General features: G+C 41.3%; 12 protein-coding genes and 1 non-coding gene across 28 annotated transcripts; 2 read left to right on the top strand and 11 right to left on the bottom strand.

The window, feature by feature from the left end:
- Positions 1-87701: 87701 nt before the first annotated feature.
- Positions 87702-117593, bottom strand: bcl11bb (BCL11 transcription factor B b). Of its 7 annotated transcripts, none has more exons than XM_026318228.1 (4): positions 116687-117593; positions 108722-109105; positions 90921-92857; positions 87702-90595 (listed from the first exon to the last, which is right to left on the bottom strand). In XM_026318228.1, the coding sequence occupies exons 1-4, from the start codon at positions 116748-116750 to the stop codon at positions 90554-90556; spliced, it is 2427 nt and encodes an 808-aa protein (XP_026174013.1). In that variant the 5' UTR covers positions 116751-117593; the 3' UTR covers positions 87702-90553. The 7 variants fall into 7 exon arrangements, with proteins under 7 accessions (XP_026174013.1, XP_026174008.1, XP_026174009.1 ...); XM_026318223.1 differs by having other exon boundaries at positions 87702-92857; positions 116687-116985; positions 117083-117593; XM_026318224.1 differs by having other exon boundaries at positions 87702-92857; positions 116687-116985; positions 117114-117593.
- Positions 117594-121059: 3466 nt separating this feature from the next.
- Positions 121060-126316, top strand: ccnk (cyclin K). Of its 2 annotated transcripts, none has more exons than XM_026319365.1 (11): positions 121060-121198; positions 121871-122106; positions 122485-122566; positions 122662-122793; positions 123168-123273; positions 123372-123429; positions 123613-123782; positions 123864-124075; positions 124249-124279; positions 124447-124518; positions 124809-126316. In XM_026319365.1, exons 1-11 carry the CDS (start codon positions 121190-121192, stop codon positions 125342-125344), a joined length of 1644 nt encoding a protein of 547 aa, XP_026175150.1. In that variant the 5' UTR covers positions 121060-121189; the 3' UTR covers positions 125345-126316. The 2 variants fall into 2 exon arrangements, with proteins under 2 accessions (XP_026175150.1, XP_026175149.1); XM_026319364.1 differs by having other exon boundaries at positions 121868-122106.
- A 608-nt stretch (positions 126317-126924) lies between these two features.
- On the bottom strand, positions 126925-166605 carry ccdc85cb (coiled-coil domain containing 85C, b). Of its 4 annotated transcripts, XM_026318810.2 has the most exons (7): positions 165198-166605; positions 139040-139119; positions 137863-137904; positions 133762-133866; positions 130965-131057; positions 130250-130348; positions 126925-129180 (listed from the first exon to the last, which is right to left on the bottom strand). In XM_026318810.2, exons 1-7 carry the CDS (start codon positions 165907-165909, stop codon positions 129091-129093), a joined length of 1221 nt encoding a protein of 406 aa, XP_026174595.1. In that variant the 5' UTR covers positions 165910-166605; the 3' UTR covers positions 126925-129090. The 4 variants fall into 4 exon arrangements, with proteins under 4 accessions (XP_026174595.1, XP_026174596.1, XP_026174597.1 ...); XM_026318811.2 differs by lacking the exon at positions 137863-137904; XM_026318812.2 differs by lacking the exon at positions 137863-137904 and having other exon boundaries at positions 133762-133863.
- An 841-nt stretch (positions 166606-167446) lies between these two features.
- Positions 167447-172574, bottom strand: LOC113137108 (cholesterol 24-hydroxylase-like). Its single transcript, XM_026318523.2, has 15 exons — positions 172297-172574; positions 172084-172161; positions 171676-171757; positions 171388-171461; positions 170779-170865; positions 170439-170577; positions 170171-170281; positions 169928-170090; positions 169569-169634; positions 169185-169257; positions 169018-169102; positions 168682-168792; positions 168053-168141; positions 167858-167924; positions 167447-167759 (listed from the first exon to the last, which is right to left on the bottom strand). Exons 1-15 carry the CDS (start codon positions 172443-172445, stop codon positions 167616-167618), a joined length of 1518 nt encoding a protein of 505 aa, XP_026174308.1. The 5' UTR covers positions 172446-172574; the 3' UTR covers positions 167447-167615.
- Positions 172575-172973: 399 nt separating this feature from the next.
- Positions 172974-191234, bottom strand: LOC113137113 (cholesterol 24-hydroxylase-like). The gene is made up of 15 exons (XM_026318532.1): positions 190448-191234; positions 190235-190312; positions 185023-185104; positions 184842-184912; positions 184492-184578; positions 184143-184281; positions 183903-184013; positions 183505-183667; positions 183223-183288; positions 174567-174639; positions 174400-174484; positions 174052-174162; positions 173823-173911; positions 173628-173694; positions 172974-173529 (listed from the first exon to the last, which is right to left on the bottom strand). The coding sequence occupies exons 1-15, from the start codon at positions 190594-190596 to the stop codon at positions 173386-173388; spliced, it is 1515 nt and encodes a 504-aa protein (XP_026174317.1). The 5' UTR covers positions 190597-191234; the 3' UTR covers positions 172974-173385.
- A 685-nt stretch (positions 191235-191919) lies between these two features.
- Positions 191920-205094, bottom strand: LOC113137109 (cholesterol 24-hydroxylase-like). Of its 4 annotated transcripts, XM_026318524.2 has the most exons (15): positions 204691-205069; positions 204478-204555; positions 202700-202781; positions 202519-202589; positions 202122-202208; positions 201771-201909; positions 201531-201641; positions 201133-201295; positions 200851-200916; positions 199369-199441; positions 199202-199286; positions 198877-198987; positions 198624-198712; positions 198429-198495; positions 197647-198330 (listed from the first exon to the last, which is right to left on the bottom strand). In XM_026318524.2, the coding sequence occupies exons 1-15, from the start codon at positions 204837-204839 to the stop codon at positions 198187-198189; spliced, it is 1515 nt and encodes a 504-aa protein (XP_026174309.1). In that variant the 5' UTR covers positions 204840-205069; the 3' UTR covers positions 197647-198186. The 4 variants fall into 4 exon arrangements, with proteins under 4 accessions (XP_026174310.1, XP_026174312.1, XP_026174311.1 ...); XM_026318525.2 differs by lacking the exons at positions 197647-198330; positions 198429-198495; positions 198624-198712; positions 198877-198987 and adding exons at positions 191920-192140; positions 193553-193663 and having other exon boundaries at positions 204691-205094; XM_026318527.2 differs by lacking the exons at positions 197647-198330; positions 198429-198495; positions 198624-198712; positions 198877-198987 and adding exons at positions 193447-193467; positions 193553-193663 and having other exon boundaries at positions 204691-205089.
- A 1127-nt stretch (positions 205095-206221) lies between these two features.
- On the bottom strand, positions 206222-213039 carry LOC113137110 (cholesterol 24-hydroxylase-like). Its single transcript, XM_026318528.2, has 15 exons — positions 212579-213039; positions 212366-212443; positions 211890-211971; positions 211661-211731; positions 211303-211389; positions 210134-210272; positions 209894-210004; positions 209645-209807; positions 209383-209448; positions 209239-209311; positions 209072-209156; positions 208726-208836; positions 207243-207331; positions 207048-207114; positions 206222-206949 (listed from the first exon to the last, which is right to left on the bottom strand). The coding sequence occupies exons 1-15, from the start codon at positions 212725-212727 to the stop codon at positions 206806-206808; spliced, it is 1515 nt and encodes a 504-aa protein (XP_026174313.1). The 5' UTR covers positions 212728-213039; the 3' UTR covers positions 206222-206805.
- A 1067-nt stretch (positions 213040-214106) lies between these two features.
- LOC113137111 (cholesterol 24-hydroxylase-like) lies at positions 214107-219402 on the bottom strand. Its single transcript, XM_026318530.2, has 15 exons — positions 219122-219402; positions 218909-218986; positions 218437-218518; positions 218217-218287; positions 217792-217878; positions 217442-217580; positions 217174-217284; positions 216928-217090; positions 216617-216682; positions 216303-216375; positions 216136-216220; positions 215813-215923; positions 215566-215654; positions 215371-215437; positions 214107-215272 (listed from the first exon to the last, which is right to left on the bottom strand). Exons 1-15 carry the CDS (start codon positions 219268-219270, stop codon positions 215129-215131), a joined length of 1515 nt encoding a protein of 504 aa, XP_026174315.1. The 5' UTR covers positions 219271-219402; the 3' UTR covers positions 214107-215128.
- A 274-nt stretch (positions 219403-219676) lies between these two features.
- Positions 219677-226375, bottom strand: LOC113137112 (cholesterol 24-hydroxylase-like). The gene is made up of 15 exons (XM_026318531.1): positions 226202-226375; positions 225989-226066; positions 225313-225394; positions 225063-225133; positions 224637-224723; positions 224288-224426; positions 224052-224162; positions 223810-223972; positions 223497-223562; positions 222294-222366; positions 222127-222211; positions 221803-221913; positions 221534-221622; positions 221339-221405; positions 219677-221240 (listed from the first exon to the last, which is right to left on the bottom strand). The coding sequence occupies exons 1-15, from the start codon at positions 226348-226350 to the stop codon at positions 221097-221099; spliced, it is 1515 nt and encodes a 504-aa protein (XP_026174316.1). The 5' UTR covers positions 226351-226375; the 3' UTR covers positions 219677-221096.
- Positions 226376-226444: 69 nt separating this feature from the next.
- trnat-ugu (transfer RNA threonine (anticodon UGU)) lies at positions 226445-226517 on the top strand. The gene has a single exon. It is a non-coding gene; the product is annotated as a tRNA-Thr (tRNA).
- A 6588-nt stretch (positions 226518-233105) lies between these two features.
- Positions 233106-244466, bottom strand: ism2b (isthmin 2b). The gene is made up of 6 exons (XM_026318205.1): positions 243874-244466; positions 240088-240339; positions 238556-238889; positions 236588-236725; positions 235911-235979; positions 233106-235561 (listed from the first exon to the last, which is right to left on the bottom strand). Exons 1-6 carry the CDS (start codon positions 243982-243984, stop codon positions 235044-235046), a joined length of 1422 nt encoding a protein of 473 aa, XP_026173990.1. The 5' UTR covers positions 243985-244466; the 3' UTR covers positions 233106-235043.
- Positions 244467-245635: 1169 nt separating this feature from the next.
- sptlc2b (serine palmitoyltransferase, long chain base subunit 2b) lies at positions 245636-261250 on the bottom strand. 3 transcript variants are annotated; one of them, XM_026318202.1, is made up of 13 exons: positions 261001-261137; positions 259674-259732; positions 257788-257982; positions 257167-257321; positions 256519-256667; positions 255906-256030; positions 254598-254691; positions 253855-253960; positions 252976-253195; positions 252184-252310; positions 249204-249339; positions 248768-248897; positions 245636-247316 (listed from the first exon to the last, which is right to left on the bottom strand). In XM_026318202.1, the coding sequence occupies exons 3-13, from the start codon at positions 257887-257889 to the stop codon at positions 247200-247202; spliced, it is 1461 nt and encodes a 486-aa protein (XP_026173987.1). In that variant the 5' UTR covers positions 257890-257982; positions 259674-259732; positions 261001-261137; the 3' UTR covers positions 245636-247199. The 3 variants fall into 3 exon arrangements, with proteins under 3 accessions (XP_026173987.1, XP_026173989.1, XP_026173986.1); XM_026318204.1 differs by lacking the exon at positions 261001-261137 and adding an exon at positions 259977-260649; XM_026318201.1 differs by lacking the exon at positions 259674-259732 and having other exon boundaries at positions 261001-261250.
- Positions 261251-268816: 7566 nt separating this feature from the next.
- Positions 268817-277239, bottom strand: snw1 (SNW domain containing 1). The gene is made up of 14 exons (XM_026319262.1): positions 277184-277239; positions 276576-276729; positions 276220-276381; positions 275528-275623; positions 275214-275320; positions 274861-274965; positions 274239-274308; positions 274030-274095; positions 273666-273782; positions 273424-273565; positions 272575-272677; positions 271846-271963; positions 270600-270766; positions 268817-269664 (listed from the first exon to the last, which is right to left on the bottom strand). Exons 1-14 carry the CDS (start codon positions 277195-277197, stop codon positions 269472-269474), a joined length of 1614 nt encoding a protein of 537 aa, XP_026175047.1. The 5' UTR covers positions 277198-277239; the 3' UTR covers positions 268817-269471.
- Between the last annotated feature and the right edge of the window lie 7154 nt (positions 277240-284393).

The raw sequence follows: 284393 nt of genomic DNA, 5'->3' as shown, positions 1-284393 counted from the left end.
GCATACATTTGCACATTAATGTGGCGTGTTGTGTGCAGAGAGGGAGCATTTTCCTGTGTGATGCCTCACACAGTGGTGCGGCCCAGTCGGGAGGCAGGGCCAGCTGAGACACAAAGATTGGTTTTGTTCTCCTTTCGCTGTGGAGTGCTTTAACACATTCAGCGTTATTGCCTCTTGTCAGTGGTGTTGTGATGGTAAACAAACACCTTTGTGGTGCTTGTGCGTGTTTGCACGTTTCTTTGTGTTTGTGCTGTCTTGTATAAGTCTCTGTGCAATATGAAAAAAAGCAGACATACAAAAAAAATCAAGCTTTTTTTGTCACCAATCTGTCTCACTTATTAATTGTTACATTGCACATACCTGTACAGACACCTCTTCATAGTCAATCAAGACTTCACATGCTCAATGTTCTTGAAATACACATAGAAAAGCCCACCAAACACATACTGGATTCACCTCTAACATCCATATATTTTATTTACCACAAACTACATTTCCCCAATCTCCTTGACTCTTTTGCTCCTCTCTCTCGTTATGCCGCTCGGTCCACATCTTTCATGTTCTCCACGTTTTTCCAGCTAGTTGTTGTGCTGCCGGTGAGATATGGCCACCAGTGTTTGTGGCCAGCTCTGTGTTGTGCTATGACTGTCTCCCTGAGATTTGCATAAATAAGCTCCCAGTCCCAGCATGCCCACGCTGTTGCCCAGGTGCAAGGACATTTGCATATAGAGCTGTGATAGGGCTCCCCTGGGTCCCCTCGGCAACTGCTGAGCGGGTAGGGGGCCGGCAGCACCACAAATGAGTTCTGAATTGGAACCTCACCGCTGCCCTGCATTTTATGTTTGTGGAGGTATGGTGCAAGGCAGAGAATGACCAGAGAGAAGAAAGGAAGAGATAAAAAAGGAGTGAGAAAAGATAGACACCGGGTAGATGGGTAGCATATGGCAGAAGGCACAAACAAGCAGCACAGACCGCTGGCTAGATATGAATAACCCATATGTTTGACCATAAGTTGGTTTGTCGCTTATTATTGACTCCGGGGCGGATCAATCAATTGTTTATCTACATCGTATGATGAATCCCATAATGGCTTTCAACAGCTCTACTGATATATTGCCACATATTGTGTTGGACATCAACCAAAGCAATATCAACCACAATATTTTTTGACTTTCTCTGATGGCCCCATCATGCTTTTCCATTACCATGGAGTCTCAGTGGTCTTTTGAATCAGCAGAATATGGTTTGGGAGGCAGGGAGCTGAGCCCAGTCCTGATTAGTCACATGCTGCTCCTCTGACAATACTCTCTCCATCTGAGCACCATCAAACCGTCTCTCATTCAAGAGACAAGTTCTGATGGGACGCCAGCCAGAGGAGCCTTGTGGGATCTGCAAGGAGGTTCTGCAGGAGCACCAATGCAAGGAATAAACCACAAACTCAAATATTATACAAAAAACAATGTATTGAACAGTGTGCACTGTATTGAACAGCGTGCACTTCTAAATGTAATACAATTCAATAAGCAGAGTGGGGCGCTACTATGTCACCATGACTCTTCTTAATATGCAATAGTTATTGGTAATTCAGTGTGGTCAGGATACAATTAATATGGCAATAAATTGCTATTATGTCTATTTTGTCATCTTCTGTCAGTGAACTATCTCAGGAAGGCTTTTTCTTAGGTTAGATGTTGTATCCATGCAGCAATTTAAAGCAGCCACTCAGTATAATAAATAAGTATAATCAAACTAAGAATGCCTCGGCAGGACCAGGGTACAAGCAAAGACAACCTCTAACAGATTAAGTTCATACTCTAGAAGCCTGTTATTGCAGCTGGTCATCTTTCTCAAGAAAAATCAATGCATTGTGTGATGTCTACCATTGTGAAGACATTTCAACCTCAATTAGCACAGGATGCCTGTCTAAACAAGCGAGTGAAAACTCAAGGCCAAACAGTGAGGTGTTGCTGTTGTCAAAAACGCTCGGATGTCAGTGAAAATTCGCATAAAATTTTTATTCATTCCAGGTCATAAATGTTTTACATTTAAAACTTTGCTGCAACGTGATGAAGATGACTCCTCTAATCTAATGGTACCTGGGGTCTCACACACAGAAAAAAACTAGGTTGCAGAGAAAAGGTGAAAAATGAATCACACCCACAAACACACATATATGTATATGTATATGATATATATATATATATGTATGTATATAAACAGGGAAAAACTGAGAATTTGACTGACTTTAAAGTCATCAAATAAGGAAATCCAAACTACACAGATTTTGACTGAATAATTCAAGTTATTATCAAAATTGAGTACTGCATTTGTGTGTAATATGGCTGCAAGATCCTCTGCTTTCATCTCTGTAATGAATTATCCAGCTTTGCTTAGGGAATGATTATATCACTTTATTAGAGTTTGCTGAAGCTTTCAACTTGTACCTCATTGGGTTTTTGCAATTTATTTCACAGCAGCAGCACATTTACACAGCAAATTAAGTAAAACCAATGGCGATAATGTAGACATTTGTTTAATGTCATGGCTGACCATGCATGGCCGGTATGTCAGTCAGGTCAGTGGGATACACACACAGCTGCTAGATAATGGTACGTAATTCATATTTTGATGCTGATGTTATATACTGTTAGATTTCTGCCCATTTTTTTAAAGCCTAAAAAATTTGAACTTTAAATATTATACAACTGAATAATCAACCACCACAGTTAAACAAAAGCACCCCAATTGATTATTTATTATGGATTTAACACTAAAAAAGTCTAAATGAACTGCTGCATTAAGAGTCTGTTTGTGTGGTGTGACATCTGATTGGCAGTCACTGGCAGCAAAAGCATATAAGCCAAAAACCCCATAACTGTCATCAGGTTTTGACTCAGATTATCCAGACTAGTGCTCTGAAGTTTGTGACGTCACCTTTTTCCAAACCACTTTTTCCACCAGTTTAGAACAATTTAGAAAGCAATGGCAAAAACACACATACAGTCATTTGCCATGTGAAATAATAAACACTGTTCTAACTTTAGCAGACAATGAAATGCCTGTTTAAGATGTGAAACTATGTTTTCAGGATCTTTAAGTGTACTCTAACGAGTTTCATTTACATTTAACATTGTGGGAATACTAACAATTACGCTAAATACATTCACTGTCTTAAAGTGTGAATTTGTGTTAGTTCACGCGATTCCCCTGTTTGTTGTGTCTCTGTGTGTGCAAGTTGAATGCATGAGATAAAAATAGCATGGGAACCTGCTCAATACAACATCAATCTACGGCACTCCTTAAAGTCAAAATATCTGCAGCATATTTAAAAATTTTTTTACTGAAAGTTAAAAGCACAAACAAATAAATTATTATCACTGCATGAAAGCCAATCATGCTCATTTAGTCGCTGTTTACATTTGATAGTCTCTCTTTCAGGGTTTTCTTTGAAACATTTAACTGTTTGTGATCAGTCCATTTTCCGTGCCTAATTGATACAGTATGTTTTGTCCTGTTGTGCCACGATGCCAAACAGGCTGAACGTTGCTGCTCTAAAGGACACCAAAAGCTCTGCTATTGAAGTCTCCCTGTGGCTGGCATGACCTCCACTCCAAGTCTATTCAGGGCCTTTTGTTTGGTTCTTTGTTTGGCTCCATTCTCTAATGGCAATCAAAAGGGACATGGTGGTCGTTCTCAGTCCTCAGCACTAATGACATTGGCACCGAGGCAGACAGACAGTGTTCATCCAATCCGCTGGCCTCCCAACACGGTCTCATTGCTGTACACCAAGCTTCTGCAGAGTCTCTTCGGAGAGCTCCCATTTAGCCATTCTCTGTGATTTCCCTCTCAGGAAAGAACCAAATCATTTTCTCATAGACGCGCTCATTAGCTGACAGCACTGTTCCCTGCCAGTTTCAACATTTGAATATTCCCGTGTGTACCTCAGCAAACATCGGAGGTCTCATCGTTTCCAACCAAAGCCAGAGCTGACATGCCAGCAATGTACTCCAAGGAGAAAGATCTAGATGCCAAAGCAATAAGCTGAGGTAGAAAAAATAACGGCTCAAATGTTATGATACTGAGTGACATAATGAGAACATGTCAGAATGTAATTAGACTTTTGTTAGAAAGAGCAGCATAATAGGTTAAACATTGGATAGTAAGATACCATGGTCATAGAGACCCAAACCTGAAAATATTATGTTTAACAAAATTTAGACAAAATCCTTTAGTATAATCATGCACAGATACACATAAAAAAAACATCAGTTTGAGTGAGTTTAGTGCCTCAGACTGATTTTTATTTCCCTAATATGTTCTGCAGTAAATCTGCATTGTCTGTGGCTATTGAAATACAGAGAAAGAGAGATCAATATAATAGGTTTGGCACATGGCCAAAATCATCCCTGACAATGTGCGAGGCAGGCATTTGAAATCATCGGTGCATATCCGCATGTTTGGGGGATAAAAATAATTCCTCGCCTCTTTGCCAGGGAGCGAGAGGCACAATGCCCAGGTCTGAAGGGAAGGGTGCCACATGGGTCTGCAAATTGGCTCAGGCGATCAGACACGGGCATCTCATTTTGTAGAGGAGAAGAAGAAGGAGGGGTGGGGTGTGGGGAGGAGAAGGAGGAGGATAGGGAGATGAAGATGGGAGGTGTGTGTGTGTATGTGGTGGTGGTATGGGCGTGGAGTGGGGGTGGTGGTGGTGGGGGACTATTGGGGGGGGGGGGTTAACAATTCCAATGATTTCCCAAACCTGGCACAGTCCAGGATGTGGATGGCTGCACTGGAGAGGAATTGCAACGGGTTTATTTGGCTCTCTGTTTGTTTCTTTATTGGGAGGAGTGAGAGAAAAAACAGAAAAAGGGTGCCTGTTTCTCGTCAATACAGTCAGATGTAGGAAGATGCTCAGAACAGATTATTTAATTATTTCATTCAGATGAACAGCAAATCGTTGCTGTACATTTGCAAACATTTGCTGCTGGAGTGGCCAGTCCTTGGTATAAGCCCTACCTATGAATACATAAAGCTCAATGCTGAGAAACTAATTTTCTCTGCAGAGGCTGACTGATAACATTAACCTCTGGTGTGATGTCAATTTCAATGTCAACCATTTTAACTTGTGGCAATTATGATACAGTTATGAGGAGAATGCCAGAACACCCAATCCTATTACACTGCCTATATACCTAAACAGCTTTACACATATGTAAAGACACACATGCAACAATGAAGGTATAAAGGTATCTTATGCCCGGGTTTTTTTTTAAGACACATCTGCTTTCATGTGCACGCACTGACACATGCTTGGCTAACCGGATATACTTGCACACATGCTTGCAGTGTGCACATGCACACGAACAACCGCACGCTTCCCATGCAGGTACCTTTGGCACCCTACAGACTAGGCTGCTGCCGAAGAAGTCTCAGCGGGAGTGCTAGATTAAAAATGACAATCACTCAGGGTGCACGGCAAACACCACAGGAAACGCAGGTGCCTTTGTTAAGAGACACCCAGTGCTCTAAAGGGCCTAATTATCTGCTGTTATTTTGGCAGTTATCAGGCAGAGAATAACTCCCCTGCTCAGACTCAGACTCACACAGCGAAAAATTACTCACTCTCTCACAGTGAGGTATTATATTGCACCATTGACAAGGTATGCATATTATATGCCGTGTTGGAATTTCACTAGAATTTTTACAATTGAGCGTTGTGGTTTCCTGTTTTGTATGGAAAGGAAATTATTAACATCGCCCCGATCATTAAAAAACCCAAAATGTAATGACTCTGAATTGCATACAACATATTTTCCAAAACAACTACCAGGTGTAAGAAATGAAAATTGGGCAAAACTTTGAATGAAAACACAAAACAATGCTGACTTCACAGCAATTTGCTTGTGGATCATAAAAATGAAATGAAGAAACAGAGGAAGATATTAAAAAACTGTTTCCCCCTGCTCTCAAGGGCTAGGTGGCACTGTTGGGCATGCTTTCAGACACATGCATACATATCCTCCCCTCAGCTCATGAACAGATAATTGGACAGTTTTATGGAGGATATGAACTCTGAAGGGGAACTTAAGCCATCTAATCATTGGCATTCAGCGTATGCTATTCATATGCATAAATACAAATAAAACACATTCTCTGCCTGCACAAAGAGAGCCTTACTGAAAAGGAAGTCTTACTACAAAACATCCATATGCCTCTGGAATTGAACTAAAGATTATAGTAAAAGACTTCAGGTAGAAGAACCTCTAGATATATTTTTCTCCTCCACAGCATGTCTCGGCTGGAGATTAATCAATACAGTATATGATTCACAAAGACACAGATTCTCCATTTATTTTTTGCACTCGAACAATAGAACTGGAACAATGCTTCATATGTATGTGTATGCATCCGTGTGTGTGTGTGTGTGTGTTTGTGTGTGTGTAAGTTTATGCATGTGTATTTTCAAGCAGCAGAACAGAATGAGTATTGGAGCAAGTTTTGCAAAGCATTTTCATCTAAAGCGTTATGATCTGATTAAATGAAAATGCTTTGGGATCTCATATGTATTTCAATATGGTTTTGCATCTTTCAAGTACTTGTACTGAGCAGTGCTTGAGTCCAGAACAAGGTGCATCAGTTGCAGCTTTGCATAAATGAGTTCAGTGTTTCAGTGTTCAGTGTATTTATTAGAGAAATTCAGTTTTTGTAGCCGGTGTTAATATTTATGTCATCACTTTAACTCCTTTCACCTTTAAGCAGATGCTTCCTGTCCGTTTCCCCTCGTGCCCTACCCACTAATGTAACCAGCTGCATATAATATGCAGATAATGGTGCATCAGCGTGTCTTCCCCGTCTTGGCCTCGCTGCGTTACAGTGGATCACACGACACGGCCTTACCCTGCAGGAATACAAGCTCCTTGTAATTGAAATGAATAAGAGAGGGAGGAACATGCCTACTGAGAGCCCAAACTTCTCGTTCTCTCGTCAGTATATTCAGTGGGGATCCAGCCTGTAGCTGGCACCGCCAGTCTCAGCAGCTCTGTCATGGGGGCTGAGGCTTGTCTACGTGGCTGATCGGAAGTGGCACGGTCGAGGAGATGAGCTCTCAGCATGGGGTGCAGGAATGGGGACAGTCCCCTACGGTCTCCTGCTCCCTCTCCCCCTCTTTTCTCTTTCTCTCTCTTGTGCAAATGCATATCCATCTCTTATGATCTTTTGGTCTTCTTCTTTTCCCTCACTGTAATATCCATCTTCGTGTTTGCCTCCCACTCTCTCACTCCTTCTGTTTCCCTCCATCTTTCTTTCTCTCACTTTCTCCTTCCCCACGGCCCGTCCTTCCTTCATCTTAAACCAGCTTCCTCCTTGAATTTTTTTGTCTGTGTCTTTTTCTTTTTGAGAGGTGAGTTTCAGATTTATGTGCAAAGAAAAAGTAGTCCTGTAGTGGGTATTGCAGCACCTGTTAAACTTACCACACTTTGTAGAAAGTAATTCACATCTTTTATTCCTTGTGCTTGTTTTGGACACATATGCACACACTTCTTTTTCTGCCTCCAACTTCTTTTCCTGTGCTTGCAGAAGTTTTATCATTTTGCTGCAACATTTTTTTTTTCTGTTTCACCCTGGATGTGCTCTTAATTCATTTGCTTGAGGTTTCTGCAAAGCGAAATAGATGCACATATAGTATAGTTCATGCACCCATGGCACACACTTGCTCCCCGCCTCTTCCCCACACCCGCCTCTTGCCTCTTTACACTTCACCCATCTGTGGGGGCAATTACGTGCCCCCCCTCTCATCCCAGTACAGCCACACACACTCAGCAAAACCACATTCATCCCTCAGTGCACCTGCATCCCTCATGTTTCTAACAGTCCCACAATGCCCTCCGTCTACCGGCCTACAACGCCCCGGGTTCCTGTGAGAGCCGATCATTGTCATCTTTCTCTTTTCTTTTTCTATCTGCTCCCCACTTTGGTGGCATACACATTATTTATTTTATGACTGAGGACTCAATTTAAATCCCCTTTCTCCATCAGTCACATGCCACGCAATGGCTTTCTCCTTATCTACTGGAGTGTCCTTTTTACAACACATCAGGGCACCATAACACACCAATAAATTCTACTGTTTCCGTATTCTTACCTACTCAAACCTGTGGTTTAAATTCACCCGGACAGGGAAAGAGGCCATGAAAAAAATTATTACAGTTTGCTCCTCCGTATGTCTGTGTGATAGTTGTAAACAAGTAGGTCCTCCCTAACTTTCTTTTTTTTTTTTCACATTTTGTAAGTTTTGTAAGGATTCCTGCAGGAGAGAATAAACAAGCTGATCATTTTTTCTTATTATTCAGGAGCTCACTTGGTAACTTTCCTTGTGCAGAGGACAAACGTGTGCATGAGTCGGGGTGACATTGCTGACCATGTCCAGCGGCCCAATTACCTCTCTCCAAATATGGCGTACAAAAGCGTGGCCGGTGTATCTGTACACATGGTGTCTGTTACTCCCCAATTATTCCTGCATAAGCAGATTGTGTGGAACATCAAACTGGGGATGTGATGGCTCGTGTGCGGGCTGCCTCCAGCAGAGTGCTCTTTCTTTCCTATCATTTGATCTCGCATTGTAATCCCAGGTGCTTTGAATAATTTATAGGATACAGCTTCTCGTTAAACAATAATTTATATGTGTCTATGAGAATTGATTCCACAGGAATGCACATCTAAATAATGAGAGAAACTGCTGCATTTCATCTATAAGGAGAAGCAGAGAGATAAAGAGAGATAATAATAGCAAAACAAAGGCATTTCAACAACAACAACAGAAACACTAGCAGCAATAACAGCAACTTAAGTAAGGGATTTTATTCACTATTGCTAGAAATTAAATAAGTTACTCACTTCACCTAATGAGTCAGTCTTATAATTATTATGAATTCCAGGCAGATGGATATAAAACGTATGATGTGAAAAACCCAAACATCTCATGTGAATTTGGACAATTGGTGTCCACATTTGGCTTTGATGTTCACTGTGTCATTTTGGCTTTCTTTCGCTTTCATGCCAATATGCTATATTTTCCTATTCACATCCACTTATCAATTCGCAGGAGAGAACCATACTCATGCATGATAAATTTATTGTTAATGCAAAAGGCTTGTACCGCCCAGTGCCGATGCCCTAAGAGAAATGATGCTACTGATTCCTTCTGAGGCGGAACAATCAAAATGTTCATCAGAGGAGAAGATGTGAAAGGGTGGGGATGGATGTGTGTGTGTGTGTGTGTGTGTGTGTGTGTGTGTGTGTGTGTCTGGATAAATGTAGACCCAGGTCAAATAATTTTACATCATGTGTTTTAAGTTTGTAAAACAAAATTGAAAATGTTTGCACATATTTTTGTAAGTTTTCAGTTGCCCAACACTGTAAAATTAGACTTGAAAACACACATACACACACGGTGATTAGGTGGACTATCAAATGTTTACCTTACAACCCTGTTCTCCCATTCTTAGGATCTGATACAGATAACGGAAATGTCTAAAAAAAAAAAAAAAAAAAAAAAAAAAAAAACACTTCCTTTGCATTTTACATTATGGTTTAAACAGCAGTGTGGCGTGCATAACAATGAATAGGAAAATGCGGTGTTGGTTAAGGTGAAACACTGTGAAGAAAGTTTTATTGGGACCTCTGTAAAGGAGGAAGTTTGCTTGCTTTTTACAGGAAGTGCCGGGGACCAATTATCCAGAAGTGTGACGCTGTCAGAAGTCTCCAGGTTTTGTCAAGTCTTCTGACACCCTGCCAGTGTTGTTCTCTGGGAAATGCAACTGTTGAGATTTTTTTTTTTACTCAAATGGGCTGGGAAAAAAAAGACTGCATTTGTGAGTAGCCTAAGGGCCTGGATTTAACTTCTCCTGGTCGATATATTTTTAATTATCATTTTTTCTTCTCAGGATATGTGATAAGCGTACCATGTTTGTTTGGAAACCTACCTCTTTATTCACAAATTTTACAGTGTCTTCAATTGAAATAAATGACATTAAAACATGTAAACGTCCCTCATTAGCGACACGATTCAAGACGTCGTCGCTATCACATTGGAAATCAGAAAAATAAGATGATAAAACGTAGATTAGCATTTTAGAACTGCCTGCATCTAGTGCATCATTCTGCTTCAAAGAAGAAAAAGATAAATGATGATGCCATTAAAAGTGAACTAATTAAGGAATGCTTCTTTTAAAAACTCATTAACTGCACCCTCATTTACATAATGATGCATATTAATTAAGTTTTAATGAATCTGAGCTTCCATCAAGTCTCCTCTCCTTGGCAGTGGAGCCATCTCTACAAATGAATAAACACTTCTCTTAAGTATATTTCTCCCTGCAAATGGGAAATGGGTTTTAAACAATAGCAACAAACAAACAAAAGCCTTCAATCTCTGCTCAATAGAAATGCACATAATTCAAGGTCAAACTTCAACAGAAAAATCTACATGAACGCCTATTGGTTTAAACAAATATATATTTGAAAATTTAAAAAACAAGATCTATTAACTGTAACTCTTTCCTGTGTAATATAATTGTTGAAAGGAACATTACAGTTATTTCTTCAGTTTTTTTTTTTTTTTTTTTTGAGAAAATCATTAATTCCACTCTGTGTCTTTATACAGAGAAAGAGTATAGTGACAGGCTATGGGTTGCTTCTAATGAGATGCATTTTAAATTAGAGTGCACCTCTCACATTGCCAGCTGGTGCCTGCTCAGGTGCTTCTGTGTTGTGAATGACGGAATGCACGCACACACACACACACACACACACACACACACACACACAACATCATCATCCTCTGTCCTTACCATAACTTAAACCCTCCAACAAAGAGAGATTTCCTCCTGCGGGTGGCTGGCTGTTGGTCTGAGTGACTGGTGTTAATCCAGGCTTTTACCACATTTTAATTATGTCATTCCTCTCAGTCAAATAAAAATCATTACAGTACTGTAAGCCAAGTTTGTCTTACCAAAAATAAGATGAGTCTAAGTTTTCTTTAGAGCAGAAGGGAACTGAAAAAGTAGGATTTTATGATGAGTTAAGTTCTGGGTTTGTTTGGACCATTTCTGGCTTTGAAAAGGTCTCTGCAAGTCAATCACTGCAGCTCGTCACCGTGCTGCAAGACAGAAGTTCTCAGAAATAAAAAAACAACTATAGCCAAGTGGAAAAGAAAGTTGTCATACTGTAACTTTCAGTTTTTCTTTGTGAATTTTTTTCTGTATTTGAAAATGAGTGAATTCTACTAGAAGTTTGGCAGGAATAATAACCACTGTAAATGACAGAAGTGTGATGTCTATCCTCCAGATGAGCACAGCCTCACTGCTTTGTTTGTTTGCATGCCCTTGCATCTCCCCAGCTGCTATGTGGCAGCCAGGTAAGCAGGAAGGAGGGCTGGCAGGCGGGCGAACACAGGCATGCTTCGAGGTAGATGAGCTTGGAGGGGTTAAAGGTCATGACGATCAGATGATTGGAACTACAGAGGAAAAGTGTGTAGCCATGTAGGGAAAATGGGGGAAGCAGATGCCCGTTAATTAGGGGAAATGTGACGGACAAGATTTGATCAGCGAGGGGTACGGCTGCCTCCTGCAGCATGGCAGCTGTTGCGAGGGGGGATGCTGGTGGGGCTGGTGTGTGTGTGTGTGTGTGTGTGTGTGTGTGTGTGTGTATGTGTTCCTGTCCCCACAGGGCACCGCCACACTTCACAGACATGCCAGGAACCGTCCGCAGGCCAATGCAGCGCTCTACAGAGAGGGACTATTTACAGCACAATACAGTTCAACTCATTAAACTCTCAAATGAAGTTGTATTTGTCAGTGTTGACTCAAAATGGGAAACTTGATTTGTTTCTGTGAAATTTCTACATCCATAGTTTTGATTTTTAAAGTCTGTTGAGGAAATGTTTTCAGTGTACTGCACTTAGCTAACAGGCACAAAAATGCACCTAGGATCCAGTTCAACCAAGTCAAGTGGCAAAGCATGTCTCCTTGTGTTTAAACTTTTTGAGCATTTTATGACTTATATTTTGTTGTCAGACCTTCCCTCAGCCAATTTTAAGATGTTTTCTTATATCCCCAAATTATGTGTGGCATTGTGTGAGCCTACAAATCAAACATTTGTCAGGATTAGAGTGAAGAGTGTATTGCAGTCTACCGTGCAGGTGTATGGGAAGTTGGTGTTTGTCATAGTCATACATAGAAAAAATAACTAAAGATAATTTACATACCCATATCTTTCTTTCAAATCTGTACCTTGCAGTTCTGAGTCAAACTTTGATAACCAGTGACCGAGACATTTGCCCGCAGCCCTCCACTGATGGCCTCTTTGTCATTCTATTCCTGAAACATGAATATCCCACGCTATCTGTCACTTTTGTCCTTTAAGTTGTGAAAACAGTGGAGTTTCAGTGAGCTGAGTAACTTCTCCTCCAATGACTCTCTGTCTGTCTTTCTGTCTTTCCGTGTTTCTGCCTCCTTGTCAGCACACGCGTCTCTTACTTGCCTGTTTTGTCTAAGAGTGTCTCTGTCTACAGTTGTGTCAGGTGTTCATGCTATTTGCCCCTATCATAATTCTCTTGTCTTGCACGTGTAATTAACATGCTGTGAGACAGAGTGACATGACGTTTGACAATGCCGACAGACATTACCAATACACGCATTCTCAACTCGATTGTGATTCTTGAAAATGTTCGCTATAGTTGCAACACAGAAATGTATATAAATAGTTCACTTAAGCAGACGTGCAGTTAGTTCAAGTCTGACTAAGACAACTTTTAATAGAAAACGTTCATGCAGATGATACAATGATAATTTTGAGTAAAAGTGTGGAGATTTTCAAGTGAGCTCCAGCTGTTCAAATTCAGATTTAACATGCTTGCTCATATTAACAAAAATCCACCTTATGCACCTTATCCACGTGAGACACTATAAGCATGGATGTCATATATAATATATTCACACCTTTGCAAAACATAAATTCACACAAAATATAACACAAAAAAGCAATACAGTTTTGAAAGTATGCAAAAGACTAAAAAGGGAGTTACTGCCATCTAATTTGATATATTAATCTAATATAATGATTATTAGTACCTTTATCCTTGCATGCAGTATGTGAGAAAAAGTACCGCTATGTTTGTACAAGTTAAAAAAAAAAAATCCTCATTTGCTTCAATACCACGACTCTTTCTGATACACTTTAGATGTTTTATGTTAAATTTATCATTTCCTTGTTACGAGCAGCAGAATATGGCATGCATAAAAACATATTGCTGCCAAGAACACCTCCCTCCCCCTTCCACCCAACACCCACATCACAACCACCACCTATTAAAACTTATCTTTCTTTAATCAATTGTTAAATGTCATAGACAATCATCATTTAACACAGTCTTCCTGTGTGATTCTTTTTAATCTGGCTGTAAATAGGGCAGCCCTGTCTATCACTTCTGTTTCTGCCGTACACCAGAGACTTAAGGTGTTTCAACAATAGCTCACAAAAAAAAAAAAAAAACAAAGAAGCACTTTTTTTTCCTCCCTCCTCATCTCAAATCCCCGTAGAGAACACCAAAGGTATGAAAAGTGAAGAAAGGAGGAAATAAATCCAGGCAATGATGAATAATTTGAATGTAGAAATGAAGCTGTTTCAGGAGTGAGTGAGATACCGCACAAGGAGCAGCCATGGGGAGCATACAATTAGGTCACCCAAAATAAAACGCTATCCTCCAGAAAGTCTTTCTTGGAGTTGTCAAATTCAATATATTTCACTGCCAACAGAATTCTTGATTTGGCTGTGAGGGCGAAAGAAAGAGAGTGAAGGCCTATTTGAGGGAAACAGCTCAGGACCACGTACATTTCATAATTTATGCAAAAATAGGGACTTTTGATTTAAAGTCAGACAATCCCCCTAGGAGGGATAACATCCAGAGCCATATTGTCTAGCATATGTTGAGAAGCATGACGTGTATCTGCAATAATACCATGGTATGCTCTGAGTTTATGAAAGCATACAGAGACATTGTTTGCTTTCAGTGGCTGTATATTAGATTTAATGACACTCAAAAAGAGCCCTAGTCATGGAGCAAACATGTGGCCGTGGCTGCACCTCATGTACCGGAGCGTGGTAACAAAACTTTCAGGCGGTGGAAAGTTTACAAAGCATCAATGCGCTGACAAAAGTCAACAAACAGCCCCAGCCAGCCACCATCTCTATATCTCTCTCTCCCCCTCTCTCTCTTTCCCCACGACACCCAACAGGAAGGCGAGGCTCCTACGGAGAGCACGATACGGCGCGTCTCCAGGTGACAGATATGTCACACCACCTAAAACCCCGTGGCACAATTATACCTCAGTCGCTCTGAAGGGAGAAGGGGGTGAGGGATGGGGGGAGGGACGGTGGGTACAGAGCGAGAGTGAGTGAGTGAGTGACAGAAGTGGAGGGTGTGTGGCGGGGTTGGTGGTGCTGGTGGATGCTTTACTCCTGGCTTATTCAAAGAGACAGCCCAAGGGATGCCTCTCGCTCTTCTAACAAAGCACTTCTTTTTTTTTTTTTTTTTTTTTTTTTTTGTCTTTTTTTTTCCTTGAGTATTGCTGGGTGCGCTCCAGTCAAATCCTCTGGGCCCCAGTCTTCCCCCTCAGCCATTTGAGGATGCCTCAGAAACTTTTTCTCGCAGACATTGGGCCTGTTTCAGTGCTCATGTTTCAAATGAATAATCCAATGCTGCTGTGGCCATGCGGACGGTTACTTGGGGAGTGAGGATAGATGGTGGTTTAATGTCAGAGTTGCAACTGAGGGAGTGTCACTTAATTCAATGTAATGAACTGCACAGCGGTGACAAGTCTGTTTCACTTCCTTTAAAGTAAATTCACGACATTTTTTTTTTGTTTGTTTCTTGATTAGCTTTTCTCAAACTTTGCAAAAAGCTAATTTTCTCTTAATGCAAATAAAAATCTTACATTTTTATTCACACACTTTGTATGAGCTTCTTCTGACATGTGATGACTTGGGAGTGCCTAATACGGGCCCACGGCGTTAACAATGCATGAGTGAGGGAAAGAGAGACGGGACGTGCTTGCACTCCAACTAGGTCAAACTGTCTAAGGAACAAAACAGAACAGACCTCAAGTTTGCGGAAATCATTACAGGAAAACAAACTTGTCACTCGCTTGACACCCTTGACTGTTTTGCTTTCCGAAGCAGAGAATGATAATAATAATAAAAAAAAATCTCCATTGCAAATTAGCCTCTATAGTTGTGAAGTTTTCCCCCGTTTGAAATGCATATCAAAAAGCCAGCCAAAGCCACAACTTACCTTGTCGTTGACATCGGGGGACAGGAGAAGAAAAAGCGCTTTTCTCTTCGAGAGCTGGTTTCGATTGTATACACAAGCCCCACAAAGGAAGATAAACCAGAGGCACACATTCATAAAATATACATTTGCTTCTTTGTCTTTCGTTAAGATCTTCAACAAATAGTGCTGATGCAAGAAGGACAAAAAGAGAGAAGGTTACAGGGTGTTTGAAAAATGGAATTGCAGCAGCACAACTTAACCCTTATCTCACTGTACTTTCTCTATGCATTAATGTTAATCATGAAGAAGAGATTCATTTATACTTAAACCAGTTCTAGGGGCATTCTCAGCTCTATTTTTCGCATTTCCTCTTAGGTTAGAAAGCAGATGACTTTAGCGTGTACCCCTGCTAACTCACCCACAATACTATTTCACCATGACTTTCTGCCACAGTGGCAGTCGTCTGCATGCAACACTTAGTCAGTGTTTTGTAATACATGTTGATTGTGCAGTATCACCTATATCCTAGTTGTTTATTAACACCTGTCACCTGAATTTCTTCGTCACTTTGCACATAGAGTCACTATGCAGCCAACCATGTAGGGCATTCGCTCCGCACCTTGTCAGTGCATGCCCGTATCCATGACCATGTTACAAATTTGTGTGTGTATATGAGTTTGTATGTGTGTGTGTGTGTATGTATGTGTGTGTGTGTGTGTGTGTGATTGCTGGTACTGGAGAGAGTGGCGGGAATGACAGCGCCCCTCCCCAAGGTCACGTCCAAGGAGAGTCGAGCCAATTACTATGCAGATCAGAGCTGATGGCGTTTAAGGGGATTGCTCCGATGCAATCACATTACCTGGCCAGAGAGGAATCTCCAGGCTGACCCCAATCATAGAGGCTACAGCGCTGGGGTCAGTCGGGATGGAGGACTGCCGCCCATGTTTTCTTTTCACAAAACACTTTTTCCTTATCTCAAGCAGACACGTGATTATCAAGCCAAACAACCTTCCTCCTCCACCCTAGGCATCCTACAGGCATGCACTTACATATATATATATATATATATATGTATATATATATAAATGCATATGGATTGCAACACATACAGTACATAGTAGTAGTGTGAGGCCGTTCTGTGAAAAAAATAATGCTGCTGGATGGTAGACTGAGATACAACTAGCACACAAACACAACCCACCAGTGTTCACAGTTGACCACAGTTATCCACAGACATATATTCACACTCTTCTACCATCTATTTCTCCCTGCTCCTCTCTTTCTCTCCCACTCGTCTTTCAGGTGAACGCCTGTCTGTGATACACCACGGTCTTGGAGGGCAGATTGCAATTTACTCTCTCCCTGTGGGTGAGGTGTGTGTGTCCAGGTTGTAAATATGCCTCCTCTATCTCTTTTTTTTCTCTTTTTTTCCCTCTGTTGCACCCTTTCTCTCCTCCGTCAGTAGTTTCCCTGCTGCCCATATGGCCAGTAATGAGACCGAGTTTGATCAGGTCGCCTTGGTGTTCCTGGAAAGATCTCACTTGAGCCACTGGCCCGTAATGGAATCTGCATCTAATGCATATATAAATCACACCTCTTTCAGGACATTTTCATATGCATAATGTCTTTCAACCCTCCCCTCTTTCCCATTGCTCTTTCTCTCTTTCAACTCAATGAGCTTTGTATGGAGGGAAGGGGGAGAGGTGGTGCGGAGTGCAATGGTGAGATAGGAAAAGAGAGAGGTGATGAATCCCTCCTTTTTGTGCCTTTTTTTTTTTTTTTTAAGAAGGAGAGAGACCCGTCTGTAATTCTGTCCTGTCTATTGTGCTGACAAGACTGGCTGAGTGGTGAGATGATGCTAAGATTGGGGAGGATCTTCTTTAGGTGGCTGCTCGACATCTGTTCTCACTGCCTGTATCCTGTGTGAATGTGTGTGTGTGTGTAAAAGCCTGAGAGTGAAAGAAGAAGAAGACAGAAGAAGCCTAAAGATAAAGAATAAATAATAATAGTCAGAGTACAGAGAGAATTTGTTAATTCTGCACATTAGCTGGACTTCGGGTGGATTTGAGAAGGACAGGCGCTTATGGCCTCTCACTCCCTCTTTCTCTTTCTACCTCTCTCTTTCTCCCTCCTCGGAGGCTTTGTTATGTTAATGCAGACGGATGTGGCAGACTCGCAGTGATTTTTCATCTGCCGGTGACGAGAGATAAAAGGCGAGTGACGAGGTGTCGCGATCGTCCTCACTGTTCGCCTCTCAGTCACTAACAAGCTTTTGCATTGTACCTCCGCCATTTTCTACGTGCTCCATTTGCATCTGCAAGCCTCCACTTCATCCGCCCTCCTAAAAGTTTATGCCTTCTCGTTAGGGCCACGTAGGTGTGAGATTAAAATGTTCGACAGGCTTTCATTTTCATAAGCATACTCACTGTGCGAGTGTGTGCATTTGTTTGCATGTGGCTGCCAGTGTGTGTTCTTGTGTATGCGTGCGTCTACATGTGCAGGCCACGTGTGCTTCTGAGCATGCAGTAAAGCAGATATTACCACACACCATATATACTAGCGAATGTTATTTATTTATTTGAGTGCCTCCTAAGTACGTGGCACTTTTCCCCCTGTAGGTGCTGTGCATGTCTTTAGATGATACAAGCTGCCATATCAGCACAGGCTAACCCATTCTTAATCACATTTGCATTTTTATTTTGAGATATTCCTCAAACGTTTGCATTATTGAGGATTTATGATGAGCTCTTCGCCTGATCCTCCATCAACTTCACTCATAAAGAAGCTTCTCCATAACTCATAGATGAGTGGAATATGCTGTCCCCCTGAAGTAATTAGATAGCAGAATTCTGATATGGAAAGTTTGAATAAATCACTTTGTTTATGAGTGCTGAGGCCTTGAGAACAGGGGCGTCAAAAGAGAGGCCTATTCACACCATGGAGAGAGGAGAACAAATTCCCAGTGTACAGTTTTGCTATGAATGTCTTGAATCACATCTGTTTTTTAGACATTAAATACTTTAAGTAATTTTGAATTAATACACATTTGCCTATTTTTCATAGTTTAGGCCATTGTTTGTGTCTGTTATAAAAATTTAAGCACAGCCGTAGCTGCCACTATCTGGGAATGTGACAACACACAGGCAGTCAGATCAACAGATTAGTTCAGTCACTTTATTTGGAAGTAAAACCAAAAGTGAGCGCACCTAAAAGGTTTCATCGGAAAACTACAGCAAGTGCACTACGTGAAAGACGAATCAGGAAGTCTGTAAACTGCAAACCAGGAGCCTCTCAAGTGACTGTTATGAACTGCAAGGTGGTGGGTGCAGAAGGTGTTAGCGAGCTCGTTTTCTTAGTCTTGGTAGTTGGCTACTTGCACTGTAAGCAGATAATGAGGACATTAAAAAGCTGCAATGCAAGTGGTTATATATGCAGGTTTATACGCATGCAAATATGTATGAATCGGTTAGTCCCAGATCGTTGTTTAGCTTTGATTAAGCAATTCTCTATCACTGTGCACAATGCAAAGTTGTTTTTAAATAAAAACAATTATGAGGGAAAAAAAGGCCTTCCTCCAAAATAAGATATTACCCTTTATATTAGTATTCAAACAAACACAACTTCTACTTAATCAGATTTTGCTAAAATAAACTTTAGGTGCCAATCAATATCAGATTTGTTCCAGTTTCAGTCCCACTGGGTCTGTTTACAGTTATTGGTGAGGGAATTATGAGATCATAAAGAAGAAACAACTTATTTCCACTATAGTAAAATAACAACAAAAATCATTTTCGACAACTTTGTGTAATCACCGCAACATTTATTAACAACCTCATACAGTAGGATTGTACTACTAGCAGTCTTGGTAAGTACAGTGTTATTATTACAGGCAGAACTGGTCTTTATACTGTGAAAGTAAAACTGTTGTCATAAACTAAGTCATCTATAAACATAAGTTAGAACTTGATTTGCTCACATAGCCTACTTGGATTTCATATTCTTATTCCACTTTGCTTGTCATAACAAACAGCCTTAACACAGTGAGAAAGTCTCAAACAGCCTAATGACAACAGGTTTGAATTGACCTCAGAGGAGAAGCTTTGTTGCAAACTTGGTTTCATGTTTGTGGGAATAAGCCAAGTATTTACTGCTTGAACAAGTGGTTTTTGTGCATATTTTGGAAGGAGAAACCTCGAACAGGTGAATAGTACTGTCTCATTCTCTGCCTCTCTTTTCTGCAAAAAGAATCCAATGCAAATGTTCTCTCCAATGCAAAATGAGTGTTTTTGGCAAATCTATGGGAAATGAATCAAGCCGAGTTTTATTAAAAAGGATTTGAATATTCAAATGAACGCTTGACTGATCTTTTGTTTAAGCCCTCTTCCTGTCACCAGTTATTAGCTCAAGAGGGTGAAAAGTTTCCCATATTTTGGTGAATTTCACATTGGATTTACACTGGAGGGGATTTTATTAAACCATTATTTACATTGACTCATTTCCATTTTGGTCCCCTACAGAAAGTTCAAACTTGACATTTTTGAACAAACTTCTCTGTTTTTTCTTATTAGCTTTTATTATAGATTTGCAATGATGCTTCAGTAAAAATAGGATTTCAGTCACTGTTTACCAAGATGTAATTGGCTATCTGGAGTAGAGAGGTGTTTGGTGTGGGGCTGAACTTTGGGATGAAACAGAAATTATGCCTCAGTGCCTCCACCTAACTGTAGGTAGTTATTCTACAAATAGAAATCTCTGCCTCGTGATAATTACTGCCACACACTCTCCGAGTGATGCGATATGAATGTGTGAAGCCATTGTACGTGAGGATCAAAATAATGACATGTCGACCCATGAGAGGAAAGGATTAAAAATGAGATGGATTGTTTTTTTTGCATGAAAAGCAGTTCAGTGATGTTGAACAAGTGGAATTCGGTGCAGTGATTCAAAAAAGGACAACTTGCCCTCTGTGTGAGGCGCGTTAAACAAACCAAGTAATAGTGGCAGACTTCCCATTAATTAAGCTTGAAGGATTCAGTTTCAATCCTCCATTTGTTGATGGGGAATTGCATACTTCACAGCCTCTGCCCCTTTGATGGTAGTTTTGGGACCAACAAATTGATTGATGGATAGCTATTTGCATGTATCTTAAAATGCATCTTTTTTCTCCCCATTTTTATTAAAAATAATGGAATGGAAGTAAATGTGTGTGGGTGGGGCTGGTTGTGTGCAGGGGGGTTGGCTTGTTAAGCAGAATTCATTTTCCACCAGATCATAATGCAATCATAGTGGGCCTGCTTTATTGTGCCAGTCAGCACATGCACACACTAACACACACACACACACACACACACACACGCACACACACACACACACACACACACACACACACACACACACACACACACACACACACACACACATACAAAAACATCTTACTCTGTTTAGAATTTGATTTTATTATTCCATCTCACTGTGTCCTATTCAAGCATGCACAACAGCCAGACATTCCTATTTATTTATTCTGAGACTTTAATAATCAGCCATATCAAGCATGTGCAGTGCTGTGAGTTCCTTCATGTCGTGTGTGAATCACATTGATTTGAAGCAAAGTATCACTTTGTTGCCAGCACAAAACCAGTGGGCGACTGTAAGTTGTCCTGACTGAAACCCTCTTATAACCTCACCTTAAGGATATTACTTTAATTACCATGTTCAAAGTAATTTCATTATTGATGAGGCAAAATGTATTGGCAGAGGCGGTGTCCAAAGATCTACATTAAGTGCAATATTTAAATTATTCTCCTCTTTCAGTATAAGCCCTGACCTTCAGGTTCCATGAAAGCTCAGCCTTATAACCAAGGCATTTAGTTTGCCTAAGGCGCATGAGATATAAGCATATGTATATTGATATATTGAGGTAGTTCGTCCCTCTGCAGTGCAATGAAGCAGGATATATATTTATATCTAGGTGTCCAGTGGATGCAGTGCCTGTGTCCGCTGATGAGAATGGGTATCTAGCTCCACAGCATGTGGGTGAATTTACTCGAGGTAGTGTATGCAGGGGTTTCAATCTCCCTGCAAACCATTTGAATATAGGCCACTGATTTATTACCTTATTTGGTCTGTCTTCTGTATGCAAATGCATTAGTGGGGGGTGGCTGGCAGTAGGGTTGAGGGTGGCGGCAGCGGTGGTTCTGGTGGTGGCGGTGGGGGGGCACACTTTGGTTGTATGCATAATGAGATTCCCAGGGTCATCCCTCCGGTGTGTCAGGGACCCGTAGTGAAGCAAGCCTCCAGGGGATGTAAGAAGGTGGGTGGGAGGGGGTGAGCTAAGGGGGAGGTTGCAGGGGAATGGGCCCTGCTAGGCAAAGTCCCCAGGTACCCTCCTACCCCACCACCTACACCACCACCACCCTTCACCCCTCCCTCGTAAACTCCTGGCAGTTTCTCAGCCTGCCAGCCCAGTCTGCCCCCGCCATGCAACCTAGCTCACGCTAAGTGTCTGCTGTGGCTCTTGGCTCAGTGGAAGTGCATTAGCCCTCATGACAATGTATCCCCCCACCCTGCCAATTATGGATCTGATCTGTGTGTTTAATAATTGCCCTCTTCAGACGCATTCAATTGTGTCCAAATGGGAGTGGAATTGATTTTTTGTAGGATATTAGCCGATTACTTTGAGTGCCCCCCTAATTTGAATCGATTTGAATAATGGTTATTCATGTGATCTTTGCCTTTGCAACTGTGCTGCGCTTAGACACACCCTCAAGGTGCAGCACTGCCACTGTGATAAGTAGCTGTATATGCAAGTGCTGGCATGCACACACTGTTTGATATTACGTGTTCTTTCATAACTTGAGAAATGTAAAATGATTAATACATTAGAGGCTAAGGGATTCAAAGGAGACTGCAAGGGCAGGGATTACTACAAACTTTTAAGACTCACCCTTTCAGCTGGCGCTCAAACTCACAGTCACGTTATCGTCAGTGACGTCCGAGTTGAAAGGTCTTTTTTTTATTGTTTGAATGGAACTCTGTCATGATGGTTGTCTTTGGTGTTGCTGTTCAAACTCTAAATAACTGTATGGTTTTCATTAACTCTCTTACATGTGTGGTTTTCAAATAGATAAACCCACTTCATTACAATGAAAATTTATGACAATATGTCCTCCCCCCTCCAAGACTCACTTCAGTTGAGCATATATGCAAAGTGCAGACCTGGGTGCTCTCATCCGTGGCTGAGTGAACACTGCCCTGGCCATCATATGTGTCTCAAAGAGAACTGGGGGACACAGACAGTGATTTACCCCCCCAATAGATAGACAATAGGCCTGTCTGACACTTAAAATATTAAAGAGTGGAATATGCACCGCTACGTTGATCTTCACTATCAATATTTAACATCCTCTTATGCATGTATGCTGAGTTGTCCAATTTCATTAAGGCCATTTGTCATCCTGGAGGGCATTGGTCTTGGTCCTCGAAAAGCCCAGGGACAAACCAAGGGGGGCTTGTGTCACCAGCACCCAAGTGGGGGAAGTCATCTACCTTCCTTACAATATATACAATGAGCACAAGTAACAAACAAACAAGTAAAATCTATTGTTTTATTTACTCACAGACAGTTGTGAATTGTATTAAAAGTGTTGTGACTGGTTGAAAGATTATCAGCCATGTTGAATGTGGATTTCATGTGCTGTTCAAAATGAAAAATATTTATTTTCACTGCGGATTTTGACCATTTGAAAATGTCTGTGTGACTTCCCTCAGTAAAAGTTCATAGGCATGTGCTTCTTAGATCTGTCAACGCTTTGAACAAATCAGCATTTGGTTTTCATTTACTCAGAATTACGCTTTGAATGTCATTGTGTGGGTACATGTTCCTTTTTTGTCATTATAGAGAAAATGTATGAGTTCTTTAGAGAAAGGAACGAGGAAGTATATAACCACAAATTGTGCTTTCGTCAGTTTGTGTCTGTTCTGTGGGCGTTGCTCTGAGCACACTGACTAAGACAATGTGGTATACATGGAGCTCTATTTGCTCCCCGTACATTTGGCTCGTGTTTATCACATTTCCTCTAACAATACATCTCGATTCCTAAAGGCACAGAATCTCAAATGTGACATTTTAACAACCCTTATTCCTTTCACACTGCACCATTTCCTTTTTGCACTTTAGTGTCATTTTCATTCCAAACCTGAATTACCAATTTGTCTTTGTGGCACGGGCAATTTACATGCATCCGTTTCAGTTTTTTTTATATGCAAAATGCACTAAAGTGTAGCATTTTTCCCATCACAAGGATATTTTCCCGGGTCTAATTTCATGGTTTTGATGGTGAGTGAGTCTGTCTCGGAGGAACTGTACCTCTTGTTCTCATAGCTCCTGGGTGACGTCTTGATGACAAGTGTCTTTAATATGCATGGAGAATGGCAGGTCCCACATTTTGTCCCCACAATTTTACATGTTGAGGGGAAATTGCCCAGCATTGCGGCTGTGGTTACTGTAGGAGACGAATGTCAGTTACCATTCAAAAAGAGACCCTGGCTTTTTATGATTATTGCCTCTGTGTACCACCATTAAAAACGGAGTGAAGGGAATTGTCCGTGCAGCATTTTTGGCTCTCTGTGTGGTGGCTAGGTTCCAGTATGAAGGGTTGCACAGACATTTTCCTCTGATGAAGGAGGTACAGTGATCCCATGCCAAAGCCCAGAGGCCTGTGTCCCACCATGCTGCTGCCATGCTTAAATTGAATCTGAGGGCTGGTTTGCTTTCAGGAACACAAAACCATGTTTATCAGGTTTGTAGAGACAACAAAGGCTTCAGGCTCTTTTGAATTTATAGATTTTCTGCACAGTATCTACACCATATGAGAGAAATGTCTACAGATACTTTTTGCATGTAGTGAGTTGAGAGTAGGAGCAGTGTAGGTGCAGGTGTCTCAGCTCAGTGCAAAAATGGTACACTGCAATCTAAAACCACTGAGGGCTTTAAGCCAGTGCAAATCCTTTACCGATTTGGTACTACAGTCTTAGTGCTGTATGACAGTAAATTAATGCATGAAACGTATGTATAGCATAAAGTTTGTGCTAAATCTGATACGAGATGAAGGAACTTACACATTATTCAGGTTAAAAACGTTTGATCTATGATGCATGTTCCGCTTTGTGTTATTGAAGCTATTTAGATTCAGCAATTTGAGATGGATTTTCCAGTTCTGGCTTGGGAGCCAAAGTATCTTCTCTTTCTTGTGAAATCAATATCAGTATCTATTACCACTACTATTATTAAACTCTCATCTACACTGTTTTATAAGATCAGCTACTATTGAAAGCATTAATATGCTTTCTGTTGTTGCTGCTTTTACAGCTTGGTATGAGTACTATGACAACTGTTACCACAGTTATTACCACAACCACTTTGGGGAGTCATTGGTTTTTTGGGACCTCAAAATCATTTTATGCAAGTGATCCTTTCATCATTTTCAAATCATCAGTTGTAATTATTCTTTGAATTGATACCTGTCAAGGTTGATTAAACACACATAGCACACATATAGGCCACACACTTACAGTATCTCTTCTATAAGATCTGTGCAAATTGACAGGGTAAAGTGGCTAACACAGAGCCATAGGAAAACTATTTCAAATGGAGTGCAGCAAAATAACAAAGAAACTGAGACACAGACTGGAGTAAATGTGGATATATAAAGATGATGCTATATATTAACACAACATAATGAGTGAATTTAAATAAAGCTGGTTAAATGCAATAAACTTTGCTGCTTCTCTCACTTGGAGAAACAAGCTATGTTGCTATGGAATGTGGTTAACTATAGAAATGTTTATTTTAGAAGTCATTTAGTTCTATATTTATTACCTATCTTACTTTTTTCTTTAAAGAAATTGATCAGTCTTGACAAAGTGAGCATGTTCTTGCATGCATTCTTACTTTTTCCTTCTCAGGATTTGTTTAGAAACAAAGACTTGTGTCATGAAACAAGACTGAATAAAACACATCACTCCAACAATATATAGAACATGGCAGGTGATACCCAATTATTGAAAGTTGGAATAAAGAGTAAAAAAACGTCCATTCTCTGATCTTTTACTCAGGATTACTAAAAAAAAAATTCACTTGTTTTACTACACTTGTTTTGTGTTATTTTGTTTAGTGTCTCAATCTACTGAACGTACGAAACAACTGAGATGTTATTTGTAGTTTTTTCTTCATGTATTTGTCACCTCTTAACTCTACACCATGTCTCTTTCTCACCTGAATGACACTCTGCAGCCCATCCAAACACACTCACACACACACACTATACACACATGTACACATGCGCAAATGAGCACACTCACACATAGTACACTTCGTACACAGTCGCACACACATTCATGTGCACCACCAACCTCTTTTCTGTTTCTCACACACAAACAAACGCACACCTCTGGTGGCCATATCCGCCACACTTCTTAGTGGCGCTAATCAATCTTACAATACATTCATCATCAGCACCTCACCGCAGGCTCCATCCTGCTGAGTGAAATCTCATTTAAACCTCTTTGGATGTTTCACTACGGAAATACGCAATTACATCGCGGACATGGAGGGACCAGGCCTGGCAGGGAGCAGCCACTGACAATTAGACACCAAACAGACCAGGTGTGAACTGTGCTACTGCACACCGCAGAAGAAAAAGCCTCTCTATATAAACTCAGTTAATTAATTCACAACTCTGTTTATCTATCTGTGGATATAGATTTTTATTACTCATTCGCAGTGGTGCACAGTGTGTTCAGATCTTTGACTTAAGTAAAAGTAGCAAATCTAAATCATTAAGGTATATATGTAATGTCACAAGAAAGTATTACTGATACAGTTGCATTACATAATGCAACACACAAGCAGTGTTTTGAACAGCTCATCATATTCACATAATTTCTGTACTGTTTTGTATTCTATATTAAACGTGCAAAGTAACAACTAATGGCTGTCAGATAAAGGGCGTGGAGTAAATGTGAAATAGACTCTGAAGTCCAGTGGAGTAGGTGCATAAAGTAGCATACAGTGGAAATACTAAAATTAAGTATGACTAGCTCCTAATGTTTCAAGCCCTTACCAATATCCTTTCAGAGTATCAAAGGCCTGAGCCACCTCTTTGAGCCCCACATCACCTATATGAGTGTGCCATCTGCCTCTTTCCCAGCATCTCTCCATATACTCCCTGTCTGCCCCTGAGACCAAGCCCATGGAATTATACATCAGTGAGTCCCTGGTAGTTAGTATCATCTCTCCTACATCATCACTAGCTGGGGCCATTTTCTCTGTGGAAAAAAAGGATAAGACTCTGACCCTGTGTCATCATCAGTCCGAAGCAGATACCCTGTTCAACTTGTCCCCACTACATTTGAACCATTTCAGGAAGTCATCATATTACCACACTTAACCTGAGAAAAGCCTGGTTTGACTCAGGGAGGAGGATGAGTTGAAGATAACATTCAGCACATCCAGTGTCATTATGTGTCTCTGGTAGTGCCTGTGTCTTTTTCTGCAAGCTCTCTCAGGTTGAGAAGAGCTACAACACTGAGAACTGGAGCTTTAGTACAAACAAGCTGGCTCTTGAGGAGCGAAGACACTCACTGGACATCAACAGTGTTTCATTTTGCACTTTTGCACAAATTTTGAAAAGTATTTGAATTAAATTCAAAACTAAGCAACATATCAAATAAATATTACAAAGACACAAGAGTATTCTTTGCTAAATTAGCAAACTACTGGTTTGGGATCTTTATATCATGGAATACTTGATTTAAAGAAGAAAAAAAAAAACATAAACCATGACCCCAAATACAGACAGCACCAGAGAGGCAGGATGGTGGAAACACAGGGAATTATTGTGAACTAGCGAATAAAAAGAGACAATAAATGCAATGTACAGCACAAACCACTTAGAAAGTAGTAAATAACAGGGTGACTAGGCGAAACAGGAACAGGGTGACCAAGGAAGGCAAGACTATACAGAAACAGTTACACATGTGACAGCTGAAAACAAACAGGGCAGAACTACTAAGGAGAACAAAACAAAAAAAAAAAAAAAAAAAAATATATATATATATATATATATATATATATATATCATGTTCCTGAGTTTTTGTTCTCCTTAGTAGTTCTGCCCTGCTTGTTTTCAGCTGTCATATATATATCATATATATATATATATGTATATGACAAATGTTTGATTAATTATGACTTTAGAGGGGTCAAAGGTTCAGTACAACTTCTCACTCAATCCATTCTGTAAACTGAGAGAGCTTTGCAATGATTGTGATAAAGCTGAATTGTGACTGTAATGTGGCAGCAGATGACAATGTCCTTTTGGCAGTGTACTTCTGACAGGCTTGTGTGTATGTGTATGTGTATGCGTGTGACTGGCACACACGTTATGTATGATTGTGAATAAGCATTCAAAGCAGACATCTTTACAGTAGAGGTGTGTGTGTGTGTGTGTGAGTGTGTGTGTGTGTGAGTGAGTGTGCATGTATGTGTGCAGGGTTCACAGGCCCAGGCTTTGACATTCACGCTACACCACCTACGCACTGGGGTCCCATCTCGGGGTCATTTACATATCTTTGAAAGACAGATTGAAAAGAGAGGGAATGGAGGAGTGGAGAGAGCAGGGGGGCAGAGAGAAAAGAAGAAAAATAAGAGATAGATGGAGCAAAAGAGAGTGATAGAGTGAAAAAGAGAGAAAAAGACAGAAAGACCAAGCCTGAAGATTACATTCCCCCCATCCAGAAAATGAGGGGAAAAGGCAGGGTGTGTAGGGGCCTACTGGGAGGATCCTTATTCATATTTGTGTGTGAATTGTTTATCACGGTGACAGAAGCGTGCCAGGGCTGAGATAAAGGCAGCGCTCCATCACGGGGCTGTGACAGCGGGAGGACACGCCGCGCACTCACCGCAGCAGCCCCAGAAATATTATTAATAGATGCTGACTTGATTTGCCACGATTGCAGCGTCTTGGCACCGCTTGATTGTGGCCTGTGAAGTTCCATCCAAAGGGGAAGCTATTTTTCATGAAGTGACAGAAGTCTTCGCGATTTCTATCCCCCCCGCCCCCACCCCTCCACACCTCCTTCCTTCCTTCCCCCCTCCCTCCCTCCAGCCTTCTTCCCTTCAGTTGAGCAGTTGCATCTCTTTCCAAGGAGCTCATATGCAAGGCTGCTTATTATGAGAGTGGTGTCAGATTTAGAGAGAAAAAGCCAAGCACAGGGTGGAAGAAATAGCCGCTCCATTGATGGGATGGCCTTTGAGATGGCCTGTAGATGATATTCAGTGTGTGTGTGTGTGTGTGTGTGTGTGTGAGAGAGACAGAGAGAGAGGCAGTGTGTGTGAGTGCATGTGAGCATGCCAGCCTGCATAAACTTTAGTAGTTTCAAGCTGTATCACATCTGTAATATTTTTATTGGAACATTTGTTATCACATGTGCACATACATAAGTTCACACATAGCTGGTAAATCCAGGATTTCTATATACACACACATCAACAGCAGTGATGATGCACACATTAGAAGCCACCTTCCTCACAACACAGCTTGGATGAAGGCAGTGCAATTTCCAGCACAGAGTAGGAAGCTCCAGATCTTTTCCATATTGACAACATGTGATATTTCTCCTTGAACGCGTCCACATTCATTTAACACAATATCTAGCTCTCATTGTAGTAGGCTTGCTTTCACTTTTCCTCTCCATTTAAACCACATACTGGGTGTATACTTGTGCAGCCATGAGAGGGCATTGCAGTCCCAGATGTGTGAAGAAAGTGTGAATAAACTTGGTTTTTGCTGTCAAAGTTCAGCTTATATATACACTGTCTTTGACAAATGGGTTTGAGACTCTGATTTGAATTTCAATCCTGGGCCACCAACAAGTTTCACAGGTCTCCTCCCCCCCTAAGTGCCAAACAGCATGGAAGAGATCAGTGAGGATATTTGACAATGAAATAGAGACAGAAACCTTTGTATTGAACAATGTCATCTCAAACCGCAGACAAGCCTCGCTGAGGGGAGTTGAAAGCTGGTGAGTACAGTGAGATCACGATATCTGCAGACCGCCGTCATAACGGCAGGGCCGCTTCACCCTTTCTGACCTTGTTTGCTTACAGACTTATCAAAACGACCATGAGATCAGAACGTGGCGGAGTTTCTCAGGTCTGTGTCACCACACACACACACACACACACACACACACACACACACACACACACACCTGCACCTTGCAACCGCAGGCTATGTCCTCATTGGCGTGGAGACGGGAAGGAGCTGCGGTCACACACACACAAACATACATTACAGCGGAGTGCTGTGCTGGTGGGGCCCTAACCTCATACAGGATGTGCGCTTGTCTCCGTACAGCCCTTATCTCCGTCTGCTGCACTGCTACTGCAGCCCAGAGGCCACAGTGTGGGTGTGACACCTGCCAGGGAGAGACAGAGGGAGGGAGACGGGTGGGGGAAGAAAACGGGGGAGCAGGGGAGTTGACGGAACAAACTGAGAGATGAAGAGGGTGAGATAACTTCTCACCTTTTACTTTTAAGAAGCTACATTCGTGATTTGACTATCAAGTCTCTTTCAGTCTTAGTCTTTCTCCTACTTAGTGAACATCATTCAGATGAAACTGAATTTGTTTTGGGTGACACACTGAACACCCTGCAATCCAACCATTGCTCTGGTTACCACCCATGTTGCCCTGACCATGATTTATCCCAGCTGCAGCTTCATGCACATAAAAACATTTTCCCTCCATATACCCCACACATGGATTGCTTTGAAACCTGCTGGAGATCTATTCAGTCTCCTGACAAATAGTCAATGTTCAGTATCGGCTGACAAATTAATTCCAATAATATTCAAATACAGAGGCAGCAGCGGCAGCAGCAGGTCATCTTTATTCAGCATTATGCTTTCTGCACCGAACATTGTTTATTCAATCTGCACCCGCGCTGGCCGCCGTCTACTTTGGAGTGTTCTGTTTTTCGAGCAATCTATTTCTGATATTGCTCTATTTTCCTGAGACAGAGTGATATTTTTACACTGGCCTCGTAATATTACACCACCCTTAATGGAATCACGGTGCTGCCACCCCTACCCCCCACAATTTGAATAAATGCATTCAATTAAATCAAAACCTGGAATACTGTAGCTTTTAATTGAAAGGGAATTATCCTCTATATGATTTCAGAAACGATCTCTGGGGAGGTAGTGGTTCTTTTCAACAACTCACCAATTAGACACTTGTCTCTTAAATGGAAACTACCTCCAATGGAAATGCCCCGCATTAGTGCTTAATGATTTGGGTACTTACCAATTACGGTAGCAATGAATTTCTTTTCTCGTTAAAACAAGACATCATTTTATGGATTCATAAAAGCTGCAGTTCTGTATACTGCTGAAGCAACAGAGAAACACAGAGGGAAAAAGCAGTTTAAGCGTATAGTCTGTCTACATTATTTATTTAATACCATGTTACTATTCTGTAGAAGAGAGTATATATTAGAAGGGAGAATTAACATTGAGTTTTACTTACTACATTCTTATTTGATTTATTAAATGCCCATAGGTAAAATAGATTTGTAATAAATTGATTTGCTGAAGTTACCATTAAAAAGCTCTAATGCGATTCGGTGATTTCATTTATTCTCTGGGGATCACAAATCTGTTAGTCAATAATTTTGATTCCACACTTTGTCTTATGTTTTAAAATGAAGTCCTTACAGTGCAACTGTAACGTTGACAAAAGAGGGCAGCAGGCTGCTACTGAATGACCAGCTGGGCCTATGGCTGAGAAAAGACTTGGCCTGAGAGAATCTGGGCCTGGTTTTGCTCAATGAAGAAGGCCTGCCTGTCTGCTCGGCTGTCTCCTTGGCTGCCTGTCTGTGTGAGTGACTGCAAGATTGGTTTATTTTAGTTCATCATCTCCCTCATCAATCTTTTACATGGGACTGGGTCAGCAAAGATGACAAAAGTGAATCACTTATGTGGTCTAAAGTTTCTGGCAGCGACTCGGTGTGAGTAAACACAAAAGGCTTGCTTTCTTCTTCACCCCCACCCTCCACCTCCCCTGTCACTTGCTCCCACTTTCTCCCCCTCCACCCCCTTCACGCCACCCATTCTCCATCACACACCCGCCGCTCACCCCTTTCCAGAGATATATGAAGGCAATGTGTGGATCTGGTTGGCTTTGTGAACTAGGTGCCAGACCACATCTGAGAAGCTGTGCTGAGGGAGCAGATTGCATGGTGACGTCTTTCTCCTCTCTCCCCATTCTTTCTCTTCTTTTCACGCTCTTCTTCACTCTCCAGTCTCTGCTCCTGAGATGGTGGCGGTGACCGTTGACTGACACATATCTCCTCCCTGCCATGCAGCTCACTCTATCTCCATGCAGCCACTACAAAAGAAGTTTTACTGCACCAAATGTCCACTCCAGATTCTTTCATGTATCCTCCTGACTGGCTACTGTACTGCAGCCTGTGTGGGTGGGGCAGATTATGTGGAGCAGGGTGATGATGGCTCACCGACAGCTCTAATCAGGAATGAGATGCAGAAAAGATGAAAAAAAAAAGCTTAAATGGATTGATGAGCATGGAAAAAGAGGAGCCTCTACTTGGCCCTTTTAAATTCAAACACATGTCAGATTTTGTAAAGTCTTGGTAAAGTGGGGAGAAAAAACACAGAGGGAATTACATGCTGGGACACACTGGTTAGCGAGTGTTATTAGTCAAGCCTGAGCCTGAGACATCTCACAGGGCTGTGCGAAATTACTGAAAATGGAAACCATGTTGAGAATCTCTTCGGTACAATATCTAATAGAACAAATTTCTCGTTTTCTCACAACTTTGCCATGACTTTAATAGAATGATACAGGTAGGATGAACTTTTCTTAACTCCCAAACTCCCAAAGTCCTTAGGTCCCAAACAGTTAACATGTAAATTTGATAGAGGAAATTATATTTTATATGTGAAAAAAAAACACATGCACTTCTGTCTTTGGGGCATTTACACTCCTGGTTCAGCATGGTTTCTTATAGGTACAGATCTAATAATTTCCAGATAATCTGCATTTTCCATCTAGATTTAGCTACTAGATGGCAGGTATCTAGCAGTTAAATCTCCTTTTATGAGATTAATGTTTTTGTGCATGTCCCCTGAATAAATCTAATAGAACTAAAAATGACATATGAACTTTTTAACTACTTTTACCAGTCCAGCTCCATTATGTCTAATCCAGTTTCAGATGAGCTTTCCATATGTGACATTATAGAAGAGACAACAGTGAAAGGTTATGAACAAACACCAAACAAAACTTGAGGGGGAACAACTGGAAAGGAAAAGTCAGACTTGGCCAAACTGTGAAGACACAACTCTCCAGGAACATGTGACTCACCAAACAAACTGTTTAGCCACAGACGTGATCTCCTCCTTTCCAATACGGCCTACGATGCCTTTTCACTCACTAACTCGTGCACATATAGCACACAGAGAACACGGGCGAGGGGTCGGTTGGCGCACATGAGAGAAACGCTTTGAAAAATAAGCCCTCATTTGGGCAGAGTGGATTCAGATGGCTTGGCTACAGCTCAAAGGCGAGGAGCTCTCTGGGTCAGCTTATTATTTCAATGGATGCAAGGCGCTGATGTTCTCAAGTGTGGTGCACTTCAATCAAGCTACCCAACAGCTCAGCACATGGGTCAAGGCTATGGTCTCATCTGTCAGGGTCTGAAGATGGCCAAGGCTCGTCCTGTAGCGGTTTGGACCAGACCCTGAGTCCCAGTGTCAGTCTTCTGTACAGAGAAGGCTGAGAAGAACTGGGCTCCTGCTAAACAAAAAAAAAAAAAAATGTAGTAAATTGAATTTGCCTGTAGCAAGGGAATCCCAGACCTGACCAGGAAAAAAAAAAAGAAGAAGAAAGAAAAATTACTCAAAGATGCCAAGTTTTGCAGGAGTGAGGAAGAGAAAAGACAGATGTTTAATTTCCTTCACTGTGCTAGTGGTGGGGCTGAGAGGTGTGGATTTGTGTTTGGGGGGAGACTTCTCATGTTTGCATTCTGTCAAAGTGTTTGTGTTTGTGCTGAAAAATATTTTTGACTCTTATTTTTTCTCAAAAGAGGAGAGCATAATTAACATAAGCAGACTCTCCAAACAAAAACAAACAATTAAACTCTTGAGTCACAAAAAAGTATGGAAGTAATCTTTGTTGTTTCGTCTTTATCTTACTTTCTGGCCAGTCTCAAGTGATTCCTTGTTCATGTGTTTACTTGTATAAACATTGTTTGCTCAGCTGAGAGCTGATTATTACCATAAAGAATTGCTTTTCCACTTCTAATGTTGTGCTAGTGGCTTTCATAAACACTAGCTGTAATTAAATCACACTACAATTGACCACACAGAAAAGGAGACACCTCACATACACACAGAAATATGTATGTGCAGCCACACACAGAAAATGAGACCAAAAAAAAAAAACAACAAAAAAACAAACACCTAAAACTAATAAACACTTAACACAACAGAGTGAAACACAATCACAGCTGAATGAGAGCCATCATGTGCGCTTGACCGAGCCTGTGCCTCTCTGACTGGTCAAAGGCAGCGTTGCGAGAAGGTTAACCGGACTATATTTGTTGTTATTCCACCATGGGCATCTGTTCCATTGCTTACATTTGCAGTTATCGACTGCGCCAATATTAGTCATGGCCCTGGAGTTGTGTAATTCAGACTTACCAAAGCGTACCATCCACCACCATGGTCTGTTTCCTCTTCTAGCCATGCCCTGATAGGGTAATGTGGGGTGTAATGATGGCCAATTAGAAGGGATCACGAAGCAGGACTTGCAAACAGAGCCCAACAGGCCAGACCCGGAGGAGCTACACACTGCTGTACTGTAGCTGCCGGCAACTTAGCCATCACTTTGTTTTTCCTAGCGCTGATCTCCTATCATTATTAGTTCTCCACTTCAGAATCAGTAAGGATTTCATCTGAGGCTAACTGATCCGATATCAGTGTCCTTGAGAAGCACCATGGGTCGTACAGTACAGTAGTCCTTGACTGTGCTGGGCAGTGTCAAATAGTTGGACCACCCAGTCTCTAACTGCACTATAAGGCCATTGTGCAGCCATGCAGTCAGCACCCTGATTCATAACAGAGCTGATGGTCTATGTCTGAATGAGTGCAGTATTTGGAGAATGGAGATAACCTCCAGTGCTTTGTATCAGTAATTGGCCCTGATGAATTGAACAGCCTTAGAGATTTGCTTGGTGCAAATTGAATAACGGTTGTGTTCCTGCTGTAGATGTGTTTGATAATGATACCGCACAACGACCTGAGCACACGCAGGACATCTGTGTGTTGGTGCACGTGTACGTTTGTGTGTCTTTGTATTTACACGTCTGATATTTTACTTTATAAAGATATTCCAGCCCCTGTGTTTGTAAATTCTTTTCCTCGAGTATTTGTTTAATAACTATCACCTGCGTTATCGGACCTGCTCCACCTTGGGATCACTGTTCCACACGGACCGTAATCACTGTCGCACAACACATTTCGGTATAAAAGTTGGCGCTATGGCGGAGAGTGAAACTGTCCGTAAAAGACAGAAAATGTCCAAAGTTTGGGATCATTTCAAACAAAAAAAGATGACAACACGGTGCAATGAGTGTATTGAGCCAATATGGATGACTAGGTATAGCCTTGGTCTAATGTTAAGTTATTAAATACGTTTAAAAATGCAAAGGTCCGTTTTATCCGATTACTCGGTTAATCGCTGAAATATTCGTTAGAAACTCGACTCCAAAAATAATCGATAGCTGCAGCCCTAGTTTGAAATGACTGTAGTTTTACTTCCTTACTCTTTGGCTCTGCTCATTTAAAACAAATAAGCCAATATTTTCACCTAATTATTTTTTTAGTTTCCTGTGACCTTGTTAGCAGTTATTATGCAGAACAGGGCTTGCACTTTGGATGGTGGTAAAATATGTAAACGACCCTTAAGCATTGTTATTATAATAAATAAAGAGGTAGTTCAATACAGTACAATACTTAATCTTGCCAAAAATCTGAGGCAAAGAAAAAACAGTTGTTTTACCACATTGGTTGAATAACTAATGAGGTAAATATATTGTGCCTTGGTTTGGTTGTTTGTGGTCAGCCATACATCAGAAGGTCTTAACATGACCTCTTATCAACAGTCTGTCGTAAGGCTTGGAAAACAGGAGTCCAACTATAGAGAACACAGAGAGGGCTGGGGTTAGGGTTATGGTTTTTCATAGTATTTAGACTACATGTGGACCCCAAACAGAAGCAATGCATCTTTGTTCTAGTAGACACAAAAAAACCCCAAAAAAACATGCCAGTTCGAGCAATCATCATAAAGCTAGGAAAAGTCATGAAGCATTAAGGTGATAAAACACTGTCATGTATGTGTTTTTTTTGAGCTGTTCAAGACAAGTCAGGGAGAACACTGCAGGGAAAAACTGTCTCAAAAACTCCAGTCTTCTTTCTTCTAATGATATCCTGATGACACTTGAGTCTGTGTATGTAAGCATGACCAAGTCTCTCCCTAAACTGTAAACCACACATACCAAGATGTTAATTTGTGATGTTTATGACAGAAATGATCTGGAGCTGTTACAATGGCAATGAATATGTGACTGGCAAAAATTTATTATTTTTTTAATCATTCGTGTAAATATGTTTTAAATCTGCACTGTGTTAACAGTTCTCCAGCAAAAATACCCACAACACAAGAAAATCACCCTGAGAACTGTCTACCCAGTGTCGACACTCCATCTACGCAGAACTGCACTGCAAGTGGTGTCATAAGTGCCTCTTGCCTTATTTGCAGCTATGGGATTAACTCATTCATGTGCACAATTCATATTGTGAAGTGATCACAGCCAATGAAAAACATATGAATTTTGTTTCAGGGTTGATTTTCACTTTTAATACTTGAAGTCTGAATCACATTTGTTGTTACAGAAGATGGGAGAGATATAGAAATGCTTCAGATGTTTTACAGCCAGTTTTACCAGCAGTAAAATTGCCTCACTTCATATACAGTAGTACCATTCAGTTTCTGCTGGGTAACATGTGGGCATCTTGATACAGTATGGAAAACATATAAAGCCAGACCACGTGGGCAAAGAGGGGTGTTACTCATTACACAAGATAACATTTGGATAAGATGTGAACCTCTAAATGAATGAATGAGTCATGCTGGAAACAAGGACTCTGTACAAGAAGCCTGCAGAACAAGTTATATTGCAACTATGAGACATTTTGAGTTTTAAAGCCTGAGTTATTACTTGCAACATGGTTCAGCCTGAGAGTTGATGGTTGTAGATCGTAATAGATAAACCAGCACTCTAAAACGGCAGCCACATCCTGAATTTCTACAATGTTACCTCAGGACATAACTGTTAGTAACACTAGTGAAAGTAATATTTTGTGCACTAGTGAAGTTAACATTGGTTGAACACAGTCCTAAACATTATGGTCCAGTCTCTGCGCAACTGGATTAACATGCTGGGGGGTGGAGGGACAAAATGAACCACTCTCCCCTTTTTCAATTCAGTTAGTTCAATGCTGGAGTATTACTTTGTATATTCCATTTGGAGTGAACACATTCATTTAGGGATAAGCACCATACAAGCTGAGATAATAATTAATAATAAAATGAACTGCATATGGACAGTTTGCACAGTTGGTAATCAAGCTGTGCATCCCAAATATAAGTTAAGAACTAAGTGACATATTTATCAAACAACCATTACCTAAAAATCTACTGTAAATGTAACTGTGCCATGTCTGTAAAGCTCTGGATTTATTCATTTATTGAAGTGGAGAGTGAGGGGTGGTAGTAAGTGTGATTCTCTGCAGTATTTTTGTCTGTAAAAGTGCAAGGACTAACAAGCTAACAAGCCTGTTATAAGCCAGGCCAGACTAACTGCTGGTCACTCAGAGTGACTTGTGAATGATTGGTTACAATTTATTCTGGAAACACCTAAACCCTTAACTAGAATTTAAAAAATACATAAATAAACATTTGTTTCATTGGCAATGTAGAACACATTTGACACAGTAGTTTCAAAGTAAAAGACACAGACTTCTCAGTGTAATGCAATGCACAGTGCTGCAGCCTTTGCAGCTCCCCTCCTGTTAACACTCGGCATGCAGTGCAACTGATGAATCCAGCATTCTCTTCTTCATAGCTTTTTTTTTTTTTTTTTTTTGTATCAGGACTTCATCAATAAATGCACATGGACACATAAATTACTCTCAGCTATGCACATGGAAACCAACACACACACAGCTGATACACATGCACACATTTTTTGCCTTTGAGATGCTTCCATTGGGTCACAAAGCAAAACAGGCGATTGACACCCTCTGGTTTTAACTTCTGTGACCCTTCCAGCAGCCTGTGAAGTAGGCAGAGAACAGCAGAGCGAGGCCTTTAGAAATATCTGCGGTCAGCTGCATGGGGAGGAGGGAACGAAGGAAAGAAACTTGCTTTTAATAAACAAGATAATGGGTGCCATACGCCCCTTCTCACACCACCACTGACTGCAGTCGCTCTCTAACTCTCTCGGTTCTTGTCTATTCTCAATACGCCTCACCCACTCTATCTAACATTTTCTTTAAAAATTACATACATTGTTTAAGCATGGGGTGAAAGACTTAGGAGAGTGTGAGAGAAAGAAAGCAAGGTTGGAAGGGGGGTGGTGGGGCAATCTTCAAACCAACAATTAACTGGCGTCAGGATGTTTATGGGCAGAGTTTGTTTAAGTGACTGGTCTTCAGTCAGTTCAGCTGTGGCCTCAAACACTCATTCTTTTTAATACTGAAATTATGCTGAGATTTTAAAAACAGTGTTCACAATTCATTTTCAGCCCTCAGAGGTCTTCGACATATGAAGAAAATCTTTTCACGCTGAAATCAAAGGACAGTTTTTACTTTCTTGTTGAATTGCTTACGTTTCTCAGCATTATTTCAGTTAAGCAACATTTCTTTCAATGTGAGAAGTCAACAGGTCCTTGAAAACACAGTTTTCCTCAGAACACATTCAGTTACATGTGTTCAAGACAAGGAACAAATGCTTGACAGTTCTGTCTATTCTAACTGCCTCAATCTGGTTTAACAATGAGACTTTACTGGAAAAAGACCAAGCGAGTACAGACGCATAGGCAGGAAAAGTAGTGAGACGGTGCGCGTGCGTGTGTCCGCCTGCTTGTTTGTGCCTATGGATGTATGATTATGTAAAGATATGATAAATATGATGTGGATTGAGTGAGGCAGAACAAATCCTTCTATAGTTTTGCTCTGATACTAATTAGTAAAAGATTTCACAATGCTCATAGTGAGGGGTGTGGGAAACCAATGCAAGCGTGTCGTTTATTTCACTTTTTTTTTTTACACTGCTGGAAACTAATCTGCACATGCTTGAATGTCATGGAATATTTCACAGCAAAAGTAGCTGATTTATGTCACCTAATGTCTCTTTTCTTAAATTATTTCTGTTTGCCTTTCCTGGTAAGACTACAGTCCTAACCTTGTGGCTTTAGTTGTGAAACTCACAAACTGCCTTATGTCTGTTTTGAAACACCAGCTACAACACGGCTGTTTAGTGCCTCGCGAAAACCTGTTTTTATGTGAACTGCCGGGGAATCAGATGAATCATACTAGAGCTGCAGTCCTGAGGAAATTAAAAGAACTACAAAGCCAGTGAGTAAGCTTGTATTTCTACTCAAGAAAGTAGCATAGCAAGTTGCAAAATAAGGAGCGTGGCTGCACTTTCTTCTTGCTCACTGTCTCTTATCCAAACTCCACCCATCCAGGCAACACAAACCCTAATAATGCCCAGACTTTTCAAGTCATGAGACATTCGTCTACCTTTTTTAAGGTTACGTAATATCAATTCAGAAGGCTTTATTCTGTGAGTAAAATTCTTAGAGTATCAGTGTTTTGGATCCTTTCAATGTCAGAGCCCATTATTCTGTATGAACACGTAATTTACATCCTAAGCAACAAAGTGGTTTTCACCACAGAGTCATAGCTGTAAAACCACTGCTAACTGGTTGATGTGGATCCCAGCATCTTGTGAAATGCAACGTCCCACAAGACCCCATCGTGGCCATCGCCCTGCTGTGCTGGGACTCCTTTTTTTTTTATTACCATGTCCTTTCTTTTCCTTCCCCCCCCCCCCCCCTCATTTTCATTGTCTTTCTCTCCCATTTCTGCTGTTGTCTGCTGGTGCTGTTAAGCCCTCTGAGACCACTGCTGTGGTGTTGCGCCAAGTATTTTTGGCTCGACACTGCTTACATGCAAAATGCAAATTATAGTGAAATCCGTTGCTCCACGATCTAATTTGCTGCTAAAACCACATTTTATAGTGATATCTTTTCTGTCACCGTCGTTTGTTTCAGACAGATTTTCACTGACAGATTAGTTATAGTGCCTTTCTGGAGAGAGAGCATCTGCTTTATTCAATTATATCACTTGACTCAAAATTGACATTTGGTAATATACAGAGCTGATTTTAAAATGTACTCACCCTACCATATCTGCATTGCAGGCTTTTATGTGACTTTTCTGTTCAGTTATGTATAAGCATTGGATGAGCACATGTCTCTCCAGGTATATCTCCTTCCATTTCAACACAAATGTACAGTATTGCTTTTAGCCAACATGGGAGCAGGGGATTTCCCCCTATTTATGTGGTATTAGTGCAGCCCCTTGGCCAGACACTTGGCCGGCTCTCTCTCATCTGGCACGGCATAAAGCAGGACTTGCCAGGACATGCTGGAGAGCCAGGCTGTAGCTGCTCCACTCGCAGGAATGTGTCAGTCATCCTTGCCAGTCCATTGCTGCTGATAATTCAAAATGACAATGTAATGAAAGCGGTGAGGTAGACAACAGTGTGGAACTGTGATGTGCTACTCTCTCGCACTCTATCAGATGAGGGGGCTGGTGGGGGACAAGAGGGCTGGATGTTGCCAAGTAAACCATACATAAAAGAAGGTTTATGAATGGGGATAAGTGTGAGCAGCCATGCCAGATTGTTTGTGGATCTCAGTGCTTTTGGACTTTCAGCATATTTACCCTTGCTTTAGTCAGACTCCAGGCAGAAAAGAAAAGCTGGTTCTTTATGTCCTTTATTACTGCAAAATGTTTCATCTCCATTTTTCCAAGATGGCCGCCCAGAAAAAGGCATTGTGTACAAGTATCAGAAACAACAAGGCTAAAACAAGGGAATTTAATTCCTCTGAGGATGCAGAAAAGTTTAAGCTTTTCTGATTAATAGATTTTCCTTACATGAAATATTAATCAAGATGGATTGTTTAACACAGGGTTGGGTGCAGTGGGGGATTTGCATACTCAAGCCTCTTTCAGCTCACCCATTATTTCTTTTCTGAAATTCCACCTTGTGGCTTCTGTCAACCAGAGAATACCTTTGATGAAGGTGTCCTAGTCTGTCTCATTCTGGCTCCATTGCCAGACAGATGTTGGCATTTGAGTCGGAAACCTTAAGGGACCGGCATGTTACTCTGGGGTGCAGGGGAGAGCAAATTATATTGACAAACATGCATGAGATTCATCCTCTGTCAGACAACCTTTTCAGCAGAGGAAACTTTGAGTGAATCAGAGAGGACATGAATATTCCTCACTCCAATGACACTTTCCCATTTGACTGACAGATGATTTGTAAAATATAAAACCTTCATTTTCAATTTTCTCCTAACACAAGGTTAGAGAAACATCACCTAAGCGTTATCTAGTCACTTTTCCAGGTGAGGAAAGAACAATTATAACCCTTTACCCCAGCATCCTATTTCAGCATCCCACTGAGGGTGTAGAGTCTAATCTGTGTATAAGTGTGCTGATACTCCTCGCTTTCCTTGATGCCTCCCAGGGGATGTCCTGGCTTGGCCGTCAGCTCAGGATTAATTAGAACCTCACGTGTCCCTGCAGACATATTAGGGAGCTCAGTGCTGGTCAAACACCAACCGCATTAGCAACCCGTTACCACAACAGAGGCTAATGCTTTACACTTAAACACATCACCAGGTACGGTAATTAATAGCTACCTCTCTGCTTGAGCACCACTGGCTGTTATTTATCACATGTGACCTAAAGGCATTGTACTTCTGTTAGCATAAGAGAATAACTAGCATTATTTTGTTTAGTTCAATGATGCTGAGGAAGATAGTGGAGTTTTATATTATTACATGTGCATCCTCTCGAAATGCTTATAAAAAATTTTCCTTTTTTAATGCCTGACAAAATAGCATTTGAATACATTTTTACTTTGAAATGCATGTACTAAAGGTTGAAAGTTAGAGTATATAAAAGAATGCAGTAGCATACAAAAGAATATGTTCTACAAAAACTTTTTAGTTTAACATGATAATGACTCAACTTTCCCACTGAGCTTAAACTGAAATATTCAAATTGTTTTTGTTTGGCCAAGATGCCATAAATCCAATAATATTTAAATTAAAATGATAAAAACAGCAAATCCTCATGTAATGAGCTGAAGCAAGAAAAAAAAATTGTTTGACCAGTGGATTGAACAATTTATTACTGAACTAATTTCTGTGAAAAAAAAGAAAAGTGAATACACCAAAGAATTTATGATTGAGGCATGTTATAGTGAGATGATTTTTGTCATATTCATATTTGTGATAGAGTGCGATTGTATTAAAAAAAACATTTTACGAAATAATAATGAATAATCAATGATTAGCTCCTTTGAAGAATACTAAAATAGAAGAGGTCTTTTTGAAGACAAAAGCAAAAACTTCACAATTGCAGATTTGCAATTTTGCTATGTAGTATAATAAACCAACTGAGATTACTGTATATTTATTTATAGAGTTTCTCTGTTTTGCTATGCACACTAATTTCCTCTGCATCTCTACTCTTGCTATTAGCAATATTACCCATGTCCCTTGGATAGAGTTTCCCTTTTTCTCTAGTCTTAAGACCCAAACTGTCTCCAGGCTCAACCAGACCACACATCTTTTGAATAAACATGGGCTGCAGAGGATCAGTGGGGCCGGGATTGCCTGGGGTTTGGCAAAATGTCACCGCAGAGAGCAGCTGAGGTAGACGCAAGTTTGATCTGCTTGATCACTCAGTCATACTGCGTTCACTGAAGGTTAGGACTGACATAGATTTAGGTAAAAGAACTGAACGCACTCACACATACGGACACATAAACACAGTCTCAGCATCACAATGGATCATAGCATATCCCTGCTGTCCAATGAGGAGGCAAGGGAAGGACATATAGCTCCCATATATTCCAGGTTAGAGGACCTGACCAGCACCTTTGAAGAAGTCCATGAGACCACCTAAAGATATAAAGAATCCCTGCAATATTAATGTCCAAAATGTCATATAGAAGCTATGGTATCATTTAAAAAGCGACAGGCCAGGTTAGGGTTGTCGTGTGATATCTAGAGCTGGTGAGAGACTTTCCTTGTATAATGAATGAACTCCTAGTTTCTGCCTTCAGTCCCCCTGGACTTGGTTTTGTCGCTGAGTGAGCATGGCCTGGACTGTCAAGAGACTTTCCGTCTAGACGTACAGGGAAAACATGCCGCACTCCATGGGGTCCAGTTCAAACAACAAGGCCATCGTCTTGTAACTTAATCAACTAAATGTGTTGTCAAGGCTGTAGTGATTATTTTCCTGATTATTCCCTGCAGAGGAATACATGTTTATCCACCTCAAATAAAATACCAATTTGCCTTTCATTTTCTGATCATCTCCCCAATAAATGAAGCTGCACTCAAATTCAATACATGGGCAATGTGTACAGTCATGAGCACGAGTGTCAACATTGCTACATCTCTTTTGAGAGTGTGTAAGCTTCTTATATCAAAAGGGTTTGCTTGTCCCCCAGTCACAAATCATTAAGTATTTTGCTCTACTTTTTTAGCTCAGTGGGTTGTATGAAAATGAGCGACAAGCCTCCATCCCTCCTGTGTATGGATTATGAGCCTGTGTTTGTGAGGGTCTGACTCTAATGGGCTAGTAATTACAGTTTGTTTATGAGTTTATCGATGCATACCACCACCATGCCTGCATGGGTTATGGGCAATGGCAGATAAGGATCGCACATTTATTTTCATTCCCCCTCTCTAAACAGTGAGTTAGTTCACATTGTGAACTCCCACTGTGATCATATTACAAGGCCCAGTACTTTTGATCTATGCCAGTATGGGCCCATGGCATGAATCTTACTTGACTTGACTTGGGATACACAAACTATAACAGCACTTTGATTTGGAGCCTAAAGCTGTAAGAAAAAGAAAAACCCAAAAAACATATACACAGAAATAACTCATTATAGAAAGCTGATTTGTCCAATTCACGCCTTCATCTTGTCTCCAAAGCAATACTATTGTTCATTTAACAAGGTCAGGACCTACACACACTGCAAATCACTAACATCCACCGTAGTCTCCCCTCCTTTGTTTACATCTCTCTGTGTTTTGGGCCAAGTCTCAGAGCAGGTCCGGATGGTGGGTCACGATCCCTCATTGTCTTGGGGCTTGGAAGATATTTTCCACAGTGTGTTGTCAGCAAGGCAATAACAGCAGGCAGTCTCAGATCCTTCGCTCTTTCCAAGGCTCCTGACGACCTGCACGGCATATGCTCTGGGAACTCTTGACGCAGACCCGCTCTCCTCCATTTGTGTTTGTGTGGTCAAATTTAATCATGATGGCATCTGTTGGTGTTTAATATGAGTAATTGTCCTGCACATTATGCATGTATGTGTGTGCGTACAGAAAGATGATGTTAGTATACACTGAGGGGAAGCATTTAGTGAAATGTCATTTTTTAGTATAAGCCCCCATACTGAATAAGTCTCACATTTACTACTGATGCATTATTTTGCCCCATGTGCTGTCACCACCTTTAATAGTACCCTGGACTGTTCCTTTTTACTGCAACTATGTGAAATGTCTTTTTGTTATGAGTGCATTCCCTCTGTGATGGCGTGTTGGTCTGTGTCAAATCATGTGCCAGAGTAATAACTGTCGTGTATGAATGTACCTGCAACTGGCTGCCTGTGGAAATGAATTTCCTCCTCGACAACAAATAGAGCTCTAATCTAATCTAGCCTGCATCTTTCCAGAGTGTCTGAAGATATATGGACATACAGTATATGTGTGTGGTCGTATGTGTATTTCTGAAAGTGTGAAAGCAAAGCTAGAACACAAGTGGATGCATGAATTTCAGTGTGTGTGTCTGTGTACAGTATGTGTGTTTGCATTAAGGTTTGCCTAAGAGCCCATTGTTGACTTCAAAAGGATTCCTCTGAGGTTTTAATTATGCTACTGCTTAACTTGGCACCAGAGAAAGAGAGTGATCCTGGCTGAAGCCTATAAATCTCTCAGCGCAGACACATCCACACCCTCCAAAGCCCTCGACTCCCCTGGACCTCCCAGACACATTAAGGAGAAGTGCTCAGGTTGGCCCCAGCCACAGTCACCTCGTTCACAAACACAAACACATTCACACATGGACACAGGCAATGCACTGAGCACATATGGGAAGCCAGCCTGCCTGAGCTGACACAATCGGACTTGCCCACACGGAAATTCATGTGCAAAAACATGCATTTTCAAAAAGTGGGCAAGCACATTTGTACACATGTATAGGTCTTCAGGTACACATACTGTAAGGTTTAGTTCACAAGCTGCCGCCCACATTGTAATTCTTTTGAGGAAATAGATTTGCAATATGGGAAATATGAGTGTTTTACAGGAGAAGATCGACAACAAGGTTTCAGGAATTCTCTTCCCCTGGCCAAGAAAAGTAGTCCCCCACATATCCCCCTGTAAAATACAATGATACAGCTACAATAGTCAATTAAAGTAGACGTGACGTTGTAATTAATAAACACAGGTGATATTAGAACCAGAGGAAATTTTTCTTAGTTCTTATAACCATTGGAGGAAGTTTCCCTTCTTTGTGTGTCCACACCACAGGAACAGTGTTTTTGGGGACTTTTTTAGCTCTTACTCTTTAGTAGGTATTGTTCAGTAGGAACTCATAGAAATTATGAGCAACGTACATTAATGTGGTTTTGTCAAACCCTAACTTAAACCAAAGCAGCACATGCAACCACCATTTTTAAAAGTTAATTTTAATAGTGTTGCTATGCCAACTATCAGCCAGTTTATGTTACTCCCCACTGGCGGTGTGAATATGAAAAGAAAAAGACCCATGATTTGTTGTTCTCAGGTCCATTTCTCAATGGGGTAGTTCTCCAGACTGATTCCACAAAGTGTTTGCTTCAAAGGTGCCTATGATTACTTCCACTGCCCCACACTCCAGTCAGCTGTAGGCCAGTCAACTTCAGCTAGCAAGTAGAAACAAAATTTTATCAAAGTGCACCTGGACTTGTTAGCCATGTGCACCACTCTACTCAGTTACTCATAGAAGTATTGTTGCATTACAACAAAAGACAAAGCTCAACCATCTATTTGTATGACAATGTGAGGAGAAATTGTTTATTCATGTCAGCTTTTTTCATCTTCACTATGAAATGACTTTCTTGATGTCTTCCAGAGTGGCTGACATATAGTTAATGTAGTGTATCCCCCCCTCCTGTGCATTACCCATATGCCTCTAAATCTGAAGTGGAATACCCAGAATTATCTCAAAGGCAAATGATGGTTGTTGGTAGCAGACAATCTTCAAATGACAGCATCTTTTATCTGTGTACCCTTTTCCAGGGTAAAACAGAAGGAGTGAGGGACTTGAAAAGTGATACCTCTGCGTACCTGCTTGAAAGAGTTTTTCCTCTCAGCAAGGGATTAAGAGCAGAATGTTTTTTTTTTCTTTCTTTCTTTTTTTGTTATTCTTCGCCATTGCACTCCACCCTACTCATTAAAGACCATGCATATTCTCCCAAGAGAGTCCTCCAACATTACAACTCTTCTCCACAGGTAAAGCTCTCTGGGGTCCCTCACTTTTTCTCATCCCTTTCCCACTTCTCCCCTTTCCTCTTCTCTGCTCTACCTCCATATCTTCTGCTTGTCTGTCTCCCAATCCGTCGCCCCTCTTTTCATGTACTTCCCACTCCTTCTCCCCTTAGATCCTCTCTACCTCATTCCCTCCACCTTTACCTCACTACCTTTTACTTTGGCAGTGCACAATGCAATCCTTCCCTTTTCCACTCCTTCCCACCCGTCTTCTCTCTCACCTTCCATCTGCATATGCAACTGCTTATTTTGAAGTCTTATCCCACAACAGATATTCAATATTAATGAGGACCCTCATGAATTTTTGAGCTCTAATTAGATGCCTCCCGGTTCGTTAACTGAGAGGCTATGGGTGCTCGGTAGTGGTGATGGAGAACAAGGGGGGTGTGAGCTGTGAGACATAGGGACAGTCCCACTCTCATCTTCTTCCTTTGCACTACTACTTCTTTTGTGCCTTCCCCCAGTAGTGCCCATAATGTCCCACAGCGGGGATGGCAATGGGCACTATTGGGCCGAAGGGGGTAACCAAAGGCCATTGATCATCACAGCTCATTATAAGACAGCTGGCCATTAGTTTGCAGGCCTTGTGAATTGTATCATCTCTGGAAGCAGCCTCCTGCTGGGACATTATTTAGCTTTTCTATTTCATCGTCGCTTCAAATGAGGCAATGGTCTTTTCAGGCACAGACAGACATGGAAGGTGACAACTTTGCCCTTTTGTGACATCAGACAAGCCTTTTCATGAGGGTGGATGACCAGTGGATACTCACACGTACAGACACATGCACAGTCACACACAATCCCATCCTTCTATTACTCTGCATGTCTTTCATTCCTTCATTCTACTGACCAAATGCAGATTAGGATTAGGCCTTTAAACAGACAATCATATCTGTATTTTCCCTTTTCCTTTAAGGTTATTCAGCACATTGGTTAGCTGTCATCCCTGTTATCGTCCACAATGTCACAGACATGTGCCTTGCCTTTGCAACACCTCTCAACACCACCCAAATCCCTTTATTCCGATATCATGCTCTCACTATTTCTTGAGAAGCGCCCCCTCTGTCCTTTGGTTTCTGATTCCCAAAGGTGTGTCAGGATCAGCAGATACCACAGGCTTCCTCGCCCTGCCAACCCTCCTGATCCAATGCACACTCCACTCCCCCCACCCCATCTCTGCCTACTTGTGCATATGCAGAGGAAGGAAGCATCTCCACTGTGGCAGCAGCAAAACACCACACTACAAAAGAGATGCGCACCTCTGACAGTAACCATCAAGAAGGGCGTTGACAGAATAAGGGCGGGAGATGATGATCTGAGAGGCAGAGATGTGCAGAAGGAGGCAAGAAGGGAAGAGAAAGGGCTTTCTTTTTTCTCTGTCTCCTTTTTTCATACCTTTTTTTTCATTTTCCCAGGATTCATCAAGCCCCACCTGACACATGTCTGACTGGGGTGGCGTTAATCTCCCCAGAGGGTGGGGTCCCCTTTTCTCCATTGCATGCCACTCCTTCACAGAGCTTTTTCCCTTTCCTGTGAATTTACATTTCAAAACAGGAGACAAGCCTATCAAAGACGGTCACTAACGATGAGGCCTTTCATCAGTGGCTGGCATGTATGCCGAGAAGGTATACGGTAAGATTTCATTGATCATAAGCAGGTAGGTATGCTGTTTGGTATTGGCTTGTGTGCTGCTGGGCTCCTGTCATTGTTTTGTCTCTAGGGGCAAGATGTCGCTGGCGGGTGATGTGCCAGTGGGAAGTTTCTTTGAGGAAACTTTACATACCAGTGAATTAATCACATGGATTCCAAGACCTATGGTAATGATGAATCCTGGAAAAATTTCTGTGTGTTCTTGATAGCTCATACTCTTGGACATTATCGATAATTCAGTTACTAACTGAAGAGTCGGTTTTAGTTTGGTTTAGGTCATCTCCAAGTGTACTAATTCAAGACACCAGAAAAGAATAAAAGTTTTGACTTGTGATGGCTTATTGGCCCTTCAAAAGCACACACAACACACATGGAACTCCTCAGTCCTTCAACTAGACTATGATTTGTGGTAATACCTTTGGACAAATGCAGGAAAGCAGCCAAAAGCATCATGGATTCCTAAAGGCCTGAGACAAACTGATATGTAATTGACCACAGTGGTCAAACTTAAAAGTTTTTTGTTTTTGGAAGAGAAGAAATATAATTTATATTCTGACTGTGCATATTGTTGCCAAGTGAAGATGGGCAGGTTGGAGAACTTTTGTTTAGTTTGTGGTAAGCATTGGGTTTAAACAAAATTATGACTTTTGGGCAACTCAAATGGCTGAATGCTGCAATGAATACTGAGTCAGACCCTTAATCTCTGGATCGTCCCCCAGGGGTTGGAGATTATATTAGCAGAGCCATTCATCTCCAATAATTTAGTAATGTGGATAGTAGATTAGCTCTATTCCCTCTCGTCTGCCAACACCTGAGGCATAGCTCATATTCAATACCTTCTTGTTCTTCTACTGTACATTCAAAGTGCTGTAGGTGGCTTGGCCTCCCCACTACCCTCATTTGATTCCAAATTACCAACCTCTCTGGGGGGACAATTCACCAGCAGCTGACCAGAACACTCCCCCCTTCACAGGCACACACAAGTCTGTCGACACATTCTCCCAGTACTATCAAGGATCACACATTAAGGTGTAAAAAGAGCCGGATTATGCACATTAATGCCTAATCACATGTCATTTTATTATACTCACTTGGTATGTAACCCATGCCCTTTTTCCTGTAATTATAGCCACTGAGTGGCAGGAGGAAGGCATGCTGTAATTGTTTTTGAAAGAGAAATGGTAGCGGCATAGATAGATTTCAGATGACATATTTGCACTGAGGAATTTGAGCTTTTTCTCCCCCTTTCACTCTTTTTCCAAAAAAGACCCTGTCGTTTTCAGAGCTTGCTGCTCCCGGGGTAGTATGCTTTTTATTATTTTTCCAATTAGAGTCAATTGACCTGACAGAATGGAGGGCAATTAGTGATATTTCCCCCTCCTCACAGGCCTGCGGGGTAATTTGCTGGAGGTTCTCGGCAGTGCTTTATGTGGATATGCTCCCCGCCCCACAAATCCTTTCTGGAGCATAATGGCTTATGATTTTTCAGCATATATCTCCTCTTACTTTATTCTTTCTCCCAGTAAAGTACAATTATGGACTGCTGAAGGGTGTCATCTTTTCAACTGCCTATAATCTCTCTCCCCTTCTCAGTTTATCATATAAAATGAGGGGCTATACTATCAATGCATTGCTTTTAGTATTTATGCACAGAAATGAGATCTTTACTATGTTTAGAGATGGTTGAAACAGCAGTGGCAGTAGCAGTGTTGGATTCATAAAATATCCACTATTATTGTGGCATTATTGTGAGCAGATCATTTCTCTTAGTGTATGCAGAATTAACTTGTGCATTGAAAGCCAGACTTATGGCCTAAATCCTGACTTGATGATGAGAGGGGGAAACTTGATGAATGTAATTTGTGCCTGAAACCCTGGGTTATTGTCCCCTTCTACACCTGCAATGCCAGAACGCTCTGTTCCTGCATGCAGGAAAGCACAATGGCCCAGTCCACGTTGGCTCCCATCTGAATACCTGTCAAAGTGTGACACACAAAGAGAAAAATAATCTTCTGAACTAAGCTTGTCTGGAATATCCACTGCTGAGTCTATAAGCGCCGAGAAAATCTCCTCAAACTGATGCACTGAAATAAATACGCTTAATTTACCTATGCAGGAGGCACACTGGAAACGGTAAAGGCCGGTAAATAAAAGGTCCATCGATGCAGTTGTTTGGAGAATGAAATACAAGACAGTGTGGGCTAGTGGAGCATGCTACGCATATAGCCAAATGCAAATTTACTCAGAGAGAGGGGAGGATGCAACAAAAACACATTTGATACATTGGGTAGAATTTATTCCATGCATGTGAATGTGCCGCCCCAACCCGAGCACATCATTTGCTCGACATTCAGTACATCTGTTGTGTTAAGTGACTGTAATTTAGGTGACATTGGCACAAAGCCTCTTAATGTAGCCCCGATGGACCCCCTGTAAGAGGGGCACGCGGGACCAAACAGAGGCATCTCGCAGCTGGAGCTGCGTCAAGGATCATTTCCCTCTTCACATGATTAATTACAGTTTGATCACTTGAATCTAAATCTGATTAATTTTGGTCACATGTCAGGGAGGCATCAGTGGTCTATAATGTACACTGTCTTAATCTCTACCATGCTCTCCTTGAGAATTATTATATGAGCTTCCAACATGTGAAACTAATGTGTATGTGTGAAGCGTTGAAATGATTACTTTATGTCACCTGTGTGAATCTTTGGAATTATTGTGTGTAAATTGCAGGAACTGGCATTATGAATGCAGTATGTGCTCTCTTTAAAGAGCCACCCATTCAACGAGGTGATTTAGGCTATACGTTTATTGTCTCCATACATTAAATATGCTCTGAGAATGTATAGGAGGAGGCAGGTTGTAAACTGTGTGCATAACATTAACCGTGTCCTTGAAATCGTTGGCTATATGGCTGTTTTCTTTTACCTTGACCCTCATGAAAAACACCTAAGGTGAAAAAAAGGCCCCAAAACTTAGACAGACTTGGGCTACAATCCTGTCCTAAGGAAGTAACTTTTGAAATAATTTCATAAGCAACTTATGACCAGATAGTCTCTAACACTGCTAGATTGTAACGAATTGAATTTTTAAAAGGTTAGTTGATTTTGATTACTTTAAGGTTAGAGTGAGGTTAATGGTAGGTTCAGGGTTAGGAAAGTAGTGGTTATGGTTAAGGGGTTAGGGTAAAGCTCCAGGAAATGAATGTAAGTCAATTTAATGGCCCCAGAAGGAATAAAAACAACTCTTTGTGTACTTTCGTGGTTATCACTCATCAGTCAGCTACAAGATTAGCATTTCCACCAAACAAGTAATTACGTCAGGAATTGAATGTCCAGTAGTTTACATTGTTTTGCCACAAGAATATCTAGATGGTGTATTTATATTTTCCCCATGGGCCTGTTTCTACTGGCAGATGACAGCTTACTCAATGCGGTGTAATTTTTCAATTCTGAGATGACAAAAGACAGCATGTCCTGAATATCTTGTCAGTGTCAAACATTGTTTAGTATAATCAGAATCACCTTGACTGTGCTTTGTGGGCAAATAGAGGAGGAACTGTAATTGTAGATATGCTGTGTGTTTTAACAGAAGAATATGAAAGGGGGGCACAACAACTTGCAAGGGAAGCTTTGTGAAGTGTGTGAGCTCTGGAACTGTGATCCTCAAGGGCGAATCAGTGGAAAACAAAAGCGCACAACAGTCGTGGCCTACATTCGTGTTGGAGTTCTGTCAACGGCAACAGAGCTTATTTTCATACACCATTAATTGCTTGAATAGATTGCCTGTTGAATTCTTAATGTGCTATAAATTCCATGTTTGTTTTCCCCAGGTTGACAGAACACAGGCATACTGTGTCAGGCCTTGCCCTGTAATCAGTACTGGCCTTGGAAGAACATCAGAACTTCATGTTCTCGTGGTCTATTGTGCACAGGTCTGTCTCTCTACTCGTGTCTGTCACAATGTGAATCCTTCCTTTACATCTGCACTGTACATTAACGGCCTTGTGGCATGTATGGTAGAGGCATTTCTTTGTGCTCATCTCTTCTATTCACAAAGTGAAAGCTGGACAGGGTCAGTGCGCAGTGTGCAGCGTTGCTAAATAGATTATCCTGCAGCACGGTGAGAAGTTGGACAGGGACATCTCTGGTTTTTGTCTCCTCAAAGTGCAGAATCAGTCATCACTTCGGGGCTTTTACCTGTAGGAGTCAAACCCTGCTTCCAATCCATTTTAATGCATAACCAGCAGGGCTTTCCTTTCCAGCTTAATTCGTACGCAGGGACTTTGCATGTTTTAAGCTCTATGCAAATATTATTGGATTTTCCAAGGATTTGGGCGGATTTCCTGCCATGGATTTTCCTTTACAAATGTCTTTAGAAAATAAAGTGAACCTATTTTATTTAAATTCGGTTTAAGAAGGCAAACAAATATTTAGATGCTAAAAAATATTGAAGAGGGATCTTATGAAGAAGGGACTGAACTTTATTTCAAATTTTTTTGCCCATACTAGCATTTACTTTTCCACTAATCTTTTTTTTTTATGGGAAATGAACTTTCTTTTCCTTCAAATTCAAAACCCTAAACAACTGTATTGTCATCACCAGTGTGCCTCTGTGGTGCTAGAATTGTCTGAATGCAAAAAAACCTGGTTATTGGCTTGCATATCTGTGTAATGATCCTAAGAATTGTCTTTTAGTGGCCTTGACAGATTGTACATGGACCTGGCCTTGACATGCAACAATGACAACATTACATCTTTAAGTACAGAGTCCAGAATAATGGGCTGCTTTTGCGGTCATGTCATATGAGAGGCTGCTGTGTTCAGGAGCAGCAGCAAGGAACAGGATGGGGGTTTGTTTGGACATGACCGTGGCAGGTATTGCATCCCCTCCAGCCATGGAAGATAACACTGGTAAGGGAGGAAGCACACAAAAGCAAGTAGAGTCTGCTCCTGAGAATATATCAGAATGCTGCCCCAAGGAGAGAAAAGTCTAATTCCACTAAAACATGTTTACCGTGTGCACAATATTCATAATCGCAGCACTCACCCTCTTTGCCACCAAGAAATGTCCTGACAAAGGCCTTAATCAGACACTGCTATGAGTGGAATTTGAGGTGCACATGTTTTTGATTAGTGCTCACTTGTGTACTGTTCCTGCGCTGCCATCTTTAACGGTGCCAGAACTTTTGACAGTAATGTTTTCGCAAACATACTGCTGCAATCCCTGTATTTAAAACATTATGCATGTGTTCCCTCGGCATACAGGGCACAGTTTTAATGACTATCTCTCACACCCCGCTCAACTCCTTCTGTCTCTGCCCTTCATTTCTCTCATAGTTTAGTCTGTTGGTGGCTTTTCGGGCTGGAAGGGGGGGGGGGGGGGCACAGCCACAAGCTGAAGGCTTGATTACAGTCCTGGCAGGAGAACAGAAAGCTGAGGGGCAGGAGGGATGAAGGGATGGAAGGGGATGAGGAAGGGGAGGGAGAGGGACCTCAGGCCCTGACTAAAAGCAGCTGTGGAGTGGGCGGGGGTGATGGCCCAGTGTGCTCTTAAGGGGCTCGGGAAGACTGACCTCAGCAGAACTATACATGGACGTACTAAGACATCCATGTTAGCTAACTTGACAGACAACTCTAGTCCTAATTACTTCAGTACTGCCTGTGTTTCTTATTCAGATTCTCTTTTAAAATATAATTCCAATTTATTACAACTTGGGTCTTTTTTGTAGCTTTGGCTATAGTTTCTATTATAACTTGCACTCAGCAAAGTAATTGCTGAGATCAGGGAACATGACGACGCTGCAATGCTAAATGAAGTCTGATGTGGAGAGAAATACAACTGGCTAGACAATCAGACGAGTTGTAAACAAAGCTGATGCAGATTAAACCGTTTTATTTGGAGGTAAAACCAAGAGTGAGCGCAACCCTTTCATTCTCTCTTCCAAGTCATATCATTTCCTAAACTTTTATTTACCAAGGGTTCATACTGACCAAAGATTCAATTCGACATCTGATAAACTGTAGTTAATGATGATACATATTTTTTACAGCAAAGATCTGATGGGATAACACTTACCTTTATATTTTTGGAGAAATTGCAGTATTTTGACAAGAGAGATTTTACATTCAAAACCGAGTAAGATTGGGGATTGGCATTGGAGAACATATGCTAAACCCTTCTAGTGACTTGATGCTCTCTTCATATGAAGCCTTTATCTATTCAAAATGAAGAAAAAGGAAAAAATGGTGATGAGCTGGATGCGATAGTGCTGCCAGAATAATGATATATTCAAAACAATGGCTGTGAGAGAGCTCCCTAATGGCAATGTTTGGGAGCCGAGTATTGTAAAGCACTGCAACAAGGCTAAACTTGTGCTGTGGATTTACATGAGGAAATAGCCGGCAACTCCCACTCTTTTCTGCACATAAGATGTGCAATAGTCAACATGGTGTCCTAGTATAGTTTTCTCACACTCCCACAAACCTTCTGTCAAATTCAACAATATCATGGGTGAGAGAAGCACCCAAGGGTATCTAAACTTGTGAAGTCACTGGATCTGAACATGATGCACAACAAAATTATACATTCACAAATGCTAAGACTAATGTTATAGGATCTTTGTACTGCACTTTACTGTCATTTTGGCGCAGCAGCAGAAACAGGGCTCTTTCTTGCCCTTTCGAGTGACGAGGACAGTCAGCTTTATTAAAGGGATATCGCATCCAAACACGGAGGTCCGTTCTCCTCCTGATGTTGATTGACAGCTGGACTCCTGCGGAAAATCAAAGCAATCTGGGATGCATTTGGATTAAAGTGAGAGGGGTCACCCTCAGAGGCTAAGGTTAGGCACACTGTGTGGATTGCCCACTGAAGTAACACGCCTTTACGCATGGATCAAACGTCTTTGTTTCGGTGCAGGGCTTTAATGTGAAGATAACATGTTGTTGTTTGGAAATGTTGAAATACAATCTTAAGTATCGCTCTTGAATGTGAATCATCTCATTACCAGGCAATCTCACACTGAGATAATGTGAAGCATAATGTGTTTTATATCATCATGGTATGAAACAGGGCCAGCAGTACACTGTGTAAAATCCCCTTCAGTGGCATTATTTTGGTCGTCAGTAGCATAAATTTGGATGTGAGAAACATCAAAGCCCCCATATAAATGCCTTTCTCTTCATGTTGTCATCCTATCTTTGAATCACTCCCCCTCCCCCCTAGGGCCATGATTATTTACATTTTCAAATCTGCATTTTTCATATAGATCTGTCTGCCTCTGATTTTAATATCAGTGATGTTTCCCACGACACCTTTTGTTTTATTATGTATTATGAATTTCTTCCCCTCTCACTCCTCCCTCTCTCTCCTTCTCTCTCTCTCGCCTCCATCTTTTTCTAATCCCTATCCCCCACACTAGGCTTATGAGTCCCAGTGTTTTATCATGGGGAGAGAGATTTATCATTTCAATCTCATTTCAATAAATAAAATAATCTCTCTTCTCCTGTACGTGACAGCAGCTAATAGTATTTTGTTATCGTAGAGTGAAACTTTGCAGACTTAGTGCACTTGCTGAAATGCTGTGCATTGGCATTCTGCAGCAGCATACAGTGGCATTGCATGGATAGTGAGGAATACTTATCGCTTTGTAAACTGTGCACAAGTACATTTAACAAAATGTAACTCCAGCCCACTTCATTAAGGTGAATCGTGGTCTCAGAACATTGTATTTTTTGATTGAGAGGATGTAGTAATGCCATGCTTCTCTTATAACATGCATTTACTGGATGTTAGAAGTGACACAGAGGTTAAATGCGACATCGTGTTTGATTAGTAATTTAAATGAATAATGCATTTATTGGGTTTGGTTTGTATCTATTTGAGTATCAGTATGGAAACCCTCGTGTACCAATTCTGTCCTCTTAAAAGCTACTGGGCTGCACTCATGTATGCTTTTATCTTTTAGCCAGGATATGTTCTTAAAGCACGGTCTGTCAGATCCGCCTGCACTGTGGTGTGTAGAAGAACAAGAGCAGCCATCAAGACGACAGTTTTATTTTAATTGCTATCTCCCTTTCCTCCCGGTCCTTCATTTTCCCTTACCCCTGGAGCAAATCAACAGAAAAAATGTAAAAGGACTGACAGGAAAACAATTGCGTTTCAAATTGAACTCCCTGCAGAGTGTGTTCACTTCCTTAACCTGACATCCCTCCCTTCCCCACACATGGCAGAGGAGAAGGCGAGGCGAGCAGCAGCCACACTAAAGCCGGAGAGAGGGGGGAGACCGTCCTTTTGAATATGTGTTTTCTGTTTATCATTAGCTGACTGGGTGCTTCATCATTCGGCGAAAATCCCTATCTGCTGAACATAAGGCCGAGAGACAGCGGGGAATCAATCTTTTGTGCTTGGGCAGATAAACACAGGACGCAATCAGGGGGAGACGGAGCGACGGAGCAGGCCGCGGGACTCACGCCGCCGGTGATGGATGGCGGAAGTGAAAGTGTCAGGATGGCATTATGCAAATGGGGGAGGCATCCGAGCATCGCCCCGGTGATTATGGGAGATGGGAGAGCAGCCTGTGGTCCCCCTGGCACCAAGGCAGCCATTTTGGGGGCTCGTTGTCTCCTACTGGAGAAGAGGAAGAGGGAGGAGGAAGGGGATAGATAGAGTCATGGTGGACGGGGTAGAGAAAGAAGGTGGAGATGAAGGAGGAGGAAAAGGGAGGGAAGAACGTGTCATGGTATCATTCCTTCACATGCGCCACCGCCTCACCCCCACCCCTTACCCAAAAAAAGGGGAGGAATAAGTCTATAAGCAGAGTGAGAGGCATCTGTGTCATTTACTGAAACAAATGACCAGCCTTTTCTTTCTGTGAGGTTTAAATGAGGAGGGTGAGCCTGCTGAATGATGGAGATAGAACACTGATGGAACAATCATGAATGATGAACTTGAACTGGACAGAAATAAAAGCTGGTTAGGGTGATTGCGACAGCCACTGTGTTTTTCGACAAGTCGAAATGACTTCATGCCGAGCGGCTCTCAGTGGCCAACGTGACCCCTGGGTACAATGGTATCCATCCTGGCTGTGTCACTTTCACAACCATCTAGCCTCTCACGCACATGCACACACACCAATCTCAATGACAAGTGAGCAGGACACACATTCCCACTATAATGACCAAGGATGCTACTTGTATTCAAATGAGGGTTGAAGTGAGAGCAAGGCAGATACTTCAGGGAGCAGCCAGGCCCAGAGGGGAGATCCAGCCGCAGTCCCTGCTGTACCATTACCGTAAGATTGGATGAAGATGGAAACATGGAAAATATGAGAGTGTGTGTGCTGATGGGGACGGTGCAAGGAGAATGCCGCCCAGATGATCTATGCATGTGAGCCTGTGAGCGGTTTGTGTACATCTGAGAGACAGATAGCGAGCTAGTGTGTGTTTGTGTGTGATGTGAAATTAGCAGCTGTAGTCAGATGCACCCATTTTTCTCCTGTTTACACAAGAGGAGAGGGAGTACGCACATGTTTGTGATATCAAGGAACGGGAGGGAGTCAGTGATGCCGAAGCACTATTTGCACAATGTAAGCCTTTTGAATGAGAGGGTACCATGATAACATCGGTATTGTTTTTCCACAATTAACAACAATCAGCCCACCTCAATCTTTACAATCTCAAATTGTCATCCCATATCCATTTTTAGCCTCTGTCCTAGTGAGACAAAGCAGGCTGAAGTGCCCGTCCTCCACCTCTAACTTTACCACTCACCACAACACGCAGACAATACCACTCCGTTCTGCCTGATTGGATCCATTTGCATTGGACACCTCCTCTGCATATTGATTGATGGGTTTAATCAGCGAATCAGGGGGAGCGCTCAGACATCAATCTCTGTCAGGCCCCTACCTTTTTCCGAGCCTGTGATTCCCTGCTAGGACTCATCAACGAAAGCAAGTTTAGACAGAAAGAGGTAGGGAGAGGGAAAAGAAAAGAAAAAATCAAAGAAGGCATGTGGGGAGCGGAAGGACGAAATGTTAGAAATAACTTCAGGTGGATTTCTTTGACTGGCCACAGCAAAAGTAGATCAGATGTAGCATAAGGAAAGGTTGTTCAACTGTAAAGACGTGGCAAATTTTAAAATAAAACAGCAGCCAGGTAGAGCAGATTTTAACAGTTTTACGTGTATAGTAAGTCATAAAATTAAGCATGATTTACCAGATACAAATGTGTAATTTTTATTAATTAAATAATTTAGACTTTTTTTTCTAATCAAATACACAGAATGTATTTAAATACTTTTGACCTTGCTGTGGGAAAAAAAAAATGAATACACAGAAACATCCCTGTCTTCTTCTCTTCACTCAAACTAAACTTTTGTTCCTTTTCACTACACCTAAACTTCGGTGCACGGAAGTAATAGGGATGACAAAACAGTCAACTAATTGGCATCAACCGACTCAAGTCTTAAGAACCTTCTCCTTCCTCTCTAAATTCACAGGTCCTACAACAAGTGTAGCTGTCAAAGTCACAGGATCAATACAAAGGGTTGGAAAACAGCCTTTTCACTCCTCTCTCTACTGTTTGTGTGCACATGTGTGTGTGTGTGTCTCCGTGCATGCACAGTTGTATATATAGAAAGTGTTAATTGAGTTGTGATTGCCATTGTGTGCCTCATCAGGGGACATACAAGACCCCCCTCCACCCTTCCCATGTCAATGTGAGAGCGTACCTGTGACACGTCGAGTTGACAGATACTTCGTTTCCTTCTCACTTGATAATTACTGTAATACAAACTCAATTAAAAGTAAGCAGCTCAAAGAGAAAGGAGAGGAGTTTGATTAAAATATGAATAAAAATACACATCTTAGAATACATATTTTTACAGATCTGTCCTTTAAGATTGTGTGAGATTTCCACAAATGTGCTCAGGTACTTAGCTCTAATTTCTATATCACTGGAGACAGTTAATAGGACTGACAGTGCCATGTTTTCAAAGACGCTTGTTACTTTAGTTTGGAGAAAGGTCTCTTGTTTTTACATAAGGAAACAGCTTCAGCAACAATTTAACTAAATTAGCCAGGTGATAAAAAGAAAAGTCAATAAAAACCCCTGCGGACATGGCTGTTAGCAGCACCGGACAGTCCTTGAGTTGGCATCACAGAGACTGTAGTGACTGTCATGAAACACATCACACATAAAAAACTGTAAAAATAAACTTTATCCTCCTTTATTTCAACATTTACTCAAGCAAAGACTACTTTTTATTACTTCCATTAAACTCAGTTACTTCCTGAACCTGCCCTACACATAAAGGGCCCATACTGTAAGTTCTGCAGAGAGAGAGAGAGAGAGAGAGAGAAAAAAAAACATTGCAACATGCTCGTTTTTGGAGGAAGAAACTTTTAATACCCACAGCTCTTAATGACGGCACTGCAATTAGAGTGGCTGCATTTTTGCTCTAGCCGCGAGTCAAAGGAAAACAAATAAAGCAGCTCGATTTAGAAACCTTATTAGACTTTGAGTCCCTGAGCAATTAAAGTATTACAGCTGAAGTGCTTCTGTGAACCCACCGATGGAAAGCATTTATAGGTGGTCCTTACTTTACTGGTGGTCTGTTATTGGCCTTTTTCTCTCTCTTTTTCTTATTTGCGCCATTCAGAACTGCAGTCATTTCACTTTATGTGTGAGCATGTTTTGAAAAGGTATTGGACAATAAAAGCTCTTGATATTAAGTTTAGAGTGTCTGTCAAGGACATGTAAACTTTTCAGGCCTCTGCTTCCTTTATGTGCATGAATGATGGCAAAATATCACACGCGACACAAACTTAAACAAATAAAACCCTCATTTAAGATTTTATTTCCACCAGAAAATCATTCAAATAAAAACAACTCATCTTTTTTAGCATTCATTCTTTAATCTTCTCTCTGCAACACTTGCCCCACACAGTGCCTAAATTGGCTTGGCTGTGATGATGCCCTTTGCAATGCAATCTCTCCAATTTGATGCCTTATCAAATTACTAACCCAGAGGAAATTAATGGTATCATCTGTGTCAGGGCATTGATGTAGTTTCACTTAGCCTGAAACACTATGGTCCTAATTGAATGATTAGATTTCTCTAGATTTTCTATCCATCTTCATACTAATTACAACTGAACAATAAAACTGAGAGCCTTACATATCAATTCAACAAATAAATCCAGGTAAAAATTAAAGAAAAAAGATGTTTCAGTCATAGACAATTAAATAATTCACAACTGTAATTGGCTATAATTGGACTATAAGTGTGCTGAAGACAAACAGAATTTCATTTTCTTAGATATATTTTATTTTTAATGAGTTGTAATATATTTTGGAAAGAGCAAGTATTTCAAGACTAAATCCTATGATGTACCACTAGGGGGAGGTGGTGATGCTTTCAGGGGCTGAGCGAGCACATAGGTTGGTGTGCCCTGTAGATACAGTACATTCAAATGCCTCATTCACACACACACACTTACCTTCCCACAAGAGAGAGAAGATGGATTGGTTTAATGACAAGGAATGAAGAGGAAAAAGTAGAAGAATGTGGTCACATGGCTACTTAGAGTACTGCTACAGCTCTATCATGACTAACTTTGGTGTGTAGTTTCATCTTTCGCCTGCTAATACCATAATCCCCCCACAGTGACCTCCTCCTCTCGGACCACTTCTGACACCTCCTGCTCGGCCACCTCTGCCCCGGGTTCCTCCCCTCTGATCATTCAGCAAGAGTCCCTCGCCATAATTGACTAATGACCCCATATCAATATTTGGCTGTGGTCACAGGCTTTCAGTACCGTTGTAATTTAAAGTGGATTAGTGTTCGCCTCAGCACGTTTCTTTTGGCAGCCAGCCAGTGGGACGAGCTTTTGATAACAGGTTCTTTCTTGCGTGAGTGTGTTTCTAGTCAGTGTGTGTGTGTGTGTGTGTGTGTGTGTGTGTGTGTTTGTGTGTGTGTGTGTGTGTGTGTGTGTGTGTGTGTGCACATGTCTGCTTTGTGTATGTTTATGTGAACTACATAAGCTGCCCATTGCCCCGCGGGACTTAGACAGGCTGCAGTTTTTCCTGATGAGGAGATGGGAAGACACACACACATATACATACACACACGTAGGCGCTGGCTGACTGACTTACTGCCTGAGCCTGTTTCTGCTAAATGCTGAAGCCTCTCTAAGCATGAAGGTGGAGACAGCACCAAGGGAAACAACAATTTCAAAAACTTTAGGAACAAAAGGCAATTAATTTGGATGTTTGCAAACAAGTTAAATGAGTTACTACTCACCAGGAAAGATGATACAGGTAAAACTAACTATTCTGGTTTAGGTCAGTGGTTCCCAAGCTTTATGACTTCGGGTCTCCATTGTTGTGAACTTGAGATGAGTACAAACCTCAGGATGTCCCTCTCAACTCGTTTCACTTGGAGGATTCTGGAAGTAGTTAAAAAACTGGTGACTATTTTACCAGGGAAAACAGCTGGAAAAATGTCATTAAAAAAAATCTAATTTTGTTTAATATAAATACAGACATATATAATTTTCTATTTTCCCCATGGGATGGCTCTGACCCAGAGTGAGTGCAAAACAAAAAGCAAAGCATTCAGCTATGTTCTTATTGTTGTTTAAATATTTAAATCATATTGAGATTTATAGATTTTGTCCCTCTTGTCTTTTTATTTCTGCCTTGCTGTGATTGGTCAGACACAACTCTGTCCAGACTCGTCAGGATCCACTGTCTTTCTTCCTGCTGCATTAAACGAACCATATAGCTGTACTATAACAATACCTGGGCAGATGGAAAGACTAACAGAAAAAAAGACTGTGTCTTACCCTGTGCCTGCACCGCTTTCTGTATGCAGAGTGTGGAGGCACAGTGTTTATCTCCTTCGCTGGTGGAATGTTTGTGTAACTGAACGCTACGCTGATCGAGTTCAAATCACGGCATGATAATTAAAACATGTTGATCCCTTCAGTCATGGGAAGGGGGCAGATTTATTAATGATACACTAACGCAGCCCGTGGACTGTGTGCGAAGCTGAGAAATGGTAATATTGCATGAAATTGTTGGTTAGATTGTCATTTACCTGCAGGCCCGTGCCAGTGTGAATGGTCTTTCATGTAAATGAATTTGTCTAGAGAATGAGAGAAATGACAGACAGAGGGAGGAGTGAGAGATGGAATTAATAGCTTCAGGTCATGGGGATAATGATTTCTTCATGGACCCAGTCAGAGTCAAATGGCCCAGGCATCTCGTTTTTTTTTTTTTTTTTAGGGAGGGATGACTATAAGGGTGCATCGAACAGGGGCATTTATTGAATATGTAGATGCGTTTGGTTTTATGACAGGGTCTACTTGCCAACAACGCTTCCAAATGACCCACTTTGTATTCACGTAATGCAAATTTCCCACCGCATCGTTAGATCTCATTGAATGAGTGGTTCTCCCATATGTTTAACAAGAGCAGAGCATATAATTTGCTCATGATATCAAAATATTATGTTCAAAAAAATGCCATCCACAAATCTAACCCAGCCTACCTGGTCAGATTCATTCAGGCTAAACAGTTTTATCCCATTTCAGCCCAAAGTCAATTTCAGGCTTAGCTCCAAACTTCCAAGTCACCCAGAACAGACTTACCCCTCTGGCAAAACTGTGAGCCTACACACATAAAAGTGCAGGTGTGTTTTTCCACCCATGCTCATTCATACCTCAATGGGGGTGGCTGCGTCAAAAGCTGCTGGTCAATCTCTTCGCACCTCTATTGTGAAGGGGGCAAGTCTGACAGAGTAAACCAGCATGGACACATGTGAACATAAAGTGCGTACCTCACACCCCCAGCACCCCATACTGAAAGGACCCAGTGGGGGTGTGAGCAGGAGGGAGAGAGGAGGGGACAAGGAAAAAGGGCCCAGGCCAGGGCCTAATGGTGGGAACAGTGCGGAGGTGAACCCGTCTTTTTGTTCAGCACGGATAAAGAAGTCTTTTGAGAGGCAGCGTGTGTTTTTGTTCCACGGAGGGCCATCGAAGCTGCAGGCCATGCTTGTCCTGGGTTGTGTTGTTGGGTGAGGTGGGGGGGAGACAGGAGTGTGGACACAGGCAGGAGACAGAGTTACTTGCTCCAGGGAGAGAAATATGCAACTGCAAGAGTGTTGGAAGGAGGACAGCATATCATCTGTCTATGAAGAAAAAAGAGGAGGGAGGGGGAGTGAGAGAGTAAGACAGGGCTATAGAAAGAGACATATGGAGAGGGGGGTAAAGGGTGAGACAGAGAGAGAAGGAAAGAGAGAGAAGGAGAACCATGAAAGTGCTTTATGGGGTACTTAGTGGCTCCTGTAGCCAGGCTTCTGTCATTTTGGGTCATACATTGAAATGTGTGCAGCTGTACACACTTAATTTATACTCCAAATTCTCCAATATTTGATTTTTGATTCATCCAAACGCAGACTTTGATTTTTGGAGTGAGACTGCCAATTAAATTGGAATGAACGACTCTACCTTCCTGTGACAATGACCTATTGTTCAGCATGACGGAGAGACAGCTTCAGGCAGCCAGCAGTGAACTCTCAGTGCTCCCTGACCTGTCTGACCCTTCTAACAGTTCAACTTCCAGAGACCAGCACTGATTGACTTGCCTTTAGGGCCCTTAGACTGCTCCTTGTCTACTCTGCTGACAGGGAACAAAAATCAGTGAATCCTACACTGAAACCCAATCTTCATATAAAATCTTAACATAAGAGCAGAATGATGCATTTTCACCTAGAGAGCTATTGTATCAGCTTACACAGTTTTTACACCTCAAGCTATAAAAAGGGGGGCAGGGGGCATATTAAACTATAAAGCACACATATTTATGTAATTATTTTACATCAGAGGGATATGATTTGGTGGTTTTATACTGAAATGCTGGATGGAAAATCTTTTTTTTTTTAGAAAAATATCTCTTTTTTTAAACATAGGATCATTACAGACAATATTTATTTATGATGGCATTTCATTTGTGTGTTGTCTAACCAGGTTATTTACTCTTTTTCATACAAAACATTTGCTGTTAAAGTAGTAAGAGATTTCTCTGCTTCCTCTGGCTAATGTGAAACATAACTACATTCACATTTAAAAGACCTACAACACAAGACCTGAGAGATGTGTATTCACATTATAAAAGAGATTCCTCCTCTATAACATTACTTTTCTGTTTATAGAAATATATTTGGAATGTTTTAAATATACTAAAGAATGCAGTTTCTTGATTAAATAAATAAAATGCTATTTTTAAGCAATGCCAACCCTGTAAAACTCATTAGATTAGCTGAAAAATACTATCACAAAGCTGTTTTTAGTTCATGAAGATTTATGAATTACAATGTTTTCACAGCAGCTATCCATCCATTATCTCCTGCTTATCCTTCCAGGAGCCAATCCCAGCTGTTTGGTAGGCAGGATACACCCTGGACAGATCACCCGTCTATCACAGGGCCGATGAATAGAGACAGATAAACACTCACATTTACACGTACAGGAAATTTAGAGTGACCAGTAAACCCTAACCCAACCCCTATGTGGCTGGACTGTGGGAGGAGTACCCAGGGAAAACCCTCATGGACAAGCGGTGAACATGCAAACTCTGCACAGAAAGGATTCAAACCTAGAACCTTTTTGTTGTGAGGCAACAATGCTAACCACCATCCCAGTATGCTTCGCATATATCCACTAATACCTGAGGGATTTTTTTTATTTTACAGTTTCTTGCCCTACACTGCCCTTTCAGTATGTGACACTGTACTACAGGAACAAGTACAAAGGCCATTAACAGGTGTTAGGTGTCACTTTTTGCTGTCAAGTCACTATTCTCCTAAATGACCCCAACGTGACTTCTTTCCAGTCATTTAGCCTTTCAGTTGATTGTCAGACATCTAATCTCCTAAAAGGTCCATTAAAGTGTGAGGGACAGTTTGTCTGTAGAGCAGATTGGAATTGATGTGCTCAGATGACATTTTAAACTAGCGAAAGGGAAGACAGATTCCTTCATGGGCTGCACAGAAATAAAATTAAGTGACAAGATGACTGTAAGGATTGCTACTCTTTTGCTCCAGGTATCCCACAATACAGTGTGTGCTACGACATAATACAAAAGCCCTTTAAGCAAAACTTCAAATATTCACAGTCCTGTATGTGCTTGCTTTAATCAACTTTAAATCTTCTTTTTTAAGTACTGAAACATACCACTAAGCTAAGTTTTTATGAAGTGAGAAAGGTTTATAAATAATTATAATACTGTATATGTACATATTTGTTCCAGGACAGCAGAGCTCTGATCACCCATAATACCCAATAATTAACATAATTTAGCAATAATTACTCTCTATTTTGATATGTAATTGAAAACTATCAGTGAAAATTAAAGTTACAGCCATAAAAGTGTCACAGTAAGCAAAAATGTTCTTTGCAGTTGAACAAAACAACATTTTACATATGTGACTTTTATGGAAGACTACTGGTTAAATAATGACCTGCCAAATATAAAGTGAGATCGCTAGAGAAAAAATTGGCAACACAAATTAGCCAACGAGGTGTTTCTACACATTTTACATGGCAGTATATCACAGCTGATATATTGTTACATGGCCAATTAGCATCTCATAATGTTCAGTCAGCCACAGAACTCAGTGTCAGAGGTCATGTTCACTCCAGTCCGAGAGAGTGAGGCAGAAGCAGAGGCAGCGCAGCAAAAAACCAAGAGGAATAGACTATTTTCAAGGCTCATTTTATTTTGATGGATCAAAGATAGCAGGAACCTGCATATTATAATAAATATCACTTAATATATGAAAATGCAGCAAATTTCACTTGATATGTATATGTGAGAAGTATCATGGTCTCGATACACTGTAGATTAAACACTGACTTCCTTAAACCATTTCTTATCTTACATTAGATTCTATCTTTACACAGGTAACTCTTCCAGGAAGAGACATTAGAATGCACACAGTCATCTGTAAAAGGCAAATGAACTCTAATAATAGCCTTTATCTGAGCACTAATTGCTATAATCCATAAATCATCCTTAGAGATTACATCACCTAAGGGCTGTCAGGTATCATAGATGCATGATAAAGCATTAGAATCAGTTAATCACCTCTGACAAAGTGTATAAAATGATTGAATGACTCCTTTTTAAAAGGAGCTTTGTTTGGATAAGCTGGGACATGTAGGGAGTGAGAAAAAAGGGCCAAGTATTTTCAGGCCTCTGCAGTGGTAGAGAGCTACTGTGTGTGTGTGAGAGAGAAAGAGCGAGATTGGGCGTGTAGTCCATTGCGCTGCTCATTTGGCATTGGTTACAGCCGATACAAAGTAGAAACATTACAATCACGCCATTGCACGACAGCCATGATTTCACACCAGCAGTGCTGCATCTCACACCTTGGACCAGGACCCTCCATTAGCCTGCCTGCATGTTTACATTCCAGGGGTCTGTTCACAAATGATTTGAATGTATTTTTGCTGGCTACTGTTATTTATCACATGCAAAATGGGCTGAGACACAGTGATGTGTGCTATCAGCAGTGACAATGATAACCAGGATAATAATTACACAAAGCCTGGCTCATCCATCACAGTCACTTATCACTTAAACAATCAGGCGTTAAAAAGAAAGAGGGGTGGAGAGTAAAGGAAGGATCCTGCACTGGGATTCTCTATTTCGTATATATGAGTCGATATATGGGAGCCAGTTTGTCCCAACAGTGTTGACAGTTACTTGAGACATTGTTTTTAATGATACAGAGACACAACAGCTTCCACATTTTTATATGTTTTTTCTGAAAAAACAGTCTCTCTAAAACAATGAAAAAAGATGTGTAACAATAATATAATATACTATAATAAATAATAAAAGAATGTTCCTTACCTTAGCTTTTAATCTGCCATGGGTGAGAAAACTTTAACTGCTGATAAAGATCCAGTGCAATCAAAACTCCAGCAATGAAATGACATTTCAAAACTGTTGTTTCCACAGTCATGAATTAATTCTGAAGTTTGAGTAAATAAAGTCTGACATTGCCTTTTTTGGTTTCAAGTAAAAAAAAAAAAATCAAAATGAGACAAAATCAGGTACCTGATGGCTCCCTCATGATCAACCATAGCAAGAAAAAACAAAGCAAACCAAAGTAAATAAGTACAAGTAAATATAATTTTAGAAGTCTACTTACATGTTGTCACCATTTCCATCAAGACATACAGAATTGCACAGGAAAAGCTAATTCAGACAGACGCTGTACTGAGTAGCCTCAACATGTCTGGGCTGCACTGACAGTGAACTTGAACGCTGAAACCCCAGGAAGAAGGAAGTTAATCTGAGAGTGAAGCACGGCTAAAATGACACAACAACAGAGCTTGACTAGTAGCAAGAGGTCAGGGGGTAATGTAAATACCCTCTGGGCTTGGCCTGCTGCACTCTTGGGTGACAGGATTGAAACCTCCTGGGACTCATAACCTTTGAACCCTGAAACTTCAACATACAGTATTGACCTTTTGGGGTAAAGAGAAATTTCACTTCAGAAGCAACATCCTCATGCCTGTAGTGAAGAGGAGATTCAAGTGGAATCTCACCTTTAACTCATTGTTCTGTACTGTAAAACTTATCATCAGTTTAACTTTAACATTATAATGTGCAGCATCTTATATGACCTGTTTGAATAAATGTGATAAAGAAAAACTCTACAAAAGGAGGAGTGAAGAGCAAACATCTGCTGCATGCAAGCACAAAATGAAAAGCACTTTACACCAGTGTTTTATTCCCTTGTTTATTGCAGCAAGATTGTGAATAAGTTTCCTTTGAACATGATGGATCATTAAAGTAATGGTGTACCATGGTTTTGTTCTTTTTCTGCTTAGATGTTTCTTCTTTTTAATACAAATTTCTATCTGTGTCTGTGTCTCTCCCGAGAGCTGCCATTGCTCTACTTACCAGGAAATACTTTCTAGATATGCAAATTTATAGTCAGGAGAGAGAGAGACGGTGAGAGAGAGAGAGAGAAAGAGAGAGAGACGGTGAGAGAGAGAGAGAGAGAGAGCAAAAGTGTGTGTGTATGCATGTGCACTGGAAAGGAGAAGGAGAAATGCGTAGTTAGGTCCTTTAGTACCAATAAAGTAGGAGCATTTAAGTAACACTAGGCTGCAGATGTTGTGTGTCTCTATGTGCATCTACTGTGTGTGTGGGTGTATATTAATCCTACATACTGTACTTCACCTATGAGAAAGCACGTCATCATGTGTTTGGCATTCCTAACTGCTTTGAACATTAAGGAACACTTTGACATTTGCATGTTCACTTTCTTGCTAAGACAGAAATTTGAGGGTTGATAGCACTGTACTTTGTGTAATGCCAACCAAGTGGTAGTGGTGGTTTCATATTTAGCCTACAGACGTGAGAGTGGTATCGATATACTCATCTAACTTTTTCAGAGCATGCAAATATATGGCATTTTTTAATAAATGCCAAATTTTTCTTCTAAAAACAACAGTAAGCAACATTCATTATACATTTCAGTGACAGAATAGTTGGTGTCACTATCAGTCATTTGAGCCAAATCTTACTGTACAGCAAACATATTATAGGCTACTATATAGGAGGGGCTCAGAGAGGCGATACTAATTTCATCAGTGCCAGTAGCTTTTATAGTTGACAGTACAGTTGTATTGTTAAATAAAATAGGACAAGTCTAAGAAAAGTGAAGTCACTACCATTCAGTGCCACGATTACAAAATACTGAACCTCCTGAAATGAATCATAAAAATTTATGACGAGATATTTATTTTATTGCACTCGATCCTTAGTGATTTGACCCAGATGACATAATATCTCTCCAAGTGTGGAATCCCCCTAGTTCAACGTCTCTGTCAACACATCAGAGACCTTCTCTCTTATGGTTGTGTGTGGTCTCCTCCTGCTTTGCTCCACCTCGCTTTTGAAGTTCAGGTTAAAGTATATCAGAGCCAAGTGACACAGACAAAAGTGCCGGTGGCTAGTCAGTGGTCCGGCAGCGGTCAGCTTCCCTATTGTTCACTCTTGGCCTGCTCTTTTAACTTTGAACTGTTTCTCTTTTGTGATACAACACTAAAGTATGTCAAACACAAGACATGCAATTCACCCACCCACTACTGCCGCTGCTGATCAGCAGGGGGGGAGCATAACATTAAAATGACAAACCACAACACCCAGTAGCATGCAGTCTAAAATGTTCTAAGGACTAGGAGAGACAATTAGCAAAACTTGTATTCTCAGTTCAGATACAATCATTGAAGCTCATGTGGTATGCAGTCTCACAATTTTCTTTTCCTTTGTGAATTCTGCCTGTAAAAAGCTGCATAATCGTAACATCCTGCAAGCACTGTAGCTACAGTATCTGCCACCATGTGCTGGGCTCCATTGCTGAACAATTAATTTCTTCACTGTTGTCAAGCTGGCCAACAATTAAAGCAGTGTTTAATTTAGCTGCATAGAATCACCATCATGAAGTACTAGTACAATATCTTTTCCTATTAAATTTGACATCTTTAGAAAATATATAGGCAGATGGACACCATATGTTTGTAACTGCCAAGAGTCCCCTGGGAGCACAAATTAAAACTTTTACTTTAAATTATAACTTCATGTTGTCAGAAATTGAATCTATTAGAATCTATGGTAAAATTTTGGTTAATTAACTAATGTGTACAGAAAGAAAAGTCTATAAATAAATCAATACATTTTTTTTCTCAACCTCTGTGGCCAGTTATTAGCACATTTCATTTAACTGCTCATTTAACTCTCAGCTCGCTCTCAGGTGCATTTCCCAAAATATCAAACTAATGACTCTTGAGCCTTGAGTCTTCCTTCCTCAGTCTGTGGCATTGACTTTATCACACAAATCTCTGGACACTGTGTTGTCTCCCAACATTTCGACAAAATCCAATCCAGATAAATAACATGATTAACGAATAAAACAACAATCACAGTCTGAGCTTTTGGGTCATGTGACCTCAGCTCTTTGGGTGGCCGAGCATCATCAGTTACAAAAAAGGTCCATGACACTCGTCAGAAAGTCAATACCATGATAAACACTGCCACTGGCACTTGAGCCCCGGTTCACCACTTTAGCAGCCAATTGTCTTGACAGTCATTACCAAGCTAGTAAATCACCACAACCAGGATGCAACAGAGCCGATGAATGAATAACTCAACAAAAAAGGTGAGCAGCAGCCAGAAGGAACATGTTCTGTATTTTTACACAAACTCATTCTAAGCGGAAAGTGAGCATATGCTGTAGAGAATGAGCCTGTAAAACATTTTTTTTTTTTTGTATTTTTTCCCCCAATGGCTCTGGCAGTGAGTGTCATTCAAGATGTGGCCTTTCCACACTCATAAAGAACACATAAAACACACATTGTGCTCTCGTAAAGCACTTACCAAGGTGAGATTTATGTGCTGGGGGTCTGGATTTTCAAATAGAGACCAATGCTGTAACTAAAATGTTTGTGCTTTACTCTGCAAATGTATTAGCATGAATGCCAATGTGATTGCTTCAACGTAGGAGATGAAGTCTGATTTGAATGAGCTGAGCAGATTTAAATCTTATTGAGTTTTATGTAAGAGCTGGGTCCCCAGTTTACTCCAACACATTTCTTTAAAAACATCACCACTCAGGAGCCCTTTTTCTACACCCACTTGTCAATTGAGACAAAGGCACGGTGCTTCTCCCATAGGTCAGGTTAAATGCCATCATGCATACAGTCATTAAAAACTCCTCTGCTCATACGAAACGAAATATTCTACATCTTCAAAGAAAACATCATTGTATCCCAGCCCTACTGCTATACCATGAATGCTGGTGATCAGCTCTGCTTTGGCTGAGAAAAGACTGAATTCCCTCTTCAACAGGAGGTGTCACTTACTTTGCTAATGTGTCTTTAATGCGGCCCGTTGCACCCCTGGATGTGGATATCAAAACGTTTAAATCGACCTGCTCACTGGAGGCAGAAATGATTCTTGTAAAATGAATTATTGATGCCACACGAGGCCCCTCTCTAACTCCGAACAATGTAACTTGCACTGGTGAATTCATCTGAGCTCTTTAAAATCAAGGTCTCACTGCTCACTTTCATGTTCTGACGAGGGCTCAGTCTCCAAGCCACAAGACATTCCTTGATTGCCGGTGATGTCCAGGTCTCTCTCAGATGCGCTGTAGTCCTGTTGGGACAGAACATGTTATTGTTGGGTTACCTGCATAGTTGCATGATTGGTGTCAAATAAACACAGTGCTGAGCTACAGTGCTAGAGGTCTTTTTACCTGTAATTATGGCATGGCTAGCTTTCCACTGTGGGATGGCTGCCAGCTTGCTTTGGCTTTTATGGGGCTTCTGGTCCTTTCTTGTGGTTGTCATGCTGCAATTAAAACTGTCTCCAATCGCTGGGTGGCAAAAGGCGCTGAGACAGACTCTTGTCTCTCTCACACACAAACACACATATGCATGTGTACTTGTATACACACACACACAAACACACTGTGGAGCCTCTGGCTGGAGGCGATGGGAAAGCGTATGATATAGGAAAAACATAGTTAATTACATTTGACAGGTATCTATTAAAGTGCATTCTTAGACCTTAGAGGCCTTCACACATCTAATGGAAATACACACTCAACTGCTGCCCATGAATAATAGGGCTTTCCAGCCAAAAGCTTTGGCTTTTTTCCCCTTATCTCGCCAACATCAAGCGTCTGTCAACGAATAGACCAATCATTACTAATCAAATCCACAAAAGTATAAACCAAGATCTTATACTGGCATTCAGATGTTTTTAATTAGTTATTCAAGGATTCTTTTCACTTTTAAGTGAACAAGCACTTGAATCCCTCCTCCACAGAAGCACCAGCTCGCCTGTTTATTGCAGACAATAGTAGTATGATTGTAATCATGACACTTTCCCTTGATTTTGCACTTAGGCAGAGGATGTATGCATTGCAGATATACTAGAATCATGGCCTGCAGGTGAAACGTCCAGATGTGTGAGTGTACGTAACCGTCCGAGAAGCTGGGACAGTGCGTGGCATCGATATTTATTCCATTTGGTCTGTGCATCTGGCTCTTTCTCTTAAAGTCTGTCTACCTTTCTGTCTGGTTTGTGGGCTCACCCTGTCTGTCTCTCCATTCTTAACTGGTCTTTCATCTAATCTCCCTCAAGACTTTGTCAGATCAGCTATCTTTGAAATCTAATTCTAATTTAGGTGCTTGATACAACATATTCCAAGCACCAAGAACTAGACAAACTCATCATTCAAATAACTCGCATGGTTTTCCTCTCTCGTGTGTGTATGTATGTGACAGAAAACAATGCACATCATTGATTATCTTATCAGCTCATCTTTATACTTGTTAATAATGGTGCTCAAGTGGTTAGGAGCCAGCAGATATCTGATGTGACCAGTCAGGGTGTGTGGAGACCAATCGTGAGGAAGGGACCACTAAAAAGTCCAAAGAAATCCTGAAAACTGTTGAGGTCAGTGTCCTTTAGACATTTGCATTTAGAAGAATGCTGCAAACATCATTTTACTGTATCTTGGACAAATTATCTGGAATGAAAAACTAATGGTGTAGTGTGAAACTAGGTGACCACCATATTTATACACCTGGTCCCTTGTGAACCCAAAGGGAAATATTTGGTGTAACATGTAGCACTACTGGACAGATTTGTGCATGCTTTTGGCTGTCGGCATTTACCATGAAACCTGAGAAACATGAGTAATGACTGTTTACTGACTACCTCACTCTTTTTTTTCATATGATGTTGTTAATCAGATCTGCAGTTTTGCTTGACATTGATCACTAACCGATTTGTTGATTTATTGATTTGTGCATATGTTGTTGTGGTGTTAAACTAGATAGAGTAGATTAGTATTTTCTGTTTCACAAAACACTTCTCCCACTTCTCACCCTCCTCCCACACCCCTATGTTACTCCCAGGCCTGTTTCCCCTCATTAGAAGGGCTCAAGGATCACACACAAAGCCAGTGAGATTATGATGATAGTTTTGTAGCCTACCCTGCTCAGCCACCCCCCTACCACACCAATCACAACTACCCCTTCTATCTGTCCACATTCCTCTGAAATGAAAGTCACTAACAATTACCTTAGCGTTTGATGCCTCAAGTCTTTTGACATCCAGCTTGAAGAACAAGTCTGGCCTATGGCTACAGGTACATGTTTCTTTCATGGCAATTACCGTCCAAGTCAACATGGCTGACAAACTGGGAGCACTCACCTCTCATGCAAAGTTGCATTTGTTAAGAGCCAGCATTTGTTGGCATAGGCTGACCAGTGTAGTAGAATGTACTACAAAGTAGGCTGACCAACTGACAGTACAGTTTTTTATGTGTTAATATTACCACAGGTCAAGGGAGAGGCAGTGGGTGGGTATTTAAATAGAGCACACATCAAGGCGTTAGCAATTTGAGAGTGACGTGAATCTGGAAAGTGCTAATAGCCTTCCTGAACTGATTCCATCCAACCGCCTGCCAATGTCAGAATCCAGCTGAATTTGCTCTCCAAGATGTTCTTCTGAGGTGAAAGCCAGCAGTCAGTTGTAGCTTCACTGGTAGCCGTTTCCGATGCTTTGGTAGTATAGCATCAAAGTCACGGGGCACACATATATTCCGCAGGATTAGAGTAGAGTAAAAGGACAGCCCCAGCCCATTCACTGTTGGCACGGCCGCCACAGCCTCGGCACAAGTGAGTTTTTAATGCATTCCATTTAACTTTAATTACTCCAATCTCTGCGAGGGCACACAGGAAGAAAAGGCCCGGGCGTTTGTGCCGAGCAGATTACCCCACTGCCCTGCCAAGTCCGCGGCGCGCTGCATCCTAAGATAGAATTCAAATTCAAATGTGGGCTAAAGAAAGTGCAGCTGTCACCCCTCTGGCCTGCGAAGCCCCAACCGGATCAAAGATGAGCTGTCCTCCTCCCCTGCCCGTGTAAAAATGAGCTGTCCTGGCCGTGCCAGTGTCTCGTCCCCCTGGGGCACCTAATCCTCCTCTCCTGACTCCACACTGACAGTCTGAATAAAGGCATTAAACCCCGCAAAATAATTACCAATTAAAACGGATGGAGAAGTCATCAGGTAGTGACTGGGGGGAGAGCAGGCAGAGGCGGCAGAGAGGGATGGAGCTGTGGTGGGTTTCTCTCCGCTCTGCCAAGAACAACCTGTATTTTCTCCTTTATGGGTTATGGTTTTGCAGTTCTGGATGAGTGAGTGACCCTACAGAGTGGTATCAGACCAGGAACAGACTTCTGAAAGTGTCTGGAATGTCAAAGAAAGTTTATGTGAGGCATCCCAACTGAACACAAGCCAGAAATCAGTGCAGAAGTTTTATAGGCCACTGGAATCAAGAGCAGTTGTTCCATATCTGTATAGACCTGAGATATTATAAAACTACAGGGATCACTGGGCATTTGTATGTATGTTCTAGCATATGGATATGTGTTGGCATGAGAATGCATTCAGCATATTGAGTATGACGGCAACCTACATGTGGACGTGTAAACTGAACTTTAACTGTGTGTGTTTATTGGCCACAGTGCTGCACATGAGCATGTGTGTGCATGCGTATTTGTACCTGTGGAAGAGTGTTATGGGGGTGTTTGCAGACTAGCGTGCCATGAGGCCCGGGGCACTAATCCACTAGCGCCACACTGCCGAATCCAGGTAAAGTGATCCTAAAGCCTTCTTACCCCTCTCCCTCCTCTGTTCTTGCTGCTCCCCTTTGAGCCGTGTCTATTAGCAGTGGCGGAGATCAGACTAGTGAATATCCACTCAAAAGACCAGTCTGGACCAGGACCCACATTTTGACAACTTAATCTCCTCTTTGACGGCAGGCAGAAAAGGAGTGAATTGCTTTGTGACAAAGGGGTTCTGACTTGACCATATTCTTTTGAAATTCCTTCCTCTGGTATGGGACTCAACCTGTATTTCTGTTCTTTATATCATATCATAAACATGCGGTGCACCCAAAGTACTGCCACTCTTTGAGTTCTCACTTGTTTTATATATCATTACCATTATTATACAATCAATGATTTAAAGTTTACTTTCAGATATATGTTTTCTCTTGACTGGGTGAGTATTTCTATGGGAGGACACATGAGGACAAAACATGAAATTCTAGTTTGACTCAAACAACTTTTAAAAGGCACATGCTATAAATCAAACACACATTCAAATGCATGTTTATCACCATCAGTTTCACAGTGTTGATTGAACAAGGTGGCTCATTCCAGCGAATGAACCCAACTGCTCCTCTAACTCGCTGTGGTATTCTACTGATTTGACCCGAGGGACGGTTTGCATTGCTGATATGACTTGTCTTTTGGTTTCTGTACCTGTGCCAGAATCACCCTGGGCTAAGTACAATGGGTGTGTACACTGCTGTGGACGTTGCAATTTGTATGATGCATACATGTGTTTTTTTTATCTATTCTGTGGAGCCCATAATTAGATCTCATATCTCACACTCCAATCCAAAGACATATTTGCTGTATGTATAGATCATATAGACAGCAATCATGTACACCGTGTTTACCGTCAGTAGAAATCTAAAGACGATCCCATGTGGGTGTTTTCATCTCTCTTTAGTCTCTATGATTAAAAGCAGGATCAATTTAAATCCGCTCTTGTTTCATCTCAGTATTACACAACTATCATGTTGTGGTCAGATAAATTGCTTTTTTTACAAACTGAGCTTTGCTGTTGAAAGCTCAAGTCAGCCCAAAGGTATAATTTTTATTGCATTATTGTGAAAAGCAACCTCAGGCATTTAATAAAATATACATATTTTAATATATGAATAAAATACACATTTTCATTTCCATGATCCAAGCACATAGGCCATAGTTGTGGTTTCTGTGGTGTGTTTTTGGTTAAGTGGATCAGCAATTTCCCTTCTACTATGTTCACCTAAATGAAAGAACCCACATTTTATTGCAATTACTTCTTCGAGATCATGTCATAGCAGAAGTTGTTTTATAATGTAACTTTTCGTCTGTGGTAACATGTTGAATAGCAGGCCTATGTGTCACTGTCAAACTGGTGGAACAGCTTTTGTGACATTTGCAAGTTGACAAGTGGATGGACTAACAAACTACCATGTATATACCTTGTATATGCTATACTATTGTAATACAGCACAAGCAAGCAAAGTATAGCCTACTATTACAAACAATACTGCAATGATCTGTATGAACAATTTTCTTTTATATCAGGAAGGAAGCGAGATCAGAATTAGCTGTTTTTCATAACAACTCTTGTGTTGATGTCTTCTGTAGAGAAACTGTTTAAAGTATTATAAAGTGTGTCAGTACTGCGACAGCTGAGCAGGAAATAATTGTGCTTATATTTCAACCCATATTTGTGTTGGAAATTGTGTAAAATACAGTAATGTACATGATGTTAAAATGTGATTAACTGGCATTAAGTGGAAGACTGTAAGCTTTGTCCAAATCTACACCGATGCTGTATTTTTCACTTAAGCTTACAATTGACGTTTTTTTTAACTTTTATTATGCAGACATTTAAACCGTACTTCAGCGTTAGCAATGGCAGAACTCAAGTTACTTAGAAGCATGTGATTGTTTCAAACACCAGCTAAGGCTTTCCATTTCTGTCATCCATTATGTTTTTGAAAGAAAGGACTCCAAAATCAAATATGCCACTTGGGCAAACATTGCGTTCAATGTGCTTGAAAGTGTCTTTGATAGAATGATGAGAAACTTTATGACATACTAAGGTCGAAGGACAATTTGATAATTTAAAGAGGGCAAGGATTTCTCTTTTCATAAATGGAAAGAGTTCTATATAAAAGAAAGAGAAAACCTTCAGGCCTTGTCAGCCACCTTCATTAGAAACCCCACTTTAGTCTTAATGCATTTCTAGTCATTAGCCAGGGCACAGTATGTCACAATCCTCTTCAAAAGAGTATATACACATTGTTCAAATAATTGCCCTGTGAAGGACAAACAACCAGCATATAAAAAGGCATCATTATACAGGTGCAATCACTGGCGAGGACTTTCAGGCCTTCCCTCTTCCTTGCCATTGTTGTAGAAGGCCATCTGATGTCAGAGTGCCTCTCTGCAGAAGTAAAAATTAAAGACAATTTGCCAAGCAGTGGCATGAGAAAGCCAGTGCGACTTAATCACGCCTTCCTCAGAGCTGCTGCTGCTGCTGCTGCTGCTGCTGCTGCTGCTGCTGCTGCTGCTGCTGCCATGATCAACATTTGAAGACGCACTGCTGGAAGAATCACAATCTCTGGTCTTACAGCATCGTTTCAGAAATGGGCGTATTAATGGAAACCTACACATAACACTGCATTTGACAGTATTGTAGTAATTTGACACCTTTTGAAAAACACTGTCCCTGATGTTGTCAGTCAAACTGTTTTGTCACATTCGCCCAGGTTTAATTAATATGCATAGTTAATGAGCTGTTTTATGTCAGACAACAGGAAAATGGTAGCTTGCTGAAATAACTAAAATCATCGTGCATGGATCACTGCCACATTGTTTTGTGAATTATCATTATTTTCACTTGATGTCAAGGTTATAACCACCCACAGAGGTTAACTATACCAGAAAGCTGCAGTGGAACTGTTAAGGACCCTTAGAGGGCTGTACGGTAAGTTCATCTGTCTTGACTTCGCATAACAGATCACTTTTACATATATTGCCTGGTGTACTGAAGAATTTTTTGCTTTGTAGCACCCTCAGTTTTTAAAATTGAACACTGGCAAAAGGTGATACACAGATGCAGATTGGGTTTCAAAAAATGACATCCAAAATGTTACATTTGGGGTAATACAATATTCTTATTTACTTTCTTAGAGAATTTGACCGATACTGCTCTCATGTCTGTACTATAAATATGCAGCTACCACCAGCAGCTTTAAAACCTGCTAATGAAAGCAAAGGTTATCCCCTTTCTCACTGGGCACTGATATGAGAACTGACACCACTCTCACAGTTGTACAGTAAACACAGTAGGTAGTTAGAGCTAGCAGCTGGTCATCACAAAGGCTGGAAACAGAAGATTGTCTAGCTCTGGCCAAACATAACGAAATCCATTCACCAGCACCGTCCACGCTGACTAATTAGCACATCATGTATAATTAGTTCATCCTGAAGATGTCTTGTCACTGTGGGCTTGCCAGGCAATCAGCAGGTCCCATGCCCCAGGAAGTCACTGCACTCGGCCAAATAGTAGCCACACAAATAACCCTGGGTAAAACCGCAACCTATCGCCTTAACAGTTCATGTTTAGTATGGATTTAACAAGCAAGATTATCTTGATGCTGATAGCCAGGCCACTAGTTTCCAGTCTCTGTGCTAAGTTAAGCTAACTGGTTGCTGGTGATAGCTTCATCATCTTACTTTTGGCAAGAAGGCAAATATGTATAATGTCAAACTATTCCTCTAGTGAGACGCTGAAGTACAATGCACATTTATGCAGACAGCTACAGAGCTTAAAGATATTTGTTGAGGTATTTGAAAATATTCAGTGTAATAATGTCATTTCTATAGAACTGATTGCACTATAAAGATTGAATAATTAGATGCTTCCACCTATAATATGTTGCTGAACATAAAAGATGAATTCAGAGGGAGCCTGGTGGCCTTGGTCAACATGCAGATGCTAGGTTAGGCCTCTTGAAAATGGCTGTGAATGCAGAAATAAGCCAGAACAGAACAGTTGTAATATCTATAAATGTTCTGAGTTTTAAAAATTAAACTGGGTATTAAAGTGACATCCTTTTAAATAACGAAATAACTGCATGAGAGGCAGGGTGACTGTGCAGATGTAAAGTTTAATACCCACCCTCACTCTGCCAAAGCAGAAAAGCAAGGGTAGAAAAGGACACATTTTTGGCAGCCCTTCATCAAAAGCATAAAGCAGTGGCCACAAGGGGAGAAGTAAACAGATTAGAAAAGCTATTGACATTTCCCCGTAGCAAGGAAGGGGTGTCGAATGGCAGCAAGGATGATAAGGTGTACAGGCATTCAGTCTCCCCTCTCATATTTTATGTATCTGCGATCACAACTGATCGTGAGAGAAATTAATCAGTAACAATGCCGCCAGGATGTGTGGATGACACATGCCACTGCCCACCCCCACTGCCACCTTGTGCCGTCGCCCTCCTCCTCTTCCTCCTCTTCCCCCCAAACCCCTTGCCACACTCCTCCATTCTCCACCCTCCTTCATTCTCCTCACCCCATCCATTTTGATTCGGGGGCCTGTTGTTCGCCCACGTCTAGGTGAGGGATTTTTACATCCCCAGCGTGCTTGGAGGAACTCCATATGGCCGGGATCAAAGGTGTTGCTGGGTGCATGGTTCTGCTTGGTTGCCAGCCACCGCCGTTAATTAGAAAACAAGATCAGAGGCGGTATTAAAATCCAATTAAGCCCGTATGAACAGATTGCCAAGTGATGTTCACTAATGCATTACTGAGCACCATGCAAATTTTAGTGGCAGCATTTGGCTTTATGTTATGTGTTTGTGTCATTAAGACTGTGTGTGTGTCTGTGTGTTTGTCTGTGTGTGTGCGTGTGTTTGTGAGTGTATCTTCAGTGTGTCTATGCACATGTCACTTGCTGGCTATCCAAGGCTCTGTGACATTGCCTGATCTTTTTCTTGATACACAGCTCTAATCTCATATAAACAATCAACTAAAGCTCTGCAGAGCAACAACACCTATCCACACAATAAGATTTGATGATATTGCTTCTTACAATTAAAGCATAATTGAGAATGCTGAATTATTGATCCATCATAATTGAGTTCTCTTCATCTGATTTGTATGAGAAACTAATATGATCCATGGGAAATCCAGCAGATTTGATACAAGGATCTATATCCTTACTATTTTCTCTCCACTGGCCACTCAAAGACAAATTTTAAGAGGGACGGGAGCTTTCCTTTTAAATCGTTTTAAAATTTGAGATGGTTGTCAGCAGATAAAATTGAGCCATGTTAAGGAATAGGATGAGGCACATTAAAATTCGTACATAAAATTATTCTGCACAATAAGTGCCAATTTAGTCCATGAGTTTCATTCGCCACAGCAGACAGACAGGGCATCTGTACCAAAGACTGACAAGTGGATGCAGCTGGTGGCCTATGGCCCGAAGCATCCACATTATCACAGACGAGGGATGTTAATGTTGGGCTGAATGGAGCCCCTTTTGAGATACAAAATAGCATTCTGATTAGAAAGCCAGGAAATACACATCTGAAGTGCCGGAAATTGTCACAATGCAGAACTACGGCACATTTGGCACAGTCTCAAGCTGGGTATACAGGAGTGCGCTCTTAATGAAAGGATGTGCCACTATCAAACACATTTAGATTCCTCATATAGTGAGAAATCTGCAGCTTTTTTTAGGATATGTTCTTCGGGCCATGGGCTGGGTCAACATTTACTTCTTAACATGATTATGTCAAAATGAATTGCTGTAAAGTTTTAGATGCATAGACGATTTTATCGCATGTAAAGCTAAAATGCTTCTTTGCTCCTGGGAAGCCACATAATAGGCCTCTAGGCTTTTTGACTGTGCCAGCACAATACACCTTCCATTGAGTTGTAACCTAGCAAGATTTTGCTGTGATTCTTTTGACCAAATTAGATCTGCCAAACAACTAAATTAACAATGATCTAAAATTCTTCAAAAAAAAAATCTCCAATACATCTTTTACAGTATTTGCAGGTCACACTATTTGATAAAAGTAAATTATTTCTAACTCCTCAGAGAACTGAAAAACTGTATTTGGATCTTGCTTATGCATGCTGAATGACTTCATTACATAGGAACAAAAACCTTCTAAATAAAGAGATTACATCTAAATAAAAACACAAGGTATTTGGTTCTAATGTGACTTTCAGGGCCTCTTAATGTCTGCACTGCTCTGGATAGTCTAATGGCCCTAAAACTGGCTTTTATCAAAGGAGCCTTTGTAAAACTTTGCCTCAACCTGGGTCAACCTGGTTAAAACCATCAAATCCCAGTAACATCCACTCCTAGACACCACCTAGACAGTTGCACCTCCCAGTCCAGTAAGGAAACTTCCACAAGACGGAGTATTCACTGATCTGCCTCCAGTATAACTGCCTATGAACCGTCTGGCCTGTTTCCTGCAGCGTCACAGGCAGGTGAATCGTCCCATATGGAGAACAGCTACGAACCAGGCAAACTATGAAGCTGAGAGCAAGGACCAAGACACAGTGTCTCACTTAAGCAGTGGAGGAATCACTGCCAAGAGACTCAGAAAATAAGAGACTACTCTCACCACCAGGGAGGATCCTAGCAAGTGACTGAACATAATAAGTGCAGAATTCATCAGAGTACTCTCAGATATCTGTGGAGCTTTAATGTCAAACTAAAACATTTCTATAACTATTCCATACTCTCCTTGCTCTTGCTCGTACTGTAACTATCTTAGAGGCATTAGCTGAACATTTTATATTTCTTGAACAGGTCACCTGCAGGCAATTGAGATAGGTACACCAAATTAATGGAACGTTTTCTTTTATTGTCATACATCAACACAGAAGAATCTTGCCTTTATCCACACTTTGTTGTGAAATGTATTACCAAGTGAAGGGTTTATTGCCTATACAGGCAGAGATCTGGCACTTTCACAGACTATATATTTATATTTGAATTGAATAAAAGAACTTGCAGTGAGACCTAATACGCCTTTTAAAGTAAACAGGTAGACATACTGTCATACACAAGTATATCTTATGCCAACAGCATCAATGGCGTCATTCAATTAAGGATCATCAGGGCTCTGGCGTTGTGCAGTGACATGCCATGGCAAAAAATGAATGTCATTAGTGCTTCCTGTGCTTTTCTTGCTACAAGAAAATCACAGCCATGAGAAAGATTTATTGAACATGACACAGAACAGTCTTGAAATTTAAAGTGCGGCGTAGGTGTTTAGAGTAATGGTCATACGAAATCAACTACACAACTCGGTTCTTTCACTGCTCTCACACCCGCTGTGATGCATTGCTGATCTATAATGATGTCTGATTAGAATGTGGTAGCAATACTCTTCAGGTTTTCAAATTCAACTATCTCAACTTCAGCAGAGGGAAGACATATACTGCTTGTTCATCTTCTGTAATTTATACATCAATTGAAGTCGTACATTTTTCAAACACATCTGGGTAGTCGAGGGGTGGGGGCAGTTAGGAGGTGTCTGACTTTTTACTATGCTGTAAATAAAAGGACATTCATAAATAAATCCCAGCATCACGGACAGTCGTGATCTGGCCTTTAGTTTGGTTTGAGCTGTTGCATGAAGAAGGATGAATCAATGCCTAATCTATTACAGTGACATTGCCTGATGTCATTAATGGACAGTGGGCATCCTAATTCATATAACACATCACCTCAGAAAGACTCTCCATTGATCTTTAATTAGAAGCAGCTGTTAATCACCTTTATGACTCTCCTCAGTGGCACCATAATGGTTCCTGCAGTGAAGCCAGAGCAGTCTGTTCCAGCTGAAGAACAGCAGCATCAGCAGGGTGTGTTTACTGTCTGTGTTTATGTACATCACACCACATCATTAATGGATCTACTCAGGTTTTCAGGATATTTTGATTATATTATCATTGTGATTTTTATTCAATTTATACCAGAGAGAACAAGAAGAATTACAGAGTCTTCATCTGTGACTCTGCCACTGTAACAACCTAAAATCCTCTTTTTCTAATGGTCTTTTCAGGCATAGGGACAAACAATGACCCACAGGAGAGAAATGGCAATTACTTCTAGTAAGGTGGCCACTTCACACACCTGCCACAACACAGATGAACCCATCATAAAAGACCAGTGGAGAGGGACAAAAACAGGGGGAGTTCTCCCTCGGTGACCCTTCAGCTTTCATTGTCTCCCCTCTTTTTCAGCTCAACTATTAAGACATAAAGGGGTCAGTCCCCAGACAGCTCCATCATTTATCCCTCCCTCATACACTCATCTCTGACACAGACTGCGATACACTCTTACTGGTAGCCACTGAGCATGGACATCAAGGCTATAATTGTAGCCTGGTTTTTGGTTTTTAGTCAGAGAAAATGGCTCCTTCAAGATATTTCAATTACAATTTGCTTTGTATTTCAGATTTCATGTATTTCAAATGTCTGACCATTAAAAAACTAGATAACAAAAAGCTGCAGCTATATGAGGAAATAATTTGCACATAAAATTCATAGATCTTCATACATGAATGTTTTTCCTTCAAGTGTTTTATAGCTTCTGCTTAAGATAATGAAACAGAAATAAAATCTCATGGGGAGAAGATCTAAGTTTTCATTTACATCAGAGTGATTTCTTTTGATGAGATTTGGTCATTCATTGTCAAATTTACTTATTTATCTGTCTAACCTCACACATTCAATTTGAAGTGCACAAAGAACAGCGAATCCTTTATTCTCGGCAGAGATTCTCACATTTGAATACCTTTGTGGTATGAAAACCATATCATTAAGTACACCGCAGAAATAGAGGAGGCATCAGATTCCATTATCATGTACAACTGCTTAACTCTTTACTTTGTTCCAGAATATGCAGGATGTGTACAGACCAGTGTTAAAATCTACCCCCAGCTATTGCAAACGGCCCAATTGCCTTGTGATTAACGCACAATAAAAGAATGTGATGGCTTAAAGAAGCACCAGGAAAAGCTGCCCAGTGAAAGATGGGTGTATGGCGCACTCTATAATTAAGCCAGTCTGCACTTGATGAAAGTAGATCACACTGGCGGGCCACGGCTTCACAGCCAGTTTGTTTTTACGACATAATTACAGTCCAAATCAAATAAGAAGATTTAATATTGCATCGCGACGAGCATGTGTCCAATGTCAACAATGACACTGACCCCCCTGAGGCAAGGTGGGGTGGGGGGGTGGTGGGGGTGTCAGGAAGCCGACAGCACTGAAGCTTCCCCACCGCGTTCGCTATCTACCTGTGTCTGGGCCCACCTGGGAGGTCTGACACCAATGGAATTACACTGACAGTGGGACAGAGGCCAGGAGAGAGAGAGAGAGAGAGAGAGAGAGAGAGAAAAGAGTTTCTGAAATAGAGGGAAGGGTGCAGAAGAGGGAGGGAGGCCAACTCATGAGGAGAGAAAGTTTAGCTAAAAGGAATCAATGTAGTAGAAGCAGGAAAGGGGGAGGAAACAGAACAAAGCGCAGAGGGATTAAAATAGATACTAGTGAGGTTACGAAAATGAGCGAGTGAAGAAGAGACAGATAGAAAAGAGAAGGCACAGACTTAAATATGCAGACAGCGAGGGTGTGGCTGGAGATAAATAAATGCTTCGCTTGACTGTTTCCATGATGAGGTGAATGGCCAATGTTTAGGAGGGCTTGTGCTGTTACAACCCACTGAGCTGCTTTATGACAAAATCAGGATAAAGCAGTGTAAAATCAAAAATAGGTTGATGGCAAATAAGCGTTAAAGTGGATCCCATCAGGTGTCTTCACTGTCCATTTAGGTTTCCATTTTGCCATTTACAATGTGGAAGAGTTTAAAAAAATAAGGGCTATGGTTTAATTGTCAAACAATAGATTCTTTTTTTCCTATGGTTAAGGAATTGTCTGGTTATACAGGAGGCAATTATAGCAACCAAAAGTTGTCATTTCAGCTTTGAGATGAGTGCCGTTCTGATGCCTGACGACATGGTTGCGCCATGAACGACCAAAACCTCCCACCGAGAGGCTTTAGTGTTTTTCATCCCTCTGAAAAAAAGTGCATTTCCTGTCCTTTAGTTATACGCCTGACATGACCACAAAGCCTTTGTTCCTCTGGGTCAGATTCTCCCAGAAGAGAGAATCTTCCCAAGCCACAGCTGTCGAGTGACCACGCTCGACCACACCAATCTCTGTCTCCTGACCACCCTTCTGAATTGTTCTCCCTGCTCCCCCTTCATTCATCCCTCCATCTGCCCTTCCCTCTACTTCACAGCCTCTTTCCACCCTTTTTTCCCCTGTTCCCAAGAGCAGCCAGCTGGGCCAGATTTACTTTGGTCTCTGTGTCGCAGGGCGAAGCCCAGTCTGCTCGATGAGCAGGCAGTGTCATTTAACTATGGACTGGTCAGGGCCTGTAGATTAGTAACTGGATATCTATAGAGAGGCCAGTGGGGCCTGAGCCCTGTGATCCAGTGGAAAGTAGGGTCTCTGCGGTGGCCTTGTGGGTCTGTGTGGCCCAGAACGCAAACCGCAATCCCTGCTGACACCCTGTTCCCCGAGGACGTGGTTTTACTCCAAACCATGATTTCCCATCTCCCGCTCCGCGACTCTCTGTCTGTGACTACAGGGCATCTGCCCAGTGCTTTCTGCTGAAGAGGATACGGCACCTCCTCGAGGCCACGTTTCTCCCACGATGCAGGGCACACAGGAGGGGGGGGGGCTTCTCCTAAAGAAGTTTAAGAAGGGCTTTTTAGCTTTGTGTCACATGTGAACTGTGCTACATGAGATGGTGGCAGAGACATGACCAGAATGGGCCTGGGAGCACATATTTGTGTGGCCTTTGAATAGAAGGAGAGCAGACCTTTAAAAGAAATAGTCAGTCACAAAGCAAATAAGATGTATAAAATAAGATGCTTGAGGTTGTAATATGAATTTCAATTTAGCAAGACAAATATAACACTTTGTTATCCAACATTTGAGTTGAGTTGTTGTGTCAGTAGCTGTGCTATTGCAGGGATAAGAACTGTGGGAATGTGACATCTTCTCAACATGCGCATTTCTGCTGACCAGAAGACCAGAATGATCAACATGGCACCCAGATGTCAGCCTTCAGGCATAAATACACACAAGCATTTGGGAAAGTCACAAACAGATCCCTCCTACAAACACCAAATCTTCTGAACATCATTATTTTCAGAATATTTTGACGTAATAATTATATTTTTACAGTGACTCATCCATAATGTTGAGACAGTGAGACACCTCATGGGTTGTTGTGTGTGGCAAGAGTTGGCAAGCATCAGGAATTCCTCCTGATTCAACTTTCTCACACAAACCAGCCTGCTTTCCTTTCCTGACTCCACCATTTCCATTCTGCCCTTGTTGTGTCCTCACTCTTCTCATGCTTTTTCTTTGAGCAAGCTGTACATGCACTTTTTCTGTTACGCGTTCCAATGGCCTGGAGGTTCAAGCGAGGACAGGCTTGACTGTCATTGGCTCCATATCAAGAAATACCTGATGGGTCCCCATACTCATGCCAGGACTCATTTATGAAACATCAGGCTGTCAACAGCTACCTTCAGGAATAAAACCTATGACTCACATTCATAGTCGCATTGTTTTGTAAGGACAAGGAAGTTAAACTAGCAGTCATCTCTGAAGTTACACTTCTAAGGTGCTTCTTCATCCATGGATATTGAGGTGCATAGTGTGAAATACAATTTGCTAGAGCCTTATCTGTGAGATTGCCAGATTCTAAGACTAATAAACTACCATCTGTCTGTGTCCTGTCTTGCCTGAAAATATTTGGCCAAATAACTGCAAGGTAGCAAGATTCCTCAGTGACAATATAAAACGCATTTCTTAAATTTCAGCCATAAAAACAAGTCGGATTTTTTTAGACATGACACTGTAGCGATCCAACATCCACTGCAGTTCACATGACTAAAAAAACAGGGGAAGAAGCTTTAATTGTATCTTCTATTACATTAGACTCGTGTTATCTGGCAATCATTCTATGAACGTTAGTGTTTTAAAAATGTGGGTTAGTAGTTTCTCATGAAACAGCTTTAGGTTATACTGTGGGAATGTATCTCCAACGTAAGTTAAAAAAAACACTGAGGAATAAATACATTTTTGTAGTAACCTTTATATTCAGAATTCAGAAGCAAAGACATGGTCGATTGATCGTGCATCTTCTGTTTCTCAAGAAGCCATGACAACCGTAGTTTCTGATAAGCTCTTGTTTTCTATTGTTCTTCTGCTATAGGTTCCATGCAGCTGCTCAAACATAATCAAATTTGAACATTTCACTGTACAAGTCATTGCCATTATTACTAGTCAAATTCTGGCAATATATTTTATGTGATAACGTGTGTCTCTTCTTCTTTATAAAAAAACACTCTTCAGTTCTACAATGTAAAAAATACACATTACAGAAAATAGATTATTTCTTGTTATATTAATGTCTATTTTCAGTTTACATCCTGCATCGGTCAGCCACTGTTGGCTCCTCACTAGCCAACGACAGCTCAGAGGTCAAACTAAAATATTAATAATATAACGTTTTAGTGTAGAAATACATGATTCACCTGTGCGGATGTAAAGATGTTGCCATTCTCTCCTATAGTCAGTATTTCAATTATATAATGCAGTTTAGTTTTACTTGATCAACAGAGATTGATCAAATCTATTTTTTTTTTTAGTTTTACAGTTGTAGTTTTTTACAAGGAAAATATCTGGTGGTGGTTTTAGCAAAATTTTATTTAAAGATCTTCTAGTACACTAAACTGTACCTTTTGTTGTGTTAGCATAAGTTATTAAATGTGGTCATGGAAGATAAAAAAAAATCAGAATGAAGTTTTGCTTGAATCATAGAGCAATTGCAACATTTATTGAAGTGTTGGCTTTCTTGTATTGATTTTTCAACACATTACAAAAATACATATATGTTCAAAACAGCAGATGTGTACTGTTCTGAAATCACTTTTTTCACAATGATGCACTCCCCCCAATAAGAACAAGAAAACTATTTTGTACAAAGAGTGTAAGTGAAAGTTGTGGAAAGTGAAATATGAAAAATGTATTGAAATTACAGTTGTAAGTGCCATCACAAGACCTTCAACCAACCATGAGGAAAAACAATGAAAAATACCACGTTCATGAATGTCTCATAGAATTCAGTTGGAAAAAATTCCCAAACACACCATTGCATTCCCCTGCCGAAGGTTAATTCTTCTCTTTTTTTTTTTTTTTAATTATTTTGTTTTACATCCATGAAGGATAGCTTCACCAAACCAACAGAAAACTCATTAAAAAAATAAAAATAAAAAACTAAAGAGACCTAAAGTCAATGATGGCACCACTCGTTTGCAGAAAAAAAAAAAAAAAAAAAAATAGTAATCTGGCATGATTCTGCAATATTACATTTAAAATGTCTTTCCCTACAGTGAACAAATAATAACACAGAAACATATTCATGAAGATAAAATCCCTCCACCAGGATAATCATACAAAACTGCAAAACTCAAAACATTTGAAAGAACATTGGAGAAAACAATACTTTATCATTTTTAAACACTAACACAGAGTATTTCATTAATGGCATACTTCAACACTGTAAACATATTATAAGACTGTCAGGGTTCCACGGTTCATTGTTTGAATGCTATATATTTCATAGTTATATGGCTCATTTTGGCCTAACTGAGCTGAGTTTTCTTGTAATGAATACACTGTGCGTTTACAATAAGATTTAGATTTCTGCACTCATGCAATATGTGTTGGCAAGCTGAACTTCTGCCAATCTGACTTTTTGTGTGTTAATTCACTAAAATATATTGAACTACACAGTAAACGACTAGCTTAAGGAAAGCTGCAGTGATCTTAACATCATTTCCTTTGTTAAATCACAAAAGTAGAAATTTGAATTGAAGGTACAGTATAACCATTTATCTAATAAAACAAAATGGTGCCCATGAAACCTTACAATAGGCTAAAGAAAGAGGTCAAACTTTCACGTGAAGATGATTTTGATGATGGAGAATTGCAGTACTAAAATGAAACATGTAGTCTCAATCTCCTTTTATGTGGCTTTGCTGTCTCCCTCCCTCTCATGCTCACCCTGTCTCACTCTGACAGTCCGTTATAAGATGTGGTCACTAGATGTGCATTTGGGTACAAGCAAAAAAACACACTTTTCATATGCTTCCAATTTCATTTGAATGACTCTTCTCCCTGGTCAAGGTCTTGCTCTCTCTCCCTCCATTTCTTTCTCACACTTCTTCATTTTTCAGTTCCAATGTTTCATCTTTACTATAAGAATAGCCCCCTACTCAAGGTCGCCCGGCCATTCCCGAGTGTAGCTGTGCTCAAAATTATCATAACGCATATTGGCTTTTTTTTTTTTTTTTTTTTTTTTTTGCAGCAGATTCATTTCAGGATGAACGATGCAGAAAATAAAAACCATAATCCCCAAAAGTCACGAACATGCACACTGTCTCAAAATCTGTTACTGGGAGTTAAACCCATATCACTTTGTGAGGCGAATGAACAGGCTTCCTTTTTAAAAGCCGCTCTAATGCATGAATCTGAGCTAGTGAACTGTGAAAAGACGCCGTCGGAGAGAGGCTTAGAGCACACTGAAGAGAGAAGAACACACGCGCTAAAACATACTGATATGAATTTCATTTGAAACCGTTCTGTGGTTCCTAAGGGGACACAGGAAGTCAACCTGGTTCAGAAAGAGATACCACACCAGACATGAGTGAGAGATAAAGTGTTGGAATTGTTGAAGTAGCTTTCGTTTAACAAATTGCCTTTGAGTAAGTACACATGGAGTGGGGAAGTGGGAGAGGTAATCAAGTGGGTCTGATAAAGCAATAATGTATGGTAGTTACACTGTGGATAATGCGAGCAGCTGGTCTTCTGATTGTTTAGTTTTAGGCCATCGTTCACGTATAGTCGGGGCTACTTTAACATATATTTTTAAAAAAAGAATATATTTACAAACTATAAACACGACTGTTCTTCTCACATTAATCACAAGTAGTCTTAACTTATTCAACATATTAAATATGGTGGTTTAATCCTATACTGGGAATGTACTGAGCATCAGTTAAGGGTACCTCCATTAAGTGCAACCTTTATTTATGTCCTGACTGAAGCAAGGACAGCAATACAGTGACTGCATTTTGAAATTATTCACATGCCAATATTTAAAAAGGGCAAATTCCCTGAATAAATTAAGTAACTTATCCAGTCTATAAGACAATGTTGGATTTTTAAAATCCAACATGATGTTTTATTGTCAGGCTGACATTCAGTGCTTTAGGCCTGTACCAGGGAATGGATTGTAGTCCGCTGCTGCAGTTAATATAGAAAACAGTTATTTTTACTTTTAAAAGCTAACTGCTTCACACAAATTTACTCTCACACCATAATAAGCTTCCTTAAAGGAAAAAAAAAAGAAAATTTGTATTAAGGGTGACTTCTTTCCAGTTATCGTATTTTAGAAAAAAAAAAGGTTTTTTAGCACATTTCAAAACTAACTCCATATGAAATCCCACAAAGATGTACCTGCACATGCCAAATATCATTACAAAAATCCAATAAATACAGAAATTATTGCACAGTAGAAAGGCTCCATGGATTCCTAACTGATAAAATCCTCAGACAGTTTGCCAAGAAACACCAAGTTGGGGTATTTCAGACAAGTTCTCATTGAAGTTTCCCTTTGTTTATATTCTCAGGTGGCAGTTTCTGTGACAAGAAAAAAAGATGAACATCAATCAGTCTCATTATTTTTTAAGAGAGATTATCCAGCCAAGCCCCATAGCTGAAGGAGTGGTTATAGGACATTTGTGGGTGCATGTGTGTGCGTATGTGTATGTGTTTGCTTTTGTGTAAATGTTTGTGAGAATGTACACTGCGGGCTGTATTACAAATGGTTGCTGGCTCAACCTCTGTCCGCCTGCTCCAGTTTAACCTCACTGGACATCAAATGTTCGCCATGCCATTTCTTCATGTGTTTCTCCAGTGTGCTGTAGACACTGAAGGGCATGTGGCAAATGTCGCAGCGGTATACCTCTTTTCCAAATTGCCCGTGGGTCTTCATGTGGCGTGTCAGCTTGGAGCTCTGGGCGCAGGCATAACTGCACAGGTCACACTTGTAGGGACGTTCCCCCGTGTGGCTACGTCGGTGCACCGTCAGGTTGCTGCAGTTCTTGAACACCTTACCGCAATACTCGCAGGTGTCATTCCTCCTCTCCTTGGAGCTCGGGGGCCTGCCGGGTCCTGGTCCCCGCAGGAGGTGAGGAGTGCTGCTGCCGCTGCGGCCTGAGGCGCTCCCTCCTTCCATCAGCTCACCAGGTGGGGTGGAGAAACGGAGGCTTCCCGTCTCTGAAGAGGAATGCTCAGAGGACGTGGCGAATGGTGACTGGCGGGAATCAGTGAATCCCAAGAAGGGTTCTCTGATGAAGTGGCGTGAAGCAGCGTAGCCAGCCAGGAGCTGAGAGTAGACATTCTCTGGGGAGATAAGGGGTATGGTTGGGGGAAGCTCCAGCTGTTCCTTCTCAATCTTGATCCTCTTGTTGTTGGAGGGGCTCGGGCTGGTGATGGGGGTGGGCCGACGCTGGAACAGCCCAGGGAAGGAGTCTGCTTCAGATACACTAATTCTGCCATTCATCACAGGCCTCTGGTCCTGCTGCTCATTTCGCTCTCTGTCCTGCTCCCTTTCATTCTCTCTTTCTCTTTCAGCTTCATTCCTCTCTCCACCATCTCCATTAGGTTGTCGATCCAGATTTCTCTTATTAGGGTTAAGTCTAAGGTGATTGTCCAGATGGTTGTATGGATGCATGATCCCCACTCCACCACTGTCACTTACTCTATCTCCACCCAGAGACTTTTCCTCAGGAGACTGTCTGGGGCCATTCTCCCTATTCTGCCTGAACTCCTGGGAGTCCTCGCTTAAGTTGGAATCTGGCCGACTTCCATTCCTCAGCTCTTCTTCCTCTTCCTCTTCCTCCTCCTCTTCTTCTTCCTCGTCCTCCTCCTCCTCCTCATTGTCCATCCCCATCCCCCTTGAATCTCCCTCCCTACTCTTTTCTTCACCCTCTCCTCCCTCTCCTCTACTTCCTTGTTCTGGGGATCCACTCATGGATCCGGACTTGTTGTGCATATGTGTCTTCATGTGCCTCTTCAGCTTGCTTGCCTGGGAACAGGCATGGTCACATAGATGACACTTGTATGGCCTCTCTCCTGTGTGACTGCGTCTGTGGACTATCAGGTTGCTCTGGAACTTGAAAATCTTGCCACAGAACTCACAGGATTTGGCTTTCCCTGGGGCCTGGTTCTGCCCCTGGGTATCCAGAGGGCTGGAATTACCATGTCCCCCCTGAGAAGTGGGTGGCTGTGGGGCATAGCTCAGAAATGCTGGGGGCTTGGCACCAGGTTGGAAAAGTGTGGGACTCAGCAGGCGGTGCATGGGTGGCACACGGTTAGGGGAGAGAGGAGGTGTGGGTCCCCCATTATTGGTTGTATTGCCCGCTAGTTCCCTCAGCCGTCGTGAGAAGTCCATGGAGGGAGGCTCCATGGGAGTCATCCGCATCACCCTCTCAAAGGCACTGGGGTGCTGGGAGAGCAGCCCCATTTCCTCTGGGCCCAGTCGCTCTAGAGGGGGTCTTGGGGGAGGTGGAGGGCTGACAAAGGGTGGCGTGGCAGGCAGCCGGGTCTCCAGGTATCCTGGGGGAGGGGGGTGTTCCCTGAGCAAGGGTGCAGCCATGCGGAGGAGATGGAATGGGTTGTTGGTGTCTCCAAGAAAAGTGGGGAGAGGGGAGCGAGGCAGGGCATCAGCACCCGGGGGTGGAGGCAGAGCCATACGAGGAGTAAGGGAGCAGTTAACTGGGTGGTTGTCCAGGTAGATGCGGATGCCATGAGTGTGCTGGGCATGCTGAAGCAGGAACCAGGCGCTGGTGAAGGTCTGCTTGCAGGTAGTGCAGATGTAGCTGGATGGCTCATCTTTATCTGTGGGCAGATAGAAATCAAACCATTAACATTGTTGAAACCATAAAGTATGCAAGTAAAAACATTTTTATTCAAGATTTTAAACCAAAATATTACATTTCAGTGCCTGCATGTTTATCAACCTGTGTGGAATTATATTTAGAAAATATATTGTATTTGGAGTTATATTGGCCTTCTGTGTGTGTCTACATATGCTGCTGTTCCATTGGCTTTGTCTCTGTGCATGAAATTCCTGAGTGTGTCTACAGGCTAATGCAGATGGCAGGCACTGCCCTAAGGCCACGACACATTATGCTAATTCTAATGTCAGCTAGGCTTTAATATACAGATCCATCTCGTCTACTCTGTCATTTCCATATGGAGACAGGGGAGGGAGCCATGAAAAAAACACCAATGGGGAAAAAAGGAAATATGGGATGAGGGGAGGGAGAGAGGGTGAGGTGTGGCATTAAAGAGAAAGAGAGACACACAAAAGGTAAGGCAGGAGAGGTGATTGAAACTGTGTGTAAACAGCAAAGACCCCTCCGGTCCTAACACAGTATGCACATTAAATAAAGCTCTATGTCACAGGTGTAATAACAAGTACAGTAAAGTGATCTGTTGTGGCTGCACACACACACACACACACACACACACACATATGCAAAAACTGTGGGTCAGTAATTGACAAATTGCCCCCTTTAAATGCTGTGACTTCATAATGCCAAATGAATCTATCAGTCACTGTGGCATGGTCCTGTTTGTGACTCATAAAAAGAGCCTGGGTAGGGATTCATCTAATTCAACACAGGCTAGCAGTGAAGAGGCATTTCCATAGCTGTGTGTTTGCTTGAAAGGCATCTGTATCTACTTTATCATCAACGGCTACCGCAAGCGGAGTCAAGTTGGTACGGCGGCCCCAAAGCTTGGAGCCCGGAGGGGGAAAACAAAGACGGAAAAGTTGCTCTAGTCCAAAGTCTTATGTGATCAAGAAAGGAGCGCTTAAGATGGCTGACTGCCTCAAAGCCACCCATTGTCATGGAATGTAAAACACACATACAGACACGCATAGCAGTATTTTCTTTTCACTTTCCTTCTGTCTCCTGAGTCTCTCACAGCACACCTCCATACACACACAAATTCACACACAGACTTGTACCATAGTGAACAGATGAGCAAAAGCTGATGTTGGATCAGTGTCTAGTACAGGAAGCTGATTTGGCGGTGTGATTGGTTTGGCTTTCCCCAGGGGAGAGGGGGTCAAGAAAAGTTAATGAGGGGCTCATTTACTGATTCTGTCTGTTTTTCTCTGCTATTAGTGGGGCTCTGGTGTAGCCGTCACTTTCACTGTTTGTGGGACTTGAACTGACTCCTGCTACTAACGTGTGCAAATGAGCGTGTGTATGTGTGTTCACATGTATGTGAATGTATTTTTTTCTGCTAATATGTGTATGTCTGTGAATGTGTGTGCAGGGGGAGGGGGAGGGAGTGGGGACGGGTGGCGAGTGGCGGGCTGCCTGCCCGTGTTTAGTTTGGCTAGGCTTCACACGACCGTTTGGCAGCAGAAAGCTGGACAGCTTAACAGCTTGGACGGGGAGAAGGGAGAGAGAGAGAGAGAGAGAGGGGAAAAGGAGGAGGAGAGGGGTTAAGGAGAGAGGTGGAGGGACTTTAAGGGCACACACACAGACACACACACACACACACACACACACATACATACACAGTGACAGACATTAAGTCTATTTACATGCCCCCAGAGACTGAGAGGGGTCTGTAAACCTGGGAGCTGTATAACCTTATCAACACATGAGGATCAATATAAAAACGTGAGACGTGAGATTGAGAAAGAGATTGATGGTCTCACTCAATCTGGCCCTTTTTTTCCATTTAATCTGCAATTTTGTCTGCACCCATTGTCTGATCGGTGCAAGCTACCCAATAACATAGCACCACCCCCACAACCTTCCAACCCATCAACACATTTGCATCTTGTCATATCTTACACAGCCACGCCATATGCTGTTAAAGGAAGCGTGGCAGCTAATAGAGTGGCAGCTGATGGCTCCTACCTAATGACAGCCAAAGACAAATTTCATCAACGTCCCAAACAAGCAAGGAAAGGCAGGAAAACAGAGAGGAAAAGAAAAGCAATAGAAATAGCAAAAATTGTTATCATGCAATCATACAGGACATGTAAAAAAATGCAGTAGTCTCCTAGACGTGGGTTCTCAGGAAAGAACAGGTTCTTGGTTTCAGCTTCCTTTCAGGTGCAACTCTGCAACAATTTGAAGTGGAGGAATCCATTTATAGGATGTTAAAGCCTCTCTACAGACATGCGTGCTTGATTGACAGTTCTCCCCCTCAGCTGCTAACCTCCCTTTCCAAACATATGTGAAACATCACAGATACTACAGCTCCATGTTTCTCTATGAGACAAATCCACAAACGTATACATTTACATACTGAGGCACAGACAGCATCACTCCATTCTTCCCGCACACATACACTTGCACACATGCGCGAGAGTGTAACTGTTGTCGCTGCTCAGTGCTCCAGCCAATAAAAGGTTCATTATAAAATCACTGTGGGCCATGTCGTGCTTCAGTTTGTTGTAATTACAGTCGTCTGCTTGACACACAGGTGAGACCCCTTCACCACTGCCTGACCGCCAAGGTCAACTACCAGTTAAAATAGTTACATTCTCCTACATTGTCGTAGTGACTGATACTGGACCCAATTGCCCACTTTACTCTGGCACACCATATGCACATAGACACACATAAACTGACCCAGACATTGTTCAGTGGATCCGACTAAGATGAGAGAGGTTAAATGAGTCACAGCAGGAACCTGTAATATGGCGCCGCATTAAACACACTGTCATTTTGCTAGCAATACCACAAATTGCAAACGTGATGGGGTTCCCCTAGAAAAGACTATCCGTTATTTCCTGCCCAGGTGTCTTCTCAGGCAGACTTCTCACAACATGAACACAAAACAAAACTGAGACCAACTCAGAAGGGCAGTTCTCTATCCTGTGCAACAAAATGAGGGCTAAGGGCCAGGAGGCCTAAAGGAAGTTATTAAAACATTGGCACATGCATGGAGCTGAGGTGGGCCAATAATAATGCTCGCCTTCTCTCCTGGGTTGGTTTTTTAACTAAACCACCAGGCCAATTAGCCCAGTCTTCAGGGACTAGGATCTGAGCTTTACATCAGATTTTATTCTTTCCAGATTGCCTTTTATAGCCATTATTTTGCCTTAAAAAGTACAAACAAAATGCCAGTGAATGAAGGGGAGCCACGATATTGACTGTTTGCATATGGCCAGTGTAGAAAAATTGGTGTGAGCTCGGTGGGGTTGAAGTAGACACCAGGCGTATGGTGCAGACATGTGGATTTTGTGTTTAATTTAATGCGATCCCTCCAGCCTGAGACGGAGTCATATTTTCAAAGCATGAGCTCCGTCCATTTACATTACACTTATATTGTGGGGTCTTTATCATATGTTCTGTTTAAGAGAGATCACATAAAAATAACAACAATAATAATGACAATAATAGTAATAATAATAATAATAATAATAATAATAATATTAATACCCAGCTGAAAGTGATTGACAGGATGGTAATAAATACTGTTGCCAAATGTAGTCTCACAAAGCTCACGGAAAAAACATAATTGAAAACAAGTCGAATTTGAACACTTTCCTACCAGTTTCTGTACAGTGTCACCTTCACTGGCATGGACAGTTCAAACTAGATGGGGTGAAAAATATAACATCCAGAGAACAAACGTTTGTGCGGAGAATAATGTTGTTTTAGTGCAGAAACACAAGGCAGTGCAGTTTCAGGCTGTTAACAAGGAGGTGAGTCGGGAAGCACAGGACATGCTACAGTAGGCGTGTGTGTGTCTATATGTGTGCATGCAGTGCAGCATTCCTGGGGTTCAGGTTCGCTGTACATTCCATCAAGGGCGACAGAACACCACGGCAACAGATTTGCATACAGAACAAAGCCACCCGCAGGCTAGGCCAGTGGGACAGAAACCTGCCCCTGCAGCCCCTCCCCTCCTCTAGCCTCTCTGTACGCTCACACACTCTCACAAGCACGCACCAGAACAAGCTCTGGGAGTACGCATGTGTGCACCTGTCAGGGGTTAGCTGACACCTCCGCTGCTGGCAAAGCAGCTCCTCATTAGCATGGCTGTGATCTAGGGGTCCCCAGGGTCCCAGCCTCCTCACCTAACCCCCCTGCCCCCTCCTACACCTCTGTACCTCTCCTCCACCTCACATCTCCCATCCGTCCTTCCTACTCCTCCTCCGTCTTCCTCCGTGCTCTCCTCCCCTCTGCTGAGATGGCTTCCCTGTCATGAAGGTTGCTAATCAGGAGAGCCAGCTCACACAAATCAACTGTACATTTCTGTGTGTGTGTGTTTCAAACAACATAAGTAGCTTGGACAATAAACTACAGTACAACCCCACATATGTAGTTAAATAAAAAGTGAGATGGAGAGACAAAAAGAAGGAGAGAGACTGTGGAGGGTGGCAGTAGCAGGCAGGGGGTAAGGCTCTCACACAGTGTGACTGGCTCCATGCTAACTCAAAACAGCTTTGGCCTGCTAACCATATACATCTGTTGGTGTGTGCGTGTGTGTACGTGCGTGCACATGTCTGTGTGTGTGTGTGTCTGCAGCCAATATGACCAGCTGAAATGCCTGACAGCCTGAGAGAGGATTTAAAGAAACAGTGCTCCTTAATGTGTTTACTGAAAAGCTCATGGGACTGAAAGTGAAGTGCAAAATATTTTCTCTTTCGCTTCTTAACTATATTCAATTTTCTGTTCCCCTTTTCTCTCACGTACACATCGAGCACCTGTACAAGGTATCTGGGTACTCCACCCTGACCCTCATGCCTCCTGGGATGCGGGTCAAATGAACAATAAAAGGGATCAGGTATCTCCAACAACTTGATCACAGGTACGTACATACACACACACTGAGCAGGTCCAGCTGTATAACAATGCATGAGTGGAAGAGGCTCTCATGTGGCACGACAGGGGGAGCATGTTACCGCCATGAGGCAAGCTATCCCAGCTAGGGCACAGAGGACATGCTGTGAAAAATAACTGGAAAGACCTCTCTGTCAGAAAAGAGCTATGACTTTTGGCTTGGCTTCTAGGACAAAGAGGGAGGGAGAAAGAGGGGCTGATATAGACAAAAAAAAAAGACAGAGAGAGAATGAAAAGAAAATAGGAGCTCCATAAAGTGTATTAGCTAAGCTCTTTGTGGCATTTCTGTAAGCCTGACTCATTGCCATCAGCTCCTAACTGGTCCCAGTGCCTGTATGTGTGTGTGTGTGGGTGTGTGTGTGTGTGTGTGTGTGTGTGGTGCATATGTGCACACTTGTGGGGTCTGCTGTCTATCATGTGACGCTGACAAATGGATGACACTCCACCGTGCTTGTAGTTGCATGAAGATGTAAGAGACAGGAGTGTGATGGAGGAGAGGATGAAAAGAAAGGAAGGGCGGGAGGATGGTGGGAGAAATGGAAAATACAAAAAGAAGAAGACAAAGAAAAAAGGAAAAAGAGAATTGCAGACAGCATGGGAAAGGGAGGCTTGGGCTTTGTTTTTCTTTATCACCTGCATATCCATTTTCAATCGAATTGCTATAGCACTTTAATCTCTTATTCCATCACCTGCCCATTTTACCATGACACAGCAGGAAAAACAGACAACATAAAAAAAAAAAAAACAGCTCAGTGGCATCATTACTAAGGGTGCATGTGTGCTAAATTAAGGGGAACCGGTAAATAGAATAAATAGTGTATGACATATTTTAAGGTCTCCACTGGAGCAACAGATGAAGAAAAACACTAAATGTTTGAATAGGTGAGGGCATCAAAATACGACAACTCAAGCTGCTTTGACAGTGAAATGGAGACTGACTTTGTGGACTCACACAATGTTTGTTTGAGGTTTTACATCCAAATGAGCTCCAGTTATACCCCTCAGGGACTCTCACTTTGTCCAGAAAGTCAATTTCCTATTCACTGGCAGTGAATAGGAAATTGAGTTTGACATATGACTGACATGCGAATTCTGTTTTGTGGGTTTATTAAATTTTTCATTGGATCAATCATTTTATACAAACAGTGCATAAAATGTATTGTGTAAGTAAAGAAGTGTGAAAATGTGGCTTTATTGTATCAACCTTGATAAATAAAACAACAGTGAAATCTTACACATAGAGATACAGTGTGGATCTGGGCATGTGATAGGCATGTGTCTTTTTTGCAAATTCCTCCACGGCATCCTGCACCGACATGTTATACTTTATATATGTCAGCACCTACCTGTGTGTACCAGAGTGTGTCTCTGTGTTGTACAGTCTGTGCAAGTGTTTGCATCCATATTCTGATGCTCAGTGTGTGTATCTCTGTCTACCATTCTGTGACAAGGGTGCTATATTCTTTCAGTGGTAATAATGGTCCCCAGCTGGCTTTTGCCCATTGGAGCCAAGCAGCCAGTCCCACTTAACTAGCAGCCCACAGGAAAATACCACTGTGGCCCGAACTCAGCACATAAGCCCTTCCAACCCAAACAGCCCGCTTATAAAACTTGCCCCTCACATGTTTCAGCCATGCCCATGCCAATGACTGGGAAAGAGAGCCTGAACATTCATGAGCTATTTTACTATTACTCCACAATTTCTCCAGTTTAATATTTAATTCCAGCTACTTAAGGCTGGGAGAGGATGAAGTGCTTTTTCCTCATGCTCGAACACAAAGCAGAGGCTGCGAGCCTCACAGGAGAGAGCACAAGAGGTGTTGCATCATTTGACACCAATTTGCAAGCTATCTAATTATCGTTTAGCTTACTAAACCCAAGTAACAAAAAAGGGGAGATTATTAAAAATAAAAATGGACCAGTGGTATTCAGCTCCTCATATTTAACAGTTCTGCTCTTGGAGCCCATTTTAAAAAGAAAGTAGGTATGTGGTATTTGAGAACTCTTAAAGAAATAGTTTGACTGGGGGAAAAAAGTTTGTTAGACAAGAAGGTAAATACGACTCTAAATGTTGGGAGTATAATAAAAAAAGACTCTCGTGTTTTAAGTAACAAATATTAAATAATGTGTTAATTTAGCCGTGTAGATGGATATCGGTAATTTTTTTTCATAGGCTAGCTATTTCTCGCTACTTTCTCATCAGCTGTAGTTTCATATCTAACACACAAATATGAGAATGGTAAAAGGAAATATGCTAATTTTTAAATTTTCAACTGCAGGCTATGGCTCAATTGCGACCTTAATACAATGTGTAGTATTGCTAAGTCTGAGCCCCTCAAACTGTTTAGAAAAAAATGATTTAAAAAAAACATTTAAATAAAATGCACCGTCAGTCTGCTGATTACCCACAAATAAATGAACTCCATCCAATGAAGGCACAACAGATAATCAGTTTCAGCTTGGATGTGCAATAAGGCAACACATGGAAGACCCACTCTTGCTTTGTGGTATCTGTTTATCAACCTCTCATCTATAAGGTCTTATTGTGGTTCAGTGAAAGACCGGCAGCACAACATTTGCAACGGTCATGTCTCCAGGTGAATTCTGTTCTCCCTCTTTCATAGGATAGGTCCTGAAACTCAGGTGTGTCAAACCGTCTCTTGGCTTGTGCTATCTCTAAAACCTAACTTTGAATGCTCCCCAGATATACACACACACACACACATATGTATATACATATCTATCTATCTATCTATCTACAGATATATATATATATGTGTGTGTGTGTGTTTGTGTGTGTATGAAAGTATATGTACAGTACAAATGCCAACTTGTACTGTACATTGATTTTTTTAAACATACACAACCAAAACATATTTATGAAGTGACGTGTGTGATGGATCCGGGTTTGGCCTCAGGCCGTTCCCCTGTGGGTTCCGTGTGGCCCGTCTCTCTTTCTCTCCCTCTGTCTCTCATTTCTTTCTCTTTCTCGTTTCTCTCTGTCTTTCTGGCTGTTATCATGCTGATACATTTCCTGCTCCTGGCACGGCTCCTGCATAGCTTATGGTTAAAGAAAGCTTTCATCTCTCCAGTGCCTTTAGGACACACGCGCTCACACACTCACACCCACACATATACGAGCGCTGGTATGGGCCAGTGCTGCCCCACCAGACCACAGGCCCAGACAAGCTCCGCTGGCACCAATCACCCTGATAACATCTTAGGCTTTATTTCATTTTGGCTTGCTCTGTTCTGCTCTGGGAAAGACAGATACAGAGAAGAAGGCTTTCTGGAAAAAGTATGAATTACACAAGTATATAGGGACCATATAGCCCCTTAACCCTGAGCAGTTAACTCCCCGTCTGCAATGCCATCTATGGACATGACAGTGCAAGCCCTCTTTCATCGGAGAAACAAACCAGAGCAGATGTTCTGTCCTAGTCTTGTAGATAGTACAGCTTGTAAAAATTAAAGTGAAAGAAAAAACATATTTGCATTTATAATAAATAAAGACAACAGGGCATTTGAGAGTTCCCTTTCATTTAAAGGATGTGTCCACCCAATATTAAAATTAATTGAAGAAACATTAAAGTAAACTAGCCATGCAAATAGTCTCTCTTTAATTTACCCAGGTTGGATCTACCCATCCATACATTTCTGTGGTGTTCACAGCATTGATATAATATAATGTAATAATTAAAATAATATATTTTGTGTGAACCAAAAAATTTTTTAAATTAGGTTTTTGTAAATTTTTAGCTCTTTTCCACCTTTCATACAACTTTTACTGCTTATAGTAAACAACTACTGTGTATCTGAGGGTTGTGTAGTGTGTTTGAAGGTTGTATCCATTATATGTTGTTTGCAAACTAGATATTGTTCTTGGCACATCACTGATTTATAGTTAAGTGACAAACCAACATAAAGGCAGCTTATGTTCGTCATGTGTTTGTGCCTAGTGTGCCTAGTAATTGCTCCAGACAAATAAGTGGATGAAATAAGGGGAATCGTAAGTGTACCATGAAAGGCTTTCAATATCTCTTGTGGTGAAGCAGCCTGTAAAAGGAAAAATACCGCCATAAACACTGTCTCCTCATTTTCTTCTCCACAATCCCACCCAATCAGAGCAGGACACTAATAAGATAAGAGGAAAGGAACAACAACATTGTAGCAAGTAGGATTACCCCTGTCTGACTGACTAACAAGCACCATCTCTTTTCCTTTTCACAATTACTAATGTAGCCCTTTTCCTCCCAAAGGCAAACACACGCTACTTTTCAATGGAAAAACGGGAGTGAACGCCCCGGTCAGAAAATCTCCCCTTTTACTCCTGAAAGGGTGTATTATATGCTATGCACTAATGTGTGGCAGACTGCACAATAGCTGAACACACACAGACACATGAGGATTTCATCTGTGTTTGTGAGAAGTGCTTCCAGAGCAAGATAAAGGTGGACAAATTGCTAAGCAGGTTGCTGGTTATAGGGCCTTGCATGCGTGTGTACTTGAAAGTGAACATACACAAGGTAAAAGTATATACTGTAACTACAGTAGACTCTTTATAAAATTTGGTACATTACTCAGCACTGATGAAAGTACAGCTGTTATCAAATGTCACTACCAGAGAGGAGAAGTGAGAGGTAGCTCGAATAACCACAGTACAGCAGTCAAATTACCTTGATTATAGCTATTTATGCAAAGAACATAAACACATTCACAGTTTCCCACTGACACAAAACAACTTATGGTTCATAGCAGCAAGACCATGAAGTTCACATCAGCACTTCACTCAGAGCTTCCACACAAAGCAGGGTGTTTGTGTTGAATAGCAAAGCACCATCATCACTCTCCATGCATAGCAAGGACGGGGTGTGAGGTTTCTAATGCCTCTTAAGTAAGGCTGTTAAGGAGCAAAGAGTCCGCACATCTGGAAGACACAGTCAGTCGGCACATGCTGAAAGTTAGCGGTGGCGCTCGCAGTCCAAATTAGTGGCGAGTTTTATTCCCCCGCTGTGGTAGGAAAATATCAAATCTGCTGCCATATGAGTGCCATAAAGCTGGCTGTGGAGCGTTTGATGCCTTCATGTGGGAACCTTTAAGCTGTGTATGTATGTGCATGTGTCTGTATGCGTGTGTGAGTATGTTTGGTGGGAGCAGGCCTTAATGTGAGATGGGAGTGTTTGCATTCCTGCATGCATGTATGTTTTGTGTGTGCGGTTCTTATCTGTGCGCGTACTCTACGGCATGCATGTTCCTGTTTTCTGCCTAAACCTATGAATGTATATTTCTAACTCTGTACGTGTGTGTGCGATTCAGGTGGCCGTGGCTTTAGGTGCATGTGCAGCTGTGCCATTTTAGCAGCTCCTTTATAGAACTAGTTGACCTTGCTGGATATAGCAGACAGACAGACATAAGCAGACTCAGACAGCCCCTGGGGTGGTCCTGTCTGAGACACAGTGTTATGGGCCAACAACAGTAGGGCCCATACCCAGTCAGGAATACATATACTGCAATTGTGTACATCCACACACAGACACACACACATATGAAGCTAAATGCTTACATGGAGATACATAAATGGTGAACTAATAACTGATATAATGAGATATAATGAGTTTACCTTAATTTTTAAGCTAAAGCAAAAGCTTTGTTGAGCTGTGTGTTTCTGCGGGTTCCCCAACGCTGCTCATGTGTAAATGTCAGGAAAGACATATGATACATGTGGCTAATTTTTTTTATTTTATTTCGACAGATAAATATGCTTTTGGGCAGTATATGACTCTATGTTTAGATTCACCTGTACTTGTCTATACATACTGATTCACATGCAGCATTCTCCATAGGCACGTGCAGTTCTAAACACACAGGCCTAAAAACAAGAGGTATTGTGTGCAAATTATGTTTTGCATTTAATTTATTCTAAAAGACTGCAAAACATGCTTTCTAAAGAATAGGCTTACATATTGCATTGAAGGGAAAATAATTAAAATCTTAACATATAAGGGAGCATTGTTTATTCTATTTCTAAGCAATAATGTTGATGAAGTCTTGATGAAGTAATCTGGAATATACTCTGACCTGAGTTTATACCTCTGTTATAAATACCTCTTTTTTCTTACTCTCTCTTTTTCTTTTCCCTTCTGGAACCCAAAAGTGGAAGAAAATAAGCACATGACAAGAAGATCCTTTATCATGAATCTGTGTGGGTTTATGTTGTTCAAAAGAAATGTGTATTTAAATGGGGAAGATGTGTGCTCCTCTATTTCCCCACATTGGAATAAGAAAATATTTGCCACTCAAAGAAAGTGGGGAACACACATGCACACACACATATAAGAAAATGAAAATAGACACACATGCCAAACAGCAGACACAAAATAAATTCGCTGGCAAGCATTCAAAACACTCATGTAAGAACACACAAACACACACAAGCTGCGCCAGAAAGGCAAAAGCATGAACACACATGAGACCCACTTACAGACACACACACACACACACACACACACACACACACACCCCACCTACACAACTGCCACCATGTAACCCCTAATCACAACCCCAGAGCTTGGACATCAAATGAAGCAAGTTTAAAAAAAAATCATCAGGAGTAATTAACGCATTTTCATATGCAAATGTGATTAATGCAAAACTACAAAGTCATTATGCAAATCGACTTTTCCTTGAGCCTCTGTACAAATATTCACAGCTCAAATCAGGGATCAGTCTCGCCATCTTTCTTTTTTTTATCTCTATCCCTCTCCCTCTATCTTCCTCTCTCTCTCTCAGAGTAGAGATAATACGTAAGTAGCATGTGAAGTTATTTCTAACTCACGCAGTGTGTGTGTTTTCATGCGATGGGCCGGGGCTATGGCATTACGCCGCCTGCCTACTGATTACTGGCTGCTTGGCACTGGAGCGAGACAGGGAAGCCGGCGTACTAGGGGAAGGTATGAATATGCAAAAGCCTGATTGCTTTTCATGATTAAAGCCTATTTAATATGGAAATGAGAGCAAGCCAGGTGATTAAAGGAGCATTGGGTAGTGGGGCAAAAAAAAGATTGAGGGAGAAACAGAGAGGGAGAAGAAGTAGTGAAGAGAGGAGAGGAAAGAGACACCTTCAAATCCACACTGGTGGAGAGGTGTGGAGACTGGGATGTCAGTTAGTGACAGCAGCAGTGAAACAAGTGTTGAACACTCCCTGACCTCTTTAGGTGCAGAGGTCATTGTCACTTTTTGGAGGTTACCATACAGATTATCAAGAAAGAAACCACTATGACTCATTTAAGGTGAAAAAAAAAAAATCCCGTGGCACTCATTAGCTAAAAAGAAGTAGATTTTATCACATTAAAATGCACTTCCACACACTTTCACACCCACAAAAATGTTTTACATGTAGGTGTGACAGTTCTAAAGTGGCGCGTATCACATTTAAAGCCTTTGATCATAAATCCAGAGCTCTTTCGGTACAGGTAAGAACACCAGTATCTGTATTACACTGAGCATGTAAGTAGCTTCCTATCTAAAAACAACCTTTAGCCTAATGTAGTGATATGACTGTGTTGCCCACAAATGTGACAGCAAAGAGATCAGGGGTGGACAGTGAAACAGAGAAAGATGTTTGTGGATGTCGCTGTCGTTCACGTCGCCTCATGAAATATTTACAGTGATCTCTATAAACTGTGTTTGTGAATAAGAGAGGAAGACAGAGAGAGAGAGGGGTTGTCATGATATGACTTTGCCCTTATGTACTGGATGTCTTAAAGTGCTCCAAGGGGGCCCAGCAGCCGTCCTGGGAGGAGTTCAAAGCAGGGCCAGGGTCGTCTTAGCATAGTAACGCTCCCCCAGTGACAACCTCTCGCTTGCCTGATGACACGCATCATTCTTTACAGATGCTACACACACACACACGTACACAAATTCATACAGGGCACACATACATATATTAACATACTCTGACAAAGCCCACACATATACACACATAGTGCATGCATCAGCAAGAGAAATTCAGGAGAAAAAAAACAGGGCACAGAAGGGCCATTTTTCATCTATGCGGTGTGTTTAAAGAAAAGGCTGTGCATAAGTGTGTGTTTGTGTGAGTGTGTTTACACCTTTTGGGGTTGAATCTGCTAGCCTTGCAGCATGTTTGCAGTTTAAGCAAGCAGTCTGACAAAGAGGCCAGACAGGATGTTGTAAAACACCACCAGGTAAAGCAAAAAAAAAGTAATACAAGAATAGGGGAGGGTTAAGAGTAATGCATCCACCACAAGCATTTCATGCACACTACAGTATTTACTGTGTATATGTAAATGTCTATTCTTATGGGTGTGTAAATGGAAAATATATTCTCTTTTTTTTTTGACCACATTTTGTGCAACTATATGCACATGTGTTTTGACTGCTCACTAATTCTCAGTACCACATGCAAGCAAACGTGATGATATTTCCTTATTTGTGTGTGTGTGTGTGTGTGTGTGTGTGTGTGTGTGTGTGTGTGTGTGTGTACATGTTTTTCTATGTGGACACATTTTACTCTGATACCATTCTTGTGAGGACATTTTGTCCGGTCCTCACAACTTCAAATTTGTGTTATGAGGGTTAAGGGTTAGGGTCTAGGGAATGTCTGTGAGTGTCTATATATCACAACTATAGTGAGACAGGGCTGTGTGTGTGTGTGTGCGTGTGTGTGTGTGTGTGTGTGTGTGTGTGTGTGTGTGTGTGTGTGTGTGTGTGTGTGTGTGTGTGTGTGTGAGGGTGTGTGTGTGTGTGTGTGTGTGTGTGTTGCTAACACACTGGACTTAATTAGACCTAATAATGTAATCTAATTTGGTTGAAACTTGAGACTGCCTTGAGTGGCAATCTAATGTGTTGAACAAAGCTCGTCTCTTCTCTTTCATTTGAGGCTTCGAGTGCTTTCATGTCCTGTTCTCTTAGTGATAAGACTGCCGGTCTGAGTGACTAACTGACTGTCACTCTAACAGGCTGATTCACTCACTAATGCTGCTTAAATGATCTTCCTCTGACCACCTAAAAGACAAACTGACATGCAAAATGAGTTTTTTTCACTGCAGAAGCTTTTTTCTTCTGCCTGTAGGGTTGCTGCTAAAGGCTGTTCTTTAAACTTCCAGAGGATAACTTAAATTTTAAAGAATTAACAAAAGCCTCTTTAGTATCTAAAAAGTAAGGGTAGAGAGAGACAGCCAAATTGATTGAATATACATTCTTGCTTCTTCAGTCAGTACATTTTTCCCCTCTGCAATCTACAAAGTAATGCCCATGATTTTTAGTTTTTGAAATTAACAGTGACAACCAAAACTTAAGCTGTCACATATTGTTTGTGATCTCCTTCTGTAATATTCTTCCCACTCCAAAATATGTTGGCCACACACAGCTGCTGGCCACACACAGAATCTCTGCATGTGTGCTGACTTCTGTAGTGATGACAATAGATGTCTCCACCAGCTTTGATTCTGAAATTAACAAAATGTGCAAATCTATAATCTGTGTCCCAGGACTTTGTACAAAGCATACTGCAACATTTCACAGACCAGTTTAATCCTACGGTAAAAAAAAAATAAATGAATGAATGAATGACATACACTAAATTAAAAGTCGCTTACTCTGAGGGTTTTTACCACAAAAATGTAATTTAAAAAAACATTGTGCACCTCCTGTGACCCCAAACAACTTTGTTTTTATAATATCTACATAAAGTCTATATTTACACCTTTGACATCAAAGCTTCTAGTCTGCCATGTCTTATGTAAATATATTAGAAACCAGTATAACCACTCAGGTCATTTGGATGTGTGGGGCCAGTTGTTTAAGACTTTTTTGAATCATTATAATATTAATAAAACATGCCTGAAACAAAGTAACCTGAATGTGCCGTTTCGTGACTTTTATTTTGAAGGGCTACTGTATATATTAGGGCTGCAATATCTTGAATGTATAACATGATATAAAATAAAAGTCTCCCTGTTACAATTGACATAAGACTTATAATGACATACCAGTTGAACACTGTGTTAAATGTGTAATATTTTTAGATCTGGCTGGTAACTTTTACAGTACAGTCGTCTCCCTCCTCTCTTAGTCTACTGGAGCCTGTGTAATCCTGGATAGCCTTCCCAGCTTTTTAGTGTGATGGTGACTGCCTCCTCTGATAACTTTGAACTGGTTTCCCTCCAGCGCTGGCAGTCTACACCCCCCACCCACCCACCCCCTACCCCATAGCCAGATGAACGGCCTTGCTGCTTTATTAATCCCCTTCTCCTCACCATGCACACAGATGAATTTTAATCAGCTTTCTTAACCTCTTTTTTTCATATGCTGCAGGATTTCTTTACAAACAGACACGTGATGTGCACTCACTTGTGCAAAAAAATAAATAAATAAACACAGACACACACACACACACACACACACACACACACGGGGGGCGGCTCCTTCTATCACCTTCTTCCTCGCCTTTCACAATTGGTTTCAGCTGAAGAAGTCCTTTAGGCCTGCCAGTGTGTGTATGTTTGGTGTGTGTGTGTGTGTGTGTGCGCATGTGTGTGTATGATGTTTTACTTAGAACGGAGCAGAATAGACACACAGTGCAGCTCTCACTCACTCTAATGAAATCATCCCAGGCTACATTAATCCCTCCTGAAGGCCACTGTCAAAATAACAAGCAGCTGGGATTCTTTAAAGAGAGCTATCTGTCTTGGACAGGTGAGAGATGTGTGCATGTGTGTGTGTGTGTGTGTGCGTGCTTTCTGCACCTACATGAGTACCTTTATATTGACAAGAGAGCTGACTGTGTTTGGAACTGAGCTGCTTATTGGCTCCTCTATATGCACCCTATTACAGAGTGTTCCAGTTGCCGTACCTCCTCTCTCCTGTTTGGGGCAGATTCCTTTGGCCGGCGTCAGCCTCCTCTCCTCATCCTCTTCTCCTCCGGGGGTCACCTGGACACCCACCTCTACAGGTATGGAACCTCTACCCAGCTCCAGTGACCTGGCCCTAGGTGAGATGGGAATGCCAGTGACCCCGCCACTCTCACCAGGCTTGGAGAAGGACCCTGGTCCACTCCCAGGCCCCCGGCACAGGCGACGTTTATGCTCAATGAAAACCAGGATATCGCCCAGAGGAAAGTTGGTCTGGCACTGGCCACAAGTCAGCAGATCATGCTCCCCAGGTCCTGCCCTCCGAGGGCTGGGGGTGGATGGCTCTGGAGATGGAGATCCCGCCCCCGAATCATGATTGGCCTCTGCTGGGGAAAAGGGAAGAGGAAGATAAAAGATGTCAATTGGTGGTGTTTGTTTTTTTAAAAGATAAGAAGAAAAACAATGAGAGGCAGGCAGAGAAACAATACGCAATGCGGTTTAGTTATTCCTGATAACATTACCTGATAAAAGCCATCTCTCCCTACCACACGAGGCGATCATTACGTTCACAATTGTATCACTTTCATGGCATAAAACAACGCCGCTGTAAACCTGCTTCGCCTAGACAAACACCTGTGCTGCTTATCTGTGAGAGATCTGCGTGGGTGGGACCCGGCACACAGACTCTATGTATATGTGTATCTGTGTGTGTATCGCGTGTGTGTTTGTGTGTGGCCAGGAAGCTATTCATCTCACAGTGTAGGCTGGGTTTCCGGTGAGGGCCCTTGCTGCACTAAGCTGTCATAGCTAGACGGCTGCCTTCACCACGTGGGAACCCCAACTTGTGCAGAACAAAATGTAGCGTAGCAGAGGCCACATCTACCAGCTTGTGTGTGTGTATGTGTGTGTGTGTGTTCATGTTTGTGTGTAGCAGAGAATAAGACAGAAAAGAAAAATGAGAAAGAGGGGGTAAAAGTAAGATGTCTAAGTGTGTGCGTGTACATGAATGGAGCTGTACACAGGTGAGTTTGAACACTGTATTCTCCACAGACAGAAAATCTATAAAGCCAAACCTGAGGTCCTGTTAAGAGAGTAAATCTCATTCTTCACAGATCTGACACGGTCATTAATAACCATTACACATTCTTTCCCCCCTCCTCCCCTGTGGCGGAGACTGACTCCCTCAGCTTAACGTAAATCCCTCACGGACCAGCTCCATGTTTTTTAACACTACCCCGATGTACCAGTACGAAAACGTGTCCTCTTCTTAAAAGCCCGGAGGAAATCTGAAGCTCCAGAGAGTCTAGGGGCGTCTGAGTGAGCGGGTACCCAGGGAGAGGTGTTGATGCCTGGGAGAGGAGCAAAACAGCGCCTGCTTGTCTCTGCAGCTCCTCCACTTCTAGCACCAGCATCTCCCCCTCCCCACACACCCTTCCCTGTGCCTTTCTTCTCTGTCTTTCTCCAAACATGATACCCTAATAATTGCAAAGATTAGACAAAGAGGGTGTGTGTGCTGGTTTGTGAGCCCGTGTGTTGATGTAGTTATCAGAGCAGAGATCCTAAACTCTCTTATCACCCATCTCAAACTGTCAGGAAGGCGTTGCTCCTCTATACTCACAGTCATAACCGTTAAACTTGGGCACAGTACCGGCTGAATGTTACACACATTTCTACCAAATTTAATATTTCAAATATTTCTTTGCAACCATAAATCAACCCCCCTATCCAAGCACCCCCACACACACCCACACACAGACACACACTTTCCAGTCCACTCACTTCGCCCTGGAGTGATGAGTCGATGCCAAATATCTTTTCTCTAAATGGCGATGGGTTCCTGGACGCCTGCCAGATAATTTCCATCTCATAATCTTTGGTGGCAAAGAAGGAACACAAACACATATTTACCTACAGTTCACAGCTTGTGATTGTAATTCTCATGAACTAATGTTCCAGGGTGCTCACACAAGCCATGTCGCTGCATGCATGTATGCATGCATGCATGCATATATGCATGCATGCATGCATATGCGGAATGCATATGAGCAGGGCTGTGCAGGAGATGTATCTGCTAACAACAAACAAGGCAGGGTTTGAAACCCAGATCTTTATGTGTCATGAATGAGAAAAAGTCAGCATCGAGTCAATGAGCTGACAGACACCTGGGCATTTAAACTTGGTTTTCTCCCTGTGAGAGACAGAGGCAAATAAAGTAGGGCCTGTTTGTTAACCTATGGTTGAGTAACTTGGCCGGGGGGGAAGAAGGCAGTAATTAGCAGGCGTTGGCACTGTCACTATGCCACTGGTATATCAGTCGGACATCTTCTAAAAAAAAAAAACCACACCCCTTTCTGCTGAGACCCGCTCACTCAACTATCCCGAGGCTCACCTGTGTGAGAAAAACATGTGCAAGATGGAACCGAGCATGGAATGCTTGTAGGGGAAAAAAAAAATCACCCATGGACACAAACACGGTGAAATGGAAACATGCACGAAAGAAAAACACACTAATGTAGTGTAGCCTATCATCATGACAGACAGCATCTAATTCCTCTGTATAAACTCTATGTGAGAGGAACATGCTTGATAGATAAGGGGAGCATAGCAGACGCACTGTCAAACATGCCATCGTTGAGAAGGCGTGATGATAGCAATAAAACCCAGCTGTCTAACACGATACCACACATACTTTATTTCCCTCTCTTGGTCTCTCTCTGTCTTTCTTAGACACACATACACAGAGCTATATTCACCCAGTGACAGTCCTGCTACTCTGCCTTATCAAGTGTGAGCTAAGTCAAGCAGCCTTAGAGCACCCCCTATCAGTTTGATGAAGAGAGAGTCAGTCAGTCACTGCTGCTGCCACTGCCGCTGCACAATATGTACCAGATGGGAGACACAGCTGAAGACAATGGGCCTCTTTCACCAATATTTCCATTTGTGTAAAAGATAAAAAAAAAAAAAATATTAAGCCACGTAAAGAGTTCTCAATGAAGGAACAGTGTTGTCAGAGGCGAGAAATTCTTTCACTTGCAGCTGAGATATTTTTAAATTGTGAATGTTAATGTTTGCCATACGGATTGCGTAGAGTTGCGTTGTAATTTCGCTGTCAACATTGGTATGTCATAGACAAAAAAGTGATAGTCCTGTCAGTGTTTTCACAGTAGTGGCCAGGTAGAACATGCCAAAGTGTATATAGTACAGGAGCACCTTAAAATTCCTGTCATTTCCTCTGACATTAATTGCCCCTATAAATCCCTCTCATCCCTAATTATTGTGTCCATGTTTATATGCTCTTATGTCTCGATGATGGCTCTTTTTGTTGTTTCATTATGCCTGAGGAAAAGGTGAAGTCAAAGAAAAAAAATTACAGCACTGTTTGACAAGTTCTACTCTGCCCTACGTTTAATAAGAAAATAAGAAAATGTTATTTTGCTGGATATGAAACATTTGTTTTTATTTAATGATGATTTGATGAGCTTTTGCTAAGCGGCATAACAGAAAGACTGTTTTCCACTGACGCGAAAATCCTGACCTTACAAAACATTTTAACACCAGCTGCACACTCTGTTCTCCTGGTAAAAGGCAAAGTAAGGCCAGAGGCACTTATATGACAGTCGACCAGACTATATGGGTTCAGACCTGTCTCCCTTTCTTTGTTGTACCCTTCCAGTTCTATGAGCTGAACACACAGGCATACACACAATCACACATGTGGAAACCCCACAGGGAAAGTCGGATAAGATTCACACTGTCATTGAAAATAAATGACACCAGCAACGTTGCAGATGGTTGCAATCAAAATTTCAAATAACAAGCGGCCTTGCTTAGCCTAGCCCTTTTTCTCAGCTGCGAATGCCAAGGAGAGCTGCAATAGTGTGTGTTGTGTAAGGCCAGGCCTGTGTGTTTCATTATCTTATCACAATTTAATCTGTAGCAGCTTCATTTCTTATCATAAATCTTAGATTATCAGTCTGAAAGTGAACAAAATACAGCTCTGCAGCTGATTGCAACTTGTCACTAAATTGCTATAAATGGCTTGTAAGCTATGAGGCATGACATTTTAAACTATAAATCAAATTTGCCAAACAATTTTGGAAATATACTAATAATAATAGTAAAAAGAAGTTTTATAGCATTGCAAAATTGATTGAATGTGTTCAATAATAATGAAATATAGAAAGAAAATCAGCGAACAGACTGCAATGCCTCACAGTAAATCATAAATCGCTCACCAGTCATCTCCTGTGAGATTATCATCCGGTTACCACAGTGTGTGAATATTTACTGTGGTGTTGCAGTGCGTACAGTGGGTTTCTCCCCAGCATTTGACAGCCATATGGTGCGAATAAAGAAGAAAACATTAACTGTTTCACAAGTAGCAAGCCAATTCTGAAAGTAAATAGTTACTGTGAGGCTTTTCAATGCCTAGATCCAGAAAACAATTCCATATAATAATGCTGCTATCACATATATATATCCAGTCTCTGAGCAGTGTAGGCCTGTGATGTGAAAAACCAGTCATTTCACATGTATGTAATGCATGAGTAATTGATAAGGATATTCCTATCACACTCCTTGTCCTGGATGTGATCACTGACTGTAAGAGGCTCAAAAAGTTTTGAATGGATGACTTTTTTTTTTTTTTTTAATTTAACCAAGCAAAGAATGGATTATAAACTGAAGGTCAAGTTTAACTTAGAGTGGCTTGTTACATTAAATATTTTTTAGCACAAACTTAGATACAGTTTGCATAGATTGTCGACCATTTTGGGAGTGTTGTTTGTGCAGTTTTACAGTTTGTGCTACATGAGTCTATGTCTACCTGCCTGGTTTGTATAGATTCATTGCAGTTAAACTCACTTGTGCGGCCCTCTTGATGTCTGGCCTGACAAGTAGATTTCCACTAAAGAGTCTTCCCCTAAGAGCCTGTCCAGAAATATGCTGATATTCAGGTTCTCTGTACTCCCAAGCAGAGCATGACCTATAGGCCTATGGCTGCAGGGCACACGGCTGTGTTCAGTTACACTGAATATCCCCTGATCTGACATGTGTTTGATATCTGTGGGCACCCTGCAGAAACATCGTATTATTACTTTTGTAAGGAGATACCTTATGACCAGTCTTGACATTTGTTACTGTAATTGCACGACCAAGCTCACCTAATGCTGACAATAATGCTGTAAATATGCAACACTCTTCTTATACGCTGACTCACTCAGGCAACAGTTTGGCTTTCCCCCAATGCTTCAGATCCTCCAGCCTGAGGTTTGATCCTGGTCCTCTCTGAGACCCACCCTACTTAAGGAAACAGCCCACAGCGATATGCAGCCTCCTGAATGATAGGTGCATTAAAGCCTTGTATCCATCACAGCTACCGATGTGCTATCATTATTAATACATCCTATACGTATGGTAAACATACTTTAGGTGCTTTATGCAAATACAAGTGTATCTGTGCACACACTCGCTCACAGACACACAGCTCTTGTAGAGGGAGAACAATTTGATGTAAATGGTGATGTTTTTCGCTCAGTCGTTCAAAGCCCGGTTTAAGTTTTGCAATCAATTTAGGTTTTTGTAATCAATTTCCTTGATGGCTTTTTATGAGCAAACAGAACACTACCTGTAAGTCCAGTCCCTCATTAATCCTGCACTTGTGCTTCTCAGGTCATTGCTGTTGCTTGAGGCCACAGTTCAACAAGCAGTGTGTATCATGTGAAAGAACAGGTAGGACCAGATTCAGGCCCTCCAGCTGGCCCGGCTTTACAGCATCCTATTGTACTTGCTCTAGTAGCCACTTCAACATAACCCTGCCTTACGCATAACTGCGCTTAACATTTCACAAACATTTCTCAGCATTTACTAATATCTTAACTGAAGTTGTTGTTTGACACCTGCAATGCTGTGCAGACAGGTCAGTTGCGATTAAAATGATATCAAAACCCGGTCATTAAAAGCTTTAAGCAAGAACAGCTGAATCCTGGAGGCATGTGCTGTAGCTCGGACAAGGAAATTAAGAAATTTAAAGCTAATTTGTGATAATTCATTATCAGTCTAATTATGCAAGAATCTACATTCAGCACCACAGGTTCAGTTTTGAGAATTTGCTGACTGTTCAGCAGGTGCTGTAAGGTTTTGTGTAACTAATATGCAAAAGATGTCAAACAAAGTGACCCATGGCTGGAAGGAGAGGAGGCAAATATTTTAACAGTTAGTCCAAATTTGTACAAGTTCCCTAAAGACAAATGAAACTATGCAAAACGTTGCAATTATTTGTCATAATTTATGCAGGCAAATGTTAAACAGACACACACATAGGCACATGCCTAAGGTAAAACTATATTTTGCACAGTTGAAAATGTATGGCTTGGAGATCAACTAGGTTCCCACCTTAATTAACTGACAGACAGAGCTATGACAGCAGAGAGAATAAACTGTCAGATCAATATCCAGCAGGATCGATAATTGTCATCTGCCTAAAATCTGCTGAGGACGCACCATGCTTTTCCAATTAGAAAACAAAAACACTGGATCTAGCGAAAGTCTAGATCTCAGATTGCTCTTTACGTATGAAATTACCGCAATTGTTTCAGCTAAAAATTTCACTGGAGGAAAGTCGGTGAAATGAGAAAGAGACCAAGTGAATGGGATAAATGATTAGTCTAAATGCTAAATGTGTCGGGTGGGACGGAATGCGTCTAACCCTTTTCAACACAAAACAGATTGGCCAAAGATTACATCATGAACTTCTGCAATGAATTACCCAGATTAGGCCTCTATGAAATTGGATTTAGGCAAAGCAGAGCGCTGGGAGATGAAGGTTAGATTGATATAATTGATTTGAAATTGGATTATGCGACTTTTTAATCATATGCTCCCCCAAAAAAAAAAAAAAACAAGAAACCTTCCTCCGATTTAATCTGCGCAATTTAATGACAAGTTTTCGTCGCAGCTCTGAAAGCTTCAAATAAGTTATATGCCCTCCCTTTTAAAATATCGCGTTAATGAAAGTTTGTTGTTAACTTGTGTGGGGCGTTTTATTTCTTTGTGTGTGTGTGTGTGTTTATGTGTGTGTGTGTGTGTGTGTGTGTGCGTGCTTAAGCGTTGAACTTCTTTTTGGGGTGTCCTTAAGATGTTATAAACGTAAGTGTGTGTGTGTGTGTGTGTGTGTGCGCGCGTGTGCGCGTGTCTGCATGTGCGTGTAGAAGAGAGACAGCGGAAGAGAAAGCGAGAGGTATTATATAAATTGAAAATGCATTTATATTTAGATGTGCGCAATTACAGAATAAATAAATCGTGCATTTGGAAATTACCGAAATGCCCAACAAAGCAGACCTAAATATAAACATTACCACATGTTGCAATAGGCTGGAGAAAAAAAAAATGAAAAATTGTGTGGTGATGAAATGTTGGCTTACTCGCACATACACGCCAATGCACGTGCGCTCACATTCAATAACACCAGAAACACACACTCACACACACTTTGCCAGACAGTCCCACTGTATGGTTGTCTCAAAATCATCCCTCGTAGTAAAGTCATATGAAGGTGCAAAAGGCGCGTTGGAAATACCACAGAGTTGTGCTGATAAATTTTAAAGGTGTAAAAAATACTATTATTAACCACTGCACTTACTCGAATCCAGTCTAAAAGTATATGGTTTTTTTTTTAACAGCGTTGTGTTTTTCGTGTTTGTGCAAGTGTTAACACATGATAAATTTATTTTGACAAATCACAGTTAAAGTCAGTAAATGAGTTTCCTGTTTGGCACATTTTCAAACGCTAAAAAACAGTGCATGGACAAGATTTGAATCTATTCCAAAGAGAAGAAAATGCCTTTATTTTGTAAATAAATTAACGTGTAATATTAACGCTAAACTCTGAGTTATTTCATTGAGTAAATGTAATTATAGATGTGCTTATATGAAGAGAGAAGTCTTAAAGTCTTCTGCATTAAACTCACCTTGTATTGCCTCCCGGTGCGTCAACGATAAGTGCTGCGGGTTCACCTGCTTGCGGCGGGACATTGCCCCGGCATTTACTCTGGCATCGCCCGGTGAACGGCACTTGGAGTCGGCTTGAACCGTGGTGTCGGTCCTCTCTGGATCGCAGGTGACCAACTTTTCCTTCTCCTAATCCCCTCTGCTATTCACGATCTTCAGCCGCAACTTTAACGCGCGTTTGGAAGTCAGACAGGAGCGCGATAAGATGGAAGACCAGCTTGTCCACAGTGTCCTGCAGCGTCTTCGGTGAAAGTAACACCTGGATTGAGGAAGCCAAAGTGTAGTTTTAGGAAGCAGCTGGCTGCTAGCGGCCGAAGAGCTGATTTATGCGCAGGTAAGTAGTATTTAGAAATGACCTTTTGCAGACAGAAATCCTGGACTGCCCACCTCTGCAGCGACCGTGGTGACAGATGAAGTACGGAGCAGTCCACCGGTGATGGGTAGGCTGTTGGTTCTTAGTTGGCTCCTTTCTCTTTTTAATTTTAATGCTATGATTATATAATCTGGAGTCAAATGGCTGGTGTTTATTCTAGGATTCCCTACAGTCCTTTCATTTCAGCGGTCGTGCGCTAAAATGACCCTTTGGCACTGACTCCTCCTGCGCGTTTTGGCATTGGTGCGCGGAACGGCAACTCTTGGCTCCGGTAGCCTCGTTGACTGAGAGAGACAGAAGAAAGAAGAGAGAGAGGGAGAGAGCAGACGGGCAGACAAGACACCTCCTCCTCCTTCTCGTCCAACAAGCTGAGGTCCAATGTTTCCCAGTTTCCTACACTGTCGAGGCTACTTCTTGTTGACTCACACGATGAAAAAGCTCTGTTTGGGAGGACCCCGCGTTTGTGTGTGTGTGCACACTAAATTCAGCTTGTGTTTTTGTGCGCGTGTGTGGGTGTGTGTGGTTGGGGTTGCCTCCATTGAGTGGGATGGGATTCAAGTTCAAGTGCGTCCGTGACGTGTGCGCGTCAGACACCATAGACATGTGAAGGCGGCGGACAATAGACGGACACTGGGGGCAGCTAGTGGTGGATCCCAGCGACAGGCTCCATTGAAGAAGTGATTATCACTTATCAGTCGTCCCCTAATTGAAAGACGCAGAGATATTCTTTGCTTTCTGAAGACTTGCTGAGTTACCACATAAAACCCACTCTCCGCCTAAAGGTTTATCAATTCTAATAGCAAAAGATCAACAGCCTTAATTTACAAGTCCCTTTTGTCACATTGCGTTTTTTTCTGTGTACTTTAATCAGTTTAATGATTATTAACGTACATTGTTTTAAACATGTCTGGCATATTAGCGCCTCTCACAACTAGACTGAATGAAATCTGGGTTCATGGGTCAGCTTTAATTAAAATCATCAATACTTTAGCATTAGTGTGGCATTCAAGGCTATGTAAATTACCAAAGAATGCTACTGCGCATGATCAATATAAATGAAAAACGCCTGTTTAATCGCATTGAATCAGACGGGGGCAGAGAAAAAGCATGCTGCATCTTTGTTGTTGGGATCATTTAAACATGTTGTGAGGCAACAGTACCCTCTGTTGGCACAGCCAGGAGTCATTACAGACCATAACACACAGTATTACTACACTTTATTCTTATTTTTAGAATGAAGCCTTCTTAATCTGCCATTTATACAGTTCAGAGTCCAAGAGAGTCCTTGAAGAGCAGCTCAGGTTCACTCAGAGGCAATTAGTGGCACTAATGTGTGATCATTCTGCGCATAATTCACTATATAATGTTAGGTCAGTGTAGAAGCGCTTTGAACAGGCTACAGCTCAACTAAGAACATTTTCAAGTTTCCTTGTTTTTCTTACTCTACCATGCAATTCAAACATATGCCGTGCTGTAATTTGGTGGAATAAAAACAAAAGCCTAATGCAGCCATTTAAAGTTAACACTATTTTTTCATGGATCAGCATAGAAGTGTGCAGCTATAGCAATGCATTTTATAGTCTGCTATTAATAAAACATTGTGGGCAATTTTAAGAGCATTAGAAGTTTGATTGCTTCAGGGCAGGCCTAGGGGACTTTCAGGACAGTAATTATTTATATAAATGAAATGTCATCTCAGCTCTGACTCAAGTAGACATAACCTCAGCAGACTCCATGTGGAAACACTACAGCACAACAGCTATCTTTCACAGATAGGCTGAGCATGTTGTCAAGCATATTGCTTTGACTGGAGCGCATAAATTTGGTATGTGATATTACATGAAATGTCTTCTTATTCGCATCGGACCGAGAAAGCAACAGCAGCTGTGGACACATCGGATGCTGAAAGAAAACATTATCCCGGGTTCACACACATTCTCTCGCCATCCCTGCTGGCTGCGAGCAGCTCCTTAATCCTTACCCCCGGGTTTCTCAATAATACATCAATGTCTCCATTATAGTTTGTTTCCACTGGCTTCTGGCAAAGGCAGTTTAAGCTGGGTTGCACGGGGCCAACACACCACAAATACCCTGTTTGTGGACACAGGAAAGGTTTTAAGTCCAAAGTGTTGCCACAAAGGAGACACGCATCTCATCGCTGAATGGAAGCTGCCTGAACACACCGCAGGCCATTACTTACACAAGTGATAACAAGATGCACTATGTTGAAGTTTCAGCTTTTTTCCAGAATAACCCAAGATTTAAAGAGACTCCAAACAGTTATTGTTTAGGTGAAAAAATAAAAATAAGCCCAAGGACAAACTTTAAGCTTAACCTTTGTAACATCCTTCTATCCCTCATTTTCATGTCTCTCCCATCTGTTTACTCTCTGAAGAATACAATGACATCAATATCTTAAAACAGACCCACATATATAAAAGAAAAGTGCAGTTTTTAAGAGCAAAATGAGGTATTCTCGAGCTTAAGTGTATAAAATGGTCAAAGAAGCCGTCCTGATGTGTTTAACCACAATGTGACAGGACTGACATAAACAATGAAGGTCCACTCCAGGACAGCTAATGGTAATATGAATATTGCTCTGGGATTTGCTTATAGTCAGGGCTTCATTATGCAGTATTTAATATTAATAAAAAAACGTACAAGTATATATTATTCATAAGCTGATTTGCTGTGGTTGGTGTGTGTGTGTGTGTGTGGACTTGAGTGACAGATTGAGATGCTCCCTTGCTGTGGGCAATACAACTAGACAAGGCTCTTACTTTTCTACAGGACACATCCTGACAATTTCTCTCACTGTTAAGAGTATTTGTCCAAGCCTCTGTGAATATATAATGCATGCACATTCCAAATTTTAATTTGGACATAGTAAATGATTCAGAGCTGGCTTTTCTCTGAAGTGCAGCTGCAAGGAGGACGAAGAGGGCACAAGATGTAACATTTAGCTTGCGCTTACCCTAACATTTAAAGCAAACAGAGGCTATGATGATCATCCTGTGTTTTGGTTCTTATCAAATTCAACAATCAAGGAAAAAAGATTAACTAATAATAGTTCTCTTAATATCCATAAAATCCAGAGCCATTAAATTAGTTTATTTATAACAGTCCTCTGCAAACATTGCTATTTCCTATATCTATATAAATAATATCTGTGATTTTGAAACATGGACAAAACACAGTTACTACTGTTTTAATCATCTAAAGCTTAATCCATATTCACTTTGCAGTAAAATGTCACCTGTAACTCATAAAACAAGGCAATATATTGTGGCAGTTCTTGTGTTTTACACTCTTAAAGAGTCACATGTATCTCATTATCATCTACAATGAAAGTAGATATTTTAAGATATCCACAAACAGTGTTGATTAAAAATAAATAAAAGCATTTTTTTTTATACAGGGCCATATTTCTATAATTTTATAGGACTGGTATATGGTGCAGTGTAGCCCTCCTTATAGCCTAAGTCCAGGCTCCCAGTGTCTTTCTGAAAACCATTCAAGTTAATACCAAATGTTAATAAATATCTTTATAATTATAGTTTATGTTTGTTTGCTTTCTTTTGTCCTGGAATTTGAGGCCGCAGACAAATTATTCAGGCTCAGAATAATTAATTTTACTGATTATGTGTACTGATTTTTCAGTGGAGTCATCTGGTCAAATCATAGACTGCATGTGCCAAAAGTCCAGTCCTGGCTGCCAAGTCCACAAGTCATTCTGTGTCTCCCTCTAGTGGCCAGTGTTATCGTCATTAAAATAACAAACCTAAAGAAACGATCACTTCTTCACAGGTATGGATTGTGTGTTGGGTTTATAGTAACGCTAAAGAGAATCACAAAATAAAGCCATGTACGCATTCATTTAGCAAAAAAAAAGGTAGAATAAAAACCTCATCAGTACACGTGTACCCCCTAACTTACGTCATGACGTCAGCCAACGTCTGACGTACGACATAATGGCGGTGCCCTTGTTACAATGGGGGCTGTTGTTGATCACTTGTTAGCCAACTTGTTGTGAATTACTGCGGGTTTTTCAATTGGTTCGCAGTCGTGTGTGGCTCACTCCGGCGGCTACATGTTAAAGGTAAGAGCCGCGCTTCGTCTCAAACACGGTCCTGACTTCTTTGACAGCTCGCAGTCCTGACACCTCGAGTGGAGCAACTTTGCTAGCCGAGCTTAGCTAGCCGCGCCTCGCCTGCTCACGCTACAACTTTAACTGCGTTTATAGCGAAAGCTGAAATAGTTTCAGGTCGCTGGCACGTTGAGGCACCTTACCCGCACACCCCAGGGTCCAAACATATTGTCTTACGGCCACACAAAGCTGCTTATTGAGCCTCGACAAGCTAACTCTAAGTTAGCGTTAGCACAGCTGCTGTTAGCGGGAAGCTAACCGCTTGTGACTCTTAATACCGGGGACGCCGGGTGAGTCTGAGGGGGGTCTTATATGTTTCATGTTTAGCTGTTTAACTAACCTGTAGTCACCCATCAGTGAAGTGGGGAAGGAGCCATGTTAACATTGTGACCCATTAGTCCGTTTCCTTTCTCTTTGGTGGGTTTTGAACTGAGTCTGTAACTGAACTGTAAAAGAAAGTTTTGTAATGGTCTCAGACTGCACATGAACCAACTGAATCGAGGGGAAGGGGTTGTGACAGTAGACATGACAGCCTCATGCTCTCTGGTTGAACATCAGTCTTTAAAAGACCAAGTGTTTGGAGACAGATTGGCCATAACTGCAGCTTTTCTACCTTCCTAGCAGTCCAGTGCAGCGGGTCCGTCCGCTGTTGCTTCTCCCCAACCCATGAAGGAATCCAAGGAAAATCCATCACTGACTGGCCAAACGGTGGTGGACCACATCAAGCCATGCTGGTACTGGGACAAGAAGGATTTAGCCCATACACCGTCTCAGTCTGAGGGCCTGGACCCTGGCACAGAAGCTCGGTATCGGCGAGAGGGTGCCCGCTTCATATTTGACGTGGGGACGCGCCTTGGCCTGTATCCTTGATTTGATTTATTCGTTTAAACACTGGGCTAAGGCTTAAACCGGTGTTGAATTACAGTAAATGATAAACTTACATTTATTCTTATTTTGCAAATCACTTTGTAAATCCTGTTTTTATGTTTTATTCATATTCATTATCCAAACTATGACCAAATTTTAAAACTGAAGTGCAGTTGAATGAGAAATGAACACGTTCTTGTAAAGATATGCATGTGAATAGTCTGTTTTAGCAATACTGAGTTACTGTATGTCATGGCCATAGCAGCACAGTCAAAACTGAGTATCTTCTTCTTAGGCATTATTTTACATAGCTGATGATATTTTCAACAAATAGCAAATGTACAGATGAAGAAGTCCTTAACCGTCATCAGACACTATGACACACTGGCAACAGGCATCATATATTTCCATCGGTTTTACATGTTTCACTCCTTCAAGCAGTTCCCCAGATATGTAAGTTCATCTGATGATTTTGTTATTTTTGTTTGTTTGTTTTTTTTCTCATCTGTGGAAATGGGCTCATTGTGTTGCAATTCATCTCTCAACAGGTGACGGGCGCTTGTTGTCTTTTCCTGGCGGGGAAGGTGGAGGAAACCCCAAAGAAGTGTAAAGATATCATCAAAACAGCCCGCAGCTTACTGAATGATGTGCAGTTTGCTCAGTTTGGAGATGATCCGAAGGTGCAGTTTCCTTTCATTTTCAACCAGATGTCTTCAGACATTGTCCCTGTTTAACACTGGGTGTTGAAAGGCAGATATAATGTATAGTACTGTCTCAGTCAGTCAGTTCCATGTGGTCACCAAGTTCAGAAAAAAAAGTCTTAACCTCAAGTCCATTGTAATTACAGAGCTTTGCCTTAATATTATGTAGTTGTGGAAAGAACAAACCAAAACAAGCACACTGCACCCTAACAGCTTTTAACCTGCTGTAACAAGCAGCCATACAGTAATCTGATGTTGTAGGGATCTTTCATTTAGTGGGTGAGGGGGGTCATTAAGTACAGACTTTGACATAGGCAGGCCTCCATGTAAGCCCTTCTGTTTTGATTCAACAGGAGGAGGTGATGGTATTAGAGAGAATCTTGCTCCAGACTATCAAATTTGACCTGCAGGTGGAGCATCCCTACATGTTCCTGCTTCGTTATGTCAAGCAGCTCAAGGGTGAGAGTGTCTAAGTATGGTATCATATCCGGAGTCTGAGAAATTATGATGCTGAGAATTACTAAACTATATGCTTTGTTTTTTACTTATTGTGATAGGGGAGAAGAATAAAGTGTGCAAGGTGCTACAAATGGCATGGACTTTTGTCAATGACAGGTGAGCAGCTGGCAGATCAACATTGTCTACAAATGTCTATCCCTGCATCATTCTTCTGTAGTGCAGAGTGCATTTAAACCACTGTCACCTAGCCTGTGGCCTCAAAAATAATGTGCATAGATAACCAGAAATATTTATAATGCAGAGATCTGATTGTGACCATATTGTCTGTGTCCCTCCCAGCTTGTGCACAATGCTGTCCCTGCAGTGGGAGCCAGAGATCATAGCAGTGGCTGTCATGTACTTGGCCGGTCGGCTCTGTAAGTTTGACATCCAGGAATGGACTGCCAAGCAGTCGTCACGCCGCTGGTGGGAGCAGTTTGTCCAGGATGTCCCAGTTGAGCTGCTTGAAGGTAGTCAACATGGAGCCATCACACATCATGCCTCTCCTTTTAGACTGTTCTCAACAAAAAAAATGCATCTTTGTCTTCCAGATATTTGCCACCAGATCCTGGACTTGTACTCGCAAGGAAACAAACCTATCCCTCAGCAGTTGCAGGAGAAGGAGCGAGTGTCCGCTCCCATGCCCCCTGCCCCTCCAGCTCCACAAGGACAACCTCCAGTCACCAACCCTCCTCCCCCGCCGCCACCAAAGAAAACCTCCCCTCAGGGTGGCAGCCCTGCACGCCAGCTCAAACGTCCACAGGTGAGTATAGGCGTGAATTGATGTTTGTTGCCTTCTATCAACACTGGATTCAACTTCTGTTTGTTTCTCTAAAACATCTGTGAAATTCTGTATCTTGTGTATGTGGCACCTACCTCAAACTATATTTATTTATACATTTATCTAAATATACATTTATATATCTTTTGTTTCAGACATCACCAAAAGATGAACCAAAGGCTCCAGGTACGTCTTTGAGTAAACCTCAGGCTTGCTATATTCTCAGCATCACACATATACTGTAAATTTGAAGCGACTACAATTCGAATTTTAGTATAGGTTTTAAAAATGCTAAATATTCCAACCTACAGCAAAACTCTTGCATTTTATTGGCTGGTCTGCTAAATTTACAGAACAAGTTGGATCAAAGATTCCTCGCCTGGAGAGCCCCATGCCCCCTCTGCCTACATCACAGCCTCCCCCAGGTAACGCTCGTTTGTTGTGTTCTGTCTCTAATCCGCGAGGTCTGTTTACATAACCAGCAACACATCCATGCATGTTGTTTCCCAACACATGCACTCTTCTAACCTCTCACAGAACAATCTGATTAGTGCTTGAGCCTGATAATGGGACCTGCTATGTGGCTGAAGCCTGGTTGTCTGGGAACGGAGAGGTTATTAGAGTTCATGCAGGAGCCTCGTGTTATGTAAGGAGCAAACTGAAGGCAATGTTTTACCAGCCTGTTTTCTATCTGCTTTTTTCTGTCCGTCTCTAGACCGAAAAGCTCCAGCTCCAGCCCCTCCCATGGAAGCAGAACCAGGAAGTGAAGCAGCTCCTCCTCCTCCACACGCACCACCTCCCCACCAGCCCCCTCCTTTACCTCATCGGCCGCCGCCTCCTCCACCCTCCAGCTATATAATGTCCACCACCAGCTCTTACATGTCTGGAGAGGGGTTCCAGAATCTACAGTCCATGATGAAGACAGAGGGTCCCTCCTACGCCCCCATGCCACCTAGCTACGCACCTCCAATACCACCATATCACCCGCATGCCTATCCGCCACCCGCAGCACCACCTCCAGGCCCCCCACCTCCTCCTTCCACATACCCACCACCAAGCCTGCCCCCATCCTATCCGCCTCCAGGTTACAACAGCTACCCTCCGCCACCGCCTCCACGCATGCCACCAGGCCATGTACCCCCTCCAGGGATAGGTTACCCTCCTCCACCCCCTGGGCCCCCAGGACAGTCTCAGGTACCCCTGCCCCCTCCACCTGTCATGCCCCTGAACCGTGGTGGGTGGATGAGATGAGAGTGTGACAATGGTCTATGAACTGAGGCTGTGCAGATTCACTAATGGGGACAGAATGTTCTCTGGAGAGGGAGACCAACCAGGAACCTCCGTACGGTGTGTTCACACAAAGCAAAGAAGTTGGCAGGATTTGTTCTCTCATCAATAAACAGTTCTGCTTCAGTTTCCACATGAATCAAAATGACTGCGATCCGCTGTCACTTGCACACCATCAGGCAAGGATGGTGAGCAAGTGACAGAATAAAGTTGAGCCTTTCCCTTAGTGAAAGTTTATCAGAAAACAGACTAGAGAGGAAAGGTAAGCTCTGGACAATATTGTTATGACAACCAGAAATGTTGCTGTAGGAACCCTAAAATATTTTGAAAGAAGTGACTTATATGTGTAGAGGTTGGTACAAACTGTGTTCAGTTTTGGGATCTTCTAACAAACACTGTCCACTCACTGGTTTTTTTGTTCTGGGGTAATATTAGAAGCCTTTTATTGTCACACATGCTCACTAAGTTGTACAGAACTGTAGGCAAATGAATTGTACCATTTTTATCTTTGAGTGGACCCTGTGTTGTGCTTTTTCCTTAGTTTCCAGTCTCGACATTGCCATTGTAAGACAGCTGAATATTAAAAAGACTATGCCACTGAAAGACACATGGTGTATATTCAAACAAGGATGAATATACAGTGTGTTCAACATGCTGCAAATTCCTTTTGTTTTAGTAGATTGCACTGTTCTCATTTCCTGTTCCATTATTGTAAGTGAATCTGCACTGCCAACAGTATTACTACAGAGCAAAAACCCCTGACACTGGACAGTCAAATGTTTGTACATATCTGATCTTTTAAGGTAGACAATTTTTTTTGAGTTTCTATCCATATGTGCCTTAGTCGGGCTTCTCTTTTCTGTATCCTGCACGCAGCTTTGGTTTTGTGTCTGAGTGGCACTTAGGACAATAAAGACCTGCTTTTCCTACTTTAAACTGGGTAGTGTGGACATTGTTCATTTTCTTAACAGTAGCTTTATTGACAGCTGATCATATAAACAATGTATCCTTTAGAATTGCTCTGTCATTTATGTTCCCACAGAGGTTTACTCATTAGGGACACTGTGACATGTGGCTCAGAGGAGCCAAGCTTTGAACCACCAAACCCACACTTCAAGTGGAACCAGCTCTACCTACTGAGCCACTGGTGCCCATAGTGTAGAGGCACAGCTTCAGCTATTTATCCTTTACTTATCCAGGGTGTCATTTCAGCCATCTGATGTGATGTCACTAACAATTTTAACTGTTTGCTCATCACTGAAGCTGTTTCAACAACTTATCAATTACACTTTTCAACCAGAGTTATTTCATGCTCTTATTGCTATTAGGAATTTAGTGTTTTTAATTGATTACTTAGAGCTATTTCAACTTTCTATCCATTACTTTTATCCAACACAAGTTGGTGCTAATGAACTGAAATCTGAAAAGAAATCTGTAGTTTTTACCTCCAGCATTGTTCCAACAGAGGGCAGTCTAACTCACCCACTGAAGAAAACAACATGCCTTCAAAAAAAGTCATCAAATAAATACAGCACGTCACAGCATCACTGAAACTTTAACCAACTTTATTTTCTCTTGTTCTTTTCTAAAAGTGGCCTAAATAACATCTTCTGTTTACCTGCCAGATATTGGCTTCAACAGTGAAATTCATGAACAGAAGACAGCCATACTAGCTACTACAGGATTTGACATTTAGGCTGTAGATTCTAGGATTCTCTACTAGGATTTTACCATATAAGCAGAAACAAAAAACACAGACAGTTTAAAAAAAGAGACAGCTGGGTTCCAAATCAAAACACCATGCAGAAGAAAATGTGGCACATCTCAAATCAAATGCCATATATAAAGTATTCAAAATTGTATCATGGCTTCAAATCTGATCCTGGAAAAAAGGACACTTTAAAAAAAAAATCATACTTTGATTTATTTTGCGATTATTTTTTTAGAGGACAGAGGTGCAGCCTCAGAAATGTTCTAATTTGGAGCAAATAACACTAGAGATGGGAGAGCCTGAGCTGACAGTCACCAAGCTAATCTATCACTCCAAAAACCTGATAAAGACTGTTCAGTTAGCTCTCCCATCTCTGACACCTGGCAATAAATACTTTGACAGTGTTTGTTCATTCTTACATAAAAACATACTCATTGCAAATGTTTTAAAAAGACATCTAAGGGAAGACTTCTCTCATTTTCTAAAAAAAAACAAAACTTTTATGAAACATGCACTGCATAAATCCACCTGCTGAATCCACATCAACATAGATGCTCTGTCTTTAAGCAAAATTTTCATTTTCAACTACTGAGATACAAAGTGATTTTAAAAAAATGAATTTGAGCCATTTATAAAAGCCATCCAAACTGAACTTGGGGCATAGTATTTGAATGGGATTAAGCTTCTTGTATGGATTCAGCAAATGTCTTTGGCAGTTTTTAACCATGTTGTATCCAGGGTTTAATAGAGAAAACGAGGATTTACAGGCAGATGCTACAGCTGCAAGAGAACCATCCAAACTCCAGTCTCTCTCTCCCTCCCTCCCTATCTCTCACACACACACACACACACACACACACACACACACACACACACACACACACACACACACACACACACACACACACACACACACACACACACACACACACACACACACACTCCCAGTCACAGACGGGCAAAGGTAAAGCTGTAGCCCTCCCGACCTGAGAAAATGATTGTCAAGCATGCACACAGCATACAATTTTAATTAACTTCACAAAATGAATATTATCGATCCATTAAATCATTGAGATGACTTGATTCAGAATGGCCTTGATACAGTCTCAGAGGTTACAGAGAGAAGCAATTCTGCTGGATAAGAACAAAAACAAAAAAAGAGCAACAATAAAAGGTTATTAACAAAAGCAAACCCTGTTTAAGGTCCGGTTTAGTGTGCTCGCCAAACTAAATAACTGATCACATGGCCACGCTAGAATACAAAAAAGATAAAAGTAAAATCAATAACAATGAAGTAGTGCTATGGTTTTATACATAATATACACAAGTTAACAGTGATCGCTAGACTTTACTCTCTAGACTTTATTATCCATAGACTTATGAGCAAAAGGCGCTAGGTCACAGTGGGTTTCACTTAATTAACACTTTAGAATGCTAATGCTAGTTATAGGCTACTTGTTGACCACTACTGGGGGTGATACATGTGACAGGGGCTTGGGTCTCTACAGGAGGTACTATCAAAACTTATCTGAAGATACAGCCACATTTTTACCTGCAAATCCCAGTCAACACCTGAAGAGATTTCTGCCCCTGCAGCCTTATTGGTTCTGTGCTTGAAACCATGTCACATCGCTAGACTAAAAGTCGTGTGTGTTTGAGGCTGCTGACAGAGACAGATTGCTGTGCAGCCGTAAAGGCTCCAAGTCAACTAAGAAAAGTGGTGAGTCAAGTGAAACTAGCTGCCAGTTGTCAACATAAGCTCAGAGATATAAACATGTTGTACACACAAAGGTGTACGTATGAATAACAGACTAACAGGTCCATTTCGTAGCTATCTCAGCCAGTCTTAAGAGAGTGTTTGGTGAAGGAATGCTGGGTGCTGTAGGCAGTGAAGAGCCTGGTGGGTCGTGTAGGCGCAGGTAGTCGGGTGTCTTTCAGGTGAGTGTAGGTACTGCAGATCCCGATCGCTCGCTCCGTCTGTCTCTCGCTGGTTGCCACGCTACAGCGGCCCTTTGAACTGGTTCCCAGAGAGATGCTGTCTGATGGACAGCTTTGATCCCGCTGCATCACCCAGCTTTCTCCACACCACCTGCAAACACAAGCGAGGAGGGAAGTTGAGAGGGGAAGAAGAACAGTGAAACATGCAGAAAGAGACAGGTAGACAGAGGCAGCGACTGAAAGAGAGAGGCTAGGCAGAAACAAGAAGACATTCTTCTTCAAGAGTGAAAACTTCAAATGCTCCCGGTTTGACTCGGAGCTCTCAAATCTGCACACACACAGACGCGCACATTACAGTAGACCTATCTCTGCATCTGTCCTCTTCTGGTGCTGAGATCTCAGTCAGTGAGTGTGATGGGGCCCCAGGGAGTCCCCAGTGATTTCACAGAGGTACTATTGTAGTGCTCCCGAGATTCCTGGCCTGTTACATTCCTCCACAGGGCCGGATAACTCAGCTCTCGTTCTCTCTCTAATCAGCAGACCTTTTTATCCCAGACCGGGGCCTTTCAGTGCCAACAGAGAAAGATGGAGGGAGATGAGGGGAGGGAGGAGGAGAGGAAGAATGGGGGGCGAGGCTGAGGGCTGGGGGGGTGCTCTTTTCCCTGCCGTTCCAGTTTAATTGCTCTGACAGCTCAACTACGAGCCTCTAGTGAGGGCTCCCAGTTTCAAGTTGACTTTGGAGCTGGAACCAGGGTGACTGGGGGGAAAAGAAAGAGGAGTAGAGGAACAGACAGAGCGAATAAAGGAAAGTGAGAGGGAATGCTGAGCCCAGGACACTGCTGAAAGTTTCATTACAGGCCAAATGAGTCTAAATGAGGCTTCCTCATTAGTGAAAGCAGCTCAAAACAGACCTGATTTGCACCCAGGACATCAGAACAGCACAGGACCATTATGAACATAAAGTCCTTTTGTTTACAGCAATGGCAACCATATAGTAAAGAAAATGTGTACCGTATTTTCTGGAGTAATATTACCACTGAAAAAGTAAAAACACATATGTTCACGCTAAACTCTATTTCCTAGTGTAACACCAGTGAAAGTGCCGCCCAAAACAAAGAGCTATACTGCAGACGTCAAAGTGCAGGTAAAGTCTGCAGCTGAAACAAGGTTTGGAGTGAGTGTCAGCATTCAGTGATACTGAGGGCAGGTGTCGCACTTACGTTGCACATCTCTCGCACGATGGCCTTCTCCTTCTCACTGAGATCATCCTCATAGTCCTCAGGAACCTGCTTGTCCAGGTTGTCATGGACCTCCAGCACCTAAGGGCAGACAGCGACCAGTTATACCACTGTAAGACCTTCAGTGAAATCTGATTCATGGTTAAATGTTCAGTTATGTGATTTTTAACGTTTTCATAAAATCTTCTCTACGTTTTTTTCTTATATCATACAGTGAATGTGAGAGTTTTTCCTTTGATTCATTTAATATGAATTGTTTTTCACTAACATGTTTTATTTATTTTTTGCTATTTTTAAATTAAAAACAAAGCCCAAGGAAAAAAAAAAAAAAAATCTATCTGCTTAAATTATTATAATCTGTAATTACATAATGAAGTGAGATACACACACCACACCATCCTACAGAAATGACACTCCCTGTCTGCACCCAACGCAGGGATACAGCATAAAATCTGACTCCTTTTTTAAACTTGAGTTAATTTATATTGAAGGCATAACAGCAGTGTAGCAGCACAGCAAGCAGCAAAAAAGTAGGACGGTGTAATAAAGCCCGAGGGGCAAGTAAAAACTGAAAAGATGACTGAACAGTACAAAACCAAGTTCGGGTAAAAGAAGTATCAAAACTTTAACAGGCCTGATGGCGATCAGCCAAACTGTGGCTTTCCTACCAAAAGTTCTTTGGAAATTAATCTAGTACCTTCATAGCGTGCACCACGGCCTCAGGCTTCTGGACGCAGGACAAGTATCCTGTGGCAGGAGAGGACTCGCTGGTTGGGAGACGACCCGTACCCTGAGTGGAAAGATCGAAAGAAAACAATAATTACTTGAAGGTTTTGTGCCATTTGTTCCACAGCACACAGTGACCAGGAATAACTAAGCTGCGGGAGACAGGGTGACCTGTGACATCTGGAGGACAAGCTCTGCAGACCACCTGCTGTCACACCGAGTTTAACTCCAGGAGTGAAAAGAGCACCTTATCTGTGGGTGTTTGGCTCTGATTTAACAAGAGAGATTTTTTAATACAGTGGCACTACAAATGCCACCCCCTTCATCCCGACTCAAATCACCTTTCCCGCTCCTCTTGTGTTTTTCTTTTATGCATTCACCCTGTATTCAACTGCCAGCCAGGTCTGCTACCTCACAGCATGATTTAACCTGGTGTGATGGGAGCAGCCAGCCAGGAAGAGAAGCAGGGGGTTTGCTTGACTCATCCCACCCCCTGGTTAGTTCCAGACAGTGGCTCTCTGTTAGAGGGACACAGAGATCTCTGGGACACACAATGGCACCATTCACTGTAACCTGGCATCATGGCCCTGCATTAGACACAGCTCCGTGGCTCTGTCGGCCCGGGTTCAACTCTCTGCTCGCTAGTGATGCGTTTGTCAGCTCCTCTCCGCACCCATTGGCCCCATTCGGGTGCCAGAGTGAGACTACATAACCGAACAGCCCAGAGATAAAATAATAATCCCACTGCACCCAAGAGGGATGTTTTGTGGAATCTGGTCTATTCATACAGTATCACATCAACCACATGAAGACCTGAAGTTTTCAACGGTCCTCAGGGTTATAGCCTGACAAATGACTGCTCACCTGTAGAAAGCCACAGTAACTGTTTTATCCACGTTATATTGTTAAATAAAATCAGCCATTGCCTGATAAATTAAGATTCCTCTGATGAACAGTAATATATTTATGAGCATTAGAAAAACCATGAATATAATGGAAAGTTTAATGTGAATAAAAAGGTTACTGTGCAGCTACAAAGCTAAAAAAAAAATCTAAAAATGCCAACATGAGTTTTCAAATTCCTTCCTACCTGCAATCATTGCTCGGTATTTGATTTTCATTTGCCAGAAAGATATGCAAGTTTAGCATCTGTACCAAAACAACCTTTGGTCTATCTGATAAAAGGATGGGAAAATTCATTTGGAATGAGCATAATGTCTGAAGTGATAGCGATGTGTATGAAACCCCTTCATCATTAAGTCAACATGTGTGAGAAAATGTTAAATGTAAACACATTGTGCACTGTTTTAAGTGTGTTTTTTGGTGTTAGGCTCATGCAAACAGAACAGTTTAGCAGTCAGATACAAGACAAAAAAAATGTAAATCTCTGTTGTGTCCTTTTGATTCTCTCTGCTGTGGGTTGAAGCTATTATGTGAAATGTGTAAACACTTCCTGCTAGCACTGGGGCCAGGTTTTTCAGTTTATTCTGCGCTGGAGCTTCGCGGTAAAGAAAGGGATTTGGACAGCGCAGAGACACAGCCAGCTCCAGGCAATGTTTACTGATCATATGGATGCAGACTTAGGGATGTCTTGCCTGCATAAACAGGCCTGATTTAGGCCTCACAGGATGGGGGCAGGGCTGTCAGAATCAATGTTTAGTAGTTTAAGCATACAGAATCGGAGCCGACTGTGGAGTGTTTCTGAGAATCACGCAGGCTGGCCGCTTTCCATCTCTAGCCATCCTTTCTTTTCCTCTTTCTTGCTCATTTGCTAGTTGACAACCTCACGCACACTCACTGGCCTGAAACTGAGCCTGGATGAGACACAAAGAGCTAAACATAAAGGACGAGCTGATAGATTAGGATGGGCACGTACAACAAAACTCCACTGCACTGGAGTTCTACTCTTTGATTCCACATCTGCAGGTCAAGGCTCGTGGACATTAATGAACACCATGAAGCCTCCATGAAGTGGAAGGTTAGACCCATCAGCTTAAAAGGTGCTTTGGACAGAGTTGTGGCCATGGCTCACGACGAGCCTGTGATTAAAACACAATATTGATTTTTGTACGACAGTTGATTTAGTCCTCTGGGTAGTGGCATAGACCACAAGCTCTGACCTTCTGTAAGTAGTTAGAAAACAATTACCCAGCCTCTCTCTCCAGACACTGGCAGGGTCAGGGGGCGGATTGCAGAGGATTATTTTATAGAGAGAATCAGTTCAAACAGGCTCCAGGGAGCAGGAAGGAGCTGAAGGGGCCAGGATATGGGAGGGAGAGATGAGGAGGCTGATTCCTGTTCATTTTCCTTTCTTGTATCTGGTGCCTCTTCATCCTCCTGTCTTGTCCAAGTCTGTCTCATCCCCCTCATGTCCTACCTCCTCTCACACTTTCTTCTTCCTGCCCTCTCTCTGTATCGTTTTTCTGCGCGTGTGTGTGTGTGTGTCTGATTCACTTCCTGTCATTGTTAGAGACAGAGAGGTTGCCTGTGGAGGTGTAATTGGAGAGTTCACAGTAAAGTGAATTAGGGCTGACTTGACTTGATTCCACTGCGGAGACACCAGCACAGTCCTCCCTACAATTAAATGAGTGTGTGTCTCTGTGTAGTTTCTATACATAACCACAAAAGCAGTGTAGCAGTATGGATCTTTGACTGTTTAAATGGTTAGGTAGGCGTGGATTTTCCTCTACATGCATCAGTGTGAGTCTTTGTATGTGCCCATCGTGTATGATTCGGTGAGTGCGTGTCTTAGCCTCCTGGGTACGGACCACGTGCATGGCGTCCTGGCGCTGAGGCAGTGAGGACAGCTGGGACTCTGAGTGGTACAGGGTCATTCCCTTCCTCAGGCCGCGAAGGTCACCTGGGTTACACTGCTGGACACAACCAGGAACAAAACAAACACAAAAAAAAAAAAAAAAAAACACAACAAAAGTATAAGGTTTCAATGCCATGTCAATTGTGCAAAAGTACCCAGAAAGGTTTACTGCTTTACTGCTGCTTAATCAGATGTATTAACTAAAACACAATAACATACAGAGAGCAAGTCAACTAATTTTCAGTCATTTCCAAAGTTTAGATTCCTCAAAGTAGCCAGTTTGACACTTTGCTACACTGGAGAATCTAAAACACGAAACATATTTTTTACCTATTACGTAATATTTTTTGGTAAGAGTCCCCTTGTGCCCAGGTGATGGAACTAGAGTATTTACAACTGAAATATAAACCTGTCAGTGCTCACATATCATTTTGAAATCATATCAAACATAGCTTTGGCATCCTTGTGCTGCTGTTTCTTGTTAGATTAGATACAACAAATCTGCAATATGCTGAAGTCAGCCAATAATACTAACCACACTGATTTATTGGTCTGGCTGAAGATTTGAGTAAACCCATTAAATAAAACCACACTGGTAACACACTAGGTCTCCCTGTTTGCATTCATCAGCAAAATATAATAATTTAATAAGTAGTTTGTATAAAAATGAGAGAATATATCTTCACTGAAGGAACTCGACAAACACTGTATAATATTAAAGACTTAAAACTGTGTTTACAGCTGCTTACAACTACACTATAGTGTTAGGAAGCATTTATTACAGTAAATGTTTACATGGTGCTTAAAAACACTAAAGAGGTTGGCTGTTGGCTGTTGGCTGCTATGATAAACAAGAATATAAATGCAAATAGCTGCAGTTTACACACAAATATAAATAAATCTGTAACCTGATATTTAATAATACGAGGCCACCATCTGGCTTTACTCTTTTATTATGATCCTCAGTGACGGTTCATTAAGGATTCTGCAGGTCTGCCCCCCTCCGACACTGACACCTGCACTCTCATCATCACTCTCTCAGCACTGCTTCAAGCACTTTCATTTGCAAAGCTGATTTTTATTTGTTGTGGCTTGCTACATAAATGGCACTTCAGAGCACTGGGGCCGTATCACGTTGCACCGTCACTGGGGTCATTACGCAGGAGCGGTGTTCCTAAGATTCGTCCTCATTAGCATCCAAAGACCACTGGTTCCTGGGGGCAGTAACCAGCTTTGCTTCACTCTATGGGCAGGAACACAACAACACCACTGTTCCTTATGACATTTCTCATGTCACGCACTCATGTTCCCTCTGTGCGAGGCGCGGCGTGTAAACACACGTGATGCCTGGGAGGACTCCAGCTATAAATAACCCAATGTGCTGCGAGCGTGTGGCTACGAAAGCATGGACATTGTCCTGTGTTGTCTGCCTCTATATTATCTCTGTCTCACACACACACACACACACACACACACACACACACACACACACACACACACACAGGTGCACACTCGCAAACACAAAGCTACAATCAGCATTCCCCTTGTCTCCTCAGTCCTTTGATGTCCTCTTCTCTTCAGGCTCAGTATCCTGCTAATGTTCCTCTAACCTTTCCCAGTCCTTCCCTTGGCACTTCTTGATCTATCCTCTGGCTTTTCATATTCATGCCCTTCACTTCTCTACCTTTACTAACATTTCTTTGCCATTTCATCCAGGCTCTGTTTCTGCCAGTAGGCTATGTCAATAAATGTCATATCTGGATTGTCTCAATTAGGACAGCTGGTAAGATCAGGAGTTTTCTGACAAGGCTTCCTTCATCACATGTCGCTGAGTCTAGCTTTGCAAACAAACCAACTCCAACTCTCCAACTTTGCCTCCTCCCTGAGTTGACCTTGACCACTCAGACCAGCGAGTTATTTGTTAGCCAGACATCTGGGGACAGGCTCTCCACAGTCTTCTTGGCAAACAGCTCGGGCCCATTTGTAAAGCCATCCATCACAATGTTCTTACTGCTGACAGGGAGAAGCTGTGGGCACATCATTTCCTGTTTGAGTTATGTGAGGCACAAGCGATGGCACCTTGACAAAAGGGTAGAGGATGTCACTGTGCTCCGTGAGAGCCGTGATTTAATGGAATACAGAAGCAAATCAGTTCAGTGTGATTACTGTGTGCTGCATAGTCTGAAATATTATTTTTATTTTTCATACTCAAAATACCGAGACCACCACGTCTACTTAACACAAGAGTAACTCTTTGTCGTACTTCTGTGTTGTAACAGCACTAACTTTTGGCCAGGGTCATGCAGCTTTATCCTCAGTGTTTATGCATGACATCAATTTATGCAACATTAAGAGCACATTAATAACAATTTTACAGTTTTATTTTCAAAGAAGTAAGCTAGAAACATACAGATGTTCAACAAATTTGAAGTAGAAAGCTAAACCTGACAGCTGTCACGTATCAGCTGAAAATGAGAAGTTTTGTCAACTTCTGTCTGAAATCAAACACCCATTAGTTTAAAAAAATTTCAGATATAAATCTGCTTTGTTATTATTGTAAATGGTAATATGTGATATGTGAAAATGGACTGATGTATCCACAGTAACTAATCTATCTTCTTTTAGCCAGATTTCTCATTGGAAAAAATATTACATATTATGTAACTTCGTCTGTTATCACTGGACCCCTAGTCTATTCTCTTAACAATGACTCCAATTAGCCTGCAGTTAACTGATGCACTGTCAGCTGAATCTGTCACATACATCATTAAATCCTTAGGGTCACACCGAGCACTCGCTAGTTAACGGCAAAGTGGCAGTGAGCATGTAAGGAAAGCCGCAGAGCCTCATACTTCACTGAGTTAAAAGAGATAAGTAATAGCTGAAAGACATGGGGGATCTGAGTGGGAGAAGAGTTAAAGAGCAAATCATACATGATTGTTTTTCTCATTGCGTTTACACCTGTGCTGTGATTTAATATCCACCAACAGGGCCATGTTGTTAAGTGCCTCCCTCATCCTTTCAGTACAGTAAAATCCATCAGCCGAGCAGGTTTGAAAGGGCAACATTCCTGCAATAAGAAGCTATTGATTTCTTAAAGCTTAACACAGGTTTCACTGGGCCTGTTTCATAACACAGGAGGGTAAGGCCATATGGCCACTGAAGCAGCTAATCCACTGTAACAATTCCACCTGCTCGTATTCAGCTACATCAGCAGTAGGCTATTGCATTAGACTCAAATTAAACAGTAAAGTGGGAAAATGCTACAGTTTTTCATTAGTCTGTTTACTGATGATAAAACCATCAAGATAAAATATCTGAACTTCAGACAATCCTCACTGGCGCTCACACAGGAGTTGCCATGCATTATGGATGCCTGGATCTACCTGCGTCGCAACCCCTGTATCTTAAATTATTCAGCCCGACAGACGTCTGGACAAGCCAGGACAAGCGTGTGTCATTTACGCACCAAAGCACAGTGCAGCATTCATTCACCTAGGGTGCCTCAGACCAAACACTGCACAGTGTGAAGCAGGTCCAAGAGCAGGAAGAAGAAAAAAAAAAAAAAGCTCTCTCGCCAAAACAGGCCACATACAAGCAGGGTCACCTGTGTTCAGTCATTAGTGTAGCATGCCAGCAGAGAATAAAGAGGCCAAGAACAGAAGTGGACACAGAAGCAACACTTTTACAAGGTAATGCTGAGTGACTGATACCACTGTCATGTCTGGATGGTACAGTAGATACTGGATGAAACCAGTATCAATCATCTCATCCAACTCTCAGCAAGGAAATCAGTGTGTGTGACATCCAAAAACCTGAACTTAAACATCACTATAGAGGTGCTTCAACAAGATTATACCATTCAGTGATGCTGCATTACATTGTACAGGTGCTACTCTTATTGTGTCCATGTGTGTAAGAGAAATCAACAAGCTCAAATGTGTGAACAGCCCCACCACCAGACAGATAAAAGCCAGGAAAAGGCAAAAAGAGACTTGACCGTCCGAGAAGCATTTCAAAGACGCCAACGACAAGTGGCATTATAGAAAGTTACCTTTTTCATCTGTATCTGTGATAAGCTATACCGGCTATAAGCCTAGGGAGACAGAAAAATAATGGTGCACTGGTTCATTACTACATTTCTGTATATTACTTCAACAACAATCTCAAGCCAACCTCAAATCTGCAGAAGAGGAAAAGAAAGGAAAACACATCATATCGAACGTGAACATGATCCATTAGCCTCCTTTGAGCAGGTTCATATTATACGTTTTGACTGATGGGAGGCAACGTGTAGCACCTAATTGTAGCACATAAGGGCTAATTATGAGGATAATGCTGGTTTCATATCAGAGATTCCAGCCTACACTCTCTGCCTACATACGATCTGCTGGGAGATAACTGGGGGAGAGAAATCACTTTAAAGAAAAAATAAAAGACTTTGAAAGGCTTTGAATCAAAAAGCTATTTAAACTGAAATTCAAACTCGACTGTCTCCTGCCTGACTTGCATTCAAATGAACTGAATCACATCATAAACCCCTTGTGATGAAGTGGAACAGTAACAAATGATATATAAAAGCCTATGATGTACGAATACATTTCATGCCATTTACGAGCTTTTCACCAATAATTGATGAGCCATAACTTTAGGTCTTTGAGTTTGATCCCCTACACATGAGCAATTCATATGTTTCAGCTATAAACTTTGTGAGGTTATGCGAATGTAACACACACATCTCTGCTGACTGACATGTGACCTCCTGGTGAACCAGACCCAGAACCCACCTCCTCCTTCACACACTTCCACCTCCACTCCACTCAGCCCTCTATCCTCCAGATCTGGGAGAAGTCAGAGAAAGGTCAGCTTTGGGAGAAATGCTTTACTCTGTCACTGTCACTTAATGCCTCTTTCTCCTCCTTTTTTCCTCCTCTCATCTCTCCTCCACACCCACAGTTTGCCTCAGGGGGCTAACATCGCTGCTTGCTATTTAAGCTTACTGACTCCCCATGAATTAAACATGAATAAACATATTCTCCAACTAACAGGCAGACTGTTGTGAGGGGGAAGCTTCACCGAGGCTCCACTTTATCATTTCAGCTACCTATCACATGTTTTGGAGCGAGTTAAGCGGTTGCACAAGAGCGGGGTTTTTGAGAAGGTATTCAAGGTTCAAATAGATCCGGACCGTGACTCACGTGTGGCGGTGCTCATATTTAGTCATAGCTCACCTGTGAGAGAAGCTTATTGTTATCGTCCTCCAGGAGCCGCACTTTGGTCTCCAGCTGCCTGATGTAGTTGGAGGAAGAATCTGGAGGAGAGGCGGAGAGGGGAGAAGCGATTAGCATTTCAAAGACTTCAAGTAGAAAACAGGAAGACAGGACCACTGGAGCAAAAGGACCACATAGAGCTTGAAAATGTCCCAGAGAGAGGTTTCTTATGAAAATGTCTGAAAATAAAATATGCATGGTCAGGTCAGGTCAGAACTCAACATACTGGTTAAATACAGGGTTAAGCACCAAGCGTTCCCACCTACACTAGCAGACTTTCCCACCTAAACCTCATACTTGAATGGGGTCACTTCCTAGTTTGGTACACACACTCCTACACCTCTCATTTAGTGTGAAACAGACATTATTGTCCAACATCAAAGCTGTCATAAAGCTGCCTCTACACTTGACAAACAGTGTAAATTTGGCCTAATTGCTCCACAGAGATTCACATAACATCGAGCTGCTGTATCATCCTGATAAAACAGCAGTCTGCATGAACATAAATCAGCTTTACAGAGTTCAAATGAGGGGCAGGAGCTGTGGAGGTGCGGTGACTCAGTAGGTGGCACACAGGCTGTTATCTAACAAGGCATGTTTAATTTACAGTCAGATCAAAGTCGAGTTAGGCGTCTGTGGAGCGCACCGCTGCGCACACAGTTTTATCTTATTTTGTTTCCTAAGTGGATGTACAGAGAAGCTGGGAGCAGAGACTAACACAGCCAGTGGGGAGGTTGCTGATGAAAATGATGGGTTGAGTAAGATGGAGTTAAGATGAAGTCATTGCTGTCGGGTGCTGCGCTCACACATTAAATCACAGCTTGTGGCGTCAGTGAGGTAACTTGGAGACCTTAGCTTTTCCCTATCAAGTTTAACTATAATGTTATTGATAATACACACTGTGCAGTCAGGGGGCGCTATTCTGCAGAATCCCCCATCAAAACACATACAAGCTTAATGTACATGTTTCTAATAGGATTCAGTGTTTACAATTTACACATATTACAGGGACAGCAGAGCATAAACTGTAGAGGAATGATCAGTATGATATTGAGAACCAAAGTGTGACTCAAACTTAAGATGATGCTGGAATAAAATCAGTGGGGTTCCACAGCTGAGCTACAGACTATTCATGTACTGTCTGCTGTCTCAGCACCAAGCATGTCCCCTCCCCTCAGCATCAGTCCAAATGCTCTACAAAACTTATCGTTCTGACAAGACTCAAGAGAAGAGGTGAGAGGCAGCAGAGCTTGCCGGCTTATTTATGTGTTGTCCCCTGGCTTTTTAGGAGGTGCAGATAGTGCTGTCAATGGGCTGGTTAGTCAACAGTTGGACAGCTACAAGAGGAGGCTTCAGTGGCCAGAGCTGGTAATCCTCTCTTTCTGCCTTGTGTCCCTCTAATCTGGATTCATCTGCTGGCCTGACCTGTGGCCAGATCTCAAGCCGATTAGGATGAAGGTTCCTCAGCCTTCAGCCATCACCGGCAGACTGAAACAACGAGAGAAGCCTTGGAAAAAGGAGATGTACAATCAAGTGTTTTGTGTGTGTGTGTGTGTGCAGATACTTGCAGTGATGGAGATCTCTCCATCAGTAATCCAATAAACTCAAAAGAGTCAGGCTTATTTTTGATCTTATTAAAATTAAAATAAAGATATGCATCAAAGATAAATATTGATACAGCACAGAGATATAATCTATTCAGCTAGAGAAACACAGAGTTGGCCTAAAGTGAGGAATCCCACTGCCGTGAGCAGTCTGAGCACCACAGCACCATCTCTACTTTTCAATCCCACCTAGCAGCCTTTGATGTTATTATATGAAGTTATGTTAAATCTCTGCACATAATTGCAGTATCACACATGACAAAATTAGGTAGTCCTGTTTAAATGTCTATGAAAAAAAAATTCAAAGGATCACATACAAAACACCCCCCAAACCACAGCCCACAGCCGCCGCAAGAAGAATCCTGCCGTCACCCTCTTTTTAACACCCGGCTCCAGAGAGTCATCCTGATGGAATAGGGGTCAGGCAATTAAACCGTTCCCTGGCTGCCCTGCCTCTACTCCTCCATCCTTTTATCCACTCCATCCCTCCAGCTTCACATCATTTTCTACTCAGTACTCCTCCATGAAGCTGGAGGAACAGCTAGATACAGCACTACATAGGCGAGTCAAAATAATTACCCTGCAAAACTCAGCCCAGCATCTGGTCTTTAATATACAACAAGCACCCAGGGAGAGGCTATTATTACTTATGCATAACCTGAATGTGAACCAAAGAGCTGCTAAAGTGAGTATAAGGCACTAAGAGGAAGCAAGAAAATAAAATAAAATGTCCACCTCAGCAGTAAACAATATAAAAAGAGACATGAAGAACCAGGCAAAGGGAGAGGGGAAACCTTGTCTTTGCAATGTACAAGTAAGCTATTTTTACCTCTGCACAAGTGTTGCTTACCCACTGATGTGAGCTGATGTGTCTTTATGTGAGAGTATGTGTGTATTTGTGCGTGTGCACAGGACAAAGGGTGACGCAGACAGTGGCGCAAGGCTGTCCCCCCCCCCCCTCCCTCTGCATGTCACTCCCTATCACATCAGTGCCAATGTGACCCACTTCTCGCAGCCACTCCCTCCTTAATTCTGTTCCACTCCCTGTCTGTTTTATTACATCCATCGTTTAACTATTCTTTCACCGTCTGCCCTTTTGGCTCTTAAAAAGGTGCAAGTTTTTGGAAACTAGTCCACTGAACAACTTCAGTGTTTATTCTCTGCATGACAGGTTAAACAAAACAAAAGCAAAGCTCCAAAAAACTTAAAATCCTTTAAAAGGTCATGACCTTCCCTTCTTTTTGTTATCTATTGGCCTCTACTTGTCCTCTCCCCATCTGTCCATCACAGCTCATTTTGCATCCTCTGCACCACACCACAATCACCCTACATCAAATTCTCTGCAGGCTTCTACAGGCAAGTTTAATTCTACTTGGAGCGGAGCACAACTCTCCACCCAAAATGCAAAAGAAACATAATTACGGTGTGTTTAAAAATCTGCAACATAACAAAAAGTACAAATTAAACAGTCTCAACTCAAGAGCCACTTACCCACATTTGTGTCGCACTGTCTTCATTAACAAATGGAGTTTGCTCAGTTGTCATAAATGTTAAGTAAATTTGCCGTAAGAGCTAGCAAGTTATTTCCGAGGTGTGATTATTTTGTAGTATAACAAAATGTTAAACACAAATTTACTAGAATTTCCATCCATTAATCTAATTTTGATAAATTTTTGATTTTAAAAGTAAAACATAATTAATAAATGATTTAATTCAAATTCCAAAACTGCGGCTCATTATTTATGAGATTCATTTTTATGAGGATGATCTGAATAACTCTTGTGCTTTTGAGCCAGACCCCAGTGCTGTTTAGACGCCTGCAGTGCACTGAAATCACTCCGCTTTTATTATTTCTGGCTTGGCTCTGGCTTTCATCTCCTATTCACAGCTGTATCTCAGTGTTTCAGCACACACAGGCATGGATATTCTCTCAGCGATACGTGTATGTGTGCGTGGAGTATGAATGAGCGCTTATGCACAGCACTGGTAAGATGAGGAGTACATGTGGTTTGCATGGGTGTCTATGTGGACTCTGTGTGTGTGTGTGCGTGTGTGTGTGTGTGTGGGGCAGACAGAGTGCATGTGCGAGAGAGGGGATTTTTAAACCCAGCTGTGATTATACTGTATGTGCGTTCAAGGCGGGAGGTTGGGTCAATTACCTCAAGATGTTGAAGAAATGGCAGAAACAGTCTAAACAGTCTGCCTTTCCTTTCTTTGCACCAACACCCAAGAACAGTGAATTCCATGAAATCTGACCTCACTGGCTACAGAAAGTCCAATTTATCATAATAACATCCACATTAACCCGCAACTTCAAAAAACTAGAAAGAACATGCTGGGAAGAGGGATCTGAAAGAGGCCCTCTTGAAAACCTGAAAAAGGAGGGAAGAGAATAAAGAGAGGAAAAAGAAACAAAGAAGGACAAGCACCACCGCCTCTAGACAGTACTTGGTGCCCTGCCAGGTGAGCAAAGATCAACAGAATGTATGATTGGTATCAGGACTGCTATATATATTCTCATTTATACATCAGGAAACCTGCCTGTTTTAGCACATGCAGTTTATAATGGCAGACATACCACTTGAAATTGATTTTAATGATTTAATGAGTCTTGTTATAAATGAAAAACATAGTGCACATAAAAACAGGCTAGCATAAGAGTTTAGATGTATGCTTTATTGAGTCATTTTAAAACAATGAGGAACAAACACCTAAAGGGTTTGTAGGACAGAGAGAACTTTCCCATGTCCAGTTAAAAAACTGGACAGAGCAAAACTTTGCCAGTCCAGCATCCTAGATGTTTCCTGTTGGATGTTTTAGACCCATGTTCCATGTTATTTTACTTTCAGATTAGGCTTCACATATTCATACACTCAAAAGATCAGAAGAATTATATGTGCATATGTGAAGATAGGTTTGTGTTATGTATTGCATGTCTGCATGGGTTTAATTCAACTGTACACTTATTTTGTACCTGCAACCCTTCCATGTGTCCATGAGCACTGTATGTGTACATATGCATGCGCACATATGCATGCGCTTAGCCAGCGTGTGGTTGCTTCCCCTGCTTGGCTGCCCAGTACTCGGTCATAGCCAGGGCAAGCCAACCAGAGGAAAAGAGAGGAACAAGTTAAGTGGGCACCCATGCAGCATTAATGAGGGGGATGGCAGAACCTGGCAACCCAAGCACGTAAACCACAAGCTCCTGGAAGGGCTTCAAAGGCTCGACTGCCTCATCAGTCGACGGGGAGCTAACTCCATCTGACAAGACATGGCACCCGCTCTCAGGGAGAGGGAGGGAGGGAGGGAGGGAGGGGGAGAGAGAGAGAGAGAGAGAGAGAGAGAGAGAGAACCTCGCCTCCCCACATTCTCCACTGTGTGTGTGTGAGAGAGTATGTTCTGGAGAAAGAAAGACTTGTTTTTCATGTGCATTTGGGTGCACGTGCAATAACAGCACAGCATTACTTCACGCCTGAAGACAGACGACCCATGTTGAGCGACTAGTGTGAAAGTTAAAGTGTCAAAATAAATTATACTTCAAAAAGGACCACTTTTGCGCATCAACAGCTCTTAAGCATTGACCAAGTGATATCAGCTTTTTAATCATTTGCCACTTGTCAAAAATGAGGCCAAGCAGGGCGTGGCTTAGTGTGGTTTTAACTCAGAACCAAATGCATTTTCCCACTAACGGGAGTTAACCGAGCATATGAGAAAACATCTTTTCAATACAAAACTGGTAGAGTTTTGCCTGAAGGAACTTTTAGTGACATTAATATTTAGTACACTTTGGTGTATCATATGAACATCATAGCACTGAGAAGCCCTGTTTGGTCCTGCTGTGCAAATGAGCCACCAGCATACGGCTGTGAGGGGACCTTGGACCTTGACCACTGAGATACTGAATACACAAGCTGCATGCTCATTGTCAAAGACTAATACTTTTATTATGACCAAGGGTTTCTGGGAAATGATGCCTTAACCATTTTAAAACCTACTTCCAAACTGGCACACTGACCAAAAAAAAAAGTACATTTTCAGGATTCAGAGTAACATAAAATAGAGCTAAAACAACAGTGGATTTTTTTGGATACAAAGACTTCTGGAGGTATAATAAAAATACCACCTGGTTCTATCATAGGGGAACTTAATTTTAATCCCTTTTCAAAATGCAGGTAAAGTTCCTCAAAAGGTTCCTCCAGTTTTTGAAATGCAAACACCACACATACCTGGGATATGACACACAAATAGCATCAGTCCTTTTTCAGTTACACATGTAGACATTCTCCATGAGTTCATTGTAAACACACATTATTGTAGATGCTCATTTGATTCCGGCCTCATGCATCCAGAATCAACTTCATTTCCTCTCTCATTTCCCTACATAAATCAATCTGTCTGGATAAAACACTGAGTTTGATGGGGAATCACTATTGACTTCATTTAATTCCTCCCACTACCCAGCACATGTTGTGTGTGTAGTTACACCCACTGAAGCATGGTGGTCTCAATGCACAAAAGGTTGTTAATGTCTACTGAGTGAAAACTGTAGACCAGGGTAAATCTCTCATGTCTAGTCATTGATCAGCCCTGTCAACATCCTTAGTGGAATAATCAGAGATAGGGACAGATTTTATTTATAGGTACAGCAGTAGACAGTAACACAGACTTGTGTCTTGTTGCTATCACATATCCTGTCTGCCGAAGTGACACGTCCCTCCTCTGTCTCCACTGCTTTTCGTCACCACCCTTGCAGGACCAGCAGACGCCCAAGTGAGCCTATGTGTTATTATTACACTATTATTATTGGGGTTTTCTGCAGTGTGATAACAGTCGGACCTGCTTATAACTTGTTCTGGTCGTATATGATGACCACATATGGTTCAGCATTTGCATTGTCTGGCCATAAAAACTGTAACAATCAAACAGCAGCTCCACAGCTTTTTTTGTGCTACAGTAGGTGATCCAGCCACTTGTAAGGCTGCTGCCCTGTGCCCTTAATCTTTTGATTAGGCTGGAAGAATGGCAGTCTGGCAGCCTGTTGGGTTTAATCCCAGGAAATTAAAGCTGTTGGGTCTATATTTGGTCCACACCCTTAATTACTGTCAATGTGCACATGTGATGGCTATTTAGTGTGAGACAAAACAGAGACCATTAGTGGCATTTAGGGATTAATTGGCTATGGACAATTGGTTGCCAACAGAATCGTGTACTGCAATTCTTAAAGTCACCAACGTCACATTAGCCGTTTTCACCTCAAGGTCCCAATGACATTTCAAGTATGTTTGCGACGCGTCATATTTTGACTTGAGGACTGATATTGCTACACAAGTCCATACTTTCTGGGAAAAACAACAGACAATCAACTAAACTGTTATGGGGGGTACTATGATATTTCAGAACTATTATGTTATGATCTGTATTTTCCTATTCCAAGAAGATCTAAAAATCTCTGTCAGTCTAACTCGGTGTCACACATGGCCCTACTGTAGGTAAAGGGTTATAACTCCTGGCTGATTCAGGGATGGGACACTACATTCCTCCGGATCAGTCAACCAGGTAGGATTTTCTGAATGCTTCTAAAAATGTGGGATTAATGTTCTGTGTTGCTTTTCCCCCTTAATTGTGTACAAACCTTCACAATCTGTTCTGTTTGAATACATTTCAGTATTTTGCAGCTGTGTTTTGCTAGCAGGAATTATGAATATTTACTTGTTTGTTCAAGTGATGTAGAAACATTAACTTTAACAAAAAACTTTCAGAGCATACCAACAAAAACAGCAATTAGACTTATCCCCTTTGAGAAGAGTTACACAGATATGCTGCCTGCATGACAAGCCCTCACTGCCCCATGAAGGGCTTTGCAGAACAGGCTTAAGAGACAGCTGGCTTTACCTCGCACAACCCACAACCCACCGCAGTGTGTAAACAAACACCAGAGGGCATTGTGGGTAGAGAACATCCTCCTGCAGCCCATGGCCCTCTTTAACCTCATTCCTCTCCCCGTTACCACGGTTTCACCACCACATACCCTGTGGCAACCTTATTTGCATAAATCTGCATGCTCTCCCCGTTCCTTTAAAAGCCTGCCTGCCCGACTGACTGCTGAGCTGGCAAAGGTTGTGCTTATGTAAGCAGTCTTAAAGCTAGCAGCTAGACGGTAAATACAGACAGCATTCCTTCAATAAGAATAACCCTGAAACCCCTTTATTATCAGCCTCTGAAAATCCCATCTGCCATGCGGGTTCTGATGTAATCTGCAACCCAGGGCTTCTTCCAATTCTGTGGAAATAACCTTTTATTTCCAGTGAGATCATCTAGCGGTTTCATTACTGTTTATAAAAATAATAAGCACTTTGGTTTCATCCTAATACAAATCAGAGAAAAGGAAGGCACTGGCACGATTCAGCATGTGGCCCAGCTACTTAATCCAAGTACTGACAAACTCTGCTGTAAATCTACTGACAACATGCGTGAAATCCCCAAAACGTCTCTGCAAAATAACACAAGTAGGAACAGTCCTCTAATGCCTGTGGCCAGTCAGCTACTGCAGAGATTTCTGACAGCATATGGACAAATCTCTCCAACAAAAAGAGTGAGAAATAAAAACTCCTCCTGTAGCTTACCGACTATTAACTGAGCACTGATGGATAAAAGGGATTTCTGAAGGGCTATTAGCACAGTAATTGCCACAAAGAGAAAGGCATCTTACATAAGAGCTGTTCAGATAGACAGTTCTCTCATCCCAACCACAGCTAAAATTGGACTGATGTCGAACTGTTCTATAGCTTTTGATTCAATCCGACAACAGCCTTTTGATATGTGGTGAAACTAAGCAAAGATGACAGCGCTTATACTCCACAATCATCAGGAAAAAGAGGCCATTAGAAAGGAAACATGAGAATGAGATTGAAACGTACATACAGTAAGGACACAACAGATACTGTGCAGACAGGACAGAAACGGGCATAATGAGCAAGGGAACTGTATTACAGCCCATCATAAATGGTCTGCATTAGGTCTCCACTGCAGAAGAAAACAAGGCCAGGACTCATTATCCACATCACTTTGAGTGTTTGTCTGAGTGTTTTTCCAACTTGAAATCACTATACTCTAGTGGCAAGAAGCAGACAGTAGGTCTGGCTTTGAGACATCCTCATCCTCTTCAGACAGTCTGAAACATACCCAAGCAGAGACATGGTGTTATCACACATCCACAGAAACGGGCTATTTTTAACATAAGAGCTCCTTGTAAGAGGCCGATGCAACAGCAACAAAATAACATTTTAATCTTCCGAGTGTCTGCACAGACACTTGCCTTCCCCCTGCCAGACACTGATCGGCTTCAGGCACAGGGGAGGAAAAATGTGCATCTGTGTGTGTGTGTGTGTGTGTGTGTGTGTGTGTGTGTGTGTGTGCACAAGATGAAGTCACAGGTGTAAGACATCACAGAAAGGAAGAGTCAAGTGGGTGTAAATGTCAGCGACAAGTTCAGAGGAAAACTTTACTAGTCCCAACAAGCAAACATTTAGCTACTCCCTGGGTTATTTTTGCCAGCGATTAGCCTGCAAGGCTCGAAGAAGGGCTGCACAGACAACATGTTTTCTTAACACGTCTTCTGTGTGATCAGAGCTGCCAGCATTCCCATGGTGTCTGATCCTGTCTAATTACTTCCAGTTTAAATTGACCCGAAGCACAGCGTACGCTCCAAAATGGTGTGTTTATCTATTCATAGCTCTGTATCCGTACCGCCTTCAGTTTAATTAGCCAACTGTAACAAGTGCTCACATGATCAGTCGCAGCTTTTCTCTGTTGTCAGTCATTATGATCTGAATCCATGTGGGTTTGTTAAGAGAAAATAAGCAATTGGAGAAAGTCATCATTTTCCTCTGGGACCTTGCAATAAGCATTCATTTTTATTTTCTATTCTTTTTAAGACTACATCTAAATACAGTAGTTTCCAACCATTTTACCTTGTGACACCAAACAGTATGATACAGGAAAAAAATTCAATCATCCAAGCTTGTCAGTCCTTGTCAAATATGTTGTGATAGCTTAGGTCCCAACCACATTCTCAAACTTGATTTTCACTATTAGCAAAGTTTAGGTCACAGGAGGTGACAAGAAGTCTTAATGATATGACTTTTGCCCCATTTCCCTGCAAAACACTCCAATTTCAGGAAGGGTTAGGTCACATCACTGCAAATATTAGAAAAATTAAAGGGTCATTCTACTACTAGCATAACAGACCCAATCTCTGACTATCTGTCATCAGTAGAAGTGCAAAAAGCTGAAAACACACGCACGCACGCACGCACGCACGCACGCGCGCGCGCACACACACACACACACACACAGTGTGGCAGTCTGTGCGTGAGCACTCTGCAGATTTTACAATCCATAAAAAACGCACCTAACCCAAGTGCAGTCAAAGGACCGTGATTAATCTCACCACTAAACATCTAATTGCAGCAAATGAACTGCTTCATCAAGCACTGTTGTTATGAACACGAAGCCTACTTCCATCCCGAACAGAATAAAAAACATTTATGACTGCTGACACTGCCCCTGTCAAACTATTTTAAAATTTAGGGCATCATATTTGATCGTATGAGTGGATTATGGCCTTATATATTTAATGTCATACACTCTGCTGTGGTATATCATAACGGAACCCAATTCCACAACTGCCAGTGCAGCATTCAAGCACTCGATCCTTTTAATAGGACTAAACCCTGCCGTTGACTTTGTAGCCATTAGGTTTATTAGTGTGGCCCATGCAGGGGGCAACAGCACATGCACACACACACACAGACACACACACACACACACAGACTGAGGGGAGAATCATAGGAACAAATTCCATTAGTGGGGGAGACTAGAGGTTTATAGCCAGATGGTTAACCTGCCCTGAATTATCTGATGACTGACTAAGTTACAGTGGGACTACATCTCACACACACACACACACACACACCCACACACACACACACACCTCATAAAGTCTAATGGAAACTCATCAACTGGTAATTTTATAACACAAGACCTCCCTGACACCCCATAATCTGGTCGTCAAGTCACATTTCCACACTTTACGATGCACGGCTCATCATTTACACAGCAGGGACCTTATGGAAGCAGTTTGGTTTGACACATCTTTCGACAGAGCAGAATCATAAGTCCGTCCCATCGATCTCAGTCTGTAAAGATTTTTTGCAGTGTGGTTCCCAAAAATGAAATGCAAAACATCAAATGGGTTCCCAGGTCATGCAGTAAAATTGTTTTTGACTGGAAAATTGTAACAGTGGCTGAAGCTGATGTGCTGCCACTAGATTCCAAAGCCACTGAACCTTGGCTGAATAAAATACTCAGCCTACTGGGTAATTTGTTAAAAAGGCAGGGAAACATTTTATGTGTCAAGTCCCTTAAAACTGATCCTGACTTTTTAAGAAAGGATGATTCCAAGATATCCAAAATTTGTAATGTCCATGATGAACGTATCAGCATTTGGCCCACTCTACCAAACAGCCTGCTCAATTAGTTTCAATATACCATCAAAAATGACTAATGCTTGAAACTGTGGTATTTTATAAGCGAACACACAGCCCCTATTGTTGTGAGGCTCACCTTTACACCCACAGAAACCCAGAGTCCACTGAAAAAAAAAAAGCAAGCAACATTATCTTGGACGGCACAGTTGGGTCAGACACTGCTTGGCCTCCATTGTCTGCGGCAACGGCAGCTGTCCTTTGGGACCAACTCTGTCAACTCGCATTAGCAGTGAGCAACACAGATCAGAATGAGCCAGCAGAGACCGGGTGGTTGCTCTAACTCAACAGATCTTACCAACAGACACATGGTGAGATAAAGGGAGGTCAGCAGTAAAACAGAACCTGATACAAGAAGAAACAGGAGAGGGAAGTGACAGGGAGGTCATTATCACTATCAGCAGATTAAGAAAGAGTCTAACATTTATAGTTTAATAAAACAGATTTTTAAAATAAATGTTAGAATTTTGAGAGAAACTAAATCAGTGCTAACTTGCCCTAAACAAGCTTTAAGCCATTTTATACCTTTTTTTTTTTTTTAGATGGAGATGGAGGGTTATCAAACCTCTAATCATCTTACGGTAAAAGCTCCCGATTAGCAAACAGGAACATATGCTACCTAGTGGTCCACAATAACATTCTCTTGCTTCTCTGTTTCAGTTTAAAAATTGTACCAAATGCATTGTTTTTTTTTCCTCTTTCCTCCACATGTGTTATCTTTCTGCCATTTCCCAAAGACAGGATTCCTAAGCAACTGCAAACTGGTTGTAGGTGTCACTGTCTAGTTTGCCACTGTGTGACAGACGGGTGACCAGGCCAGGGTACATAGCCTTTTGCAAAGTACGTGCCGGGATACACACCAGTTTCTCCTGTATAGGACAAAAGGAGGCACAGATAGAATGGATGTATTATTGATTTTGTTGTCTCAACCCTGTGTGGTGTCAGCACACTGTTCTGAAACAAAGACGCAAGCCTGTTTTTTTTTTTTTTGTTTTGTTTTTTTTAAATAGAAGAACAACCTCAAATGCTGCAGGCTGAAGACTGATGTCAGCATATTTTCTTGCTTCACTAGCTCAATTATCAGCTTCATTTATATTTATGTGTAACAAATACTGCTACATAGCACTGAACTGCGTGAATAATAGAAAGGCAACAATGGCCCCTTTCTCTTGAGCTTAATTCAACTTCTGTCACACATGTTTTTCAGTGCAATCCCATGGGGCAGTTCAGTAGGCAGTTCAGGGCATGTTCACAGACACAGACTTACGTAACTAACTGTTTTTATTGCAGTTAAATGACAATATGTTGCTGCTGACATTACAGTCAAGCTCCTGTCAGAGCTTACTTTTCAATGACATTCCCCAGAAATTTAAAGACATGGCAGGGTCCCACCCCAAGAGCTCTTAATGTCATTAATGAAATTCTACACTCAACATCTCAAACTGAAACCCACAATTCATTGCAAAACTGTAAACAAGTCAACTTCAGACCACCACTGAGATGTTTGACAATAGTAAAGCGTTTAAGTACCTGGAAACGCTCCAAGTTGGATCAGTTATGAAAAACACTGACGGTAATATACAAAGCAATATAAACACAGATAGAACAGATTTGCATAGTTTTGGGCTTGGTGGATTAAGTTACTGACTATACTGTGGAAAGGGAGTGTACTACATGTGTCTAGGTACATGTGCAACTACAACGCACATGGTTAGAAAAAGGTGAAGCACAGTGACACCAGCTGCATCGATGGGATTCAAATGGATTTTTCTGCTCAGAATTTTACTTCTCTGAAATTATCTATATGACAAGTAGGTGGCAAGTCTTCATTCAGTGTGCATCTGTAGTGTCCAGCAGGTGCAGTGATATTTCTAGTCAGTCTTTAAGTTTTTTTTTGCTTATAACCTAGTCTCTTAGCAGTAGCAGCTGAGGTTTCAGAGATGGCCAATTTCCAGCTGTGCTTTCTATCAATTTGTCTTAACTGTTCCCATTTCTCAGATTCCCCTTGTCCTCAGCACTCATCAGCCACTGATGGCCATTTATAAGCCCCGCCCCTTCCGAATCAACAACAATCCTGCTCCGTCAGCCTTTCCACCCATTTGGTGAACCAGGCTGCCATAATGTGGTAAATACAACATCAACACAATGGGGGTAGATTGCAAGCCTCTGCTTTGATTTGACTTGGCAAGCTTTTATGATGCTATTATCTCCATCCAGTATTTTCCAAATGCTCAGGTATTAACTTCTGCATGGAAACTGCTCATGTTATACCTTTCATCTTGTTCCACTCTGCAGCCTGGGTCAGCAGAATTACTAACCATTAGCACATGACGCAGCCTTCCTCTACACCCTCTTTCCATATAATGCTGCTTTGTTTGCTGTACATGTGCTGAGTACAAGAAGGCCCTAAAGGTATACAGCACAGATTTAAAGCCATGGATGTAAGTGCATTCAAACAAGATTCAAGTTGTTTATAGGTTTTGCAAACGACTAACACAATCTAACAAGAGAAATTTATCAAAAGTGGGAGACAGGTGTACAGTAAAAAGGAACAGAGCTGAAGGAGGTACCACTCGGTAGAGAAGCCAGAGTAAAGCCCACCCCATAATACTGAATGAGAGGGTATGGTATCCTAGCAACAAGGGGGAAAAAAAGCAGCTTGCTCTGCAGTGTCCTGTGTTGCTCCTGGATCTTCATCCTTGCATCTTTCATTCAGACCTTCTCCTCGACATCCCTCTAGGAGACACTTTAATCTTTTATCCTTCTACTTCCTGTGAGAACACACCGTTGCACCCTAGTCAGAGCACTCTCATCAAGTGGGCATGCCATTTAACACTGCTGTGTCTTCCAAAGGGTTTAAAAGAGTACCTCGGTTCATACGGCACATATTACAGACAGGGCTACGTGCCATGTTTTTAAAAGAGTGCTGGGCAAAGATACAGCACTGGATCCCGCTCTTCAAATCCTTCTAATGGCGAAGCCCTCTGCCATGTTTCAGACAGCCACAGCAGAGCTTCAACATCAATGGTTTAATCCCTTTACATCTTTTGTTGACTGAGAGGAGAGCAAGCTAGAGAGGATATATAGGAGATAACAGTGAAATCCCTTATGGTAGTTTTTTTTTTTTTTTGGCATCTATACCAGATTGAGATCACAAATATAATGAAGAATAGCTACGGAGATGGGAAGAGGTCAAAGTAGAATCACGGAAAGTGTTGCCTGCACTGTGGCTTGTGTACATAAGGAAAGGGATGTGTGGGTTCATTGAGTTCATTCAGCCTAACCTCATTCAGACATCATTGAAAATGTCTCAGTTGCTGCAGCATATTATATAATGCAGGGGTTCTCTCTTCTCTTTTCATCTTTCTGCTATTTTTAAACAGTATGTGCAAACTATCTTAGCTTCATCATGTGGGAATTAAATAAGATATAGGCCTATATAATGTCAAGTGATTTGATAAATCTGTTTTACTGTCAAGCCCCACTTAAAAGCTCTGTCATCTCCCGCAGGTTTTTAAAATAGTTTCAATCAGACTGCAACTGAAGGCTTAATCAATTTTGCAGCGAAGCAGCAATCTGCACTAGACTACTGTCTATCAAATAGTGAATGTGATGCATTATAACTGCACTAAAGTGTAACCTGTTGCCTGGGAAGTTGTCACCTGATTCAAAATGTGATGATGCCAAACTCTCACAAAAAGATCCACAGAGGAGCAGAGTGACATCAGAACTGAAGAGGCCACAGTGCAGCACAGAAGAGGCAGGCCGCCTATACGGTAATTGGTTGTCAGGAGTGTCATCTCCAATTGGTGTGTGAGTGAGAAGAGTTTGAAATATGCTGCACAATGGCCCTCTGCAAATGAGTAACTGGCTCTGTTTGCCTCATCTGACACCAACCCAACTCTATACAAAGTACTAATGCCCATCCAGACAGAAAGCTACTGCAAAAGAAACAAGAGAGGGGACCATCTTTACCCTCTAACCTCCTAAATCCAAACTCCTAAACCATCCCTACTTTCAGCCCACTTTCCATCCACCAATCTCCACTTTCACTATGAAGATCTGTCACGGTGGCCAACGAGAGTCAAGCAGCTTGTGTGTAATCAGACATTATCTGCACATCTGCTGAGTCCAGAGCTAACTGTTGGAAACGCAGGAACATCCCCAGAGTTTTAGACAGTTGTGCAAACATCCCTGATGATTGCTTCACACACATTAACATAAGCACAAATATCCTACAATACCAGGAATATCAAATACACGCAAACAGATGAAAATATCAAATCCTTATACTTGAACCTCTTTCCCTCTGCTGCCAGTCATTGACTTAGACAAACCCCCTTTCTGTGAGCCTGCATTTTCATATGATTATCAGCTTCCACCTAAGCGCTTTATGATTGTCGGTCCCATCAGCTGAATCGAACAATCTACACTTGGCTGAGTTCAAATAAATAATGACTTTGATCATCCTTTATAATCTCAGGCCATGCCCAGTTAAGTGGGGGTTGTCTTAATACGTTTTTGATGGAATTTCAACAGTCATAATAGTGAGCGAGCATTGGGACACAGGGAAATCCAGATTAATCGTTCTGAATCAATATTGATGTGTGTGTCTGTGGGAGAATATTCATGATGTGTTCCTAACACTGAGACTTCAAAGATGGCCTCTGACCATCCCTATGTGACTCAGCTACTTTTCATCTGCTGAGCTAATGGAAATCAAAACTGAAAGCGTTTCAACCCAAGAGGACACATTTGTAAATACATTTTGCATTATTTATGTGGTGATGTATCTTCTCTGTCAGTAAATCGAGAAGAATTACTTTGTTTTTTTTTTTTTCAGGCTTTACGTTTGGTACTGAAAACAGCCATTTTCTTGCTTGAGGTAATTTATCTTTTTGTTTCGCTCTTTTCTACCGAGCTTGTGCTCCTGGCTCACAGCAGTGTCATTCAATAGCTGCTGAGACATTTCACCCCACAAATGTCAACCTCATGGTGCCACTAACCAGAGAAAGTTAACTCAATTTTTCTTCCCTGAACTTTGGAGCTGCTTTGCAAATTTGCTATGTAAGAGATTCTTCTTTGGCAGTCAGAGACAGAGGAGAAACTACTTTTCGTCTTTTGTGCGGCTAAAAAGAGACTACACTAACAGATGACTGCGGTTGTGTTAATGTAGGGCATTCACTGGAAAGGAGGACGGCTGCAGTCCCTCAAACAACTAGTTGATTCTTTACATGTTTAAAAAAAAAAAAAAACAAAGTGTCCCATTTCTGCATTTATCCAACTCAAAATCCCCTTTAATTGATCAGTCATATCCAGCATCTTTCAAATTGAGAGAAATGTCTCATCTCAGGGCCCATCCCAAACTAAAACAGAAACATATTTTCCCAAGTTACACAGTCCAATCTTGGCTCTTAAAATGCAGCCTGCAAGAGGAAATTAGTCTCCAGAATAGCAGAGCAAGGTTACCTGAAACCATCCCAGAAACATCCAGAGGATGAAGCAACAGTGGGGAGACTGTACAATTTATTCCAGATGCTTCAGCCAGCCTCTCCAAATTATCTCATCCATCTTGAGGGCGCTTCGCCAGTTTTTTTTTTTTTTGCAAAGTTCCAACTGTGAGCATAAAGCTGTTATCATCCAGGCAACAAATCAAGTGTTTCAATATCTCTTTACCCTGACAGATTTACCACTCATCTAAAACATTTGCAAATCAGGATGTATGCCCTTCAGCCTAAAAACCAATGAGCCATTTCATGCAGGTCCAACTAACGGTGGCCCCATGACAACTTACACACCCAAGACAGTCTGCAACTGTTAAACTACAGGTTGGAGTGAGGTGACAGCACAATCTAAATGGAAGCCAGGTGAAGGCATCTGCTGACACCAGTCTACAATAAAACACCAACCAAAAGCAAAGAGCTGACAGGCAGAAAATCCAGTTAAATGCCTTCTTCCTCCAAGGCCTCGAAAGGAGCTGATAAAGAGGTGTTCTATCTAGGAGTTGCTGACTTTTGGCAACATGGGACCGCTCTAATGTCTAAGGTCACAGGGTCCGCTGCATAGACAGAATAAAACTGCTGACAGTGAGTATACAGAGCAACCCCAGATGGGTTTTTGTCACCTTGCCACCTGCCTTCATTCTGTTTCCTTCATTTGCATCTTGATCAGTTGTTTAGATTTCATCCAATGCGACAAGAGATACAAATCAATAGGGGTTTTATCAGGGGTGCAGTGTCTCAATACAAACCAGCCTTAGTCATTCAAGGGCAGAATGACAATGAGCCAGAGGACAAGAAAAGGACTGTACTTCCACATGAAACTTCTACAATATAACCACCTCAATATCACTCATCTATCCCAATTAATTTGTTTATATTTTGAAGAAGGTCACTTGCCTTTCCAATTTCCAAAATTAGGAACATCCTGTCTCAAAATGATGCAGAAAAACTAGTCCATGCATTTGTTTCCTCAAGGCTAGATTACTGTAACTCATTACTATCTGGATGTCCTAATACCTTAATAAAAAGCCTCCAATTAATCCAGAATGCCGCAGCCAGAGTCCTGACAGGAACTAGCAACAGAGATCATATTTCTCCTATATTGGCTTCTCTTCATTGGCTCCCTGTAAAATATAGAATAGAATTTAAAATCCTTCTTCTCACATACAAATCCCTTCATAATCAAGCTCCTTCATACCTTAAAGACCTCATAGTACCATATTATCCCAATAGACCACTTCGCTCTCAGAGTGCAGGCCTACTTGTGGTTCCCAGAGTTCTCAAAAGCAGAATGGGAGGCAGAGCCTTTAGCTATCAAGCTCCTCTCCTGTGGAACCAGCTCTCAGCCTGGGTTCAGGAGGCAGACACTCTCTGTACTTTTAAGGCTAGACTTAAAACCTTCCTCTTTGACAAAGCATATAGTTAGGGCTGGCTTCAGGCAACCCTGAACCATCCCTTAGTTAGTTATGCTGCTATAGGCCTAGACTGCCCGAGGACCATCGGTGCACTGAGCACCCCTACCCTAACCCCCCCCCTTCTCTCCCACCTCATGTATATTCCACCATTGAATGTTACTAACCTTGTGCTCTCTCTCTCCCCTAGTTTGCGCTCTTTCCCTCCCTCCCTCTCTCTCTCTCTCTCTCTCTCTCTCTCTCTCTCTGTACCTTCTGCAGGTGTCTATTTGTTGTTTATTGTTGCTGTTCTTTTCTCTCTGCTCTATCCACTCACCCCAACCGGTCGAGGCAGATGGTCGCCCAAACTGAGCCCGGTCCTGCTGGAGGTTTTTTTCTTCCGTTAAAGGGAGTTTTTTCCTCTCCACTGTAGCCAAGTGCTTGCTCATAAGGGAATTGTTGGGTTTTTAGTTTTAGTTTTTGTAAAGTGCCTTGAGATGATTTGTATTGTGATTTGGCGCTATACAAATAAAATTGAATTGAATTGAATTGAACTTGCCTGGAGTCTTAGAAATTACACCATCACAAATCAGTCTAACCTGGCAGTACAGGTCAGGAACGATACTTAGGAAACACAACACCAGAAATAATATAATTCCTATGCATGTTTTAATCAATATCTTTATACTACCAACTGAACAGATTAATAGGTGTAATTTGAAGAGGTCAGTTGTAAAGATGAGTCCACAAAGAATTATCACCCAGAGTCCATAGGCTGTACTGGCGTCTTATGTTTACAGAATGCCAACTACTGAATCACTGTCTTACTGAAAAGTGTGTGAAACTCAAAGAAAATCCTAAGAAATACTGGCATCAGACATTTTTACTAAAAAATATTGCAAATACGTGTACTGACATATTTTTGTAGCACATTATACATCCTGATTCTGCACGGAAGCAACCAGATGTGCAGCTGTGATATCAGGCTGCCAGTCAAAGCTGCCAATTATCTGAAATACACCCATTTTCACCTAATGAAAAAACTTTTTAAAACCTTATTTATCAGAAAATTTTACACAAATGACAGTGATGACATCTAACTACATTCACCTTTCGAAATATCTGATTTGACTATGAATTTTTAGCTTGGCCTGAGGGCGATCCATGGATAGGGAATTAGTTTGAAGCAACAGACATGGAGACAGACTAGGGCAACTCATGACCAAAATCATAATCACAATTATTTCGGTCAATATTGAAATTGTGATTATTTAACAGAAAAGACTATGGAAAGAGACACCATTATGCACATCATTTTTGATCTGTGTCAGATTCCTTCAAACTGTTCCCAGAAAACTAAACCGGTTCTTCCTTCTTTGCCGATCAAACACTGCTCCTGTTGCTGTTCTTCGCTGATGCTGATTTTTTAAATACCACCAGATATCACACATACGACTTTGCTGACAGTATAGTCTGAGTTAGTTTAAGCTTTGGGAGGGGCGAATGTGCACGTCATTCATAACACAAGACAAAAATAAGCAAAACGGAAAGTGGCAAACTCATTTGGTGCCAAAATCAAACTTGAAATTAATAACTGCGCACACGCACACACACACACACACACACACACAAGTCCAACTACCTTCGTGAAGACACTTGTTGACTTAAAGCATTCCCCCTAGCCGGTTATCCTAAACATCTCAAGCCTGAAAATAACCCTAAAATAAAATTATAACCTTAACACTAAGTGTTAACCATCAAAAAACCCTTTCACAGGGGTGTGAGAAATTTAGGACTGGCAAAATGTTCTCAGTTCCATGGTATAAAACTGGCCCCAACACACACGCACGCACGGACAACCTCACTTGGCCTGGCATCATTCTGCACGGATCAACCAGCATGGAGGTCACCCACATCCAAACCAACCCCCATCCCCCTATCCTTTACTTCCCTCTGGTTCAGCGACTCTCAGGCCAAGTGTGGGTGCCGTTCACTCGCCCCACTGATCACTGCAGTTGCCTAGGCAACTGAGCAACCCCAGCCCCTCTAGCAGCCCATTGCTCAACAATCAAAAAAGAATGACATCCACTAAGATTAGTACAGACTTTTAGAAAAATGCAGGGAGCCAAGAACACCTAAATAATTGTAAGAAAATATTTTGAAAATATTGAAGCACTTTCATACTCAGACATAATAGCCTGAAGAAGTTGTGAAAACTTTTTTTTTTTGAAAAGGCAATGCCTTAGATCTTACAGGGAGTTGATGCATGTCTGTGCAATACTCATGCTGGCTCAATAACCTCATTCTGTCACTAAGTGCTGTGTTGATGGGAATGAACGGACGGCAGATCAAAAAGCAGGTTCATAACAAACGAGAGAGAGATGGATGGAGATGTAGGGTTGGGGGAAGACTGGAAAAGCGGAGTCTGTCTGGTAAGGGAAGGTAAAAGTTTAAAAAAAAAAAACAAAACAAAAAAAACCTACAGATACAGTTTTCATTTTCCATCTTCCTGTTCCTCTTTGCATGCAGTCCCATTCCTGCTGGGTCACTCAGAGGAGAGAGACCCAGTTTCTCCTTTGTTTATCCAGGAATGTGGGACATCCTGACAGGCTGGCTTTTCATTGACAGTACACAGCTGAGAGTACCCCTGTGGCTGAGTCTCTTGTGTGTGTGTGTGTGTGTTTCAACTCCATTATCAGTATCATCAGCCGACCAGGACTCTCACACAGATAACATGGTGCTGGGAAACGCATGCCAGAGGTCCAGACTCTCAAAGAATACCCTACAGAACTCAGTCGTTGCAGAAAACTAAAATAAATGAATTTTGCAGTTATTTAAAATATCAAGAAAACAAAGAAGTTAACATAAAATCATTTAAGGTGGCCAATGTCATGTCTTGGGAGTGATCTGCATACTTAAAAACTAAACACTGAAATATAATATATTCTAGCATTTCTTTTTGGAACAGCAAGTAGCAAAAAAGGCTACAATTTCTACTACATGCTTTAACATGACCCAAAGCAATCCCAATTATTTCCATAATTACAATAATCTTAGAGCTGTCATTTCAGATTAGGTTTTCCATTTTCTAAGTTTTGATTAGGCACCACAGAGGTACTGCTCTTTGTGAGAAAAGTACTAACGTAACCAGGGGTGGAGTATGCAAGAAAGCAACCTGGAACACAGAAACATGAAGCAGAGTGTGGACAAACAGGATATCAGCAACAGAAACATCCTCCTATTCCTGCTTACACAATCTTTTTTTTTAGCCTCACAGGCATTCCACACAATGACTTGAAATCACAGCCAAGAGGAAAACACCATTGTGTTGTTGATCTTCCGGTTTCCTTTGAAACAAGAAAGGCGTTGTTACAGAAAAACTCCGAGACCGAGTTTGACTGGCTAGCTGTGATTGCTTAATGTTTACTTAAGAAAAACAAATCAGATATGAAAACCTGACTTGTTCTTTGAAGAAGAGAACGTGTAGTAAGTGATGAAGATTTTGCAATAAACAGGAACTTATTTATTTATGATTTTGTTTCTCACAAAAAGTGAACACCTTTTAACTCGTGACAGGCTTGACCTGCACTTTACAGTTTATTGATTGCCCTTGGAGGGAAAATGACCAAATGTTTCAGTCAAACATGAATGTGAATATCAAGGCAGTGACTAATTTGCATTAGTATGATGAAACACACACACACACACACACACACACACACACACACACACACACACACACACACACACACACACACACACACACACAAACACAAACACAAAAAAGCTCTGGTGGCCAACTGGGAAGGCTGGTTCTACAGTTCAATGTGAGCTTTTAGGTCACATCACACCCCAAGGGTAAAAGAAAAGAAAAGAGAGCAAGACTAAAAGAAGCGTCACTGTGGCGTGCCATATATGAACACACACATACAACTTACTCAAGAGAAGAAACACAAGAGGCCAGTGAAAACACTTTCCTTCCATAGGAAGCAATGTTCAGTATAAATCAAATTCACATTAATGCTGAAACTCTTGAATCTCTCTGTGATGAATCACTAACCTATCTGACTGGTTTTGGGGAACCGCATAGAGCCGAATGTGCTGACAGATTCTGTGGTCTGGAAAGTATTAAGGCCTGGTCACACGAGAGACAGAGGCACAGCGTCTTCTCAGAATTTTTGGTTCTACAGTGTGATGACGTCTCACAGGGCTGAACTACTGTAGCCGACGCACTGAACGCAAACAGGCTGGCCAGTCAGGACCTGCTAAAGCTAGACAGTCTCTAGAGCTCCCTGAGCAGCTTTCTGTTTAATCTGTACTCTGCTGCTGCTGCTTTGTTTTCAGGATTGCACATTAGGTCATTCAAAAAAATAAAAAATAAAAAGTGCCAAATCTCTCTTTACAGTGGTACCTGAGCACTTGACCAAAATCTGTTCTGTAAGGCTGATTACAGCACCCACCAATGGGTAACTACCTTGTAATATTCACAGTATATAATACCACATATTTAAAAAAGATGGGATCGCTTCAAATATGTTTCACTAAAAAATACAAATGAATCTTTACACTAACAGAAATTTAAAACAAGTAGGTAAAATGTCCGGCTGTAGTGAATTGTGGTGAAGAAGGATGAGAGGAGGATGGGGATGTTTGGAAGGGGAGCCCCCTTCCATAATAACTGAAGGTTATTCACCTTCAGGAGTCTTCACTTTTTTCCTGCCTTTTGCTAAACAGCTTGAAATCAACACACAAAATGATGCTTTCCCCTTTTACCTGGAAGCGTCACGGGTAAGCGTGGCCTCTCAATGCTCAAGTGCAGAGTAAGTGGTCAAGCACCGAACCTGAAATCCATCGAAAATATTGGTTGAGGACTGAAATGTTCGAGCATGGAGCAGTTTGATTGTGCAAGTACCACTGTACTAACAGGACCGCCTACCACTAACTCAGCCTAACAGGACAAGAAATCTGCTCACTGTACTGTAACACCTCATAACGCAGCAAACAAAGCCTCTCTCGAAGATCAGTTTACACTCTAACAGGTAGGGTAAGTCAAAGCTGAACCAGCTATGATAGCTTTCTCCATTACAGACCTAAAGTCTCCCCCTTCCCACAGGGACACCACCGTCACCAGACCTTTATGGGAGAAAGCAAGGAAGGGAAAGAACAGTCAGTTTTAACAATAAAGATTTACTCTACCATCTAGCAGTCAACAGAAACTGGGTCTAATTCAACATCTCACTGGCCACTGGCACACATGTGGAAAAACAAATACACATGAGCCTCAGTTGTGTCTACACAGCTGAACTACAACTGCTTACTAAATCAGTGTTTTATTGACTGTGTGTTTTATTTCTTTGCATTGGTGTACATGTGTCAGACCATGTGCATGTACTGACCTTACATGTCTAAAGCTACAGTAACTTTCATTGAATGACTAGAGCCGCCCGGTGTCACAGTCTTCCTTATACTCATCCTCTGATTTATTTAGAGATACTTTATCAGCTAAATTATAAACGCTGTCTCACACAACCATTTGGCAAATAAAAGGCCAGGGGGACGTGTGAAGGTCAACAAGCATTTTTACAGAGAGGTTCTTTATTGACTCATCTGGACAATGTCAAAGCGGCAGTTTGCTGTCTCGCTTGGCCACTTAGTCTTAATCTCATAAAGCTACACTCAAGTCAGTGTGGCACTATAGGGGAGACTAATGTAAGCTCTCTGCGTCAGCATCGTGTTTCAGGAGGTCCTTGACTGGGATTGGGTTGCAGACCACCAAAGGTGAATACAGACACTGAAACCTGGAAATTAAAGTCGGTATTAGAGGTTATGCACATACCCTGTCCAAGTAAATATGCATACACACACTATCAGTATGCACACTGGATTTTTTTGGTTTTTTTTTTGGGGAGGGGGGGGGCGCTTCAATTAAGCAGACAGCAGGATGCCTCCAAAGCACAACCCCCTTTGAGCTCAATATGCTGCCCACTATTCCACCCCCAAGCTTCCCAGCCAACCCCTTACCGCCATTCAGCCACTCCCCCAACACCATCACCCACCGAGAGCCCTTTCATACACTCCTCTCACTGTGCCTCTTTTGCATCTAAAGATATGGAAATCTTCTGGAGCTGGAGTTGGACCAGAAAGATAACAAAAAAATGCTAAATTTCACTAAAGGGGGATGAAAAATGAGCCTCAAGCTCAAGCAAGTGGTTGGTTTTACCACTTGGGACACCAAGCTCAATTCGTCTCCCTCCTCTTCTCCTTCCCATGTGTGTGTGTCTGGCAACCAGACATGCTGTTCATTTAGCACTTGAGTGGCTCTCCTCGAGCTTGTCTCCTAAATGCCCAGGGGAGCCACTGGCATTTGGACAGCAATAAATAAAGACACTCTATAGACCTCACATGGTGGCCAGACCTGACCTCGCAACATGGTCACTCCACTCAGATTTCAAGCAGCCAATCGAGTAAATACAGGCTGGTCAAGAGCATTTTCTTTCTAGTGAGGCCTGAAGATGCTGAAGTTGACCAGCAGGTGACTGCATTTTCTAACCATGGAAGATTATAAGAATTAGATTTTGGAATAAGTCATAAAAACACTTGTTTAATGTGACTGTATCTGGTTCAGTAGTCTGAAGTCACTGCAAATTGTTTAACAATTGATTTAGATCAATGTATTATGTTATTTTCTTGTTGCTTTTATTGATTGATATCTTAAAATAATGCCAGTAATCATTCTATTCAGGATAACAATCTCATCACCAATGCACTTTCACTCAAGTGAAGTGGGGTGCTCCCATGCTAACATGTCCCTCCGCATCTGTACATCACTGTCAATGACAGCAACGCCGAGCCGGAGCCTCAGGGGCACACAATGTCACACATGTAGCAAAACAGCAGCTTAGAGAGGTGCTTGGCCTCTGTAGACACAATATTGATGTTACATAATGCCTGCCAAACACGGCCCAAAAATATATGTGTGTGTGTGCTTCCGGATTAAGGACTCCCTCAGCTCCTCCTCATTCATGCTTCCACCCTGTTATATTTGTTAACCTTCACAATTTTCACAGTGTTCAATTTCAGGAATGCTTATTGTGAAACATGTGATCTAATTGTGAATCTGCTTTAAATTCCTAAATGCTGATTCTGTCCTATTCCTGTAAATCAGGTTAAGATAAAAAAATGAAGTTTCAGCTAAATGGGGGATCCCTCCCCCATGCAACAGAGTTTAGTCCTCTTGCCAAACAGATCACCGTGAGTTATCAGCCCATGGACTAGCTAAACAAGGCTTAGAGTCCTACTGTTCCATCATCACATTTTCATCCCAGCTTTGAGATTTCAGCTGTGTATTTAGGTCTTCAAAACAGGGACACTGATTTCTGGTCCCATGCCATGCATTTCAAATGGGCCCTAAGTGGACATGAGAGCACTTTAACAACTGAATTAGCAATGGTAAACAGAAAAGGACTGCAAAAAATTTAAGAAAATAACAAAAATAAAAATCAATTTGCTGGAGGCCACTCTCAAAGCCTTCAAATATATCTCCTCTTCCTCCAAGAACAGGAGAGCAGTGACCTAAATCAGTGCTGACTCAAATGATAGTGTAGCATGAAACCCAAAAAACCACCTAAGGATACTGAGTGCATCTACACATGTATGTGTGTGTGTGTGTGTGTGTGTGTGTGTGTGCGCGATAATCAACCCAATCAGCCCATCCTACACAGCAATTTTCATCAGCATATGTTGTTACTACAGTCACACACCCATGGTAAGTATGTAACACAGCCTGAACACATTACCTATGAGCAGTAAAACCAACAACATAAATTCAGGTAGATGTGTACAAGGCATCCCATGATGTTGTCACACGGCAAGTTAAATAACACTGAACTGAATGCAACTACAGAGGCCTCAGAAGAGAAATAGTCTGTGCCCCTTGTGTCGGAGTTCTTTTTACCATCATGGGTAAACCAATAACCTAAGCTGGATTTCAGAAATTAATCTCTGGCCTAATTTGTTGGAATGTGGAGTGTGCATTTTGTGGGGCTTAATTGTATTCAGATGGTGACGAGTGTACTCACCATTAAGTCCATTGGGGATGCTCCTGTGGTGGTGAGGTGCAGACAGGTCATCCATGGACCTCCTCATGGTGGGACCCATCTTACTGTTCTCCGAGGTCGGCTTATGTATGTGGTTGTGGTGATCTGGACTCCCAGCACTACCTGTGCTGGAGGTGCTGCTCCCATCCCCAACATCCCTGACCGTACCTGTCCCCCCGTTCAGGTTGGTCAAACTGGACTGACTGTCTATGGAACTCCTAGACCCTGCCCCGTTCCTCTCCTCGTCCAGCATGAGGATGATCTCCTTCAGCTCAGAGTTCTCCTTCAACACGGTCTCCTGGTTGGCCTCCAGCTCCTTCAGCTTCATCATGTAGGCGCCCACCTCCTTCCACATGGCACTAGCAGTGTATCGGCCAAAGCGCTGCCATTCTCTGGACAGCTTCTTGCCCTTCTGTCGGTCATCGTCCAGGAAGCAGCAAAGCTCCCGGAGCTCATGGTTGTCGTCCTGCAGCTTCTGATTGATCTCCTTCAAGCTCCGGATTTCGTGCAGGTGCACCTGCAGCCGCCGGTTAATGTCTTTCATCATGTTCCCATGCTCGATCATCAAGTTCATTTTCTCGCTGTCAACCCTCCTTAATCTGCGGACCAGCTCCTCTTTGCTGCACCGCAGCAGCTCCTCGTCCGTCAGCTGGCTCAGGTCATCCTTCGGTCCCTCGGACGGATTTTTAGCCATGACTGTTTTGGCTGCGTGCCTCGGTTCGTTTAAATGGTCGCCTGAAAATCACTGTCAAAACTCATCTAACCAATACTCAATTGCGGAAATTTGTTCAAATATGAATACATTGTCCAAAATCTCGAAGTACTGATGTAATGCTAAAGAAAGCCCAGCATGAACTAAATTCTTTACTGAATTTACGAGGGTCGGGTGTAACAGCTAGTACTCACATTCCGCCAACAACAAAAACACGTGATTTTTCTATTGATTACAAGTGATTTTCAATCAGGTTCTGGTCCAGGAGTCGGTTCCCGTCAGCACAGCACACCCCGTCCCATCGCAATGTGCTCCGGGGCGGCTGGACATTTCTCCATTTAAATGATAGGAACCGCGGAAGGCAAAGAACTGAAAGTAATCTTAATATTAAAAAAAATTCAGGCAAAAACGGCGGAGGTTTGCGTAAACGCGCTACCTATATGAACTAACTTTTCACCGACGCTGATCTCTTGGACGCGTTTTACCGTCGGATGAGCGTCCGTACTGAGGTACTGTGTCGGTGCACGGTGGACTGAAGCCCTTTCTACACAGCCTGCTCTGAATTAGCGGTGGACACCCCTGCCCTCCACCTCCCCCTCCTCCTCTCTGTCCAAACACTCGGGTTTGAAATCATTGAAGAGGATTTCGGCCAAGACGGCCAATCAAGACGCGCAGAGGAGCGGGCAGCAGGTAGATGAAAAGTGCGGCTGAGGCTCGGCCCTCTTAAAGGAGCAGTACTTCAGGACTGGAGAAATAAAAACCATATGTATCTGTGCATTAGGACACGATTGTATTACATACTTCATTTTTAGAATAAAAATACATGGATTAAAAAGGAGTACAATTATTTGCTTTTAGTTTACAGTTACTTTTGTTTACTATTATTATTGGGCCTAAAATGTACTAACAATGTTTTGATACTTCAAATGGGTAATTGTCCTAACTGCACTGTTAGGACAATAAACCCGACATATTGATATATTACAACGTAATTCACCACTAACCAACCTTATTGGATTAAAAAATATATATATGACACTTCTAAAATTATGATTAAACGAGTGACACCAGTTTAACAGGTTTTTATTTTTTGGTTTACCGAACGGTCGAAGCGCCCTCTTGTGGTCTTGTTAGTAATAACCATAAACACAGCAGCTGAGTAGAAATCACTGTACATCAAAATTAACAGACAAAATTACTGTCAGGCATTCATCATCAGTATATTAAATTGATAAATATTTATTGCCCTTTCAAAGCTATAACGTGTGTTAGACAGATAGACATTTTATTGTGTGGTTTATTTTTATTTGAATGTAAATAAAAATTATAAAAATGTATTTTCCCTATTTTATAATTATATTGTTACAAAGTTAAAGGCATAAAAGGTTCAATGGCTCAGCTGTTATGGAGGAACCCTATATTAAACTAAACCATAATTATTAAAGAGTTAATGATGCTATAACCTACTCAAAAAGTGATTCATTTGATAGTAATCATTATTTCGTATGAATATTCTGTCTATTTCATTAAAATGTGATAGAATTTTTTTTTAGAAAAAAAGCAAGAAAACTACTCAGTCACTTTGGTCTGGAAGCTAGTGAGATAGTTGAGGAGCCTAACAATCCAATTTCACCAGCTGGACTGATATGCTTTGTTATGATGTTATGGTTCTGTGTCACCATCTATTTTTAATGATTCCTGTGTCTGACTGAACACAACACTCCACTCTTGGGTCTGAGTGTGCCAGTGTCCAGGATGTCAAAGCTCTGTCCTGGGACAAGAGTGAAGTCAAATCTCTGCAGCAGCTTGGCCATCACCACTTTAGCCTCCATCTGCAAACCCACAACCTCCCGTCAGGTTAATTCAATATGTTGTTGAGTCTTTTTGGTGAAAGTTTGGATTATTGATAAATGTTTCTGTCACCACCCACCTGAGCAAAGTTCTGTCCCAGACATGAGCGTGGACCGAGGGCAAATGGGTAGTAGCAGTAATAAGGCCTTAACCAGGTAAATGACAAGTTCAGTTAATATAGACCACTTCCTTCTGTCTTCTGTGGCAATGCTCTAACATGACAAGACTCAACAGAAAACATGTCAACAGGCACAAATCATTCAACACTACTTACTTGGGAGCATCTGGGTGAAATCTGTCAGGATCAAATGTCAGTGGGTCCTTGAAGAATTTCTCCAGTCTCCCAGTCACATAAGAGTTGAACTGAGGAAGTTATTGAACATTTTGACAGGAAATTATGATTCTGAAACTTCATTTCCTTGTGTTTTATACTTGGTAAGTGCCATTTTACTTTGTGTATCCATCCATCATCTATACCCTCTTATTCCTTAACCAGGGTCACAGGGATCTGCTGGAGCCTATCCCAGCTCTCTTTGGGTGAAAGGCAGGGGTACACCCTGGACAGGTCACCCGTCCATCACAGGGCCACATAGAGACAAACAACCTCACACACTCACACTCACTCCTATGGGCAATTTAGAGTCACCAATCAACCTGACATACATGTTTTTGGACTGTGGGAGGAAACCAGAGTACCTGGAGAAAACCCACACAAGCACAGGGAGAACATGCAAACTCCACACAGAAAGGCCAGGTTGCGAACCCAGGACCTTCTTGCTGTGAGGCAACAGTGCTAACCACTCATCCACCATGCTGCCCTCTTTTGTGTTTATAAAACAGATATATACTATAAAAACATTTTGAATTCTGGGATACAAGGACATACAAAAATGAATGACTCACTAAACAAGTGCATCCTCCAGGTATGTGGATACCAGCAATGACCATGTCTTCTGGTAGCTCACGTGATGTACCTGGAGCTGTCGAAAACATCCTCAGAGTCTCTTTTAGCACCTGTGGGAAGTGCTCACTTTTTATCAGTTCTTTAAAAAAGTGAATGAATTGCAGTGTGTATTTTACAGATGAAGTCACTTAATGATGTTGCTTCAGCATTAGAAATGAAAATACTTATAAGCTAAAAGAGAGTTAGTGAATAAAAACATGAATGACTTTATATGTGAATATAATACACTCCTGAAATGTGTTGAACCATTTTCCCCCCAACTTCAGGACATGTACCTGGGAGAGATAGATCAGTCGCCCCAGGTCGTCATAGCTAATGTCCTGTTTCATCCCAATGACATCATCCACCTCTTGCCTCACTCTGAGAAATAAGACCCAATATAAGAAGCCATCGTTCAACAGATATATTATGAAACTGTTTTTACTGCATTGTTTCTTCTTACTTCTCCAGCACATGAGGATGTCTGCCAAGTTCCATGGTGCAAAAAGCCAATAGATTAGCTGTTGTTTCTTGTCCTAAAATGATACAAATGCAAAAATGAATCAGAACATTACCTTTAAACAGAGAAAATGAGTATCAACAACACACAAAGCAATAATATTCTTTCTGAGCCAAGAAAGTGGGGTTTAAAAAATAAAACATAATATTAATGATATAACCAGCAGTGGTGATAAGTAGTAAAAATACAAATAAATGTGAATGACACGAACTAAACAGAACCTTAGTTTAACAGTTTCATTAAGTATCTAAAATTTCCAGATTTAAATATGAATTATTTAGCATGAATTACTGTGAACACACTGAAGCAGACATAACACAGACTCACCTGCAATGAAGAATGTAACAAAATTGTCCAACATGAACTCCTCATCTTCTTTAGTCATGTTTTCCTCTGGAATGACAAAAAAACATGTAAACTAATATTTGACTGATGTCTTTAAATATTCCTTGTGAGCACAGGCATTCATATAAAATAAATCAACCACATTAAGATGTGGAAATTTAGACAATAACAACTGCATATAAGGCTTTATCATTTGGTTCATATATATATATATATATTTTTTTTTATATATAATATATATATATATATATATATATATAATTTTGGTTACATTATTCTGAATACAACAATATTTCAACATTCTTTTTATTGAAGCACATAAAAACTTAAGGAAAGTTAACCTTGACCAGCAGATTTGATGATTTGTGAGAGGATGTCCTTGGGGACGTCTTCACCATTTTCCATGGCTGTCTTTCTTTCATGGATCCACTTAGCTCCAGTTTTGCGAAGCAGGTGACAGGCTTCCCTCACCTCATTAATGAATGACCAGTTTTGGGGTTTGAACTGGAAATACAGGTTTTTAAAATGTGACATACTTTACAAATTTTTACAAACTCCATTATAATTTTATAGTGAGGCTGTACCTCAAACATGCGGTCTCGGACCTGGTACACCATCCCTTTTAGACACGTTGCGATGGCTTTAGGGAAAGGTGAACTATTGTTCAGCAGGTCTAAATCCACACCAAAAGCAACCTGAGAAATACCAAAGAAACAACTTATATAAGCCCTACTAAGACAGTTACAACTTGATTCGATTAATGTTTGTGATAATCTTGTGCTTCACATTCAAGAAAAACTTGGCACAGGACTACTGCAGAGAAAGCTGTAAAATGAGACTATGGCACAGTACCTTAGCAATAACATCAAGGGTAACACAGTTCATTAGGTTGAGCATGTGGGTCTCTGCTTTGCTATCAGCAATATCCGTAAGTTTACTCATCAGTTTCTCTGCTCTGTCGTTGAATGCGCCCATTAGACCTCTCAAATACCTGCAAATAATGGTAGATTTAGGAGGTGGAATGACCCTGTCAAGACATGCCTGCAAACTTACATGGATATTCTGTAAAAGCATAACATCAGCCTGATGAAACGTTACCAATAATCCAGTAGGATCAACAATAATTGTAAACATTGCCAATAAAAAAGTTGACCAACTTCATGCTCTTTCTTTGACAAAGTAAATAACTCACAAGCTGCTGAATGCAGGGTCCATGATCCGGCGCTGTTTATACCACTGCTCATGGTCCTGTGCTGTTACCAGCCCATTACCTAGGAACCTTGAAGAGAGACATGGAACAAAATACCACGAATGGCAGAAGGTCATAGTCTATCTGACATAAGAAAACCATGAAATCAACCAGCAAAGTCACTGCTTGGCACCCAAAGGTTGACTGAGAATACTGACGAATGCAGTTAAAATATACCCAGATAAAGAATTCTGGGGATGTTATAGTGTAAGATGCTGTATGTTACTCAACAATGCCAGTTTGATAATTCAGCCTTTGCTATAACTATTATTATTAAATTGTTAAGCCAGCTTGACAGCATAGTATAGAAAATCTGAAGTTTCCCATTAATGATAATAATTAATGAATATTACCTTTGGAATACACTACCTGATATAAATGAATCATCATTAATCAAATGAAACTGAACTCATTATTTACTTGTGAGTCAAAACTGACCGGAAACAGGAAATCTGTGCCAATATCAAACCTTACAAAAACTATTCCTAGAGTAGTTTTAAAACATAGCATATTGCCTGCATGAATATCTTATCTAACAATTTGCTAAAGTACCTTTGACCAAACAGGTTGAACAGTCTCTTGTAGGGGAATTTATGTTTGGAGTATTTCGGGGACATCAGCATTTGCTGAAACCAGAACAATTAGAGGGAATATACAATTATTAGTGAATATGCTTGATTTTTACCTAAAAGGCCAGCAGTTGGAGCTGTATGGCCATTTTCATCTGCAAGGTCTACCAAAGCAGCCTGCTTTTCCATCAGCGCACTTTTACACAGTTTGTTGTGCAGTACTTACGCAACTGATGGTTGCATAAATACCACTATAAGGTGTGATGTTTACCTTGGTCGCCTCTGGACAGCTCACACTGAGAAAAACATAATGTAGAATATTCGTCCTGTAAACAGGCCCATAGGTTTTGGCCCTGTAAATGACAACTTCATTATTAAGTTTGACTTAGTCAAAAATACGCCTCTGGTTATACATGTAACATTAATGGGCACAATAACTTTGGAAAAGTATCACTGTATTTTCTACATAAAGACAAATAGTTACTGACTTAGAGTCCAGTCAACGATAAACTGCGCCAATATAAAATAAGATAACACACAGATGGTAGTTAACCATTAACTGAACAGCTGTAGGCACTAACATGTCACTGACCTGCAATGATTGTATCGACATGACATTTTTCTACACTGGGTCTTTCACACTCGATGTTCTGTAACATTTCACCTCTGCTGAACTTACCACTGCAGAAATGTGTCGTGCACAACTTCACCACTGTTCATTATTCTCAAAACTGTGGGCGAGTGTCCGAAGAAAAAACTGAGGAGAGAAACAAAGTGAGTTCATGTTAACACAACAGGTTCAGCTGGCGTTAGCTAAGTGACGCTCAGTGACGAGACAACAACTAACTTCACGTTAGCATCAGCTGCTAAAACAACAAGCCGCTTCACGTACCTGTCTCTCGGTGGCCCAGGGATGTGGTCATATTTCATATGAATGTGTTTGATGTACAAGCAGTAACCAAGGAAAGCGACGAAAAGCAGAAAGACCAGAAACACAAGCGCCTGTGAAGCCCAGTTCAAAAGTACATGGAAAACCGCCATTGTGGTAAATCGAGTCCCGACCACTGTAAAGTGACAGTACAGGTGTTGAGTCTGTCTGCTCCACCGTCACGACCTGCTGCCTGATAAACTGTGCGTCACGTAGCGCCCCAAGCAGGACATTAGTTATATTACTTAAATAATATGACGTTAATAATACATATATTAAACAAATGACCCTTAGTTGTTTAATCTGTGCATCAACTTTAAATGTTTGACTTGTGTTTGTAAAAGCTAATAGCACGGGGTTTTTAACTTAAACATAATTATCCCAGTTGTCCTATTGATAGTTTCAAATTTCATCAAACTTCATTACACTGATATATATATATAACAACTTGATTTGCCACTTAATGCTATGGTATAACAAAAATTACAGCCACCATGTGAAAATACGGTTCAGTAAACAGATTTCCATTTCATTTATTTATTTTTATAGACATAAACACAGAATACATAAAAATTCATCAAATTTATCATCAGTATATTAAATTGATATTCATTGTTTCTTGCAAATGTATAAATTGGGTTAGACAATTGAGACATTTCAATGTGATTTATTGATATTTGTGCAAAAACATTTGATGTATTTTATAATATTGTCATTACAAAGTTAAAGGCACAAAAAGGTCAGTGGCTTATCTGTTATGGAAGAATAAACCTAAATTATTAAAGAGCTAATGATGCTAAAACCCACTTAAAAAGTAACTAATTTGTTTTCCTGCACACCATTTTTAGGATATCATCAATCATTATTTCATACAAATATACTATTTCATTAAAATGTCATAGAATTTTTTTTTTTTTAGAAAAAAGCAAGAAAACTACTCACTCACTTTGGGCTGGAAGCTAGTGAGATAGTTTGAGGAGCGTAACAATCCAATTTCACCAGCTGGACTGATATGCTTTGTTATGAGTTATGGTTCTGTGTCACCATCTATTTCTAATGATTCCTGTGTCTGACTGAACACAACACTCCACTCTTGGGTCTGAGTGAGCTAGTGTCCAGGATGTCAAAGCTCTGTCCTGGGACAAGAGTGAAGTCAAATCTCTGCAGCAGCTTGGCCATCACCACTTTAGCCTCCATCTGCAAACCCACAACCTCCCGTCAGGTTAATTCAATATGTTGTTGAGTCTTTTTGGTGAAAGTTTGGATTATTGATAAATGTTTCTGTCACCACCCACCTGAGCAAAGTTCTGTCCCAGACATGAGCGTGGACCGAGGGCAAATGGGTAGTAGCAGTAATAAGGCCTTAACCAGGTAAATGACAAGTTCAGTTAATATAGACCACTTCCTTCTGTCTTCTGTGGCAATGCTCTAACATGACAAGACTCAACAGAAAACATGTCAACAGGCACAAATCATTCAACACCACTTACTTGGGAGCATCTGGGTGAAATCTGTCAGGATCAAATGTCAGTGGGTCCTTGAAGAATTTCTCCAATCTCCCAGTCACATAGGGGCTGAACTGAGGAAGTTATTGCTCTATGGTCTCGTTTTCTTGTGTGTTATACTTGGTAAGTGCCATTTTACTTTGTGTATATAAAACAGATATATAACATAAAAAGGTTTTGAATTCTGGGGCATAAACACAAGTGAATGACTCACATAACAACTGCTTCCTTCAGGTATGTGGATACCAGCAATGACCATGTCTTCAGGTAGCTCACGTGATGTACCTGGAGCTGTCGGATAAATCCTCAGAGTCTCTTTTAGCACCTGGGTAGAAGTTACAGTGGGGAAGTGCTCACTTTTTATCAGTTCTTTAAAAAAGTGAATGAATTGCAGTGTGTATTTTACAGAGGAAGTCACTTAATGATGTTCCTTCAGCATTAGAAATGAAAATACTTATAAGCTAAAATAGAGTTGGTGAATAAAAACAATGACTTTATATGTGAATATAATACACTCCTGAAATGTGTTGAACCATTTTACCCCCAACTTCAGGACATGTACCTGGGAGAGATAGATCAGTCGCCCCAGGTCATCATAGCTAATGTCCTGTTTCATCCCAATGACATCATCCACCTCTTGCCTCACTCTGAGAAATAAGACCCAATATAAGAAGCCATCGTTCAACAGATATATTATGAAACTGTTTTTACTGCATTGTTTCTTCTTACTTCTCCAGCACATGAGGATGTCTGCCAAGTTCCATGGTGCAAAAAGCCAATAGATTAGCTGTTGTTTCTTGTCCTAAAATGATACAAATGCAAAAATGAATCAGAACATTACCTTTAAACACAGCAAATGAGTATCAAAACACAAAGCAATAATATTCTTTCTGAGCCAAGAAAATGGGGCTTAAAAAGAATATATATAAAAAAAATAAATAAATTCCCGTCTCACCCCTATGGGTGGTGTGTCTTCCTCAATCTCGGGTCCTCTACCAGAGGCCTGGGAGTTTGAGGGTTCTTCGCAGTATCTTAGCTGTTCCTAGCACTGCGCTCTTCTGGACTGAGATCTCTGATGTTGTTCCTGGGATCTGTTGGAGCCACTCTCCCAGTTTGGGGGTCACAGCCCCGAGGGTGCCGATTACCACGGGGACCACTGTTGCCTTCACCTTCCACATCTTTTCTAGCTCTTCTTTGAGCCCTTGGTATTTCTCCAGCTTCTCGTGTTCCTTCTTTCTGATGTTGCTGTCACTTGGGACTGCTACATCTACCACTACGGCTTTCTTCTGCTGTTTGTCCACCACTACTATGTCCGGTTGGTTAGCCATCACCTGTTTGTCGGTCTGTATCTGGAAGTCCCACAGGATCTTAGCTCGGTCATTCTCCCTCACCTTTGGAGGCGTGTCCCATTTTGACCTTGGGACCTCCAGCCCATACTCGGCACAGATGTTCCTGTACACTATGCCGGCCACTTGGTTATGGCGTTCCATGTACGCTCTGCCTGCTAGCATCTTACAACCTGCTGTTATGTGCTGGATTGTCTCAGGGGCATCTTTGCACAGCCTGCACCTGGGGTCCTGCCTGGTGCGGTAGATCCCGGCCTCTATCGATCTTGTGCTCAGGGCCTGCTCTTGTGCTGCTACGATCAGTGCCTCTGTGCTGTCTTTCAGTCCAGCTTTTTCCAGCCACCGGTAGGACTTTTCGATATCAGCCACTTCTTGTATCTGTCGGTGGTACATGCCGTGCAGGGGTTTGTCCTGCCATGATGGTTCTTGCTCTTCGTCCTCTGCATCGGGCTTCTGTTGCCTGAGATATTCACTAAGTATTCCATCGCTTGGGGCCATCTTCCTGATGTACTCATGGATCTTGGCCGTTTCATCTTGGATGGTGGCTCTGACGCTCACCAGTCCCCGGCCTCCTTCCTTCCTCTTAGCGTACAGTCTCAGGATGCTGGATTTGGGGTGAAGTCCTCCATGCATTGTGAGGAGCTTCCTTGTCTTGACATCAGTGGCTTCTCTGTCCTCTTTTGGCCAGCTTATTATGCCAGCGGGGTATCTGATGACCGGCAGGGCATAGGTGTTGATGTCTTGGACCTTGTTCTTCCCATTTAGCTGACTTCTTAGGACTTGCCTTACCCTCTGTAGGTATTTGGCTGTGGCTGCTTTCCTTGCGGCTTCTTCCTGGTTCCCATTTGCCTGTGGGATTCCAAGGTACTTGTAGCTGCCCTCAACATCCGCTATGCTGCCTTCTGGGAGTTCAACTCCTTCAGTCCTGACAACTCTCCCTCTCTTTGTTATCATTCGACCACACTTGTCCAGTCCGAATGACATTCCAATGTCGTTGCTGTATATCCTGGTGGTATGGATCAGTGAGTCGATGTCTCGTTCAGTCCTGGCATACAGCTTGATGTCATCCATGTACAGGAGGTGGCTGATGGTTGCCCCATTTCGCAGTCGGTATCCGAAGCCAGTCTTAGTGATGATCTGGCTGAGGGGGTTCAGGCCTATGCAGAACAGCAGCGGGGACAGAGCATCTCCTTGGTAGATGCCGCACTTGATGGAGACTTGTCCTATTGGCTTGAGGTTGGCTACTAGGGTTGTTTTCCACAGTCCCATTGAGTTCCTTATGAAGGTTCTTAGGGTCCTATTGATGTTGTACAGCTCCAGGCATTCCAGGATCCATGTGTGAGGCATTGAGTCGTAGGCTTTCTTGTAGTCAATCCAGGCGGTGCACAGGTTGGTCTGCCTGGTCTTACAGTCTCGAGCGACCGCTTTATCCACCAGTAGTTGGTGTTTTGCTCCCCTGGTGTCCTTACCTATTCCTTTCTGGGCCCCGCTCATGTATTGAGCCATGTGCCTACTCATCTTAGCCGCTATGATGCCCGACAGGAGCTTCCATGTTGTGCAGAGGCAGGTTATCGGACGGTAGTTGGATGGGACTGCTCCCTTTTGGGGGTCCTTCAGGATCAGGACTGTCCTGCCTTCAGTTAGCCACTCTGGGTGAGTCCCATCCATTAGCAGCTGGTTCATTTGAGCTGCCAGGCGTTCATGGAGGGCAGTTAGCTTCTTTAGCCAGTAGGTGTGGATCATGTCAGGCCCCGGTGCTGTCCTTCATGTTGGAGACCCTTTCTCGGATATCTGCCGTTGCGATGGTTACTGGTTCTTGTTCAGGGAGGTTGCTGTGGTCTGCTCTCAGGTCTGCCAGCCACTGGGCATTGGTGTTGTGTGATGCCTCCCTCTCCCATATGTTTTTCCAGTATTGTTCAGTCTCCAGCCTTGGTGGGTCTGCCCTCGTGTTACTGCCCTCCCACTGAGAGTACACCTTGGATGGTTCGGTGGAGAACATCCTGTTTATTCTCCGTGCTTCTATTTCTCTGGTGTACCTCTTCAGGAGTGTGGCCAGGGCTGTGAGTTGTTGTTTGGCAGTCTCCAGGGCCTCTGGTATGGACAGCCTGCTGTATTTCTTACCCAACTTCATCCCCCTTCTCTGCAGTTCTGATAGTTGGCTGACTTCTCTCCGTGTTGCCCTTATTTTTGCCTCTAACCTCCTTCTCCAGGCAGGGTACTGCTCCTTGGTGGTGGAATGTATTCTGTGGCCAAGCATCTCAAGGATCACTGTTGCCGTGGTGTATATCAGCTTGTTGGTCTCGGTGATGGTCACAGTGGGGATTGTTCGTAATGCTGCATTCACATCTTCTAGTAGACTTTCAGAGAGTACTTCACTTAGTCTTGGTAACCGGCTGCGGAGGTTCCAGGTTTCCATCTTGCCTACGATCTTCACTCTCAGGTCAGCTGCTCTTGTGTTGAGCATGTCGGGGACTATGTCCACATAGTAGTGGTGGACAAACAGCAGAAGAAAGCCGTAGTGGTAGATGTAGCAGTCCCAAGTGACAGCAACATCAGAAAGAAGGAACACGAGAAGCTGGAGAAATACCAAGGGCTTAAAGAAGAGTTGGAAAAGATGTGGAAGGTGAAGGCAACAGTGGTCCCCGTGGTAATCGGCACCCTCGGGGCTGTGACCCCCAAACTGGGAGAGTGGCTCCAACAGATCCCAGGAACAACATCAGAGATCTCAGTCCAGAAGAGCGCAGTGCTAGGAACAGCTAAGATACTGCGAAGAACCCTCAAACTCCCAGGCCTCTGGTAGAGGACCCGAGATTGAGGAAGACACACCACCCATAGGGGTGAGAAGGGAAATTTTTATTTATATATATATATATACATACAGCGTCAGATATATATATATATATATATATATATATATATATATATATATATATATATATATATATATATATATATATATATATATATATATATATATATATATATATATATTAGCAGTGGAACAGTACCCAGAACCCACGGTTTGGTACGTGCCTCGGTTCTGGAGTCACGGTTTGATACAACAGGAATAAACAACAAAACCCAAGTCGCAAGGAACGCAGCCACAGGCAAATACCTACAGAGAGTAAGGCAAGTCCTAAGAAGTCAGCTAAAGGGGAAGAACAAGCTCCAAACTATTAAAACCTATGCCCTGCTAGTCATCAGATACCCTAATGGCATAATAAGCTGGCCAAGAGGAGATAGAGGACACTGATGTCAAAACATGGAGGGTTTAACTCCAAATCCAGCATCTTGAGACTGTACACTAAGAGGAAGGAACAAGGCTGAGGACTGGTGAGCGTCAGATCCACCATCTGAAATGAAACAGCAAAAATCCATGAGTACATCAGGAAGGTGGCCCCGAGTGATGGAGTGATTAGTGAATATCTCAGGCAGCAGGAGCCCGAGGAGGAGACGGAGGAGCAAGAACCATCATGGCAGGACAAACCCCTGCACAGTATGTACCACAGACAAATAGAAGAAGTGGCTGATATCGAAAAGTCCTACCAGTGGCTGGAAAAGGCTGGACTGAAAGACAGCACTGAGGCACTAATCATAGCGGCACAAGAACAGGTTCTGAGCACAACATCAATGCACATGGCCTCCAGTACCAGCGGCAGGTCCCATGCCGGTGCACATGGGCGTGTCGGAGGGCACAAGCGCCGGGCGCCCTTCAGAAAAAGAGATACCAGGGTGTGACGTCCCACCGTATTGTGGCCCACCCAAACATGGTGACATGATATCGCAGCCACATAAACTTTCAGGGTAGAGGTGGAACGGCCCCTCTCCAGGAGGGATTGAAGGAAATCCAGGATCGTGGCCACTGAGCAAGATACCGGATCCTCCGCACGCTCAACACACCACTGTGAGAACAGCTTCCACCTGTTCTCATACTGCTGGCGAGTGGACAGTGCCCTCGCATTCAGGATGGTCTGCCAGACAGGGTCCGAGAGAACTGTCCGCTGCAGTTCGGACCCTCCAGGGGCCAAACCCACAGCTGGAGACGTTGAGGATTGGGGTGCCAGATCCTCCCTCCCAGCTGGGACAGAAGGTCTGCCCTGTGCGTAAGGCACCATGGCCTGCCTCGACAGAGCTCGCACAGCAGTAGGAACCATGGCCGTGCAGGCCAGAAGGGGGCCACCAATAACAGTCTGTGACCCTCCCGAAGAACCCTGTGGAGTGTTGGAACCACAAGGGATAGCAGCGGGAAGGCATACAAAAGACCCCGGGGCCAGGGATGGGCTAGAGCATAGAGCATAGAGAGGTAGTCTGCGAGCTGGTTCCTCTCTCCTGTTAGGTATATTGCCCGCAGGCTGGCCAGGCGTGGTGCGGCCCACACCAAAAGGTCCCAGGACGCCTTCAGAAGCTGCGCCGACCTGGTCCCCCCTTGATGATTGACGTGATAGACGGTCGAGGTATTGTCCGACTGAATAAGCACGTGTCTTCCGCTTAGACATGGCAAAAAGTACTCGAGGGCTCGATGCACCGCTCGCAGTTCCAACACATTGATGTGGACGGTGCGTTCCCTGACAGGCCACTGCCCCTGTGACATCCTGTGTTGCCACACTGCTCCCCATCCTGTGGGGCAAGCGTCCGTAGAGACAACTTCTCTCCGCGACACTACAGTGCCCATGGGGAACCCCCTGGACCCCCCTTCGTGCCCTGCTCCGCCAAGGAGCTAGGGCACGAAGGCACCGCCCTGATACCCGGAGCCTCTGACGCCTGTGGCGCTCTGCATCCAGGTGGAAGCCGTTCAGCCATCTCTGAAGGAGGCGTATGTACAGCACGCCCAGAGGAACAACCTGCGAGACAGAGGTTAGCTTGCCCAGAAGACGGAGAAACATGATGTAGGGCAGCGACCTGCCCCAACTGAAGTGGCGGAGCAGGCGAAGAATGTCGCCCACCCGAGTCGGGGTTGGGCGAGCCATCATGGAGACTGTGTCCAAGGACATCCCGATGAAGGTCACCGACTGAGAGGGGATCAGACAGCTCTTGTCCGGATTGACCCGGAAGCCTAACCTGGCCACGTGGGACAACAGACGAGCCGTGTCCCGAGTGGCCTGAGCCTGGGATTTGGCGCAGACCAGCCAATCGTCCAGGTATGGTAACAGCTTGAACCCCCCGGCTTGCAAGGGAGCAAGAGCCGCTTTCACACACCGAGTGAACACCCGCGGTGAAAGCATTGGGGCCGCGGGCACCGGACAGTGGGGCGCAGGGCCTCCTCAGGTGTCACAATGAGGGAGGCCACCGCTGGCTCTACCGCTGGCATGTGTGCCAAGCCAGCCTCCGCTGCGTTGTGTATGGATGCTAGGACTCGACCATCTGCTGAAAGCCGAGACCTGGCTCTTGGGTCCCGCCAGCAGGTATGTAGCTCCTCCAGATATTCTCTGGAAGGGGGAACAACAAAGGCCGTAGGAGGCCGCCCATGCCTGAAGAAGGCACTCTGGGGGTTCGGGTCCACCTGCTGTGGGATCTCTATATTCAAGCACCCCAGCGCCATGCGCATTAGGTCTTGCATTGAAGTGTCCCCTGTGGTACTCGCCGAGCTGTGACCAGAGGATACCGAACTCGGGCCTGAAGCCTGAGAGGGCTCTTCCTCAGCATCATCTGTAAACTGGGAAGCTGAGGCGGCCAATGAAAGCAGGGTATCTGCAGGTTTCTAAGAGCTAGATTTAAGACTTTTTGACCTTTTTAATACCACGCTGAATGAAATTTAAGACCAATTTTGTAGAAATAAAATAAAACATCCCACAATACAACCAATTGCCATAACACACTGTTTATTGATATACACTGTTTACACACCGTTTGATTTATTGAGTAAAACAAAAATAAAATGCCAGGTGTTTTCCGACTGGTTTCCACAGCCGCTTTGTCTTATTCACACCACATGTGGGTCTCCAAAGCTTTCATACCCATTGTTCCGAGTTTTACATTTTTTTTGCACAGCCTGCACCGGACCTCGAACACGTTGCCACTAACTTGGACTTTAGGGTTTTGTAACCAATTGTCATTAAATTTACATTTACCCATGGTAAAAGACTAATGCTGAAACTTCCCTGCACTTCATGCAGCTGCCGGAAAGCATGTGTTAAATAAACTCCCCTCAAACGCGTATTTTAGTTGGTTCCGCCTATTTCGTTTTGCGTAACAAATACGCGAAAGGCTTTCAAATTGATTTCAAGATGAAAATAAAATCTTCTTTACGGGGTCAGATTTCATTTTAAGACCTTTGAAATGCGAATTTAAGACATTTTAATGCTAATTAAGGCCTTAGTTTTATAATATGGAATTTAAGACTTTTTAAGGATCCGCGGACACCCTGGAAAGGACATCTTCCTCCGGGGCCCAACTGGGCCCAGGCGGAGAGGGTGGCACTGCCACCGCTGCTGGAGGGTCTGCGTGTTGAGTCAAGAACACAGATCTCATCTCCGCTAATTCTGCTGACAGCCTGTCAACTCTCGAGGAAAGCCCACGTCCGACCCTTGTCCTCTTCCTAGGGGGGGCCGTTGTCACCGCGGGCTCAGCCAGGCGCCTTGACCGCCGAGGGGGCCCTAGCGCCACTCGTCCTGAGGGGGGGAGGTCACCCTCATCCCCCGGTGTCAGCAGTGCCAACCTGGCTACCCTCTGTGCCCGAGGCAAGTAGCTGCAGTTCATGCACGGGTTGTCAGACAACCCTTCCCTCAGGTGATCCGGGCCGAGGCAGGCCGGGCAGAGGTCGTGCCCATCGTCCGGTTGAAGCCTGTCACCACAGTTCACACAGCAGTGAGCCCCCTCCATGCTGAGAGGCTTTGCTGTCTGCCCCAGTACCAAATGGCTGATACGCCCCTGATGCTGCAACCGCCGCCCAGGGGAGTAATCCAAGTGCCAGAAACTGGGAGCGGGGAGCGCGAACGATGCCGTCACCAGTAGTGGCTGAGAGTGCTGACTGTATGTCTCCCTTTTTTAAAAATTTTTTTTTAATTATTATTTCAAAGAAAAACCCGACACAGCGTCCCCCCCGCAAGGTAGAGACGATGCAGCAACCCAGTTGGGAGTGGGGAGCGCGAACGCTGCCGTCACCAATGGCGGCTGAGGTGAGTGCACTTCCCTCCTTTTCTTGTTGTGTTCACAGAGAAGGCAGGTACAACAACTCACCCGCAGGGGAGAAATGATGCAGCAAAAGCCGATGTGGGAGCGGGGAGCGCGAACGCTGCCGTCACCAATAGAGGCTGAAGGCGGGTGTACCGTCACCACCAGCACTGCGATAGCACTAACAAAGAACAACCACAGCGTTTTCACCGAGGCGGACACACAATGCGTCCGATGCCGAGAGAAAAAGAAACAATGGGAGAGGGGAGCGCAAACGCCACCGTCACCAACAAATTCGGCACTCCAACAGAAAACAACTTTTGCTGCTGCGGTGCACCCACAGCGAAAGAGCGTACAATTATTACCTCCCGGGTAATGTAACAACGGGAAGATCCCGAATCCACAGTCGCAGCCCCTGGAGGGCGAATCCGCTTCTCCGACCACTTGGGTCACGGGGCTCCCAGCAACTGGTAAGGAATGTGCCGCTTGCAAAGCAATCGGCCACCATGCGAACCGCGCGCGAGAAGAAAAGAGGAAAAGAGCCTTGGATTACCTCCGGGGGTCATCCAGGGTCACACGTGACTTTGTTGGTATAAATACTCGAACTGCGCATGCGTGAAGGGAACATTCAGTGCTTACAGCACCGCCCTCTGGCGGTCAGAAAGGATGAAATAGAACATTAATGATGTAAACAGAGATGGCCATAATAAATAGTAAAAGTAAAAATAAAACTGTGATACTGAAACAGACCTTTTGTTCAAGAATTACTGTTGAACAATTACCTATATTTATTACCTATACCTATATATATTTAAATATTCAAAGTTTGTCATTAGATTGACTATGTCCATGCAGATAGAAACAAACTGTTTACAACAGAGTGCATGAATTACTGTGAACACACTGAAGCAGACGTAACACAGACTCACCTGCAATGAAGAATGTAACAAAATTGTCCAACATGAACTCCTCATCTTCTTTAGTCATGTTTTCCTCTGGAATGACAAAAAAACATGTAAACTAATATTCAACTGATGTCCTTTAATATTCCTTGTAAACACAGGCATTCATATAAAATAAATCAACCACATCAAGATGTGGAAATTTAGACAATAACAACTGCATATAAGGCTTTATCATTTGGTTTAATTTTTGAATACAAGGATATTTTAATATTCTTCTTATTGAATCACAACTCCAAGAAAGGTAACCTTGGCCAGCAGATTTGATGATTTGTGAGAGGATGTCCTTGGGGACGTCTTCACCATTTTCCATGGCTGTCTTTCTTTCATGGATCCACTTAGCTCCAGTTTTGCGAAGCAGGTGACAGGCTTCCCTCACCTCATTAATGAATGACCAGTTTTGGGGTTTGAACTGGAAATGTAAGTTTTTAAAATGTTACACACTTTACAAAATGTTTACTATTTGTACTCCATATAATGTTATAGTGCCCAGTGATGGAATGGTGACCCCTCCAGGGTGTACCCCTGCCCTTCACCCAAAAGCAGCTGGTATAGGCTCCAGCAGATCCCTGTGACCCTAAATATGAATAAGCGGGTATAGATAATGGATGGATGGATAGATGCATAATGTTATAGTGAAGTTGTACCTGAAAAAGGGGGTCTCGGGCATAGTACACCAACCCTTTTAGAGATGTCTCGATGGCTTTAGGGAAAGGTGAACTATTGTTCAGCAGGTCTAAATCCACACCAAAAGCAACCTGAGAAATACCAAAGAAACAACTTATATAAGCCCTACTAAGACAGTTATGACTTGATTAGATAAACTTCTGTGATAATCTTGTGCTTCACATTCAAGAAAAACCTGGTACAAGACTATGGCACAGTACCTTAGCAATAACATCAAGGGTAACACAGTTCATTAGGTTGAGCATGTGGGTCTCTGCTTTGCTATCAGCAATATCCGTAAGTTTACTCATCAGTTTCTCTGCTCTGTCGTTGAATGCGCCCATTAGACCTCTCAAATACCTGCAAATAATGGTAGATTTAGGAGGTGGAATGACCCTGTCAAGACATACCTGCAAACTTACATGGAAATTCTGTAAAAGTATAACATCACACTAAAGAAACTGATGAACTTACCAATAATCCAGAAGGATCTACAATAATTGTAAACATTGCCAATAAAATCAAACTGAGCAACTTCATGCTCTTTCTTTGACAAAGTAAATAACTCACAAGCTGCTGAATGCAGGGTCCATGATCCGGCGCTGTTTATACCACTGCTTATGGTCCTGTGCTGTTATCAGCCCATTACCTAAGAACCTTCAAGAGAGACGTGGAACACAATACCTTCAAAATGTTAAAAGTAAGGTTGAAATAAGGTAAAAAACTGTAAATATTGACAAATGTAGGAAAAACATGCCATGATTACTTCAGTTGTTATGTTACTCAATAATGCCAGTGTGACAATTTTAACATTTGTTATGATTATTATTACAAAAGTTTTGTTAGACCAGTTCTATGTGGTACGCAACCTGCATTGATGAGATAACCATAGTGTAGTAGTAGACGGTCCAATAAATTACCTTTGACCAAACAGGTTAAAGACTCTTTTATAGAAGCTGTCTTTGGGGTATTTTGGGGACATCAGGATTTCCTGAAACCAGAAACATTAAAAGTGCTAACCTAATGTATTTCCAAGTAATTAATCCCAAGCAGACCTTTCTATCTGTGCACTTTAACACTAATGCTGTGTGTAATATTTACCTTGGTTGCCTCTGGACAGTTCACATAAAGTCCGACGTAATGCAGAACATTTATCCTGTAAACAGGCCCATAGATTTTGGCCCTGTAAATGACAATTATGAAATAAATTTGATTTGGGAAAACAGCACGCAATAGACACAGTAAGTACTACAAAATAAAGCTTTATTTAATATGTAAAGAAGAACAGTCACGTTTAATCTCAGATAACACACCACGGACTCAATGGTGCCCCCCCCTGGAAAATTGCTGGCCACCCCACTGGCCCCCCCAGAGAAGCTCCACTCTTTTAATAAATCATATTCAGGGCACACAAACCATACAGTCATCTTCAATCAAGACATAAATGCAAAGCCTAAATTAATAAATAAATAAATCAATCATAAGTAAATGATTCACGAAGAGAATATATATACAACCCTGCGCTGCTGCTCACCAATTTCAACTGACAGGTAATAGCAAATCCAACCTCCACCTGTAGGGGGCGATAATGTCCCAAAAGGCGTTTAGTGCTTCGACAGAAGAAGAGACAGAAGTAGTCAGCAGGAGAAGAAGAAGCAACGCGTCTGACAGCCATGAAGTATATTAATTAGATCGCACACTTTTTCGTAATCTGTAATAAATTAACTTAGTCCCCTCGCACATTTTCACTCTAATTTCCTCTCCAGGTTGTCCGTTTTCAAGAATCTTCTCTCTGTCTGAGAAGGACACTGCGGCAGGCTAACACTGGCGGCTAGCAGCCTGCTATTCAGTAGAAGCCAGTTCACACAGTCCAGAAAGCTAACCAGTAAGTAAATTAATGCTGTAATATTAATTTTAAGTAGTATCGGCCTTAATGTTATCATTTAAACAGTTGAGAGAGTAGCGTTATCAGACGCTGACGTCTATGAGCTATTTTAGTCAATGTGCGTGCTGACCGCGGTGGAGCGTCAATTTACAGAGAAATGGCGGTTTTAAAAAAATATGAAATGTTTTTTCAAAATGTTTGTGTGTTTCTCAAAATTGAGGTAAAAGTGTTTGATATATATTGTTTTTTTAATGGAAAAGAGTCAAGGAGCATGCATCGACAGGCACAAGCTGAACTCAATCTGGGGTACCACTTCGAGGCCCAATTTGGTGTGCCAACCCAAGATTTTCTCTGGCCACCCCTGTGAAAATTTTCTGGGGGCGCCACTGCAGGACTATGTGTTAAGGTGTTGGTGTGGTGTGGGATGATGATGATGATGGTGAAGGAGAAGCATAGGACCCAAATGCACGACAACAGTTTATTTCACTCGGTGTAAAAATCAGAATCATTTAATTCGCCACTCGGCGTACTAACAAAACTCTACTCACTTCGCCAATGGCCGTCTAAAACCTACTTTCTCTCCATGAACTTAGGCAATACTCCGACAAAGAACAATGGATAGAGAGCCAAAACGAACCATACTTCTGACTCAACCGGGAGACTAGGGCTGGGCGATATGGCCTAAAAAAAAAAAAAAAATCCCATATTTTTTCACAAAAAATCGGATTTACGGTTTCAATTGTTTTTCCCCCACGGGTGTGCTTGTGCTTCCACGGTCTTATTCATTTTGTAGGACGCACCATCTCCCCCACTCGGCAACATGCCTCCGTTTGAGGTGCTGCAGTACATTTTGGTAGTAATGCCAGCTTTGCTAGAAACAGACTTCAAACACACTTTGCAGCGGGGTGTTGTTTGTTCTGCGTCTGATGCCACATAACCGAACCAATTCTAAATTACTGATGACACTGTCTGAGAGAAGCTGGACTGGAACCTCCAAATTTATTTCCCTGGTTAGTTTCACTCCACCCTTTGCCCAATAGGCTCACTAAGTGGGCTAAGCAAATCAGGTGAGAGTCGTTAGACCACGCACCCCTGAGTTGGTTTCACTTCACACCTGGTCTGAATAGGCTCGTTAAGTGACCAAAGGAGTGAGGTCAGGTGAGGGTCGTTAGGCTCTAATGGTGGACTCATTCTGATTCTCCAACTGTCTGCAGAGTCTGTCCTTCCTGAGAAACATTGGATTTGTTCCTTAATTTCCTGGGAACAGATGAAAGGGCAGCCTGGTATATTGAAGATAGGTTATGTCTGAGTCCTCCACCCCTGTTGGGAGAGGGTTTCTCCACTTGGACATACAGTGGGTACGGAAAGTATTCAGACCCCTTTAAATTCTTCACTCTTTGTGTCATTGCAGCCATTTGCCAAAATCAAAAAAGTTCATTTTATTTCTCATTAATGTACACTCAGCACCCCATCTTGATAGAAAAAAACAGAAATGTAGAAATTTTTGCACATTTATTGAAAAAGAAAAACTGAAATATCACATGGTCATAAGTATTCAGACCCTTTGCAGTGACACTCATATTTAACTCACATGCTGTCCATTTCTTCTGATCCTCCTTGAGATGGTTCTACTCCTTTATTGGAGTCCAGCTGTGTTTAATTAAACTGATTGGACTTGATTAGGAAAGGCACACCTGTCTATATAAGATCTTACAGCTCACAGTGCATGTTAGAGCAAATGAGAATCATGAGGTCGAAGGAACTGCCCAAGGAGCTCAGAGACAGAATTGTGGCAAGGCACAGATCTGGCCAATGTTACAAAAGAATTTCTGCAGCACTCAAGGTTCCTAAGAGCACAGTGGCCTCCATAATCCTCAAATGGAAAAAGTTTGGGATGACCAGAACTCTTCCTAGACCTGGCCGTCCAGCCAAACTGAGCAATCGTGGGAGAAGAGTCTTAGTGAGAGAGGTAAAGAAGAACCCAAAGATCACTGTGGCTGAGCTCCAGAGATGCAGTAGGGAGATGGGAGAAAGTTCCACAAAGTCAACTATCACTGCAGCCCTCCACCAGTCAGGGTTTTATGGCAGAGTGGCCCGATGGAAGCCTCTCCTCAGTGCAAGACACATGAAAGCCCGCATAGAGTTTGCCAAAAAACACATGAAGGACTCCCAGACTATGAGAAATGAGATGAGATTCCCTGGTCTGATGAGACCAAGATTGAACTTTTTGGCGTTAATTCTAAGCGGTATGTGTGGAGAAAACCAGGCACTGCTCATCACCTGCCCAATACAATCCCTACAATGAAACATGGTGGTGGGAGCATCATGTTGTGTGGGTGTTTTTCAGCTGCAGGGACAGGACGATTGGTTGCAATTGAAGGAAAGATGAATGTGGCCAAGTACAGAGATATCCTGGAAGAAAACCTCTTCCAGAGTGCTCAGGACCTCAGACTGGGCCGAAGGTTCACCTTTCAATAGGACAATGACCCTAAGCACACAGCTAAAATAACAAAGGAGTGGCTTCGGAACAACTCTGTGACCGTTCTTGACTGGCCCAGCCAGAGCCCTGACCTAAACCCAATTGAGCATCTCTGGAGAGACCTGAAAATGGCTGTCCACCAACGTTCACCATCCAACCTGACAGAACTGGAGAGGATCTGCAAGGAAGAATGGCAGAGGATCCCCAAATCCAGGTGTGAAAAACTTTGTTGCATCTTTCCCAAGAAGACTCATGGCTGTACTAGCTCAAAAGGGTGCTTCTACTCAATACTGAGCACAGGGTCTGAATACTTATGACCATGTGATATTTCAGTTTTTCTTTTTTAATAAATTTGCAAAAATTTCTACATTTCTGTTTTTTTCTGTCAAGATGGGGTGCTGAGTGTACATTAATGAGAAATAAAATGAACTTTTTTGATTTTGGCAAATGGCTGCAATGACACAAAGAGTGAAAAATTTAAAGGGGTCTGAATACTTTCCGTACCCACTGTAGATGGCTTCTCTGACTCCTCTTTCAAACCATCTATCTTCCCTGTCCAAAATGTGTACCTCACTGTCTTCAAAAGAGTGTCCTGTTTCTTCTAAATGGAGGTACACAGCTGACTGTGGTCCTGAGACGCTGCTCCTCCTGTGCTGGGCCATCCTCCTGTTGAGTGGTTGTTTGGTTTCTCCATTGTAGAGTTCTGAGCATTCTTCCTTACACTGGACAGCATACACCACATTGCTCCTCTTCTGTTTTGGTATCTGGTCTTTCAGGTGAACCAGTCTCTGTCTCAGTGTGTTGGTGGGTTTGAAGTGGACTGGTATCTGATGTTTCCCAAAAATCCGTTTAAGACTCTCAGAAACCCCTGCTACATATTGAATGACCAGGTTCTTCCAGAAGTCATGGGGGAACCCACAGCAGGGACGGCTTCGTTGGCATACTGGGGTCCACGCAGCTAGAAAGGAACCACAGTGGGGACGGCCTCACCAGCGTATTGAGGTTCTGGAAGGTGCTATGGAACCTCAGCGGGGACAGCCTCGTCGGCGCAGAGGTTCTGGTGTCCTGTGCACAACCTCAGCGGGGTTTTGGGCGCTAGGCATGGCACCACAGCCAAGCTTCGTGGAGAGGGAAGCCGCAGGCTCCGTCACGTCTTCAGCAAGGCGCGGATGGCAGCAAAAGGGAGACTAACATCCAAGCTCACCTTGAAGATGTAGCCTAGTGGATGCCGGACGATATCCTCCAGCCCGTAACACAAGACGAGTACCCCCCCCGTAGTCGTCAGAGGTGTGGAAGACATCTAAGGCACCGAGGCATTCCGAGACAAACTCCTCCTCTTGAGTCCTCCACACCCTGCCTGCTGAGTCCATTCTTGGTTGGGGTATTCTGTTAAGGTGTTGGTGTGGTGTGGGATGATGATGGTGAAGGAGAGAAATAGGACCCAAATGCAGGACAACAGTTCTTTGTTTCACTCGGTGTAAAAACTAGAATCATTTACTTCACTGCTTTCTCTCCAAACTTTCTCTAAACTTACGCAATACTCCAATAGAGAACAAAGGAAAGCAAGAGTACACTGGGGACAAAGGCTAACTAAATACAGGTGAAACTAATTTCCCTTACAAATATAAATCTACCTGTATTTAACATAAGCGCTACTGAAAACCTGAAATAAAAATAAAGGTCCAAAACCGGAACTCAAAATCCATGTCACGATATAAATATATCCTATATCTGGCTACAGCCTGTAACAATGTGTAGATGAATAGTTACTGAACTGAACTACAGGCCCCACTGAACAGCGCTAATGTTATGACAAAACTTAAGTGTCTGCAGCGAAGTTTTATGACGTTTCCATTACGACTAAAGTTTAACATTTACGTTACATAATGGTAACTAACCCTAGTTACACCTCCATGTTTAACTTTTATTTTAACTTTGCTCATGCTTACCACTCCAGAAATGTGTCGTGCACAACTTCACCACTGTTCATTATTCTCAAAAACGTCGCTGTGTGTCCGAAGAAAAAACTGAGGACAGAAACATAGTGAGTTCATGTTAACACAACAGGTTCAGCTGGCGTTAGCTAAGTGACGCTCAGTGACGAGACAACAACTAACTTCACGTTAGCATCAGCTGCTAAAACAACAAGCCGCTTCACGTACCTGTCTCTTGGTGGCCCAGGGATGTGGTCATATTTCATATGAATGTGTTTGATGTACAAGCAGTAACCAAGGAAAGCGACGAAAAGCAGAAAGACCAGAAACACAAGCGCCTGTGAAGCCCAGTTCAAAAGCACATGGAAAACCGCCATTGTGGTAAATCGAGTCCGGACCACTGTAAAGTGACAGGTGTTGAGTCTGTCTGCTCCACCGTCACGACCTGCTCCCTGATAAACTGTGTCACATAGCGCCCCCTCCTGGTGGTTATGGTTCGGATAAAGTTATGTTCAGGTTAGGGTATTGAGGAGAAACATCTTGACGGCGCAACAAACTTGGACACATGATGAGCAGCAGGCAGACGGGAAGTGCGGAGAAAAAACAAGGGTCAGTCCTCTTAAAGGGACAGTACTTCAGGACTGGGAAGACATATTGCCATATTGACATATAAGCTTTGTCAAAAAGGAAAGCTTTACACCTAACCTTCAAAGTGTTGAGTGTCTGTCTGCTGAACCCAGACTGGGAGCTGGTTCCATGGGAGAGAAGCTTGATAGTTAAAGGCTCTGCCTCCCAATCCATATCTGGAAACTCTGGGAAAGTAGACCTCCACTCTGACAGCAAAGGCTCTATAGTAATAGTACTAAGGTCTTTAAGGTATGAAGGAGCCTGACGGGCTTTGTATCTGAGGAGGATTTTAAATTCTGTTCTGGATTTTACATGGAGTCAGTGAAGAAAAGCTAATAAAACAACTTAATATACCACTCAGGAACCTCATGATATAAAAAAAATTATAGCAAACATGTAAAACTAAGATTAAATGAGTGACAGCTTTAGACAATGTTCTCAGAGAACTGCAGTTTGTTAGGTGAGTTCCATTCATTTTTGTAGGGAGCAGCGCCCTCATGTGGTTTTTGTTAGTAATGACAAATAGCTGAATACATAAAAATGAACTGAACATCAAAATTAATCAGTGTTACAGACATCAGTATATTAAAATATTGTTTTTTGCAAAAGTATAAAATGTATGTTAGACAGTTGTGAAATTTCAATGTGTGATTTATTTTTGAGTGAAAATCCACATTCTATATTTTATAATATTGCAATCATGAAGTTGAAGGCAGAAAAAGGTCAGTGGCTCAACTGTTATGGAAGAATAAACCTAAAAGAGCTAATGATGCAATAAACTACTCAGAATGTTTCTTTTACTACACATTATTTAAGGACATAGTCATATCAATATACTGTATATTTCAATGAAATGTGATGTGATTTTCTGTAGGAAAAAAGCAAGAAAACTACTCAGTCACTTTGGGCTGGAAGCTAGTGAGCTAGTTTGAGGAGCCTAACAATTCAATTTCACCAGCTGGACTGATATGCTTTGTTATGAGTTATGTTATGTTTCTGTCACCACCCACCTGAGCAAAGTTCTGTCCCAGACATGAGCGTGGACCGAGGGCAAATGGGTAGTAGCAGTAATAAGGCCTTAATCAGGTAAATGACAAGTTCAGTTAATATAGACCACTTCCTTCTGTCTTCTGTGGCAATGCTCTAACATGACAAGACTCAACAGAAAACATGTCAACAGCCACAAATCATTCAACACCACTTACTTGGGAGCATCTGGGTGAAATCTGTCAGGATCAAATGTCAGTGGGTCCTTGAAGAATTTCTCCAATCTCCCAGTCACATAGGGGCTGAACTGAGGAAGTTATTAAACATTTTGACAGGAAGTTATGATTCTGAAACTTCATTTCCTTGTGTTATACTTGGTAAGTGCCATTGTCCTTTGTGTTTATAAAACAGATTTATACTATAAAATGTTTTGAATTCTGAGGTAGAAACACATTCAAAAGAGAATTAGGGCTACAACAAATGACTATTTCAATAATCGGTTGATTATGTTTTCAGTTAATCAGTTAACCAGATTTTTACTTAATTTAGGATATAGAGAAGTCTTTTTTCATCATGTTGTTGTCAAAATATGAACCTCAAACAATGAGATTGCTACACATGTAATAAAGAAATTAAAGAAAGTCAAATTATTTTTTGTGCAATGATATTTAAAAAGATCTTACATTTTATTACATTAAAAAAGGCCCTTGTTTACTATAATTTCAATAAAACAAAAGTAAATGGCATATTAGCCCTAATGAAGTCAGTCACTCTTGCCAGAGTGCCAAACATCATAGCATCTCTCAATGTCACACATGGCAACCATAGTGCATAGGAACCATTCACCTGCTTGTCCACTACTTTTGTTCGTATTTACAAAGTGGCCTGGACTGGAGTCAAATATAAAGCCTCAATCAGTGTTTCAGTTCTATCATTGGTGTGACCTTTGTTGTGTCTCCTGTATACGCTATAGAGACAGTACTGCACGTCACTGAAATCAACTGGATTTTTCCCAGAACCATCTGCTGCTGTGTGCTGCATATGTTTAAATGACACCTCCAGACTACATGCATCTCTGGATATGATTCTCATGGCACTGTCCTGTCTTTATATGTGAAAACTGCTACATGTAATCTACACTGTCTCCAGCCTGCATTCAGTCATCAATAGGGGTGTGTGTGCGTGTGTGCGTGCGCTGTTTTCAGTCGGCTTGACAGACGCAGCAGCTAAAAAAAACAAAAAGCTGGGTGTCCTATATAGGCCATAGATGTTTTTAAAATTTCAATAAATGAAGCACAGGAAATATAAACAAGTAGCCTAAAAAATGCAGAGGTTGAGGACTCATGCCTATGCTATAAAGTTAGCTTGGATTAACATTAGGTAAAACAGAAGTCTGTCCGCTCAGTGAGATACGCAAGTTACTATTTCAATTGGTCTGAGAGCTGTAACATTTTTATGCATGACTGATTTTGTCACCACATAATATAAAAACTAGAAGGAGCCACCTCTATCCACATAACGGTGCAAAACTTGTTAAATTATGGAAAGCATGACGTTCGCTCTTCTCCACTTCTGCCATTTTTATCTCCACAATTGCTGTGTCACTGTGTTCCGTTGCAGCTACATCATTACACCTAAGCAATAAATACATTTGTTGCAAACTGTTTCATAATCGATTTTTATGTATTAGTTGTTGCATCCCTAAAGTGAATGACTCACTAAACAACTGCATCCTCCAGGTATGTGGATACCAGCAATGACCATGTCTTCAGGTAGCTCACGTGATGTACCTGGAGCTGTCGGATAAATCCTCAGAGTCTCTTTTAGCACCTGGGTAGAAGTTACAGTGGGAAGTTCTCACTTTTTATTAGTTCAAAAAATAGATGAAGTGCAGTGCACATTTTAGAGATGAAGTGACTTAATGATGTTGCTTCAGCATTAAAACCAGAACACTTAAATGCTAAATAAAACTTAGTGAATAAAAACATGAATGACTTTATATGTGAATATAATACATTGAAATGTGTTGAACCATTTTCCCTCCAACTTCAGGACATGTACCTGGGAGAGATAGATCAGTCGCCCCAGGTCATCATAGCTAATGTCCTGTTTCATCCCAATGACATCATCCACCTCTTGCCTCACTCTGAGAAATAAGACCCAATATAAGAAGCCATCGTTCAACAGATATATTATGAAACTGTTTTTACTGCATTGTTTCTTCTTACTTCTCCAGCACATGAGGATCAGACCCTAAAATGTTACAAATGCAAAAAATTATCAGGACATTATCCTAAAATCAACATAGTATCAACAATACACAGACTCACCTGCAATGAAGAATGTCACAAAGTTGTCCAACATGAACTCCTCATCTTCTTTAGTCATGTTTTCCTCTGGAATGACAAAAAAACAAAAAACAACACAAACTAATATTTGATTAATGTCCTTTAATTTTGTTATCAGCACAGGCATTAATTTAGAATAAACCAACCACATTAAGATGTGAAAATTTAGACAATAACTACTGGATATAAGGCTTTATCCTTTGGCTTGTTTTTGTTATTTTTGAAGCACATCTTAAAGGTAACCTTGACCAGCAAATTTGATGATTTGTGAGAGGATGTCCTTGGGGACGTCTTCACCATTTTCCATGGCTGTCTTTCTTTCATGGATCCACTTAGCTCCAGTTTTGCGAAGCAGGCAACAGGCTTCCCTCACCTCATTAATGAATGACCTGTTTTTGGGTTTGAACTGGAAATACAGGTTTTTAAAATGTTACACACTTTACAAATTTTTACAAACTCCATATAATTTTATAGTGAGACTGTACCTCAAACATGCGGTCTCGGACCTGGTACACCATCCCTTTCAGACACATCTCGATGGCTTTAGGGAAAGGTGAACTATTATTCAGCAGGTCTAAATCCACACCAAAAGCAACCTGAGAAATACCAAAGAAACAACTTATATAAGCCCTACTAAGACAGTTACGACTTGATTAGATAAATGTTTGTGATAATCTTGTGCTTCACATTCAAGAAAAACTTGGCACAGGACTACTACAGAGAAAGCTGTAAAATAAGACTATGGCACAGTACCTTAGCAATAAAATCAAGGGTAACACAGTTCATTAGGTTGAGCATGTGGGTCTCTGCTTTGCTATCAGCAATATCCGTAAGTTTACTCATCAGTTTCTCTGCTCTGTCGTTGAATGCGCCCATTAGACCTCTCAAATACCTGCAAATAATGGTAGATTTAGGAGGTGGAATGACCCTGTCAAGACATACCTGCAAACTTACATGGATATTCGGTAAAAGCATAACATCAGCCTGATGAAACGTTACCAATACTCAAGTGGGATCTACAATAATTGTAAACATTGCCAATAAAAAAGTTGAGCAACTTCATGCTCTTTCTTTGACAAAGTAAATAACTCACAAGCTGCTGAATGCAGGGTCCATGATCCGGCGCTGTTTATACCACTGCTCATGGTCCTGTGCTGTTACCAGCCCATTACCTAGGAACCTTGAAGAGAGACATAGAACACAATACCACGAATGGCAGATGAAGGTCATAGTCTATCTGACATAAGAAAACCATGAAATCAACCAGCAAAGTCACTGCTTGGCACCCAAAGGTTGACTGAGAATACTGACGAATGCAGTTAAAATATACCCAGATAAAGAATTCTGGGGATGTTATAGTGTAAGATGCTGTATGTTACTCAACAATGCCAGTTTGATAATTCAGCCTTTGCTATAACTATTATTATTAAATTGTTAAGCCAGCTTGACAGCATAGTATAGAAAATCTGAAGTTTCCCATTAATGATAATAATTAATGAATATTACCTTTGGAATACACTACCTGATATAAATGAATCATCATTAATCAAATGAAACTGAACTCATTATTTACTTGTGAGTCAAAACTGACCTGAAACAGGAAATCTGTGCCAATATCAAACCTTACAAAAACTATTCCTAGAGTAGTTTTAAAACATAGTACAGGGGGTATTCAAATAAAATTTAAAGAGGTCCAGTTAGAGAAAATTTCTTGAAGCAAAGGTTCGGAATATCATAATGTCTAACTAGTTGTTTTCTATATGTATCACTCTCTTTCTTTTTCTTTGTACTGTCTTTTCATGTGTAACTTGCCTCTAGCGCTGTTTACACTGTAGAGTCGTAATGTTTACCGCCTGGGATGCACAGACATGATTGGCTGAGTGGTATCACGTGGGATGGCTCAACTCGCATGCAATTGGTCTGTGCATTTCCACTACCGTAAAGTCTAAAAAAGCTGCGCCGGTGGAAATAGAAGCGCCCCGTTAGGTTTTACATCACAATCTTCTGTTTTGGCAATAGGTCCGGGTCCGTATGGGGCGGCTTCTGGGTCCGCACCTGGACCGCGGTCCGCCTGTTAGTGACCTATGACACAGTATATTGCCTGCATGAATATCTTATCTAACAATTTGCTAAAGTACCTTTGACCAAACAGGTTGAACAGTCTCTTGTAGGGGAATTTATGTTTGGAGTATTTCGGGGACATCAGCATTTGCTGAAACCAGAACAATTAGAGGGAATATACAATTATTAGTGAATATGCTTGATTTTTACCTAAAAGGCCAGCAGTTGGAGCTGTATGGCCATTTTCATCTGCAAGGTCTACCAAAGCAGCATGCTTTTCCATCAGCGCACTTTTACACAGTTTGTTGTGCAGTACTTACGCAACTGATGGTTGCATAAATACCACTATAAGGTGTGATGTTTACCTTGGTCGCCTCTGGACAGCTCACACTGAGAAAAACATAATGTAGAATATTCGTCCTGTAAACAGGCCCATAGGTTTTGGCCCTGTAAATGACAACTTCATTATTAAGTTTGACTTAGTCAAAAATACGCCTCTGGTTATACATGTAACATTAATGGGCACAATAACTTTGGAAAAGTATCACTGTATTTTCTACATAAAGACAAATAGTTACTGACTTAGAGTCCAGTCAACGATAAACTGCGCCAATATAAAATAAGAGAACACACAGATGGTAGTTAACCATTAACTGAACAGCTGTAGGCACTAACATGTCACTGACCTGCAATGATTGTATCGACATGACATTTTTCTACACTGGGTCTTTCACACTCGATGTTCTGTAACATTTCACCTCTGCTGAACTTACCACTGCAGAAATGTGTCGTGCACAACTTCACCACTGTTCATTATTCTCAAAACTGTGGGCGAGTGTCCGAAGAAAAAACTGAGGAGAGAAACAAAGTGAGTTCATGTTAACACAACAGGTTCAGCTGGCGTTAGCTAAGTGACGCTCAGTGACGAGACAACAACTAACTTCACGTTAGCATCAGCTGCTAAAACGACAAGCCGCTTCACGTACCTGTCTCTCGGTGGCCCAGGTCTCCCTCCAGTACTGTTAAGAGTTAATCAGGAGGTGAATTTTTGCTAATTGAGTAAGGATTGTTTTTTGGGTTTCCTGTCATATCTTTGGGATTCCTGACCAGAATCATCCACACCGTCAGATGTTGCTCGGCGGACCCTGTTCTGGTTTCTGATCCCCATCTACCTAGACCCCCTGTGAAGTTGCCTGGTGTGGGCCTAGGTAGGAACCAACATCTTTAATAACTTGTTCCGGAAAGTCACTCCATTCTCCTGGTCTCCCGTCATTCCTCAATCTATGATTTGGACTATTGTAAATAAAAACACTACTTAGAGTTCGAACTGTTGATGTGGCCACTTAATGCTATGGTATAACAAAAATTACAGCCACCATGTGAAAATACGGTTCAGTAAACAGATTTCCATTTCATTTATTTATTTTTATAGACATAAACACAGAATACATAAAAATTCATCAAATTTATCATCAGTATATTAAATTGATATTCATTGTTTCTTGCAAATGTATAAATTGTGTGTTAGACAATTGAGACATTTCAATGTGATTTATTGATATTTGTGCAAAAACATTTGATGTATTTTATAATATTGTCATTACAAAGTTAAAGGCACAAAAAGGTCAGTGGCTTATCTGTTATGGAAGAATAAACCTAAATTATTAAAAAGCTAATGATGCTAAAACCCACTTAAAAAGTAATTTTGTTTTCCTTCACACCATTTTTAGGATATCATCAATCATTATTTCATACAAATATACTATTTCATTAAAATGTCATAGAATTTTTTTTTTTTTTTTTTTCAGAAAAAAAGCAAGAAAACTACTCACTCACTTTGGTCTGGAAGCTAGTGAGCTAGTTTGAGGAGCCTAACAATCCAATTTCACCAGCTGGACTGATATGCTTTGTTATGATGTTATGGTTCTGTGTCACCATCTATTTCTAATGATTCCTGTGTCTGACTGAACACAACACTCCACTCTTGGGTCTGAGTGTGCCAGTGTCCAGGATGTCAAAGCTCTGTCCTGGGACAAGAGTGAAGTCAAATCTCTGCAGCAGCTTGGCCATCACCACTTTAGCCTCCATCTGCAAACCCACAACCTCCCGTCAGGTTAATTCAATATGCTGTTGAGTCTTTTTGGTGAAAGTTTGGATCATTGATAAATGTTTCTGTCACCACCCACCTGAGCAAAGTTCTGTCCCAGACATGAGCGTGGACCGAGGGCAAATGGGTAGTAGCAGTAATAAGGCCTTAATCAGGTAAATGACAAGTTCAGTTAATATAGACCACTTCCTTCTGTCTTCTGTGGCAATGCTCTAACATGACAAGACTCAACAGAAAACATGTCAACAGCCACAAATCATTCAACACCACTTACTTGGGAGCATCTGGGTGAAATCTGTCAGGATCAAATGTCAGTGGGTCCTTGAAGAATTTCTCCAGTCTCCCAGTCACATAAGAGTCGAACTGAGGAAGTTATTGAACACTTTGACAGGAAGTTATGATTCTATGGCCTTGTTTTCTTGTGTGTTATACTTGGTAAGTGCCATTTTACTTTTTGTATATAAAACAGATATATAATATAAAAAAAGTTTTGAATTCTGGGGTATAAACACAAGTGCATGACTCACAAAACAACTGCATCCTCCAGGTATGTGGATACCAGCAATGACCATGTCTTCAGGTAGCTCACGTGATGTACCTGGAGCTGTCGAAAACATCCTCAGAGTCTCTTTTAGCACCTGGGTAGAAGTTACAGTGGGAAGTGCTCACTTTTTATCAGTTCTTTAAAAAAGTGAATGAAGTCACTTAATGATGTTCCTTCAGCATTAGAAATGAAAACACTTATAAGCTAAAAGAGAGTTAGTGAATAAAAACATGAATGACTTTATATGTGAATATAATACACTCCTGAAATGTATTGAACCATTTTCCCCCCAACTTCAGGACATGTACCTGGGAGAGATAGATCAGTCGCCCCAGGTCGTCATAGCTAATGTCTTGTTTCATCCCAATGACATCATCCACCTCTTGCCTCACTCTGAGAAATAAGACCCAATATAAGAAGCCATCGTTCAACAGATATATTATGAAACTGTTTTTACTGCATTGTTTCTTCTTACTTCTCCAACACATGAGGATGTCTGCCAAGTTCCATGATGCAAAAAGCCAATAGATTAGCTGTTGTTTCTTGTCCTAAAATGATACAAATGCAAAAATGAATTAGAACATTACCTTTAAACACAGCAAATGAGTATCAACAACACACAAAGCAATAATATTCTTTCTGAGCCAAGAAAGTGGGGTTTAAAAAGAATGAATATATATATATATATATGTTACCAGTGTAACGGTACCCAGAACCCACAGTTCGGTACGTGCCTTGGTTTTGGGGTCACGGTTCGATACAACAGGAATAAGGAGTAAGGCAAGTCCTAAAGCGTCAGCTAAATGGGAAGAACAAGCTCCAAACTATTAAAACCTATGCCCTGCTGGTCATCAGATACCCTAATGGCATAATAAGCTGGCCAAGAGGAGATAGAGGACACTGATGTCAAAACATGGAGGGTTTAACTCCAAATCCAGCATCTTGAGACTGTACACTAAGAGGAAGGAACAAGGCTGAGGACTGGTGAGCGTCAGATCCACCATCTGAAATGAAACAGCAAAAATCCATGAGTACATCAGGAAGGTGGCCCCGAGTGATGGAGTGATTAGTGAATATCTCAGGCAGCAGGAGCCCGAGGAGGAGACGGAGGAGCAAGAACCATCATGGCAGGACAAACCCCTGCACAGTATGTACCACAGACAAATAGAAGAAGTGGCTGATATCGAAAAGTCCTACCAGTGGCTGGAAAAGGCTGGACTGAAAGACAGCACTGAGGCACTAATCATAGCGGCACAAGAACAGGTTCTGAGCACAACATCAATATAGGCTGGGATCTACCACACAAGCCAGGACCCCAAGTGGTGGACAAAACAACAGAAGAAGGCCGTAGTGGTAGATGTAGCAATTCCAAGTGATAGCAACATCAAGAACAAGGAACATGAGAAGCTTGAGAAACACCAAGGGCTGAAAGAAGAACTAGAAAAGATGTGGAAGGTGAAGGCAACAGTGGTCCCCGTGGTAATCGGCACCGTCAGGGCTGTGACCCCCCAAACTGGGAGAGTGGCTCAAGCAGATCCCAGGAACAACATCAGAGCACAGTGCTAGGAACAGCTAACACACACAAACTCCCAGGCTTCTGGTAGAGGACCCGAGATTGAGGAAGACACACACACACCACCCATAGGGACAAGGAATGGAATTTTATATATATATATATATATATATATGTATATAAAAAACGATGTAAACAGAGATGGCCATAATAAATAGTAAAAGTAATAATAAATGTTAACAAAAACTGTGATACTGAAACAGACCTTTTGTTCAAGAATTACTGTTGAACAATTACCTATATTTATTACCTATACCTATATATATTTAAATATTCAAAGTTTGTCATTAGATTGACTATGTCCATGCAGATAGAAACAAACTGTTTACAACAGAGTGCATGAATTACTGTGAACACACTGAAGCAGACGTAACACAGACTCACCTGCAATGAAGAATGTAACAAAATTGTCCAACATGAACTCCTCATCTTCTTTAGTCATGTTTTCCTCTGGAATGACAAAAAAACATGTAAACTAATATTCAACTGATGTCCTTTAATATTCCTTGTAAACACAGGCATTCATATAAAATAAATCAACCACATCAAGATGTGGAAATTTAGACAATAACAACTGCATATAAGGCTTTATCATTTGGTTTAATTTTTGAATACAAGGATATTTTAATATTCTTCTTATTGAATCACAACTCCAAGAAAGGTAACCTTGGCCAGCAGATTTGATGATTTGCGAGAGGATGTCCTTGGGGACGTCTTCACCATTTTCCATGGCTGTCTTTCTTTCATGGATCCACTTAGCTCCAGTTTTGCGAAGCAGGTGACAGGCTTCCCTCACCTCATTAATGAATGACCAGTTTTGGGGTTTGAACTGGAAATGTAAGTTTTTAAAATGTTACACACTTTACAAAATGTTTACTATTTGTACTCCATATAATGTTATAGTGCCCAGTGATGGAATGGTGACCCCTCCAGGGTGTACCCCTGCCCTTCACCCAAAAGCAGCTGGTATAGGCTCCAGCAGATCCCTGTGACCCTAAATATGAATAAGCGGGTATAGATAATGGATGGATGGATAGATGCATAATGTTATAGTGAAGTTGTACCTGAAAAAGAGGGTCTCGGGCATAGTACACCAACCCTTTTAGAGATGTCTCGATGGCTTTAGGGAAAGGTGAACTATTGTTCAGCAGGTCTAAATCCACACCAAAAGCAACCTGAGAAATATCAAAGAAACAACATATATAAGCCCTACTAAGACAGTTTCAACTTGATTAGATAAACTTCTGTGATAATCTTGTGCTTCACATTCAAGAAAAACCTGGTACAAGACTATGGCACAGTACCTTAGCAATAACATCAAGGGTAACACAGTTCATTAGGTTGAGCATGTGGGTCTCTGCTTTGCTATCAGCAATATCCGTAAGTTTACTCATCAGTTTCTCTGCTCTGTCGTTGAATGCGCCCATTAGACCTCTCAAATACCTGCAAATAATGGTAGATTTAGGAGGTGGAATGACCCTGTCAAGACATACCTGCAAACTTACATGGACATTGGGTAAAAGCATAACATCACACTAAAGACACTGATGAAAACTTACCAATAATTCAGAAGGATCTACAATAATTGTAAACATTGCCAATAAAATCAAATTGACCAACTTCATGCTCTTTCTTTGACAAAGTAAATAACTCACAAGCTGCTGAATGCAGGATCCATGATCCGGCGCTGTTTATACCACTGCTCATGGTCCTGTGCTGTTACCAGCCCATTACCTAGGAACCTTGAAGAGAGACATGGAACAAAATACCTTCAAAATGGTAAAAATAAGAATCTAGTTTAATCAACCTAAAACCATGAAGTGAACCAGCAAAGTCTCTGCCTGGCACCCAAAAAACTGAAAATATTGACAAATGTAAGAAAAACATGTCATGATTACTTGAGTTGTTATGTTACTCAATAATGCCAGTGTGACAATTTTAACATTTGTTATGATTATTATTACAAAAGTTTTGTTAGACCAGTTCTATGTGGTACGCAACCTGCATCGATGAGATAACCATAGTGTAGTAGTAGACGGTCCAATAAATTACCTTTGACCAAACAGGTTAAAGGCTCTTTTATAGAAGCTGTCTTTGGGGTATTTTGGGGACATCAGGATTTCCTGAAACCAGAAACATTAAAAGTGCTAACCTAATGTATTTCCAAGTAATTAATCCCAAGCAGACCTTTCTATGTGTGCACTTTAACACTAATGCTGTGTGTAATATTTACCTTGGTTGCCTCTGGACAGTTCACATAAAGTCCGACGTAATGCAGAACATTTATCCTGTAAACAGGCCCATAGATTTTGGCCCTGTAAATGACAATTATGAAATAAATTTGATTTGGGAAAACAGCACGCAATAGACACAGTAAGTACTACAAAATAAAGCTTTATTTAATATGTAAAGAAGAACAGTCACGTTTAATCTCAGATAACACACCACGGACTCAATGGTGCCCCCAAGATTGGTCCGGGGGGGCCGTGGCCCCCCCTGGAAAATTGCTGGCCACCCCACTGGCCCCCCCAGAGAAGCTCCACTCTTTTAATAAATCATATTCAGGGCACACAAACCATACAGTCATCTTCAATCAAGACATAAATGCAAAGCCTAAATTAATAAATAAATAAATCAATCATAAGTAAATGATTCACGAAGAGAATATATATACAACCCTGCGCTGCTGCTCACCAATTTCAACTGACAGGTAATAGCAAATCCAACCTCCACCTGTAGGGGGCGATAATGTCCCAAAAGGCGTTTAGTGCTTCGACAGAAGAAGAGACAGAAGTAGTCAGCAGGAGAAGAAGAAGCAACGCGTCTGACAGCCATGAAGTATATTAATTAGATCGCACACTTTTTCGTAATCTGTAATAAATTAACTTAGTCCCCTCGCACATTTTCACTCTAATTTCCTCTCCAGGTTGTCCGTTTTCAAGAATCTTCTCTCTGTCTGAGAAGGACACTGCGGCAGGCTAACACTGGCGGCTAGCAGCCTGCTATTCAGTAGAAGCCAGTTCACACAGTCCAGAAAGCTAACCAGTAAGTAAATTAATGCTGTAATATTAATTTTAAGTAGTATCGGCCTTAATGTTATCATTTAAACAGTTGAGAGAGTAGCGCTATCAGACGCTGACGTCTATGAGCTATTTTAGTCAATGTGCGTGCTGACCGCGGTGGAGCGTCAATTTACAGAGAAATGGCGGTTTAAAAAAAATATGAAATGTTTTTTCAAAATGTTTGTGTGTTTCTCAAAATTGAGGTAAAAGTGTTTGATGTATATTGTTTTTTTTTTTTAATGGAAAAGAGTCAAGGAGCATGCATCGACAGCCACAAGCTGAACTCAATCTGCGTACCACTTCGAGGCCCAATTTGGTGTGCCACCCCAAGATTTTCTCTGGCCACCCCTGTGAAAATTTTCTGGGGGCGCCACTGCAGGATTATGTGTTAAGGTGTTGGTGTGGTGTGGGATGATGATGATGATGGTGAAGGAGAAGCATAGGACCCAAATGCAGGACAACAGTTTATTTCACTCGGTGTAAAAACTAGAATCATTTACTTCACTGCTTTCTCTCTGAACTTAGGCAATACTCCAACAGAGAACAAAGGAAAGCAAGAGCTATAAATACACTGGGGACAAAGGCTAACTAAATACAGGTGAAACTAATTTCCCTTACAAATATAAATCTACCTGTATTTAACATAAGCGCTACTGAAAACCTGAAATCAAAATAAAGGTCCAAAACCGGAACTCAAAATGCATGTCACGATATAAATATATCCTATATCTGGCTACAGCCTGTAACAATGTGTAGCTAGGTGAATAGTTACTGAACTGAACTACAGGTCCCACTGAACAGCGCTAATGTTATGACAAAACTTAAGTGTCTGCAGCGAAGTTTTATGACATGTTCTCATTACGACCAAAGTTTAACATTACGTTACATAATGGTAATTAACCCTAGTTACACCTCCATGTTTTTTTATTATAACTTTGCTCATGCTTACCATTCCAGAAACTTGTCGTGTATATTTTCGTCATTGTTCATTATTCTCAAAAACGTCGCTGTGTGTCCCAGGAAAAAACTGAGGAGAGAAACAAAGTGAGTTCATGTTAACACAACAGGTTCAGCTGGCGTTAGCTAAGTGACGCTCAGTGACGAGACAACAACTAACTTCACGTTAGCATCAGCTGCTAAAACAACAAGCCGCTTCACGTACCTGTCTCTCGGTGGCCCAGGGATGTGGTCATATTTCATATGAATGTGTTTGATGTACAAGCAGTAACCAAGGAAAGCGACGAAAAGCAGAAAGACCAGAAACACAAGCGCCTGTGAAGCCCAGTTCAAAAGTACATGGAAAACCGCCATTGTGGTAAATCGAGTCCCGACCACTGTAAAGTGACAGTACAGGTGTTGAGTCTGTCTGCTCCACCGTCACGACCTGCTGCCTGATAAACTGTGCGTCACGTAGCGCCCCCTCCTGGTGGTTATGGTTCGGATAAAGTTATGTTCAGGTTAGGGTATTGAGGAGAAACATCCTGACGGCGCAACAAACTTGGTCACATGATGAGCAGCAGGCAGACGAGAAGTGCGGAGAAACAACAAGGGTCAGTCCTCTTAAAGGGACAGGACTTCAGGACTGGGAAAACATATTAGTTTTACAGACTGATGGGACATTAATATTTTAACATATTTTATTATGACATTAATGAAACGGGCATTGAACAAATTAATGTTAAATGTTTTGGTTTTACATTAACTTTAAATATTGACTTTGTAAAAGCTAGTAACAGATTTTTAATACTTAAGTAACTGTTTCAACTGTCCTAATTGTTTCAAAAATAAAAATAACACTAGTACACAAATATATACCGCAGTCCAATTCAATTCAGTTTATTTGTATAGCACCAAATCACAATATAATCATCTCAAAGCACATTATCTTCATGATCTCTAATGCCTTATAGGCAAGCACTTGGCAACTGTAAAGGTGAAAAACTCCCTTTAACAGAAGAAAAAACCTCCAGCAGAACCAGGCTGTTTGGGCGCCCATCTGCCCCGAACAGTTGGGGTGAGTGGATAGAGGAGAAAAGAACAGCAACAATAAACAACAAATAAACACTGTGCAGGTTGGTGGGGCCAGTAACTGCATATCAGCAATATACAGCTCCAGGACCAGGGACACCTGCAGAAGGTACATACACAGACTGACAGAGCACAAACTAGGGGAGAGAGACACACAAACAAATTCAATGATGGCATATACATGTGAGAGTGGAGGTAGAGGAGAAGAGAGAGAGGAGCACTGTGTACTGATGGGGAGTCCTCAGGTAGTCTAGGCCTATAGCAGTATAACTATAAGCTTTGTCAAAAAGGAAAGCTTTACACCTAACCTTCAAAGTATTGAGTGTCTGTCTGCTGAACCCAGACGGGGAGCTGGTTCCATGGGAGAGAAGCCTGATGGTTAAAAGCTCTGCCTCCCAATCCATATCTGGATTCTCTGGGAAAGTAGATCTCCACTCTGACAGCAAAGGCTCTATAGTAATAGTACTAAGGTTTTTAAGGTATGAAGGAGCCTGATGGGCTTTGTATCTGAGGAGGATTTTAAATTCTGTTCTGGATTTTACATGGAGTCAGTGAAGAAAAGCTAATAAAACAACTTAATATACCACTCAGGAACCTCATGATATAAAAAAAATTATAGCAAACATGTAAAACCAAGATTAAATGAGTGACAGCTTTAGACAATGTTCTCAGAGAACTGCAGTTTAATGTTAGGTGAGTTCCATTCATTTTTGTAGGGAGCAGCGCCCTCATGTGGTTTTTGTTAGTAATGACAAATAGCTGAATACATAAAAATGAACTGAACATCAAAATTAATCAGTGTTACAAACATCAGTATATTAAAATGATATTGTTTTTTGCAAAAGTATAAAATGTATGTTAGACAGTTGTGAAATTTCAATGTGTGATTTATTTTTGAGTAAAAATCCACATTCTATATTTTATAATATTGCAATCATGAAGTTGAAGGCAGAAAAAGGTCAGTGGCTCAACTGTTATGGAAGAATAAACCTAAAAGAGCTAATGATGCAATAAACTACTCAGAATGTTTCTTTTACTACACATTATTTAAGGACATAGTCATTATATCAATATACTGTATATTTCAATGAAATGTGATGTGATTTTCTGTAGAAAAAAAGCAAGAAAACTACTCAGTCACTTTGGTCTGGAAGCTAGTGAGCTAGTTCGAGGAACCTAACAATCCAATTTCACCAGCTGGACTGATATGCTTTGTTATGATGTTATGGTTCTGTGTCACCATCTATTTTTAATGATTCCTGTGTCTGACTGAACACAACACTCCACTCTTGGGTCTGAGTGTGCCAGTGTCCAGGATGTCAAAGCTCTGTCCTGGGACAAGAGTGAAGTCAAATCTCTGCAGCAGCTTGGCCATCACCACTTTAGCCTCCATCTGCAAACCCACAACCTCCCGTCAGGTTAATTCAATATGTTGTTGAGTCTTTTTGGTGAAAGTTTGGATTATTGATAAATGTTTCTGTCACCACCCACCTGAGCAAAGTTCTGTCCCAGACATGAGTGTGGACCGAGGGCAAATGGGTAGTAGCAGTAATAAGGCCTTAACCAGGTAAATGACAAGTTCAGTTAATATAGACCACTTCCTTCTGTCTTCTGTGGCAATGCTCTAACATGACAAGACTCAACAGAAAACATGTCAACAGCCACAAATCATTCAACACCACTTACTTGGGAGCATCTGGGTGAAATCTGTCAGGATCAAATGTCAGTGGGTCCTTGAAGAATTTCTCCAGTCTCCCAGTCACATAGGGGTTGAACTGAGGAAGTTATTAAACATTTTGACAGGAAGTTATGATTCTGAAACTTTTATTTCCTTGCCATCGTCCTTTGTGTTTATAAAACAGATTTATAGTATAAAACGTTTTGAATTCTGAGGTAGAAACACATTCAAAAGAGAATTAGGGCTGCAACAAATGACTATTTCAATAATCGGTTGATTATGTTTTCAGTTAATCAGTTAACCAGATTTTTACTTAATTTAGGATATAGAGAAGTCTTTTTTCATCATTTTGTTGTCAAAATATGAACCTCAAACAATGAGATTGCTACACATGTAATAAAGAAATTAAAGAAAGTCAAATTAATTTTGTGCAATGATATTTAAAAAGATCTTACATTTTATTACATTAAAAAAGGCCCTTGTTTACTATAATTTCAATAAAACAAAAGTAAATGGCATATTAGCCCTAATGAAGTCAGTCACTCTTGCCAGAGTGCCAAACATCATAGCATCTCTCAATGTCACACATGGCAACCATAGTGCATAGGAACCATTCACCTGCTTGTCCACTACTTTTGTTCGTATTTACAAAGTGGCCTGGACTGGAGTCAAATATAAAGCCTCAATCAGTGTTTCAGTTCTATCATTGGTGTGACCTTTGTTGTGTCTCCTGTATACGCTATAGAGACAGTACTGCACGTCACTGAAATCAACTGGATTTTTCCCAGAACCATCTGCTGCTGTGTGCTGCATATGTTTAAATGACACCTCCAGACTACATGCATCTCTGGATATGATTCTCATGGCACTGTCCTGTCTTTATATGTGAAAACTGCTACATGTAATCTACACTGTCTCCAGCCTGCATTCAGTCATCAATAGGGGTGTGTGTGCGTGTGTGCGTGCGCTGTTTTCAGTCGGCTTGACAGACGCAGCAGCTAAAAAAAACAAAAAGCTGGGTGTCCTATATAGGCCATAGATGTTTTTAAAATTTCAATAAATGAAGCACAGGAAATATAAACAAGTAGCCTAAAAAATGCAGAGGTTGAGGACTCATGCCCATGCTATAAAGTTAGCTTGGATTAACATTAGGTAAAACAGAAGTCTGTCCGCTCAGTGAGATATGCAAGTTACTATTTCAATTGGTCTGAGAGCTGTAACATTTTTATGCATGACTGATTTTGTCACCACATAATATAAAAACTAGAAGGAGCCACCTCTATCCACATAACGGTGCAAAACTTGTTAAATTATGGAAAGCATGACGTTCGCTCTTCTCCGCTTCTGCCATTTTTATCTCCACAATTGCTGTGTCACTGTGTTCCGTTGCAGCTACATCATTACACCTAAGCAATAAATACATTTGTTGCAAACTGTTTCATAATCGATTTTTATGTATTAGTTGTTGCATCCCTAAAGTGAATGACTCACTAAACAACTGCATCCTCCAGGTATGTGGATACCAGCAATGACCATGTCTTCAGGTAGCTCACGTGATGTACCTGGAGCTGTCGGATAAATCCTCAGAGTCTCTTTTAGCACCTGGGTAGAAGTTACAGTGGGAAGTGCTCACTTTTTATTAGTTCAAAAAATAGATGAAGTGCAGTGCACATTTTAGAGATGAAGTCACTTAATGATGTTCCTTCAGCATTAGAAATGAAAATACTTATAAGCTAAAAGAGAGTTAGTGAATAAAAACATGAATGACTTTATATGTGAATATAATACACTCCTGAAATGTGTTGAACCATTTTCCCCCCAACTTCAGGACATGTACCTGGGAGAGATAGATCAGTCGCCCCAGGTCGTCATAGCTAATGTCCTGTTTCATCCCAATGACATCATCCACCTCTTGCCTCACTCTGAGAAATAAGACCCAATATAAGAAGCCATCGTTCAACAGATATATTATGAAACTGTTTTTACTGCATTGTTTCTTCTTACTTCTCCAGTACATGAGGATGTCTGGCAAGTTCCATGGTGCAAAAAGCCAATAGATTAGCTGTTGTTTCTTGTCCTAAAATCACACAAATGCAAAAAAGGACATTATCCTAAAATCAACATAGTATCAACAATACACAGACTCACCTGCAATGAAGAATGTCACAAAGTTGTCCAACATGAACTCCTCATCTTCTTTAGTCATGTTTTCCTCTGGAATGACAAAAAAAACCCAAAAAACAACAAACTAATATTTGAGTGATGTCCTTTAATTTTGTTATCAGCACAGGCATTAATTTAGAATAAACCAACCACATTAAGATGTGAAAATTTAGACAATAACTACTGGATATAAGGCTTTATCCTTTGGTTTGTTTTTGTTATTTTCGAAGCACATCTTAAAGGTAACCTTGACCAGCAGATTTGATGATTTGCGAGAGGATGTCCTTGGGGACGTCTTCACCATTTTCCATGGCTGTCTTTCTTTCATGGATCCACTTAGCTCCAGTTTTGCGCAGGAGGCGACAGGCTTCCCTCACCTCATTAATGAATGACCTGTTTTTTGGTTTGAACTGGAAATGTAAGTTTTTACAAATTTATGCACTTTACAAAATGTTGATTAATCAAATATCATATGATATTATAGTGACAGTCATACCTGAAAAAGGGGGTCTCGGGCATAATAGAGAAGCCCTTTCAGACACGCCTCGATGGCTTTAGGGAAAGGTGAACTATTGTTCAGCAGGTCTAAATCCACACCAAAAGCAACCTGAGAAATACCAAAGAAACAAAATATATAAGCCCTACTAAGACAGTTACGACTTGATGAGATAAACTTCTATGATAATCTTGTGCTTCACATTCAAGAAAAACCTGGTACAAGACTATGGCACAGTACCTTAGCAATAACATCAAGGGTAACACGGTTCAATAGGTTGAGCATGTGGGTCTCTGCTTTGCTATCAGCAATATCCGTAAGTTTACTCATCAGTTTCTCTGCTCTGTCGTTGAATGTGTCCATTAGACCTCTCAAATACCTGCAAATAATGGTAGTTTTAGGAGGTGGAATGGCCTTGTCAAGCAGGGCCGGTTCTTGCCAGCTATAGAAGAGTGGGCTGGCAGATATACTGGGTGGGCAAGTAGTAGGATAAAGTCAGAATAATGATTTATTTATTTATTCATTTAACACACATTACAATGCTTCCAATTGGTATAACCACGCAAGGTAAAAACAACATTTCTCTCGTTACCAACATCGAACTTACAACAAGGGAAACAGAAGCGCGCGTCCCCCAAAATGCTGTATTCAAGCCATGGACGCAAACGGTACTACCCAGCATTGAATGACCTCGGTATAGACCCAAATGTCCATTCAGGGTAGCTATTTAATACTGGCTGGGACAGTGTTTTCAAATGTAGGTCCAGTATTTCACTGCCACTGACAGCGTGAATTTGCATGGCTGAGGTGGAGGGAGACGGACTTATTTCTGAAGGAGGAGGTGGGGAGATTATGAAACAACATCGGGGCTGCCGGAGCCACTAATCTCCTTCCTTATAGGCACCAAAAATCTATGCATTGCACGCAAATACTCCTGCTTGTTATCGCTCGTGTTCTTGTCTGTCAGAAACTGAATCTGTTTCTCCGCACTAAAGGCGAGTTGCGAGTGTGGAGAGTATACCAGGTTCAGCCAGTGACAACACACAAAATACTGCATTTTTCTGCTGTTATTTTTTAATTGGTTGGGGCAGTCTACGACCATCTCTCAAACTTAACACGCAGCCCGCCTTAGATTGTCTTTGCCAAAGCACAAATCATAAAAACTAATAGATAAATTCTTTCACTAAATTCTAATCGCGTGGGCAAGACAGACTTTTGGCCCAGATCCAGCCCTGTTGTCAAGACATACCTGCAAACTTACATGGACATTCGGTAAAAGCATAACATCAAACTACAGAAACTGATGAAAAATGAACAAAACTCAAGAAGGATCAACAATAATTGTAAACATTGCCAATAAAAAGGTTGACCAACTTCATGCTCTTTCTTTGACAAAGTAAATAACTCACAAGCTGCTGAATGCAGGGTCCATGATCCGGCGCTGTTTATACCACTGCTCATGGTCCCGTGCTGTTAACAGGCCGTTACCTAGGAACCTTGAAGTGAGACATGGAACACAATACCTTCAAAATGGTAAAAATAAAGTTCTTGATTTTTTTGACACAAGTGAAGTAAACCAGCACCCAAAAATTGACTGAGAATACAGACAAATTTAGATAAAACATGCCATGATGTTACAATGTAAGCTATAGGATGTTACTCAATAAAGCTAGTTTGACAATTAAAATTTTGCTATGATTATTAGAACTAAATTGTTGTTAGGCCAGTTGTGCTTAGTACACAACCTGCACAGCTGAGCTAAATTACCTCTGACCAAACAGGTTAAAAAGTCTTTTATAGAAGCTGTCTTTGAGGTATTTCGGGGACATCAGGATTTCCTAAAAACAGAACCATTAACAAGGCAAACATATACACATTTAGATATAACGTTATATATTTTACTTTGTTTTAATTAAAATGTAGTTTTTATTTCCCAAGCAGGCCTATCTGTGCACTTTAACACCATTATTACACAATATTCGTGAATAATATTTACCTTGGTCGCCTCCGGACAGCTCACACAAAGTATGAGATAATGCAGAACATTTACCCTGTAAACAGGCCCATAGATTTTGGCCCTGTAAATGACAACTTCATTTATAAATACGTTTGATTTGGGAACAAACTGTAGTTATAGTTAACACATACAATAGACACAGTAACTACTACAAAATTAAACTTTAAGTTATTTAATATGTAAAGAAGAACAGTCACGTTTAATCTGAGGTAATAACACACCACGGACTATCTGGCTACAGCCTGTAACAATGTGTAGGTGAATAGTTACTGAACTGAACTACAGGTCCCACTGAACAGCGCTAATGTTACGACAAAACTTAAGTGTCTGCAGCGAAGTTTTATGACATGTTCTCATTACGACCAAAGTTTAACATTTACGTTACATAATGGTAACTAACGCTAGTTACTCCTCCATGTTTAACTTTTGCTTATTATAACTTTGCTCATGCTTACCACTCCAGAAACTTGTCGTGCATAACTTCATCATTGTTCATTATTCTCCAAAACGTCGCTGTGTGTCCGAAGAAAAAACTGAGGAGAGAAACAAAGTGAGTTCATGTTAACACAACAGGTTCAGCTGGCGTTAGCTAAGTGACGCTCAGTGACGAGACAACAACTAACTTCACGTTAGCATCAGCTGCTAAAACAACAAGCCGCTTCACGTACCTGTCTCTCGGTGGCCCAGGGATGTGGTCATATTTCATATGAATGTGTTTGATGTACAAGCAGTAACCAAGGAAAGCGACGAAAAGCAGAAAGACCAGAAACACAAGCGCCTGTGAAGCCCAGTTCAAAAGTACATGGAAAACCGCCATTGTGGTAAATCGAGTCCCGACCACTGTAAAGTGACAGTACAGGTGTTGAGTCTGTCTGCTCCACCGTCACGACCTGCTGCCTGATAAACTGTGCGTCACGTAGCGCCCCCTCCTGGTGGTTATGGTTCGGATAAAGTTATGTTCAGGTTAGGGTATTGAGGAGAAACATCCTGACGGCGCAACAAACTTGGACCCATGATGAGCAGCAGGCAGACGAGAAGTGCGGAGAAACAACAAGGGTCAGTCCTCTTAAAGGGACAGGACTTCAGGACTGGGAAAACATATTAGTTTTACAGACTGATGGGACATTAATATTTTAACATATTTTATTATGACATTAATGAAACGGGCATTGAACAAATTGTTAAATGTTTTGGTTTTACATTAACTTTAAATATTGACTTTGTAAAAGCTAGTAACACAGATTTTTAATATTTAAGTAACTGTTCCAACTGTCCTAATTGTTTCAAAAATAAAAATAACACTAGTACACAAATATATACCGCAGTCCAATTCAATTCAGTTTATTTGTATAGCACCAAATCACAATATAATCATCTCAAAGCACATTATCTTCATGATCTCTAATGCCTTATAGGCAAGCACTTGGCAACTGTAAAGGTGAAAAACTCCCCTTAACGGAAGAAAAAACCTCCAGCAGAACCAGGCTGTTTGGGCGCCCATCTGCCCGGACCAGTTGGGGTGAGTGGATAGAGGAGAAAAGAACAGCAACAATAAACAACAAATAAACACTGTGCAGGTTGGTGCAGCCAGTAACTGCATATCAGCAATATACAGCTCCAGGACCAGGGACACCTGCAGAAGGTACATACACAGACTGACAGAGCACAAACTAGGGGAGAGAGACACACAAACAAATTCAATGATGGCATATACATGTGAGAGTAGAGGTAGAGGAGAAGAGAGAGAGGAGCACTGTGTACTGATGGGGAGTCCTCAGGTAGTCTAGGCCTATAGCAGTATAACTATAAGCTTTGTCAAAAAGGAAAGCTTTACACCTAACCTTCAAAGTATTGAGTGTCTGTCTGCTGAACCCAGACGGGGAGCTGGTTCCATGGGAGAGAAGCCTGATGGTTAAAAGCTCTGCCTCCCAATCCATATCTGGATTCTCTGGGAAAGTAGATCTCCACTCTGACAGCAAAGGCTCTATAGTAATAGTACTAAGGTCTTTAAGGTATGAAGGAGCCTGACGTTCAGATTAGGGTATTGAGGAGAAACATCCTGATGGCGCAACAAACTTGGACCCATGATGAGCAGCAGGCAGACGAGAAGTGCGGAGAAACAACAAGGGTCAGTCCTCTTAAAGGGACAGGACTTCAGGACTGGGAAAACATATTAGTTTTACAGACTGATGGGACAATATTTTAACATATTTTATTATGACATTAATAAAACGGGCATTGAACAATTTTGGCTTTACCTTAACTTTAAATATTGGACTTTACTTTGTAAAAGCTAGTAACACATGTTTTAAAACTTAAAGATGTATAAGTACTTGTCCCAGTTGTCCTAATTGATTATAAAAAATAATAACCCTAGTACACTGATATTCAACAACTTGATTTGCCACTTAAGAACCTCATGGTATAACAAAAATCACAAAATAACATGTAAAAGCAGGGTTAAATGAGTGACAGCTTTAGACAATGTCCCCAGAAAACTGCAGTTTAACTAACACACTTCTGAGTTTCAATTATTTTTGCAGGTTGCAGTAAACCCTTGTGTAGTCTTTGTTAGTAATAGACAAACACAGGTGACGAGTACATAAAAATCACTATACAGCAAACAGTTAACACAAACTGAGCATGGCAGGCATCACATTCATCACTAGTATATTAAATTGATGTGTTAGACAGCTGTGACATTTCAATGTGTGATTCATTTTTATTTATGCAAAAACATTTTACGTATTTTATTATATTGTCATTACAAAGTTAAAGGCACAAAAAAGGTCAGTGGCTCAGCTGTTATGGAAGAATAAATTTAAATTATTAAAGAGCTAATGACGCTAAAACCACCCTGTGATGGACTGGTGACCTGTCCACGGTGGACCCCTGCCTTTTACCTAAAGAGAGCTGGGATGGGCTCCAGCAGATCCCTGTGACCCTGATCCCGTATAGATGATGGATGGTGCTATAACCCACTCAAAACATAATTAATTTGTTTTCCTGCAATTTTTTTGTAGGATATCATTTAATATAAATGTACTATATATGTAATTGAAATGTGATATGATTTTTTGTAGAAAAAAATGCAAGAAAACTACTCACTCACTTTGGGCTGGAAGCTAGTGAGATAGTTGAGGAGCCTAACAATCCAATTTCACCAGCTGGACTGATATGCTTGTTACGATGTTATGGTTCTGTGTCACCATCTATTTTTAATGATTCCTGTGTCTGACTGAACACAACACTCCACTCTTGGGTCTGAGTGTGCCAGTGTCCAGGATGTCAAAGCTCTGTCCTGGGACAAGAGTGAAGTCAAATCTCTGCAGCAGCTTGGCCATCACCACTTTAGCCTCCATCTGCAAACCCACAACCTCCCGTCAGGTTAATTCAATATGTTGTTGAGTCTTTTTGGTGAAAGTTTGGATTATTGATAAATGTTTCTGTCACCACCCACCTGAGCAAAGTTCTGTCCCAGACATGAGCGTGGACCGAGGGCAAATGGGTAGTAGCAGTAATAAGGCCTTAATCAGGTAAATGACAAGTTCAGCTAATATAGACCACTTCCTTCTGTCTTCTGTGGCAATGCTCTAACATGACAAGACTCAACAGAAAACATGTCAACAGGCACAAATCATTCAACACTACTTACTTGGGAGCATCTGGGTGAAATCTGTCAGGATCAAATGTCAGTGGGTCCTTGAAGAATTTCTCCAGTCTCCCAGTCACATAGGGGCTGAACTGAGGAAGTTATTAAACATTTTGACAGGAAGTTATGATTCTGAAACTGCGTTTTCTTGTGCGTTATACTAAGTGCCATTTCTTTTATGGATATAAAACAGATATATACTATAAAAAAGTTTTGAATTCTGGGGTATAAACACAAGTGAATGACTCACAAAACAACTGCATCCTCCAGGTATGTGGATACCAGCAATGACCATGTCTTCAGGTAGCTCACGTGATGTGCCTGGAGCTGTCGGATAAATCCTCAGAGTCTCTTTTAGCACCTGGGTAGAAGTTACAGTGGGAAGTGCTCACTTTTTATCAGTTCTTTAAAAAATGAATGAAGTCACTTAATGATGTTGCTTCAGCATTAGAAATGAAAACACTTATAAGCTAAAAGAGAATTAGTGAATAAAATCATGAATGACTTTATATGTGAATATAATACACTCCTGAAATGTATTGAACCATTTCCCCCCAACTTCAGGACATGTACCTGGGAGAGATAGATCAGTCGCCCCAGGTCATCATAGCTAATGTCCTGTTTCATCCCAATGACATCATCCACCTCTTGCCTCACTCTGAGAAATAAGACCCAATATAAGAAGCCATCGTTCAACAGATATATTATGAAACTGTTTTTACTGCATTGTTTCTTCTTACTTCTCCAGCACATGAGGATGTCTGGCAAGTTCCATGGTGCAAAAAGCCAATTGATTAGCTGTTGTTTCTTGTCCTAAAATGATACAAATGCAAAAATGAATCAGAACATTACCTTTAAACAGAGAAAATGAGTATCAACAACACACAAAGCAATAATATTCTTTCTGAGCCAAGAAAGTGGGGTTTAAAAAATAAAAAAACTGAAGTAAATTATGATATGATTATTTATATTTTCTCTATACATTGTAAGTTTGTCATCAGACTGGTTATGTCCATGCAGATAGAAAGAAAACACAGACATAACACAGACTCACCTGCAATGAAGAATGTAACAAAATTGTCCAACATGAACTCCTCATCTTCTTTAGTCATGTTTTCCTCTGGAATGACAAAAAAACATGTAAACTAATATTTGACTGATGTCTTTAAATATTCCTTGTGAGCACAGGCATTAATTTAGAATAAATCAACCACATTAAGATGTGGAAATGTAAACAACTTCATATAAGGTTTTATATCCTTTGGGTTATGTTTTTAATCTTTAATATCTGTTAAAATATTCTAAATACAACAATATTTCAATGTTGTTTTTATCAAATCACATAAAAACTTAAGGAAAGGTAACCTTGACCAGCAGATTTGATGATTTGTGAGAGGATGTCCTTGGGGACGTCTTCACCATTTCCCATGGCTGTCTTTCTTTCATGGATCCACTTAGCTCCAGTTTTGCGAAGCAGGCGACAGGCTTCCCTCACCTCATTAATGAATGACCAGTTTGTTGGTTTCAACTGGAAATGTAAGTTTTTAAAATGTTACGCACGTCACAAAATTTTAACAAAGTACTCTATACAATGGGAAAGTGTAGAAGTACCTCAAAAAAGAAGTCTCGGGCATAGTACGTCATCCCTTTGAGACACGTCTCAATGGCTTTAGGGAAAGGTGAACTATTGTTCAGCAGGTCTAAATCCACACCAAATGCAACCTGAGAAATACCAAAGAAACAACTTATATAAGCCCTACTAAGACAGTTACAACTTGATTCGATTAATGTTTGTGATAATCTTGTGCTTCACATTCAAGAAAAACTTGGCACAGGACTACTGCAGAGAAAGCTGTAAAATAAGACTATGGCACAGTACCTTAGCAATAACATCAAGGGTAACACAGTTCATTAGGTTGAGCATGTGGGTCTCTGCTTTGCTATCAGCAATATCCGTAAGTTTACTCATCAGTTTCTCTGCTCTGTCGTTGAATGCGCCCATTAGACCTCTCAAATACCTGCAAATAATGGTAGATTTAGGAGGTGGAATGACCCTGTCAAGACATACCTGCAAACTTACATGGACATTCGGTAAAAGCATAACATCAAACTAAAGACACTGATGAAAAATCAACAAAATTCAAGAAGGATCAACAATAATTGTAAACATTGCCAATAAAAAAGGTTGACCAACTTCATGCTCTTTCTTTGACAAAGTTAATAACTCACAAGCTGCTGAATGCAGGGTCCATGATCCGGCGCTGTTTATACCACTGCTTATGGTCCCGTGCTGTTACCAGCCCATTACCTAGGAACCTTGAAGAGAGACATGGAACACAATTCCTTCAAAATGGTAAAAATAAGAATCTAGTTTAGTCAACATAACAGAACCATGAAGTGAAAAGCAAAGTCTCTGCCTGGCACCCAACAATTGAATGAGAACATTGATAAATGTAGGTAAAACATGCCAAGATTACTTGATTGGACATTACAGTGTAAGCTGCTCTATGTTGCTGAATAACGGCAGTTTGACAGTTTAACCTTTGTTGTGATTATGATTGCTAAATAGTTGTTTGGCCAGTTTGACAACATGGTACAGAACCTGCATCACTGAGAGGTATGCAGTATAGTAGTCTGACAGTCTGATAAGTTACCTCTGACCAAACAGGTTGGAGAGTCTCTTGTAGAAGCTGTCTTTGGGGTATTTGGAGGACATCAGGATTTCCTAAAAATCAGAAAAGTACGAACATAGAAAGACATTTGGATGTAACGATGTATCTTTTTAATCTGTAGTTTTTTATTTGCAAGTAATTCTTCCCAAGCAGGCCTTTCTATCTGTCCATTTTAATACCAATGCTCTTGTGTAATATTTACCTTGGTCGCCTCCGGACAGTTCACACCGAGTATGACATAATGCAGAATATATATCTTGTAAACAGGCCCATAGATTTTGGCCCTGTAAATGACAGCTTCATTTATAAATACGTTTGATTTGGGAACAAACAGTAGTTATAGTTAACACATACAATAGACACAGTAACTACTACAAAATTAAACTTTAAGTTATTTAATATGTAAAGAAGAACAGTCACGTTTAATCTGAGGTAATAACACACCACGGACTATCTGGCTACAGCCTGTAACAATGTGTAGGTGAATAGTTACTGAACTGAACTACAGGTCCCACTGAACAGCGCTAATGTTACGACAAAACTTAAGTGTCTGCAGCGAAGTTTTATGACATGTTCTCATTACGACCAAAGTTTAACATTTACGTTACATAATGGTAACTAACGCTAGTTACTCCTCCATGTTTAACTTTTATTTTAACTTTGCTCATGCTTACCACTCCACGGATTTGTCGTATATATTTTCGTCATTGTTCATTATTCTCCAAAACGTCGCTGTGTGTCCGAAGAAAAAACTGAGGAGAGAAACAAAGTGAGTTCATGTTAACACAACAGGTTCAGCTGGCGTTAGCTAAGTGACGCTCAGTGACGAGACAACAACTAACTTCACGTTAGCATCAGCCGCTAAAACAACAAGCCGCTTCACGTACCTGTCTCTCGGTGGCCCAGGGATGTGGTCATATTTCATATGAATGTGTTTGATGTACAAGCAGTAACCAAGGAAAGCGACGAAAAGCAGAAAGACCAGAAACACAAGCGCCTGTGAAGCCCAGTTCAAAAGTACATGGAAAACCGCCATTGTGGTAAATCGAGTCCCGACCACTGTAAAGTGACAGTACAGGTGTTGAGTCTGTCTGCTCCACCGTCACGACCTGCTGCCTGATAAACTGTGCGTCACGTAGCGCCCCAAGCAGGACATTAGTTATATTACTTAAATAATATGACGTTAATAATACATATATTAAACAAATGACCCTTAGTTGTTTTGTCTGTGCATCAACTTTAAATGTTTGACTTGTGTTTGTAAAAGCTAATAGCACGGGGTTTTTAACTTAAACATAATTATCCCAGTTGTCCTATTGATAGTTTCAAATTTCATCAAACTTCATTACACTGATATATATATAACAACTTGATTTGCCACTTAATGTTATGGTATAACAAAAATTACAGCCACCATGTGAAAATACGGTTCAGTAAACAGATTTCCATTTCATTTATTTATTTTTATAGACATAAACACAGAGTACATAAAAATTCATCAAATTTATCATCAGTATATTAAATTGATATTCATTGTTTCTTGCAAATGTATAAATTGGGTTAGACAATTGAGACATTTCAATGTGATTTATTGATATTTGTGCAAAAACATTTGATGTATTTTATAATATTGTCATTATAAAGTTAAAGGCACAAAAAGGTCAGTGGCTCATCTATTATGGAAGAATAAATCTAAATTATTAAAGAGCTAATGATGCTAAAACCCACTTAAAAAGTAACTAATTGTCATGATCCGTGTTTTCAGTTTCCTGTTTTGTATTTTTATTTTGAAGGTTCATGACGATCTATTTTTGTTCTGTTTTGTTTCTCTTTACTTTGACCTAATTAGTTAATTGTTTTCACCCCTACCTTGTTATGTTCCTCCTGCTTATATACCTCAGTTCATCAATAGTTTCTTTGCCAGGTCATCAGACCAGAACTCTGACTACATCCCTGCTCAGCACTACTTAGCAACTGCCAAGAAATGTATTTTTTGTGTTAAGTCTTTCCAATTTTGTTTTGCCTTTGTTTCTTGTATGTGTTTTTTAAGTTCTCCACCATGTCCTGCGTTCCTGTTTAATTCCCTTCGTTCATGCCTTTGTCTTGTCTTGTTTCCCCTGTATTCCTGTCCGTGTTTCCCTGAGGTCTAGTGTGTCCCCGACTGTGTGTGTGACCAAGACCTTCCTGCTTTGTCCCTGTAGTCCATGTTCATGTTTCCCTGTAGTCTGGTGCGTACCCCATCGTGTGTGTGACCCAGACGTTCATGGCCTGTTCCCCTGTGTCTGTGTTCATGTTCTTGCCTTGTTCCCCTCGTTCATGTTTTCCTTTGGTCTGGTAAGTCCCCGAGAGAGAGTGTGACCCCGACCTCCATGCCTTGTCCCTGAGTTCTTGTTCCCCGTAGGCCTGTGTGACCGCAGTGTGTGTGTCCCATGTCTTGTCCCCTCAGTTCATGTTGTCGTCCCTTAGTTTGGATTCCCGTGTCCTTGTGTTCCCACCTTGACCCTTTCCCTGCCACGTCCTGTTTCCTTGGTTTTTGTCTCAATAAAGTTCTTTTCTGCACCTGAGTACCAGTTTGGGGGTAATTATTAGTCCTAAATTAAATTAACCCCGATCCATGACACTAATTTGTTTTCCTGCAAATCATTTTTAGGATATCATCAATCATTATTTCATGCAAATATACTGTCTATTTCATTAAAACATGATAGTTTGTTTTTTTTTTAGCAAAAAAAAAGCAAGAAAACTACTCACTCACTTCAGGCTGGAAGCTAGTGAGATAGTTGAGGAGCCTAACAATCCAATTTCACCAGCTAGACTGATATGCTTTGTTATGATGTTATGGTTCTGTGTCAGCATCTATTTCTAATGATTCCTGTGTCTGACTGAACACAACACTCCACTCTTGGATCTGAGTGTGCCAGTGTCCAGGATGTCAAAGCTCTGTCCTGGGACAAGAGTGAAGTCAAATCTCTGCAGCAGCTTGGCCATCACCACTTTAGCCTCCATCTGCAAACCCACAACCTCCCGTCAGGTTAATTCAATATGTTGTTGAGTCTTTTTGGTGAAAGTTTGGATTATTGATAAATGTTTCTGTCACCACCCACCTGAGCAAAGTTCTGTCCCAGACATGAGCGTGGACCGAGGGCAAATGGGTAGTAGCAGTAATAAGGCCTTAACCAGGTAAATGACAAGTTCAGTTAATATAGACCACTTCCTTCTGTCTTCTGTGGCAATGCTCTAACATGACAAGACTCAACAGAAAACATGTCAACAGGCACAAATCATTCAACGCTACTTACTTGGGAGCATCTGGGTGGAATCTGTCAGGATCAAATGTCAGAGGCTCCTTGAAGAATTTCTCCAGTCTCCCAGTCACATAAGAGTTGAACTGAGGAAGTTATTGAACATTATGACAGGAGGTTATGGTTCAGAAACTGCGTTTTCTTGTGTGTTATACTTGGTAAGTGCCATTTTACTTTGTGTATATAAAACAGATTGTATTATCTATATTATAACATATTATAAAACTGGAATTCTGGGGTAAAAGGACAAAAAATTAATGACTCACAAAACAAGTGCTTCCTCCAGGTATGTGGATACCAGCAATGACCATGTCTTCTGGTAGCTCACGTGATGTACCTGGAACTGTCGGGTAAATCCTCAGAGTCTCTTTTAGCACCTGGGTAGAAGTTACAGTGGGAAGTGCTCACTTTTTATCAGTTCTTTAAAAAATGAATGAAGTCACTTAATGATGTTGCTTCAGCATTAGAAATGAAAATACTTATAAGCTAAAAGAGAATTAGTGAGTAAAACCATGAATGACTTTATATGTGAATATAATACACTCCTGAAATGTGTTGAACCATTTTACCCCCAACTTCAGGACATGTACCTGGGAGAGATAGATCAGTCGCCCCAGGTCGTCATAGCTAATGTCCTGTTTCATCCCAATGACATCATCCACCTCTTGCCTCACTCTGAGAAATAAGACCCAATATAAGAAGCCATCGTTCAACAGATATATTATGAAACTGTTTTTACTGCATTGTTTCTTCTTACTTCTCCAGCACATGAGGATGTCTGGCAAGTTCCATGGTGCAAAAAGCCAATTGATTAGCTGTTGTTTCTTGTCCTAAAATGATACAAATCCAAAAATGAATCAGAACATTACCTTTAACCGGTTATCTACCCCGCCCCCCTTTTTGCATACGGCCGAACAACACGTAGCTAAATTAAACTAGCTGTTGTTCTTACATTTTAAGAGTTATATTGACGACCTTGGTGCCGTTTGAAGCAAAATCGTCCCAGTTTATTATCAGCGCGCTGTAAAATGTGAAACATGACTCCCTTCCCCCTCTAGCGTCGAGCGCTGTTTGCCCAGTGTTGTCTAGGCAACATTTACAGTAAGGGGGGTGCGTTAAAGCCCACTGTTGCGTCATCTGGCACGACGTGCCATATATTGTTGCAAAGGTCTCATCATTGGCTACCAGATGCGTCAGTCACCATTTACGAACAATTTGACTGGCTAATTCTCGTGTCAATCGAAGTTAGACTATGCCTCCTGACTGGGATTTTCTCTGAGGATGTGAATTCTATTGGTTTTACCGTTAGTTACGCTGGATTCTCATGTGATTCACAGAAGCTTGCTATGTCAAACTTGATTGAATAAACAGACAAATCAACCGTAAAACGAAGCGGCTTATGGCTTTTTATGAGGAGGACGATGGATTTATGGATTTACTGTACAATATTACGTCTTTTGGACTATTGGCGCACTTTGTTCTATGGATTCTAACGAACAAAACGATATGCGACACTCCATATTTGATTACACATGAACTAACGCGACAGAAAGGTAAGGAGCAGCGTATTGTACTGTATTTGTACTTTTGTTAAATATTAAGAAACTGTAGTCGCTGTGATTATTCAATCCAAAATTGCTTTATGCCATTTGAATCGTGAGACTTTAAGGTTTTATTAGACATAAAATTTATTAGACTGTATCCACATTTTCCGACGATCTTTTTGTGACATATCTAGACATACAAATATCGGAGCGGATCCGCTCCAAAACAGGGAAAATGAGTATCAACAACACACAAAGCAATAATATTCTTTCTGAGCCAAGAAAGTGAGGTTTAAAAAATAAAAAAACAGAAGTAACTTATATGATTATTTATATTTTCTCTATACATTGTAAGTTTGTCATCAGACTGGTTATGTCCATGCAGATAGAAACAAACAGACATAACACAGACTCACCTGCAATGAAGAATGTAACAAAATTGTCCAACATGAACTCCTCATCTTCTTTAGTCATGTTTTCCTCTGGAATTACAAAAAACATGTAAATTAATGTTTGACTCATGTCTTTAAATATTCCTTGTGAGCACAGGCATTAATTTAGAATAAATCAACCACATTAAGATGTGGAAATGTAAACAATAACTTCATATAAGGCTTTATATCCTTTGGGTTATGTTTTTAATCTTTAATATCTGTTAAAATATTCTGAATACAACAATATTTCAATGTTGTTTTTATCAAATCACATAAAAACTTAAGGAAAGGTAACCTTGACCAGCAGATTTGATGATTTGTGAGAGGATGTCCTTGGGGACGTCTTCACCATTTTCCATGGCTGTCTTTCTTTCATGGATCCACTTAGCTCCAGTTTTGCGAAGCAGGCGACAGGCTTCCCTCACCTCATTAATGAATGACCAGTTTTTGGGTTTGAACTGGAAATACAGGTTTTTAAAATGTTACACACTTTAAAAATTTTTACAAACTCCATATAATTTTATAGTGAGGCTGTACCTCAAACATGCGGTCTCGGACCTGGTACACCATCCCTTTGAGACACGTCTCGATGGCTTTAGGGAAAGGTGAACTATTGTTCAACAGGTCTAAATCCACACCAAAAGCAACCTGAGAAATACCAAAGAAACAACATATATAAGCCCTACTAAGACAGTTACAACTTGATGAGATAAACTTTTGTGATAATCTTGTGCTTCACATTCAAGAAAAACTACAAGACTATGGCACAGTACCTTAGCAATAACATCAAGGGTAACACAGTTCATTAGGTTGAGCATTTGGGTCTCTGTTTTGCTATCAGCAATATCCATAAGTTTACTCATCAGTTTCTCTGCTCTGTCATTGAATGCGCCCATTAGACCTCTCAAATACCTGCAAATAATGGTAGATTTAGGAGATAGAATGGCCTTGTCAAGACATACCTGCAAACCTACAGAGAAACTCTATAAATGCGCAACACTGCACAAAAGAAATTGATGGATAGTTACCAATAATCCAGAAGGATCAACAATAATTGTAAACATTGCCAATAAAAAGGTTGACCAACTTCATGCTCTTTCTTTGACAAAGTTAATAACTCACAAGCTGCTAAATGCAGGGTCCATGATCCGGCGCTGTTTATACCACTGCTCATGGTCCCGTGCTGTTAACAGGCCGTTACCTACAAACCTTGAAGAGAGACATGGAACACAATACCTTCAAAATGGTAAAAATAAGAATCTAGTTTAGTCAACATAACAGAACCATGAAGTGAACCAGCAAAGTCTCTGCCTGGCACCCAACAATCGAATGAGAACATTGATAAATGTAGGTAAAACATGCCAAGATTACTTGATTGGACATTACAGTGTAAGCTGCTCTATGTTGCTGAATAACGGCAGTTTGACAGTTTAACCTTTGTTGTGATTATGATTGCTAAATAGTTGTTTGGCCAGTTTGACAACATGGTACAGAACCTGCACCACTGAGAGATATGCAGTATAGTAGTCTGACAGTCTGATAAGTTACCTCTGACCAAACAGGTTGAAGAGTCTCTTGTAGAAGCTGTCTTTGGGGTATTTGCGGGACATCAGGATTTCCTAAAACCAGAACCGTTGAAAGTGCAAACACAGAAAGACATTAAAATGTAATGTTATATATTTCTTAATTTATTTTTTAATCAAAAAACACATGTATTTGTTTGTTTGTTTTGAAGGGAATTCTACCCAAGCAGACCCTTCTATCTGTGCACCATAATAATATTGTGTGTGATGTTTACCTTGGTCGCCTCCGGACAGCTCACACAAAGTAGGACATAATGCAGAGCATTTATCCTGTAAACAGGTCCATAGGTTTTGGTCCTGTAAATGACAACTTAATTATTAAATACGTTTTTATAGTTAAGCATGTAATGGACACAATAACTACTGAAACCCCACCCACTTTCCTTTGGGGGGTGGGTACAACAATGGATGGTCTTCTATTGAGGAAATACCTTTTATATGCCGAAAAGCCGAAAAGAAGGTTTTCCTTCAAACCGGCGTGCTGTGCTGTTCACAACACCATTTAACCAGCAAAAGCAGCAAAGGTGAATACCTTGTGTTCTACAAGCTCTACCGCACCGACAGTGATGTGAGCAGCAGGCGCATTAGAGCGACCCGCAATCACAGACACAGGAGGATAATGCTAGCTCTGCCGCCGCCACACCCCCCCCCACTCCAACAACTTTTTGTCCTTCTTGGACACAAGTGTCCTCCTTTTGAGAGTCATACCGTAGGCCACCCTAGGCTCCAGAGAACAGTAACGTTATGACAAAACTTAACAGTGTTTGCAGCGAAGTTTTGTTATGACATGTTCTCATTACGCCAAAAGTTTAATATTTAATGTTACATAATGGTAACTAACGCTAGTTACTTGTACATGTTTAACCTTATTTTAACTTTGCTCATGCTTACCACTCCAGAAACTTGTCGTGCATAACGTCGCCACTGTTCATTATTCTCAAAACTGTGGGCGAGTGTCCCAGGAAAAAACTGAGGAGAGAAACAAAGTGAGTTCATGTTAACACAACAGGTTTAGCTGGCGTTAGCTAAGTGACGCTCAGTGACGAGACAACAACTAACTTCACGTTAGCATCAGCCGCTAAAACAACAAGCCGCTTCACGTACCTGTCTCTCGGTGGCCCAGGGATGTGGTCATATTTCATATGAATGTGTTTGATGTACAAGCAGTAACCAAGGAAAGCGACGAAAAGCAGAAAGAACAGAAACACAAGCGCCTGTGACGCCCAGTTCAAAAGTACATGGAAAACCGCCATTGTGGTAAATCGAATCCAGACAGTCAGACAGTTAGCACTTCCGTGTTGCATCTGTCCCTTTAAATTTCTACGTGCCACTAATGTGTTCAGCGCGGGCTCCATAGCTCAGTGGTTAGAGCACTGGTCTTGTAAACCAGGGGTCGCGAGTTCGATCCTCGCTGGGGCCTGGGCAGGGAACTGTTTTTCTTTCTTCAGAAATTATCATTCACGTGCAGCTAAATTCTTCATGCTTGATTTAGATTCAGCATTAGATGGGCACGTTACCCCACGTATACCCTTCCAGTTTCCTTCCTACTTGCTGAAAAATCCTTTTTTCATGTTGGCTGATGTGTAGGCTGATATTAATGGAATAATTCTGACACACTAGTTTTATTATCTGTCATATTTGGTTTGATTAACAGAAACTTTTCTACCAAAATGTCATAGCAAAACTAACTTTTTGCAATAAGTACAGAATACCGTTTTTCTTTGGTTATATTGATGTTGTTATGACTGCATTCACATCGCTAGCCCAACATAAAAATGTATGGTAGGCTACTCTCTGTAATGGTCATTAAAAGTATCATGGTCAAGGTTTACAAATTTTAACTACATGTTGTTAAGTGAGGACTGTGGGCCCAGTCAGACTTGACAGTGGCTAACACTTCTATCCTAATTTCTGCCAGTCATGTCAGAAATGACTGAAACTGATTGCTGGTGTTTTTACAATTGTCGGGTTTATGCTAGACCTCTAAAACTGGGCTATTAAGGCTACTTACTGCACCTTTTAAATCTTGGCTCACAATAAACACAACATAGGATAAGCAAGAGTTTTCACAATTTTAAACAAAGTTGTACTGTCTTCCCCTCAGTGCATCCCTCAGCAATCATTTTCAGTAAAGCGACAAGGGAATTCCTCCATGACTGAAAAGAGGATCGATATTGCCAACTGGAGCACAGAACTACGTAGATAGATACGCTTCACCCATCAGATTCTGCCTGCTTTCACCTCAGCTGGTGAAGCAGGAAACCCTCTCTAGGTTTATGCAATTACACTAATTTCAAGGAGCACTGAAATAACAGGAAACTGTCAGAGTCAACACAGAATCTAACATGCGTTTGATACAAACATGATAAGTGATGCAGATGGACATTGTGAATGTGCATTTATGTTTGCTCGTGTAAATATTGAATGTTCATTAGGCACATTCTGCAGTACTAAAAGAGGCCTGAAAGTCTTTGACAAAACAAGTGTAAAAGGAACAAAATCTGATTAAGAATCAACCATGTTGTCTCTATAACTCTCAGAAATTCATTGCTTCTGATGCGTGTCCTCTTTGATTCCCACATGCTGGCCTGTACAGCATCTGTAGGAGGAAATATGTCAATGCATATGATACAAAAATATCAGTGAATATCTGAGTTAATTTAGGTCTGTAAATGTTTTTATAGTGATCAACACTCATTTTAACAGATAAGCCAAAAAGAAAAACATGTCCTAATCTTAAACTCACAAACTCTCCAATTTAACATTCTTTAGGATGGCATAAAACTGGAAGCAATGAACAGCACTCTAATCTGAATACCATCTCAGCCTGTGGGTTGTGATAGACACAGACTATAGGATTATTTTTACATGGCAAACCAAGCCGTTAATAGCTTTTTCACAGTGTGTGAGTTGGAATTACTAACATGAAAATCAAATGAAATGCTAATCTAGCGCTCCTGTGTTAAGATGCATATAGGCCTGCAGTTTGCAGACCATGTATTCCTCAAGGCACTGAAGCAGGGACACTGAAAGTAAAATATGTTTTTTAGGACAGGCCAAGAGTTTATTAACCTTTTTGGCATTTTTGTCTTTAATTGACAGTTGCTCATAGAAAAGGCAGACAGGAGAGACAAACAACAGGAAACTCCTGTGAATTGAGCTTATTTTGACCCTGCTGATTAGCTGATGATAAAATGAAGCTAAAACATCCATCCATCCATCTTCTGTACCCACTTTTTCCTGAAAGCCAGGGTCACGGGGATCTGCTGGAGCCTATCCCAGCTCTCTCTCGGGTGAAAGGCAGGGGTACAACCTGGACAGGTCACCAGTCCATCACAGAAGCTAAAACATTTAATTGATTAATTGACCAGGTAATCAACAGTAAAAATCTGCCTACATTCGCTGCCAAATCTTCCTAAATGCATCTATTTGATAGATTTTCTCCTGTGCTAGTGAATCAAATATCTTTAGCTTTTGGACTGTTTGTCAGACAGAAAACAGAAGAAATGATTAAAAATAGCAGTAGCAGCCACACAACAGTGATGAACTGGTGTGGTGGTGAATGAAGAATTGTTGTTCAAATATATAAAAGTATATTTTCCCAAATGTCGGGCAACACGGTGGATTACTGGTTAACACTGTTGCCTCACAGCAAGAAGGTTCCTGGTTTGAAACCCAGCAAGGACCTTTTCTGTGTGGAGTTCTGTGCATGTTCTCCCTGTGCTTGTGTGGGTTTTCTCCAGGTACTCCGGTTTCCTCCCACAGTCCAAAAACATGTATGTCAGGTTGATTGGTGACTCTAAATTGCCCATAGGAGTGAGTGTGAGTGTGTGAGGTTGTTTGTCTCTATGTGGCCCTGTGATGGACTGGTGACCTGTCCAGGGTGGACCCCTGCCTTTCACCCAGAGAGAGCTGGGGTAGGCTCCATGTACATGGTCATGGTGACCAGCAGAGGGTGCTCTATGTCAGTTTTCTTTAGTTTCCAGTACTCCTCCATCTCCATTTCTTCTTTAAGAACATGCACTATATATTCCCTGGAAAAACAGCACATATTGTGATGTTTTTTATTGTCAACATGAATGTGTGTTACATAATTAAATGAGAATGCTGTCCAGTGGTTTCTTTCATTCCTGTAGGACAAGATCTTATGTTCTTATCTGAGGCATCCCAGAAACTGGAACTTGCCTACAACAACACTTTCCTCCTACTTGTTTACTACACTCCAACTGCTTCTACAGCCACTTCATACCTCTAAATGTTGATCGCAATAACCTTGAAGCTTGTCTGCATTCTTATCTTAAAAAGAACAAGCAATCATATTTTAGGTCTGTGGGCTTGGCTCTGTGTAAACGCTGGAGGCTAGGGGCTGTTTGATGTTGTTATGACTGGCTCTCTGCCGCCACCGTACTACTAGATCTGCAGGCCCCTCTCATGTCCAAAGGTATTGTGTTGGCTGCTCTTTTGATTATATTATCTGGGGATGGGGGGGGGGGTATTAAGACTCCCACTGGACATAAGTAAACAAACAAAAGTTTGTAGAGTCTGGTTCATCCAAAAAATGCCAGATATTCAGACTTCTCTGAGGATATTGATGTCCTGTGTTGGGATTATCATGCTGAATATTGTTCTTGCTTGATAAAACAATTTGCTTCTACTCAGTTTACAAGACTGAGGAGTCTGAAGAGAATTAAAATGAAAAACATCTTCACAATGGACATTATGAATTAGCCCCTGCAAATGAATGCAAGAATGTCCGATAACAAAGTACAGGCGGTTTAAACATTTAACATGTTTAGCCATGCTAAAACACGCCTCTATCGGCAGTCTTGGTGGTTGGTCAGTTGATTGCTACAGAGCTACCGAATAACTTTCTGTGGGAATTCATTGCCCATAAAACATGAATCCTAATGTTTAACTTTTCCTCCATTGCCACTAACAGATTAGCATTTTTTTGTTTTCAGTAAACTGTCTCAGCCTAAATGAAATTAATGTCCATGCCCCCAGGATGAATTGTAACACTTTCTCTTTCCACACAATGCCTTCATAATTTGTCCATTACTTGGTTTATGGTAAAGTTGTTACAGCACCAAAGACATTCCCATGCCCCCAGTGCTAGTGCTAATTAGTGAATATTGTAATGGTGAGCATGGTAGGAAAACTGGCCTTTTTATATTTGTTCCCAAAATGAAGCACTTCTATTACCTGTAACTGGAGAAATGGGAACTATACATATATATATTTTTTTTTGTGAAGTGCTATTCATGATCTATTACTCCTTAGCTTTCTGACTCTCTCATGGGTTGGGACTCCATTTTGAGATTAGTCTTATTGATCGTCTCATAACAAGACCTTTCTCTGTGCCAAGCTGGTCAAGGAATTGGATAAGTCAAATTCCAGATTATCCATAAGATCCTAAAACCCACTGGCATTCTTATAGGTCATGAAGAGCTAGAGCAGCTAAAGCATGGGATAAGAATATGTTTGTTAGGGTTAATGCAGTGTGTGCTCCCATGATGGCTGGTTTTCATGACTCCACTGAACCCTTGTCAGTCTCTGTGTGAATGTATGTTTGTTTGCGTGGGGTTACCCTCACCACGGGGGGCGGGGGATGGGGAGGGGGCTGTAACAGGAGCAGCGAGGGACTTGAAGGGCCATGTTGTTTGCAGGTCGACCAGCCACAGTACACCCAGAGGAAATCTCATGTTCCTGCCAGCCTACAAAAGTAAACAGATCTGTAACCACCGAGTGCTGGCACAGGGCCTGGGCCACCAGCACTAACTGAAGGAATGAATACACATTCACAGACTAAAACGTAGGTATGCACTGGGAAGCGTGCATTCAGAAGTTTGGATGGCGACCCACTCTGTACATTTTGCATGTGAAATAATTCATGTTAAATTGAAATACAATAACTTTGGTCACGCTGCACTTCTGTATAACCACAGTGTACCCATACACATGCCCTCCATAAGCTGTGAAGGTTTTTAAATGCATCCACCTCTTGCTTCATTCAATATTTCAGATAACATCTTTTAGCCACAGAGTTTTGAAACCTCCCTTCTCTTTTATGTTCCCTTTTCCCCTCTCTTCTGTTTTCCCTCTCTCTGCTTTCTCCTCTGTCTACACATCTGCGGTTATTTATCTGTTATTCTGCGGCAGCAATGTGGTCAACATGTGTCTGGCTTCCCTCCACACAGCACTCATTTGTAGTCAACTTAGGACCATAGAAGAAGTACCAAGCTCTTTATCATTCATAACACAGTGGATAAGTATCTCCTTTTACATTAGTGCATCCTCTGCTAATTGTGTCCCACACAGCCGTTTTTCTTCCCTCTCTGAGAACAGTAGGTGAAGGGTAGACATTATGAACTAAAGAAATTAGAGTATCTGAGTGGAGTATTTGGGCTGCCTAAGCCTATGGATTTGCATTCCCCCGACCTTTGAACTTTTAATCTCAGTGTTATTTAATCCCCTGGAAAGAGTATACATGATAGTAGTGATAGATCGACCCACAAACCACAGTGGCCATGGATGTTGATGGTGATGCTGGCTGGTAGTTAAGGCATGCAGGGGCTTAAAAGGTTAACTTAATGGAGCAGTAGGGCTGTTTTGTCTGTTCGGGTGGAAACTCTTCTGCCTAACTTTGATATCCAACTTGTCTTTTCTGGAACCTGAATTTAAAGGAATTTCCATCCCTCTTTGCTCTTGCTTGGACTTAAAACTTTGGGTCCAAACCACAACTGCAAATCATATTCATGAAAACTGTATCACTTTTATGAATCACCGAAAGAATGCCCACATCACATTTGTAAACCCTGAAGCACACATGGCTTCAAAAGGCTGTGGTGGATTGTTTAGAAGTAGAACAGAAAATGTTAGTATGACTTTTGACTTGGAGATGTGAACTCAACTTACAAAGAAAACCAGTGTTAGATTGAGAACACACAGACAATAAAGCAGAGTAAACTAAAGAAATGTTTGATGCTGTTGCAAATGCACGCACTGTGTGTACAAGCACGAGAACTCATCCGTGATACTCAAATGAATCCTGTCATCACTAGGTTCAGGATCTGTTGAAAGTGGAAAGAGCAATATAGAGAAATAATTAGAGCCACATGCCAATTGCTTCTCAAGACAGACACTAACACACACAACCACTAATGGTATTTACAGATTATTGAGAAATCTAGCATTACAGCTTCCACCAGCTCAGCAACATAGACAATATGTCAGGACATAAAGGGATTTTCCTTTGGTCTGATGTTTGTGCACTTTGCAAGGAATAAACAACATTTCCAGGAGTACTTTGACATTTTGGGAAATGTGCTTATTTTCTTTTCTTTCTGCAAGTTAACAGTCAGGTTAGTTTAGCAGGAGGACTGGGAACAAAAGGGGGATACATTGTGTTGCTCTGCTTAAAAGTATCAACAGCTAACTAACAGCCCGTCAGAAGTTTGTGTTAAAAAGGTTCAGTAGACTCAGTCCAGCTGTTTCCAGGGTTTGTGCTTACCCAGCTGCTAGCTGTAGCTTCATATTTAGAATATTGCTTAGTTTTCCCACATAAAACTGTTTCTTTCATAAAACCATGAGTGATGTTTCAGACATTTTGGGTAGTTGAAACACTTCTGGTTGGTACAGTTATGGCTGGCTTAACATTTAGACTGTGGCTGTAATGAAAGAAATGACATGTTTGCACCGAATGCTTGCTACACTGTACCTGTCTTGTGCGAGGAACGGGATGGAAAATTGTGGCACACAAGTCAGTAAACAAATACTGAGTTGTTTTTTAAAAAAAAATTTGCTCCAATTTGCTATGCTGTGCTTGGCTCTACTACAGTACCCAGAGTGTAGAAAAAGAAGCAACACATTAAAAACTCAGATGATGAATGCAAGGTCTTTATATATATATTTCTTCAGCATAATTACAACATATTCATAGAGCACTGCAGTACAATGTAGAATGAAACAGACAGTTAATGTTCCAGTATGTGATATGAGGCAAGTGGTTTCCCTTTTGATAACGGGTACCTTCATTTCTCAGTCTGATTAGTGCACCATGTTGAGCATAGTCATTTCAAAGCTTCAGCAAATAAAATAAAAAAAGAAGAGACAAATAAATACTGTACAACACCATACATGTAACACTAGATTCAGAAATCACAAAAAGATCATGCTTTTCTCAATGAAACACTTGATATATGCACTTTCAAAACAATGCAGCATCTCTGGTGAGTTTCCCTTCACAATAACGCTATCATCAACAAATGGTGAACATGACTACAGTTTGATATATCATTTGTATATACCTTAAATAAAGTGCCTTCCTGTAAAATTGGTGATTCCAAAATGCAAATGCGTGCATGCATATACACATTTGGAAGCAGAATTCCTGAAAAAAAAAAAGGTTTGGAGCAAACGACCCTACATTTGGACTGGACAGCAAGGGCAATTCCTGGAGTTTTAAGGTTTTTCTGAGTGAATCTAATATTACTGCCTCACTCAAGAAACAAGTGCATTTTAACACTGCTGCAATGCTAAAACTATTTTGATTGATTGATTGATTTTGATTGGTTAAACATCGGCCTTTTCAATCCTCTGCACTATACCTACTGGTGAAAGACAAATACTTCCTATTAGTGACCACTTCCAAGTTGCAATCACTAACGTTCTGTCAGCCAGGAGGTTACTAACTATCTGACCTCTGAGGATTGTTTATTTGAGTAGGAATGCCCTTGGTAGCCAATCAAGTTCCGTACCAAAGATCCTAAGCCAACTGCTTAAACTGCAAAGACGTCTTTCTACCACATACAACGCATCGACAGCTAGTCAGTTATAATGGTTCCAACAGTATTCTGAAACTGGATTAAATACCAACACCCCCTTTCCAATCTTTATCCCAATATTCTCTGCACAAGGTCCAATAGTGCTCCACTGTCGAGGTAAATGAACAAATTTGTTTGCTATGGTCTGTTAGTCCTCCTGAGAACATTGTAGATAAATCTATGAGCACAATCTACTCACTGTAGAACTGAATTGTTTCCTACATTTGCACCATAGAGACTGGATTTACACAGGCACCAACAGTCTGATTTGTAACTCTTTGGCACCCAGATCATATATGTCACTGAGGAAACATATTAAATCAATTCATTCATTTATATCTTGCTATTTCTTAAACATTACTTTTCTTATTATTTTCACTAGCAAGCTTGACAATGGAAACAGAATGTATCAAATAATTTCAGCTTTCCTCTCTGGTTCAGGTCCCAGATTCTTAATACATTCTAACTGCAGTTTATTGTATCAAAGGACTGAAATGCACATTACTGTCAATGCATCTGGTATCTTTTGGGTCTACTAATTACCTTTAGTCTAGTTCCCCTTGTATTTTTGCAAAACCTGAAGGATTCTTGTTTTAGCAGCATACTTGGGATATTCATCTTTTGGACTCCGCCCATGTTTGTTTCATCAAAATAACCAGCCCTTATCAACACATTTCCTAAAGTAAAACCTACAAGAAGCATGATCGGGATGTTTACCATTTGTTGCTATTATCACAAGGACTCCAGGACACCATGCTTACACGCACCCAGGAGAGTGCAGTGAATATAGAGAGAGGTTGATCTCATGCTAGATGTGTAACAGGTTGGCAAGCGATAGGAAAACGCTGTGTTTTTTCCCTTTGTGTAATTCAGTTCAGTTCGGTCAAGCCTGATATCAGAACACTGTGCCAAATCCTAACTTGAGACAGACACACTTCATCATTCCTAAATCCCACAAATATCCCCATCACAAATGTGTATTTCCTCTGAAGCAATGCATGGTTAATATTTAATGCATGGCTTAGATATAATATTTCATGACTTTTAAGGTAGGCAGTCTCCTCTCAAATTAGGATTGGGCCCTCTAACTTTCTGAGTGAAGTGGTAGTTTTGGCTGTGGTCTCTCAATACTCCCTGGCCTCTTCCAGTTCATTCATGAATACGTCTTCATGGGGGTTTTCTGGGCAACTGAGCCCATTGTTGGGTGGCCGAACAGCATGGAAACGACTCCAGTCTCCCTTGCACAGGATCCAAGGCAGCACATCCACTTTGAAGTGCAGCTCGGGTGAGAACTCAGTGCTGATCAGGTTAGGTGTGCCTGCGCTTTTCCCTCGCGTGATGAGCCGCCCGCGATCGTCATAGCAACAATGTTGCGCTGCAAGTGTAGACAAGTCTCCAGAAAGTGCTGAATGGACGCAGGTACGAGCTGAGGGCTTGTAGATGTCCAGGTGTTCCTTCGGGCCACTGGCATCTCGCCAGCGGAACTGCCGGCCATGACTCTCATCATAGACACTGACCACAGTGTATGCCACTTCAGAGGGGTAGGAGCAGGGACAGTTGGGCAACTCAGACAACACCTGGTGGAGGTACTGCTGGAGAAATTCACTCTTACAGTTGAGCCACTTCTCACAGCTGTCTACGTCTATTGGAGAGAGCACAGTAATACCACATAAAGTTGTGTCTACACTTGTTCATGGTAACAATACTAGTGGAATCAATAGTTGTCTTATTGTCTATAAATATCTATGTTACAGTACTGAGTGAGCCAGTTCTACATTCCACTGCAACAGCAAATCAGTACCATGTTACTGTACCATATTCCATTGGCCAAGGGTGTAGGATCCAATACCTGTATGTATATATCTAACTGAGAATGCTTTCTAAAACAGTGGGCTGTCAAGAATGAACTTGCAGTTAATAGAGTAAAATAAGATATGAGCCTGTTAACTAATGAATGGTGTTGGATGGAGAACGGAGAACTTTGCACTCACCTGTTCCAAATGGCTCTGTGCCATTCTCCATCTCAAAGGGGAAAGGCTCTACCACAGTGTTGAGATCACCTACAAAACAAAGTGTAGAGTTGTAGAATAAAAGCCAGCTGGGACAGCACGAGTCCAAAAAAAAAAAAAAAAAGAAAAGAAAAAGACTCTGGCTTTGTTGTTTGTATTTATGAAGCTTTGGCGGGTTTAATAAGGAGGACCTCTTCTCTGACAGTCTGATTGTTCCTCTTTGGGTCTTTGGGTTAGTGTTGGCTATATGCTCCTGATCTGTTTTTCTCTGTCACTTCTGCTTTCCCAGCAACTGTCAAATCTCACTCCACCTACAGTCCTGACGTCATCATATCATCCCAGCGATCTGTCTGGCTGCATTCTTTAAGCCAATCAATCACTTTCTCTTTGAAACCAGAACCCACCTCCTTCCCATCACTTCATAGCCTCCATGATGTCCAGAGACATTTTCTGTCTTCCACCAATCTGCTGGCTCTGCTCCACCACCACCAATCCTGTCCTGTCTCCTAGCTTCATATGAGACTACACCTAATGACAATGCTTCACTTTGATGGAATCTTATTGCCAAAAATTTCTCTCTTGCTTAACTCTGTGAATGTTTTTTTATCCTTTCCATCTGATCTATCATTATTGAACATAAGCTGAAACTTGAATCTCACCAGGACAGGGCTCCAGGTCACATTTCGAGGCCTCAGTCAGAGTGCAGGAGTAGCCACAGGACTTGGTCCTCTTTCTCTCCCCATGTCCGCATGTCACTGAACAGGGAGACCAGGCAGTCCACTCATCTGTTTCTTTCTCTGTGGGAAGAAAAAACAAAATTCTATTTGTGGTCTATTTTACGTGAACCAAAACCTATGTTGCACTGATGAAAATTTATCAGTTACAAATTGCAAAATTTAAATGTTGAGACAGGGGTGCATAATGATGGCACTGAACTTAAAGGTACAAGAACGCAGCACCATGTTTCAGACACAGGCAAAGATTACAATTACTAGATGTATTGTATTTAACCAATATGAAGCAACTTCAAATGAAAGTGATTAAGACCATGAACACAAGGCAAACCCTAAAAACTTACAAATCTGACAATTTACTCTTTTCACTGAACTCCGCATGTTAACAGTCTTATCCAGAAGAAGATTTCAAAGTTGCTGGATTGACTCAGTCCATATAAATGGACAGTTTTCCCCTGATCTAACCTTTCCCATGCAAACCAGTTTTCTTTTTAAGAGGGCTTCGGTAAAATTAGAGAGAGAGGAGCTGTGCTGTGGCTGTCCGCCTCCGCACCATGTTGCCTTGTGGTGTTAATAACACTGAAAACAAGTCATTCTTGATTAAAGACGAGGTGAGTGCAGAAATACCAGCTTGGGTGTAGCGAGCACCCAATTTTACTTTGTGGGCGCTGCCAACTTGCCATGTGGCCATAATGGGAATGAGGTCTCAGGACAGTCTTAATTACAGAAGAAGCTAAGGCAGATATACTTGATTTATGCACACTGGGTCTTTAGATGTGACCACTTAATAGGCATTGTTGCCTTTGTCTATATGCACAACACTTAACCAGATAAGTCTACATATTTTACAGATCGATAAAGTTAAAGAGGAAAGCTAAACCAGCTTCTTTGACACCTGCTAACACATTCTGAGACTATGCTTCAATAATAGAGTTTTGTGCAACAACAACCTTCAAAAACCTCAGAAATAAACAGATCAAACGTGCACAGATTTGTATCTATGTGACATATCTTTAAAGAACGAACGCTTTAGGGTGTAGTAAGCCCAAGACTGTGTTCTGATCTGCAGTAGGACTCTCACATTTAGTCTGCCCATCCCATCATACTCTTTTCTTGGTTGTTCTTTTTTTCTTTTTCTCACTTCTTTCCCTTTCTTTCCTTATGTGCACATATCCTTTTCACTCATTATTTACTGTTATTACCACTGAATAAATGGTCTGTGCAAACTGGGAGACATTTTTTCCCACCAGAGGAAAGCAGAAGTAAGAGGGGGAAAGCTGTAAAAGCACCCTGAAATTCTTGAACTGGCTCAAAAGGCTGAGCCGCAAAGGGCAGTGAGGGCCGCCAGGGTCTGGGGAGGGGGGCCCACGGGGTCCCGGGGAAGGATGAAAGGGCTGGCCGAATGGCCCCTGTCATTCTGTGTTCCCAATCTGCCCTCTAATTGTCCACAAGCAGTGGGCTGTTTTGTCCCAGGAAACAGTGCCGGCCTCACGCTGCCATTAGCGAGCGCATCAGACCCATCTTCAAAAGGCAGGCCTCTGCGACCAGCACAACCAGTGTCGACTTCAAAGTGTCCATAACCCACAACGCTCTGATGGTCAAGTGTTCATGCTACCTCGCATGCTGGCACTGTTCAGTTCACTCAGACTGTGAAGACAATTATCACGCAGCTTTCCTAAGCCACTCTGTTTATCTATTGCTCTCCATTGTTGTCTCTCACTGTCTCCCTTCCTGTCTGTCATTCCAGATATGTCCATTATTGCAGCCTCATTTTGTTATGATAAATTTAGTCATTGTATTTACTTATGCAGGTCAACCTTAGATATTTCTGATGAAGTGCGGTGTCTGATCCTTCTAGCAGGCAGCCAGTGTAGCATGTCCTGCACAACTTACCATAGTACCTCTGTACTGGATCCCAGCCTTCGTTCCAATGGGTATCCCAATCTCCACCCACTCCACTGGGTAAGGGCTCCTCACTGCCATAGTCCAGGGAGTAGTCATCCTCCTCCTCTTCGTCGCCAGCTTCCTCCACGCCTGACCGGTTGTTACTGTCCTCGCTGGAATCGGCGTCGGTGTAACTCCAGAAAAGGGGCCAGAAAAGCTTCTTGCCTCCGAGCCAATCTACTGTGGAAGATGGAGAGGAGGAAGAGGAGGGCAGCCAGTCTTTTTCTTTCACCAGGTCCATCTCTATTTCCATCTGAGGATCATCAACCACCTCAATCGTTACCTATACAAAAAAAACCATCTGTGTCAGTTTGATGGTAACCTGAACTAACTAGTACAGCAAGCTCTAAATCGTACAGATATACCACGCTTAGAAATGACTTAATAACAGTGAAGTAAGCATTCAACAAAACATTGAACCGTCCAGTGATCCTATCCTATGCTATCCTATGCTTTGGCTATACCATGTCATCGACACATACAGTATCACTTGCAGTTATACTGGTTGATTTGCAAGCCCCTTTTAAAAAATCAAGCATCTCAAATCTGCAGAAGAGTATTTCAGCAAATGAACTCGCTCCCCGGATCTAACTCAGCCAGCCAGACTTGAACATGAACATTCAGCCAACCAAACACTCCTCTCAGGGAGAGAATGTGAGCATTTATTCTGGATAACTACCTCTCATTACCTCAATATGACTCATCCGAGATGCTACAGTTCTTCCAAGGGCCCACTTCAGCTGATGTGAAGACCAGGCAACAGTTAAACTACAGGGGAAATCTATCTTTGTGTAACTATTGTGACATTGATTTTATAGTTAGGAAAGAAGTTAGAAATGCTTTCATTAGTCTTAGCTGAATGTGACCTTGGTGAGTCTTTCAGCCAAAAGGCAGTACATCTGGTCAATACACTACATGAAAACTCATCAGAAACTTCATCGGTCTCAGTACTTGATGTAGACATGGGCCGACATCATTATGTCCTTCTAACCACATCCTGATTACACTGACCAGAGTTGGAGTGGGTAACTGCCCTTAGATAAGTTAAACAGAACAACTTTTTTGACGTTAGAAGAAAATGATTGTGCTTAATGGACACTTAAGATTACAGATCCCTCTTGTGTATATTTCACTAGTAGTGAAAAGGACACAGCTCTGGGATTAGACTGAGAGGCTGTAGATTCTGTCAGACATTAAAGAGAAAAAAATCATTTGCACACTAAAAAACAAAGTACTTAGTTCTCCTGGTATAAAGGGTCCTTATTTAACCCATAATTTACCACCTGCTGGTTAGTGTTTGGATAAAGAGCAAAAACTGGAATAGTAGTATTATAAGGCATTGTTTTGTTTTCTAATATGGGGTTACATATAGAATATTCTTAACTCAGTTTAAAAATTAAGAACAAATGATCTTGAAGGCTGTCTAAAAAGCTTAAATAATGCATGTTCCTAAATACAGTAATGTGTGACTCCCCACTCACCTGTATGTTGGGGTTCTGTGCACTGATGTCAGCATTGGCTAAGTCTGGAAAGTTCTTGAGATCCAGGATGAAGGGTTGGGCCTCCTCTTCAGGCTCCGGTTGTGGAAGAATACCAACGGAGCGGTGCTGTGGGTGTGACCACCTCCTTTGGGGGCTTTGTGATTCAGGCAGCAGACTCTGCACCTGGTTCTGCTGCTCCAAAGTCTCAGGGATATATTGAACCCCACCGCTGTGAACTGGATGGCTGTGAGTCTGATGGAAAGTACACATTACTTGAATCAGAAACACTGATCTGGGGGAATAATGTAAGACAATAAATTGCATTTTGCATCTCTGCTGCCTATGTACAAATATCACCTTCAATAATGTAAATGACATAAGCAATCAAGAACATCCTAATGTCGCCAGTGGCATATATTCGGACGCCAGAGCTCAGGGCTACTGACAAAAAACATCTATCCATTTATAGCAGCTCATTGATGAGCATACAATTAGTGCTCTGTCTCCAGGAAGAACCCTTAAAACCATCTACCACTTCACAGCTTGGTCAGCAATTCCAAAAAGTCCCTGAGGCATCCAACTAACCAGCGAAGTGACCAACCAGCCTTTCATTCCCCCCACCCCCCTACAACAGTCATGGCATCCAGGCCATGGACAAAGAGGGGCCTGTGCCAGAAAGATCCTCTTTTAGCTTTAATGAGAGGGCCTGGGAGGCATGGGACCCCTAGGCTGGTGTGAGTGTGTCTCAACCTGCTGTGCTGCCGCCATTACAGACACCACTTAATTTGACCTTTCACGTTTTAGAGTTACTGAGGAAGGAAATGAAGAAAGACAGGCAGGAGAAAACATTCTTCTCTAAGATGAATGGTGACATTATAATGGTGGGGAATTGTAGATATGCTGTATCTATAAGATAATCACTGAAAATTGATTTTTGGTTGGTCTGATTCTCCAGTATTTATGTTTCTGTTTAATGTCTAACAGGACATAAAACTAAATCCAAACCCTCTAATGACTCCATCACCCTGAATACGCTAAATTGGCCCAAACACTTGATTGGACAGGGCCTTATGACTGGACCTGAGTCAGCTTGCGGTCTCCTCAGAGCTAACCAGTGGCAGCTGGAGGGCTAAATGTCTGAATTAATGATCAGCTGATGATTTATAGCCACAGCCTTTAGAACAGGGTCTGCTTTTCACTGGTCGCCTGTGATTGTTGCATAAGGTTTTGTGGTTGGTAAAATCCAAACATGTGAACACATGATGTGTGTTTCAAGGAGAAGCCTGTCAAACGTGGTAAACGATGGAGAAAACGAACTGCTCACTTCTCCAGATACCTGTGAATCTGGTGGAGACAAGTAAATAAGTTTTTGGGGGCTATTTAATCAGCAACTTTATTCAAATATTACATATAATGCAATTAAGACAAAGTAACTATTAACCACATTTTTGCCAAATTTGCAAACTCAATATCCCATCAAATCAGACTAATTACATCAAAGCTGCTGAAAAAAACCTACTGGGATACAGATTGTAGGTTTTTAGCTGTACATTTTAGTTTGCTATTGTTTTAGATGAAATTTGGTCCTGTTGTGGTTTGCACTGAAAATAATGGAAATAAACCTGATACAATTTGTTGATTAGGATAGCTTGATTCACAGAAATAATTACTATTATTACTAAAATATTAAGTATTCTGATGAAACAAAAATGATCATTCAAATATTTTCGAGCATAAAAATGAGAAGAAATCAGATTTTCTTTGGTTTATATAATTGCACACTGAGTATCTTTTGATTTTGGAGTGTTGGTCAGACCCAACAAGGCATTTGTAGACATCACACTAGGACTCTGGGACTGGATTACCCTTTTACTGCTCTGTTGGAAGCATGAGTGCATCACTGACAAATCTGAACATAGACACCTAACATTCACACACATGCCCTAAAACCTAGACTCACAGACACAAAAACCGCTAAGCCCAGAGTCATGAGAGAGGCCACATACTTTCACACCCTCCTCATCTCGGCTTGTTACACATCTGGATCCTGTATTCTTTCGCCCTGTATATCACTCTCCTCCTTTCTTCCTCCCCCTGGTTCTCTCTGATCCTGCTCTCCTCTTCTCAGTAGTGGGGCTCCTCTGATCAAAGGCCTGATGGCTGATGGCATGCAGTGTGTTTAACACAGAGATTCTAAGGATGCAGCGGGTGGGGGGACCTTGGCCTTACCTGGAGACTGCTGCTTTCTTCTCAAAGCACGAACGTTACTGACAAATCCACAGAGTGGTCTCCTTTTAAGTGACTGAAAAGAATGAATCCGTGCTGGGCTACTGTTATTGCTCCTGCTGACGGTGACACACACTCAGGTTAGAAAGAAGAGGTCAGCGGACTGGATGGAGGCAGCAGGGGTGAGGTGAGGGATCGGGTAGCGTTGGGGCGCGGGCTGGGATGATGAGGCACTGTGGCAGTCCTGATTTATATGCCTGCTGATATCAAAGGCCTCTGCACTTGGCCGTTTCCAAACCATTACAGAAGAACAATAAACTACAGACACTCTTTGATCACCATTTCTGCGAATGGAAACGACACAATAAGTGCATGCCTGGTGGGACTGGGGTGAGGTCGTGGAGATTGGGGTGGGACGGGGCAAACAGGGCATCCCCAATATTAGTCCCAGTATTTAAAAAAGAGGCCATTCCAACACAAACCCCTCCTCTTCCTCTTCTCCTTCAATGAGAGATGGGGGTAAAACCAAAAACAGGAAATTCCACATTAACACGAAACAGAGTCAATGTAAACAATCAGATGAATGACAGCTGACCCCACTCCAGTGTAAGAGATAGCTACAGCCTTATTCTGGTTATATAAGCATCTCGTTACTGGGAACCCATTTTACTAAGCCCCCCCCCCCCTTCCATTCCTTCACTGTTCTGTACTAATCTCTCCTCTCCATCCACTACCTACAGGCACCCAGCAGGTCACAGGCGTAAACAGAGACTCACCAACTGCAGCCTTCTGATGAATGAAACGAACAATCACACAAGCCAGAGTGAGATTTCTTTGCTTCTTCTCACTAATCATTCCCTTCCCCTCTTTCCCTTTTTGCTTTGACATCAATCAGAGAGATGATGATGAGAGAGAGAGAGTCCCAGTAGGGCATCCACGGGAGGCCACACAAGAAGGAGAGTTGAAAGGCAAAAACTGAACCCTGACACAAACACACACAGACTTTGATATCCAAATATGTCTGTGTGTAACACAAACATTCCCGACGCACCACACACTGCACAGCGCACACGCGCGGCGCGTGTAGGGAGTTTGGATTATTATAGCAGGGTGTATGCCCGTGTGATGGCAAACCTTACTATACATGGAGAAAGAACATAAGAGATCAACATGCACTGATGAGGAAATTAGTCACGTTGTGGCATTTCAGTTTGAACTGTTAGAAGGAAACTGATGGTTTCAGTGGGTTTCAATAAGAAACTCAAGGTGACTTACAAAAAACATTTTCTCTGTTTTAAGAAACAAAACTGTGCAATGATCTAAACGAAACCTGACCTCTTTGGCACTCATATCACCCTTGTATGAGATTATTAAGGGTATATTCATATTTTAATTTAATAGGTTTAAATTAGCCTGAGCCTCAGGGGGGTGGAAACGTGGCGTAAAAAACGTTTTAAAACCAAAAATACGTTTTGTCAGTGGCAGGTGTGATTTTAAGCTGTTTAAAAAAAAAAACGTGTTGTTGAACTTTCAAAGCTACTATGTCCGAAGAAAACTCACCTTGTGGGCAACATTCTTGTGTCTGGTAGGAAACCCCGTCCCCAAACTAACGAGAAGTATTGACCAAAGCGCCAGCAGCATGTGAAATCTCCCGTCGACCTCTTGACGCATCTTCTCTGGTTGACTTCGACGCTTCCTGTGAAATTCTGTAAAAGCACTTTGGAGGCTTTTCGCAGGCTGTTCTCTATAAGTGACCTTCTTGGTTTGGAAGAAGTCGCTTTCGACAATAACTTTGAGTCACAATAAATGAAGTTTTAGGTCGTCGGTGTCAAAGTGTCGCACTTTAAGAAGATGCGCACCGGCGTCCAGAGGTGTCCAGCGCGCTATCCATATCTGGCACCAGCGCCTCGCGCAACAACTGTCAGTCCGTGCGGCGGTTCGAGACCCGCGGTTCTCTTCCCCATAAAAACCGCGGCTGGAAGAGCTTTAAGTACCAGAAAGAAGTCGCATACCCCACGCAGAATCTCCCCGTCCGCACCGGCGCTCGCTTACACTTTAAACTGAGTCATTCCGCCGTGGGTGGGTGTTTTCTTCCAGTACATTGACATCTGGAGTTCATAGTTTGCTGTGCGTTTTGTTAGATGTGTGTCTGATGCATTAATCCGTTATCCACCGGTTCGAGTGTGTGTGTGTGTGTGTGTGTGTGTGTACCGCCCAGCCAACCGGTTTCGGTAAACGTGCCTTTTACGCACGCATTGAGAGGGCTGATGCTGAAGGAGAAGGGGGGGGGGGCTCATTGCTCACAGCTGTGTGGAGGAGGGTGCGTGGGGCCACTGAGGCTCTTTTGATAAGATACAAGATTTACTTTACATATAATAACCTACAACAGGCTGCAGGCATTTACTTACATTTAATCACATACCGGTTTTTAAAGTGAAGCATTCCGCTAATGCTCTAAGACCAGATTTCTCTTGTTCCTACATTATCCTTAACCACATGTTATTTTCCTTATGCTATAACAAGTTATCATCTCATCCCACTGTTTTACAAAAATGCCATTTTGAGACTGCAGTGAATGAGTGGCCGGTGAGGAATGCTGTATAATGGCAGGATGTCAGTGACTTTATAACATGTTCGTCAGGGGCTTTTAAGTTGTGACTACAGTCTGTGTGTGCTTGCTGTAAATAAACACAAACCCAGTCCAGAACTTCATACAAAGAATGTGATTTAATCTTTGCAGCACTGTTTCCAACAGCATGGTCAACAAACACTGTGGCTTTACAAACTCCTTGCAGTGGTTTATCTTCAGCCCAAATACAATGCCAAGGGCAAAAGCAACAGATAAGCAAGTATCCAATGGTAACTGCAGGTTCATCTGCAAGTATGTGTGGTACGTAGTCTGGAAAATGTCACATCACATTGAAGAGCTGCATCTTTGCATTTGAATAAACTCTCTGGACTTCAACTCTTCAGTGTGGAGAACCTGGCTGAGAGAAACAGTCACGTTGCTGTTCGCAATTACATTTTTGCCTCCATAGGCAAAAGCGCAGAGAGGTAACATACTGCACGGTGCTGCAGACAGCTCTTTATATCAGAGCACATTTCTGAGGACTGCAAATCCAGATTATAATCCACCATTATATATTAGATTTATTGAAAGCAACTTCATCTGAGTTGTTATTCAAGTCATTTTCTGTTATTGAAAAAACAATATTGGAATGACTCACAAAAAGAAACTGATGTCTAAAAGATGTCAGTTAAAAGAGTAAGTGAGAGAGTAAAGACTGTCATGTGGTGCTAAAATGCCAAAAAGCAATAGAACCATCTTTGAATTTGTATTAAATTTAATTGCTTTGATCAACATTTAGAGGAATGGTCAAACTGACAGATAATGGCCTGTTTTCTGACTGGCTACAATGACAAGTCTCCAATTCACATGAATAAAGTGACTGAAAAATGACCACACAGACATTACGTTTGACAGTGGCATGTTTGGGGTGCACAGACAAAAAAAAAAAAAAAAAAAAAAAAAAAAAAACAGGAAAACAAACCAAACATTTCAGACAATGATCACAAACTATAAATTATGAGGAAAAGACAGCTAAATTCAGTGACTACGTCATCTGTGCATTTACAATGCCTGTCAGTAGTGCTGCACTGAAGTTAAGACAAGTAAGTAGTCAGTTAAAACACCCACCTTCCACGAGGACACATTTGAAGCTGCCTTTCAGATAACAGTTAAATCTCACGAAACAAACAGTTGGAAAACAATACAGATATTTAAATTAAAAAAGCCTTCTGTATATCTGATAAGCATGGGCGCAACATCGTCATACATACAGATCTAAATTACAGCGTGTCATCGTGCTGAGTGACGGGTATCAACACTGATTCACATGAAAGCACTTGAGTGAGAACGACCAAACAGAAATAAAACAATCACACATAGAGCTCATTCGCTTACAGAAATGTTAAAGACACCAGGCTCAAATCCTTGAGTGTAGGTGTAAACAGTAAATAAGGCTGAAAAATATTTCTAGAAAATAAGCAGTAAAAAATATTCCTTAATCTTGCTCCCTGGGATTCTTTCCCTGTGAAATGTTTTCTTTTGGAACATGCTTCGCATTTTAAAAGAAAAGGTTGAAAATATATTTATACATATATATCCTTTGGTTAGAGAAAGAACCCAATATTCTATACTCTGTTCAAGTAAAAGTAACTAGAAAATAAGCAATCAGATAAATACACATGCTTATGTTACTCCTGTGAAATAAAGTATCTCTTTTTGAGGTTTGGGGTGCTACCCTAAGGCAGTATTACCAACTTCAGGATAAATATTATTTACATGTATTTTCATATTGTGTGCATCATAGTCACACCTATGAATAGATTTGTGAAGTAGAACCTAAAAATCAGTCTGATTTGCTCTTGGTAGTTGGAATTAAAAAGGAATTCCATGTTGTTGTCATTATTGCACAAATATGATAGACATTCAATGTGCACAACGGAATGACTGATGCAGTCACAATAAGTTAGGACAGACAGAAAGGCTCTGAACACACTTTGTAAAAACAGACACAAATGATGTGGGTGACTTTGGTCCTCACTAGCTATGGGTGAAGGAGCCGGACAGATCACAGAGTGCACATATGCTAGTGAGCGTTGCTTGTGTGCAGATATTAAAAAAAATGGGTGGACTGGGATAAAGACCAGATTCTGGTGAGCCCACAGGACTGTGTGTGTGTGTGTGTGTGTGTGAAGAGGAGAGGTGGAGAGACTGGCTCAGAGGGAAGAGAGGGATATTGGATGAGAAGAGGTAAAGTAAGGATAGGGCAGTGAGGTGAGTTATGATATGACTTGATATGACAGGGAAGGGATGATGTGGCTCAGTCCTGAAGCAGGCTCTCCTCCCCAGACATCCACCCCAGCGAGGGAAGAGGCTTTTCACGTCTTGAGTACTTCAGCTGCAGCAGGTCACCCACTTCACTGATTGCCTGCAACGCCTGGCAAAGAAACAGCAAGAATGCTATTAACTGGAATCCAAAGAGCCATTATTTACATCCATCCAAATGAAGTGAAGATACCCAAACAGACAAGCAAGACTACAATGAAGACAAAGGGCAACAGTACTGCTTGTGTAGGTGATAAAGTGACAAGCCATAATCACACTTTTTAACCATTCATAGCAGCTGAAGTAAAGTAGTGGAGGCTCTGAAAGCAAAAGGTGAACAGAAGGCCCCTTGCATAAACCACATCTGAACAGAAACTCCTCCACTTCTTTCCACAAGAGACTGTATCAGCATTGCAACACTGCAGGGCACCTGGAAACAATTTACCTTCCTCCTGACCTTTTTTCTGATTCCATGGTTTGAGAAATAGCGAGAGCTGGCTTTTCCAAAGACGGAAAAAGCGGCTCCTCGAAGCACTCTACAAAGGCAGGCTGATGCCCTTTAAATGGACTATTACAAACGGTGTTGACATGCTCCTCTACAAGATGAATGAAGTGTCTCTGGAGAGACAGAGCAGCTCAAATAAAATTCTCTGCCTAAGCCACGCGGTAATACTTAAGAGACAGCTTGGCCTTCCAAGTTCGTTCATAACAAAGGACATACTGGGAGGCTTTCTTATTCAAAAGGCGCATTTACACATACGTGGACTAACAGACACACAGACACACACACACACACACACAAAGCTGTCAGTCAGCAGTCAGGCAGACAGGCAGTCCCGGTTGATTAAGAGCTAAGAAAAGACCACAGAGTGCTCAGACCTAAGATCACCCATGGGTGCAAACAAACTCTTCAATCATGTTCAGGATAAAATTAAAATCAACATCTGCTCTATAGCAACATCCCTTGACCTGGAGAAGCACTGAAGACAAACTGAGCAGAGATCAGATGTGTCCCTCTTTACATCTTGGATAAGAAATAAAAGTGGCTGCAGAGCTTGAGTGGCACCATTCAATAAAACAGCCCTGAATGTCTAAGCAACCACTTTAAGGCAGCTCTCCCACCACAAAAGAGGGAATTTTGTAACTGGATGATGCACATTTTAAACTTTTGTTCCAGTTTGAGTTTGTTTTTAATAAAAAAAGGAAAGGAACATGTTAAAATAAGATTTTAAACTCATCGTGTTTCCACCCTTATAAGAGCTGTTCTTTTTCTTTTGCATGTAAAAGCTATTTACACCAGTCTAGAGTAAAGTGAGTCCTTATGCCAGGACATCTGAGAAAGGCTTCAACTGAGAGTGAGGAGAAAAATGGAGAGAAAACCCTGGTTATGCCAGCTGTCATTAGCCCCGTATAGTAAAACAAACAAACAAACAAAAAGAAACTTTTGTAAATTTGATATTCACGAGTCAATTGTAACCTGGATTTTTGATTCATTAACTTTTTTAAAGAAATATGGATGAAGTCATGGATTTTGTTTTTGGGGCAGCTGCATGCATGACCTACCGTGTCAAGCATCTCACTGGTATGAGCAGCTGAAATGCAGAAACGTGCCCTGGACTCAATAATGGGTGTCGCCGGGAAGCCGACGACCACTGTGCCGATGTTTCTCTTCATCATCTCCCGACCAAAGGCCCTGCACAGGAAACGGCAACTTCAGACACAGGGCGACACATGGCATGTCTAACTTATAGCCTCTACATTACCATGACCACATCTTAGATGCTGCTCTCTTTAATGTGTGAAAACTGAAATTATAAACAGCTTTCCACTTATTAAGCTTCTATTTCAAAAAGTGAAAAAAAAAAAAAAAGATTAAAATTAGAGCTCTTCCAAATATGTAATCATTTTGAGACTCTTCCAATTATCCATCATAATTATCCCTGATGTTTGAAGCTCTGAGCACATAGCAAACAACGTACAATGGAGGTTCATCGCATACCCAATTTTGGCAGGCATGTAAAGCATCATCGGCACAACAGGTGAGTCGTCATTGCCGTAAATGATGAAGCCCATGTCGTGGAGTTTCCTGCGGAAGTAAGTGGTGTTCTCTGATAGCTGTCTGAGGCGATCAGCACCTGCAAAAGGCAGAGAAATAGTATACTCAGAGTGATACTTCAGAGCTGTACTTCACAACCTGGGCCTATGCTTTTTGCTAACCCTGCTGTGACTGTCACTGAAAACCAGTTTGTAAGGACAACAGCTATAACTATGGTGGTTTATAATTAAACCAAACTTACTGAGGGGGGCTAAGTCTGCCTAACTTTGTCAGAAGCTAAACATCATGAATTAACACTCTTACACTGCTGAATGATGAGGAAAAAAATGTTAACTGATTAAATCATAATGCTAATGGATTTATTTAAACTCATTTTCACCCTTTTCTTTTGTCTTGAAACTGTCCACCTCTTGGCTTTCACTGAAGCCCTTGCTTACCCATAATGCACCCACACAGCTGTTTTCACTTTATTTGTCTGCCTGATTAGACCTCTCCACATTAGCTCACTGTGTGCATCACTGACCGTTTTTGATTGACACTTTCCTCACTATTAGCTTTGCTACACTTGTTAGGACAGGATAACTTACACTTTCATGATTACTGTTAGTGCATGAAGTTTACTGACCTCATGCTCGTTCGGGCAACCTGTGCAGAGGCCTAATCAGCTGGAGTGAAAACACGTGTGTGCTAGCCTTTTAAACTCCAGCACTAGTCTTGGTAAGTCTCATAAAATGTCATTATCAGCTCTTGTTCTGAGGATAAGGGAAGGACAAGCTTTTGCTAAGTCTTTTGCTAAGCTTTCTGCCATTGATGATTTCTGCATTCCTTCTTCTTTGTCTGCTTTTAAATTGCAGAACATGAATATCATCTGACAGGACAAGCCCAAGTTATTGTCCTGAAGCTGATCCAAGGTGGAGTAAAATGTCACAGTTAATGACAGTGAAGTCCTGCTCCAGTAACAAAAGCATGTCAGCCAAAAAAAAATTCCATAGGATTAGTGTGAAACTCCAGCACATGCCCGTTTTCCATCATGTCCTACACGTATTTGGAGACAGCTCTACACGACGTGCCTTTGAAGACAGAAGTGATTCTTTAAGTTGGAGGTCAAGAGGACGAAACTAAACAGGCATCAATCCTCCCATGTCAGTCTGATGCACACTGAGCCGCCACAGATAGAATCTTAACCAAACAACTAACCATATGGCACAAAGTGCAAACACCAACACACATCTGCCTGGCTGTGCTGCAAAACAGAGCAGCAACACTCCATCCTCAAAGGACCCTGAGACACAACAGAGCCTGACATTATATTTATGCCCCCCCCCCCCCCCCAAACAACAAGGAATCCAAAGCCTTCTCAACACTAAAAAAAAAAAATAGTATATCAGACATTTTGCTTTTCAAATGTTTTAGCAATCCTTCCATATTGAAGAAAACTTTGTATCTGACATCTAATCCACATGTTTGATTGATGCAAGTTTCAAACCATTTTGATGCAGGCAGGTGCCAGGAACCATGAGCAGCTGCCCTCAGAAAGATGAATGCAGCAACAAACAGTTAGCATGCAGCTCAACTGCCACTTCAAATTCATGTCAGTGTCTGAATCTTCAAAGGCTTGAATTTCAAACGCGACTGGGCTGCAACCAATCAGACTGTCATTATTAGTCTTCCACAAGGAAAACTTGTCAAGCTGGGATATGTTGTAAGGTCAAGTCAGTCTGGCATCCTCTCAGAAATGGTTCGGGGAAAGAGCTGATGACATTGTAGAAAGGCCAAACTTAAAAGGTTTGCTCAAGGTGTTTATTCTTGTACCTAATGATTGAATGAGGTCATTGAGGTAATCTGATCATATATCAGCATTATAGGGGAGACTGCATCAATCAAGCACAATAAAGAGTAAAAGGCTGCTGCACTCCAAGAAAAATAAGACTTTGTAATCAGTTGGTGTTTTTAAGAGATGAGTCCAACAGAGTGTGATCTGCACAGATCTCTGGCTCTGAGCACCATGCTGCTTTGTACTCAGCGTGAAGATAAAGAAGCAAACATGCACAATGAAAACACATCTGAAAGTCATAAAGGGAGAGTGTAGAAGAGTCTGCACACCACCACTTCAAGACCTTCCATCTGCCTGAATCAGAGAAGAAAGGAACTGTCTACCTATCAGTTCTTAAAATGAACATCCAAACAGATAAGGACAGGCAGAGACTGTTGTGGAGGACTACAGAGGCCATCAAATACACAAGGTCATGCTCAGGACACTAAACCATGCTTTAGGTTTCTTCTCACCATCTCACCACCTTTAGAGAAAAGCAGTGCACAAAAACAGCTGTGATGTTCCCCTTTGCCAATTTTAAAAATGCAATGATGTTTCTCATAACACCATTTAACTGGGACTGCACACCAGATAAATTGACATCTAAATGTCACTAGAGTTATTAGGAAAAACAAGAACTCTTTAGTACAGACAATAATTTAAAGTGTGAATGTCACAGTCCAATAGGCCTTTACATATTTTAAATTGGGATTACACATGTCATACTGTTTGATAAGAATGTCTACTACATGTTTGTTTACAGGCCAACAACTGCCAGCTAGCCACTGATACAGGACTGGAAATCAAACATTTCCAAGGCAAACAGGTACACTCAGTACAAAGAAGTCAAAGTACAAAAGTGGGCAAAGGTATTGTGAGCTGAAAGAACAAGGGTGCCATAATTATCAAGGTCTGTCAGCCAGTCATCTGCTACAGTTCTCAGCTGGAGAGCTCAGGTTTGCAGCAGATGACTTAAACCTAAGTAACAGGTCTATACCACCACCATGTGGTCACATCAGGTACCACTAGCTAAAAAAAAAATTATATCTCATGTCCGACTGTTGGACATTTCAGCGTTATGTCAACTAATTAGAGTTTTCTGGCAGTTACCCAGTGTGGCCCCATCCTCTCCCATGATGATCTTCATAGAGGTGATTATCTGCTGGGCCACAGGAGGGGACATTGAGGTGGCGTACAGGGCACTATGAGAGTGGCGCCGCAGATAGTCAATAAGTTCCTGAAAGAGAAATAACAATCAAATTGCTTTTCATTTACCAAGAACAATAAGAGCATAATACTTTTTTACTTGGTAGGTGTGCCAGCATAAAAGACAGTTGTGTGACAAAGGACACAAAATTGTTCTACTGTATCAGCACATAAAATCACTGGGTGTTGATACAATTTCGACTGACAGCTACATTAACTTGATTTTAAAAACTTGAAATATGGTAAGTTCACTGTGAAGTAAGTAAATGCTGTGTTACAAGTCCACACAGTGTTTGAAATTAAAAGTCAACATAGAAGTTTTATTAGCCTTACAGAATGTGTTATTAGCATACATACTGAAGCAGCTGACTAATTTTTCTTTAATTAAAAACAATCTTCCATCCTCTAAGTGACAATCAAGTCCAAATAATGCCAAGGTAGCATAACACTACAGACTTAAACACAGTTCTACTTTCACAGAAAATGAATCAAATCCTTACAAAAAACAGGAAGTTAAATTTCCCATTGCCAGTAAGCAGAGTTGATAATCACCAAAACTGAATGACACCCCACGTGCTGGGTTTCAGCACTGAGGAAATTGCTCAAGTCTCCAACAGGGATGACTATGATTTCCCTTACAAAAGAGAAGGTTTCAGATTACACTGTCTCACCTTACAGTCTTAAGACTTCACCAACCTTTCTGCCTCCAATGTATCCTCCAGCAGCACCAAAGCTCTTAGTGAATGTTCCCATCATGATGTCGACATCTTTGGGATCCAAGCCAAAGTAGTCCACCACTCCTCTGCCATTAGGCCCCAGGGCCCCGATACTGTGGGCCTCATCGAGGTACAGGTAGGCCTTGTATCGCTTCTTCAGAGCAATGATCTCTGGCAGACGCACAATCGACCCCTCCATACTTAAATTGAAAAAGAATAATAATTAATAGAATAAAAAAAAAAAAAAAAAAAAAAAAAAAAAAAAAAAAAAAACTCACCTGCAGTAAAGACATGTTTAAACACTCCATCCCCCAAATCACAATTCTGCTGTAGTTTAAGGAAATACGTGAGCAGCTGACCCTATTGACAAGTGCCTAACCTTTGCTCTTTGTTCAGTGAATACGTGTGTGTATTCATTTACCTTTTCAGCAATTGACCTGTTTGACTTGAAAATCCCAGTGGAAATTAAGCTCCATTAATAGTGTATTAGTGAACAGCACCGATTAAGTCAGGGGGTTTTTCTGAGAACTGTATTGATCAACATGATTGATTTCATTTATACTAAGTACACTTCAACAGCAAGGAATACTTAAAGGACTATAGGAACATTTCCAAAACAACCATAATGTTGTAGGTTTAAACAACGTGAAATCCGGAGTGTTGCAGTCATGGCAGGGAAATTTGAAAATGTCCTCTACATTATGTTTTCACTCAGCAGGTGAGTGTAGCATCAAGTCAAATTACTGCACAGATTTATTCTGGTCAAATTCATCTTAAAGTACTTTACTGTTGAAATAAAGATATAGTGTTTACATGTGCTGTACCTGTGTAGGAATGACAATGATTGTTTTCATTCTACCTGTATATGCCCTCCACCACAATGAGGATTTTCTTCCAGGGTCGGTGAGTTCTTGGCTGGCCGTGTACAATAGCATCTCTCAGCAGCTTCTCCAGGCTTTGCATATCTACAATACAGAAGGATTTGTGAATAAAACATGCTTAGGCTATACATTACTTATTAAACAACTGATAGAAAGAAAAAGATATTTCTGATCCATAGAGAAAAAGGTTTGTCAGCTCAGGGAAAAAAATGTATTCCTCTAAAGTAACATGAGAGCTTTCTCTAATTAATGGATGAGTGTCGATATTTCATGATTGCAACCCTTTGAGTTTCAGCCTGTCTGGTTCCTGCAGACTGTGAGCTTTGATATAACCTGTGACTGTGCGTGTGTACATGTGTTGGTGTGTTTGTTCTGAACCAAAAAAAGACAACATAATCACACCACACCCATTACTGTGTGAGTCAATACAGCATAACTGTAGTGATGTAAATGTTGAACTGTACAAGTGAGTGAACACTTGTAGTAAAGACAATTTGCACTGGGTGAAGCAAATTGCTGAAACACACACACCCAAACTAAAGGTATTTACTTTCCTGTTGGGTAAAGCTGATTATAATTGCCCTCTTATAGTGTTGGAAGATCTGTTTTAGTCACTTCAATGATATTGTGTTTTGGTTTATTAAAACCTTGGGTGTACTCTTAAGTCACAGTTTTATCTATCTGTTCCCATGAAAGGCACTTATTGTTGGAGGTCACCCACTATTGTGTTTGAAGACCCGAATTGTGGAGCCGGATAGACGGGCACCCAGCACCAGAGATGCATGATTCAACTCGTCACTCAGGATAAGACACCCCTAAATCAAGAAAAGAAAAGACAAAGAAGAAGATGCATTTTGAAATTTTTTAGCTCATAAAAGTTGAAATGTCAATACTCCATCTTCAGAGTTTTGTTTGAAAAGTTCAAATCCTGCAGGATATCCTTTGGTCAGTCTGATTATTAAAGAGTGAAGTCTCTGGAACCTTCCTGCACGAAGGTCAACAGGCCAGGCTTGTTCAGGTTAAGCTGTTCACATGAATCTCTAATACTCTGTAACTAAGTATATCTGCTACCATGAATAACTGTACTAACACAAGTACTCCATGCATGGATGATTTGTCCTCTCTTATTCTTAGCTTGGCAAACTGTACACAGTATTGCACTTATTACATGAAAAATTAATTATCTCAAAATCAATGTGTGTTATATTTCTAATAAAATTGGACCCATAAATGTGTGAAGTTCATACAGACTATGAAGGGAGCCAAGGAAGACTTATAATTAGAAACTATGGTAAACAGCTTTTTATTCGTGTGTAAGCTTCACTTGGAGTCTGACGCATATCCGTGTGCTTTTGCCATAAACTGGCAAACAGCATTCCAGGATGTGATTTTTTTTCATTCTATCATAAATACTGCAGACACATTATCTACCCTTTAAAGTCATCGCTCCCAAACACTGGTCATACTGTTTCCTCTGGTTAATGAATAAAGGAGATTATTACACAACACAATTACTGACACAAAGCAGAAAAAAAGTGACAGACACAGTCAGGAATTTCTGAACCTTTGCTATAAGAACAGTGACTCATATCTTTATTGCATCACTGTTGAGTTTCTTCCCATCTACATTTTTTCACACATGTGGTTGTCAGGAAATGTGCTTCTAACCTTACAGGGTACACACTACTGTGAGGTCAGATTTCTGCTTCCTGTTTAAGCAACTATAGCAGAAAAGAGCAAGTAAGAATCTGTGTCTGTGTGTGTGTGTGAGAGAGAGAGAGAGATTTGTTGTGGTTTCAACAACAAACAGCCTGCACGTGTTTTGAAAGCTTCTGCAGGAAACTAGTGTGTTGTGGAACAGTCTGTGAGCAGTTCTTACTGCTTGGCCTTACATGTGAATATGTAGCTTGTTTTTACATCAGTATGAATATAAGAACAAAAAAAAATATATAATACTAAAATGAAGAAGACAGGATGTTCTTGCGAGAACAAACATAAAAGATAACAAAAAAGAAAGAAACTTCCAGACCTTTCCGGTGAGAGCAGGAATGTTCATGGAGTTGGTTGCAAAGCCCATGCCAAAAGCCATAGAGGACTCGACACCCAGAAACCTGGCAACCAACTGTTCCAGCTCCTCGTGGATGCCCAGGTTCCCTGGAAACAACATTGTGCCCATTTAACAACAAACCTCATAACTGTCAAACCAGTTTAATGGGAGAAATGTTAAAATCCAACTTGTATTCTTGTACATTTTAAACAGCGAACCACTTTCATGAAACTAAGTACATCACTAACCACAGCTTTTTTTTCTTTGCTAAAAATGGAAAGTGACAAACTAATCAGTAGCTCTCCAGGTCAAAAGGAGGCAGAACTGGAAAAGCCTTTAATGGTTTCACAATGTGTCATATTTCAAGCCCTTGAAAACCACTTGAGCCTGTTGTATGCTAAAAGAGCAACAAACAAATGCAGGAGCGGCTACTGAAGTATCAGCTGACGTTTTAATCCATGTGATCATCAGGAACAGAGTTTTCAGAGTATGTAAGGCAAACGTCAATGATGACAGATCATGACAGCTTGTCAGAAATCTTATGCTCACAGTGAAGCACCTATATTCCCCAATAGTAACTTCTTCTGACCCTTACCCATCTCACAACGAGTGCTTCCTACTCCAACTCCATACTGTTGAGTGACCTCAATAGCAGCATCAGCACAAGCACCAGTGTTCTCAGCAAAGCCGAGGTAGTTGTATGAGCCCATGTTGATGACGTCCTTCACCACTTTGCCAGTGTGCCTGAGAGACAGACAGAGTCAGAGAACCGTGACTCTGGGTTAGAAGTAATTACATTCAACTTTGTCAGCCTGTCTGCAGTGGTTGCTTGGCAACAATCAGCTCAGTAGCATCCATTAACTGCCAAAGTTGTCATGGACAAAAAGTTAGCACAAACCCCCCAAAAATGTGCATGTTTTATATACACCAGTGAAATAAAGATGAAATTATGTCAGACTTTGCTGTTATCACAGGAGCTTATCTGCAGAAACATTACTGCATCATCCACATATGTTTCACAAACGTCTGGTTAACAATCACTGACATATATGTTTGTGGTTATTATTCTATGTTTTGTGTGTTAAAACACAGAACCTGAGCAGTTCTTGTATATACTGTGGTAGTTAAGGTGTACTAAACCAATTAAGGAAATGGAACAAAACTAAATCAATGCTATTCATTTAAAATGACTCAGTTGTAATGCTACTAAATACATGCACGCAACCACAATGCAGCCACTTACTCAAAGGTCCAATTGTAGTTGTAGGAAACTCTCTGCACCAAGTCCATCTTGGCACCAGGAACACTACAGATGGGCCGGTTCCAGTTGTCACGAATCCTCATGTATAAGTTCCGCGTGTAAAAGTTTTCAAAGTCCTGATAGAGTGGGACAAAATCCTGCAGAGGAAATGTAAAAGATAGAGAGACTAAGTTAATTAGCTGTAAAATAATGGGCATGTCAGGGAGGAAAAAATGTCTTTCATAAAAAAAAAAAGCACATCCTTGTTTCATCCTTGTTTGTCAGGTTTTGACACATCAGCATATTCAAGTCAAGTCAGTCAAGAACAACAGTCAGTGTTTACTGTTGACAGAACGTGAGAAAAAGTGTCTGAAAGACTTGCAACACTGTCACAGCACTGACCACACATCTGAGGAGGCCTTAAATATACAAAACCCAATATCTGAAATCATTAATGCAGAGCTGTAATAAAATTTAAGCTTCATAGTGCAAATTCTGTTTTAAAAAAAAATTGTTTTAAGGGAACAGATTAAGAAATACAAGCAGTTTTATTCTGACTGAAATGACGGTTCCAACTTTTCTGACAGTGAATTAGCACCAAAGGACTTGGAACACTATGTTTACCTTCTGTTCCTCTCTCTCGCGGGCCACATGGCATTTCTCAATGTTCCACTGGCGAAGGAAGTCTCTGAGGTATCCAAAGATGGTGAGGATGCCATAACCCATGTAGGTGAGCACAGCCACCAGGAGAGGGGTCTCTTCAAACGATTCCACAAAGGGCTTCTTGTACAGGCTGGAGTTGTGTGTGACACTTTGGTTCTGGGGGGCAATAAAATAAAAAAAGATGTTGTAAATGATAAGCCTCTACAACTCTCAAATTCAATTGAAATTGAATATTTTAGCACAACAAAAACTCTTCATACTAACAAAACTAAACCTCAAGAATCACATCTCGGACTATAATTGTTACCAAACTCATACAACTTAAAAAAAAAAAAAAAATTCCATTATGGTTTCCCCCAGAAATTAATGGTTTGTGCTTCAGTTCAGTTTATTTCACAGCAGACAGCCCAGTAAACAGGCAGGATGCAGACCAATCTTGTATAGGCTGGGCACAGACCAGACGACAGACAATTAAAACTGCTTTTCTTAGAAGACGAGTTAGAAACCTAATAAAGGCTCCATGAGCACATTTACACATGGAGCCCTAACAATGCCCAGGCCAGCGAGCAATAAGATGGCCATCAACTCAAGGTTCTAATTCAGCGACTTTAATGAATCGCAATATTGATCTTAGATTATGGGGCAATATAAACTTGGTCACACATCGGAGGAGCTCCATAAAAACTCTAGCATCATTTCAAACTTGACCGTCTACAGAATCAACACAAAACAAACGAGGGCAGTCACTCATTACAGGCTGTACCCTGCAGCTTAGCAACCACACCTCATGTGACCTGTCATGCTTCTCCAAGAAATATCTCTGAGCCAGGGAACAAAAGAGCACTGCAGTGTGTGTATGTGTGTGCGTGTTTGCTTAAAGCCAGCTGAACAGGTCCCTCCCTCTAAAGGTCCAGGAAAGCGTATTCAGAGACCAGCAGTAGCCATGGTTTGTGACCTGTCCCAAACAGACTACAAAAACACATTCACATGCAAGTACACTGGTCAAAGAGACTGATGTATACTGATGCAAACCACAGCAGCTAAATACAGTTTGCCTGATGTCATATTTGCTAAATTTTTTATACCTGTGGACAAACTGAGAAGAGACAGGCCTAGGCTCTTAGTGTAGAGCCGGACAGCACAGAAACTGTCCTGAGAAGAGAATCCCGTAAGCAGACATCATGGAAACCTGCTCTTTCCCCTATCAGTAATTACTCTGTAGCTCAACAGATGATGATCATATTACATTGTGTACATAAGAGTTCCTGCACAGTGTTATGTTTCACATTTAGCCTAAAACGGTAAACCAGTAAATAATTTCCCTGTTAATTCAACAAACAGCCTTTTAGTGTCATTTTATTGACACAATCATCTCAGCTGAAAGCTGCTAGCAGGATCATTTAATCCTGCTTTTAGCCATTTCCCCATATATTCCCCAATAGGGATTATGGCTATCTTGATGAGGGGAAAATAGTTTTTCAGGACTAATGGCCCAAGACTCAGGAGGAAATTTATTATTGGTCTGTGACTATCATCCAGGCTCACTGTTAAATGGTCTAAATATCACACTTGTAATGTGTGAGTTACCAGACACAGTCCAAAATCCTGGTTATGCCTAGTATCATACGCCTGTGTGTGTGTCACGCCAGTTTCAGTTGCCTTATCAAGAAGCAGCAGAGCAAATAACAAACAGATGACATGACAGAGTATTACTAAGTTTTAAGAACTGGTAAATATTATGTATAGTTTCATTTGGATACTACAATTCGACATTGGATGAAAAACTATTGACATATCGGCCTAGTTCACTGGACAGATCTAAATATTATATATGAAAATGTAAATACCTGCAATCTGTTAGTCTCGTTGCTTCAAATATGTTTTTGATGTCGATTCAGACCAATATCTGATGGGGAGAATATGTGCATAACTGACATAAAAGCAATTGCATCAGGACCTAAAAGTGTAAATTCTATATGTTGAAATCAACAGACCTGCAGCTAAATGTTATCATGGGTCTAGACTAGTCGTTCTTGTATATGACAGAGCCAGGACATTATTGACAGCAAACACAGTATTTATGATTTTACAATTTCTCTTCTGCATTGAACCTAATCAGCCAAAGGAAACCAAAGACACGTGATCCCCACCTCCACGACTACACACACAAACCAAACTTCTGTTTGCTGAGCTTTTCATTCTGGTATGGGGAGGACCACACCCTCACAGACTGGAGACATTCCTGTCCCACTGAAGGTGTCATGTGGAAGAAGGGCCTGTCCCCTTTTCTTCCAGGAGGCAGAAATCTTCTCTGGTAATAACACAACAGGTCCCTGGTTTTCTTCACACTGATGTCAATGTAAACAGATGCCTGTGCTGTACCAAAGTCTATCCCCCACTTCACGTAGTGTTTCTTGCAGTAATGCCCTTCATAACTGGAGCTAGGGCTGAACTTTAGGGTTTGATTAGGCGTAGCAGAGATAGGCTCAGGGGTAGGGTACGGTCAGGGTCAAGCTAAGCATCAGAAGATGTTCATGAAGTAGGTGGGTTCAGGAATATGGTTAGATTCATCTTAAAGTAAGAGAGGAAAACAGACAACAACACAACACTGGTGTTACTTCGTCAGACACATACTGGAGCACATAAACAGCAGGATGTAAGGTTACAAAATAACACACCACCACAATCCTCCCTGATCAGGTGGCACCAAAAATGTATAAACAGCAAAACATAGGTGTAGCTTTCACAGCACACAGACCCCTGGGGAGAGGCTTTCTCTTTATACCCACAGATAAATGATGCTAATTATTTCTACAGCCACGTGATCACAAATGGATTATGAGAAGCAACTAGGCTAAAAAATGTCGCATTAAGACAATCGCTATATGTGATCGCCTATATGTGGTTATATAAGGTCAAGATAAAGAAGCCAAACTAATTTACTACGTTAACGCTGCTCAGAGATGACGCTGGTTTTCCGTCATCTGGCCGCAGCTCACACGTCTTCCCGCTAATAAACCCACTCAAAGACCAGGATTCATGGCCCCGAAAATAAATCGCTACTACGTGGAGCTAACGTTTCGTATTAACAACTAGTTTGGTAGACAAGGTGCAGAACACAGCTGTGTTTGTTTATGTCAATCGCCCGCCGAGCAGCGGACGGTTGGGCCTCACCTTCTCCATGGGGCGGCGATACTTGTGTGACTGCTGCTGGAAAAGGCAGTGGTTCTTCACGGGGTCATTTCTGCTCGATTTTAAACCGTTTGACGTCCGGTGACAGGCGTCTTCGTTTAGCAGCTTGTTCGCTGAGCTTTCCGTCATGTTCGTCTGCCGACTGCAACTGGAAAATTCACAGTTTGAAGTGTCCAAAGTTGCGTGATGCGGGCCGAGCAGTCATGTATGAGCGATGGAAGAAGAAGCTCGACGCCCACTCTGCGCTCAGACCTCACGAGCCAGCCGGAAATCCCCGCCCCTGAGCAGTTTCATTGGCCAATGAGGTTACTCCGGTAACAAAGATCGTCTATAAACAACACTGCACAGCTCCGCCCTGGGTTGTGGTTAACACCGAGAACAACAGAGTCACGTTTTCGGTTGCATGTCAAAATTTTGTAAGGTGACTAAAGGTGCATTTAAGGAACTTTTATCAATGATCTCCGTACTTATAGTCTTGGCCGTGGCCCTAACTCTACATCATACCCCCTTGCATGTGCTAATAAATATCACTATTTTCAAAGACACTGTCACCTTTGGGTGTACCTGTTTTTCCCCGACTATCTTTTTTATTTATCAAGGTATCGAGTATCTGATACGGACATTATTGGCGTTTCCCATCTATTTTCAATAAAATCTGATCATGGCCCGTGTTAAGATGAAACAATGGCGTTTTTTGTAGGATCAGCATGCTTGTGACCTGTTAATGTTAGAGCAGTGTGGGAACTCTTACTTGGATTCTCACTCTTTGTGCAGCGTCGCCCTCTCCTCGGTGTGGGACGTCCTAAAGCCCAGCCCATGGAAATAACCCGTAGTAACCTTAGCTCCCTCGTCACCTGAATACCTGTTTCCAGTGACGCTATCTCTCACCTGTGATGGTGGGAAGATGCAAACCAAAGGTTAAGGCTACACACAAGGCGATTCCTTAGAGCATTTCAGGTGGTTAACAGTCCCATTTGAAAACTCTCTTCAAAAGGCTGTGTTTGACTATGAAATATCTGAGTTTAATAACCAGTAACATTAAATAAACATGTCAGTTTCAGGGCGCAGAGAACCACATATTACCACAATACACATACTTGAAGCACAACTTTAATATATGTAGATTATCAGATGTTAATCCAGATGTGTGATCCTTTAGTTGACAGCTGTCAAAATCATCCTTTTGCTCTTCATTAAAAAAACATAATATATGCAATTAACAATGCAATTAGCAGCTTGTTTCACTGTTCACTTATATAACAGCAGCACTGAAAAAAGTAAGTGGCTGTATTGCATCTGTTTCAGTGGCATTTAACAGACCTCTACAGTGCTCCTTTGGCATTTTGTTAATGCTGAGGTTAATGAGTGTCTGTCTAAATTCTATCCAGACTTTCCTGCTGAAAAAGAGTCATACTGACATCCCGTCTCCTGGTGTAGGCCTGAAGTGTGCATGAAAACTGCATGATCAAGACCCAAGAACAGAATTAAAATAAATGTTGTATTATAGAAAGTGGCCAGGACAGTTATAAGTGAAAGCCAAATACTTATTACCTGCTGTTCAGTACTAAAAAAATGACTGAGACTGTCGGTAATGCATCAGACACAGAAGACATAATAATGTTATGTTCTAGATCATATTATGAATATTGTTCGGTTGCATGTATTAATGCTAATTAACAGGTGTCAAGTCACAGAACAGAAGTTGAATTAAAGTTAAATAATGAAATAATAAAACATGACAAAATTATAACTGACATAAAATATTCTAATGAAAAAAATCAGACCCTTCAAGGGTGTAGCAGCAGGTGATGATCCTGTGGCCACAGAGTTAAACTGTACCCTGGCACAATAACTCTTTAACAGCTCAATTTTCTGTTTTATGGCACCAGAAAAGTTTGTGAACCTCTGTCAAACTGACAAAATCGACAACTCTGCATTGTAAAAGGACACATATTACACACATATTGTATAATGCCTTTAGTGGGTTGTGGCCTGTGTCCCCTTTTGATTCATGGTGCAGTGCAGGGCAGAGAACTGCCAGCCCAGATATTTCAGGTACATACTGAGAGGGATAGGACCTCTGTGTGAGAGATTGCAGCAACAATAGGAGAGCTTCCTGGAGTAACGGCCAGGGTTTTGTGGTAGACTTCCAGGTTGTACTTCCTGTTCTTTTCCTGTTTGGTAAATATGGCCTGGTGAAACGTGCCTGTCAGCATGGGCCCTGCTATGCTTGTCTTACCTTAGATAAACTATGAATGTTTATATAATGGAGAGTAAGACTGTTCCCCCTTTCTACATGTTCTGCATGCGTTTTATTTTTTGTGTGCTGCAGGATTGTTTTCAAGTAGAAATAGTACAAATATTTTGTAGATTCAGAGAAAGTAACAGGAAGACTACAGTTCAACAAACCCACTCCCACTTTCATCCTTCTAGATGGCACTGTTGGGCTACACACAGGCTGCGCCGTGTGTGGTAACAGACCCACAAGCAGAGGTTAGACGACTGCCTTGGGTTATAGTTCAGTGTTTGGTTGTATTGATGTGCTGGCCACTGCTTCTAGAGTGTGACTAAAACATTGACGATAGCATCTGATCATTTGATTCTCTAATCAATTTTTAAGGCTTTCCCTTTTATTTCGTCTCAAGGCTGTAACCTTATGTGTGGAATAATAAAACATTGGTCCGGTCAGCTCTTGCCAATGTGCACAAAGGCTGTTAAGCTCCTATCCACTCCAAACCTGATAAAGGTGATAAGGATCCAGCTTTAATAGGATCAGAGGCAGGGTTAAAACACAGTGTGCTCTCATTGATACAGACACTGCAAGGAGCTTTAATAATGACTGCAATTCAGTCAGTTGAAATCACACTGGCGGAATGAATACGCAGATTTGAATGACCTAATCCTGGTGTGCTCTCCAACATAATGATTATGTAATAACACAATATCTCAACATATTGTCACATCATTTCTGCAGGACCTTGAACCAATGCCCTTTGTCAGAGTTAAGCTAATTGCCATGGACTGTGGGAGCGACACACCACTGAGAGGGTGGAAGTTACCAGTGATTCAGCAAATATTGAAACGTTAACTGAGTAACATCAGCAGTCAGTTGGAGACGTGTTTCCTTGTTGAATTTAAAGGTTCAATGTGTAATTTTTATAGTGATCATTAGCAGAAATGGATTATAGTATTGGCTTGGTGGTTAGGACTGTTACCTCACAGCAAGAAGGTGGGTGGAATAGAGTATTCATGAATACGATGCCAATAGTGTGTAATCACTGGAAATTTCTTAATCTTAGAACAAGACGTTTAAAGCTACATAGGGAGCAGGTCTCCTTCCACAGAGGCAGCTCTGTTGCACTGCTGTGTTTATACAGTAGCCCAAGATGGACAAAGCAAACACTGGCTCTATGGAAACAGAGAGTAGGGTGTGAGGGCTGCCCAGGTTGAATCTGCAATCTTACCATGAGATTCTCCTAAATCTTTCACATTCTACACATTGTACCTTTAAATCCAATTTCAACTTTTTTTTAGCATGCCCAGGATTGTATCCTAAGACACGTCTGAAAATATATGACAAAGTGTTTTTTGATTGTCTTAATTTTTTAAATATGCACAACAACAGCAATATCATAATACACATAAAATGTGAGGATAATTAAAGTGTGAGTTTGACTTTAAGGTTGTTTTGTCTAGGGCTAATAGAAAGTTTGTATCATGGTGCCCTCCTAGCATGTGTCATGACACATGACACAGATGACACCTAGTAAGTGCAAATATTCTTCACATATAGTAAGTCATTTGATTGGGCCTGTCTTTGGTAAAATGTGGGTGTTGTAAATGTTGTCCTGCCTCCCTATTGCATCATAAACTAAATATTAACTATGAATGTGGCCTTCAAACCCAGTGTGATGCACCAAAGTCTCTATTAAGAAAAACATCATAATTACTGTGTCTCCACTGACAAGGTTACATATCACTCCTGATGTTCTTATGGTGTCATTCAAATGGCATATGATTTCCTATTCACCAAAGATGTATATCCACTCTCTGTTGCAATTTCCCTGCTTTGATGTCATCTAATGAAATCATCAGGAGAATCAATCTTTCCTCCTATTCCCCTGACAGCCTATTAAGGCTCAACGCTGCTTGAGAGGAAGTCTAGGCATGCAGCCATTTTTCATACTTCAGTGGCGTCTAAATGTGGTAGATAACAAATGATGAAATCACAATAGTACACAAGTAGCCGTATAAATGAGTATAAACGAGGATACTCATTGCTGGGAATTAACATTCATGCACAAACTGAGCAAATGCAAGTCACATCCCGATCAATGAGTCATTTCAGTGCTGCTAGATAATTCCTGCAATCAGTGGCTCCAACAGCCACTGAAGGAGTGTCAATCAGAGCACAGCATTTGACACTGCAAATGGCTAAATGTTAATGGGAGGATAATGGAAACAAGTGGGGAGAAAGATTATAATGTATTAGATGGCACTTTCTTAAGTCATGCACATATGAGCAACATATCCATCTCTACCACCACACGTTTCCATTCAAACCACTCTCTCTAGTCCAGCTTATTGCTAAGATTAAGACATTGGCTGAGGCGTCAATAAGTTCCCGTCACAGCAAATCCCAGAGCAGTCGATGTGCACTCCCATCAGTGCACCACATCATTGGGCGGGCCCTGCCCTCAGTGTGTAGTGGGTAGACTTGTTTCTGACTGACACAGCCATTAGAGATTGGTACGCCTGTCTAAATCTTCCGTCCATAACAGATTATCCACACATGAAGCTGCTGGGGAGAGGACGGATTCTGCTCTCCAGGCTTCAGGTATGACAGGGAGGACAGATAGACTGACACGTGGACCATTTTCCAGTGTGCAGCAGACGCTGTCCAACTCAAGACTGCTGGTATAATGATGAGTGAATTCCAGCCTAAGTATGCATAGATGTGCATAATAATAAGAAAGTGAGTGACAGAGGAACGACAGGTTGCTCAGGTGTGTGTGTGTGCTAGTGGTGTTTGACAGACAGATTCAATTTACAGACTTTGTTGCTCTATTCACACTAAAAATTCATACAATGAATTAGTGACAGTGCACATAGAAATAACTACATAGTTATGCCTGCAGCTTTTATTATGCAAGAAATATTTCGAATGCAATAATCCTCAACCGGGTGATAATGTAGCGCATGTTTGAAACCTGAATATTTAGCTATATATTAATGAATCAATGATTCTTTTAAATAATACTGCATAGTTACAGGAAAATTCTTTATGCAATGATCCATTTTTGGTAGAAGAATTTTGATTACTACAGCTGTAGGTCAAGCTTACTTTGCTTTTAAAAGAAGCTGAAGGACCTTTTCCTTCTGGCCACAACTCAGCCAATGACATCAAAGCAGAAACTTTGCTTATGACTAGTGACATCCAGTCACCAGTGTAACATGCTTTAACATTTCAGCCTATGCATAGTGATCATTTTTTGCCCTCGTGATTTAGACTTTTTTTTAATGCTAAAAATGACTCATCTCTCCATTTGGATGGGAACAGTGCCACTGGCAGAGACGAAATAGGATTGTTTTCCATGGATGTGGGTGTGTTTCCTCAACAAAAGAGAGAGGCTGCCTTTCTTACAGCAGCAGCCTTCGATACTGGAAGTAAAGAACAAATCTCATAGTGTGAGATAAGATCTTTCTCTGGCAACCATCTTCGACAGGTCAACAGTAGCAGTGGGGACATTTATCACCAAACTTATTGCTTTGCTGCCACTGAGCGGAAGGAGGAGGTGGGAAATATCATAAAAGGCATCACAAAACAAACTAAACTATCCTCCTTCCAGTTCAAAGACCGGAAAGATGTGCTGCAACAACTCAATATTGTTTATTATTTCTGTTTGTTTCCTTGTGAAGCAAAGATAAGGAGCTATCCATCATGGCCTGTGTGTGTGACCTGAGGATTCCATTATGGCCCAACACAATATGTTCACCGTTTACATCGAACAGCACACAAAAGCAATGCCGAGGAACCAATTTCCTCTCACCTTCATGAATAGGAATCTCATTCATCTTCCTCTGTGCACATTCATAAAGGCAGACAAGAGCTGAGTGGAGACCCATTATCACACTGTCCATAACACTTCAATAAAGGTCTGAGCACAAACACAGGCTGAGAGGAGCACATATTTCTGCTATTTTGAGACAGAAACAATGCTGGAATGGAAAAGAGAATAGATTGTGTTGACTTTTCTATTTTAAATTTTTTCATTTTCAAAAAATACTATCTGACACAGTTTTTTTTCCATATGCACTTCCAAAACCTTGTTACAACCACAGCACCCAAGATTTAGTTACTGTCAGCTACATGTCAGACTGAGTTCTTCATACTGACTCTCATAGCAGGCCCTCACAATAAACGCCTCGGTTTTCCTTATGTCAAATCACAATGGCAGTAGGGTGACTTTCCATTCGTTCAATTATTTATACAGATAACACAACAACCGAAAAGAAAAAAAGATGTATGTGGGAATGAATGATATGTCTCTCAACATGATGAAGGTCAGTGTTAAATTCCATCAGAGGTCATCTCCAGCATCTTTCTCCCAAGTAGGTCATTGTTCAGATGACATCACTCAAGTATAAGTTTGTTAAATTATGTGCAAGTCACTGTTATTGATTGGGGAGATTAGTCTTGTTCCTACTTGCAGAAAAGAGGGAAAAGAAAAGCTGCATCTTCCCTTGGCTTAGACTCTACATTGTAGGTTCTTACGTCAGAGAACAACAGAACTTTAAGATATAATAGAATCAATGTTTATCATGCCAAACCCACTATCAATGACAGGCATGAATTCTGCTGCAGTCATTAAATATGTTTACATTTATTAGTTATTCCTCTGTACATTAGTTTGCATTGTCAGTGGCGGAGTCTTTCTTTGAACAGCATTAATAGGCAAGTATTCATCTTCTGTTGTATTTTTGAGCAGCAGCTGTGTGTTTTGGTAAGAGCTTTAAAATGGTAATAACCACAAGTACCTTAAGCACACACAGAACATTTTCCCCAAGAACAGAAAGTGTAAACATCCCAATATAACTCGGTTTCATTTAGCTTGGAACCTTTCTGCTTCCAATCCAACCCTCATGTTATTTCAGTTTTAAGGCTGTAATTTTTTTGCTTCCAGTAAAAGATCAGCAATATAACAAAGCATGCAAGTCCAGAATACCACACTAATACAGGAGCCATAACTACCAACATTGCCCATTGGGGAAAACATAAATCACAGGCATATAACAACTGTCTGAGCCCTATTCGGAAATGAGTGAAAGATGGCACTGTGCAGAGATTTGTGAGTCTGCTGGGCTGTGTAATGCCATGTTGATTATTTTTCAAAGACCAGGAAAATAAAACTGTCAGACAGTATAAATCATAATTAATTGTAATTAATGGAACCAGTTTTGTTCTAATCATCGCATAAATTGCAAAGCCCATCAATGATTAAAAAAACAAAAAATAAATAAAAAGGTCACTTTAAAATTGATGGGTTCTCTGGAAACATTTTGGGCATTCAATCATCGATGTAAATAGGATCCATTACTTGGGAAGTCATTAAAATAGTGGAAATCAATTACAAGCAAACTATAACAGTTACACAACTACATCCCACAATGCTGTAAAAGTTTTGAATTAAGCTGCTCTGGACTGAAATAGAGAAGAAATAAACACTGTCACTTTTAAATTTGTAAATAATTTCTCAGTAAAAAAAATAAATAAAAGAAAGAAAAAGAGGAATACCAATAACACCCTATATGAAATTTATTCCATTGGTAGTTATGTACAACAATTATAAAGCTGCTTTGTTTATATCACTGTACATATCCGCATCAAACATAGGCAGGAACTGTGTTGACAAACACACCAGAGACTTAAATAAAACCCAGCTGACAAAAGTCAAAGAGAAAAAATGGAAGAGGAATGAGAGAGGTAAATATGAACACTGTTTATCTGTTGGGTTTAGTTGGTTTACATTTAAAGAAAAAAAAATGAAAAAATGAAAAATTAGACTAAAATCTACACATTTTCAAAAGGCTAATATCATCCACAACTGAAAATACACTGGCTGAGCTATACAGATGTTTTCAGATACAGAGGCAAATCTCACACACATATCAGTTAAGCTCCACCTGCTTTATATGTATGTGTATGTTCATTCATATTATATTTAGCATGAATGCTCAACGTACTCTGAATGGAGCAGAGTAAACAACAAATGTGGAACAAAAAACAGGAAAAAAAGATCTGTTGTCTTCTTTCAAATAGAACAAAACGAATGTGACAGGTAAATCATGATAGAGACAAGAGTATATCAGAACACCTGTCAGAGGGTGCAGACTACCTTGTCATCCTCTAACATGCTATCAACTGTCCTGAAAGGACTCTGTGCCCAGCTAACTCACTCCTTCCTGCGCTTCTTGTCGTGGTAGTCATCCTTAGAGCGGCTACTGGTGGAGGGCCTCTTGGAGCCGCCGTGCTGTTTGGCCTGTTCCAAGAACTTATCCAGACCGAAGGGATCCTCCTCAAACTGGACAGGCCCATCCCGTCTTTGACCATGGTCAGCACCTGAGAACTCTTTGTCTGGAACAAACCTGACAGTGGGAGGGAAAAAAAAAAAAAAAAAAAACAAACAAAAAAACATTAGATACTGCACGTCTTTGGTTTTCTTGTTGTACTTGTTTTTTGTCAAAGCAGCAAACATGACAGGAAAGACTTGAAACTGCAAGCTAACTCCAAACTTCTTAAAAAAAAAAAAAGTATACACTCAAACATCACCTCCAAGTAGTAAAACAGAACCAGAACCAAAATATCAGTGTAATTCATGGAACATATGTTTCCTGTCCCAGGGAAATTAGCTTAAATCACAGATTTTCCTCTTTATATTTTGTACAATGGTCCAGCACCCTGCAGAGAGCCAACTATTCCTAGCAATGACAAGCTGGTGACTAAACATATGGGACAGGCTATGCTCGACTAGTAGAGTGTGGCACTGCTGCCCCAAGGGCAAGGTCTCCTGCTGGGACATCGTGCACGCTTTCCTTGTGTCTCAAATAAAACCAGAATGACCTCAAGATGATTCAGGCTATTGTTACCATTTTTTATCCTTATATTTGAGAAGGTTACAGCTTTAACTTGTTAGTAGCCTGACAAGAGTCCTAAACTGAAGTGAACTGTGGGTAGTGAACTAATTTTAGAATATTTAACTATATTTAGGGAAAAACATATTTCACTTCACCTAATTCCTGAAATGATCTATTGTATATAAACATCGCAAAACGTCACTGGTTATATTTTTATTTTAATGTCAGCATAGGACTGTACTCTACATAAGTCAAGTTTTAATTTTCCAACAACCATTTAACTTTCAAAAACAATCCTGAGATAGTCTTTGGACTAACACTTACGCTTAATAGGTTCATGCAAGGCTACTTAAAACTAGCTCTATAGTGCACAGAGCAGTCTTTGGATTTCTGTATATTAGGATGGAGGAGAGAAGGGAAAAAAAAAACCCAAAAAAACATAATACCTGTTGCCCTCTATGATTTTAGCAACGTCATCAGAGTACGGGTCCTTTTCTATATTCTTGCTGGGCCTGTAGATGCTTCGGGCCATGTCTCTGCTGCCATGGAGTGGCTGGTCATACACGTTGTAAACCTCATCATCGCCACCGCCAGCAAAACCACTATCCATACCCTGGGAAAGAAAGAAAAAGACTGAATGAAACATGCACAGCAATTGATTCACTAAAACATTCAAGGTAGGAGTCTGTCTGCAGACACAGTTATTAACCCTCTGGGGTCTGAGGGGGTTTTTGGGGCCTGGTCAAATTTTGACATGTCCTGACATTTGTGCTTTTTTCAGTGTTTTTTTTTTTAAACATATTAATGTCTAAAGTCTGATAACACTGTAATCAGCATAAAATTGGCTACAATAATATGTGAGCAGCAAGTTTATACATGATTGAGTTTTTGAGAAAAAAGTGTTTATGCATGGTTAGTGAAAAACTACAATTTTTTACTCCATAGTAAATAAGACCATAAAACACAAACAGAACATTGGTTCACAAGACTTTGGAGACCAGCATGTTGTAGGCTAAAGTGTTTACTTCAGAGTGCTGTGAATGTCATCTTGTTCACACATTCACAGTGATGAAGTTTGACGTTTTATGTCATTTCTCGGGGGTGTGCACATATTTACCTGGTTCACCTGAGATTATTTACATGTGAACAGTGGACAGTGTACAAGGCGGGACCGCATTACCTGTAATGAGGTGAGACAGGAAAAAACGGACTTCTCCTTACGTTCATACGGATTAAATAAAAAGTGATGATTTGTTTTCGACTTGAATTGTTTCACTCAAAAGAAAACATTTCAAGCTTTCTAGCCATATAATTCTTATTTTTATGAGCCAAGTATTCGCTGAGATTCTGGTTGTTTTATTTACGCGTCTGTGAAGAGAAATGGCAGAGACAGAAAAGTCCGAGAGCGCACCCTGTCGGCTTTCTTTATTTAAAAAAAGCACAATGTTTTGTTGTTATTATGATGGTATACAACTAAAAGTAGACCCTTTACAGATTTGAATGATATACTTCTTTTATCTGTATGATCAGAATTGACGGAGTAATTTAAGTTTGTTTCGGCCTTATCAGAAAAAGATGCGTCAAAACGCGCCGGCGAGTGCGTCGACCCCAGAGGGTTAGCTTGTATTGTTGCCCAGCAATAGAAATCAAAGCTCATACAAATGTAATGAAGTTGATATGAAATGTTCTAACCCTGGTCTGATTGAAGAGTCTCTGGTCGTATGCAACCTCACCGGAGGAACGAGGGTTGGGCAGGCCCAGAGCAATGAGCTCGCTGACATCCCTCTCCTGGTCCCTCTGCAGCTTCGACCTGGGACAAAAAACAATGACTATAATTTAGTAGGTATTCACAGCAAAAAGTTTTATGTATGCCTAAAAGTTGAACACAAGTTGGTTCAAACACAGTAGGATACCGCTATAGAAACTTTCATTTATGAAGTACTATGTGCATGTAATAAAATGTTGTAAATGAAGTTTTCTATTCAGTTCTTAGTTAGTGTCCTTCAGCAAACAGCCACCTCAAAGTTAAGTGAAGGGTAATTTTAAGATAACAAGGTTTCTGCCTTCTGACAGCTGGAATTGTGATTGTAATGAGCTCTCCTCTGAATTGCACTTCCTCCACTACTCCAGGGAACTGCAAATCCATCATTTGACAACTTGTGTGTACAAGCTCAACACACAAATACACACTGATGACGCATGTCTCATGTACAAACAATCTCTGGATCACTGCAGACAAGGACTGCTGCCCAAGTACTCTGCTGGATCCTGCTGCGTTTGCTCAGTATTACTGCTAGCCCCATGAATTATTCAGCAGTGAGCAGTACATCTGTCCCACTATATGTGTGTATGTGTGTGTGTGTAGAGAGAGGAGGGATGGCTACGTTCACATGCGGGGTGTTTAAAGTGCGTGTCCAGTACCTCTTATCAGGAGCAGCCCTGGAAATGTTCCTGTCGTGTTGTCTCTCTTTCCTTCTGTCATGGCGGATCTCATCACGTTCCCTGGCCTCGCTGTCCTCGCCACCTGCCGCATGAGATGACGGGGAAGGACGTGCAGAAAGAGAAACAAGACAGTACAGAGACAGAAAAAGGAAATTTAAAAAGAAAAATCACATGGTGGGGAATAGGAGACATATGATGTAAAATGGTGCAGTGCAAGTGCCAAGGTAAAAAGAAACACAGGCATAGATTAAAAAGGACAGAAATGAGAAGACAGGTGAGAAAAAAGTGGAGGTGGGGTGTAGTTGGGGAGGATGATCAGAAACAGGAGGAATGGAAAAATTATGTGGCACGGAATTGATATACAGCAGAAGAGGAAATAAAAGTGAAGAGAAACTGTTAGTGGTTATTAGGGACGCACAACAAAAAACATCACTGATATATCTGATAGTTTACCAAAACTATAAACTCAGATGTTACAGTCTGAGTCAAAATGGTGTGATGTTTATTCAGTAAGTGTGTACAAAAATAGGACATGGAAAATAGATTTTATTTTTCTAAAATGTGTGTCAATTATCAGTAGGGAAGCAGAAACATCATTTCATGGCTTACTGGTCCTGTCAACACTGGCAGGGTGAAAAATGCTGTCATCATTTTTGTCACTCATGGTTCAGATTTGGAACAGGCAACAGCACTAACAACAGTCTGCTCCACCGCTCATAAAAGCACACACCCATAGATACCTCATATATACAAAAGCTTCACTTATATGCTTGGAGAACAAGCGCACATTAACTTTTCTACTTCTTGGCCTTTATCTTCAAGACTCACCTTTGTCTCCGTGACTTTTGATTCCTGCTCTGCGGTCTCGAGCCATTTGGGCCAGCTCCCGCAGTTTCTCCTCTTTCTTCTCCTTCTCCTTCTGCGCCATCTTCTTTTCCACCTGGGCTCGCATCTCCACTGCTTCTCTGGCCTAAAGACACAAACAGCATTTCAATCTGTCGTTTCAATTCAGGGAAAAAGATGCTTATTTTAGGCGATGCAACAACTTGGAACAACAGATGGTGCCGTACCTTTCTATCAGCAATGTAGAGGGCCTCAGCCAGCTTGGCAAAGTTTTCATTGATGTGAACAGTTTGTAGTCCTCTGCCGTCTGCAGCCAGACGTTTGTCCAGAGGAATGGTGTAGCCCTGACAGAAATTAAGCATATATAAGATATTAAAATTAACGGAGAGGAGAAAAGGCAATAGGGCAACACAACATGAGCCACCATGACAAAAAAATGGAGTCCTAAGAATAGCTTAATTATGCAAAACATTGAAGGCAAAAAGTGTTGGTATTCCTACACAAACTAATGACAATGAATTTTAGATTTAGAATTTTTAGATTAGAATTAGATTTAGAGAAGTGTTGCAATTAATTCAGATGATAAATTACTTTAGCGTTTTTCCAGTTGGAGATGCATGGAGGAATCTTCCACTCTTGCTGCTCCTTAACTGTCATCTAAAACAAAGAAAGAAATGTCAAATATAACCTCTAAGACAATGCAAGCAACTTCATTTTTCATCGACATAATATTAAAAGCAGAATATGTTTTACATTTCAGCCAAGTTCAAATTTTCAAATGTATAAAGCTGTAACTCTACCTTTCTGCTTGGAGAATGCATGACAGGGGCAGGCGGAGAAGGTGGTCCCCGAGGAATCTTCTTGTTGATCCTGAAATAATTATACACACACATTTATACATACATACATACATACATATAGTAAGAAAAATAGTTAGTCTTTCTAATCTATCAAGGTTTGTGTGTCATTTTGGTTAAAATGATGAATATAAAATATAATTAATTTGGACATGCAGACCTATCTGAATATGTATAACTATTAGTAGAATAACTTAGTGATATTTTGAGGGGAACTTTACACAAACAAGCAATGAATCCAACCCAAATCTTTTAAGTAGTATTTATTTTTTAATGCTGCTTTTAAATCTGTTCAGGTTTCTTAATACTTAATTCTCACTTAGATTTACTCTGGCTAGTACTTGATGCTTAATTCAGATGGATAAGTTTCCAACATAATATAACTACATGTGGGAACTCTTAACACAATAAAATTAATTAAGACATCATGACGATGTCATCAACTGTGCCCAAAACAATTCTGAAAAGTGGATTCAACATAATTCTACAAAGTAAATTATGGACCCTGTAAAATTTAGCAAATCAGTCTCTGTACATAACTTGAGTGACTGCAATGTTTACTTACTTGAAACGTGGAGGTTCCATTGGATCTTTCTGCATTTCCACCATGCGGATCACTCTCTGTTTAGCCCCTGAGTTAAAAGCCACCCCCTGCTGGGATGGGGTGTATCTTGGAGACAAAAAGAAAAAAAAAAAAAAAAGCGTCACCATTAGTACAATGCTTACATTCTCACACAAAAGAAATACAGACAATGTGTGTACTTATGTGTTTCATAACATCTAACAGAATTCTTGCTCATGGCTACTGTCCCACACAGAGTTAATGAGGCATATGAACTCAGAACCAAAACCACCCAATGGTCCCTATTCATTTTCTTTCTGAAATGGTGCTGGAATGGTTAAGACTGAAATTCATACCTGATATACTGTGCAGGAGCTTGTTTGTCTGCAGCTCTTACAGGCATGGCAGCGGCGATCTTTTGAGACACCTGCTTGTCCAGGGCAGCTCGGGTTTTCTCTGTCAGCTTAAGAGGACATACAACAATGATCATATGTGGATGTAGACTGATGATCCGATTAAACTGACCTAACCATTACTCCAAAACAAGTCACAAGAAAATATGGTAACGCTTTTAGCTTAGGTTTACACAATTTAAGCAGTTAAGTCTACGATGCCATGGATAACCTGCTGGCAGTTATTTTGCATAAAAGCACATTCCAGTATGGCTTACCTCTTTTACAGCCTCCTCGTCAGGCCTCTGCAGTTCTGCTGTGTCTTCATTCAGAACTTCCTTTGGAAGAAGGTCTGTGTACTTACTGTAGACTACCTGTGACAATGACAGAACAGAAATGATTAAAATAACTCAAGAAGTAAACGAAACTAAACTTTTGGTGATCCGACATAATATACACCATGTCAATCGATTGTTTGTCCAGTGTACATCACAGTATTGTGTATACTATAAATGAAAGGGCACAAACAAAACATTACCATCACTACTGCTGTAATCCTAAAGTACGGTCAGCATATATGATACTGATCATACAACTGCAACACATTTAAAACAAGCTGGATTTTTTTCAGAATAGGACCCACAAATAACTTTCACACCAGTTACCACAACTTTATCAGAAAAACATGCATGTGTCAGTGAGTGGCCAAACATAAATGACGAAAATAAGCATCTAGCTTTACTGATTTGTGCCCTTGCCAATTTAATTGTATTGTAGGACAAGGCAACCACAGTTGTCTATTTAATTTTACTGTGGTTAATAAATACCTCTATTTCCCATTTAACTGGACATGCCATATTCAGACTGACCTTACAGTCATTCTGGGCTTACTATTTTTGTAAGATATACATTTTAAGAGTGTGCTGAGAGCATCCTTGCTGAGTGCTGAAGCAGTCATGTTCCTGTATACCTTATCCTTCCCCTGTCCTTGTCTGGCGATGGCATCATATTTAATCTTCCCTTCTGCATCCACCTGCACCGCCAGGGCATTGGATGTCTTCTTCTTCCTGCCCATCTCCAGAGGAAACTGGGCCACGTGGACCTCTGGGAAAGCTCCTCCATCTCCAAAGTCCTACAGAAACATATGTCAACATTAAAAATAATAACACTTAGCGTTATGGATGAGTCTACCTCTAAAGCAGGGGGACCTCTACATGTTTAGGGTGCACGTCAATTCAGAGGTTTCATTTGAAGGCAGATTGCATCACAGTAACCCTATGTGCGTAGTGATTTAATCAATGAATAAAGAGGTGAATAAATATTTACCTCAAGGGAGCGAGGCACCCAGCCTTTCCTGTGTCCGTATGGAGGAGGTTCCCTGCGGGACGAAACCAGGGCAGTAGAATAGGACTTCTGAGCCCGGAGCCTCTCCTCTGCTTCCAGCTGGTCTTGGGACAGCTGGGTCGGTGCCGGTAAAAAGCTGGACACACAAAAAACGAGATGAAGTCACGTTGCTTTTGTGTAACACCGAGGTTAGCATCTGAGCGGCTGTTAGGCCAAGCTAATGTTAGTCGAGAGCGTCGCCGGGTAGCTGTAAGTATTGTTTGGTAGTGTGAATACAGCTAACTAACCAACACACACTGTAAAGCGCTAAAGCGAAGCGTGAAGCTGAAACCAAACCAGTACACACCAGGTAAACTTGTGTTGTGGGGTGGGATGCGGGCCGCAAAGTTAGCTGGCTAATGCTAAACGTTTAGCATGCGACACAGAATTTCAGCTAGTTAGGGTTAGCTTTAATAAACACAGTACCAGGCACAACTAAGACATTAAATGTTATTGAGATTACTCTCTGCGTTGTACAACCCCGAGCTGAAACGCCATGTGACTTGGATGTCGTTAATTACAATAACAGAAGGCCTTTTCGCCAGACTCACCTCACCAGAGACATGTTTCCCCTTTCTTCCCTAGCACTGCACTGGGCATGCGCAGAGACAATTCCAGTTCTTCTTCTTCTTGTGTTCTCTATTGGTCACCATTTTCTTCTTTTGTGGTTTTTATAATGTCTTTTTTGGGTTCATTTAGTTTGTTTCTTTAGTTTAAATGTAACATTCAACAACATGATATTTCACTTGTGAACGATTATGCCAATAAAGCTTAGATTCAAACAGAAGAAGATATATTTAGACTAACCTAAACACAGAACAGAATATGTATAATATGAGAATATCATAAACAAGAGTGGGAGAAGTAAGCTTGTTTCTCTTCAATGTAATAAATTGGTTCCCCCATGGGTGATGAATAAAGTATCTATCTATCTATCTATCTATCTATCTATCTATCTATCTATCTATCTATCTATCTATCTATCTATCTATCTATCTATTACACTCAGTCTGTCAAATTGTCTCTCAACGCTCTGCTTATGTACACTCAGTAGATATAATTCATAATTTATGCTTTTGAAAATAATGGGTGAAAAATGTTCAACCTCCACCTAAGACCAGGAAGTATAATCAGATATTACCATGTTTTTGTTTTAGGAGTCTCAGTGATTAGAGCTGATAGAAATGGATAGAAAATAAATAACATTGTTATGCTGAAAGGTTTTCACAGAAAACAATTAAGTCTACATTCCCAATTCCCTTCTTATATTGACAAGGTTTATGTCTTTAAATGTCAACGTTACTAGTGTAAAGGGGGATTCTGTGCTGTTTCTGTCTTGTCAAGGGTTTAGGAAACACAGAGGTCTTCTCACTACCTGCAAGGGCTAACTCTAGATAGTCTCAGTTGGTGCAGTTCTCTTGCTGTAAAATCCATGCATCATGTTAGCTGAAGAGATAGCATGTTTATATTACATTTATGAAAATGTGAGGATGGGTCCCGCATACATATTTACCTCTTAATTGTAATTTTTACTGATATCTAACAAGCTTCTTTCTTTCTAAATACAGACAATATGCATGATATGATTCTACCTGGTTCTACAATGAAGGATTATAACCAGGAGGATCGGCTGACATTATCCTGTATACAGTAAAATAGAAGGAAACCCTCAAGCTGTTATAGTCTCAGTTACCAATAAAACGCGTATGTTTCACTTGAGAGTACTAAACAAAGGGAGAACATAAAGCTTGTAAAATGAGTTTTGCTATGGAATAGGAGAATCATGCAGTGTTGCCATAATAGCCCTTCGATGGTGATGGATGTGATGAATATCTCGACTCAGGCTCTCCTGCCATTGTGATCAGCAATAAAAGTAATAATGCTGTTGTGAATGACTGGCACTTGTTGGTTGTCCTGCTTTGCCTTTTGCTGTATTTCTTTCTTTCTTTGTAATCTAATGATACTTTTATTTGGCTGTCTCCATCGCTTCCATTTCTCTCCTCTGTCTCCGTTCCCCTCTCATCTTTCTTCCTTCCTCTCCCTGTCTGCTTCTCAGAGCAGGAAGCAGTCTGTCAGTTTCTCAGCAGAGATGTACTTTATTAATGTGACACAGGGTAAAAGGACACGTCAAAGGAAATCAATCACCAGGCTGTGGCACGGGACAAGCAAGCTTTTAATAAACCCAATCATCTGGGTGCTTCTGTCTTCGACCGTGCTTGGCATTTGGCATTGAGGAGCTCTATACCATTCTGTCTGCTCCTCCCTGGACTTGCTGCAGTATGACTAATAGAGTGGGCATCGTTTCAGTGCTCAACTGGAATCACCCTCTGGGGAGCATGTAAGCTGTGCTTTAGATTTCCTAATGTTTTCTTGAGGATGGTGGGAGATTTTTGAATTCAATTATTGGGAAAAATGTTATATTCAACCAGGGGCCTTATTGATTCATTGATTTCATGTCTGTCCCAGTAAAATCCTTTGAATAAAATCTATAATCTGTCATTAAAGTCTTTTGAGGATTTACAAATCAAAAACAATGTGCTGAGAAGCAGCATGTGGTAGAATACTCATCAGCTTAAATGCCAGATCATGAAAGCTAGGTAACCAGTTTTCATTGTCTACATCAAGAGGCCAGACTAATAATAAATATGGGCATCCTTGTGCTGCCAGCTATATTGCTGAAGTTGGGGCTGTGCCAGAGGGCTTTGATACAAGCTGACATGGAGGTGGCAGGACCACTGGGTATGTTGCTGCTCTTGGCACTAAACAAACCAGCACCTACCCTGTGATACCTCAATATGTATGGGGATTTATTCCTTTTCTGAGAGCATGTCTTTCAATTTGAGAGAATACTTTTGTGGTTACAAATTCAATGTCTTCAAAGCTTCTCTTAAAAGCCTTTTTAACTCTAGCTATATTTTTGTTACACCTATACATTTGAATGCAATCTAATACAACAGATCTACCACAATTTCTACATATTTAGTATTCACTGACACTGTCAGAAATAGAAATTGTATCACTGAAGTTATTAAAAGTCAGAACTCCAACATTTGCATTGAAACTGGCACGCAGAATCTGAAACATCTTCTCAATGTTCACAGCAAGTATGGCAACATATAAAGACTGTTTTAATAATGTAATAAAAATAACTCGGTACAGCACCAAGTTGTGGTGCAGTTACACCAAATTTTACATGGCAATCAACCAATCATCCTCAAGGTCCTTGTAAAATCTCACACATTTGTGATATTTTTTCTATGACATACAACCTTCTTCCAGAAATATCAGTGTGCTGTGAACATCCAAACTCACATGGCTAGCAAAGTACAGAGATGAATAGTTAAACAGATATACAATACATGGGAATGAGATAATAAAACTTGGGAATGAGACAGTGTGTGGCTGAGATGCTATGTAGTAGGCTTAGTTTTAGTCTTTTGTTGCTTTTTGTTTCCTTGTAGTCCTTTTTTCTGGTGTGAAAGATGACCCTTATTTGTCAGCACCCCACAATACACCACCTGTTTGCAGAAGTATTGTAGCCTTTCATCTTCATTATTGTTAATTCTGAGTTATTTCAGATATAAATGGATTTGAGCTCAGAGTCTTTATTAGACCATTGCTTTGTTCACACTTTCAACAGCTTATAGAAAAACCCAAGGCATCATGTTTCAGATATAGACCATTCCCCAAAATGTAAAAAGGGGCAACCTCCTGTGCATTAGCAAAACAGAGAAATAAGCATATTCTGGATTAATTAAGTGAACACAGATCAATCAAAAGGTTATTGCCCATGTCTGCAGTAATTCCTGAATTACTTGTATGAGATTGTATGTGACTCCTTCACAAAGGGGAATTGTAAAAAGTGAATAATCTATGACAACTGACAGAACAACACCTGAACACCTGATAGGACAATTAGCTGCAGGATGAAATATTGTACCAATTTCTCTTCCTCTTCCTCTTCCTCGTCCCCTTCCACATCCCCTCAAGGGTCCCCTTGGACCTTAGTTGGTCCGAACTCTAGACCAGTGGGGAGGACACAGTCATGTAAGCTTTTTGTTCAAATTGAGCACAGTTCACTTTGGTGGAAAGGGCATCGGGGATCTTTGGCCACTGGAGCATCATAATGGCATTCAGAGACTCACTCTTTTTTCTTTCAACCAATGAAATCACAGCACAGCATCAGAGATACAGGTACAGATGCTGTCCAGAGAGACCAAGTCCAAGAGGATCTCGCTATCGCATCAGTGCAAGATAATGTCTATAATATATTGCTGAATGTGTACCGTTGGTATTGTTTCTAATATGGTGTTGAAAATTATTTAGATAAGTAGGGCAATGTATGTATATAAGAGTTTGTTAGAAGGCAAGAACTGCCAGGAAAAGAATGCATAGACTGTTACCCCTGTCTTTGTAGAAAAAAGCTATTATTTGCTGCCTTTTCCTTGCATACAGTACCTCTTGCTTCCAGTAAACATACCTCAGACATTCATGTTGTTCCGCTAAAATCTGTCAAAGCCAAACATGCAGATACAAATTTATCATTTTCGTGAGTTGTGGAAATCAAAGGAGAGATTCTCTTCCTCTCCCCGGATTTTGTAGGAGAGTTTGTTCTCAAAGCTGAGCTCCTCCCTGTCGGAAATGATTCATGTCACAATTATTACCAGGTAACTACTGGGAGGAGAATGGGAAGAAGGAAAAAAATAGATAGATGCAGGGAGAAAGCAAGAGCCTTGTGGCTGCTTATGGGGAGTGAATGAAAAATGAAAACAACGCAAAGTGGGTCAACAGCAGTTCCCAGTCCGGTGAATGCACACACATGCACGCGCTCATACACACACACATGCACACACAAATTGAGAAACTCAAGAGGACATTTACTGCATGAGGCACAGCACGTTTGACAAAGTGAAGCAATGCAATAGTGGCTCTTTGTTTATTCGCTGCAGTCCTGCACCTAATATAACAGTCTCATATAGCTTCTTTACTATGTGTCACCTTAGATTACTGATAGCAGAGAGATGGTCTTACATTAGTTTAAGTATATTTCCATTCACTCCTTACCTGTCAAATATGGTTACACAGTGAATGTCATTACTGCTCCCCTCTGTTGCTGTTTTGATGAAGGCAATCAGTTTGAATTACATGGATGCGTGTTCCTGTATATTGGGCAAAACATCATTCGCAAATCCAGGAGACAGGTATGGAGAGCCAGTGTATGTGCTCGTTTGTCATCTCTGACTAGTCATTAGTGCATAATGTCCACACTCTTTCTCTACTATCTTGACATTACTTTGCTACACTGCTGTTGTGATTCTTGGTGGTAGAGATATGTGACAAATGGAGAAAGAGTAAAGAGAAAAATGATGGACCCAAAAAAAGCCATAACAGAAAGACTAAGAGAGTTGTCTGTTGCTAAATCATAAGTTGGTTTAATGGATGCTAAACACTTCCTAACCTTTAACTCTGACCTCCACACAACCATGGGCCATGCTAACTGGCTTTTCCAGAGCGAAGTCTGTCTTGCTTGCGGCTCCTCTTTGCCAGCACCAGCAAGGGGTCCAGAGAAAGACAGGGCCAAACAAGGTCAGAAGAGGGCATGCACAGTTTGTGAGGTCCAAACAAACTGCAGGCACTGCCACTGGAAACTACAGGAAGAGGAGCATCCTTAGGAACCCTGAGGAAAAAGGAGCAGAGTTGACCTTCAGCATAAAGTAAAAATCACTTGTTGTCAGTGTGTCCCAATATTCTTTTCAATCTGAATTTGCTTCACTGAGCTGTTCTGTTGAAATATGCCTACATTTGTCATAGGAATTTATGATTAAGTCTGCAGCAGAATCGATGATTCAGTGTTAATGACCATGTAGTTTAAGCCGCGGTGCAAACGGCATAAACACATTTACACATCACATACTCTTTGCCGCCTGCTTGAGTCATATTGAGTCATCTACATGTAATAAAGTGACCAAAGAACCTATTAGGCAAATTGGATATATTGCAAAGGTATTATATGTAGTCTGTAATAAAAAAAAATATAACAGTGTGTTTATTCACCCTTTGGTTTATAATATCATGAACTGAACATGTCATATCAATCAGATGCAGAGTGCGCTTCAGTTCAGATATTCTCCACTCGATGGCAGCACTACTCAAAGCTGGGTTGTCAGTCTTATACACACACATTCACACACAAATCCAAGCACATAAGATGCCTGCAGGTGTTTCCATGACTCTGAGCCTGACTACACTGCATCTGTTTTGCATGAGAAAGAGACAAACATTGAGACGGCGAGATGATGCCGTATCTTAGTTGAATTTTTTTTTTTTAATAGCGTACTTGTGCGCAGTTCAGAGAGCATTAACAGAGGGTGAGCGAGAGAGAGAGAGAGATCCAGCAGCAGCCAGTCATGGCCTCTTTACATTAGCAGGCGAGATGTCTGGGATATTATTTCTCCTTCAGTATTTGGACCTTTTCCAAATTGCATGTTGGAAATCCCATTCAGGGTCCAAGAAGGGAAGTGAACTTCCATCAGCACCAGCAGTCCCATTACTGGCCTCTCAATTTAGAGAGGAAGTCATTAATTTCTTAATTGCTTTGTCATTTGAAACTTGGGCTAATTACAGTGCTCTGAGCACACATTGACAGACTTATTTTGTGTGCAATTATTTAGCCTACTGCGTGTGTTCAAATAAACAAGTAAGCAGAGTTGCTCTTTGATAAAGCATGTTTCATGCTGTATTCATGTGGAGCTAGTACCCAGAGCCTCAACGCTGATCTGACCTTGAGAAGGGGAAGAGGAGATACAGGCGGTGCTAGTGGGAGTAGGGCTAATTTCCAGAGCATGTCGCATGATGAAGAGTGTTGATAGTGAGCGCAGCCACGTCTCCATCAGTGGAGATATGTATCGCTCCAGATTTTAGACAAAGTGAGGCAAAAGATTTGAAAGGTAACTTTAGGTAACAGCAGTTCAGCTTAATTTTCTGTGCTGTTTGAGTAAAGGTAATACAATTACCTTTGAGGAGTGACTGGCATATCAGGTTATACTGCACTTGAGGCTCACATTGTAATAAGGAAAATTAGTGAACCTCATATAAAGAGCGTATCACTTGGGGTTCTGTGTGTTATACACGTCAGAGCAGGACAAAGAGCAGGACAGTGCATCTGATGTTGTAATCCAAGCAATCAGTGAATTACTGAAACCACCTTCTTTTAACCAGTACCACATATTCTTATTGAAATTCACTTTTGCTTCACCTCATATTTCATCTGATTTTTGGGACACCTCATCTTTCGGAGTAGAGTTTGGCGGATGGTATCAGTGTGTGTGTTTGTGCTGGAACCTGTGATTTGTCTATATATATGTCAGTGGACATACAAATCTGTAAACAGACTCACAGATGAATGTGGGATATATTCATTCATAGTCACATTTGGGTAACTGCCAGGCCAGCTGCGCCCTCCAACCCCTGTCTGATTGATTTGTTGGAGCAATGCTGGCCCCTGTGCTTTCATCTTTATGCATGGAGCTTCCCTGAGGCAGTCCACTCCCTTCCATCTCCATTTCTTCCGTTCAGTCCTCTCTACCCATGCTCCCTCAGCCATACCCTTAACTACCCCACCACAGGCAGCCAGTGTTCTCAAATGGACCTCATTATCATAATAAGTGCACCTAGGGACAGCTGCATTCTCCACCACAACCAGACGACATGTTTCGGTAGCGGGTGGTGCAATGGGGCCACTCCATCCTAACTGTTTTCGAC

Source organism: Mastacembelus armatus, chromosome 24, assembly GCF_900324485.2.
Source record: "Mastacembelus armatus chromosome 24, fMasArm1.2, whole genome shotgun sequence".
Taxonomy (NCBI): Eukaryota; Metazoa; Chordata; class Actinopteri; order Synbranchiformes; family Mastacembelidae; genus Mastacembelus; species Mastacembelus armatus.
This window is presented reverse-complemented; position numbering and strand designations above follow the sequence as displayed.

Coding starts and splice junctions, on each gene's coding strand:
- bcl11bb (XM_026318222.1), bottom strand. CDS start 116,750: ATGTCCCGCCGCAAGCAGGTGAACCCGCAGCACTTATCGTTGACGCAC. Junction 109,106..116,686: donor GCACCGGGAGGCAATACAAG/GTGAGTTTAATG, acceptor CCTTTTCCCCAG/CAGAGGCCAATCATGATTCG. Junction 92,858..108,721: donor CCCCAAACAGGAGAGAGGAG/GTACGGCAACTG, acceptor ATCTGCCCACAG/ATAAAGATGAGCCATCCAGC.
- ccnk (XM_026319364.1), top strand. Junction 122,107..122,484: donor GTGGGGACGCGCCTTGGCCT/GTATCCTTGATT, acceptor AACCGTCATCAG/ACACTATGACACACTGGCAA. Junction 123,430..123,612: donor TGGACTTTTGTCAATGACAG/GTGAGCAGCTGG, acceptor TGTCCCTCCCAG/CTTGTGCACAATGCTGTCCC.
- ccdc85cb (XM_026318810.2), bottom strand. CDS start 165,909: ATGGCTAAAAATCCGTCCGAGGGACCGAAGGATGACCTGAGCCAGCTG. Junction 133,867..137,862: donor CACAGATACAGATGAAAAAG/GTAACTTTCTAT, acceptor GGTTGTGTCCAG/CAGTGTAACCCAGGTGACCT. Junction 131,058..133,761: donor GCCAGGACGCCATGCACGTG/GTCCGTACCCAG, acceptor CTTTCCACTCAG/GGTACGGGTCGTCTCCCAAC.
- LOC113137108 (XM_026318523.2), bottom strand. CDS start 172,445: ATGGCGGTTTTCCATGTACTTTTGAACTGGGCTTCACAGGCGCTTGTG. Junction 172,162..172,296: donor CCTGGGCCACCGAGAGACAG/GTACGTGAAGCG, acceptor TTCTCTCCTCAG/TTTTTTCTTCGGACACTCGC. Junction 170,578..170,778: donor GACCCTGCATTCAGCAGCTT/GTGAGTTATTTA, acceptor CATTATTTGCAG/GTATTTGAGAGGTCTAATGG.
- LOC113137113 (XM_026318532.1), bottom strand. CDS start 190,596: ATGGCGGTTTTCCATGTGCTTTTGAACTGGGCTTCACAGGCGCTTGTG. Junction 185,105..190,234: donor CACGACACATTTCTGGAGTG/GTAAGCATGAGC, acceptor TGTCATTTACAG/GGCCAAAATCTATGGGCCTG. Junction 184,579..184,841: donor TTTAACCTGTTTGGTCAAAG/GTAATTTATTGG, acceptor TCTCTCTTGAAG/GTTCTTAGGTAATGGGCTGA.
- LOC113137109 (XM_026318524.2), bottom strand. CDS start 204,839: ATGGCGGTTTTCCATGTACTTTTGAACTGGGCTTCACAGGCGCTTGTG. Junction 201,642..201,770: donor CCCTTGATGTTATTGCTAAG/GTACTGTGCCAT, acceptor GATATTTCTCAG/GTTGCTTTTGGTGTGGATTT. Junction 198,988..199,201: donor GACTGATCTATCTCTCCCAG/GTACATGTCCTG, acceptor ACTTCTACCCAG/GTGCTAAAAGAGACTCTGAG.
- LOC113137110 (XM_026318528.2), bottom strand. CDS start 212,727: ATGGCGGTTTTCCATGTACTTTTGAACTGGGCTTCACAGGCGCTTGTG. Junction 209,157..209,238: donor CATCCTCATGTACTGGAGAA/GTAAGAAGAAAC, acceptor CTTATTTCTCAG/AGTGAGGCAAGAGGTGGATG. Junction 207,115..207,242: donor TTTCACCCAGATGCTCCCAA/GTAAGTGGTGTT, acceptor TACCTGGTTAAG/GCCTTATTACTGCTACTACC.
- LOC113137111 (XM_026318530.2), bottom strand. CDS start 219,270: ATGGCGGTTTTCCATGTACTTTTGAACTGGGCTTCACAGGCGCTTGTG. Junction 216,221..216,302: donor CATCCTCATGTGCTGGAGAA/GTAAGAAGAAAC, acceptor CTTATTTCTCAG/AGTGAGGCAAGAGGTGGATG. Junction 215,924..216,135: donor GACTGATCTATCTCTCCCAG/GTACATGTCCTG, acceptor ACTTCTACCCAG/GTGCTAAAAGAGACTCTGAG.
- LOC113137112 (XM_026318531.1), bottom strand. CDS start 226,350: ATGGCGGTTTTCCATGTACTTTTGAACTGGGCGTCACAGGCGCTTGTG. Junction 221,406..221,533: donor TTCCACCCAGATGCTCCCAA/GTAAGTAGCGTT, acceptor TACCTGGTTAAG/GCCTTATTACTGCTACTACC. Junction 221,241..221,338: donor TGGGACAGAACTTTGCTCAG/GTGGGTGGTGAC, acceptor GTGGGTTTGCAG/ATGGAGGCTAAAGTGGTGAT.
- ism2b (XM_026318205.1), bottom strand. CDS start 243,984: ATGCGTCAAGAGGTCGACGGGAGATTTCACATGCTGCTGGCGCTTTGG. Junction 236,726..238,555: donor TCCAGTACAGAGGTACTATG/GTAAGTTGTGCA, acceptor TTCTTCCCACAG/AGAAAGAAACAGATGAGTGG. Junction 235,562..235,910: donor CACAGAGCCATTTGGAACAG/GTGAGTGCAAAG, acceptor TCTCTCCAATAG/ACGTAGACAGCTGTGAGAAG.
- sptlc2b (XM_026318201.1), bottom strand. CDS start 261,147: ATGACGGAAAGCTCAGCGAACAAGCTGCTAAACGAAGACGCCTGTCAC. Junction 253,961..254,597: donor TCGGGTCTTCAAACACAATA/GTGGGTGACCTC, acceptor TCTGTATTGTAG/ATATGCAAAGCCTGGAGAAG. Junction 249,340..252,183: donor AGAGGATGGGGCCACACTGG/GTAACTGCCAGA, acceptor TGCCTTTTGCAG/GTGCTGATCGCCTCAGACAG.
- snw1 (XM_026319262.1), bottom strand. Junction 275,321..275,527: donor ACGAGGAGGCTGTAAAAGAG/GTAAGCCATACT, acceptor TGTCCTCTTAAG/CTGACAGAGAAAACCCGAGC. Junction 274,309..274,860: donor ATGGAACCTCCACGTTTCAA/GTAAGTAAACAT, acceptor TAATTATTTCAG/GATCAACAAGAAGATTCCTC.